This window comes from Bubalus kerabau, chromosome 15 (assembly GCF_029407905.1).
Source record: "Bubalus kerabau isolate K-KA32 ecotype Philippines breed swamp buffalo chromosome 15, PCC_UOA_SB_1v2, whole genome shotgun sequence".
Taxonomy (NCBI): domain Eukaryota; kingdom Metazoa; phylum Chordata; class Mammalia; order Artiodactyla; family Bovidae; genus Bubalus; species Bubalus kerabau.
Genome location: NC_073638.1, coordinates 31,999,577 through 32,287,934, shown reverse-complemented (window position 1 = coordinate 32,287,934; position 288,358 = coordinate 31,999,577). Strand labels below are relative to the sequence as shown.

The 288,358-nt window shown below is 45.5% G+C and overlaps 1 protein-coding gene and 2 long non-coding RNA genes across 11 annotated transcripts; 1 reads left to right on the top strand and 2 right to left on the bottom strand.

Annotated features, from left to right (window-relative positions):
- Positions 1 to 72,918: 72,918 nt before the first annotated feature.
- Positions 72,919 to 80,642, bottom strand: LOC129628853 (uncharacterized). Its single transcript, XR_008702939.1, has 2 exons — positions 80,506 to 80,642; positions 72,919 to 73,207 (listed from the first exon to the last, which is right to left on the bottom strand). It is a non-coding gene; the product is annotated as an uncharacterized LOC129628853 (long non-coding RNA).
- Positions 80,643 to 91,632: 10,990 nt separating this feature from the next.
- Positions 91,633 to 260,138, bottom strand: SORL1 (sortilin related receptor 1). Of its 9 annotated transcripts, none has more exons than XM_055548411.1 (48): positions 259,848 to 260,138; positions 242,284 to 242,400; positions 234,121 to 234,246; positions 225,873 to 226,034; positions 224,182 to 224,249; positions 217,741 to 217,921; positions 205,740 to 205,841; positions 204,564 to 204,733; positions 196,106 to 196,298; positions 193,451 to 193,568; positions 193,167 to 193,240; positions 187,521 to 187,609; positions 174,716 to 174,894; positions 172,777 to 172,963; positions 169,677 to 169,805; positions 168,775 to 168,860; positions 164,476 to 164,648; positions 163,284 to 163,415; positions 161,030 to 161,121; positions 159,124 to 159,370; positions 158,302 to 158,440; positions 152,339 to 152,512; positions 149,927 to 150,040; positions 145,585 to 145,707; positions 143,064 to 143,183; positions 137,455 to 137,580; positions 133,773 to 133,880; positions 132,483 to 132,614; positions 131,482 to 131,613; positions 130,384 to 130,518; positions 129,416 to 129,571; positions 127,134 to 127,283; positions 125,302 to 125,433; positions 123,976 to 124,102; positions 123,644 to 123,813; positions 121,015 to 121,127; positions 120,664 to 120,768; positions 119,785 to 119,857; positions 115,952 to 116,034; positions 113,627 to 113,723; positions 111,149 to 111,333; positions 107,596 to 107,715; positions 106,492 to 106,656; positions 105,026 to 105,200; positions 103,905 to 104,011; positions 100,050 to 100,242; positions 97,064 to 97,276; positions 91,633 to 95,693 (listed from the first exon to the last, which is right to left on the bottom strand). In XM_055548411.1, exons 1-48 carry the CDS (start codon positions 260,121 to 260,123, stop codon positions 95,626 to 95,628), a joined length of 6,636 nt encoding a protein of 2,211 aa, XP_055404386.1. In that variant the 5' UTR covers positions 260,124 to 260,138; the 3' UTR covers positions 91,633 to 95,625. The 9 variants fall into 9 exon arrangements, with proteins under 9 accessions (XP_055404386.1, XP_055404391.1, XP_055404394.1 ...); XM_055548416.1 differs by lacking the exon at positions 259,848 to 260,138 and adding an exon at positions 245,502 to 245,639; XM_055548419.1 differs by lacking the exon at positions 259,848 to 260,138 and adding an exon at positions 244,877 to 245,422.
- Positions 244,586 to 249,651, top strand: LOC129628851 (uncharacterized). The gene is made up of 3 exons (XR_008702924.1): positions 244,586 to 244,711; positions 245,418 to 245,669; positions 248,025 to 249,651. It is a non-coding gene; the product is annotated as an uncharacterized LOC129628851 (long non-coding RNA).
- Positions 260,139 to 288,358: the final 28,220 nt, after the last annotated feature.

The window sequence follows — 288,358 nt, the reverse complement described above, 5'->3', positions numbered from 1 at the left end:
TTGATGAGTTCTGTGATTTAGTCACTTTTCCTTTCAAGATATATTCTTCCAAGAAAACACTCATTCTGAAAGTATTTGTCCTCTCACTACCTTAAAAAAGAAAAGAATGATTTAAAAGCTTTAGAAGAAAGTCAGATAACAATACACACACACACACACACACCTTTAACTTAGTTTTAAGTTTCTAATTCAACTTGGGGGGTGGGGGGAGGGGGCATTGGTAATACAGTAACACAATGGACCTAGATTTATTTTTCTATTTTTAATATATGCTTATTATTCAATTTTAATATACTTCCTTACATTCCTGTAGTCTATAGAAGACTCTTTCCTTCTTAAATTCCTATAGTAGACACCTTAGATATATCAGATGCCTAAATTCTATTGTTCCTTGGGAAGAAGTAACAACAACAGCTCACACTTGTATACCACTTTGTATCATTTAAAGTTAATGTCATTCACATCAGGATTATAATAGTGGCACTAGGTCATCCTTTCAGAATATAGCATCTATGATTTCATCACTCCAAAACCTCTAGAAATCAGTTACAAATATTAAATAAGTATCATGTGTTAAAATCTAGTTGATCTAAAAATGCCTCGTTTGGAAAAAAAAGCACAATTGGCCAAACAATTTAAGTTCTAAAATATAGGGTTAATACAATGAAATGGGCACCCAATACTCATTAATACTCACAATACTCATAGTACTCATTAATAAATGTACATATAATTGGTATTCCACAAATAAATTTGGGAAAATGCCCCCAGACCCTTAAAAATATTTGTACGTTAGTGATTCCTCTTTTATTAATATAGTCTAAGGAAAAATCTGAAACACAAATATTTTTTAAAGAACTTCTTATGTGAATCTTTTATAATGAGGGAAAATTGGATCCAATCTAAGTGACAAGTACAAGGTAATGATTTAGTAAATTAGGATGTATCCATATGATGGAATATTTTGTAGTCATGAAAAATATATTTTGTCAGAATTTCTGATGACATGGAAAAGCACTTCTGACGCTCCATTAAATGAAAAATGTCATAAAATTATATGTTAAACCTTAATCTCAAAATTACATGCCCAATAAAAATAGAACAAAGTGTCTCAATATTATATTATTATTATTAATATTTTCTCCTTTGAGTTTGTTTTGCAGTTTCCAAATTTTACACACTGGGTTCTTGCTGTTTTTCAAATAAGAAAAATATATACCCATAGAAATAAAAAACTAAAATTAAAAACAGCTTGTATGGTGAGAACTTGAGGAGCCAAAATGCTCAGAGGGATGAAATGTTACAGTGGATTTAACATTGTGACAGACTAGAGATTAATTAGGAACCCTTTTTGAATATTTCCGCTGAAAACCAAGTACTCAGCCAACAATTATTTTCCAAATACCTATTACACACTTCCTTCAGGGCTCTGTAGGCTGTACTTGCCCACTTCAGCCCAGGCACCTTGCAGAGATTCCAAACCACTCATAGTCCATGAGTGAGTACAAATGTATCAGGCAGCCTCCGTGCTAGCCAATGGGGAAAGCTGGTGAAATACACTAGGTACCTTGCCTGGCAGGGCTACAATTCTAGAAGAAGTCTATGAAAATTCACTCCAAAATAGAGGTACAAATGTTTAAAAAGGGGGAATGAGTTTCTGAAGAATAATTGTAGAAGTAACTTTCGCTGAGAGTTCAAGAAATGACTTCACAGGACAAAAGGGAGCCCTGCAGGATGGGCAGGATTCCAACAGGAAATTAAAGAACCACCTCCACCCCTCCCAAGGCTGGAGAACCAAGATGGACAAAAGCACAGAGGCTGAAGGGAATGAGGGGGCAGGTCTGGGCTCAAGGAAAGGGCTTTGCCGGAAGAGCCAGGGGTGTCTTGGGGAATGGAGGGGCACGGTTTCTCAGGGGCATCTGATTCATCTTCTAAATCAGTAACTAATGGACACAACTGAGCCCTTGCTCAATTGTTGTAGGTATTTTGGTGCCTCAACCATCCATGGGAAGATTTAAAAACCACAATACGCTTCCATAAATGCACACATAGTCAGAGGCGTAAGATACTGTTCCAAATAATAACTGTAACCCCTTCCCTTTGCAGAGCACCTTTCCATTGACAAAGCTTTTCCCTATGGTTTATCTCCTTTGCTCTTCACAGCCACCCAAAGAGACAAGCATTACTAAGACCACTTTACCGATAAGGAAACACTCAAAGAGATCTGATGGGTCATCCCTCATGACACCAGGACTAAGCGACGGGGTGGTTTCAGACCTTCCAACTCCACTGCACTGCTTTCTGTAGTGCAGCCGCCTTTGAACCAGAGACACACCCTAGAAGACCAGTTCTCTCTTACCTCATATCGGAATTTCATGTTAATCATTGTCATCATCTTCTTTCTTCTTGGATTATAGAGTACAGAGGGTTCTGTTTAGACTGGGTTTGGATTCTTCAAAGCAATTCTCTATTTTCAAAGTGCTTTCACACCTCATTTATCCTTACAACTTTTCAGGTAATTCAGACAAATTGAAAACTTTAGTCTAAATACACTAACGACAGAATGGGACGCAGAGAGGGGAGGAATGGGGAGGGAGAAGAGGCAGCAGGAGGGAGCAACTTCTACTCAACTTTTGGTTTGCTTTGCGCTACACAGACTTGGGAAGAAAAAGGTCTTACCCCCACTGAGGATGTTAAAACGCACTTGTACTTCTGTCCTTCCCAAGTTGACAGACTCCTGGAAATATAAGAGGTATAAAATCCCTTTTTATGAGTTCCATTTCTGTTGCACCACTTTTATTACTGAAGTCTTTTTCAACATTTGGCTCCATAAGAAAAACAGTTCTGTCATATGGTTTCAAGTAATCCTCACACTTCTAAAATCGAATATGGCTGCCAACTAATATCGCAAGAACTAAATAGATGACATCTGGAAAGGAGGATTTTCAAACCCACTGTTCATTACCCCACCTGTGCCTTTACAGGCAGCGTGAAAATGAGAGGTGAGGTAGCAAAGGGATTCTCTGAAACTTTGGAGGAAAATATCGGGGAAGAGTACATGTTAAAAATCAGATTTATCTTCTGTATTAACCTGATTTACCAAATGCATTTCCACCAGGGAGAGAGAAGCAGAAGGTTGTATTATTAAGCCAGTGAGTTCAGGATGTGTTTACAACCAAACATCTCCCCTCAATACAAATCCTATTGCTCAAAGCATCAGGCTGACTGTGGCATTGAGCTAGGATTTAATGAACAGACAAATCAATGATACCTACTACACATCTCCAGTGTCCCTGCTCTGTGAAAAGCATGGTTCCATGTAACTTTGGGAAAGCCATTTAGTATTTCCTATATCAAGCTTCCTCATCTGAGAAATTATGATGTTAATAATACCAGCTCTTCCAAATAGACGGCATTACTGTGAAGCTCAAATAAGGTAATAGACGTGGAAGGGATTTATACACTCTAAAGTGCCAGGGAGATGCAAAGTCAAGTGACTATACAATGAAGCGTGCGGTCTGACCCTCGCTCACAAGAAGCTCACAATTAATTTAGAGGAACAAAGCATAAACATAACATATACAAGTAACAGCATATGGATTAAACAATAGAAAAGACAACATGACAAGTGGTTTAGTAATATAATATGTAATTATTTGTGAGGGAGAAGTACAGACAATGAGATTTATAAATGTAAAGCAGGTAACAATCACAGCAAGAAGTAGTGATGTGGACAGGCTTTGTGGGAGAAGCAACTCTGGCCTTGGAGGGTGGCAAGGTTGAGCAAGAAGCATAGGATAACAGACCTACAGTGAACCTGAGCTCCGTCCCCAGATCCAGGTAAAGACACACTGGGATGGAATTCACAAACCACTCCAGCAGGTGGTCTGTAACTCTCTGAGGTCAACCCAGTGAGGCTCCACCATCATCAAGATCCAGGGTGGGCTTTAAAAGAAGCCCCTGGGCATTGCCATTGTGGTTCAGCTTGGAATTATTTGGCTGCCCTATGGACCAAAAACCACCCACCAGCTCCTCTTCACTGCACGCACCCTTATGTACATTCACATCACCCTATTAAACTGCAGGGTGTCTTCCTGGAAGTGAATGTAGTCACCTAGCATTGCATTCTTGCCTGGAGAATCCCCTTAGACAGAGGAGCTTGGTGGACTTCAGTCCATGGGGTCACAAAGAGTCAGACACAACTGAGCAACTAAGCACAGCACAGCACAGCATTGCATTCCCTATATGAGACAATTGCAGCATGTTCTACCGTGGTTAGCCAACTCAATTCCAAGAAATGCAGAAGCAAAGATGAGCAAACAAAAGCTATGTCTCCGTTCAAAACCATTCACTTAGCGACGGCTGTGGCAGAGAAGTCAGCTTATTTGTGAGGCAAGTCAGGAGGCTGGGAAGTGTGTCTGTGAGTTGCTCAGAGCAAGGTGCTAATACAGCCAAGTTCAGAGGCTCAGTCTCTTGCCCATTCATTTCACAAACCAAAAAGCAGTTAAATGTCACCGTTTGCTGGACATTGTCAGTAGAAGCCCATCAGATCATCCCACTGGTGCAAAGTGTGGGTCATGACATAGTTCAGAACAAGGTGCAAATGGCTTCGTCCAGCACATGGCTGTGCCTAGAGGCCTGGAAAGCAAGTCAGAGACCAGAGCGCAAGTCAATCCCTTCCTCCTCCCTCCTGGTTGCTTTTCCCCACTGGTCCAGTCACTGTCACTTGATATGTCAAAGACATGTCCAATCCACGTCTTCCCTTGAGCTCTGCCTCCTTCTCTGCTGCCCCTCCATCTCTCTGATGCACAGCATTGATCCAAACCTGCTCCTTTCTTCAGTACTTAAATTTTAATGCCTGCCTCCTCCGCAGGGCTGTCCTGATGTTCCAGGGCTCGTGCTGTCCCACTGTCTGAACTCCCTACACACTCATGCTGCCTTTCATTTGGGCCCTGGGATTACTCTCTTGAGTTTGCACAGTGCTTTGTACAGAGTAAGCTCTTTTCAAATGTTTAAGAAATAAATTCTGATTACAAATGGTAGGAGTAGGGGGTGGCTAGAGAGAGCAGGAGGAAACTTTGTTTTGGGCTTATCTGTTTGGGCTGTAAATGCCTTACCTCCCCAAACAGTACATCAATAGCAGCATCAGTAATGATAGTGGTAACAGTAGGAGGTGGCAGAGTAACAGCATATTAGCCCTTGCATGCATTATACGATGCTTCAGTTGCGTCCGACTCTTTGTGACCCTATGGACCATAGCCTCCCAGGCTCCTCTGTCAATGGGATCCTCCAGGAAAGAATACTGGAGTGCGTTGCCATACTCTCCTCCAGGGGATCTTCCCAACCCAGGGATCAAACCTGCATCTCTTATGTCTCTTGCATTGACAAGCAGATTCTTCTGACATAAATCACAGCAAGATCGTCTATGACACACCTCCCAGAGTAATGGAAATAAAAACAAAAATAAACAAATGGGACCTTATTAAACTTAAAAGCTTTGTGCAATGAAGGAAACTATAAGCAAGGTGAAAAGGCAGCCTTCAGAATGGGAGAAAATAGTAGCAGATGAAACAACTGACAAAGAATTAATCTGCAAAATATACAAGCAGCTCAAGAAACTCAATACCAGAAACACGAACACCCCAGTCAAAAAGTGGGCAAAAGAACTAAACAGACGTTTCTCCAAATAAGATATACAGATGGCTAATAAACACATGAAAAGATGCTCAACATTGCTCAATATTAGAGAAATGCAAATCAAAACCACAATGAGGTATCATCTCATGCCGGTCAGAATTGCCATCATTCAAAAGTCTACAAACAATATATGCTGGAGAGGGTGTGGAGAAAAGGGAATCCTCTTACACTGTTGGTGGGAATACAAACTGGTAAAGCCACCATGGAGAACAGTTTGGAGATTCCTTATAAGACTGGGAATGCTGCTACTGCTGCTGCTGAGTCGCTTCAGTCGTGTCCAACTCTGTGCAACCCCGTAGACGGCAGCCTACCAGGCTCCCCTGTCCCTGGGATTCTCCAGGCAAGAATACTGGAGTGGGTTGCCATTTCCTTCTCCGATGCATGAAAGTGAAAAGTGAAAGTGAAGTCGCTCAGTCGTGTCCGACTCTTGGCGACCCCATGGACTGCAGCCTACCAGGCTCCTCTGTCCATGGGATTTTCCAGGCAAGAGTACTGGAGTGGGGTGCCACTGCCTTCTCCGAAGACTGGGAATAGAACTGCCATATGACCCAGCAATCCCAGTACTAGGCATACGCACTGAGGAAACCACAATTGAAAGAGACACATGTACCCCAGTGTTCACTGCAGCGCTGTTTACAACAGCTAGGACATGGAAGCCACCTAGATGTCCATCAGCAGACGAAGGTATAAGGAAGTTGTGGTACATATACACAATGGAATATTACTCAGCTATTAAAAAAGAATGCATTTGAGTCAGTTCTAATGAGGTGGATGAAACTGGAGCCTATTATTACTTTACAGAGTGAAGTAAGTCAGAAAGAGAAATACTAATTCTGTATGTTAACGCATATATATGGAATTTAGAAAGATGGTAACAATGATTCTATATGCAAGGCAGAAGATAGACACATGTAAATAACAGACTTACGGACTCTGTGGGAGAAGGTGAGGGTGGGATGATTTGAGAGAACAGCGCTGAAACATGTATATTGCCATATGTAAAATAGATGGCCAGTGCAAATTCGATGCATAAAGCAGGGCACTCAAAGCAGGTGCTCTGGGAAGACCCAGAGGGATGGGGGTAGGGAGGAAGGTGGGACGGGGTTCAGGATAGGGGATGACGTGTGCACCATAGCTGATTCATGTCAATGTATGGCAAAAACCATCACAATATTGTAAAGTGATTATCCTTCAATTAAAATTAATTAATTAATTTTTTTAAAAAGACAAGTGGGTTCTTTACTACTAGTGCCACCTGGGCCCTTGGTGTCTTAATAATTTTAGGCAGGTGAAAAACACCCAGCTCTATCAGCAGATAGAAGGAAAACCAGCTAAGCAGCTGAAGCCATTGCCTAAGACATCTGAATAAACAAACTGGACAGGGAAATACAGATCTTTGAGGCATAAAAATGAGAGAATCATCATTTCCTCTCACTTCTTTTCCTCTTCTCCAAAATCCAGTTAGTCACAGGTTTTGTTGATTCTCCCTCTAAAATGTCCCCCACACCTATCCCCACTTTAAATCATCCTCAAGCCCTTATTCTACCTTCTCTGGACTGTTCCAGACACTCTTGCCTGGGCTCTATCCGACTATCTGCTCCCCTTTGATTAATACATCATTTCAAGACTGACAATGACTTTATAACTCTCCTGTCTGAACACATCACTCCTGTGCTGCTAAGCCATGAATGCTTGCCCACCCCAATCCCTTAAGGGTACAGGCTTTTTGCCTTAGCACAGCTTCCTAATTTGGCCCCAAACCACCCTTCCAGTTTTATTTCTCCCAGTGGTCCCTCACATCCTATTCTCTAGACCTACCCAACTGGTTACTAAGCTTCAACCATAGGGTTTTTTTGTTTTTTGTTTTTTTACATCCCCATGACTTTGTACATGGTGCTTTCTCTGCTTTGCCACTTCCCCCAACAAACTCCCATGCATCCCATAAAGACCAGCTTAAAAGTTACTTCTTGGGATTTGCCTGGTGGTCCACTGGCTAAGACTCAAGTGCTCCCAGTGCAGGGGGTCTGGGTTCAATCCCTGGTCAGGGAACTAAATCCCGCATGCTGCAACTAAGATCCAGCACAGTGAAATATACATATGCATGTGTGCATGTATGTTACTTCTTCCTGGATACTTCTCTGACCATGGCTCCATCCTGCCCCCAACTCTTTCCTCAGCTTCCTCAGAGATGACTATCACCATTGTCTGCTCACTATACAATCCCATCAAACTGAGTTCTTGCTGGGATGGGGCTGGGTTTTATTTCTCTCTACATCCTGAGTGCCCAGTACACACAGGGTAGTCATAAAACTGTCTGTTGTGTGTGGAATAGATTAACCCAGGTGGGCTGTCCACCCCTATCAAATCCACATTCTGTTCTGCCTTGTCCCAACAATTGTAATCTTTACCTTCCCCATATTTCACTGTGATGTATTAACAAGGAACAAAAGATGAAGGAAAGTGAAACAGTAGGGATGAACAGAGAGTACCAGGTCACTAGCAATCTTTTTTTTTTTTTTTTTGCAATCGAACAAAGCGTTTCTAGATCACATCTGTGTGTCCTCATTCACTGTCCTTTTTTCTCTTCTCCAGTGTCCAGTAAGACCCAGATCTCATTGGCTCTCCCTCTAAAACATCTCCCACATCTTAGATTATTCTCAAGCCCTAGCCATATCTTACCTGGGACAAACCAGGAGAATTCTTGTAAACTGAAACTCCTGGAAGTGTTTTCTGATTCATAGTCTTCCTTTGCTTTAGAAACAGTACCTAGAATACTTTCTTCCCTTGAGAAGACAATGGAAACCCACTCCAGTATTCTTGCCTGGGAAATCCCATGGACAGAGGAGCCTGGCGGGCTACAGTCCATGGGGTTGCAAAGAGTTGGCTATGACTTAGCAGCTAACCAAACACCTAGAATGCTTTCTTGACTCTTAGTTCTCCTTTAAGGGCTTCATGGTACCTTCAAAGCCATCAGCATAAGAGAGAGGACACCGATTATGCAACCAGACAAACAGCTTTTAGTTCCACCTCATCTGCTAATTCGGGAGAAGGCAATGGCAACCCACTCCAGTACTCTTGCCTGGCAAATCCCATGGACGGAGGAGCCTGGTAGGCTGCAGTCCATGGGGTCGCTAGGAGTCGGAGACTACTGAGTGAGTTCACTTTCACTTTTCATTTTCATGCATTGGAGAAGGAAATGGCAACCCACTCCAGTGTTCTTGCCTGGAGAATCCCAGAGACAGGGGAGCCTGGTGGGCTGCCGTCTACAGGGTCGCACAGAGTTGGACACGACTGAAGTGACTTAGCAGTAGCAGCATCTGCTAATTCACTGTGTGACTTTAGTCAACACACTTTCCCTCTCTTGTCCTCAGCTTCCTTCTCTAAGTGTCAACGTGGAAAAAAAAGTTCTCAAAACCAAGTACCCTGTGCAGTGGTCTCCTACAAGAAGTTGCTCGCTGAGGAATTTTCCAGCTCTAACACTTTTTCTGCTTGCTTGCTTCTCCCCTCTCCCCCTTCCACACATGCCAGTACCATGTCTGACCAAAGCCTCAACATTTTACTAGAATTTATTTCCATGATTAGCTTTGTGTCAAGACCTCCTACCAGAAATAGGAAGGGTGAATATGAAAGACCTATTTCCTTTCCATTGTGTTTCCTCCTCCCCTCTGTAGTGAAAATGGCCTGTTTGGAGAAGCCAAAATGCTTTTGAATTGAATTCACCAAAGTAATATACACAAGGTTTTAATTTACAGTTTGGGGTCTCCAGGCCCCTGCATATGAGTTCTATAAATGAGACGTGTTGCTACAATAAGTCCCATTGGGAGAGGCTGGCCTTAGAATGAGAACAGCTGTAGAGCTATAATCCAACAAAGTCAGCTTCTGAATCAGATATGAATTATTGGTTCAGTCACAAAGCTATGGATACGCTTTCCCCCACAGGCACTCACATATGGCCTTTGGCAGAAATGAAAATATCTTTTCCCTCCATTACTGGGTTGGTTAATAATGAACCTTTATTCTGAATACTTTCTTGTGCCTTAACTTCCTTTCTCTTTGTTCTCATTCTAATTTCCTCCAAGGCCTCCAACGGCCATGGATACAAGGTGATGCTAAGAGCTCTTGGGAATATTTTAGAACTAAGGGAGCCAAAAGAGCTGTTCTCAGCCCTGTTTGTACACCGGGAACATATGAGGATCTTTCAAAAATCCCACTCTCCACACTGCACCTCAGACCAAAAAATTGGAAACAGGGTATGGGACTGAGGCGTTGGTATTTTTTTAAGCACTGAAGTGATTCCAGTATACAGTCAACATTGAAACCACTATTTAAAAATCAATTCTGTCCCAAACCACAGGAGCTTTTCTCCCCATCCCCAAACAATATGTAGTAAGTATGGATACAAAAGACTTCCTTCATAAAGCTGACTTGTGTGGAATCTTCAAGTCCAAAGACCAAGGCTTGTCTTCTAAACCAAGGTGCATAGCTAAAACTGCAAAAAATTTACCCTACTTCCATAACTTCGCTTTGCCGACAAAAGTCTGTATAGTCCAAGCTATGGTTTTTCCAGGAGTCTTTTAAAGATGTAAGAGCTGGACTATAAAGAAGGCTGAGTGCCACAGAATTAATGCTTTTGAACTATGCTGCTGGAGAATACCCTTGAGAGTCTCTTGGACTGCAAGGAGATCAAACCAGTCAATCCTAAAGGAAATTAATCCTGAATATTCATTGGAAGGACTGATGCTGAAGCTCCGATTTTTTGGCCACCTGATGCAAAAAGCCAACTCACTGGAAGAGGCCCTGATGCTGGGAAAGACTGAGAGCAAGAGGAGAAGGGGGCAACAGAGGATGAGATGGTTGGATGGCATCCTGGACTCAATTGACACAAGTTCAAGCAAACTCCTGGAAGTTTGTGAAGGACAGGAAAGCCTGGTGTGCTGCAGTCCATGGGGTCGCAAAGAGTTGGACACAACTTAGCAACTGAACAACAATAACCATAACTGCTGGAGTGTCAGCTTTCTGATCCTTGAAGCATTTGGTTGTAAAGTTCCAAGCTTAACAAAGAACAATGAAAAATGAACAAGAACAGAAAAGTTAGGAACAGGATCGTGTGTTTCTAGCACAACTGCTACTGGGAAAGAGTCTGTTTAAATGCTGGAGCTTCATTTGCTCATCTGCAAACTGAATATGGAAGTTGGTGAAATATAGCCTTTAAGTAGATTCCCTCCACCATTCTCCCAGTGCTATTAGATTGATCAAAATGTGTAAAGGGCTTGTTGTTGTTGTGTAGTCGCTAAGTCATGTGTGACTCTTTTGAAGCCCCATGGACTGTAGCAACTCTGTCCATGGGATTTCCCAGCAAGAATACTGGAGTGGGTTCCCATGGACTGCTGTGCCGTCTTCCAGGAGATCTTTTTGACCCAGGGATCAAACCCACATCTCTTACATCTCCGGCATTGGCAGGTGGGTTCTTTACCACTAGCACCACCTGGGAAGCCCCTTATGTACATAGGGCATGTTGTGTCATGATGTCTGCAAATGAACTTCATATGATTCAATAGAAAAAGGCAGAGAAGACCAATAGGGCTAAATGTTAATAATTATTGAATCTGGGTGGTGGGTATATAGATTATTCCCTATTCTTTCGATTTTCTGAAATGCTTGAAAATTTTTATCATAAAAGTTTAACTAAAAAACGAAAGCAAGAAAAACTACAGGTCCACATTGCAGTGAGGAATTTGGATTTCATCTCATAGTTGATGAAGGATATTAAGCAGGGCTCTCACATGACTATCCTTTAGTCTTTGAAGGCTGCCTTTGATAGCAGGCTGGAGGATGCCTTGAAAGAGACACACCTTGGAGACAAGTGAATCTAATAGAGATTGTACAAAAGTCCGGGTGAGAAGATGAGACCTAACTTCAGGTGAGAACAGTGGGACTAGAGAGGAAGTAAACTTTGAATTATTTGGTTATTTATCCAGATTTCTTCCTGGTCTTTGAATCTTGATTTTTGTTTGGTTGGTTGGCTGGTTAGTTTGAATTATATTTCTTAAACATGAATTGAGTACTCCCATGCTTTCACTTATATCAAGCCTCACCACACCCCCTGAAATACAGGCATCAGTATCTCACTTTTACCAAAGAGGAAACTGACTCAGAGAGGTTAAGTAACTCTCCCAATGCCACACAGCTAAAGGCTGGCCTCGTGCCCAGATTTTCTTGCTCCAAGTCAAGTGCTCTACCAACAGCACTCCACTAAGTAGACTCATTCTACTTCTTTCCTATGGCAGACTGCAGCCTGGCAGACAATTTGCCTGGGCATCACTTAAGTGGCTCACAAGGCAGCTGAGGCGGAGCCTGGCTTTGAAGTCCAAGCAACCTGGGTCTGAGTCCCAGCCTTGGACAAGAACCCTGGAGCCTCAATGTCCCCATCAGTCACAGCCTCACGGTGCAGGCTTGCTCTCAAGCTGCCTGCAGTAAATGAGATCAGAGTCCCCACTACTGTGCCTGGTACACAGTCTGTTCTCAAGAAATGGCACCAGTTTTTCCCCAGAATAGTCATGAAAGGGTCAAGCCATCACCAGAAGAGACGGCGTATATTTGACTCAGGAATGTGGTCATGGGGCAGGACACAGACATAAACTAGGTTCAGAAAAAAAAAAAAAAAAGAAGGTTTCACATGGTTTTAATACTCTCTTGTCACCTTGAAAACAGTTTTTCCCCTTTCACTTATGTCACTGAGGTAACTGGTGAAAACACCCCCTTACTCCCTCCCCAAGCAAGCTTACTAGCAAGCCCAGGAGATCCTTGTGCTAAGCTATTTTACAGGAGTTTTCTGTTCTTCCCTTTTTTTCCCCCTCTCCTTTCATGCTAGAATTAAGAAACCTGTAACTTGCTGCTTATCTCATTATCTCCTGCCTTGAATTTTAATGTGTCGCTTCTAAAAAGACCTCATTGATATTCCAGTTATGTATGTGTTTGTTTGTGTCTCTTGGGAAAATTTGCTACCGATCTTCCAAGTTGAGCACCAGTGTGCTCACAGCTCAAAGGTGGAGCTCTCGTTTGTAAAAGAAAAAGAAAAAAAAATAATGGAGATGGTTTGAGGATTTTGCATCTATAAGAAGCTGCGAATAGAGCAGCTCAAGAGCCTCAATCCAAAACCATGCACAAAAAAGCAGATGAAGAACTGGGTGTCTTCCTGGGATTCTGGGTTATGTCGATGAATAATTCAAGCCTACAGGCTCTTAAAAGGACACAGTTACCTGGTTTTCCAGATAATTAGAGACCACCCCTGACAAAAAGGTTTTAACCTAATTTAATCAGATAATTAACCAGACCATCCAGAAAAGAGCAAGGTTTTTTATCCTGCCTAAATTATCCGGAGTTTCATCATTATTAAGTAACTGACAACCTCTACTTCCTGCTATGTTGAGTCTACACCCGTGGATGGAGCTAAATCAAGCATCAGGTTAAGAGGTGACAAGAACAGGATAACAAGAAATCATTCTTACAAAATCGTGTTGCCTTTTTCAAGTGTTATAGATCCTGCCTACTTCCATACAAAGTACAATGTGAGGCTTAGGGAAGTATCTGTAACAAAACAAAACAAAAGTCCTACCATGAGGACAATCCAGACATGGTTGAGACCTAGTTTTATTGACTTTTTTGCACAGATCGGATTACTTAAATAATTGCTTGCTTCATATTACTTTGCTATGTATTTATGTTAGGAGATACAAGTCGATGTAGCATTCTGGTTATGCAACCGATGGAATTTTCTAAATTTATTCATCACCCTTTCTTCCCCAGAACAATGCATTGAGATCTTTGAGGTGGCCATTGCTGATACTAATGACATATTTACTGAATACCAAACACATGCCTGGTTGTCAGGCTTCATTATTTCATTTAAACATAGAAAAGGCCCTTCAAGGTAGGCTCATTTTGTTTTTGAAATTAAAGTTTCTTATTTACATAAAGTGAAATGGTCTTGGGGTGTGTATATATATATATTTATTTACTCATACTTAGATGCACACATAGATACATTTACAAGTATATACATTGATGTTTTTCAGTCACTCAGTTGTGTCCAACTTTTCCACCCCATGGACTGCAGCATGCCAGGGTTCCCTGTCCTTCACTATCTCCTGGAGTTTGCTTAAGTTCATGTCCATTGAGTTGGTGATGCTATCTAACCATCTCATCCTCTGCCACCCCATTCTCCTTTTGCCTTCAATCTTTCCCAGCATCAGGGTCTTTTCCAATGAGTCGGCTCTTCAAATCAGGTGGCCAAAGTATTAGAGCTTCAGCATCAGTCCTTCCAATGAATATTAAGGATTGATTTCCTTTAGGATTGACCGGTTTGGTCTCCTTGCTCTCCAAGGGACTCTCAACAGTTTTCTCTAACACCACAGTTCAAAAGCATCAGTTCTTTGGTGCTCAACCTTCTTTATGGTCCAGCTCTCACATCCATACATGACTACTGGAAAAGCCACAGCTTTGACTATACAATTGGCAAAGTGATGTCTTTATTTTTAATATACTATCTAGGTTTGTCATAGCTTTCCTTTAAGGGGGAAGCGTCTTTTAATTTCATGGCTGCAGTCACCATCTGCAGTGATTTTGGAGCCCAAGAAAATAAAATCTGTCACTGGTTCCAGTTTTTCCTCTTCTATTTGCCATGAAGTAATGGGACCAAATGCCAGATCTTAGTTTTTTGAATGTTGAGTTTCAAGCCAGCTTTTTCACTCTCCTCCTCCACCCTCATCAAGAGGCTCTTTAGTTCCTCTTTACTCTCTGCCATTAGCATGGTATCATCTGCATAACTGAGGTTGTTGCTATTTCTCCTGGCAATCTTGATTCCAGCTTGTGATTCATCCATCCCAGCATTTACATGTACTCTGTGTGTAAGTTAAGTAAGTAGGGTGACAATATACAGCCCTGACATACTCCTTTCCCAATTTTGAACCAGTCTGTTGTTCCATGAATGGTTCTAACTGTTGCTTCTTGACCTGAATACAGGTTTCTCAGGAGACAGGTAAGGTGGTCTGCTATTTCGTCTCATTAAGAATCATATATATCATATATGTATTTCATATTGATGTGTACATATCTATAACCTGTGTAGATTTTATGTAGCCATCACCACAATCATAATTGATTCATTGAGGAAACTGAGGTTATGGTGCTTTGAAATCCAGGTTGCTTTTTCCTTAGCTCAGCATTTTCTCCATTTTTCTACATCAGCTTCCTACCCCATAAATATTCTCTGGTCCGTTCAAGCAGTTCTCCTCATCATTCCTTATCATTCCATGTACTTATCTTCTCCTGGCAGCAAGGTAGGTTTTTATTATCCCTATTTTACTAATGAGGACACTGTGGTTTGGGGGGGGCGTGGGTGGTGGCAGGCGGTGTACTCAGCCTGGATTAATTGCAGACTGGATACCCTCTGTACTTGGTCCTGGGTCTCCTCAGAAAGAGGACTGCTATGGGAACATGAATCTTTACTACTCTCAGTCTGGCTGTGCCGCACTTTCAAAAGTATCGACACCAGGACAGTGAGAACAACTATGAAAAGGTTGGAAAACAAAATTTGTCACAGCTTTCAACTTTTCCAAGGGAAATAATAGGTGGGAAAGCTTGTTAATTAAAACCACCCTTGTTAGAGTCGATGTGGATTTAATTCTAGATCTACGGCTTATTGGCCATGTGATCTTCAACAAATTACTCTAACCTTTTAAAAAAGTAATTTATTTATTTTAATTTGGCTGCACAGGGTCTTAGTTGTGGTATGTGGAATCGAGCTCACTGACCAGGGATTGAACCCGGGCCCCCTGCCTTGGTGGTGCAGAGTCTTAGCCCCTGGACCACCGGGGAAGTCCCTACTCTTTCTAATCTTAAGTGCTCTCTTTCATAAAATGGAAGGCTGGTGTAGGTATTAAAGAGATGAGGTTTATAAAAAGAGCAAAATAATGCCGGTTATAGTAACATGGATGCAACTAGAGATTACCATATCAAGTCAGAAGAGAATGACAAATACCATATGTATCACTTATATGTGGAACTTAAAATATGACACAAATGAGCCTACTTATGAAGCAGAAACAGCGTCTTGGACATAGAGAACAGATTTGGTGGTTGCCAAGAGGAAGGGAGTTGCAGGAGGAATAGAGTGGGAAGTTGGGGTTAGCAGATACAAGCTTTTCCATAGAGTGGATAAACAAGGTCCCACTGTATAGCACAGAGAACTATATTCAATATCCAATGATAAACCATAATGGAAAAGAATATTTTAAAAAGAATGTATGCATATGCATAACTGAGTCATTTTGCTATACAGCAGAAATTAACACAACATTGTAAATACTTCAATAAAAATATTAAAACTAAAATATTGAATTATATGTTGTACACCTGAAACTAATAAAATACTGTATATCAACTATACTTTAATAATAAATAAAATTTAAAAAGATTGAGGCATGGGCATTGTCTGGTACACAGTAAGCACTTAATGTTATTGTTAAACATGGAGGTGAACAATCATTTCTAGAAATGCAATTATTTATCAATAACCAATGATCTGCATAACTTAGTGACAATTCCCATTGATGTCACTGGGCACTGTTTAAAGTGTTTTGTATATGTTAATTTGTTTCATACTTGCAATAACCCTCCAAGGTTAACAACAGTTACAGGGTTTTTAACAACTTGGATTTTTTATTTATTTATTTTTGGCCATGCTGCCCAGCATGTAGGATCTTAGTCCCCTGGCAGGAAATCAAACCTACGTCCCCCCTCTCTATATATAACAGAGCTGCATTCAAATCCAAGGAGTCTAGCTCCAGAGTCCATAATTCTGGTTACTACATTCTATTTCGGAGAAGGCAACGGCAAGCCACTCCAGTACTCTTGCCTGGAAAATCCCATGGACGGAGGAGCCTGGTAGGCTGCAGTCCATGGGGTCGCTAAGTCGGACACGACTGAGCGATTTCACTTTCACTTTTCACTTTCATGCATTAGAGAAGGAAATGGCAACCCACTCCAGTGTTCTTGCCTGGAGAATCCCAGGGACAGGAGAGCCTGGTGGGCTGCCGTCTATGGGGTCGCACAGAATCGGACACGACTGAAGTGACTTAGCAGCAGCAGCAGCAGCAGCAGCACATTCTATTTCTTCCCATAACTGAAGAAGAGCAGGATTTTTACTACAGTTCCGAGTCATCTCATCACCATGACCACTGTCCTCTCTCAGTTCAGAGTCCTAGCCATTGTTTCTCTTGTTTGCTCAGTTCTTAAGCTTCCCCCATCTTTGAGGGCAATGATATATATGGAAATCCTGACTGTAATTTCTTAGGTTCAACCGTTTTCTGTTTGTTTCCTTGTGCTAGCTGAATCAGTAACAAGAGACAAAAAAATTTTTCTACGTAGCCATAGATTCTAGCCATCCGTGGGGTTGCAATGGGATATTCACAAGGGAACTTACTTTGCCTTGACAAGAAGGCGTGGAAGAGAGCCAGATGTCCCATTAAAAGTCCTTTCGAACCTAAATGAGTTTGTGACGATGTGTGTTTATACGTGTGAGGATAAAACATACTGTGAGCATCCCTTCTCCTAGCGTATAAGCTGTTATCTGAGAATGAGACACTTCAGGAGGCTAATTAAGCACTGGAGGCTGTCTACACAGGCAGAGCGGAGTGGAGATCTGGGGCCCTCCCCAGCCCCCAGCCACCCCCCTCACACACATACACAAGCAAAACCCTGCTAAATCATCCAGGAAAGCCAATTTCATCTGATGATGCATCAACATCAACTTCATTTTGCCTCTACAGACAAAGTATTTTTCTATTTTTCAGGTGCCTGGGCTTTCAGGTACCCAGGTAAGTCCCAGCTTATTCTGTTGCAATGGCCCTCTCAGTTCTTCTGAACGTACCTCTGGCTCTGTCCCTCAGCTCAGATGGGCTGGGCCACCGCAACCCCACACGGATTCTCAGAGCCTTCCTGTACCAGCCACAGCCACTTTGTCATTTAATAGCGAGCATTTAAAAGAAAAAAAAAATCAAGGTGAAAGAGAATCACATTAAAAGTCGACTCCATATTTTATATAAAGATGTTATTTTTTTAGTGGTTATTTATGATCATTGGCCTTTTTGGATTAATTATGGCACCGCTTTTGTAAGTGGCAGGAGCAATCTGTCACCCAGAATTACACAGAAGGCCACCCAAGCTCCGTGTTTCCTGTTATCCGGCTGTAAATCAGTGTAACTTGCAAGGGAGCATGCCGCGCCACACCGATGGCCGGCCCGTCCTCTGTCACAATCAACGCTGTGCCCACCCCTCCTCTGTTCTTGCTCCCCAAAGGGTCCTGAAAGAGGATTTGTCCAGGATCGCCACAGCCCCACAGCCTGCTGACTTTATAAAGAGACGAGGTGAAGTAACACTTTTCTTTTTAATACCCCGCGGTGTGGAACTGAAATTGCAGCCTGCTTCTATTTTCAGATGCCTCCTTGGTAAGAGAATGTTTTTATCTGGAGATACAATGACCGTGGCCCATGCTCTGCCGTTCCCATGAAGGCCTTGCCAAAGTCCATGAATGCTCGCTTTATAAATTGGTCTTGCAGGTGTTCAGGGGGGTATGTAATCACGAATGAATGGTCGAAAAACACAGAAAGTCTCCGCAGCCTCTGGCACCGAGAGCCGCTGGGCTTTATGATTCTGTGAGAAAACACACATGCATCGAGAGAATTCCCTGGGTGCCAGGGTTGCCTGAGGCCAAATATTTGTCACAGTTCATCCCTGGGCTGGTGGTACATTCCAGAAAAGAAGGGATCTGTAGCCGCCCGATGGACCAAGAAGTTGGTCTCTCTCACATGGTTTTCCTGCTCTCACTTGCTACAGGCATCACGTGGACCAAGGCACTGTCTTTCTGCACACGGGCTACCCAGCCGGCTAGAGAGCCTGGAGATTCTAGGAAGACCTCATGGACACCCACCCAGGTGAGCTGGCCGCCCAGACAAAGAAGGCATCGGAAGGTCAAGACCAAATGCCCTCAGAGAATTTGTGCATATCCTTAGGCAAGGGCACAACTAGAACTGTGGGGAGTCAAGAACAGAGTAGCTAGGGGGCTTCCCTGGTGGTCCAGGGGTCGACACTTTACCTCCCAATGCAGGGGATGCAGATTCCATCGCTGGTCGGGGGCTAAGATCCCACATGCCGTGTGGCCAAAAAACCAAAACATTAAAAAAAAAAAACCAAAAAAAAACCGAGAACTATAAGTGGAACTATATATGTAACTTTGTTCTGTATTTTCCAAGTCTCCTGTACATCATACTTCCATAATTTAAAAGAAGAGAAAAAAAAAAACAGAAGCAATATTGTAACAAATTCAATACTTTTTAAAAAATGGTCTGCAGTATTGTAACAAATTCAATAAAGACTTTTAAAAAAATGGTATGCATCAAAAAAAATCTTAAAAAAGAAAGAATAGAGTATTTTCTCAAGCAGGCTGAGAAGGAGGGGACCTGGAAGGCGTGTCCTCTGACTAGGGACCCAGGGAGCCCAAAGCTTTAGATCTAAATTGAATCTCTTGTATCCCCTCCACCCACGAAAAGAGACCTGAGGATCAGTGATAGTGGGGAGAAGGTCACTATTAGCTAATCTAGCCTGTCTTTGCCAGCCTCAGCCCCAGGAAAACAGCAAAGATATGGAAGAAGATTTCTGTCCTTTCTCTCACTCTCCCTACCTGTCCCTCCCCTCTCCTCTGGGCCCTATCTAAGCTGCTAACTGGGAAAAAGTCTCCAAGGGGGAACTTCATCAACTCTCCAGCACTCTAGAAGGATGCAAAAGATGTTGAGGATTTGCTGAGAGATTTCCAACTTTTTTTTTTTTTTTTTTTACCAGTTCAGACTCAGGGCCCTAGAGAAAGACAGGAGCCTAGCCTGGGAAAAATAAGATACTGGCCGGTAATAGGTGGTACCTCCCAGGAGCATCCGTGGCCAGGAGCAGCCCAAATCCCTGGCACAGAGAGTCTCGAGAGGCACTGGTGAAAGAAAGTGAGAGCTGACAGGATACAGGGCGCTGGCCTGGAGAGGGAAGCTTCTTCCAGCACCTGGAACTGAGAGCAGCTTCATAACCACTGCTGGCAGGAAGAGCAGAGCTAGAACTGGAGTTCAGAAGCTTGGCTGTCAAGGCCACTCAAACCCTGGGGTAAAAAAACAACAATTCCTGTGATTAAGGGGTTAAAGAACTTTGCGATATGGGAGCTACAAAGATAGCAGACTCGCAAAATAACCCACCTCCCCTGGCTTTTCTTAAGTATGTAAGTCTTTACCATCTGAGCTACCAGGGAAGCCTTGGCTTTTCATACCTCTGCTAATTCATGGTATACCAACATTTCCTATCACCTACACTGACACCCAAGATGCCAAAACTGTCCCCATGGACTAACCTCTTAGTTATAGTTAAGGGGAAGAGGAAGTCTGAATTAGTTACATTTCAGAAGCACAAATGAAGACATTCCATTTCCAAAAATATTCCCAACTTGGCTCTTCTGACGCCAGAAATTCCACAATCTGAAATGTATTCCTTTGGTTTAACCCAACATTAAGCTACCATAAACATTAATTTATTCAGCAAATATCTACTGAATACCTTCTTTGTTGCCATGCCCTTTACTGGCATTAGATAAATGGGGAAAATAACAGACAAGTTTTCTGCTCTCGTGGCACTTAAATTAATCTCTATCAGTCCTTTAAGAATGAGCTTAATCATTTCCTGAGAGCACATTTCAATAGAAGGAAACTGAGACCACCTGAAGGGAGGCAGGATTGAGATGGGCTGTCCCTGAACGTAAGGGCACAAAGGATGAAATGCAGTGGAACAAGAGCCACTGAGAATAAATTTCATTCATTCATCCATCCATTCCACAAATAGATTTTAAGCACTTCAGAGCCAGATACTGAGGGTCAATCATTAAATAAGACAGACACGGCCCCTGTCCTGAAGGAGCTTATATCTAGTTTGGGAGACACGTTGGTAACGGGTAAGACAATCACAGTAATATTTGACTAGTACTAGTCAGGGTAGACACAGGGCACTAAAAGGGCACACAAAGCAGACTTAGAGGGCCTTCCCTGGTGGCCCAGTGGCTAAGACTCCACACTCCCAATGCAGGGGGCCAGGGTGCAATTCTTGGTCCAGGAACCAGATCCCACATGCCACTACTCAAGATCTCATGTGCTGCAACTAAGACCCAGTGAAGACAAATAAATAAATAAATTTTTTTTTTAAAAAAAACACCAAACTTGGAGAAAGGGATGGAGCAATGGAAGGTTCTTGAAGGGAGTAAAAGCACAGGAGTGAGGGTGGGGCTTCAGCATTCCTGACAAAGGGATTGCTTATGCAAAGTCCCTACAGAGGACCGCTCAGCTCCCAGATCCACCGCTGCAACGTGGAACGTCAAAGTATAGGTAAGATGAGACTGCAGGTTCCCCTGTGGGTCTAAGCCAGAAGTTGGCTAAAGTCGGCCAGATAGTAAATATTGTAGGCTTGTGGCCCACGTGGTCGATTAAAACTACTCAACTCTGCCACTGCAACAGGAACTTGCCACAGGCAATGTGGAAACAAATGGATGCAACTGGGTTCCTTTCTTTAAACATTTTTTTATTGGAATATAATTACTTTACAATATTGGGAGTTTCTGATGCATGATGAAGTGAATCAACTTTGTGAAAGCGAAAGTCACTCAGTCATGTCCGACTCTTTTGCAATCCCATGGACTGTAGCCCACCAGGCTCCATGTCCATGGAATTATCCAGGCAAGAATACTGGAGTGGATAGCCATTCCCTTCTCCAGAGGATCTTCCCGAGACAGGGATCAAACCCAGGTCTCCTGCACTGCAGGCAGATTCTTTACCATCTGAGCCACCAGGGAAGCCCAAATCAGCTGTAAGTATACATATGTCCTCACCCTCTTGGACCTCTCTCCCGTTGTCCCCACCTCTCTGCCCCATCCCACTCACCTAGGTCATCACAGAGCACTGAACTGAGCTCCCTGTGCTCCCTGAGCTTCCCACTAGCTATCTATTTTACACATGCTAGTGTATTTATGTCACTCCTAATTTCCCAATTTGTCCCACCATCCCCACCCTGCCCCCGTCCCCATGATGTCCGCTTGTCCGTTCTCTGCATCTGTGTCTCTATTCACGCCCTGGAAATAGGTACCATTTTTCCAGATTCTTCAACTGTGTTTCAATAACACTATTAAAAGAAGAGGCAATAGGCTGGATCTGGCCCACAAGCCATAGTCTTTCAACCCCTGGTCTAACCAAGAGTTGGAGTCAAACAGAGGCCACTAAAGAAATTTCTGCAACTGGGGTGGGCCTCCCTGAAGAGGATAAAATTTGTGGGAAAAGAGTACCAGGCATGGAGCTGAAACATCGGAACTTGTGTCTTGTTCAGAGCACAAACTCTAGAATAATGTCTTCCTCATCTTTAAGATGAAAGAGTAGAATAAGATGGTCTTTAGGGCTTCTTCTCGGAAAGTCTAAAACAAGGCTACTTAACCCAGGTACAGGAGCACTAAGGAATCTACGGGTGATGCTGAACCATTAGAGAATATAGATGAAAAGGCACAAAATTTTTAGTTTTATTTATTTCCAACTGACACATGGTGTTTGTTTCAATGATAAGTGTATTCAACCAGCTACAGTCATATTAGCGGTACCTATGATTCTGTGTCCAAGAGCAATCACAGATATTTTCCTAGCATGTTATAGTTGTAACAAGTAATGTTGAGATAGCAGCTATATTCCTCACTTCTTTGAATTTATGATAGTTTTTGGATTTGCAACTGAACTTTGTTATTTAAAATGTGAGTAGAGATACATATAGTATCTATGGATATTTTTTATATTTGAAAACTACATTTCAACACAATTTGTTTTCTCTGTAATCTTACATAATTTATTTTGCCCTTCAAAAATCAGTGTTCTGAGGAGTCTATCTCCCCTCAAATGGTTAACAACTCCTAATCTAGAGTTAATGAATTATCAATTTATATCTATCCTACTGGCAAAATATTCTTTCTAAAAAAAAAAAAAACATCGTTTTCAGGGGAAGATGTGGCAGGGGGATGCTTTCTTATGTAGTTGGAAAAAATTGAGAATTGTAACAGACTTTTTAGAAAGTAATGTGCCAATATTTCTTAAAATTTCAAAATGCGTATACATGCTATAATGTCACTCCTGATAACTTAACTAATATAGACACCCCTCAAAAGAAAAGAAAGATTGGCAAGTATTGTTCAAAAGGTCAAAAATGAACAAACAAACCTAGAAACAGAGTGAACACCTATTGCCAAGAGGAAAGCTGGGAGGCAACGATCTATCCACACTTATGTGGAATACTGTATAGTCATTAAAAAGGATGATTTAGAGTTCTAAGAGCTGCCCTGCTGGGATTGCCTGGAAGAATCACTGAATGGGGAAAGTGATACAATTTTATTTCACTTAATTAAAATACACCTTGACAAAGGAATGTTGTATGTGTATTATGTGTATGTGATTACATGAGCATGGAGAAAAGCAAAGAAAGGAAGATATTAGGGTATTCTTGGGGGTTACATGGGAGAAGGTGATGGTAATGGACTGGTGAAGGGGAGGAAGGAGCCAAGAAAAACAGAAACACATGCTCAGGAGAGCAAAGTGTATTATAATTTCATTTTGTGTTTATGTAAAATTATGTTTGTAGGGTTAGAAGAGAAATAATTTCCTCTGCCCCTCAGAAAACCCTGTGATATCAGGTAAATTAGGCTGAGTTCAGCTTTTCTGGTTTACTGTCAATATATTGAGTATCTTTAGAATCCTGCTTTGTTCTCAACAATGCCTGACATCTTCTGGCAGCATATTTGGGGATTGAAATGATAAATCACAATACCCAGCACGGTTCTATTTCACAAATGAATATGTCTATTTTGATATAAACAACTCATTCATTCATTCAGAGAGAATCATAAGGGCCAAGGATGATGCTACAATCTGAGGATAAATGGGATGGAAAGGACAGGAAAGGAGGAGTATTTGACATTCTTTACTGTTTCTAGTTTCTTTGTGGTTGTTGTTCACCAAAGTCAAACATATATTTTTTCTTATTTCCTCTACTTACTCCTTTGCCAACTCACCAAACTCTCATAAAAATAAGATCCATGCCCAGAACATCACAGATAACAGCAGAGGCTCACAGAGCAACAAATTCAGGTCCACTTGTGGCTCCTTTCAAGTTCAGGAGGGCGTGGCATTGGCTCTGGCCAGTCGCCATCTTGCCCAGTGACCTACAAGCTCAGGAATCTGATCAGGCCACTTTGCAGAGGCTGTCCACGCCACCAACTGCCCATCAGTTTCTGTTCTGACAGCCAAGAACCAGAACAAAAGAAGTGAAGTGCCAGCAGCTTTCAGTCTCCTCACTCGATTCGATGGCCTTCTTGTTTTTTTACCTCCCAGATCTATTTCGGGAACTGTTTAACCAAAAGAAGCTGATTCTCTCAAACTGCCTCTTCTTAACCCTTAGGAAGACAAAGGCTCTCACCGTTTTCTGCTTGCACGGAGTGGAGGATGAGAAATAACTCTAGATTCACTGGTACAGGTGGCAGCCACTGCCACCTAATAATCATTACAATTCCTTACGGCAGTGCCACACATTTCAAAGTGTTTCCATCTGCACAATAAAATCTCGTAAGAGACAGGAAACACAGGCAGTATTATTGGCAGGAGGCGAAGAATCTGAATCTAGGTATAGGTAAGTAAGTATAAATAAATAAATTGGTATATATCAGCCCTGCCCAGACATAGAACATGAGTCACATATGTAAGTTACAAATTTTCCAGTAGCCACATAACAAAGAGAAACAGGTGAAATTAATTTTAATGTTTTTGATGTAACCCAACATTTTAAAATTATCACTGCATCATGAAATCAATATAAAAATTTTAACACGCTACTTTGGCCTCTTTTGTACTAAGTCTTGGAAATCTATTGTGTGTTTTATCACTAGAAGACGGCTGAATTTGGACTAGCCCCATTTCAAGTATGTAATAACCACATGTGGCTGATGACTCCCATATAGGACAGCTCAGAGATGTAGCCAAAGGGAGAAAGCTAAGAGGGCAGGTGCTAGTGCAAATCCAGTGGAATTCATTTAAAAGGGAAATTGGGTTGTGGAAGTGTTTCACCAGAAAAGGTGCTGAGGAAAGCCAGCATCAGCCCAAAATGTGGAATCCAGCATCACGGGAAACCCAGAAAAACAGTATCTGGCCGTAAGTAATAGAAGCAAGGACTTCCCTGGTGGCTCAGTTGTAAAGAACCTGCCTGCCAACGCAGAAGACACAGGATGTGGGTTTGTGACTTCCTGTTCCCTGGCTCAGGAAGATCTCCTCGAGGAGGAAATGGCAACCCACTCCAGTATTTTTGCCTGGAAAATTCCATGGACCTGGGGAGCCTGGCGGGGTCGCAAAAGAGTCAGGAACAACTTAGCGACTGAACAACAATAGAAGCAAGGTCTGGAAAGGTTAGGGAGAAGTGCTCCCTCCAGGAGGGAAGCAGGAGCAGACATACGGGGCGGGGGGGGGGGGGGGGCTTATAAACCCCCATCAATGAGAAACCAGCTCCACAATAATTTTAAACCACAGTGAGCCCTGACAGGAAACTGACCTAGTAAACCAGACAAATTACTACTGCAGCGGGCCCTGCCTGCTCTCACCCCATCCTCCCCCAACCCCACCATGAAATTCGAGCTTTTTGGATGCTTCTGCTCAGCTTTCTGGAAGGTAAGAGAGGGAAGGCACACAGAGAGTCTGTGAGAGCTCGGACAGCCCAAGCCACAAGCCCTGGAGGTCTAGGTCATCTGTCTGAGAGCAAGTACTGGTGTGTGCTTTTGATCTCAACTTGATGGGTGTCCCTGAACTGGTTGGTTCCCCCTCTGACCTCTCAGTTATTAGGAAGTGCCCATCATAATGCCTGATCATGGAACTTTCCTGGTGGTCCAATGGCTAAGATTCGCACTCGCAATGCAGGAGGCACAGGTTCAGTCCTCGGTCAGGGAACTGGATCCCACACGCCACAACTAAGACCCAGCACAGCCAAATAAATAAAGATTTAAAAGATAAATAAAATAATGTCTGGTCATCTGGGACCACATCTGTTCAGGGCAGTGAGTTCTCTGGTAGCAAAAATCATTTGTTGCCATACTATGCAAGCTACCCTTGGATAAAAAGGCCTGCAGTGGTCACACTGGAACTCTTGGGACTTGATTCCTGGCAAGGAGACCAGAGGGACATGGGAGAAACCACTGGCAAATGAAAATTTTAATATAAAATCTAAAACTTGGGATCTTCTGAGAAAATAGATTTGGGAGGCATCAGCAAGCCAAATGGATAAGAAATAGTCTCTGGGGCTGCAGTTTACTCCACCTCTGTCTTCAGGGTAGATAGGAAGCCTGTGCACCTGCTGGATGATTACAAACAACAAACTGCAAACTCAGACAAAAGTGGAGTCCCATCAGTCTTGAAACAGAGCATTTGGGATTATTCAAATAGCATGAACCTGCTCAGTTTGGAGCAGTCCCAGCACCTCTCTGAACCCCAGTATGTGTCTACAACACAAGTTAAGATGCCCTCTGCCTCCAGTGTCCTCTGAATCTGAGTCCTCTGTATATTCTGTCTGTGCCACAGGCTCTTAAACCGACACGAAAGGGACAAATCAGCACATTCCATGCAGGACAGCAAGGGGACTCAGTGATCACTTTGTCCTGATGCTTGCTCAAAATGCCAAGGTGCTGAGATCCATCCTATGGGAAGAACCAGGGAGGCAGGCGCATGCTGGAGCAGCACAGAGTGGAAAAGAAGGAGCCCCATCATTTAGCTTCCCTGGTGGCTCAGATGGTAAAGAATCAGCCTGCAATCAGGATACCTAGGTTCAATCCCTGGGTCAGGAAGATCCCCTGGAGAAGGCCATGGCAGCCCACTCCAGTATTCTTGCCTGGAGAATCCCATGGACAGAGGAGCCTGGAGGGCGACAGTCCATGGGTCACAAAGAGTCAGACGCAACTGAGTGACTAACACACACACACACACACACTCACATCATTTAGAGAGCTCTGGAGCCTTCGCTGATTCAGGTACGGCTGCGCCCCCACCCCCTCCCCCAGCTTCTACTTGCACCTGGGTCTTGAGCGCCAGTGCTGGGCTCCTTCCAGTCCATTTGTGTCCCCTCGATCTGTGGAATTTCTCAAATGCTCCAGATTTTCTGGCTGGTTTAACAGCCTTATGGAGGGGTTAAAATCTCAAATTTAAACTGTCAAAGCTGTTTAGGGTCAAACAAAGCCTCAATGATCTAACTGAATCCAGGTTCCTCTCAAAGATGCAACTGTACACCATCATCATCATTTGGTTTTTGCAAACTCCCCCTTTTCTGTTGATGCTAAGAAACCTTGACAATATCCTAGAAGGCAACTACACATGCAATGAAAATAGAGTCAACGTAATTTCTTAGCAATACCTCATGCTCTAGTTCACTTCAGTTAGGGAAGGTCAAAACAGTGATTCCTGAAGGGACCTGCTAACATAACCTGCCAAGACCAGGCTGGGAGAGGCTGTCAGGACACCCACATTTCTCTTGTGTCTTCACCCTGATTGCTGATATAAAACTGAGTGGTTTTCTTGAATCTCTGAGCCTCCATTTCACTATTTGTAAAATGGAGAAAGCAGCTTATTTTCTGCCTAACAAACTGTATCAATAATCCAACACTGGAAAAACTTGAATTGGGAGGGAAAAACAGCAGAATAATAAGGACTGTGTTAGACATATATATATATATTCTTTTTCATATTCTTTCCATTATGGTTTATCACAGGTTATTGAACATAACTCCCTGTTCTATACAATAGTATCTTGTTTATCCATCCTATGGAGAATAATTTGCATCTACTAATCCTAACTCACAATCTTTGCTGTACAGCAAAAATTACACACAACACTGTATATCAACTATACTTCAACAAAAATTTAAATACATATATAAAAATAAGAAGGGCTGTGATAGGATTATAGATGGATTTTTTTCTCCTTTATTTTCCAACAGTTTTGAAATTTGATTATACTAAAGAAAAATTTTAATTTAGTGTAAAACTTAACATAAAGTAACTTGAAATTGATGAACTCCACATGAGGGCAAATTGCAGTCAATTCTTAATTATCCTCTGTCAGTGAATCACAGAATATTTTGTCTATACTCAATTTTTTAAATCCAAGTGGGACTCCCCCTGGTCACTAAGAACCCCTCTGTGGTTGCCTTAATCAATGCACTCATCAAAAAATGCAAATGTATATAATATTTATATTGGGAACTGTAAACTCAGCATTGTGGAAAACACTTGGGAAATATGAAGGGCTCTGGTCCTGCCCTGTCACAAAAATGTTAGGAAAATAAGACTAATATGTGACAAAATATTGTACAAGTGACCAAACTGTGGCTACGACTAAAGAGCCAGGCTGCAGGGAACAAACTCTAGAGATAAATGAATACCCAAGGTGACCCATGCCAATGTTATGGAAAATTGAGACTAAGCGAAACCTTGAAAAATAGATCATATCTATCTGTGAGATAGAAAGGAGAGGGGAGAGTCCTAGGAGCAAAAACAATGAAATAGGGAAGAAAACTAATATTTGCTGACACCTACAATCCAAAGGGCACCGTTGTAGGTACTTCACTAAGTAATCTGGTGGATTCCATACAGACAGCATGGGAGGAAGTCTTTCTCAGTAACCCCATTGGCCAGACAAGCAAACTGAGCCTCCATCATTGTGCTATGTTCATGGGATAATACAGAAACCTGCCTGATTATAGGCGGCAGGTGTGCCTGGTGACATAATGGAGCATACCCTAGAAGAAAGAGGGTCCAGATGATAGAATTATGCCTTCATTATAGCAGTCGCAAGCCAACATGCCTACTCATAACTGGAGACAGCTGGTGTGACTAAGGAATTGAAACAGGGTGAAATATTTTTCTGCTTTACTCTCTGGTATGACCACATTTCACTTTAACCTTTGAAAATGCGGCTTCCAAATTGAGATGTGCTGTAAGTATGAAACACATGCTGAATTTGAAACACTGCATGTGAGAAAGGAAGGTAAAATAATTCATGAATAATTTTTAAGATTGATTAAATGTTAAAATAAGAATGTTTTATATACACTAGGGTAAAATAATATATGGTAATAAAAACATTTCATTTATTTCTTTTCATGCTTTTAATGTGGCTGCTAGAAAATCTTAAGTTGCAAATGTGACTCTCATTTCATACAGTGTGGTAGCTGACACAGAGCTTTGAAAGCCTGGGCATCAGGAAAATACATGTTAGATGCCACGTTTTTCTTTTAGTGTTAGCCTGAGCTAACATTCCCTTGGATTACAAATTAAAATATTCTCCCAGTGATTTTAATTGCCTCATGTTTCGGATCACATGTAATTTTTTTCATATATTACACTTTGCAAAGAAAGCATTTTCACACATACTATGTAAACCCCTACATCTCTGTGATGAGACAGAGCAAGTGAAATTGTCCCTATGACAGAGCAGGACACCAAGCCCAGTTACTCCGTTTGCTAGTGAAGGGCAGAGAGGGTTTCAGTAGTTTCAGCACCAATGTCTCATCTTTCCTTGGCCAGAGGCTATCTTAATACTACCTTGTCCCCATCACTCTCACTTGCAAATCCCTAGGAGGCCTCCCCAAGCAGTAATATTGCTCAACAAAGGAATCCAGGTGGACTTCTAGGACGTTTTCTGTGCTGTGCTTAGTTGCTCAGTCATGTCCGACTCTTTATGACCCCATGGACTGTAGTCCACCAGGCTTCTCTGTCCATGGGATCCTCCAGGCAAGAATACTGGAGTGGGTGGTCTATCGCTTCTCCAGGGAATCTGCCCAACCCAGGAATCGAATCAGGGTTTCTGCTTTGCAGGCAGATTCTTTACCAGCTGAACTACCAGGGAAGCCCAAGGACATTTTCTACCAACACAAAATGTAGCAATGCATTAACTCTCAGTATGCAAGAATTGTTACAGTCTCTGCGCCTCAGGTGCAGGCCTTCTGGATGCTCATATATGGATATACAACCAGCTGCATGTCCATCCCCTGCGACTCCAGCAGGCATCTGGGAGCTGGCGGTACTGCTTCAACAGGCTCTTCAAACAAGTGCTTTCAGACGGCGAGAAACCACCAGCACCATGTGTCTCTCTTCTCTCACGCTAAGTAAACTGGCAACTTACCCAAGACCTGCTCTGATGTGCACAACAGCCTCCTGACTTCTGAAGCTCTGATTGCTTACCCAGCTCTCTGTCTCCCACAGCACCCTATCAATAATTCCTGGCACAACAGACAGGTTTAACAAAGGTCTACTTTGACAGGTGGTGGACAGAGTAAAGTCAGCAGCTTTAAAAATTTTTTTTTACTAATTTTGTTATGTTTGGCTGTGCTGGGTCTTCGTTGCTGCATGAGAGCTTTCTCTATGTGTAGAGAGCAAGGGCTATTTTCCAGTTGTGGTACACGGGCTTCTCATTGCATACAGCATAGGCTCTAGGGCTTGTGGTCTTGCAGCTTGCCAGCTCTAGAGAGCAGTCTCAGTAGTTGTGGTGCATGGGCTTAGTTGCTCTATGGCATGTGGGATCAAAACCATGTCCCCTGCATTGGCAGGAAGATTCTTATCCACTATACCATTAGGGAATTCCAGCAGCTTCTTTCTAATGCAAATCCAGGGAGGCTCTGTGGTTCAAAGGAGGTTAAGAGTAGCCATGTTGGTCCAAAGTATATGTGTTTTGAAGCTAGATGGGAGCTTGAGCCAAGGTTCTGATTCAGCTGCTTGGTGCCTGTGTGACTTTGGGCAGGTGGCAAACCTTTCTGAGCTTCATTTCCCTATTATTAAAATGGGGATGATAATAATGGTTGGAGTTGGTACCTATGTCTGCAGAGGTAAGGTAGGGCTCCAATCTAGCTGGTACTCTTATCACCAGGCCACGTATCATGGTTTAAGGCAGTGTGGGCCAGAAAAGAGGGTCACCATTCTTCAAACTACTCCATCTTGATAGTGGAGATGCTATCTGTCCATTGAGCCTGAGCCTGCGAGTCTACCCAGACAGGAGGTCTTTTTACTGTTGTGAAAATTCACTGTCCTATATGATACAGGGAGTACTCGGTCAGAAATGGCCGCCTCTCAGGATGCCATCATTCAGGGTCTGATGAAACATTTTCCTCATTTGATGTCATGGAAAGGAGATACAGACTGGGGCTCACAGCCTGGTTCACCCATTTCATTTGTGTCTGCTGAGCTTCTGTTTCTCACTTGTAAAACCGGGACAAGAATAAAATAGGACTTCTGTGAGAATGCCAGCAAAGGGTCAACGGTAAAGTGGCGGGCATATGGCAGCCTTGTGATTATTTTGAATGGCCTTCCCACTTGCTGAGAGAGAGGGGGAGAGGGAAGGCTCAAGGGAGAGGGGCCGGACCATCACACTCATCTCCCTGACTTTATGTCCTTTACTGATTCTTGATTCCTATGCTACCAGCCATCTGTGGACAATGTGGAGGCTTACCACCTTGTGTTTGTCCATTAGAGAAGTCATCTAATAGCTGGGCTTCAATCTCTACATCTTTGCACATGGCACCCAACTCTTTCCTTGACTGTAGTCACCGAAGTTGTAGCCACATTGCTTGAACTGTCTGCTAGGTGTTTTCATCTGGGAGATCAATCAGCTCATATTAAATTCAACTTGGGCAGAAACATATTGACCATCTTCCTTCGAAACTCTCCAAATATCCTCCTCTCTTCACTATCCACTGATGACCTTGCTCCTTATTTCACTGAGGTAGCAGCAATCAAAAGAGAACTTCTACAAGTCCCACCACCAAATCTACTAACCTAGTTGTACCCGCAGGAGAAGGCAATGGCACCCCACTCCAGTACTGTTGCCTGGAAAATCCCATGGACGGAGGAGCCTGGTAGGCTGCAGTCCATGGGGTTGCTAAGAGTCGGACATGACTGAGCGGCTTCACTTTCACTTTTCACTTTCATGCATTGGAGAAGGAAATGGCAACCCACTCCAGTGTTCTTGCCTGGAGAATCCCATGGAAGGAGAAGCCTGGTAGGTTGCAGTCCATGGGGTCGCACAGAGTTGGACACAACTGAAGCGACTTAGCAGCAGCAGCAGCAGCAGTTGTACCCGCAATCACATCATTGCCTGGAACAGCAGCATCCCCATTATCTGTGGGGTACACATTCCAAGACCACAGTGGATGCCTGAAACCATGAATTCTACCAAACCCTGTACATGCTATGTTTTTCCTATACATACATACCTATGATAAAATGTAATTTACAAGTTAGGTACAGTAAGAGATGAATAACAATAATACAGAAAATATACAACAATAGACTATAATAAAAGTTACGTGGATGTGGTCTCTCTCTCTCTCAAAATATCTTCCTGGACTGTCCTCGCCTTTTCTGTGATGACACAGAAACACATCTATATGATGAGATGAAGTGAGACGAATGAGGTAGGTGTTGTGAAGCAGCGTCAGGCTGCTCTTGACCTGAGGCTACATCAGGAGGAGGACCATCTGCTCTGGGTGAACCTGGATCATCAGTCATGACAATATTGAGGTCAGATGTCAAGAACAGACTGTGTCAATGTCAGGGATCCCAGGTAGGATAGAGTGGGATGGCCTAAGATGTCATCATCCTACTCAGAATGGTGTGCAACTTAAAACTTCTGAACTGTTTATGTCTGGAATTTTTCTATTTGAGATTTCTAGACCATAGTTGACCATGGATAACTGAAACCACGAAAAGCAAACCTTCAGATGGTGGTGAGGTGGAGGGGACTACGGTATCCTTCTTACCATAGTGAATTATCCCTGCTCCTGTCTCCCAGGACAGCCCTTTCAGTTCCCATCCTTCATCAATCCTGTCCTCTCTCCTTAATATTTCCTTCTCAAATGGACTGTTGTCATCCCCTTAACCTATAAACTTATCAACAAATCCCCTTCCTATTAAAAACTCCCTTGACCCCACATCACGCCCATTCCTCTGCTCTCTTTCCTAATGGACATTCTCAAAATAATTGGCATCTGTGTTGTCTCTACTCTTCTCTCATTTTTTTTTCCTAGAATCAACTTCTACTAGGCTTTTTGGTTACCATCATCCAAGAGAATTGTTCTTGTCACCAAGGACCTCCAAATGGTCAAATCTAGTGGCAACTTCTAGTCCTCACATTACTTAAGACTGGCATTTGACATAATTAATTGCTCTTTCTTGAAACGCTTTTTTCATCTGGCCTCTACCATGGATCTCCCTCAAATCTCTCCCGTTCGTTGTCTATTCTTGCTCAGGTTTCTTTGCTGGTTCTTCATCACCTTCTCAACCTCCCAATCTTAGAACACATGGTTCTTTTTCTCTTCTCACTCTCCTGGTAATCTCATCCAGCCTTGTGGATTTAAAAGCTATCTAGATACCAAAAACTCCAAAAATTGCATTTGCAGGTTAGAATGCATCTCAAAACTTCACAAATTCACACACACAACTGCCTACTTTATATTTTTTCTTACTAGTCTCAAATTTAATATATCCACTTTAGACACAACTTCCAACACACACACACGCCTGCTTTTCCCTGAAATATCTCCATTTCAGTTTGTCAAGCCAAAAATCTTACAGATAACCTTGACATCTCTCCATCTCTTATACCTAAAACCCAAATCATCAGTTCTACTTTCAAAAATTACTCAGAAGGTAATTCTTAACAGTTCTGTCACTATCACCCTAATCTAAGCCACCATCCTGTGTTCCTATCTGCACATTAGCATAATAACTTCCAACAAGATTCCCGGCTTCTCCCACTAAAGTTTATCTTCCCCACAGCAGACAGAAAGATGCCATCAATGTAAGTCAGATCATAACACTCTTCTGTTCATACCTTCCAATGGCTTCCCCTCAGCTCAAAATTCAAGGTCCTTTCCATGACCTACTAGCTTCCACATAACCTCCAGAGAAGTTCCTGCTACACGTTTCTGATCTCAAGGTCATTGCCTATACTACAATCTCCTGGCCACATGTATGCCCTCCTTGCTGTTCTGCAAATACACCATGCCGATGCCAACCTCAAACCCATTCTATTTGCAGCTCTCACTTCCTGCATGGTCATAGAGAGCTGTATGGCCTGCCCCCTCCCTGGTTTCTCTCCCCAAAGGCCAACTTGTCAAAGAGGTTCCCCCTGATTGCTTTATACAAATAATACACATCAGACCATCATTCTTTTATTCCTTACTGGACTATTTTCTCCAACATACACCCACCACCATTTGACATGTTATATGCACATGTGAGTTTTTTTTTCTTTTTATCTTTTTATTGAAGGATAATTGCTTTACAGAATTTTGTTGTTTTCTGTCAAATGTCAACATGAATCAGCCATAGGTATACATATATCCCCTCCCTTTTGAATCTTCCTTCCATCTTCTGCCCCATTGCACCCCTCTAGGTTGATACAGAGCCCCTATTTGAGTTTCCTGAGCCATACAGCAAATTCCCATTGGCTATCTATTTTACATATGGTGATCCTAAGTTTCCATGTTACTCTTTCCATCCATCTCACCCTCTCCTCTCCTCTCCCTATGTCCATAAGTCTATTCTCTATGTCTGTTTCTCCATTAGGGCTTCCCTGGTGGCTCAGAGGTTAAAACATCTGCCTGCATTGTGGGAGACCTGGGTTCAATCCCTGGGTTGGAAAGATCCCATTTCTCCATTGCTGCCCTGTGAATAAATTCTTCAGTACCATTTTTCTAGATTCTGTATATGTGCATTAGAATATGATATTTAGCTTTCTCTTTCTGACTCCCTTCACTCTGTATAACAGGTTCTAGGTTCATCCACCTCATCAAAACTGACTCAAATGTGTTCCTTTTATGCTTGAGTAATATTCCATTGTGTATATGTACCACAACTTCTTTATCCATTCATCTGTCAATGGAGATCTAGGTTGCTTCCATGTTCTAGCTATTGCAGATAGTGCTGCAATGAACAATGGGATACAAGTGTCTTTTTCAATTTTGGTTTGCACAGGGTATAGGCCTAGGAGTGGGATTGCTGGGTCATATGGTGGTTTTATTTCTAGATTTTAAGGAATCTCCATACTGTCTTCCATAGTGACTGTATCAGTTTATGTTCCCACCAACAGTGCAAGAGTGTTCTCTTTTCTCCACAACATCTCCAGCATTTATTGTTTGTAGACTTTTTGATGATAGCCATTCTGACTGGTGTGAGGTGATATCTCATTGTGGTTTTAATTTGCATTTCTCTAATAATGAGCGATGTTGAGCATATTTTCATGTATTTGTTAGCCTGTAGAGTTGGACACGACTGAGCGACTTCACTTTCACTTTTCACTTTCATGCATTGGAGAAGGAAATGGCAATCCACTCCAGTGTTCTTGCCTGGAGAATCCCAGGGACGGGGGAGCCTGGTGGGCTGCCGTCTATGAGGTCACACAGAGTCGGACAAGACTGAAGTGACTTAGCAGCAGCAGCATACCTTCTTTGGAGAAATATCTGTTTAGGTCTTTTTCCCACTTTCGGGTTGGGTTGTTTGTTTTTCTGGCATTGGGTTGTATGAGCTGCTTGTATATTTTGGAAATTAATCCTTTGTCAGTTGTTTCCCTAGCTATTATTTTCTCCCATTCTTAGGGTTGTCTTTTCACCTTGCTTATAGTTTCCTTTGCTGTGCAAAAGCTTGTAAGTTTAATCAGGGTCTCACTTGTTTACTTTTGTTTTCATTTCTGTTACTCTAGGAGGTGGGTCATAGAGGTTCTTGCTTTGATTTATCTTATCAATTGTTCTATGTTTTCCTCTAAGAGTTTTATAGTTTCTGGTCTTACATTTAGGTCTTTCATCCATTTTGAGTTTATCTTTGGGTATGCTGTTAGGAAGTGTGCTAATTTCATTCTTTTATATGTAGCTGTCAACTCTTCCCAGCACCATTTATTGAAGAGGCTGTCTTTGCCCCATTGTATATTCTTGCCTCCTTTGTCAAAAATATGGTACCCATAGGTGCATGGGTTGATTTCTGGGCTGCCTATCTTGTTCCATTGGTCTATGTTTCTGTTTTCGTGCCAATACCATACTGTCTTGATGACTGTAGCTTTGTAGTATAATCTGAAGTCAGGAAAGTTGATTCCTCCTGCTCCATTCTTCTGAAGACTGCTTTGGCTATTTGGGATCTTTTGTGTTTCCATGTGAATTGTTAAAATTTTTGTTCTAGTTCTGTGAAAAATGCCATTGGTAATTTGATAGGGATTGCATTGAATCTGTAGACTGGATTTGGTAATATAGTCATTTTCACAATATTGATTCTTCCTACCCAGGAACATGGAAGGGTTATGTTGTCTGCTTATGTTGCTCCATCTGCTTATGTTTTTGATTTCTTTATAAATTTTAGTGTCTTATAAATTTTCTGTGTACAGCTTGTCTTCTTAGGTAAGTTTATTCCTAGATGTTTAATTCTTTGTGTTGCAATGGTGAATGGGATTGATTCCTTAATTTCTCTTTCTGATTTTTCATTGTTAGTATATAGAAATGTAAGGGATTTCTGCATATTGATTTTGTATCCTGCAACTTTGCTAACTTCACTGGTTAGCTCTAGCAATTTTCGATACTATCTTTAGGGTTTTCTATGTACAGGATCACATCATCTGCAAACAATGAGAGCTTTATTTCTTCTTTTCTGTTCTGGATTCCTTTTATTTCTTTTTCTTCTCTGATGGCTGTAGCTAGGACTTTCAAAACTATGTTGAATAATAATGGTGAAAGTGGACACCCTTGTCTTGTTCCTGATCTTAGGGGGAATGTTTTCAGTTTTTCACCATTAACAATGATGTTTGCTGTAGGCTTATCATATATGGCCTTTACTATGTTGAGGTAGGTTCCTTATATGCCCATTTTTTGGAAGAGATTTAATAATAAATGGGTGCTGAATTTTGTGAAAGGTTTTTTTCTGCATCTATTGAGATAATCATGGTTTTTGTCTTTCAATTTGTTAATATGGTGTATCACATTGATTAATTTGCATATATTGAAGAATCCTTGCATTCCTGGAATAAACCCAACTTGATCATGGTGTATAAGCTTTTTGATGTGTTGCTGAATTGTTTGCTAAAATTTTGTTGAGGATTTTTGCATATATGTTCATCAGTGATATTGGCCTGTAGTTTTCTTTTTTGTGTTGTCTTTGTCTGATTTTGGTATCAGGGTGATGGTGGCCTCATAGAATGAGTTTGGAAGTGTTCCTTCCTCTGCAATTTTTGAAAAAAATTTAGAAGGATAGGCATTAGCTCTTCTCTAAATGTTTGATAGAATTCTCCTGAGAAGCCATCTGGTCCTGGGCTTTTGTTTTTTGGGAGATTTTTGATCACAGCTTCAATTTCAGTGCTTATAATTGGGTTGTTCATAACTAATGTTTCTTCCTGGTTCAGCCTTGGAAGATTGAAGTTTTCTAAGAATCTGTCCATTTGTTCCAGATGATCCATTTTATGTCCACATTGTTGTTCATAATAGTCTCTTATAATCCCTTCTGTTTCAGCATTATCTGTTGTAACCTCTCCTTTTTCATTTCTAATTTTGTTGATTTGATTTTCTTTTTTTCTTGATGAGTCTGGCTAAAGGCTTGTCAATTTTATTTATCTTCTCAAAGAACCAGCTTTTAGTTTTACTAATCTTTACTATTGTTTCTTTCATTTCTTTTTCATTTATTTCTGCTCAGATCTTTATGATTTCTTTCCTTCTACTAATTTTGGGTTTTTTTATTCTTCTTTTTCCAATTGTTTTAGGTGTAAAGTTAGGTTGTCTATTCAATATTTTTCTTGTTTCATGAGGTAGGATTGTATCACTATAAACTTCCCTCTTAGAACTGCTATTGCTGCATCCCATAGGTTTTGAGTTGTCCTGTTTTCATTGTCATTTGTTTCTAGAAATTTTTTAATTTCCCTTTTGATTTCTTCATTAACCTGTTGGTTATTTAGAAATGTGTTGTTTAATCTCCATGTGTTTGGGTTTCTTACAATTTTTTTTCTTATAATTGATAGTTAGTCTCATAGTGTTGTGGTCGGAGAAGATGCTTGGTATGATTTCAACTTTCTTAAATTTACTGAGGCTTGATTTGTAACCCAAGATGTGGTCTATCCTGGAGAATGTTCCATGTGCACTTGAGAAGAAGGTGTATTCTTCTGCATTTGGATAGAATGTCCTGAAGATATCAATGAGATCCATCTCATGTAATGTATCATTTAAGACCTGTGTTTCCTTATTAATTTTCTGTTTTGATGATCTGTCTATTGGTGTGAGTGGGGTGTTAGTCTCCTACTATTATTGTGTTACTGTCAATTTCTCCTTTTATGTCTGTTAGTGTTTGTCTTATGTATTGAGGTGCTCCTATGTTGAGTACATAGATATTTACAATTGTTATGTCTTCTTCTTGGATTGATTCCTTGATCATTATGTAGTGTCCTTCCTTATCTCTTGTAATCTTCTTTATTTTAAAGTCTATTTTGTCTGATATGAGGATTGCTACTCCAGCTTTCTTTTGCTTCCCATTTGCATGGAATATATTTTTCCATCCCCTCACTTTCAGTCTATATGTGTCTTTAGGTCTGAAGTGGGTTTGTTCCAGACAGCTAAATATGGGTCTTGTATTTATATTCATTCAGCCAGTCTGTGTCTTTTGGTTGGAGCATTTAATCCATTTACATTTAAAGTAATTATTGATATGTATGTTCCTGTTGCCATTGTCTTAATTGTTTGGGGTTGATTTTGTAGATCTTTTTCCTTCTCTTGTATTTCTTAACTGTATAAGTCCCTTTAACATTTGTTGTAAAGCTGGTTTGGTGGTACTAAATTCTCTTAACTTTTGCTTGTCTGAAAAGTTTTTTATTTCTCCATCAATTTTGAATGAGATCCTTGCCAAGTACAGTAATCTTGGTTGTAGATTTTTCCTTTTCAATACTTTAAATACATCCTGCCTTTCCCTTCTGGCCTGCAGAGTTTTTGCTGAAAGATCAGCTGTTAAGTGTATGGGGTTTCCCTTGAATGATACTTGTTGCTTCTCCCTGGCTGCTTTTAATATTCTTTCTTCGTGTTTAGTCTTTGCTAGTTTGATTAGTATGTGTCTTGGCGTATTTCTCCTTGGGTTTATCCTTTATGGGACTCTGCCTCTTGGACTTGATTGACTATTTCCTTTTCTATGTTGGGGAAATTTTCAACTATAATCTCTTCAAAAATTTTCTCATACTATTTCTTTTTCTCTTCTTCTTCTGGGAGCCCTATAATTTGAATATTGGTGCATTTGATATTGTCCCAGAGGTCTCTGAGACTATCCTCAGTTCTTTTCATTCTTTTTTTTACTTTATTTTGCTCTTCAGAAGTTATTTCCACCATTTTATCTTCCAGCTCATTGATTCATTCTTCTGTTTCAGATATTCTGCTATTGATTCCTTCTCAAGTACTTTTAATTTCAGTAATTGTGCTGTCTCTGGTTGTTTATTCTTTAATTCTTCTAGGTCTCTGTTAAATTGATTCTCGCATTTTCTCCATTTTCTTTTCAAGGTTTTTGATCATCTTTACTATCATTATTCTGAATTCTTTTTCAGGTAGTTGGCTTATTTTCTCTTCACTTATTTGGACTTCTGTGTTTCTAGTTTGCGCCTTCATTTGTGTAGTATTTCTCTGTCTTTTCATTATTTTTTTTTTAACTTATTGTGTTTGAGGTCTCCTTTTCCCAGGCTTCAAGGTTGAATTCTTTCTTCGTTTTGGTTTCTTCCCTCCTAAGATTGGTCCAGTGGTTTGTGCAAGCTTCCCATAGGGTGAGATTTGTGCTGAGTATTTGTTTGTTTGTTTGTTTTTCCTCTGAAGGCCAAGGCTGAGCAAAGTGGTAATCCTGTCTGCTGATGATTGGGTTTGTATTTTTGTTTTGTTTGTTGTTTAGATGAGGCATCCTGCACAGGGTGCTACTGGTGGTTGGGTGATTCCAAGTCCTGTATTCCAGTGGTTTCCTTTGTGTGAGTTTTCACCATTTGATACCCCCTCGGGTTAGTTCTCTAGTAGTCTAGGGTTGTGGAGTCAGTGCTTCCACTCCACAGGCTCAGGGCTTGATCTCTGGTCAGGAACGAAAATTCCACAAGTGGTTTGTTATGGCATTAAGTGAGATTAAAACAAATATCCAAAAACAAGAAACCAAAGATGAACCCCAGACAAATGGCAGTTATAAAATCAGGCAAATAATAATTAAAATAATGGAATATACACATATACATAAATACCAACGAGCAAAAGTCAAACCAGTCCAACAAAAAAAAGTAAAATAGATTGACCCGGTGAACAAAGGAAATAAAAAATTATATTTACCAGTTAAGAACAAAACTAACTAAAGCACAAACTGAAAAACAAAAGTAAAGCGAAGTGCCAAGTGGAGAATAAAGCAATGAAAATAAAATTAACAAATATGTTGAGAGGAAAGTAAAGAAAGAAAAGAAAGAATAAATACACAAAGTTAAATAGAGGTAGATGAAGAAGACTTATATACACCGAAGATTAACTGCAAGGAAAAGAACAGTAGGAAAGGCAAACAAAGGAATAAATGTAGAAAAATATAATAGGTTTTTAAAAATTAAAACTTAAAATTATAGAAAAGAGAAAAGAAAAGAAAAAAAAAAAAACCACGAAAGAAGAAAGAAAAGAGGAAAACTCCACAGAACTGCAAAAAGCCCAATGTAGAGGTAGAGGTTTACAAAAACCATAAAAAGTGTGACTGAATATACACATATACACATATACCCATAAGCAAAATCAAAACAGCCCAAGAAAAATAAAGTACAATAGACTGACCCAGTGAACAAAGGGAACCAAAAATTATGTCTACAGAACAAAACTAACTAAAGCACAAGCTGGAAAACAAAACTAAAGCAAGGTGTCAAGTGGGGAACAAAGTAATGAAAATAAAATTAACAAATATGTTGAGAGGAAAGGAAAGAAAAACAAAAGAAAGAAGAGATATGCAAAGTTAAATAGAGATAGATAAAGAAGATTTATATATATTAAAGATTTAACTGCAAGGGTAAAAGAACAGTAGGAAAAGCAAACAAAGGGATAAAAGTAGGAAAAATAATAATAGGTTTAAAAAATTAAAATTAAAAAAAGAGAAACAACAACAAAAAAAGGAAAACTCCCCAGAACTATCAGATCAGATCAGATCAGATCAGATCAGTCGCTCAGTCATGTCCGACTCTGCAACCCCATGAATCGTAGCACGCCAGGCCTCCCTGTCCATCACCAACTCCCGGAGTTCACTCAGACTCAGGTCCATTGAGTCAGTGATGCCATCCAGCCATCTCATCCTCGGTCGTCCCCTTTTCCTCCTGCCCCCAATCCCTCCCAGCATCAGAGTCTTTTCCAATGAGTCAACTCTTCGCATGAGGTGGCCAAAGTACTGGAGTTTCAGCTTTAGCATCATTCTCTCCAAAGAAATCCCAGGGCTGATCTCCTTCAGAATGGACTGGTTGGATCTCCTTGCAGTCCAAGGGACTCTGAAGAGTCTTCTCCAACACCACAGTTCAAAAGCGTCAATTCTTTGGTGCTCAGCCTTCTTCACATCCAACTCTCACATCCATACATGACCACAGGAAAAACCATAGCCTTGACTAGGCGGACCTTTGTTGGCAAAGTAATGTCTCTGCTTTTGAATATGCTATCTAGGTTGGTCATAACTTGCCTTCCAAGGAGTATGCGTCTTTTAATTTAATGGCTGCAGTCACCATCTGTAGTGATTTTGGAGCCCAGAAAAATAAAGTCTGACACTGTTTCCACTGTTTCCCCATCTATTTCCCATGAAGTGATGGGACCAGATGCCATGATCTTCATTTTCTGAATGTTGAGCTTTAAGCCAACTTTTTCACTCTCCTCTTTCACTTTCATCAAGAGGCTTTTGAGTTCCTCTTCACTTTCTGTCATAAGGGTGGTGTCATCTGCATATCTGAGGTTATTGGTATTTCTCCTGGCAACCTTGATTCCAGTTTGTGTTTCTTCCAGTCCAGCATTTCTCATGATGTACTCTGCATATAAGTTAAATAAACAGGGTGACAATATACAGCCTTGACGAACTCCTTTTCCTATTTGGAACCAGTCTGTTGTTCCATGTCCAGTTCTAACTGTTGCTTCCTGACCTGCATACAGATTTCTCAAGAGGCAGATCAGGTGGTCTGGTATTCCCATCTCTTTCAGAATTTTCCACAGTTTATTGTGATCCACACAGTCAAAGGCTTTGGCATAGTCAATAAAGCAGAAATAGATGTTTTTCTGGAACTCTCTTGCTTTTTCTAAAGCCCAATATAGAGGTAGAGGTTTATAACAATAAAAAATGTGACTGAGAAAAAAAATTAAATAAAAAAAAAGAAAAACTTAAAAGCTTAATTAGATTTCATAGCACCAATAAAATTGACAAATACAACAGGGTGGGGGTGGGGAGGAAAGAAAAGAAAAAAAAATCCAGAACAATCTACAGAGCAAAACATAAGAATAAGTCAAAACATAAGAATAATAAATGTTTTTCTTGAGTCACTGTTATCAGAGTCCTTTCCCTCACTGGGAATCACAGTCCACCTCACCTCCCTAGAATGCCCTCTAACGCTGTGCTGATCTCTGGACCTGCTGTGGGGGCAACTCGGATTCTAATCTAGTCCTACCCCTCTGTGTTCTTGCCTTCATTGTCCACAGCTATCAGAACTAGTGTGTTTTCTTTTGTGGGAACTCTAAATGACCTTTTAAATATTCCATAGACACAGAGTTGATCATGTGGATATAATCTGCAGCTTGTACAGCTGGTGGGAAGGTTTTGGGTCTTTTTCCTTAGCCACACTGTCCCTGGGTTTCAACTGTGGTTTTATTTCCACCTCTGCACATGTGTCGTCCACTGGGGTTTGCTCCTGAGGCTGCCTTGGAGGACCTGGGTTTGCCCCTCTGCGGGCCAGGTGTAGAGGTGGTGCCGCTGCTTGGGTCACAGGGGTTCTGGCAGCACCAGGTACTGAGGGGAGTTGGTGGCTAGGGCAGCAGGAAATATAGTGCTCTAGAAGGGTATGACAACCAGTATTGGCCAATACGCTCCAGTATGCTTGCCTGGAGAACACCCCTCCCTGACAGAGAAGCCTGGCAGGCCACAGTCTACAGGGTCACAAAGAGTTGGACACTACTGAAGTGACCGTGTGCACCTAGACACAAGATTCTTTCCCTGTGGCAGCTCTGTCCCAGTGAGAGTTGAGCATGAAGGTGGCGCAGCTGCTTGGCTTGTGGGGACCCTGGTGGCGCCAAGTGTCCAGGGACATGGACTGCCTCTGCCCCAGGAGTTATGGCCCTATCAGAGTCTTTTCCAGCCTCTTGTAGCTGGTGATCAGAAGCCCTCTTTGGCCAGTCTTTCTCCATAGCTCCGCCCATACAGGCATTTAGAGGGTTTCCTTGCCTGGGGTCCCTCTCTGTTGTTTGGCGTCAGGCACATAGAGGGGGCCCCCCTGGCTAGGGTCCTACTCTGTATTTTGGCATGTCAGGCACTGAAACGGGCACCCTGGGTGGGGTCCTACTCTATAGTTCATCAGGCCTTTGATAGGGCTTCCCTGGTGGCTCAGCTGGTAAAGAATCTGCCTGCAATGCAGGAGACCTGGGTTCAATCCCTGGGTTGGGAAGATCCCCTGGAGAAGGGAAAGGCTACCCACTCCAGTATTCTGGCCTGGAGAATTCCATGGACTGTATAATCCATGGGGTCACAAAGAGTCGGGCACGACTGAGTGACTTTCACTTCACTTTCAGGCCAGCCTCTCTATTGTTGAGCTGCCAAGGCTGGCGTGCCAGGGTAGAGACGCTATGGTGATGGCTCCACCCATTAAGTGTGACTCAGCAGTATCGCCTTGCTTCCAGGGCTGCCTGGCTTTTCTCCACAGGCATTTCCCGCCACAATCTCCTCCCTCGCATCCCTTCCATCCATCTCTCCACACTCAACAGCGGCTCTTGCCCAGGAATTGCTCCACAATCCCTAAATTCCAGCTCCCAGCTACTGCGCTTTCCAGAGGATCTGCATCCCTGTCTGGGGTATATATGGCTGTGCCAAGGACTGTCTGATTCTCATTCCATCTAGGCTGCCACAGATCAGCTGTTTCATTCTCAGCCTTAAATGTCTCTCCTCTGACTCAGACAACTGCCCCAGTATGGGGATCGGACCCCTACTTCAGTTCCCCCACCTTCCGAGGGCAGGTCCAGTCCTATTAACACTCCTGTTTTTCCCCCTAGTTCCTTTGTCCTACCGAGTTTTGTGTGGGTCTATATATTCTTTTCCTCTGGTCAGGTACTCCTGTCCACTCTCAGCTGGTGTTCTGCATGCGCTTCTGTGTCTGAAGGTGTATTCCTGATGTATCCGTGGAGAGAGATATACTCCAGGTCCACCTACTCCTCTGCCATCTTGTTCTCTCTCCCCATGTGATTCCTTTCACTTGGGTGTCCCAGCTGGCCCAGTGGGAAAGAATCTGCTTGCCGATGCAAGAGATGCAAGAGACGTAGGTTCAATCCCTGGGTCGGGAATATTCTCTGGAGGATAAAATGGCAACCCAGTTCACTATTCTTGCCTGCAAATCCCATGGACAGAGGAGCCAGGTGGGCTACAGTCCATGGAGTCACAAAGAGTCAGGCACAACTGAGCACGCACACACACTTCTCCTACTAGAATTTAAGCTCTGTGAGAGTACAGGCTTTGCTTCTTCTCACTGCTGTATCCTCACACATATTAACTGATTAAGACGTGTTTTTAAATGTTTATGTATTTGGTCCTAGTCATGGCACCTGGGCTCTTCGTTGCAGGGCTTGGGCTTTTCTCTAGTTGTGGCATGCAGGCTTAGCTGCCCCTTGGCATATGGGATCTTAGTTCTCCAACCAGGGATTGGACCCATGCACCCTGCATTGGAAGGCAGATTCCTACCTAATGGGCCACTAGAGAAGTCCCAAGAATTTTAAGAACTGTTTTAATGTGTCACATTATTTATAACTCATCCTAGTCCATAAATAATGAGGGTGATGCCATGGACTATAGCCCACCAGGCTCCTCTGTCCATGGAATTCTCTAGGCAGGAATACTGGAGTGGGTAGCCATTTCCTTCTCCAGGAGATTTTGACTACACTAAAGCCTTTGACTGTGTGGATTAGAACAAACTGTAGAAAATTCTTCAAGAGATGGGAATACCAGACCACCTGACCTGCCTCCTGAGAAACCTGTATGCGGGTCAGGAAGCAACAGTTAGAACCAGACATGGAACAATGAACTGGTTCCAAATTGGGAAAGGAGTGTGTCAAGGCTGTATACTGTCACCCTGCGTATTTAACTTATATGCAGATTACATCATGCAAAATGCCGGGCTGGATGAAACACAATCTGGAATCAATTTGCCGGGAGAAATATCAATAACCTCAGATATGCAGATGACACCACCCGTATGGCAGAAAGCAAAGGGGAACTAAAGAGCCTCTTGATGAAAGTGAAAGAGAACAGTAGAAAAGCTAACTTAAAATTCAGCATTTGAAAAACTAAGATCATGGCATCCAGTCCCATCACTTCATGGCAAATAGATGTGGAAACAATGACAGACTATTTTCTTGGGCTCCAAAATCACTGTGGATGGTGACTGAAGCCACAAAATTAAAAAACACTTCCTTCTTGGAAGGAAAGTTATGACAAACCTAGACAGCATATTAAAAGCTGAGACATCACTTTGCCAACAAAGGTCCGTATGGTCAAATCTATGGTTTTTTCCAGTAGTCATGCACAGATGTGAAAGTTGGACTACAAAGAAGACTGAGCACCAAAAAATTGATGCTTTCAAATTGTGGTGCTGGAGAAGACTCTTGAGAGTCCCTTGGACAGCGAGGAGACCAAACAAGTCAATCCTAAGGGAAATCAACCCTGAATATTCATTGGAAGGACTGATGCTGAAGCTCCAATACTTTGGCCACCTGATGTGAAGACTCACTGGAAAAGGCCCTGATGATGGGAAAGATTGAAAGCAGGAGAAGGGGGCAACAGAGGAGACGATGGTTGGATGACATCACCAAATCAATGGACATGAGTTTGAGCAAACTCCAGCAAATAGTGAAGGACAAGGAAACCTGGCAGGCTGCAGTCCACAGGGCCACAAAGGGTCAGACACAACTTAACAACTGAACAACAAGACCATGAATGTTGCCCATAACACTTTGAGGATCCTTCACATACTACAGGACAAACTTAAAACTTAACTTAGCTTTTATGGCCCACCATGATCTGGTGATGCCTACCTCATGGTCTCCCCTTCTCTATATGCATCTCTCCCTGCCTCAGAATATGCCTTTCTCCTGCCTGCTTCTGCTTACACTGTTCTTCACTCTCTTGAGACACCTTCTCTCATCTACTTCCCAAAATCTACCCACCCTTCAAAGTCTGGATCAACCCCACTTCTCTTTCAAGGACTCTCCTAATCATGCTACCCAAAATGAATATCCTCTGCTCTGTCTTCCCATTGGCATTAGTCATTTGGCTAATGCCTGTTGGCATTAGTCATTTGGCATTTAGCACACCCTTGTGCGCTTGTATTCCTACAAGGGACATTCACTTGTAGGGTTTCCCAGGTGATGCAGTGGTAAAGAATCCACCTTCCAATGCAGGAGATGTGGATTCGATCCTTGGGTTGAGAAGATCCCAAGGATCTTGGGAGTAGGTAATGGCAACTCACTCCAGTATTCTTGCCTGGTAAATTCCATGGACAGAGGAGCCTGACAGTCTACAGTCCATGGGGTCACAAAAGAATCAGACATGACTGAACACACATACAGCTTGATATTCACTTATTATTATTTGATAGTTATCTCATCAAACCTCTATCATATATTAGTGATACTCTCTTTCCATGCTTACAGTTGATCAATTTGATCTATTTGTCTATGTTATAAACCCTTTGGGGAAGAAAATTAAGATTTTTAACCTTATTTGAATGGTCTGTGAATATATATGTATGTCTATATACATATATGTATAAATCAAAAAGAATGTGACCTGTTTCATGCCTCTGTATTGTTATACATATTGTTCCATTAGCCTGGAATGCCCTTGCTCCAGCTCTTATTATTCCCATCTGTCAGGCAAATTCTTCTTCATCTTTAAATAGAAGAGTTAGGCTGATCTGTCCTTACTCTGGGTCTCCTCTGCCTCTAACATATTGCTCTTGTCTGGGTCTCACGATTTTCTTGTCTGTCTTGTTTGGTGAATGACTTCCCCTCCTAAAACCACTAACAATAATATTCTATGGTATATTTAAGTGCTTTCCATTCTTCACAAGAAAAGCACTAATTAAATCCATGCAGGTGTTGTACTCATTGTTTTGCCAAATATATCCATGAACTTTAAATGCACATTCTCATAATTAGTTCCTTATGTATCCAAAATGTTTCCTCTTTTTTTACCCTCACAACATCCATCTGAAGTTGCCATGAAACATCCCCATGTTGCATTTGAATTAATGAGTTCCACAGTTTTGTGTCTCTGTTGTTGTTTTACATATTGTTCCACTTGCTTGCAATGCCTTAAGACTAGAAAGAGATGGAGTGAATTAATCAGTATAACATACTCCATAAACACTAAAATCCCCCATATTGCTGCTCATATTTGCCATTCCTTGGGTATCGCAAATGATATTTAGAAGTAAAGAAGAATTAAGAAGCTTGATTATAATACAAATTCTGAGAAATCATGAAGATTGAGAAAGGTGATGCTAAGGATAACTTACAGTGGCTAATCTGGCATTTTCTAAGCAAACTACCTTGATTTGAATTCCAGCTCCACCTTTTTCTATTTGAGTCCCTTGGGTGTTATTTTATATCTCTTAGTCTCAATTCCTTTGTCTAGTGTCTACCTAGTAAAGATAACAGAAGAAATTGATAGCATTGTGATGAATAAAAAAGATAATGTACATAAAATACTTAACATGCTGCCTGGCACAAAGTAAGCATTCTATAAATAAACTGATGCTATTTATAAATATTATTATATCAAAAGACTAGAAAGAGACAAATATTTTCATAATTGAAAAGAAAAATTCTGGAAACAGCTTAATAGTAAACATCATATAGGCAGAATCCTCAAAAATATCATTAAATAATAAAGAGAAAGGTTAGGCTAGTGTTCATTATGACTAAGTCCACTAATCTTGTTTCCTAGTTGAAAAGGATTATTAGAGCAATTATGTACTAATGAATGTGCTGTATCTTCATTTTTTGTAATGCTTTATACTTTTGGTCATTTCTTTAAAAGAATACATACAAAATGAGAATTCTGTTATGTAACCTGGTTAAAAATGTATCAGTTGCCCTCCTATGGTAAATAACTAGAAAACTAGACAAAAGCAAAGAAAACTATCATTTTCAGACATTAGAAAAGAGGCAGTGCTTGATTGTGATCCCTAAGAAAAGACATATAAGTTAGACAATTCCTGTGGTAAGCTAGGCATTCTGTCTGAAATCATTTTCAAGGTCGCGGTATGGAGAGAAGCAGCCCAAGCAAAGCACAGTAGTCTTGCTGAACTGAGGAGATAGAGATCAGAGTTTCAATAGATTGAGGTAGCTAGAATTTGTGGAATAGAATACCGTAGAAAAGGAATCTAAAAAGGAGGGAGATCCAGATATTTGTATAGCAATCCTCTTGAGTCTTTCATTAAGTACTAAGCTTCACATGCTCAAGAAGAAATGGTATGAGGTCAGGCAAAGAACAAATACTGATCAGATGAAAGCTAAACTTTCTAGAGCTCGCACGAGGCTAGGAGATAGTCAAGTTCCAACCAGCCCCCGTGGAGAAAATGTGTTGATTCTTGAGGACGTTCAATAGATACTGAGAATGGTCATAACTTAGCTATGGTTAAATTATCCCATGGATAAATTTTAAAATAAATAAGCCCACTTTTAAAAATTATTTAAAAGGATCAGACTGTTCCACAAGTAACCTAATGGCCTGCCAAAAGAAGACTGACCATTCCTTAAAAGAAAACAATATATAACTGAACAATGTTACAACCACAATCTCCAATACCAGTTGCCCAACACCAATTGCTAGATAAATAACCCATAATCAGTAATATTTTGAAAAATAACAATAAAAATGGTGACAGAATAGACATTAAACAATGGAGGTAGCAGATGAAAACTTTAAAATGGCTAATGTGTGTATGTTTGAAGATTTAAAGGAAAACATAAAAGTAATGAGATAAATTAAAGATATAAAAAAGAAGCATAATGAAACTTCCAGACTGGAAAAATATATCTGATATTAAAAATTCATTAAGTGTACTTACTTAATAGCAGATTAAATACTGCAGGGGAAAAAAAGACCAGTGAGCTTTTAGACAAGAAGCAGAAAGAGAACAAAAGATTGAAAGAATTGCTTACAATAACAACTCTGAAGACAATATAAATCAGTCTAACATATGTATAATTGAGAGTCCCACAGAGGGAAGCATAAAAGAATATTTAAATAAATAAACCAAAATTTACCCAACTTGGTAAAAATTATAAATCCGCAGATCCAAAACATCCAAGAAAGAGCAAGTAGAAAGGGAAAATATTAAAAATATCATAGTGAAACTGCTGTAAATCATAGGTTATGAGAAAATTGCAAAAGCATCCAGAAGAAAAAGATATATCCAAAGGCAAATAATGGCTGCAGACTTTCCCCAGAAATAACGTAAGCCAGAAGCCAACTGAATGACACATTTAAAGAAAGTCAATCAATAATTCTTGCCATTAAGGGTTGCCATTCCTTAAAAATAGAAGAAAATAAAGACTTTTTAAAAAAAGCTAAAAAAAAATGTCACTAGCATATCTGCATTCCAAAAAAATGTTAATGAAAATCAGACTGAAAAAAAAAATGACACCAGATGAGAATTCAGATCAACATAAAGAAACGAAGAATGCTGAACTAGTAAATGTATAAGTAAACACAAAAATATATTTAAATAGATTGAATTTAAATTAAAACATTCCTGCAAATAAACTCCAACCTCAGATGATTTCACTGGTGAGTTCTAACAAACCTGTAAGAAATAACCATCTCACAAAAACTTTTTCAGAAAACAGAAAAAGAGGGAACATTTACCAACTCAGTTTACAGGACAGCAATATTAATAATGAAATTGCAGGGGAAAATTTCAAACCAATATCCATCAAAAATATAGACAAAAAACTTGACAAAATATTAGCAAATTGAATTCAGTGATGTATAAAAATAAGTGTGTCATGGCTAAATGAGGTGTATATCAAGAATGCAATGTTAACATTTTTAATTGAACCACTAATATCTACAATAAAAAATAAAGGAAAAAAATTTATAATTGTCTATATTTCTTATAGAATTTGACAAGCAGATTCTAAAATTTATATGGGAATGCCAAGAGTCTTTGATATATACAGTATAATTTTAGATAAAGAACAAAGTTGGAAGATTATATTGGTTTCAGATTCACTATAAAGTTACACTAAACAATGCAACGCAGGATTGATGTAAGGATAACCATACAAATCAGTGGCGAATACAGAAGGTCCAGAAATAGACCCACACATTATTTGGTCAGTTGGTTTTTCAACATTTGGGGCAGTTAATTCAAACAACTGAATTACCAAGGTAATTCAATGGAGGAAACAGACTTTTCAAAAACTGGTGTTAGAATAACAGGAATTTGTGCAGAAAATCATAAATCTTGACTTTAACATTACACACAAAAAGGAACTCAGAATCAATCAGAGAAATGATACAAATGTAATTACAAATCAGAAACAGACTCACAGAGAAGGAAATTATGATAGCCAGGGGGAAGGATGGAGGGAAGGGAGAGTTAGGAAGTTTGGGATGGACATGTACACACTGCTATATTTAAAATGGATCACTAGCAAAGACCTATTGTTGGACAGGGAACTCTTCTTCATGTTCTGTGGCAGCCTAGATGGGAGGGGAGTTCAGGGGAGAATGGATACATGCATATGTTTAGCTGAGTCACTCTGCTGAGCACCTGAAAATATTACAGCATTGTTGATGAGCTATGCGTGCCTGCATGTGTTCAGTTGTGTCCAACTCTTTGCAACCCCATGGACTGTAGCTCCCCCAGCCTCCTCTGTCCATGGGAGAACTGGAGTGGGTTGCAATTTCCTTCTCCAATTCATCAGCTACACTCCAATATAAAATACAAAGTTTAAAAATAATAAATGAATCTGAACCTAAAGCATTCAGAAGAAAAAGACATATTACAACCACAAAACTTTTAGAAGGAAACATGGGAGAAAACTCTTATCACTCTTAGGGTAGCAATAATTTCTCAGGGCAAATAATGTATTCACCATAAAAAATGATATATTACATCCATCAAAATTTTAAATTTCTGCTCAGTTATTTGAAAGACACTGTTAAGAAAATAAAAAGAAAAGCCACAGACTAGGAGATAGGGGTAGATACAGATTTCTCTTTCTTTCTTTCTTTACAGTTTGATATGATGAATACAAACAACCTTTAAAATTTAAAGGTTGGACACAAAATTTAAAAATGGACACAAAAGATTTGAACAGACAACTCACAAATGATGATATATGAATGGCCAGTAAGCTTATGAAGCTCAAAATCATTAGTCATCACCAAAATAAAAATCCACTGTACAATGAGATACCACTACATCCAATAACAGATGTTGCTAAGTGTGTAGAACAACTGGAAGTCTCATACATCACTGGTGGAAGCACAAAACAGGGCAACTCTTTGGAAAACTGCTTGACAGTTTCAAATCAAGTTAAACACACGCTTACCTTAAGCCCTAACAATTCCACTCATAGGCATTTACCCAAGAGAAATGCAAGATATGTTCATATGAAGACTTGTACAGAAATGTTTGAGACAGATTTAACCACAATATCCAAAACTGGAGATAATTCAAATGTCCATCAACAGATGAATGAATAAATTGTGATAGATTCATATAAGGGACTACTCTTCAGTAATCAAAAAAAAAAAAAACTACTAAACTACTAATATATGCTGCCACACGAACAAATCTCAAATATGTAACACTGAGTAATAATAGCCAGATACAAACAGCACACACTGGATGATTCTACTTCTAGGAAATTCTAGAACAAGCAACACTGTACTAATCGGGCTTATGGTTGCCTAGGTCCAAGACGGGTGAAGATTGACTGCAAAGAGACGTGTTAAGTAATGAAAATGTTCTAGACCTTGATGGTGGTGGTGCTGACATGGGTCCATACATTTGTCAAAACTCAAAACTGCCCACTTCAAATGGGTTCATTTTAATGCATGTAACTTACATCTAAGTTATACCTCAATAATGTTGATTTTTAAGTAATCAAAAAAGATCATATAAATTGGATTAAAAGTTTTGGACTTTGTCCTCAAACTTGCCTGCTTATGCAGTCTTATATAGCAAGAAAGCATGTTTATTATATGGATTGGTGACACATAGTTGGGTGAGTGTCTCGTCTGTCCAAACAATATTCTTTAAGCACCTACTGTATGCTAAGTATTTAAGGCTATAATGGTGAAGGAAAAAAAAATAAGGTTTCTATTCTCATGGTACCATAGTCTTATGGATATTGCTGCTGCTGCTAAGTCACTTCAGTCGTGTCCAGCTCTGTGTGACCCCATAGACGGCAGCCCACCAGGCTCCCCTGTCCCTGGGATTCTCCAGGCAAGAACACTGGAGTGGATTGCCATTTCCTTCTCCAATGCATGAAAATGAAAAGTGAAAGTGAAGTCGCTCAGTCGTGTCCGAGGCAGACATTAATTAAATAAGTGGAATGCACAATTTTAAGCTGAAATAAGCTGAACAGCTCTGGAAGAACACACAGAAAGGAACCTGGCTGAGACTAAAGAGGGCAGAAGAGGCTTCCCCAAGGCTCCCATCCAGTTGGGAGCCTGAGGATGAATGGGTAGAATTTATCTAATGGAAGGGTGCATTTTGCACTAGGAAGTCCCTAAGTGGGGGAAGGAAGCATATTCAAGTGACTAGAGGAAATTACTTGTGAAGAGCCCTAAGAACAAGAGCAACTGTAGAACAAGATGAAGCACAAAAGATAGGGAGCCAGGTCAGAGGACATCCTGAGAACAAAGAAAGCCTCAGAGGGGTCCTGAGCAGGACCAATGAGGCCAGGCCCTACAGCGGTGGTCCAGTGTTGACACAAGCATCCAGGTGAGACGACTGAGTGCTTATACTCAGTCAATGGCCACAGAAAGGCAGAGAAGTGAATGTATTTGCTAAATAGGAGGCAACAGGTGCAAGTTGGTGCAAGTTGAACTTGGGAGATAAGGGAGAAGGAGGGTTGCTCAGGATGCTAGCCAAGTTTCCACCTTGGACATTTTTAGGGGTGGAAGCATTCTTCACTGAGATGACTACACAAAGGTGAAGAAGCAAATTGAGGGGAGGGTGGAGAAGATGGGAGAAGTGCAGTATCTAAAGTACATGCAAGGACTTCCCTGGTGATTCAGCAGTTAGGAATCTTCCTGCCAATGCTGGAGATAGGAGTTTGATCCCTGTCCGGGAAGATCCCACATGCCGAAGGGCAGTTAAGCCCATGCAGCCCAACTACTGAGCCCGTACTGGAGAGCCCAGGAGCTGAAACCACTGAGCCCACGCGCTCTAAAGCCCGTGCTCCACAATGAGAGAAGCCCATGTACAACTAGAGAGCAGCCCCTGCTCGCCACAACGAAAGAAAACCTACATGCAGCAACAAAGACCCAGTGCAGCCAAAATCAAATAAACTAATTAAGTTTTTTAAAATCTGAAGTACCTAGAAGACCCTGATATGGGAAGTCCCAACTACTGGAACTCCCTGAAGTGTGGGAGTGCTGGGCTTAACTGTACTGGGTTATCAGGATAGAATAAATTACCAAAGCCTTTGAGAGTATGAGATCACCAAAGCAGAGGTTGCAGGGAATAGGGCTCAGGATAGAGCCCAGAGGACAACCAGCAGGTAAGACTCCGCCAGAGGAAGCAGATTCCACCAAGAACAGCGACTGAAGGAGCACCCAAGAGGTTGGAGAACAGACCAACTTTACACCGCAGGAGCCAAGGGTGGGAAAAGAGCTTTTCAAGGAGGATGCAACTGGGGACAGCTCCCTTAACTCAAGGTTCCAGACTCACCCAAGAGGCCAGTGGGAAGGTACTGACATCTCACCTGACTGACTAGGGTTCTAAGCACCTTCCAAGAACCATCTGATTTGATCTCCACAACAGCCACAATGGGTAGCAGCCGAAACAGCACTGCTCTAGCTCTCCTGCCCGAGCCAGAACCAACAGGAGAGACCCCAGGCTCCCATTCCAGTGCTGCTTCCTCTACTGCCTTCTCCTCCACCCAGTCCAGTCCAACCATCGCTTTCTCCGAACTGCCCCCTCCTCGCCCCCTGCAATTCTCTGCACCATGGAACATGTGGCACAGACCAAGATATTTGAGGCTCTGGACCTCTGGGTCTCCGTCCTGGCCCGCCCTGAAGCCAGGTGACACTCAGGCCAGAAGAGCAGGAGGCAGCTGTCCAGTAGCTCCCAGGGAATGAACATCTTTCCTGCAGACACCGGCGCAGCGCCCCGCCCAGCCCCGCCCCTCCAGGAAGTGTCATTAGTCCACAGTTCGCAGCAGAACTTTAGCTGGAGGAGTTATTATCTCTGCAACGTGTAGGGGGCAGGGGAATGGGGTTGGACAAGGTGGCGGGGGTGAGGGGAGGGTGGTGGGAAGGGGACAGCTCTAGCTCAGCCCGCTGCACTTCCTCCTCTCCCTCGCCATCCTCTCCCTCAGGTTGGCATCCTTCTCTTTCCTTCCCCGGCCTTATATAGTCATGCGGTTTCACAAGCCCCAACGCAGAAAGTCTGCCAACCCCTCTAACCACTCCGCTGCCAAGGCAATGGTAGAGGCGAGCTGCAAACTCCGCATCGGAGCCAGGCACCGAATGTATCTATTTTCTGCTTCTCCGGCAAGGCACCCGAGGTGGCCTGGGGGCCCGGGGGCCCTTCCCAGTTCATGCCACAGGCACCACATAGATGCTTACAGGACACTGGGATGGGGGGTGGGGGGAGGACCTTGGGCCGCGGAGCAAGCGGTGCACTTGGACACGGGCAGGTGCGAGCCTCCGCCCTCTCCCTCTCCCCTCCGAGCGCCTCTGCGGCTCTTTGTGTCTGCGGCTCTGCGCTAGACTGGGTGGGGTGGGCAAACCGGAAGCGGCAAATCAGCGTCTGGGTCTTGAAAAATGCCTCGAAGGGTGGACATTTTCATTAGAAACCCTCGCACATTTGGAGAGAACAAGTCTGCCGGCCCAGAGGCCTTCCCCTCCCGGGCCCCCCCCCTTTCCTCCCCCAGCCCACTCCCTATCGCCTAGCCTCCCCCTCGGCGGTCATCTGGATCTCGTTGTTCTTGCATTTCCCCAGCTGCCTGTCTGCATTTGCAACCGTGCACGTGCGCAGACACACCAGTGCTCACCGCACCCACCCTGCGGCCCCCTTACTGACCACCTCACACAGCTCACAGATTCGTAAGGTAATTCCTTCCCTGGCTCCAGCCCCCGTTGGAGAATGAGCCAACAGAATGAGCCCTTTATTCCAAAGTAGGAATAGAAAGGGCCTTGGGTGTAGTTAACAGGAGCAAGAGAAGCCACCACGAAAGCTTTGTGTCTGGGAGAGTAGGTGGGCAGTTTCTGTGGTTTGGGATATTTTCATCGCCCCCCCCCCCCCATATAGTATATGAACAATCTATGTCTCCACTTTGGGGGCTTCCCTGAAAGAAGAGGGTTAAAAGGAATGTTCAGAGAACACAGTTAACAAAATGTTTCTCCCTCACTTCACCTAACGGCCTTTTACAACATACAGTTACTGTTCATTAGCTATTTTATAAATGTGAACCCAAGTGCTGAAAACAGAGGCAAAAATCTAGGACGTTGTCGCTTTAAGAATCTAGACTAAAACACCTTAAATGAACTCTGCAGCAGACAGATGAAAAAAAAAAAAAAAGTCCCTTCTCTGGCCCTTGCTGCTTTTGCCATTATTCATGATGTAATTTTTCAGGTGTTAGTTTGGCAGAGAAAGATTGGAACTGGGCTTGTTGCTAGGACATGAATGAAGGAGCGGAATCCCATTGGTTCTCTGGGACTTCACAGGAACCAATGGGAATGAAGGGGATGGAGGTGGAGGGGGCGGGGAGTCACACACACACACACAAAAAGACCCTCCGGCTGGACTATTATTATTTGCAATGTTAAAGTGGGGTACTGTAAATTTATGGGGGGAGGCGGTTACGTCTGTTTTAGAGGTGTAGGTGGGTAGTGTTGTCTGAGGGACTAAAGCTGCAGAATGAGCAATTAAGGGGCAGCTTTGTTCACAGTGTCCTGGGTTTCACTAATAGCTCACAGTCACCAGTAGTCTGGAGCAGTATGCAAGCGAGAGCTGGAGTCGGGAGGTGGGAGCGTGGGTGGAGCAGGGCTGCATGCTTTCTTTGGTCTTAATCACCGTTAGGTGAACCCCAAACAACCTTTAGCAATGTAAGTGAAACAGTTTGGTGTAAGTAAAAGGGGGTGGGGGGGGACAGTCATCACATTCTCCGCCCAAGGGTTCGGACCTCCCAACCTCCCAACTCGCTGCCAGGCCTCAGCGCGGGTCTGGTAACAACCACGTGTAGGCATAGTTCGGCACAGAATGTCACTGGGCATCCAGACCCGGGCTATAAAACATTCACCCACTTAAGCCCTTTGAGTATCAGCCTGCCGGCTAGCAAAGTAAGCAGTTTTGTGTGCCAGTCATTCTCAACTGCTGGATTCTAGGCAGTTCCTTGCAAACCTACGCAGGAAGAAAAGCTTTGATCCCCGCAGGGCCCCTTCTTTCCCTCCATTGACGGCACAGACTTGACAAGCATCCACCTCCCTTGCCATATTCCATTGTCTGGGCTCAGGCTGTAACCCACACCTTTTCTTTAATAAATGTACAGGGTGTGCGCTGGGTGACTTGAAACATGCATGCAATAAACTCACTTCTTATTGGGTTACAGACCTAGCCAGTTTATTTACACCCTGGAGGGGGCTCTACCTCTTGCCAGATTCCTAACTTCAGAGATTTTGTGGCTGGAATCCAGCAACATAAAAGGATTTCTTCTTGTAATTGGAGGACTTCCTAAGACCATAGGCAGTTTCAACCAATTAACATCTCTGATTGCCAGAGAACATTTTAGGAGACTCAGAAGGACCAGGAGGGTTTTCAACCATAAGCCTTTATTGGATTCATGGCAGGAATTGATCTGATTATTGATTTATTTCTTGTGGATTTCTGTGACTTCCCAAGATTTGGGGGGAAAGAGGGTGGGACATGAGCAGTAAATGGGAGGAGATAAAAGCAAAAAGGAAGATTTTTAAACAGGTCTTTTTCTTTCAGCCACACAAATCCCAGTCTCTGCCTCCATCCACGCCTCAGCATTGATAGAGAATACAGCTCCAAGTGCAGACCCTAATTGCAATGCTTCAGGTGACAGGTAGCTTATATGCTTCAGTTCAAAGCCAAAGTGGAGGCTGAATAAATCTGATTTCAAACAGTCAGCATTTCAAAATAAAAGCGTTCAAACTTAAGCCCCAAACAGGAGGCCTCTTTGTAGCCTTTCACCAGGAATCCTGTGAGATGTACTTCAGTCAAGGTCTCCACTCAAATCTCACTTTGTTCTCAGTCCTCGTAAAACCTCAGACTGCTTACAAAGCTGCCCCGCCTGAACCAAGCAGAGGCTCCAGAGACTAGTGCCAGGGAGTGTGAAATGCATGGGAACAAAGTCACAGGCAGCCAGCCCTCACTGAGGGGTGGGGGGCCAGGCAGCCTCCAAGGGGGACAGAATGTCCCAGAAAAGAACAAGGAAGGTTACATGGTGTCCTCCTTCCTTATATCTCAATGCACTAATTAATTGGGGGCCCTTTTATATTTATTAGGAAAATGGATAAAAATCATAAAATCTGAGCTCTCCCTTTCATGGAATAAAAAGAAGGGTGGGGAGAAGGGGAGAGGGAAGAAAGAAGGGAGGGAGAAGGAAGAGGAGAGACGGAGGGAGAAATATGGGGCCAGTTAAGCAATCAATATTATAACTCTGTCATTTAAGTAGTACAGACTGTATTCAAGGCCAGGCTCTAATTTCAAGCCTCTGCATATCCAATTTATGTACTATTTCTGCTTTATTGACTATGCCAAAGCCTTTGACTGTGTGGATCACAATAAACTGTGGAAAATTCTGAAAGAGATGGGAATACCAGACCACCTGACCTGCCTCTTGAGAAACCTGTATGCAGGTCAGGAAGCAACAGTTAGAACTGGATATGGAACAACAGACTGGTTCCAAATAGGAAAAGGAGTACATCAAGGCTGTATATTGTCACCCTGCTTATTTAACTTATATGCAGAGTACATCATGAGAAACACTGGTCTGGAAGAAGCACAAGCTGGAATCAAGATTGCCGGGAGAAATATTAATAACCTCAGATATGCAGATGACACCACCCTAATGGCAGAAAGTGAAGAGGAACTAAAAGGCCTCTTGATGAAAGTGAAAGAGGAGAGTGAAAAAGTTGGCTTAAAGCTCAACATTCAGAAAACTAAGATCATGGCATCTGGTCCCATCACTTCATGGGAAATAGATGGGGAAACAGTGGAAACAGTGGCTGACTTCATTTTTCTGGGCCCTAAAATCACTGCAGATGGTGATCACAGCCATGAAATTAAAAGACGCTTGCTCTTTGGAAGGCAAGTTATGACCAACCTAGACAGCATATTAAAAAGCAGAGACATCACTTTGTCAACAAAGGTCTGTCTAGTCAAGGCTATGGTTTTTCCAGTGGTCATGTATGGATGTGAGAGTTGGACTGTGAAGAAAGCTGAACACCGAAGAATTGATGCTTTTGAACTGTGGTGTTGGAGAAGACCTTGAGAGTCCCTTGGACTTCAAGGAGATCCATTCCATTCTAAACCAGTCCATTCTAAAGGAGATTAGTCCTGGGTGTTTGTTGGAGGGACTGATGTTGAAGCTGAAACTCCAATACTTTGGCCACCTGATGGGAAGAGCTGACTCATTTGAAAAGACCCTGATGCTGGGAAAGATTGAGGGCAGGAAGAGAAGGGGACCACAGAAGATGAGATGGTTGGATGGCATCACCAACTCAATGGACATGGGTTTGGGTGCACTCCGGGAGTTGGTGATAGACACCAGGGAGGCCTGGCCGTGCTGCGGTTCATAGGGTCACAAAGAGTTGGACACGACTGAGTGACTGAACTGAACTGAAACTCTATATAAGGGCTCCCCAGGTAGTTCACTGGTAAAGAATCTGCCTGCCAATGCAGGAGACACAGGTTTAATCCCTGGGTCAGGAAGCACCCTAGGAGAAGGATATGGCAACCCACTCCAGTATTCTTACCTGAGAAATCCCATGGAGAGAGGCTACAGTCCATGGGGTCACAAGAGAGTCTGGCACAACTTAGCAACTAAACAACAACACAAGGGCTTCCCAAGGGGCTCAGTGGAAAAGAATCTGCATGCTAATGCAGGAGACATGGTTTCAATCCCTGGGTCAAGAAGATCCCCTAGAGAAGAAAATGGCAACCCATTCTAGTACTCTTGCTTAGGAAATCCCATGGACAGAGGAGCCTGGTGGGCTACAGCCCGTGGGGTTGCAAAACAATTGAACATGACTTGGTGACTAAAACAGCAACTCTATATAAAAGCATTGTTGGGACTTCCCCGGCAGTCCAACAGTTAAGATCCTGTACTTCCATTATTGTAGGGGATTCAAGTTTAATCTCTGGTCAGGGAACTAAGATCTTACACGCCGCGAGGTATGGCCAAAAGATAAAAAAATATAAACAATAAAAAAGAAAAGCATTGTCATTCCTTGGTGCAAAGAACTAACAAGGGCCCCTAAAAGTTTAGAGATCTGCTTAGTGACCACCCTCTCCAGTCTGCCTGGATCTGGAGCCTTGAGGGGACATGCCCACTCTGAGCAGGAAAGGACCCTTTACCCACAAACTTCAGAAAGGAGAACATTTTCATTGCCACTGTGTGAACTGTAAGCTAATTATGCTTTCCTGCAAGGGAAGCAAATTATATTGATTGTACAATAAAAGCTATTGTCATTCCCAGTATATTCATCATGACTCAGAAAGATGCAAAAATATTGACTTGCTCTAAATAGCATTTTACTTTTGTCTCCAGACAGCAGTTTTTAAGACACAGAATGACCAGAGATAGTTTTGTTAACCAGTCACAGGGAGTAAATGTGACAGAAGAGATTCGAGTTATGGCTATAACCTAAGCCACCATTTGTGAATGACAGAGCACTCTCAGGGAAGAATACACATCTCAGATGTTATGAAAGAGTTAACCTGGACTATTCCATATATTAAAAAAAAAAAGAAAATTCCTGAAAACTCCCAACAGTACCTACAGTAACAAGAAAATACCAAAGCTTACTGACACATCTGAAAAGAAGGTGATTAATTAAAGTAATTAGGCTGCACTGAATTATTAAAATATGAAATCTTCTGTAGGGATGACCAAAAAAGGCAGAACATTTTTACAGTTCAAAAATTAAAACCACGTTCCGGTTCATTAGCTGAGATGGGAACTCACACGTTTTAGTCTACAGTCTCATTCACAGATGTGTAAGTGTCTAATATTGCACACCTTTGTAATGGTTCTTGTGAAAATAAAGAAAGAAAACAACAACCTGAATGCAATTATTTGATGGCTTGTAGGGCAGGGGAGATCTTATGAAAGAACGACAACCAGCCTCTCAGGTTTACTTTGAAAATGCCCCCAGGCTTTGAAATGCCAGGTGTGTTGGGGCCTGTGACGAGAGTCAGACCGAGGACAGTGAAGGGCAGCGAGGCACCTCCTGACACATTCCTCAGCTGTGTCTTCAAAGCAGTTGATGTCTCTTTCTTTCCTACTAAATCAAATCAAACTCCTTGGCTTGACATTAAAATCCCTCACCGAGTGATGCTCTTCCCCATCCATCCTGACCCTAGGAGACCGGTTCCAGGTGAGCCAAGCAAATCCCACTACCTCTTCCAAACCAAATTCACTCATCCTTCTATATCCCAGGTAGCTTGTCCTCTGCCTACAATGTCCTTAATTTCTCTCCGATCCACCCTAGTCACCCCACCTCTCAGAACCTAGCTTCAGGTACCCAGAAAGCCTTCTGCTTTTTTCTCCTAGATCTTCACACACACGACCTAAGCTGTTTATGTGTGCGTGCGTGCTCAGTGGTGTCTGACTCTTTGCAACCCCATGGACTGTAGCCCACTGGGCTCCTCTGTCCATGGGATTTCCCAGGCGTGAATACTGGAGTGGGCTGCCATTTCCTTCTCCAGAGGATCTTCCTGACCCAGGAATCAAACTGTGTCTCCTTTGGCTTCTGCATTTTTGGTGGATTCTTTACCACTGAGCACCTGGGAAGCCCAACTTGTCTATGACTTTATTGCAAATCTGATCAAGCCTTGCCCCTGCTTTAAAACCGTCCATGGAACACTCTGCCTTCAGAATAGATGCTCAGGCAAATTTGATCCTCTGAAATCTGGCTCTTGCCTATTTCCCCAACCAGTGGATAGTGGTGGTTACCACTTTGGAGCCAGACTTCCTTGGTGAGGACCCAACTTTGCCATACTCGGGTGTGACCTTGGGTGATTACTTCACATCCTTGAGCCTCAGTTTTGACAAAGGATTATTGAGATGATTACAGACTTAATACATGTGAAGCACTTAGAATGGAACCTGGCATATTCTTGGCACTGCCTGTGTATTTCCTATTACCATTATCATTAATATTATTTCTCCTCCTCACAAATCCTGCCCTCCAGCAAACTCTTCACTATTCTACTTGGCTTTCCCACCAGCATCCATTGTTTAAAGTCTGTCAAAACCTACTAATCCCCAGGCCCCACTCTAATACCATATTCTTCACAGTTCTGTCCTGGATTCAGCCCCACTAATCTATCAGGCCTGAATGTCCTCCAGCACATGGTCTGTGTTTCTCTGATGAGGCTTAGCATCACATCACCCGCTTTGTATCACAGCTTTGCACAGTAATTGAGGGAAGAGGTTGTGTCTCTCTTAATATCCACTCCCTATCTGTAGCAGAAACTGTTAGCGCTCATCAAATATTCCAGGTGTTCTATGTTTTCCAGCCTCTCTTGCATAATTCTGAGGTCATATGACTAGTTTAAGTCAACAAACTATAAGCAAAAGTGGCAGATGTCACTTCTGGGCTGCAGGTTGAAAGCCAGTATGCCTCATCCATTTTTCTCTTCCCTTCCTTGGAAACCCTTAGGTCACATGCCTCCCCAAAGTGCAGCTGCAAGATGGCAAGCTTCCATTCATATAGGTCCCTGAAAGACTGCATGAGCCTTGTCAGATGTGTTACCTGGGCAGGAAATAAACCTTTGTCGTGTTAAAGCTCTGAAACATGGGCTTTGTTGTTGTTTAGTCACTCAGTAGTGTCCGACTCTTTGCAACCCCATGGACCATAGCCCACCAGGCTCCTCGGTCCATGGGATTTCCCAGGCAAGAATACTGGAGTGGGTAGCCCTTCCCTTCTCCAAGGGATTTTCCTGACCCAGGGATCAAACCCACATCTCCTGCTGCAAGCGGATTCTTTACTACTGTGCCACTTTAGCATAGCCTAACTTAGTCTATTGTACCACCTCCACTTTTCAACACTAGATATGGGAAATTTAGCACATAGTGGGTATATAACATTCAAATGCTGAATTAATAATGTACAAAATGAATAACAGATAATTGACTCTTAGAATGCACACCCTCTGTGGGTTTTCTCTGTTGGCCAAAGAACCTAGCATGGCACTGAACAAGTGCTCAGTAAGACCTGGTGATGAATGAAGGGTCAGCTTCTGTTCACCAGCTCATGAGAATCCACCCCATCTGAAACCAGGGCTCAGTAGTAAGAACCAATTTCTCCGGAACTACTTCTGACTCTATGCCCTGTCAGGGTTTAGTGAGAGGATGGCTGAGCCATGCAGTGACCATCTCAGCTCCAGAGACCACAGTTCTTCAGTCAAGACGAAAAGAGATCACTGCTTTTCAACACATTTTAACCCACAATTCATTAGTCAAGATTTTATTAGGACTTTCGCTAAGCACTTTATCGTACAAACATGCACTTTCTAAACATGAAAGTCTAATGAATATTTCTGAAGATTGCCCCTTTTGTTCCCCCTTTGTGTGCTCTAAGGATTCTGACACACACTGGATTGATAGAGATGTTGCTGAGCACCTATAACAGTGCAGTATTCCACCATGTCCCTCCCAGAAGGATGGATCAGGAATCACATGTGATAGCTCCACCCTCAAAGAACCTCTGCCTTTAGTGAAACAAAGAGCCAGGTTCAAGTCCCAGATCCACCCAGAGGGTAACTTATCACTTTATGCCTCAGTTACCAGCTGTAAAAAGGAAGGGTAAAAAGGGTTTTCTTTCTTTCCCTTTCCACTAGGATAACAAGGGATGCAATGGGAAAATGGGTTTTCTTGTTGGTTTCTTAACAAAAGCCCCCATTCCCTAGAACATTCATTATAAATATACTGGTCAAAATCTACCTTTTAGGGCTGTCCATATATCCTAGACAGCATATTAAAAAGCGGAGACATCACTTTGCTGACAAAGGTCCCTATAGTCAAAGCTATGGTTTTTCTAGTAGTCACATACAGATGTGAGACCATAAAAAAAGGCTGAGCACTACAGAATTGATGCTTCTGAATTGTGGTGTTGGAGAAGACTCTTGAGAGTCCCTTGGACAACAAGGAGATCAAACTAGTCAATCCTAAAGGAAATCAACCCTGAATATTCACTGGAAGGACTGATGATGAAGCTGAAGCTCAAATACACTGGCCACCTGATGTGAAAAGCTGATTCACTGGAAAAGACCCTGATGCTAGGAAAGATTGAGGGCAGGAGAAGGGGCTGACAGAGGATGAGATGGTTGGATGGCATCATTGACACAATAGACATGAGTTTGAGCAAGTTCCAGGAGATGGTGAGGGATAGAGAAGCCTGGCATGTTGCAGTCTATGAGACTGCAAAGAGTCTGATACGATATAGCAAAAACAACATGTATCTGGATTGTATGTTTTATTTCCCAATGAGCATTTGACACTCAAAAATCTAGGCATCACGGTCCTCTTCATCATCAGAGACATGGAAATTTTTCCCACATAAGCAAAGACTAAGATACAATAAAAGCAACTCAATCCAGAAGGGTAAACTTTGGGGTTTCTCTTTGGGAGTTAAAGAAAAGGCATTAGTTACAAGGAGGCATATTTATTCAGCTCAGCTGGGGCAAGCTTTGCACTCTAGGGTCATGCCACAAAACCAAGATGCCATAAACCCAAAGTCACCTCTTCCACTTGAAATAGGAAAAAAGGCTGAACTTCTTTAGTGGGAGAATCACTCAAGGACAGACATCATCTGGGGTGAGATAAACCAACTAAACCAGGTTTCTTTATAGAATGTCAGAAGTGTATACAGAGCATCCAGGATTCGGGTAATTACCATCATCCTGACTTGGAAAATCCACCCATGGTAGATTAGGCCATGGGTCCCAGGCATCTCTCAACTCTCCATTTAATTGGTTTTTCTCCTGAGCCAGCTGCTCTCGGAGCTTCTAAATGCCAGTTTGTCCTATGGGACATTGCCCCTGAGTGGACAGAACCAGCTTAGAGCTGCCAGGGCCACCAGGATGTCTGACTGCTCTAAAGCCCTACATGGGCAATCCGGACATCTCAGAGGGGAAGGACTGGCTTAAGGCGAGCCCTATCAGCCAGCAGAGATGGGCTCATCAGGTCACTGCTTAAAGTGTAACAGGGAAGCAAAGCTGGTCTCTTGAGCCAGGTGGGAGCCAAGGCTGGTAATTAAGAGGTAAGTGACACTGGAGCCAGTGGGCTGGGAATTAACCAAGCAGATGGTGGAGGTGGAAGAGCAGTTGCTCGACAGCCAAGTGCCCCTGTGCACAAATGACATCGCTGGTTCAGTGTCCCACCAAGGCTCCGGCTCTCTGACACAGCATTGAAAATGTCTTGCCTCCTGCTGTATGGAGACAGGTCATACCCCCTCCTTCATCTCCCCAAACTCAGGTCAGAAGCAGTGCCTATCTCAGCCATAGAGGTCTCTGCTTAGAGGGCATCTTATTCTGCTGCTTGATCTTTGAGATTTCTTTCCCCCGTTCATTAGATGATGAGCGAGTACCAACCATGTGTCTGGCATTGTGCTATACCCTAGTGACTCTAAAATAAATAAGACATGATTCCTGCACTCAAGAAGTTCAGTCTATGAAGACAGACAGACAAGGAAATTGTATCATTCAGATGATATGGTTTCCAGGAGAGAAACTTGGCATGGATGACCCCTGATTTCCTCTGAACACTGTCTTCTCTGGCTCCAAGAATGCCACACTCACCTGCTTTTCCTCCTCAAACCATGGCTTCTCCATCTCAGTTTCCTTTACTAGATCCTGTTCCTCCATATCTCTACATCTCAGAAAGTCTCAACGTGCCTTCCCTAGCCTTCTCCTCCCGTGGGTGCTGTCTGACCTGGTCACTTTAAGTACCATGTACACACTGACAATTCCTGAATGTCCGTCCACATCCAGCCTAGACTTTTCCCCTGAGCTCTATTTTGTACTTGCAGCTGCTCCCTGGTGTGTGTGCTTGGCTGCCTAATAAACATCCCAAACTTTCTTATTATTTACCTATTGACTTCCCCTCCCCCAAATCTGCTCCCACCTCCAGCACCGAACCCTCCCTTAATAGATGGAAAAATTCAATTGCTCAAATAGAAAACCCCAAAGTTATCCTTCCTTCTTCCCCAGTCCAGCAATAAATCTAGAATAAAATCCACAATCTGCTGCTCCTCATTACCTCTTCTGCTCTTATTCTCATCGTGGCTGTGGACACTATTCCCAGATTATGCATGTATGCAACTTTTTCCGTATAATTTCAGAGGTTTCATGGGGAAGGGATTTATCAATTGATTCCAGGTTAAGAACCCAGGTTATTGGCTGCTACAAAAGATTGTTTCTATCTGTTTAACAGTTTTAGATGTTAAGCTACTTAAGGACAGGAATCCTTCATGTAATTATCTCAGGCCACCTGGCACAGTGCCTCATACAGCTAATCCCTTAATGAAGTCTTTTCAGATATAACATGGAGAAGGAAATTAAGCATCCATCCAATAAATATTTATTGAACATATACCATGTGCAGGACCTGTGCTGGTTGTCGTGAGGTTTACAAAGATTCAGGCAAAACAAGATGAGACAACATAATAATGGCAAGGACAGAAAGGAGAAGGTGCACTTGCAGCTTCAGGGTCCAGCATTAGCAAGATGTAGGGGTGAACAGGACAAGATGGGTTTGTTGAAAATTAAGGCAGTCCAGGGCTTCCTTGATGGCTCAGAGGGTAAAAAATTCGCCTGCAATGCAAGAGATCTGGGTTTGATCCCTGGGTTGGGGAGATCTCCTGGAGAAGGAAATGGCAACACACTCCACTATTCTTGCCTGGGAAATCCCTTGGACAGAGAGCCTGGGGGGGCTACAGTCCATAGGGTCGCAAAGAGTCAGACACGACTGAGAGACTAACACTTTCACTTTCAAGGCTATCCAATGTGGCTGGAACAAAGGGAATTTTACAGGGGCTCAGTGGGGCCGAAGCTGGGAGGTGAAGAGCAGTGGAAAGAACTATCAAGCAGCACGTTCTTATGACTGAGTTGGCAGGAAGGATAATTTGGCACTATTTTTTTAAATTGGAATATAACTGCTTTGCAATGTTGTGTTAGTTTCTGCCATACAACAGCATGAATCAGCTATAAGTATACATATATCCCCTCCCTCTTCAGCCTCTCTCCACCTTACCTCCCATCCTACCCCTCTAGGTCGTCACAGAGCACCAAGCTGAGCCCCCTGTGCTACAGCAACTTACGCCACTAGCTGTCTGTTTAACACATGGCAGTGTACATGTGTTGGTACCACTCTCTCAGTTCACCCCACCCTCTCCTCCCCCACTGTGTCCACAAGTCCGTTTTCTATGTCAGTATCTCAAAAAAATATCAAATCATTGAAAGGTTCCATGGAGCCTCCTTTATTGCCCCATTCCCATGTTGCAAGAGGGAATATGGTTTAGGCCAAACCACTTGGAGGGTAGTGGGGCATTGGAGTCCTCACAGAGAGCACTGGAGCATTGAGGCGCTTCGTCGTATACGTGTCACAAGTGTGCGTCACGGCCTTCTAGCATGACTGCAAGCTCTTTGAGGGTGAGAGTAATAAATTATCATTACTGCAGTCATTGAGAGCTTACAAAACAGTTTGACAAGCATTTATATTTGAGTGCACTGGGTCTTTATTGCTGTGCACAGGCTTTCTCTGTTAGCAGTTGTGGCAGGGGGTCTGCTCTCCGTTGTGGTGGCTTCTCTGGTTGCAGAGCTTGGGCTCTAGGGGACTCCGGCTTCCGTGGTGTTGGCACATGTGCTCAGTAGCTGCGGTTCATGATCTTAGTTGCTCCGAGCCACATGGGATCGTCCCAGATCAGGGATCAAATACATGTCCCCTGCACTGGCAGGCAGATTCTTAACCACTAGACCACCAGGGAGGCCTGCATGCTTTTTCTTAATCTTTAAACTTGAGAGAGCAGTTATTCTATCCACACTTTGCAAGGAAGAAATTCAAATTGAAAGAAAGAAAGAAAGGGAGAAGGAACTCAAGTTATTGAGTATCTACCAAGTACCAGGGTTTGTCAAACATTTCACTTACTCTTCCTTGAAATGCCACAAAATAGTATGAACATTCCTGACTGACAGGTATAGAAACCGAGGTGCAGAAAAGTTGAAGAACTTGCTGACACACAAGGTAATACAACCGGTCTACGAGGATGGGGCTGGCCTGCTTACCACTGGCAGTGAGTGAAGGCCAGACATCTAGCAGAATAAATAAATACCTGAATAAATACCTGAATTAGTGGATTTAAGGATGGCAGGGTTGATAGTGGGATGAAATGGCTTGTGGGGAGCCCCTTCTTTATTACATGAAACACAGAACCTTCTAGAGTCACAGTAACTCAAGAAAAGCCCCCCATAGGAAAATAATCTGGGATATTTGAGCAAAATTAACTTCAAACTTGTCACTCCCTTTCACCTAGAAGCACTGGAGTTCCCATACACAAAGCTTACCTACCATTTTCCTCTAGCCACTTAGAGAATCCTGTTTGTCTGTCTTTGAATGGGTCTTTACCAAGTGCCCACTGTTTCAACTTTCCGTTCTGATGAACTGTGGACCCTTGGCATCCAAGCCAAGGGAAGAGAAATATCCCAAAATAATGAAAGTAGACCATTTATAGCCTTCTTACCACCAGACCTCTGAATGGCAGACAGAAGAATGGCTGTTTCTGAAGCCAGAGAATTTAGACAGAATATTTCTAAGGGAAAAGGCATCTTGCAAAATTGAATTTACAGACTCTTCTTTTACATAGCACCTTTCATTTAAGATACCCAACTGAATATAATTTCTTATTCCACCCATACTCCTCCTTCCTGGGATCTCCCTCTCTCTACTAATTTATCTGATAGAATCTTAGGGTGAAATCAGTTCTCTAGTCCTACACAAAGTGGGGGCAGAGATGGGTTACAGATCTAGAGAGCTTTGAGGAGAAGGGTCAGTGTCTAACATTTAATTTCACACTCTCATAGCAGCTGGCACAGTGTCTCATTCATAAGAATCGCTCAATTAATAAACTGAATTCCACTGAATTGAAGTGACCGAGAATGGCTCTATGTACAGTACTCAGAAGAGGGTATGGTATGTGATTCTTTGGCCACAGACTTAGTCATCTGTAGGGGGAAGACTCTTGTGCTTCTAGCTTAGGAAGATGGATAAAAAGATAAGAGGTCTTCTCTGTCTCAGGGTGGAAAACCCTAAGCCAAATCAGGTAGTTAATGGACTCAGTCACCAAAGCTACTTCATGTTGTTCTTCATGAGATTTAAGCTGCTATTGGATCCAGCATGAAACCTTTATTTTCTACAAGAATCCCACAGGCATGGTCAGCTCAGTCCTGAATTTAGAAGCACTGGAGACTCATTGCCTACCTTACAGAGATAGAGCCTGGGGCTAGGGGGTTGGGGGTGGGTATCAGGGATAGAGAGAATATTTTGAAAACAGTAATCAAGGAACCATTGCCAGGACAAAACATACAAGCCAACACAATTACCCGCCATCTGTTACAGGGACTAAGGATGGTTATTTAGTGATCAGAACAGACCCCATGGTTCCTGGCCTGGGCTCTTCGTGGAAACTGCTCTGTGTTCTGAAAGTGTTTTTGTTGTTGTTGTTGTTGTTGTTTTTAATATTTATTTGACTGTGCCAGGGCTTAGTTGCAACACATGAGAATCTTTAGTTGCAGTATATGAGATCTAGTTCCCTGACCGGGGATTGAGCCTGGGCCACCTGCCTTGGGAGTGTGGAGTCTCAGCCTCTGGACCACTAGGGAAGCCCAGAAGTTGGTTCTTTTGACTCTGTGGTGTGTAACAGAGAGGTGAAATGGCCATGCCTCTGTAGATGTGATGGCAATGCATTTCCCATACGGACAGAACAGGAATACAACTCTAGTAATCCTCTGATTTCAATTAGTGTTTGTTGTCTATGTGGTGGATCTGCTAGTGAAAAGGGCTGCATGTAAGAGCAAAGTCTGATTACTATGGTTTATGACTCAACTCCTTTCCCAAGCTCTGTGTTGATACAACTTAAAATCCCACCGCAGTTTCAAAGGGAGAGTTGATCTCTTTTACATGCATTGGAAAAGCAGCTCCCCAGAGGAACACAACTGGAGATTATCACTGTCTAAGGAGCCATACTTAAAACTCATACTAATACAAATAAGCCCAGAGATGGAACTTCAATAAGGCATACTCTCTGTGACCTATTTATGGCTGGTCATTTCCGAAGAAATCCTCAATTCTCAATTAGACACTCAAATAAGGGACTGATGGTGCAAAAATCTAAAGGGATGCCAATTCAAAGATAGTCCTCTTTGCCCACTGCTTCATCTACTGATTTCTTCATTAAGCATTTACTGAGGACCTACTAAGTGCCAGGCAGCACGCTAAGTCCTAGAGATTCAAACAAAAATGTGGTACTTACCCTTAAAGAATTCCTGATCTAGTAGGGACAAAGAAAACAATCTCAGTGCAATAAGGTAGATATCATATAAAAAACAGGTACATAGATTTGCTGAGAATGTAAGAGGAATGCTCTTCTCTTCTGCCCTGGTGATGCCCCACTGAGTTTAATCCATCTGAGGTGGGTCCCTGGCATGAGCTGGGCAGCAGCCAGTCCACTTTCCTGCAGCCATGATCCATGGAGCCAGCAAACCACACTAATTTGAAGAAACCAATGAGCCCTGAGAACGATGACTGGCTATGGTAGCAAGCAGTTTGAGGCAAGGATTGGGAGCTGAATTGCGGCATCTCTGGACTGAAAATCCGAAAAGGAAACAGATAAGGAGCAAGCGGATTAATTCTAGAGAAAGTAGTTGCAACTGGCTATTGTCAAGAATGGCCTTCCATGCACCTCACTACATGATCAATGAGCATGAGTGATTGCCAGGAATAGGAAAGAGTTTCTATCTACAGAGGGTGGAGAAAATTTTAGAGTTGAGTCATATATGCTTGTTGTGAAGAATCACTACAAGTTTTGCCACAGAAAATTCATTAATTAGATAACCATGCCGATGCCTAAGAGGTGGCACCAATGGTAAAGAACCCACCAGCCAATGCAGGAGACATAATAGACACAGGTTCAATCCCTGGGTTGGGATCTCCACCCCTGGAGGAGAGCATGAAAACCCAATCCAGTATTCTTGCCTCGAGAATTCCATGGACAGAGGAGCCTGACAGGCTATGGCACATAGGATCACAAAGGGTTGGACATGACTGAATCAACTTACCACCATGCTGATGCCTATATGGCAAACAGCTGTGGATGTAAGATGAATATATTTCATTTATCTTTTCTTGAGAAGGTCAGATTTGGAATTTTTTCCTATGGCATTCAAGGCCACCTATCTTCTGATGTCAATTAATATTTAAATTCCAGGGCATCCCTCACACATTTATTATCTTCCAATTATACTGGATAAAGTTCAGCTTTGTAATTTTGCTTCTATTGTCCTCTCAGCCTAAAATCCCCTCCCTTGCCTCTTTCCTATTGAAACTGTACACACCTTTCTATACCCAACTCAAATTCTACCACAGAAAGAAGACCCCCCTCACCACCACCAACACCCTAGGGAAAATGAGTGATTCTTCATTCTGGGCTTCCAAGACTTACTCCTTATACCTCCACTGGCCATCCATTCTACTCTGCCTTGGATTAAACACAGTGATTCACATGTCTTTTAGCTCTTGTGTGCTCAGTCACTCAGTCGCATTTGATTCTTTGTGACCCCATGGACTGTAGCCCACCCGGTTCCTCTGTCCATGGAATTTTCCAGGCAAGAATACTGGTGTGGGTTGTCATTTTTGCCCTTGGTAAAGAATAAATGGTAAGTAAATGATAAAATCCTTACAGACACAGACATTTCTTTTTGGTCTTTTTACTTTTGAAAATTTTTCATCTATATAAAAATTGAAGAACTCGTCAATGAACATTCAATATACTCTATCCTTGATTTACCAACTGCTAACATTATTGCACATTTGCCTATTTTTTCCCCTTGAATCATCGGAAGACAAATTGCAAACAAAACAACACTCATCCCTAAGTCAACATGCCTCTAAGGATGAGGACTTTCTCCTATAAAACCACAATACTATGATCACATCTAAAAAATTACCAATAATCCCATTATGCAGTCTACATTCAGATTTCCCTAATTGTCATGAAAGTGTTTTTTATAAGTTTTCCCTCTTGGATCTAGCATCCAAGATCACGTTACATTACATTTCATTATAATGCCTCATTATACACATTACATTTCATTATAATGTTTCCTTGGTCTCTTTTAATCTGGAAGAGTTGCTCTTGGGTATAAGCTTTTCTTACTCTACTTTTTTTTTAACATACTAAGTACTTCATAAATGTTTAATGATGCCAGGTGGACAAATGAACCCCAGTGATGCAAGATCTCTGGGTAGTTCCTCCAAGAAGGGACAGAATTCTACTGAAGCAACTTACAAGTGTCCTTTGTGAAATCACCAGGTCGGGGACCAAGTCATTGTCTGCCTGTGGCTGCTTATCCTCAGATTTCCATTTTAATCATCATGAACTAGTTCTTAGGCCACTGAAGAAATGGCTCTAGAGTAATTGACTTACGGAGAGAAGACACTCTGGTCCCTCACATCTGATTAAAGATGGGAGCAGGGATTCCCTGCCTCTCATGGAATGTCAGAGTGAGAAGAGGTCTCAGAGGTGATGTCCAGGAGAGAGAACTCAGGCCCAGAAAGGGCAAGGGCTCCTTCAAGGTCACACAGGGAACCTACAGCTTCCTTTCTACTTGACCTGGTTACCACTACGATATCCTGGATCTTTGCCTGTCTTGTTTTCAGTGACTTGTGGTCATTCACTCACCCTACAAGCATCACAGATCTCACAGTATTCAAGGCACACCTATTCCCTGAAACCTTACCTCAAGGGATGAGTTAGTGATTATTCCTTCCCATGCAAGATGGAGTTATTTCAGAGGGTGCTTGTTGCCCCCAGTGGGGAAAGACAGAGAAGCAAACAGCAGCATAAACAGTCACAGAGGAGGCTGGCAAGAGACAAGCCCTGGGTCTCAGCAGGGTGAGAGGTGGGACGGCTCTGCATTGGCTTCGTCTCTGCCATCTATTTAACCCTAAACATGAGACTGAACTTTCTGAGAGCCCTCTTGCCTCACCCATAAAAACAGATCACCGCAGAGCAGTTATCACATGACGGCCATTTGCAAGTGTAAATCCCATTTGGAAACATAAGTGATAAAAGAGAGAAATCAGGGTGCAGGTGATTCTCATTTCTAATCTTTTTATTCAAGCCAGAAAAACTGAAAATTTCTCAGAAGTATTTGCTCTTTCCCGGTTTCTTAGAGGCAACAGTGACATAGGTTTGTGGGTGGTCATTGGAGAGTTTCATTGAACAGGGCAAAGTGGCAAGAGTAGGGAGGTGATTGTCTCAGTAATTGGAGGAGGAACTTCGACCATCCCTGAGAAGCCAGAGGTATTATCCAGAGATTCCAGACTTGAACTTGTGTGATCTTGTCTGAACCCCTTAAACTTTCCTTTTAGGAACCTTATCTGTAAACAAAGGAAGTTGGGATAGAATCAGTGATTTTTTTTTTTTTTTTACTTCCAGGTAGTATATATTACAATTACAATCATCTGGGGGAGGAGATTTAAAATTATGATGCCTAAAAAAAATTAAATTATGATTTCTGTCTCCCACCTCTTTTCCATTCTGATTTCAACATCTCTGGGGCAGCATCTAGGTGATTCTTAAGCAGCCAGATCTGAGTAGTCTGGATTATAGAACCTCCAAAAGCTGATTCTCAGAAGAGAATAAAGTTAGATGGCAGTGGAGAGAAATACTGGAATTTCTCAACTATTATTGGTGTACAAAGACCATGGTAAGTATTGTGCTCACATGGCTGCCTGGCTGGATTATTTCCCCAAGCCGAGCATCTGCTAGGACCAAGTGTGGCTCTTACTACTGACAATTAGCATCTCCCCAGCAACCTGTAGGGACACATGCATTTTCCAAACCGAGAGGAAAAGAGGTGGCAGCTTGGACCTCTAAACATTCTGCTGGTGTTTGCCAGCACTGTGGAGGTCCCACTGGTGGCTCAGCAGTAAAAGAATCTGCCTGCCAATGCAGGAGACATCGGTTCCATCCCTGGATCAGGAAGATCCCCTGGAAAAGGAAATGGCAACCCACTCCAGTATTCTTGCCTGGGAAATCTCATGGACAGAGGAGCCTGGCGGGCTGTATTGCCCATGGGGCTCAAAGAGTCAGACACGACTTGGAGACTAAACAACAGCAAGAACATCATCATCCTTCCTCTGTCTAATCCAGGCAGTGGGGTGGCCGCTGGAGTGGGGAGGGAGGAACCCGGGTCCCAGCCACATCTAACAAGATGGCTGATCAGCCTGCCTGCCTGCCGCCAGCACCAGCCACCAGCTTCCAACACACAGGACACGCAGCATCTGCCAGACGCTTGCTGGCTTTTGATCAGGAGCGTGTCGAGCCTGAGGCCTGCAGGGAATGGCCAGGCTCCCCATAGTCGGCTAGCAGGAAGCTCTCTGCAACCTTGAAAGAGGTACTTGAAGAATCTGAGCACGGATTGGAAAGTAGGGTACAGGCGGGAGGAGGAGGACTGCCCGACAGAGGTTGCCTCCCAAGACCAGGCTATTCCATCTCCACTAAGGGAAGCAAGACACCCTTTCGTGTCTGGTCATCGGAGCAAGATTCCTGAGCTGCCTTGTCACATGTGCTACTCGGCCCCCGGGCACAGTGAGTCTTAGCCTCAACTGACCTGTCTATAAAACCTGAGACCCCCAGAGCAGGTGCCCGGCATCTGGGGTGCTTGACAATGTCTCCAGGGTATGGCAGTGACTGAGTGCAGCAGGGCTGTTTACAATACACTTGAGGCCTCTGGCAGGTCCCCTGGCCAGACGCCTTCAGGCCGTGCTGCGTTTTCTAACTGGGTCCTCCAGGCCCCTTGGCTGGTGTCTGTCCTCAGGCAACCCAGTCTGTGTCCTGAGTTGGTGACTGGGGTACCCCTCACAGCTGTGTGTAAAATACAGCCCCCCGCCCTGACCCCCTTCCTGAGCGGCCAGGCCAAGAGTACGCAGAGGCCCATCCACAGGCCGATAGCTTGCGTTTTGTGTCTCACAATAGCGGCTACGTGATTCGAAGGGCTCTTCTCTTAGAAAACCAAATGCCCACCAGTTCTGCTTATTTGCTCTAACCTTCAAAGAGCCCAGAGGTCCCTTCCTAGTTCAACAAATAAATCCAGTTCCATTCTAGCAGACTTCGACCCACAAAGTTCTATTGTTACGCCTTCTCTGAATTTCCCCTGTTCTGTCCCTCTCGGCCACCTCAGCCCCAGGCGGCTCACCCTTCTTTCATTTGGGGGATAAATCAACCTCTGGGTTTTTGTGTGAGTGGGTTTTTTTTTTTTTTAATTCTTTCAAAGGGTAAGGAATGTTGACACCCCCTGAAACATGCCTCTGATGTCTGGTTAGACTTCAGACGGCTGTATTTGAACGTGTGCTGACGCAATCGGGCAGATTGGGTTAAACCAAATATTACAATTGCAAGAACTCATCTGGAACTAATAATTTTGAGGCCACCGAAAGTAACAGGGCCCGGCTTTGGGGCTGGCCAGCGGCAGAGACCAGGCCGGGCCGATGCTGCCACCTGCCGGAGGTTCGGGGAACAGGGCGCGCCGCCCCGGCCTTCCTGTTTTGTTCTGGACGCACTGGCTCCCACGCACAGGGTCCCCAGCCAGCCTGACCAAGGCTATTTTAAAAAACTAGCGCCTCTCCCCAGCCCTTGGTGTAAAGATAGCTAGACTTGCCGCCCTGGCTTTGTGCTGGGGGCGGGGGGGTGGGGGGGGGGGTTGGGGGGGGGGTGGGAGGGGGAGGGGGCAGTCTCAATTATAGAGCCAGGCCTGGCTACAAAGGCATTGCAGTTGGAGCCATTCGCCCTTGGATTCAACAGACCTTATGTCAGTGGCTCACTTAGGAGGAAGGCTCGTTCAAGTCAGAATTTTTATTTTGCAGGGGATGAAGGGAACGCACAACTCTGGGTTATGTCGGCACACTGCTGAACTGCAAGTCACATGCCAGATCCAGAAATGATGAAAACATCTGTTTTCGCTTTAGACCAGGGAGGCTCTGGTAGTGGGGAGGGGCGGGGGAGAGAAGGGAAGGGCTTTGCTCATCAGCGCCATCTGCTGAGCCTGGTGTCGAAGCGCATGCATGCCAAGCACAATGCGGGTTGTTGCTCACCCCCGGAAGGGGGAGATCAACAGGTGGAGGGGGGAGGCGGGGGTCTCGGGCTCAGCGATCACTCTCCTTGGCGGACAGCCTTGATTTTGCCCTAGAGACCTTGCAATTCCATATTGCCCTGGAGTGTTCACAACAAAGAGCTTTGTCCCTGGGGACTGCTCTGGGGCAGAAGAGGAGGAAAGAGAAGCAGCAAATGAATTCCCAGGTTGGGAAGGATGGAGGTGAAGGGGGAAGGGAATAAGCTCTTCGGTGGTTTTCAGACAGTAAAATTTGCTGTTCCTTCTGGCTGAAACCTACCAGAACAAAGGAACTGCACCTCGTCTCTAGGAAAACTCCCAGATGTACTTTCCCCCCAGCCGTCCCTCTTTGCTGCCATGGTGGCTTGTACTCTGCATGCTCACAGAGACCGTCCTGGTCAGGCCGGGCACGATCAACCCTTAAACGAGAAATTCTCCCAGCCCAGTATGAATGGAACACTGGGGATGGGCTCTGAAAAGAAGCCATACTGACAGCCAAGCCACTGCATTTTTTCACTGTTCAGCAAATATTTACTGCCTGCCTGCTAGGTGCCCGGCACTCACTCACTCAGCACAACTATCTGTCATACAGTTTTTAAAACAATACAAATATGTCAGAGGAAGATGTGTGTTTAATGTCGAGTGAGCGTCCAAGACAATGACAGCTATGAGTTCAGAGAGGGGAGGGGATTCCAGACCCTCAGTTAACTTTTTCTCAGTGTTTGGGGGCAATTCTGAGAAGTCCCATTCTCCCAGTCATTCCTCGTGTAGTCGAATCCCCTAAATAACTGATTTCAGTTGACATGACTTGGCCTTGACCTCCATTCATCCAGCCGTAAATCCTTCTCTCCAGTTCCTGGGGAGCTCTTTGCCAGAGGACAGACCTCCTAGGGGACCATCCAAGCTGCATCCTATCACCCGAAATGAGAATCAAGTGGATCCTAGACTTGACTCCCAGGCCATCCTTGGGAGAAGCAAAATTCCAAAATACAACTAGGTGAACAGAGCTTCCCAACAAGACACAGGCTGCAAGGGGATAGTCTACAGGAGAAAGAACTTTGGTCAAATAGAAAGGTCCAGGTTGGCAGCTCTCATCAAGTCCCTCTACCCCTCTCAACATGCATCTGCTGAAAACACCCTCAGCTCTCTACTGCCTACTTCTGAGGTTCGCAGAAGAGGAAAATCGGCTAATACAGACTGGAATAAATTGTCCGCTCAACTTTTCCGAAACTCCCCAGTTCAAAGGGAAACTGAGGTTCTCTATTAGGGCTCATTCCTTCCTGTTCTTTCATTTCACTTTCAAATAAATATAGAAAAGAACTGCCTTTTGCAAAGTTCTTTTTTTTTTTTTTTTTGTAGGACATATATTAACTTAAACTTTATTTTTTTTTATTTTTTTTAATTTAATTTTATTTTTTAAACTTTACATAATTGTATTAGTTTTGCCTGAACCAATCTCCTTGCTTGGCGTCTTGCAAATAAACACAGGACTTTCCTTCACCACAATCTGGTGTCAGTAAATTGGCTTTGTTGTACAGCAGGTAAGTGGACCCCAGTTTGGTTCAGTAACACTACCATCTAAGAGGTAAGTCAGAAAAAGGTTCATTTCCATTTCACAGATGGACAAATAATATGAGAACCTCCTCAGTCCTCAGAGATCTTGCCTTACAGTAGCCTCATCTCCAGTGCCCATATCTGCTTCCATGGAACCTAAGTTCTTCAGTGGTTAGAGCCCAAATTCATCTTCAAAACTACCTGCAAGACAATGCCACCTTGCTCTGGAGATGGAAGAAGCATGCAAATTTATACAATCAACTTTACTTTTTGTTGCAGGCCTTCAGAGATTAGAACTTGAGACTTTATTTTAGTCTAGTTTGATACTTATCTGCTTTGCACAGTTCTGATGAAATTTTTTTTTAAATAAACTGAGGCAATTTGGTCACTGGCCCATAATTCCTTTCTGAACATTTCCCTTGACTTCTTCTCATTTCTACCTGGTTTTGCAACAAGTCTGTGTTTGATCCAAGGGGGGGGGGGGGGCAGGCAGTGGAGCTGGATCTAGAATTTGTTATGCCACAGGGACATCTTTGAGCTCAGAAATTTGTGTGTTTTGGCAACATTCAGCCAAATAAAATCTCTGAACTAAACTCAAAAAATAAAGTAGAAAAGCTGCAGGTGAAAAGACGTGGCACGAAAATAAACAGTAGTCGTTCTCTGCTTTACCAGGTATAAGATGCCAGTCTTCCAAACTATTCTTTCAGTCCTCCCTTTTCCTTGTTATAAAAATAAACTCTACGGCCCCACTTCGCTCCATACATCTCGGTGTGATTCTGTTTGCACAAGAGAAATAACCTTTGTTCAGAGCTCCGCTTTTCTAAGCTGTGCTGAATTCTGCAAGATCACTCTCCACACACAAGATTAGCACCTCCTTGCCAGCTCCAAATAAGACTATCATCCAAAAGCTGCTCTTTTAAATAGAGGCTTCTTTTATGCTTAAATTCCTAAATAAAAGAAACATCCATGCTACTGTTACTCTCCCCAGTTAAATCCGATTTGCAAGATGTGCTGCTCTGCTCAAAAATCTGGGTGTGAGCTGGAGTCTGAGCTCGGGAACACATTTGGGATTCTCCAGTCATTCTCTATCTGGAGAGCCCTCCAGTGGCCAAAAATATACCTGATCTAAACAAAGACCACCAAAGCGACTGGTTACAACAAAGGCGGGGGATGGACATTTGCCTACCATTGAAAAGGCTGCCTGTAAGCCCCACAGTTTGCCCCGTAGAGGTGTGTCTCATTTAAAGAAAGTCAAGACAGGATACCAGCTCACGAATAGAAGATATTTGCATGACAAAAGGATCCTTCAGTCGGTAAAAAAAAAAAGGGGGCAGGTTTGAACTCCATGAAATGACAGCTCCCTCTAATTTCTTTAAGATTCTATTGAATTTGCAGAAAACAGATTGACACAAATTTCCAGAATGCATCTGGGGCATGAAACACACGGTCTATGTGAACTCCATCTGCACTACTCAACCCACCTCACCCCCATTTCCGTGTCTGAAAACCTCATAAACACCCTGACCATGAGACATGGGAGAAAGTGGGGGTCAGATCACCAGGTAAGACCTGAACACTCTGTGCAAGTTCAAGTTCCTCTGAGCCCAGAGCTGCCTTTCTGGAGCACTATGAGAAAAACAAGAAGTTGTTCCAGTTGGCTTCCCTCTTGACTTGGAAGGTACTGCTGGTGTTCCAGAAGAGTCCAGAAGCTTTTCTAGAAGCAGCTCTGCCACATAATAGAATGTCACTGAAACCAAGCACCTCTTGGGTACAAAAGCCCCTCTACACCACACATATACGTAGACAGACACACACACACCTGTTTATTATTTGCAATAATAAAAATAAAAACCTTTCATCTCCTAAGCCTTTGTTGTGTTCCAAAGAGCAGATTCAAGCAATTACGAATTAGGAAAGTGAGGGAATGCAGAAAGGAAGGAAAAGCAGCCAGGAGACAATAATTCAGCGATAAAACAGAGTCCTTAGTTCCTCCTCAAGGGATATGCCCAACATCGAACGCAAGTGTCTGAGTTGTTCTGCAGGAACCCAGGTGGAGGTTGGTAACTACTTGCTGACCACAGCACTCAGACCCCAGACTGGCTGGAACCAGAGGGGTGATGATGGAGATTTCTGAAACACAGCCTCTTCCTCACCACCAACCAGTCAGAATAAAGTCATGCCCCCTGCAGCTCTCACCCCAAATGTTGCCTTTAAAACCCTTCCCTGAAAACCACCAGGGAATTTGGGTCTTTTGAGCATGGGTTGCCCGTTCTCCTTGCTTGGCGTCCCGCCATAAACCATTCTCTGCTCCACGCGCCAACCTATCCATTTGTCAGGCCTCGCTCTGCTTTGAGCACACAGACGTGGGTTCAACCATATACCCCTCACCCGGAACTCTCCTCCACCCCCGCAGCAGCCGCCACACCCAACTTACCTCCTCCTGCCACAGACCACAATCTTCACACACTTGGTCTCCCCACACCAGCTGGGCAAACTCCTACTCCTTCACAAGGCCTCGGTCACGTGCCAACTCCACTCGGGCACCTTCCCCAACTTCCCCAACCCTACAGCTGTTCCATCCCCTTCAGTTCCCATAGCATCTGGCCCCTGCCTCTCTCACAGCACCAGGCAGTGCTGAGCCCTTCACCTTGTGGATGGCAGAGGGCCTAGCACCTCCTTTGTCTTGACATCCCCAGTGCTTAGCAATGGGTGCTGCAGAGTGGACATGGAGGGGCTGATGTTAATGCCAGAGTCCCCTCCCCAGGGCCACTGCGTGTCACTGCCAGGTGCTGAGAGAGGTAGAGTGGGAGTCCCTCCCTCCCAGTGGAGTGTGCTGGTGATGGGGGACATCCTCCCCTCCCCAGCCTCTCCCTCCAGGTTCGGCACCCACCATCCGCCAGTTCCCCGTCTGCATCCCATCCAGTGGCCTGGGTTATCTCTTCGCACTTTCAGCCGCAGCAGCAAACATTACGGAGCAGCAAGTATAACCAAATCAAATTTGTGTCCACTCACCTTCCATGCAGTGACGCCCATCCACTGACGCCTGGTTGTGGGGAAGTTAAGCCCCAAAACTTATGCGGAAAAACCCGAGCTCCCCAATGGCGTTCAAGGAAGGGGGTTTTTTTAAGGTAATGTTTGGGGGCGGGGGCTGTAGGGGGCGTGGCTTTCTTCTGATTGGTTGATGATGCAGGTAACAGTGTGTTATTCAGGGGATTTTAATCGTTAACCTCCTGGTTTCAAACAGTCTTCTGCTTGTGACCAGCAGGTTATCACTCTCCTCCACCTGGGTAGGGGTCTTGCTGCTGCTGCTAAGTCACTTCAGTCGTGTCCGACTCTGTGCGACCCCATAGACGGCAACCTACCGGGCTCCCCCGTCCCTGAGATTTTCTAGGCAAGAACACTGGAGTGGGTTGCTATTTCCTTCTCCAATGCATGAAAGTGAAAAGTGAAGTCGCTCAGTCGTGTCCGACCCACAGCGACCCCATGGACTGCAGCCTTCCAGGCTCCTCCGTCCATGGGATTTTCCAGGCAAGAGTACTGGAGTAGGGTGCCATTGCCTTCTCCGGGATAGGGGTCTTAGTCCCTGCTAATCAACTCAAAGATACACATCAGGTTTTGTGTATATTCCTCCAGGAGGAGTTAGGACCCTGCTGAACAATTACCATGACTTTTCTTGCCTAACTGATTTTCCTTCGTTTCTGCTTGACCTCACCTCCCTAATTAGTAAGTGCTTAAATCTACTCTTTGGAACTCAGGAAAGGCATAGGAAACTAAAGCCTTTTTCTACAAGCAAGAGTCACAGACATGAAGGGCCACATAGGTTCCGGCCCTTTTTTGATACCCCTCTATCTCAAGGGGAACAGGGATGGGACAAGAAGAATAACCAAGTTTTGCGTAGAGACATTAATCATCAACTCGGCAGGGGGAGATGATGTGAGGGGGACTCAGTTTGAAGGAGACTCTGTTTTACAAGTATCCATCTGGATGCTGTGCAAGGTTGGGCCCAGCTCATGCTAGGTCTCTAGATACTATAGACAGAGGAGCCTAAAGATGGCTCCTCCACACCCTAACGCCCTGCTCATCCTGCACTAACCCACCACTGCTGCTGCCGCTGCTAAGTCGCTTCAGGCATGTCTGACTCTGCACGACCCCATAGACGGCAGCTCACCAGGCGCCCCCATCCCTGGGATTCTCCAGGCACTGGTCTCATCTAAAATCAGGGTTTGCCTCACAGGGCTGCGGGGAGGACAAGAGTCATTCTCCTAGGCAGCATTCATGGTCATGACATTGTATCGGCATTACCTAATGTATCTAATTATCTAATTTCATCCTTGCAGCAATCCTATGAGGTAGATGCTAAAGAATCCTTATTTACAGGTGAGGGAACAGCAGCACAACAGGGGACATTACACTCAGAGTCACCAGCTCCACAGGGAAGGTTCCAGCTCAGGACCGCTGAGCTCAGATCCTTGACCACATGCAACTCTGCATGGAGGGCTGCCAAGCACAGAGCAAGAGCCCCAAAATGTGGGTCATGGTGCCTCCCTTGCAGCATTTGCTTCTTCCTGGGAGGGCACCTGAGGGCTCCAACCTGCCCCTCGCACTTGTCCCACACCCATCATCTCCAGGTGTTACTTTGAGATCTCGCTTCTGACATCTCTTTCTCTCCCACACTTTTATCTCCATCAACCCCTTTCACTCTGATCATCCTAGATGTACTTCTCCAGCCAACATCTCCAGCCCAGCTTGGTCTCTGAGCTCGAAAAACTGCCTAAACCTCACTCCTACATGCCCAGTGCTCCCTTCTGAGTTCCATTGTTTCCCCCACAGCACTTAACACCTTCCAAGTATGGCATCATTTAATAACCTCTTGCATCTCCCTCTGCTTGAATCTAAGCTGCACCCAGCGTGCCTGTGTGCTAAGTCATTTCAGTGTGTATGACTCTGTGACCCCATGGACCGTAGCCTGCTGGGCTCCTCTGTCCCTCGGGATTCTCCAGACAAGAATACTGGAGTGGGTTGCCATGCGCTCCTTCAGGGATATCTTCCCGATCTAGGGATTGAACCCAAGTCGCTTATGTTTCCTGCATGAGCAGGTGGGTTCTTTACCACTAGTGCCATCCAGGAAGCCAAGCTGCACCCAGACACAGGGGTTTTGCTTGTTCTGTTCACTGCAGTATCTCCAGCACCTGGAAGGCACCTAGTACATAGCAGTCACTCAATAAATGTCTGCTCAATGAAAGAAGCCAGCTATCAACTAGTTGCCTCTGCTCGGAAGTGCCATTAGCCCTTCAAACTTAACATGTCCAGGGACTTTCCTGGTGGTTCAGTGGCTAAGACTCCATGCTCCCAATGCAGGGGCCCTGGGTTCGATCCTTGGTCAGGGAACCAGATCCCACATGCCACAAGTAAGAGTTTGCATGCCATGACTAAAGATCCTATGTGCAACAACCAAGTCCCAGTGCAGTCAAATAAACAAAAATAAATATATATTTTTAAGTGTCCCAACAAGAATTCAAGAACCTTCCCAACCCCTGTTTTCTCCCTGCCTTTCCTGTCCTGGTGAAAAGTGTCAGGCAGCCACAGGATCTGACATGCAAAATCACCCTAAACATTACTCTCCCTTCCTGACCCCATCTCTTACAAGAGTTGCATGCATCCCCTGTGAATTGAGTTCTCTCCTCAGCCTCATAGAGGGGAAAAAGTTTTCCTGGATGGAACAATTGAGGATCAGTGTAAGACTGAAGTGTATGGTACAAATGGTGGTCAGAAACCAGTCCCAAGAGAAATTAGCCTGGACTAATATTACCATCTTCTGAACATAGCCTCCTTCCTCTGATCACCTGTCGAAGCTAAAGCTCTGGTGTATTTGTTTCTTTAAACCTCCCAGCACCCTGTGGCATTAGCTTTGGTACCACTGCACTTCATGGATGAGAAAACTACAGCACAAAGGGGACTGGACAAACTGACTCTGTGGTCACGTGGCCAGAGCTGCAGCACCGGGCCGCCACGCCCTTGCCCTGCTCTTTCTGCAGTTACACCTATCTAACTGGGCTAGGATTCGTCCACTGATCCTTTCTTCCACTGAGGAACTCTACAGACTTTCCTGGCAGTCCAGTGGTTGAGACTTCTTGCTTCTGCTGCAGGGGGCACGGGTTCGATCCCTGGTCAGGGAACTAAGATCCAGCAGTAGCTCAAAGGAAATAAGGATCACATTGTTCGTAAAATGTGGATACACAACCAATGAGATAACTGGATGGAATCACTGATTCAGTGGATATGCACTTGGGCAAACTCCGGGAGACAGTGAGGGACAGGGAGGCCTGGCCTGCTGCAGTCCAAGGAGTCACAAAGAGTCGGACACGAACTGAACCACAACACAAGCAATGATACACTCTGCTACCTCAAGTATGGTTTCTCTTAGAAGCTGAACTGCAGCCTCCTTCCTCCCGCAGTGTAATCATGGGATTCCCCTAGCATAGGCGTGACATCAGGCTTTTAGAATTAAGATGGATTAGCTTCCCAATTCACAGAGAAGGCGATGGCACCCCACTCCAGTACTCTTGCCTGGAAAATCCCACGGACGGAGGAGCCTGGTAAGCTGCAGTCCATGGGGCTGCTAAGAGTCAGACATGACTGAGCGATTTCACTTTCACTTTTCACTTTCATGCATTGGAGAAGGAAATGGCAACCCACTCCAGTGTCCTTGCCTGGAGAATCCCAGGGACCGGGGAGCCTGGTGGACTGCCGTCTATGGGGTCGCACAGAGTTGGACACGACTGAAATGACTCAGCAGCAGCAGCAGCAGCTTCCCAATTAGCTGGCCTCAGTTTTCACTTTTATGAAATCATATATGCCACCTGCACAAGACTCATGAGCGACCTCCCAACCTTGAGGTTTTATTCTCTGTTGCTCCAGAACTGCTCCAGAGGGCAGAGGAAGTGCTCCAATAGTATTTGTTTTTTTTTTTTAATGTGAACGGTGTATTCTGTTTTATATATAATTTATCTCTTTAGTTTCGGCTGTGCTCGTTCTTTGCTGCTGAGTGGGCTTCTTCTAGTCGTGGTGAGCGGGGGCTGCTCTCTGTTGCAGTGCGCCAGCGTCTCATCGTTGCTGTGCTTCTCTTATGGAGCGTGGGCTCTAGGCTGTACAGGCTTCAGCAGTTGCGGCTCCTGGGCTCTCAAGCACAGGCTCAGTAGTTGCAGAGCATGGGCTTAGTTGCTCCATGGCATGTGGGATCTTACCAGACCTGGGATCGAACCTGTCTCCTGAATCGGCAGGCGGATTCTTTACCACTGAGCCACCAGGGAAGCCACAATAGTACTTTTTGAAAGAGTGTTACTCGGGTCTGGCAATCAGGTGCTTGACTGGCCAGGGAGGCTTTTTTCTCCTAGTTATAAAATGTGATACATGTTTATTGCAGACATTTTAGGAAACTTAGAAAAACACAAAGAAGAAAATTTAAAATGTCCCTAATTTATCACCAGGAATCTGCTATTAATATTTTAATGAAACTATAAATTCTGGGAATAGGCTGTTTAGGTTTAAATCATGGGTCTGCAACTTGCTAGTTTAAGAACAATGGAAAAGTTATCTTACCTTTTGTGGTCTGAGTACTAATTTTTTTGTCATTCTATTAACTTTTTAAGTGTGTAATTCAAGTGTAGCACTTAATACACTCACAATTTTGTGCAACCTTACCCCACTGTGTGGTTCTGTAACATTTTTCAAATTGGAGTATACTTGCTTTACAATGTTGTGTTAGTTTCTGCTGTACAATAATGTGAATCAATAATATATAATCGATTTCAATAATGTGAAATTGGCTACATATATACACATATTTCTTCCCTCTTGAGCCTCCCTCCCACTCCCACCAGCCCACTCCTCTAGATCATCACAGTCTTGCCAGCCTTGAACTTGAGACCTAACATTAATCTTTGATTCCTTCAGGAACTGCCCTAAACCTCAGAATTCTCTCTTCTTCCTACCTGATCTCTCTGTATCTTACAGACCTGCAGATATTAACAAGAGATTCCAATAGGGGGAATCTATTCACATAAAATCCACGTTCTACCCTCCAGCTCCTGTATATCTGGGCAATGCAGTTTAATATTTAGGAAAACTATTTTGCCATGGAACACATCCCAGTTGAAATGGAGAATGTGTTCACCATCCAACACTAAATACCTCCAAATCTTCCTCCAAGTCCTTCTTTTCTTCCTACGCCATCCCCCAGAAACTCACAAAGTGATCCCACCACCTTGCTTTAGACCATCCACTTCTCCTCTTTAAAGCTTAGACACAGCCCTCTTGGTTACTCAGGGACCAAACACACTCAATATGACAACCATGTTTGCAAAGCATCTTCGGCTTATGTGTCTGACTCACGCTCACTTATGTCTACTTAAGCTGCCCATTTTCTTTGATGAGAAGCACGGTAGCTGTTCATCCCATATTTCGAGCAACCAAAAACTCAACAGGGAAAACTTAGTGAGCCAGAGATGACGAAGTGACTCAAACAAACTCTCCTATGAGTTTCATTAGTGTGGAAGATGAGTCAGAGCACTTGACTGCGATGAAACGTAAAAATGCCGTTGAGGGCATGGTGGTCCTCTGATGCTGCTGGTCCTCAGAGTATGTCTGTGCCAAAACTGCTTACAGGGACAAAGGGGAAGAGGGTATCACTCTGTTTTTGAGATCTGCAAAGTCACCTTTGTGGTTGGAATCAAGACTGAACAGGAGTAGCAGAGCCTTGGGAACTCTCCCACAGGAACTTGGTCATATTCACAACAGAACTGTAGCCAGATACAACTGCTCATATAAAATAAAGTGATAAAGGTATCTCTGCGATTAACAGGAAACCTCATTTCCTTCTTGGTGCTTCTTTCATTTTCCCCAAATTTCTATAGTGGATATAAAGGCCTTTTATAATCCAAAAAATAATGGTAAATTGGTTAAAATACATTCTAAATGTCTACACCCAAACCGGGCACTCCAAGGGTCACTTGGAGTGTTTGAAAGACTTAAAGGCACAGATTCAGAAATCAGCCCTGCCTCTTACTGTTGTGTACTTGGGCAAATTTCTTTTTTTTTTTTTTTAATTTTATTTTTAAACCTGAAACACTGTATTAGTTTTGCCAAACATCAAAACGAATCTGCCACAGGTATACATTTTCTGTGCTTCAGTTTCCTTGTCTATTGTTGTTGTTGCTTTAGTCTTGAAGTCGTGTTCGACTCTTTTGTGGACCCCAAGACTTTTGCCAGGCTCCTCTGTCCGTGGGATTCCCCAGGCAAGAACACTGGAGTGGGTTGCCATTTCCTTCTCCAGATCTTCCTGAGCCAGGGATCAAACCAATATTTCCTGCATCTCCTGCACTGGCAGGCAGATTCTTTACCACTGAGCCACCAAGGAAGTCCTTCCTTGTCTATTATAATAATAGTATCCTCTTTATAGATTTATTGTGAGGATTTAATGGGTTCATATACAAGAAACCCCCAGAACAATGCCCGGCATAAAACAATTACTTATTTGCTATTGTGACTTATTCCCACAGGACTATCATTACTCAAAATATTTTTGGACTATCTTTTGGGAATTCTGTGTTCAGGGTCTTAAACGCAATCCCTTGAATCATTCCAATGCGAATAAAATTTCCTCCCTTGAAGATGAGCCGATTCTTGGAAGTCGTCAAGTTGTCTGATGTTCTAAGTAAGGTGTGTTTCCGAAGTCGAGAGCTTGATGTTCCTGCACTGTTCATCCGCTGCCTATGAAGAATTCCATAAAAGATATGTGCACACATACCCCTAGATAATTCAGTACCACCTAGGATGTGACCAATTCCTGGGTAACTAATAGATTCTGCTTCTGCTACAGAGACTAAAAAATAAAGTTTAAATACGAGACCTTCAATTATCTTGAAGGCTTTATGTAAGAGCATACAACCAAAGGGCACGTTTCCTAAAAGGCTGATTTACATTTAAATTCAAGCCTTTTTTTCTTCCTCAGAGTTTGTGGATGCTGAGTTTTAAGTATGATATGTCATTGTTTTCACACAAATATTCCCAAACATTACCAGTTGTCATTTGTCATTAAATAGAGTTGCGACATGACAATGATAAGATTAGCATTTTTTAAAGCGTTAACTTTTAAACTTCATTGTTCTTCTGTACATTGTTGCAGGTTCAAATTATCCTACACATCATCTTTTTTTAAAAAAGTAATGGTGCACTGGCATCCAAGCCAGTTAGGGTTGTATGAAAAGAATGACAGCTACCTCCTTTTGCTGGGACCCAAAACCCATGGATGGAGAAGCCTGGTGGGCTACAGTCCATAGGGTTGCAAAGAGTCGGACACGACCGAGAGGCTAACACGAAGGGTCCTGTGCGAGTCTAACTAGCACCCTAACGGAACATGGTGCATTCGTGTGCCCCCCACGTACAGAAATAGAGGTGAGTAGAATGCACATTGAACACGGGCTCCCTCTGGCGGCCCAGTGGCTAGGACTTGGCATTCACCGCCGTGAGCCCGGGCTCCACCTCTGGCTGGGGAACTAAGATGCCACAAGCCACACAAAATGGCCCAAAAAAGAGGGGGAAAAAAAACGTGCACTGAACATCCTTTCCCAAGATGCAAAGGATTTTGATAGAAAATCTAACTGGGTTGTTACAAAGCAAAAGAATCCTTTGTGTTTCTGATTACTGAATTCTTAAAAAAAAATTTTTTTCCCCAATTTTATAAAAAAAGGCTTCATTGATCTAGCATCAGTAGAGAATATTGTGTTCCACATAAATGATTTTGCAAAGAACTTTAAATGTACCTCTGTCTCCAAATGTCATTTTCAATCTGGCCGGTGGAAATCGTTTAAAAAGGTATTACCTCTACCCTTGAATTCCTTGAACAGTATTACTATTACAGACCTCTAACATGGTACCAAAGGGCAAAGTAGCATGGGAAGTAAGAAAACAAACAAGAATGGACTAAATCTAGATTTAAGACTTGATTCTGCCACTTACTACATGTGAGATCTTGGATGAGTCGCTCGTCCTCTCTATGACCAACTGTCCTCATCTCTTAACACACTGTGCTGACCTGAGAGGTAAGAAAGGGAGGGGATACAGGCATACATGTGGCTGATTCATTTTGCTCTTACAGTAGAAACTAACACAACTCATGCTCATGCTTAGTTGTGTCCTACTCTTTGCGACCCATGGGCTGTAGCCCACCAGGCTCCTCTGTCCACAGGATTCTCCAGGCAAGAATACTGGAATGAGTTGCCATTTCCTCCTCCAGAGGATCTTCCCGACCCAGGGATCGAACCCTTGTCTCTGGCATCTCCTGCACTGGCTGCTGCTGCTAAGTCGCTTCAGTCGTGTCCAAATCTGTGCGACCCCATAGATGGCAGCCCACCAGGCTCCTCCATCCCTGGGATTCTCCAGGCAAGAACACTGGAGTGGGTTGCCATTTCCTTCTCCAATGCATGAAAGTGAAAAGTGAAAGGGAAGTCACTTAGTCGTGTCTAACTCTTTGCGACCCCATGCAGCCTACCAGGCTCCTCTGTCCATGGGATTCTCCAGGCAAGAGTACTGGAGTGGGCTGCCATCGCCTTCTCCATCCTCCACTGGCAGGTGGATTCTTTTACCACCGAGCCACCTGGGAAGAATTATAAAGCAACTACACTCCAATAAAAATTAATTTTTAAAATTATCTAAATCACAGGATCAACTTTAGAATTAAAAAAAAAAAATTAGAGTTTAGCACAGCAACTGGCAAAGAACAGGTGCCAAACAGCAGGAAACCATTAGTATTTTAATCAAATGGGCTATGGGACAGGTAGGACTCTGTCCCTTGGGGCCAATAAGGGCTCTACTAAGTAGCCCCCAAATCTTTCGTTGAATTCCTGTATCTCTAATAGAGGTTTTCTGATAGCTTTTCTACTTTGCTGTTAGGGCTTCAGCCTTGGTAGTCTTCTGTTTTTAACTGGAACTGGAGATTCACAGGCGACATAAGTAGGCAGAGTTTGGGAGCTACCCTGTGTGCCCAAGGACTCAAAACCAGCGTCCTTTCAGAGTTACTTTCAAACCAACACATAATAGAATCACCTTAGAGAAATAACAGCTCTCAAGCCAAGAAGGTATCATAGCCCAGCCTGAAAGCACAGTTAACATCACTATAGAATGTTTTAGTGCAGAGAGGCGTGAACTCAACTGCATAACCAAAAGATAAGTCAGGGTGGCAGACACAGGTGGTGCCCAAGCCCAGTCCAGGGGAAACTTCAGCAAAGTGGGAGGGAGGTTCAAGAGAGGGGCTGCTGCTGCTGCTGCTAAGTTGCTTCAATCATGTCCAACTCTGTGCGACCCCATAGACGGCAGCCCACCAGGCTCCCCCATCCCTGGGATTCTCCAGGCAAGAACACTGGAATGGGCTGCCATTTCCTGCTCCAATGCATGAAAATGAAAAGTGAAAGGGAAGTTGCTCAGTCGTGCCCGACTCTTAGCGGCCCCATGGACTGCAGCCTACCAGGCTCCTCTGTCCCTGGGATTTTCCAGGCAAGCGTACTGGAGTGGGGTGCCAGTGCCTTCTCTGTCAAGAGAGGGGAGATATATGTATATTTATGGCTGATTCATGTTGATGTATGGCAGAAACCAACACAACATTGTAAAGCAATAAAGCAATCATCCTCCAATCAAAAAAAAAAAAAAGACCGCACTGGCAGGACGTCCCTGGCACTGCAGTGGTTAACAGAGTTTGCCTTCCAGTCAGGGGAACTAAGATCCCACCTATGATGTGGTCAAAAAACCAAAACACGAAACAAGTAATGCTGTAACACGTTCAATGAAGACTTAAAAAAACTGTCCACATGAAAGAAAAAAAATCTTAAAAAAAAAAAAAAAAGGACCCAATTGGCACGACCTTTTTAAATAGAAGTGGACACAGACCTGTATCAAGGTTTCAAATATTAAGTTCATATGGAGTAGATTATTCCTCTAGTGGACTGTCAATCACTCATTGCTGTCCATTCAGTATTCACTGGATAACTGCTATTTATGCCCAGCCCCTTCCCACTTTTTCTCTGTGCCCCAGCTCACCAAACAACCTTCTTGTTGCAACTGGCTCCTCCCAGTACAGCTCCCATTGTGAGGAGAATGCACGGGGCACACTAACCTGCTAAGAGACAGGGCGATTTCCTGAGGTGAGTTCATGGATGAGCGTTATCTTGTCTCGAATCAGTCTCATGAGCTTGTTGAAGGTGCATTTGTCCTCAAGAGATTGACTATCATATGCCCACTATCTAAGCCTGGAAACCTAAGAACTACACTATGACCAGGGGGTAGATATCCCCTTGGGATTTTCCAGGGCATAAGACACTGGATTGAGGGTGTTTATCCTGACACTGAATGGTGTCAGGAGGCAGACGGCACAGTGATACAGAACAGGACTATTATTCTATTGAAGGATGGTTTTGGCATTTTACTTTCTGGTTAGGCAAATTCCCTAACTTCTCTGAGCCTCTTTTTCCTCATCTACCAAACAGGATGATAAAACTTCAGAGATTGATTTTTGGCTCAATATTTAAACAAAGAGCAACATCCCAGAAGATGTTACACCAGATTACCTGCCCTGTCCCACCTGTTCCACACTACCTCCCCTGACTCTGCAGGTCCACCCGCTTTTCATCACCAATCAGAGGCAAATGCAGCATCCTTCTCAGACTTCGTTGCCTCCAGAAGCTTTCCAAAAGTGTTCTCTACACACAGCTCATCGTACCGCTTCTCATCTCTTCTCTCAGATTTGAAAATTGCCCTCTTAGCAAATCATCTCCTAGGAAAGGTAGTTATGGCTTTAAGGGAGCCACATTAGTCTTTATCCCTGTGGAACAATTTTATTTACTTCAAAACAGCCATCACGTCTCCCCCCACCTCAGCCACCGCAAAGACATTGTGTTCTTCAAGGATCCACCGTCTGAGAACCAGCTTGTTAATAACAAAATTATTCCAGGTCTTAGTGTTCTCTCATCTATAAAATAAACATGCTTTTAAAACATGACAAATCAAATGGTGTTTGGAGACCATATTAACCATCTTCACTGCACTCCAAAGAACAACTCGAGACGCGAAGAGAGCAGATTTTCAAAGAAGTGTTTTCTTGACCCAGTTAAATTTTTATTCAGTGAAAAAAGTTGACATTGAGACAAAAATGATCTTAAGACTGTGTGACAATAGAGTAAAATCTTCAGCATAAACCAGTGATTCGGAAACTTATCAAGGCAACTGAAATCATAAATATCTAATTTCACTTTGGAGAGAAACAAGTATACAGTGCTTCACTTGAAGAGCAGAGTAGGCCTTTATTTTGCTGCCAATACTTTTGATTTTTGCCTAAAGGTTCTAATAATTCATAACGAGGTTTTAAGTGAGAAATGACATGGAATGGTGGAGAACAATGTTACATTTCAGCATTCATATTTGTTCCATTTGAGCTATTACACAGGAAACTAATACCATTCTCGGGTTACTTGGCTCTGATGATTTAATTCAAAATATGGCTGCTCAAAATTAGTGGGCAGAAACATACATACAACCCATCCTCTCTCAAACCGTGTTCACTGGGGGTACCCATTCTGAAAACACGCTTATCATCCATGTACCCAGTGGCACACACAGTCTTGCTATCTGCTCCTACCGCAGACTTGCATAGAAAGTAGTCTATATAAACTTAATGCACTGGCTTTAATTACACAAAAATTGTACCTGAAAGACAGCACACACTTCAAGAAAAATAATGCAATAGCAATGTCATGATACTATCCCCACATGAGTGGAGATTCTGCACAGAGTTTTATTCAGAGTCAATTCCTAAAATCAAGATGGCATCCAGTTTGCTGACTTGCCTGGGTCTTTTCTCGGAGGGACACCCCCCCCCCCCCAACTCTGCAAAGAAGAGAAACATCTCAGGGATTCACCATGACATTCTTAGTGGGAAAGTGACCAACCTATCCTGACAGGATGGGGCTTCTGCCCTTAGGGAAGTGCTGAGAACATGATCTCACTAGATGGAGAGTGACCGCTGGGTGAATACTCAGAGGAAGGGTTCTCCAGTCTTCCTGCCCCAAATGTCCTTACATGGTTGAAGCAGAGCTTCATCTAGTGGGTCACACATGAACATGCAGCTGCGTCCCCCATGTGTCCCCCTAAAATATCCCACAGTACTAACACAGATGTACCCTCTTCCCCAAATCAGAAGTTTCAACCAGTTACCCAGCTTCGTAACTATACAACCAGCTGGCCAGGGCAGCCAGAAGTCATGGGAGCATCTCACCTGTCTGGAAAAGGTTCTGCATAGGCATGGCTTCTCCCTGGACTCCTCTGCAGGACTCTCCTCTCTGTTATTTCATCCACACAGACCCACATCTCCTAAGGCTCGAGGGGCAGTCAATCCATCCAGGGGAAAAACCGGCTTCCAGATAAAATCTGTATACAGTCCCCCTGCCCGCCATACTATAGTGGTCCACTGGCGGTCCATTGTCATCCACGTGGATGTGGGCTTCTGACATTCTAATGCATCCTGGGAGAAAATAAAGCCTTTTATCCTGTACAGTGTGGACTCTGGAGGTGGCATCTCCAACGAGGTATGAAAGCCCCTTCTTCAGGGGCTCCAATTGGTCACAGTGAAGATAGTTATCCGGTCACCTTCAAAGGCTCCACGGAGTCTCTGCTCTCAATTCCTCTTGTCCCTCCCACCTCGGGACTCTCACAGGCGGCATATATACATCAAAACCTCACAAAGCTACGCAGAGCGAGGTGACGGTGCGTGCTTCAGTAGTTCATAAAAATATACAATTTACACATAGCTGCATCTGTCTAGCTTAGTCTTCAGGAACTTAGCTCTTCTGTTTATAGAAAATACTCTAGCCCTAAAAGGCTGCTTGTTCTCAAACAGCCCAGTGGCGTTTTCCAAGGGGAGGGGTGATGGCCAGTCTATACAGTACGGTGCACTAAGCATTGGCAGGCACTGGGAACAAGACGCGGACGCTCAGAAATATCTCAAGCTGCCAACTGGAGACATGTGCTCGGTAGAAAGGCTTGCCTATGGAAGAACTAAATATAAAATCTCAGTGCCTTTGATATCAGCTTTCACAAATGCCCCCCAAATTTGGCAGGGAAAGAAAAACAAGAAAATAGACTTTCCAGTGGTTCAATTAAATGACTTGCCTCCCACCAGATCATTCATCTTTCAGTTACTTAAAGTGCTTATTTAAAAGGGAAGGTGGTAGGGCTCAGAGTTTTGAATGAAACTCCAAGGCAAGACACAAGATAAAGCCAAAGAAATTCCAGTCTTTCAAAACATAACACAGGAAAGAGAAGGAAATCATGCTGGAAGAAGGCTAGTCATTTACCACCATTCGCAACATCCTAATATCTACAGCTGAAAATACTCCTCAAGCAAAACATATATATACACAAATAAAAAAAGTTTTAACTAAAAACACTTTAATTGGCTCTTTGTTTCCCAAACACTCCCCAGGTAGAATAAAACTATGTTATCAGCCAAGAATGATACTCTTGGTTAAAAGAAAGCAAAGACTTGCGAGAGGGTGATGTGTTGCATCAAAGAGGAGACGGGGTTTTGACAAAGCCTGCAGGTGAGGGACACTATGCCAAAGCATGACTTTGGAATAGATAGCCCCAGAGCTCACTGCTTCTCAGCTGGGAAGAACTTCTGCAGTGAGGTGCATACAGTAGGCATCACAACAATGCCACACACTGGGGCTGACAACAGTAGGTTTCAAGAGTGGGCATCAGTCCCCACTGGATCTCACATACCTACTAAGAGGCCATGGTCTGAATACAGGGGAGGCATTGAAAGGCAGAAGGATACAGCACAGCTTATTTTACAAAGAACATCAACTCTAGCACTGCTGCTACTGTGAGCTCGATTGAATGGTCTCGAATTCACACAGCTCCTGTAAGAGTGCACAGCATTTGCTCTTAAAATTGGGCAGGCTACAGGCGAGGGAGGTGGAAGAAGAGAATTAAAAAAAAAAAAAAAAAGAGCGAGAAGGCACTGACCTAATTCAAAGGGACTGCATATTTCAGTGTGGATTTTTAAGGGCAGAAGTGGCCACCTCAACACAAACATAAAATTTTCCATTTGAGATTTGGTAAATAAAAGCAAACCAAAATAAAATAAAATAAAACCCCCCCAAAAGGAAAAATTAGGTACTATATCTGCCAGTGTAGCTATCATGGCACAGATCTAGAATTCTCTCCCACAGCCAGAGTAATTTTTTGCAATGACAATGATACCAGTGTAGAATACAGCAGCGTTATCATTTTGTAGCTGTGAAAGCTGTGTCTTGCACAGAGGTGTGTGCAGCGAGAGTCCATCCATTAGCATAAGCGAAGAAGCGCTGCCTGCAGAGCTTCCCAAGCTACAGCTCTGTTTAGCGGAAATGGAGCAATGACTCAACAGGCTCTTCTGCCAAACACCGTCGTGTGACACACGAGCTAATAAAAATGGATTGTTTCCGGAATGGCAAAAAGACTGCTTCTGTTCCTCATTGTCCAACCCTGCAGGCGGAGGTGCTCATAAATTTTGTGGTGTCAGATGACCACTGAAGCCTGGCCCTACACAGAGTCCCAATAAATTAACAAAATAAAAGAAATGTCCCCCCTTCATACACTCAAACACTTTCGTATAAACTACCTGCAAACAAAAATTTAAATTTGAGCTTACTTTTGAGGAGGAGGGGTTCTACCCATCACTCTCTCTTGAAATCTTTATTAAATACATTTCTGCATCTTAGAAAAATAAAAAGAATGGCCAATTTATTGAACCAAAATTATCTCACAGACTTAAAAGCATGCCCAGTAAGCACAGCCCTGTAAGACCACATTAATATCCAATCAAAGCAATTTGGTTACTAAAATCAACCTGGTTTGCAGTTCACAGTTGATTACGAAAAAGTTTATTCATTCCTTTCTTTCCTTTTTTTTTTGTTTTTTGTTTTGTTTTTGGCCCATATAAAAATAACAGATTGCAACTCAAAGTGCATCTTTTAAAATAAACCATCAACTATCTTTATCAAATAAAATATTTACAACATTTGGTTTCTAGTGAGGAAAGCTCTTTCAGGCTATCACCATGGGGACGTCATCGGAAAATCCAGTTATCATCGGAGCATCTTCGTCGTCCTCCCCTAAAGGCAAGACAGTCAGTCTTTGGTAAGTTCTGGGGCACTTCTGCCTGACCCCCACCTCCCACCACTGACCCCCATCCCTACATCACAAGCCCCAGCTAGAAACGGCAGCAGCAGAGCCAGCCAGGCACAAGAATCAGTGCTGAAACCAGCCCAGCTTCTGACATTCTTGGGTCACCTGCTCCCCATCAACAGGTGGCCAACCTTCTTTTCACGGTAGCTTGAACTTAACCAAAAAAGGAAAATAAGTTTAAAGAGGAGGGATCTTATTATCCATCCCAAATTCCAATGGGTGGCTTAGGTGCCCAGTTTGAGTTATCCACACCCTATGCTAGCATGGTGAAAATCACCGTGTGTTTCATACATGCCGGGTTGGCCGAAAAGCTCCTTCAGGCTTTACAGGTGTGTCAGGTATATCTGTTAATTGTAGTAACTCACAAAGAAATAACCAGAATTAATCTTTGGCTGGCCAAAATAAAAACTGCCGGTCACAGGCATTCGTTTTGCAAAAATCCCCCAGTCAGTAATGAGTTAATTGTATTTATCAAGTAGTTTACTCCCTCCATGAGCATTTTGGAATTTGAGCACGCATACATTTATTTAAGAACGGGGACATTTCCTTCTCTTCCCCAGGTCATATACCACCAATACATAAAAGAAGAACGGCCAGTGAGGTTGTGCTAGCCACAGGAGAGAGAAACAGCATGATGGGAAGGGTCATTTAAACAGAGACCGATGAAGAAAGCATTGCTTTTTGTCAGTCAAGACAAACATCTCCAAAGATATCAGACCTCCAACTGTGAGGGATGAGAGGGGTCGGAAATTCTTGAGAATCTGCTGCCACTTTGGAAACACCCAAAGCCCAGGCAGGGTCCACCCACACCCTTTGTGTACAAGGCAAGCCCCACCTGTTCTTTGACAGAATTCCCTGTCTTGGGCATGCTATCAAACAGTTTTGTTCAGTTGCTCAGTTGTGTCTAACTCTTTTGTGACCCCATGGGCGGTAGCCCACCAGTCTCCTCTGTCCATGGGCTTTCCCAGGCAAGAATACTGGAGTGGGTTGCCATTTCCTTCTCCAGGGGATCTTCCCAGACCAGGGATCAAACCCACATCTCCTGCATTGGCAGATGCATTCTTTACCACTGAGCCACCAGGGAAGCCCCCACTGAACAGAGGACTGGTATTTTAATTTAGGAGCAATTGCAAAGTAAAGGGCTCCAACTGATTCACCCCAAAGCAGTGGGATTATTGGTTAATGAAGAACTCTGCTAGCATCAAAAGATGAGCTCAAGGTAGGCAATTCCTCAGCAAGCCCCTGGCTTTGAGGGGTCTGCCCCAGGAGGGAGAACCTTGCACCCTGCCCCACTCACCCAGGTCATCCCCCGAGGAGAAGATGGCCGAGCCCAGCCTGGAACTGTAGTGGCTGTTGGCGAAAGCCGTGAAGCTGTTCTGCAGCCTCCGATGCTTTGTGTATAGGATGGCGAACCCGACGCCCAGGCTCAGCAGGATCAGGAACAAGATGGGGACCACTACGGCAGCTACATCGGTAGATTTGGCAGCCTGGATCGTTGATGCATCTCCACCTGCCAAATCAAGACACCAACCCATAGGGCTCCCATGGGAGAGCAGGAGAAAGGACCAGGCAACCCCTCGCCACCCTAGCCACCCAAACGATGCTGAGAGTCTGCAGCAGCTCCCCGACTCGCCTGTCCCATGTGGCACGTTCCTGCACGTGACACCCCAATGTTTCCCAACTCCTCACCACGAGCTGATGGAGGACAGGCCTCATGCGTGCAAATACGGTAATTACATCAGGCTCCTAATCACTGCCTCGTTGGTTATTTAGATAATCTCTTGGAAGGGAGACCTTTGTTGGGGTATCAACACTGATTTCATTAGCATTATTACTTAAGACCACTTGCTTGCCTTACATAAGAGGATGTGAAATCAGACCACTAATTAACGAGATTGCAATTATTTCCCCCTACTTGGCACCAAAGTCACTCTGAACTGCAATTACCTGAAGCTCCATTAAGTGATACAAACGAGATTCCTTTACTGCAATACTGACTTAACAGCTCGTGAAGTTTTATGAGGTTTATTTTTTACTTAAAAGAGAAAGAGGGAATCTTTCCATATACATTTAACATTTTTTAAAAGCTCTCTGCAAAGCCTTTTGGGTGTCTATAACCTATCAGTGATATTCCCTTCCCATTGTCTTCAACAAATACTAGCTTTATCATGATGTACTGATACGGTTGTAGCAACAAGACTCTGTTGGGTTTGCGCCAGTTTTTCTGGAAAGGGCAGACTTTGCATGGCAGAAATCCTGGGGAAAGTCTGAGCCTGCAGCAGGAACACAGTCATGTGAGTCAGTTTTAGCTAAGGAAGCAAAGTGGACATCCTTGGTCTCCATGAGAAGCCTCATTAGCCTTGACGCTGTTCCCTGGTGCAGGGTGAGGAGATGGGGCTAGGCCTCCTCCTCATGGGGAAAGTTCAGTAATTACACAGGGATTCATCACAACAGGTCCCCATAAAGATGAGCCACAGAACAGCCATTTCCTGCAAGCCTGATATAACAATTCAATATCCGTGTCTTTCATTTCCTTCACTATTGACTTTACTAGACAAAACTCTCCCCAGTCTCAGTCACGTGTCCCAACCTAATCTCAACTGTGAAGTGGTAACCAGGGGCAAAGTTCTGCGCTGGAGCAGTCAAGAGGAAGCCAGCATGGCGGAGGCGACAGAAATGGAGCTCGTTCCCACCCCCACCCACCTCCAAGGGGATGTGAACATCACAGGGCAGGATGTGGTCCAAGGAAATGTCTACCCGAGCAACTCTCCCACCTGACAATCCTGCTGGCACATGTCCTCACGGCAGTTTTCCCCAAAGTCTATTTCACAGGTGGCTACTTAGTTTTACTTAAAAAGGAGGTTCTGCTTAAGACACACTAAGACAGGAGTTTGGCTGGTTGTTTTGTGTAGGAACTTTACAGAACTGCGAACGGGCTACAATTCTCCAAAGGGATGTGATGTACCAGGTTTCCTTTTAAAATTTTTATTTATTTTTTATTTTTGGCCCCGCTGGGCCTCTATTGCTGTGCATGGGCTTTCTCTAGCTGTGGCGAGCAGGGGCTATTTTCCAGTTGCAGTACGTGGGTTTCTTACTGCAGTGGCTTCTCGTGTCGCGGTGCATGGGCTCTAGGCACACAGGCTTTAGCAGTTGCATCGCTCGGGCTCTAGAGGGCGGACTCAGCAGCTGTGCGTGGTGCATGGGCTTAGCTGCTCCTCGGCATGTGGAATCTTCCTGGCCCAGGGATGGAACCTGCGTCCCCTACACTGTCAGGCGGGTTCCCATCCACTGTGTCACTAGGAAAGTCCCAAGGTCTCCCTCTTTAGAGAGATGCCAAGGATAGGTTATTCCACTAGAAGCCACCCCGGGAAGGGTGATAGAACAGACAAAAGGTCTAACATACAATTCTGAGCTTAAGCACTGGTTGGTTGTTGACTGGGAGTAAATGTAACTAAAAAGACCAGTGGCAAAACATTTCTTGAAATCCTGGGTAAGCTATTACGACCTGAGCAGAATTTCTGTGTAAATGGGAGGTTCCTCCCCCTTGTCATAAGCATGGCCCCACACAGCTGTCTGTCAGTGTCCAGAAGACAGAGATCCCAGACTGACCTCAAGATGTGATCTGAGGGTGATGGCAAAGATGGAGGGAAGGCTGGGAAGTCAGTGACGCTGTGATGAGATAATCTATTGACTTGCAAAATCATGGGGAATATTAGCATACTAGAGGCTCTGAAAGGTCCTCCAGAAAATAAAAACAAAACTCATTAGGCTATGGCTTCTCAAACAGAATCTCCTTTTTAAACAAAACATTTCCTTTCTTCTGACTTACATTCAGAATATGGTCACCTTGTAACCCTAGCACCTCACACCATGCCTGACTAGGGAAGGATTTGTTAAATAAATCAATGCCTGATTAAGCTGATGCATAAACGATTTTCTTTAGCACTGCAAGAATATTTCAAATGCATTTTTAGAAAGACACATGTTCATCAAGGGTTTCCCAGGTGGCTCTAGGAGTAAAGAACCCACCTGCCAATGCAGGAGACTTGAGATGCGGGTTCGATCCCCGGGTCAGGAAGATCCCCTGGAGGAGGACATGGAAACCCACTCTAGTATTTTTGCCTGGAGAATACCATGGACTGAGGAGGCTGGAAGGCTATAAAGTCCATAGGCTCACAAAGAGTCTGACATGACTGAAGCGACTGAGCACACATGCACATGTTCACCAAACCACGCTACATCCTTGATATATTTCCCGGAAAATGGTAGCAACAGTGACTTACCAGACCCCAACTCATCATAAAGCAGGACTGCAGGCTCCCCACAGATCTGGCTTCCGAAAAGACATCGTGCTTGGACAGTGAAAGTATAATTATGACCCAGTTTCAGGTTGGAAATTTTAAAGAAATTGTCCGTAGTGTTCCCAAGGTAAGCTGAGATATTCATGACACTATCAAACATGTGTATCTCGTAGCCCTGAAAACAAACACAGGAGGGACTGCTCAGGAAGTTAAGCAAGGAAACCCACAGCTTCTGTTACGGGTTACAACTTTATATGAGCTCCTCCCTGCAGGGACTGATAGATGTTAAAGCACTGTATCAGTTCTTTATATATTATAACTGAGATTAGATTCAGAAAATAGGCATTTTCTCATCCCCAAAGTCTCAAATAACTACCACATCTGCTTCTGAGCCACACAGCAGAAGTGGAAAAACAAAAGTCATTTTAACAAACACTGATTTTTCAAAGTTCTGGTCGGTTCACTCATCTCCAGGAATGTTTAAATGCCACAAAGAATCCATATAATTAAAGCAACAATTCACTGTAATGGGATTGGACTAATCCAGGTAGCAGTGGATTTCAGCCATGAGGTTTAAAAAAAAAAAAAAGGAATTTGCAATAGTGAAAATGAGACATTGCTCCTTAAAACAGCCGGTGGGAACTCCACTGTCAGCTGCCAGCTCACTTCCTATCTCCTTTCTTTCCGACTCTTCCAAGCTGATCTTAGCCCCAGTCCAGCCTGGCCTTGAACCCAGCAGCACTGCAGCAGCTTAGATCTATTCACTGGGGGAGTATGGAATAAGCCTCCTACTTAGACTGGCTCAGCGTGAGTCCTTGGCTCCTGTGCTGGAAAAGTCCCTCTTGGAACAGCCCGAACCCAGCATGCTGGCTGGGATCAGGACAGACTTCCAGACTTCTGGGTCAATCTCCACGTTTTCCAGCATCAGAGCTACTGGCACCTCCTCTGTCGCCATAAAACCCCTTCTCCTCTCTATCTCTACTCACATATTGGGCCGCATGGCATAATCATGATTTCCTGGTTCTTGTTCTATTGACCTGCACCTTCTCTGAACTCCAAGTCAGGTAGCAGGAAGAAGGACCCATCCAGCTTAGGCCAGAACCCTCCAATGGGAATGGAATACTGATTGCAAGCCCAACCATTATTAAGGTGGGCTCCTGCCACCCTGATGCCAACTGGGTGTCCTGGACCACCTGCCTGGAGTCCCCACTCCTACATACTTGTTTAGAAACTAGTAACTAGCATTTATTATCTTCTAACATATATGTGATATAGGACATTTGCAAAACACATAAAGGTATTTAAAAAAATGGAAAATGATACAAATGCTAGCCACCCAAAATTTACTGGACTGATCCTTTTCTGGTGGGCATTAGGGTGTCTCTTCTTAATTACTGTCATAAATAAAATTCTTTGTGCACATTTGTTTCCTTAGAGTAAAATCCTAGAAGAATTACTGGATCAAAGGATGTCACATTTTCAATGTTTCTGATACCTACTGTAAGTGCCTTACAGAATGTGGAGCCCATTCATTCTCCCAGGGGGCTCCTCTTTCCAGCTATGACTCTCTTACTGGTGCTGCTGCTGCTGCTGCTGCTGCTGCTGCTAAGTCGCTTCAGTCATGTCCGACTCTGTGCAACCCCATAGACAGCACCCCACCAGGCTCCCCCGTCCCTGGGATTCTCCAGGCAAGAACACTGGAGTGGGTTGCCATTTCCTTCTCCAATGCATGAAAGTGAAAAGTGAAAGGGAAGTCGCTCAGTCGTGCCCGACTCTTAGCGACCCCATGGACTGCAGCCCACCAGGCTCCCCCGCCCATGGGATTTTCCAGGCAAGAGTACTGGAGTGGGGTGCCATTGCCTTCTCTGCTTACTGGTACTATCCCTCCCCAAAACTTTTGTCAGTGTAATGTGAAAGTGCTCTATCTTTGCTGTTTAGATTCCTAGTGGGGCTGAAACTATTTCCTTTTGCTCACTGTTGCTTGAAACTTTTGTTACCTGTACCTTATTCAAAATGAGAATAAGGTGACCCTTGAACAGTGTGTCAGTTGTGGCTCTGACCCTCAAAAATCTGAGAATGACTTAGAGTGCATCCACTGGATTCATGGTTCTGCATCTTTGGATCCAACTATCTGCAGATTGTCTGGTATATTAAGTCCCCTACACATGAACGAGTTCCATTCAGAGAGTGCATTTGTAAGTCCAATTTGTTCGTTAAGTTCAACAAAGTTAGCCTAGGTACCCGACTAACACAATTGGCTCTATACTACTACTTTGACGCTTCCTTCTGGCCATTCCAGGGCTTCCCTGGTGGCTCAGTCAGTGAACAATCTGCCTGCAATGCAAGTGGCCCAGTCAGTCCCTGGGTCGAAAAGATCCCCTGGAGAAGGAAATGGCAACCTCTCCTGTATTCTTGCCTGGGAAATCCCATGGACAAAGGAGCCTGGTGGGCTACAGTCCACAGGGTCACAAAGAGTCAGACACAACTTAGTGACTAAACCATCCACATCTGGACATCCTGGGCTGGAAATGAAGATGTACTGTATCTTCATTTGAAGATATGAAATGAAGAAATACTGTACTCTATACAGTGAAAAGTCAAAGTGTTAGTCACTGAGTCGTGTCTGACTCTGCGACCCCATGGACTGTAGCCTTCCAGCCTTCTCAGTCCATGGAATTCTCCAGGCAAGAATACTGGAGTGGGTACCAATTCCCTTCTCTGAGGGATCTTTCTGACCCAGGGGTTGAACCTGGGTCCCTTGCATTGCAGGCAGATTCTTTACCATCTGAGCCACCAGCGAAGCCCACTCTATACAGAACTGTAAAGTACACAAAAGCACAACCACTTGCAGAGGACACACACATGACAACCATGCCAGACACGTGAACTAACTTACGTGACTGGACGTGTGAACCCACGCTCGCATCTTTGGAAGTTCACAATCTGAAGGTTCATGGGAGGGGACTTACTGTACTGTAGGCTATCTGTGGACGTGCACAGCTCAAATCTGCATTTTTCAAGGGTCGTATTTCTGTTTTGAATTTGTTTGAAAGCCTTCTTTATACTTATGTATATTAACCATTTATATGTCACCGTTGTGAGAGTTGTGAAGAATTTTCACATTTAATTTCTCTTTGCTTCTGGCATTACACTGTGATGATTTAAAGCCATTGGGGTCTTTGCGGACATCATACCCCAAAAAAGCCGTTGTTGATTTTTATTGTGTCTCTATTTAGCTCATGCTCTGCTCACAATGGAGCCAAGCAGCTTCATTCAAGACCCTTGGGTGGCAAATCTGTTTCCAGGTGCCACACGCCTCCTCCTATCTCCTGCTGTGAATATAGTAATTGGCCTGCTAATAACAAAACACGGTGTTTTTCGTATGTCAACAGACTATCTTCGAGCACTTCCTGTTCACTGGAAAGAAACTGATGAGATTCCAGGCTGGCAGCGCAGCTCGGTTCCCCTGTACTGAAGCCATACCATAGCCCTGCCCTCAGACTATCTGGGAGAGATGGGCCCTGGGTGCCGGTGCTGAGTCCCAGTCAAGCCCTAGGAAGCACAGCGAGGACTCCAGCCCATTTCCCTGTCTTTCAGGGGACGACCAGTTCACAGCTGAAAAGTGCTTAGTGCAGAGATTCGCATCTTTAATGGGCAGTATAAACATTTGGCTAATTAGCAATCCCATCGAAAATGGTCCTCTAATTCTCGAGTTCACTCCCCTGCCCTATTCTTTCTTTTGACTCCGTCTATGCCAGCAGGCTGTTAACGAGCTCATCTCCAAAATGGGATTTCAATTAGATTTCCAAAGCCATTGAAAAGGAGGGGAGAACTTACCCTGCTTTCATTAAAATACTTTTCTTTCAAAGCTAGGCTTTTCCAAAACAGAAGGACGTGGTCATTTTCTGTGATGATTTTTAAGGCATCAGGTGCTAATAATGAAACTGAAAATGAAAGATGAAGTAGAAGACAGTTAGTGGCTATACACGTGAGTCTCTGCTTTCTTGTCCATCAAAAGTTGATGAAATAACACTAACCCTAAAGGAATTAGTTAAGGAAGAAAAAAAAAAACACATATATCCACTTAGTATAGAGCCTAGCACATTCTAAACACTCTTTAACTGACATCTTTGTTGTTATAATGTCTTTAGCCAAGAAATTTGGATGGTGTCTAATTTAGTAGCCCTTAGACCAAAAGATGGTCGAAAACAAATGGGGATGGGGTGAGGCTGGACTAGTTCAAAGCCTGCCAGCACTTCTGCTTTGGTTCCAGTCTGCTTTCCTGACCCAAATTCCAGAGGGGCTCAGTGAGGGCCTAGAAAGCTCAGCCCGAAGACAGAGCTCCGGAATGACCACAAAGTATGTTGCAGGCCCACAGTCCACACTGCCAGCCTCCAATACTGTCACTCCTGATGTCGTCTGCTGCTGTCCAAATAACTGCGCTTACTACCTGCTCTGTGAACTTGAACCTGACCTGAGCCAGCCTAGGGCTGGAAGCAAATCACCCTCTAAGGTATTACCCAACTTCTGGTCTCTGTCCATTTCTATCTGATATTGCCCTAGGAACCACGATGACTTCAGTCCAGGTACACAGATGCAATGTTTGGCTTTAAGGGGCAAAGAGTCAGTTTCATTTCCTAACTCTCTTGAAAATGTCAAAACCAGCTAGGGGAAGGGAGATCACAGGGGACAGAGAATACAGAAAACGACAGCCACTATCCTGCCTACGGTGCCCCTACCACCACCTGCAGCCCAGAGCCCGGGACCCCTGTACAGCTCTGCCCCAGCCAGGATATGCAGGGTCATCTTTGCACTTCCTGGGCAAGTCCTGATGGAAATCCCATGTCTTCAAAAAAATAAAAGAGAAAAAAAAAAAAGAAACGCCACACCTCGAGAAGTCCTAGCAGCAATGGGGTGCCCTGCTGTGTGAGAAGGCCTCTAATCTCTCGCCAGTTTACCCGTGGTAATTTTGATACTGGAGTCTTTGCTCATGTTCCCCAGCTGGACAATGATGTGATATTTCCCTCCAGGCTCCAACTTGTTCAGCGTGTATTCCACGGTACTGTTGCGGGATTTCACTTTGTAGCTCCTCTCACTCTTTCTTATTAGATCTTTAACTGCAATTGCATATAACTGGGACAAGAAAAAGACATCTTAATGGTAATCAGAAACCTGGCCTTTTCTACTCTTTGAAGTTCAGTGGCGGCCATGCGACAGAAGTATGTCAGTGGCTGTGACCCCCCAAAATAATATTCTGGGTCACAACATCTGACTCTGTTCTTTGGAAAGCCTCTGGGGTGGTCAGGTCCAACTTTACAACAAGTATTCATGCACAGAACTGTGCACAGAATTATCAGTATGATCCCAAAAAACCACCCAGCCCTGGGATGGCAGGGAGGGCGAGGGGATGGAGGTCAAAGCAGCCTGGGAAAGTGAAAGTGGGAGATGTTTCTAGAATAAATGACTCTTCTTTTAGGGTCAGCTGTTTAGTTGCCAAGTTGTATCAGATTCTTGCAACCCCAAGAACTGCAGCATGTCAGGATCCTCTGTCCATGGGATTTCCCAGGCAAGAATCCTGGAGTGAGTTGCCATTTCCTTCTCTAGGGGATCTTCCAAACCCAGGGATGAAACTCGTGCCTTCTGCACTGGCCAATGGATTCTTTACCACTGAGCTACCAGGGAGCCTTCTCTTAGGGCTGCTGCTGCTATTGCTAAGTCGCTTCAGTTGTGTCCGACCCTGTGCAACCCCAAAGACAGCAGCCCACCAGGCTCCCCCATCCCTGGGATTCTCCAGGCAAGAACACTGGAGTGGGTTGCCATTTCCTTCTCCAATGCAGGAAACTGAAAAGTGAAAGTGAAGTCGCTCAGTCGTGTCCGACTCTTAGCGACCCCATGGACTGCAGCCCACCAGGGATCCCACCATCCATGGGATTTTCCAGGCAAGAGTACTGGAGTGGGGTGCCATTGCCTTCTCCATCTCTTGGGGCAGAGGCCAGCAAACTTTTTTAATAAAGGTTCAGATAGTAAATATCTTAGGCCTTGAAGGTTAGATGGTATGTACCACAATTACTCAGCTCTCTTGTTTGTAGCATAAAAGTAGCCATAGATAACATGTAAACAAATGGGTATAACTTGGTTCTAATAAAACTTTATTTAGAAAAATAGGCAGTGGGCTAGATTTAACCTGCAGGCCAACTGTTGGCGAAGGCAGAGAAAAGGAGGAACAAACCAATACAGCAGCCAGGACGTGACAGCAAAGAGGAGATACCTATGAGGATCCTGTCTTTGGCGGAAATGAGGGGGGACCTCCTGCTGAGCTACACGCACCAGGCCTAGGTTTCCTGCCCCATTACAGGACCCCCCTGCCCCCAAACCAAACCACGTCCAGAATAAGCAAGGTCGCCAGCACGCCTGGCCTGCTCACCAGGTCCTGGTCCGGAGAATCGTACGGGGATTCCCACTTGATGACAGCAGAGGTTTTGCCCATATGGACCACGTGCAGGTGACGGGGAGGAAGCCGGCTATCCGGGATCATCCTCACCACGACATAGTCAGAGGATGGCCCCTGGTAAGGCACCACCACCCGGACCTGAAACAAACACCACGCGAACTCACGCAGTGGTCAGCAAACTATTTTTACCCCAACAAGACAATGACACAGGTGCACAGTTAAAATTCAAGGCATACAAAAAGATGCAGGGTAACCACCTACCCCAGATCTCTCGTCCATTTCCCACAGGCAGTACTAGTAATGATTTTACATGCTTCCTTCCAGAAATGCCCAATGCAGATATAAGCACAGATACACAGGGATGGGAGGTGTGTGTGCAGACACATACATAAATACATGCGTGTGCTTATGCATGTGTGTGCATGTGTAACTTATTGTCCTTAACTTATTTACACAAATGGAAAACCATTACACACATAATCATGCTCTTTGGTTCCTTTACTTAATAATACAGCTTGGGAATTTTTCCAAATCAGTACATTTAGTTTGTTGTATTTGTGTTGGATGACTGCCCTGTATTCCATCTCAAAGATAAGCTGTAATACTTTTAACCAGTCTTCTCCTGATAGATGTTTGTTTCAAATCTTTTGTTTTCACAAGTAATAGTAGTCCAAACATGATTTTCCGTATACCTTGGTACACATGTAAAAGCATGGCCAAATTCCTAGAAGTGGAATCTGATACAAGCTTTATCTATTCCTGAGACCCATTTACCAAGTTCTCAGTCCTGCACAAGGGAGCTGCAGATGGTTAAGTGGCCGTTCATTCTGTGCTTCAAGTAAAAACCTGATGCTTGTGGAGAACTATCCTCTCATCTCTCTCCTTCCCTCCTCCCACCCCCTCACACTGAACACACACACACACACACACACACACACACACACACACACACACACACGGATCCTGGAATCCGCATCTCCAGCTCCCCAGGTCCTAAGTCTGAGCCTGGAGCCCAGCAATTAAGACATCCTCAAAAAATAAAACATTACTCTGTGCTCCTGGCATTAGGAAACTTACCAGAAACAAATATTGCTCATCCCCACTGACAAGGACTGTTCTGTTGTGCTGCGAAGTAGTCAAGCTCTTGGGATTGCGATAGAGGTCAAGAAAGGACGTGGCATAGAAGATACCGTAAACCTGGTAAAAGGAGAGATCAGAAAAGGGCACCAGTTCAACGGCCGGTGACCTCACTCCCATGAAAGCCCTGATTTAAGACCCTGGGAACCGCTCCACATGAGCGCACAAAGAAGTCTTAACTCGGCATCTATTTCATCAGCGTTTACAGAGAAGGCACCCTGGGCCAGGCAGCGGCTTCCCACCTACGAAGATAAACAAGACGTGGTCTCTGTCCTCAGAGCTCGCTTTCTTGAGTAAAGCCAGGCAAAGAAGAAAAACAGATTTATAAATAACAAGTTGTAAATACGAAACTCCTGGAAGCTATTCTAGAAGACTGCATGATAAGCTGAGGAAAAGAGGGGATGACCAAAAGTGGGGACACTCTTCTAGTGCAACAGGGGTAGCGAGTGTGCAAGCTGGTGGACAGAGCGTGTGGCGGGAGGGGGGACACTGCCGGCTGCCCAGCAGGTCCCTATCTTCCCCTCCTCCCGCAGTAGAATCCTGGTTCTTAGTGAGGGTTGCTACCTGGAAACAAGCCCGCATCCCACCTCCCTCCTCCAGGCAGGAGAGGCCAAGTGACAGGGATGCTCAACAAGATGCCAGCAGACATCCTGGGCGGGACCTCAGTGGGGGTTCATGGAAATGCAGGGAGAGCACTTCTTCCCCCCTCCCGCTGCATGGAGTACACACAGTGATGTGGTCCAGTCCAAGCCCTAGACTGCAAGGTGATGCCACAGGCAAGGGTGGCAGGGGACTGGCTGTTGTTATCGTTCAGTCATTAAGTTGTGTTCAACTCTTTGCAACCCTATGGGCTGCAGCACGCCAGGCTTCCCTGTCCTTCACCATCTCCTGGAGTTTGCTCAAACTCATGTCCATTGAGTCAGTGATGCCACCCAACCATCTCATTCTCTGTCGCCCCCCTTCTTCTTTTGCCCTCAATCTTCCCCTCAATCTTTTCCAATGAGTCAGCTCTTTGCATCAGGTGGCCAAAGTACTGGAGCTTCAGCATCAGTCCTTCTAAGGAATATTCAGGGTTAATTTGCTTTAGGATCGACTGGTTTCATCTCCTTGCTGTCCAAAGGACTCTCAAGAGTCTTCTCTGGCACCACAGTTTGAAAGCATCAATTCTTCAGTGCTCAGCCTTCTTTCTGGTCCAACTCTCACATCCATATAAGAAAAACCACAGCTTTGACTATACAGACCTTTGTCAGTAGGGCCTGGGAAATGGATCAAACCATGCTGCTGATATAGAAGCCCTGGATGGCTGAACTCCAAACTTTGAACAACTCATAATTAGGAGGGAAATAAACTGTTGAGAGCCACTCCTGTTCTATGCAGCCATTCTTAACCCTAAGTGATATACATGGAGTTTAAAGCAGGAAGTGGGAGTCTGATGGCCCTTGTAGTGGGAAAAGTGAAGGCTGGGAGTGTTTATAACAGGGTAAGTGTGAGGAAGCTTTCTTTGTAAGGTAGAGACAGAGGGCATTTCCTCCACGAGCATATAAGCAGGCAAGACAGGGGACTTGAAAACCGTACAGGTCTGGAGAAGCCCTGGGGGTGCAGGAAACCCATCAGGGATTCTCATGTCCCAGATAAACAAATAGGAATGGAGCAGGAATAGGGGAATGAGTGAGCTCAGATGGGACAGCAGAGGGGGACCCAGGGTGCAGGCAGGTCTGACCCTGGAGAGGATGGTCCTGGGGCCAACACGTGATGGGGGCTCCAGCCAAGGGCCAGGAAAGGGGACCCCAGAGCCCAGGGAGCCAGGGTGTAAGAAGGCCACACTTGACAGTGATGGGAACAGCTCTTGTTGGGAGACAACAACTCTCGGTGAGACTCCAGCATCCAGAGTGAGCTGGAGACACGTGGGAACTGAGAGCTTCGTTCAGGGCACTCCATGGGCCCCTGACCCTCGGAAGGCTACCATGAGTGCAAGCAGACTCTCAACATGGAGGAGGCTCCTTCTCCAAGTTCACATGTGATAAGACACCAAAATCAAGTCGCAGACCAGTGCTCTATACACAACGCCCCACTCTGCAGATGGCTGGGTGTGATGGGTAGGCAGGCCTGAGCTGGGCACATAAACCAGACAGAGGCCCCTCTCTGAGGAGAGTCCGGTTCCAGGTAAAACGGAGCCCTGGGCCTGGCTCTGGGCATCTCATCCCTGTCCCTGCCTCAGAGTGAGGTTCAAGAGCGACAGAAGCGCCCAGGCTGTTACTCCAGCCGGACCTGAGCTCTAACTCAGTCTGCTGCTTACTAACCCTTGACTGCGGCCGGTGACCTCACCCCTCCGAGCCGTGGTCTCCTCACTGGTAGAGCAGAAACATTTACCCCACAGAGCTGACAAAAGTAGGAAGTAGGAGATTGCGGGTGGAGGGTGGGCATCATGCCTGGCACACAGTAGGTGCTCAACAACTCTCACCTCCCTTCCTTCTTCACGGCTGAGCTCACAGACAATTCCTGGCAAACCCTGGTTCTTTCCCCATGAACCAGTGCTGCCCGCATTGCACACTGGATGTGCCCTCAGAAGACAAAGGCCAATTCCTCCTCACCGGCCACTGAGGATTCTTACAGATTTAGTCCCACACGCTTTTCCATTTGGAAAACTCAAAAAATGACCCTTCCCTTCAAGATCTTATCAACTAGTTAGGGAGATGAGAGTAGACAGAAGATATCAAATCAGATTCGCAGGGTCTGATGAAACAGGCTGCATGGCACCAACTCTAAGGATTCAGTTCTTAAGGGAAGGAGACTGAGTAGAAGAGCTAGGATTTGACTGCACAGCAGGCGGGGGAAGGATTCCAGGCAAGACAGAGCAGAAGCCATGGGGCAGAGGCAGGAGGCGGATGAAAACAGCCCTGGGAAGGTGTGCCTAAAAGCAAAGGAAGGTGCGTACTGGGGAGGGTGGGAAGGCAAAACCAGACTCAAAAAGAAGCATGGATCTAATCCCAGTGCATCAAATGCATCAAAATAAATAAATAAAAGAAACAAAAAGACCCAAGTACAAGTGCATTGGGGGCCCTGGAATTAATAGGGAGGCATGTCGTGGGGGGGCGGGGTGCCTGAGAAGGCAACCTGTGGGTGGGGGATCCCCCAGGTGGGGAGGGGCGAGAGGAACCTGGGCATGGTCCTCAGGTGTGATAATCATTGTCAAGGTAACTGACTTCTCACCCATTCCCAGGTAAGACCCCCCCCCGCCACAGTGCCTGATCAGGAATGTGACCCCTCTTCATACTCGGCTTAAACAGGGGTTCTTTCATCTTAGATGCCAGGCCAGGTTGTAGAAAGGGATGTCAGGTGCCTCTGGGAGGCAATCCAGAGCTGACCAAGAGGGTAGCGTGTGTTTGGGATAAGGAAACAAAGCAGCGGTGGGGGAAGCCCTAGGGGTGGCTGCTGGTCTAGTGCCAGGGGAGGGTCCATCCTCAGTCTGCAGAGGTCATCCAGGCTGACTTACCACATTCCTGGGGCCAGTCCAGGTGCATTCCACTGCCGTCTGATTGATGGCCTTGGCTTTGAGGCTCGGGGCGGGTGGCCGGACACCTTTGGTTGTGACACGCTTGAATGCCAGAGGACTGTCCCCCAAGTCGGTCTTGGCCCAGGCAGAAATCTCATAGGGCGTATGAGCTGTCAAGTTGCCAACTGGGGAAACAGGGACAAAGGGTTGGAGCAGTGGTCTTTATATGCACACTCAATTTTTAAAATAACAAATTTTCTTCTTTTGCACATGTCTTTATATGTACACCTTATTTTTTTACATTTTTTTTCCCTTTTTATCTTTTGACTATGCCATACGGCATGTAGGATCTTAGCTCCTCAACCAGGGATCGAACTCTCACCCGCTGTGTTAGCAGCATTGAATCTTAACCTCTGGACCACCAGGGAAATCCACCTAGTTTTTCAATGTAACCTCTCCATTTAAGTGAGTCTCTCATGTTGTAGGAAGTTTATTATTTTACGAATTCACTCTGCATGCTTTATTAATGAAAACTGCAAATAACTCAGTGCATGGGCATGGAAAAATTCCTTTAAAGCCGACCGTATGTGGATATCAAGTGGTACGATCCTTGTGGAGAGCCATTTGGCCTTGTGAGGGTCTTGAAATCCTTCATAACTTTCAATCCAGGTACAAGAGAAGGATCCAAAAATTTGTGCAACCAGGATGTCTGTCACCGTATTTGTTTCAGCAGGAAAGAGTGTAATCATCTGATCGCCCAGCAACAAGGCAACAGTAAGGGGCATCCATGAAATTCACGTGCATTCCATGAACTGTTACACAGCCGCTATAAGTTGTTCCCAAGAATACACAGTGCGACTAGAAAATTCTGTGATTTAGGGTCAGTAAAAAAGGCAGGAGGTAAAAGTATATGCAGTATATATAAAGAAGTCAATGAGGAGGAAAAATACGAAGTTAGAAGATACTCAAAATTATTAATAAAAGTGGTTTCCCTAGGAAGTGAAATTATAGGAATTCAAAAATTTCATTATACATTTTTTTGTTTTCTAAATTTTCTGTAATAAAGATGTGCCCCTTTCTAAGTCGGGAAAATGTCATCAGAAACTAAAAGAGCAGTGAGCCATAAGAAGGATATACTTAATGGGAATTTAACACTGTAAATGTAACGTTGTAAATCATTGTTATCATTGTAAATCAACTATATTTCAGTAGAAATAAATATCAAGTAGAAAAAAAAAAGAAGGATATGCTAAGAGGACAGCCTTTGGAGTCAAGAGGACTTGGTCAGTCAAAGCCTGACTCTATGCCTCATGGTTGCAGAAGCCAAGAATGAAGTACTCAGACTCTCCAAGTCCATATCCTTGTTGGTAAGATGTAGAATAACAGCACTTACGGTGGCTGGCTGCTGCAGGGAATAAAAAAGAAAATGCTCGTCAACAAGTGCTTTGCATGACCCCTGGCAAGAAGCAGGCCTTTGTGGGTCTCAGGCAATGGCTCGTAGGACGTTTGTCCCCGACTCTGCCCGTTTCTCTTGGTGTGATGTGGGGGCAATGAGACCGCAGCCTTCAGAGTTAAGAGATGTGGCTTCCAATCCTGGCTCTGCTGCCTTCTGAGGGAACCACTCGATCCCTGAACCTTATGTCCTGATCCATAAAATGAGGATATCCCGCAGCATCATTTTTGAAGTGTTAGGTAAAAAAACACACACAGAGTGCCTGCCAGGTAAATGCTTGCACAAGCTAAGTGCCCAATGATAGCTTTACTCTTGCATAACCTCCTTGGGCAACCTATGTATGTGTATACATATATTATAGAATACTTGTTAGGATTGGAAGCACTTTGCAAACAGGTTAGAAGGGAAAAGAAGCTCTCAGGTCCTTCTCTACATTCACATGCAGCCTTGGCCATTGAAAGTTCTGTCTTAGAAGCAATTAAAATCCTTTCTTTAGCCTATTTTCAGATATGAGGACTTTGAGACTCACTATTTGCACAGATCCAAGAGGAACTGGAACCCCTTCTTCTCTCAGTCTGTTGGCCCATTTGTTCAACAAATATTTACAAAATGCCAATTATGCAGCAGCCCTACACCACCTTGTATTAATATCAGCAAAAGAGGAGCAAACCAGGGGAGTAAATAGAGAGGCAACTAATCCCGAGAATTCTCTCTTTGGGGAGGGAAAACATCAACTATAAAAGGTTAATCTGGCTTCTTTCCAGCGTTTCATCCTTTTTAAGCCTCCAACTTCCCTGAAGAGCCATCAGATTAGAAGGGGGATTTGGGGAACCACCCAGTGGATTCCTCACCTGGGCTCAGGAGCCACTGACAGGATCCTCCATGGACAACACAGCCCCACTCAGAACGGCTGCAGAGAAGACCCCTCGCCTTTCCCGGCCCCCCACACGAGCTCTACTGCCAGGAAAGCCTCAGTCTAGCCTTCCTCCTTCCTGCTTACACACCGACTAGCTCCAGGACACTACCTTTCTGCGACAAGACGGTCCCTCGGAAGTTCAGCGTTCTCTTCTCCTGTCTGTGGGTGTCAAATGACCAGAAGAGGTTTACCACATAGCCATTCACCTGCCAAGAATCAAGAGCATGTTACATGGGCAGTGCTCACGCACAGACTTCACCAGACATGAAAGGCAGAACTTTTCTGCTGTTCCCTGGGTATCTCCCTTCTTATAAAGAAAGGGCTGGTCCTTTGGATCCTTAGACCAGTTCTATTTGTGCTAACACTGAACAGTCATACTCCTCGCTACTTCTAAAAATGAATGTGAAACAATTTATAATATAAAATATAGACTCTATTGTGTATTAACATGTGTATATATATATACACACACACACACACATATATACACATATATAGGGTCTTCCCTATAGCTCAAACAGTAAAGAATCTGCCTGCAATGCAGGAGACCTGGGTTCGATCCCTGGGTCAGGAAAGTCCTCTGGAGAAGGGAATGGCAATCCACTCCAGTATTCTTGCCTGGAGTATCCCATGGACAGGGGAGCCTGGTGGGCTACAGTCCATGAGATAGCAAAGAGTTGGACATGATGAGCAACTAACAACTAACATACACATATATATATATGCAATCTAGAAAAATGTTACTGATGAACCTATTTGCAGGATGGGAACAGGGACGCAGACATGGAGAATGAGCTTGTGGATACAGGGGCAGAAGGAGAGGACGGGCCAAACATATGCGCAGTACAACGTGTACAACAGAAAGCCAGTGGGAAGCTGCCGTACAGCACAGAGAGATTACCTCGGTGCTCTGCAATGACCTAGAGGGGTGGGATGGAAGGAGGGAGGCTCAAGAGAGAGAGGATATATGTACACATATAATTGATTCAAGTTACTGTACAGCAGAAACTAACACAATTATACTCCAATTTTAAAATATTTTTAAATAGATTCAATGAAACAAAAAAAAATTAATACAAAATAAAAGGACAAGAATCAACTAAAAAGGAAGAAAGAAGAAAATCTGAAAAGGTAATTAGGTTACAGTAATTAAGGATCCATCTTGGCTCAGATGGGCGTCCCTGGTGGCTGAGCAGTAAAGAATCAACCTGCCGTGCAGGAGCTGCAGGAGATGTGGGTTCGATCCCTGGGTCAGGAAGATCTCCTAGAGAAGGGCATAGCAACCCACCCCAGTATTCTTGCCAGGAGAATCCCATAGACAAAAGAGCCTGGCAGGCTATATAGTCCATAGGATCGAAAAGAGTCAGACACAGCTGAAGCAACTTAGCGCACACACACGCATGCATAACTCAGGTAGTCCTTGCAGTCAAGGCCAAGAGGTCACAACAAAGGTGGCTTGGTCAGATCTCATGGGCTTCTCCAGGCAAGAATACTGAAGTGGGTTGCCATTCTCTTTTCCAGGGGATCTTCCTGACCCAGAATCGAATCCAGGTCTCCCACATTGCAGGCAGATTCTTTACCGTCTGAGCCACCAGGAAAGCCCCCACTGTCTAACAGAAGCAAATATATCCATGAGTCAGGAAAGACTACCTCTTCTGAGTCCTGAGCTCACAGAAAGATTTGACCTAAAAGTCTTTAAAAATATTAGACAATGACCCAAATTAAAATGTGTTCAAGACCAAAGACTAGAGAGACAGGGTCCACGCAAGGCCATTTCTGGCATCAGCGGTCCCAGAAGCCAAGAGCATTGAGACCACACTGTAGCTCAGTCGATGGCACGAGGACTCTGCAGGCCTTTGGTCCCACCACAACTTCACAGACTGGAACAGATGTGAGGAAAAACAAAGAGGAAAAACACCATGGAAGGTGAACGGTAACTTGAGAAACTAGGGGACACAGACGACTATGGGGAAGGTGGCCACGCTGATGGACCAAGCGGAGGGGATGAAGGTGCTGGAAGGGGAAGGACGCTGGGTGCACACTGGTGGATATGTGTCCGAGGTATCTGACTCTTCCCTAAGACCCTCTTCCACTGAGGGAACCTCTGCATTAGCGTTCAGCAACCAGGAAATCCAATAAAGCTGAAAATTACAGGGCAAACATATTCTGTTAACACCAACTCTTTATTTGCACTGTAGCTGTGAACCATTTAATTATATGGTTAAAAAGAAAAAAAAGGCACCAGGCTGAGGCGGAATAATTACATGGGAAGACTCCAGTTGTTCTTCATGGGGGAAGGAGCCAACCTAGGTGTGGTATTTTAGCTTCGCTGGAACAAGTCATTCTTTTCTCTTAATCTTCCTGTCCTCTGCTCTATCGGTTCCCACGCAAAATAGAGCCCCACCTGACTGCTGGTTTGAAATGTCCACGTTACCTTGATGTCCGTGTCCATGGAGAGGGTAAAGCTTAGAAAATTTTCACCATAGCTGTCAATGCGGATGTCTGGTGGTGGGATCACTGAGAACAAAAAAGGGATTCAAAGGGAGAAACCATGTGATGAAAAGTGAAGAAGGCAGAACTTCACAGTTTTCAACTCAAGGGACAAAGCGATCTTTCAGCTGGGAAAGAAAAGGCTTTGCTTTGGCAGTTCTGACTCTTCTAATGCTTTTACCACTGTTGTCCTGAGGCTGGGGCTGGATCCACAGTTGCCTGGTGAACACAGAACTATCTCGGCTGGGTCAGCTATCCTGGCAATTAGGTGGAGCAGAAAAGTTCCATTATGTAAATGCCCCGAGTCAGCCCAGCTTCAGCCTGGTTCTGCAACGTCTGGGGGTCACACTGGGAACCACCTTTACTGGTACCAGTGAAGTCCCAGTGGCCTCAGGTCCTTTTTGAAGGTTGACAGCATGCTAAATCTTAAGTCCTAACTTGTAGACGTATGTGGGACGAAATGGAAAGAATCTGGGCCCTGGAATTCAAATTCCTGTTGAGACACTTAGAAACCGTGTGCCCTGGGGCGAGTTACCTGTCCTTGCTAAACCTAGAGATACCATCTGTACTTGACAGAGATGGCAAAATTCAGTAAAATAATATGTGTCTTGATACTCAAAGTTCCCTTTCTCGTTTTCCGGTAAAGTCCCACCCACGACAGATTAAAGACCTGATGAGATACTGGCATCCTCATAAAGAACAGAGCTTGGGACGTCCCTGGTGGTCCAGTGGTTAAGAATCTCCCTTGCAATGCAGGGGATGTGGGTTCAATCCTGGTCGGGGAACTAAGACTCCACATGCCACGGAGCAACTAAACCACACACTACAAGTATGGAATCTGTGCGCCCCAAAAGAATATCCTGTATGCCACAATTAAGACTCCATGCTGCCTAATTAATTAATTTAATTAAAAAAAAAATACCAGAGCTCAGCCTGGGAGCTAAGGGGGCAGGGAAAGGGTAGCAGAGAGAAAAGGATTCCTCTTGGCTCAAGTGAATAGCACCATGCTGGTCATTTTGAATGTCTACCCCCCAGAAACCCAACAGTGTCCCACAGGTGTTAAGCTAAGAGGGCTTGATGGGGTCAGCTTCATCAGAATATAATATTCAAATGGTTTAGATTCTCAGCACATATGCCTTTTATATTAGCAAGGCAAGAAAGACCCAAAGGAGTAGCTAAGACTTGGTGGCAAAGAGATGGTTCAAACATTACAGGAGTCTCTCTAGATGTTCAATAAAAGTGGGCTTGAAGAAAACACAGCATGCAGAGAAGAAAGGGTATTAGGAGTTGCAGGCAGCCAGCTCAGAGCAAAATAGTTCAGGTGCTGCTATAAACTTGACCTGGGTTATAATCATAGTGGTGGGAGTTACAGCACAATCCTCGCCAAGTCCCAGTGTCCTCAGCTACCAAATGAGCGTAAGAATACTCACAGAGTTGATAAGGATTCGGAGAGATAAATTCCTATAAAAACAACCTGCAAGGTGCTTGGTGCAGTGCTCAAAATATCGCGGCTGTTGTTACCATTAACCCACTGTGTCCACTCTGACGGTGGTCATTCTGGGTGATGCTCCTGCTGTTTCAAATCCCATCTTCTTACATTACTAGGACCCGAGGTCACAGACAGATCATAACACACGCTTTTTGACTCTGCACACAGTTGCCTTCTAACCAATACACGTATGACGAGTTGAGGTTCATCCTAAAAATCACTGTTGTTGCTGTTTAATCGCTAAGTCATGTCCAACTCTTTGCGACCCCATGGACTTGTAGCCCCCCAGGCTCCTCTATCCATGGGATTTCCCAGGCAAGAATACTGGAGTGGATTGCTATTTCCTTCTCCAGGAGATCTTCCCGACCCTGGGATCGAACCCAGGTCTCCTGAGAGAAGCAACCAACCCCCAACTACTGAGATTTTCAAATGCAGGTGTGAACTGCGATGAAGAATTCAAGATGCTACCTGTTTTTCTGATGACTTTCCAATGTCCCTCCTTTTCAGTAGGTATGGTCAGTATGTTCTGACTGATTGTAGAGGAAAATACCACCACAATCAAAACTCTAGGGGAGGAGCTTCTTTGGTGGCTCAGTGGTAAACAATCTACCTGCCAATGCAGGAGAACAGGGGTTCGATCCCTGGTCTAGGAAGATCCCACATGCTGCAGAACAACTAAGCCACAGCTATTGAGCCTGTGCTCAAGAGCCCATGAGCTGCAACAACGGAAGCCCACGTACCCTAGAGCCCATTCTCTGCAACAAGAAGCTATTGCAATGAGAAGCCCAAGCACAGCTCTATAGAGTAGTCTTTGCTTGCTGCAACCAGAGAAAAACCCTTGCACCAACAAAGACCCAGCACAGCCAAAAATCACTAAAAAAAAAAAAAGAAAACAAAACACAACTCTAAGGAAGTGTGAACTCAGCACACATTTTCCAACATGTACAATCCCCCTGCTTCACGGACTGGCTGGCTTCATGAAGTTCAGCTTGGCCCCTGCACTGATCTGAACCACCCCATGTTTTTTAAAGGCAACCAGACAGTGACTCTTCAAGACCCAGAACCTATTTCTCACAGACTCAGGTTAAAGCAAAATCCCCTGATCACATTCCTGGTGGCATTTCCAGCTTTTGTACCCGCCCGCCAATCCAGAAACAAAGTGCCAAGGCTAAGATCAGGAAGATGAGCTGGTGCGTCTCCCACTGAGCACCAGAGCCTTCCGTTCACTTGCTTCAGTTCACTCACTCATCCGTGACTTCATCGGCTCCTACTCCACACCGAGGATGGGGTGGCGGCACATGTGAGGCACGCGTGCCAAGTGAGGAGCCCCGCCCAGGAGGCAGGCCCTGCAGTGGTTCAGGGCTCAGGTTCTGGAGTCAGCAGATCAGGTTCCAACCCCAGCTCTATGTGCAAATGACACAATCTTTCCATTCCCTTATCTGTCCTTGTAGTTGTTCTGAGGGCTCAATGAGATAAGCTGGTATATGCAGAGCAGCCAGCATGACAGCCTTCCAGGTCCATGACTTTGATCAGCTCTAGCGACAGAAAAACAGAAACTGCCACCTACGTGTTGTTGTTGGCTTCCCCAGGGCAGTAACGAGTGTAGGCATGGCACTCTCTTACAAGAGAGCATATGGGGTACTCTCTTACCCCACAGACGACATGGACAAGACCATCTTTTATCTTGGCTGAGAAAGGAGGACTCCTTATGTCATGGATACTCCGCAGAGAAGCAGAGCCAGGCGTGGCGGCCTTCAGAAATCCACCTGTATGCTTTTGCTACAACAGATGCCCAGTTCTATATAGGAGGACGGAGAAGGCAATGGCACCCCACTCCAGTACTCTTGCTTGGAAAATCCCATGGACAGAGGAGCCTGTTAGGCTGCAATCCATGAGGTCACTAAGAGTCGGACATGACTGAGCGACTTCACTTTCACTTTCCACTTTCATGCATTGGAGAAGGAAATGGCAACCCACTCCAGTGTTCTTGCCTGGAGAATCCCAGGGACGGGGGAGCCTGGTGGGCTGCCATCTATGGGGTTGCACAGAGTCGGACACGACTGAAGTGACTTAGCATAACATAGCATATAGGAGGAGGAATGATCAACGGTCCCCCCAAAAAGACTTCATGTCTAAAGCATAGCAGAGACACCCAGAGAAGTTCACCTGTTGTGGGGAGGGAGGTTGTGTGAACTATTCTGATCTATGAGTCTTCATCTGCCAGTCACACAGAGTTTTTTCTAAGGGTTTCTAGCTTCTCTAAATCTGCAAATGCTGGAACCATTTACCTTGTCCTTTTATGGTGGTAATGGATTTAGAATCGCTCCAATTTCCTATTCCACGACTGGTCACCGCAGCCACCTTTCAAATCAGAGTGTGAATTAGTATGAAATAAAGGCAACATGCCACACAGCGAGAATCCCAAGTGGGCAAAAGGGGTGAGGCTTTGGCAATATGGGTGGAAGAAATACACACAGAGGGATGCAAGATAGTCTGAGGCGCCTGCAAGGGAAATAAGACGGGGAAAGAGAGCACAGGAGGGAACCTGCGGAAAGGGAATTGGGACAAAGCTGAATTTATGACATTTCTGTTGATTGACAGGTGTCAAAGTTTTTGTGAAGGGCAGGGGTGTGAGAGGGAGTGTGTGCATGCGTGCATGTGTATGTCCACATATATGCATAACCATACACAGGTAGGAGACTCTCAGTGTAAGGGAGCTTGCGAATGCACTCAATGGTCTCCAAACATGTTTTGCACCAACTCTCTTTTCTACTGAAGATGTTGACAATCTATTTCATAAGAACTCCAGAAGATCATTTCATAAATGCCACTTATCACAGCTCTGTCTCTCCCTGCAGCTAAAGATAAGCAGAAAAGAGGTGGGTGCAAAAGAAATTGGAACTGGAACGCTAGCAGAATATCTGGGTTAATAGCAGGGAGAACTGCATTAATAATCAATTCTCAGCTGTTTGAGTGAAGGCTGATTTGAGGCCTTGATTTGAGAGACTAAAAGAAAACATGAGGTCCCAGAGCAAGGGGCGGGGTATTGAGCAGACCACTAGTCAGCACCTTGTCAAAGAAGGCATGGAGTTCTCATGAAAGTACAACCATCTCCCCATGTTCCCAGGCCACCCAGCCAGATGGCTGAAACGTGTGCGGACACTCACTCTGACCATGTACTGAGTGTTGACCAGTAGGTTCCTTATTTCTGTAAAGTTGGTAAGAGCTCTCTGGGAGGCCCACATCTTGGAACCACTCCTGCTGTATTCTACCTGAAGAGAGAGAAAGAGAAAAATAAAAATAAAAATACTATACCATGAACAGGTACCAAAGGTCTGGGCATCGTAACACCTTACAAAAAGGCAGGAGGAGAGAGGGGAAGGTGGGATGCAAAGTGTCCCAGCGGATGGATGATTATAAGGGGAGTCCGCATCACACAGAACATGATTCTGCTCCAGGAGACCCGGCCATCTCCCATGCTCACCCACAAGCACTGCCCACTCCTGGGAGGAACTTACGATGTACTCCCGAATGAGGCCATGGGTATGGATGGGAGGGGCCCAGTGGCACATGATCACTCCTTCCACTTCCCTGTGGAGCGACAGCTGGAGGTTCTGAGGGGCGTCTGGCACTGGAAAAAGAAGCCACATGGGATTAAAATCCATCTGCATCTTTGTCAACTGGAGGAACTTCCCTGAGCTTAAAACACACACGAGAAAGCATCCAGGGCCAGCAGGGGACCTGTGCACCAGAGAGGGATGTTAGCTTGGTCTTCCCACTGATGGAACATCTTTCCTCCCTGCTGTCCACCCGTCAGACCAACAATGGTTCAGAGAGTCTGACATAGGCTGGGGGCTCCTAAGGGCTGCAGAACGGAATCACCTGGGTAGGTTAAGTCAGCACTGGCCCGGGGCTTCCAGGCTGAGATTTTGATTCTCACAGGTAGCTGCCCTGAACTCTCATATTTACATATATGTGCATGGGTGCTAAGTTGCTTTAGTTGTGTCTGACTCTTTGCGACCCTATGGATTGTAGCTGCTGTCCATGGGATACTCCATGCACGAGGACTGGAGTGGGTTGCCATGCCCTACTCCAGGGGATCTTTCCGACCCAGGGACTGAAGCCACATCTCTTATGTCTCCTGTATTGGCAGGAGGGTTCTTTACCACTAGTGCCACCTGGGAAGTTCATTTATATGTGTGTGTGTGTGTGTGTATATACACACACACACACACATATAGAGATACACATATATACATATATATTTTATATGTATATACACACACATATACATGTATTTCTTAGATTCTTTTCCTCTATAGATTATTACATTATATGAAGTATAGTTCCCTGTACTATGCAGTAGGTCCTTGTTGTTTATCTGTTTTGAATATAGTAGTGTCTGTTAATCCCAACCTCCTATTGTTCATTGTTCATAAGTTGATAAGTCATAAGTCATTAAGTCAGGTCAGACTCTTTGTGACCCCATGGACTGCAGCGTGCCAGACTTCCCTGTCCTTCACTATCTCCTAGAGTTTCTTAAACCCTTAATTTATCAGTTCAATTCAGTTTAGTCGCACAGACGTGTCCGACTCTTTGTGACCCCATGAATCGCAGCACGCCAGGCCTCCCTGTCAGCCACCAACTCCAATTCCCCTTAGGTAACCATAAGTTTGGTTTCTATGTTTGTGTGTCTATTTCTGTTTCATTTGTACCATTTTTCTCTTTTCCACACATAAGCATTATCATGTGACATTAGTCTTTCTGTCTGGCGGCCTTCACATAGTAAGCACTTCCTCCCTTCCTGGCCAGACCACCTTCCGGATCTCCTTCCCCGGCCTGGACTCCTTCAAGGGCCCTGTGTCCTTTTGCTGAAGAGCAGCGTTAGAAACCTTGACTGAGTGGCAGGCGTGCTCAACGCTATCAGAATTTTTCTGGGCCTTCCCAGTTGAGGAAACAAGGAAATGCATGCTTATACTAACTTGTGCAGATACACATACCTATAAAGATTTTATGTGTAACCACACACATGCACATTAAGATAAACATGAGTTCATATTAACATCTCCAAATGTAAACACGGTTCTGACAGCAACTGAGAATGAAAAGTTCACAAAACCTGGGGAGCAAAGGCCATGGGAACAAGCGCAGTCACCCAACGTCAACTACTGTGATGGAGGGAGGAAGCAGGGAACTCTCTAACCCTCGAGCTTTGGTAAATTTCTTTATAGTGTGCCCCAAATACTTCTGACATGCTTCATATGTTAATGATGCTGATCTCCTAAGCACTAAATACTGGTAAATACCTAGAGACGGAAGGCAGAGACAGAAATTAGATAAGAAATGCAAAAGAGGGCAGAGATGGGGAGATCAAATTAACTTCCTAAGAGAGAAAAACATTATGCATGGTGATCGGTTTGTAATTACACAAATATCGAATCACTATGTCGTACATTTGGAACCAACACAGTGTTGTGGGTCAATCATACTTCAATTAAAAAAAAAACTGTGTTAAGATGTCAAAAACAAATGTATGGTTACAAAAGGGGAAAGGGATCAAGGGATAAATGAAGGTTTGGGGATTAACAGATATACACTGCTCTATATAAAATGGCTTCCCAAGTGGCCCTAGTCGTAAAGGACCCGCCTGCCAATGCAGGAGACATAAGGGACGCGTGTTCAATCCCTGGATCGGGAAGATTCCCCTGGAGAAGGAAATGGCTACCCACTCCAGTATTCTTGCCTGGGAAACCCCATGGACAGAGGAGCCTGGGGGGCTACAGTCCAGGGGGTCACAAAGAGTTGGGCATAGTTGAAGCAATAAACAACAAGGACCTACTATATAGCACTGGGGACTATATTCAAGATCTTGTAATAACCTATAATAGAAACGAATCTGAAAAAGAAGAGAGATATACATGCATAACTCAATCACTCTGCTATGTACCTACCTAAAACACTATATATCAACTATACTTCAAAAACCAGGATTGTGTTTTTTAAAAAAATTACGTGCTATAATAAGGAGAGTGGCTCAGCCAGGACTATAAACTTAGGTACGCAGACGGCACGTGCAGTGACGTTGCTGTCCCTGAGCATCCTGGGAAACTGAAAATCCACAGAAGTGCTTGTCCCTCTGGCACTCACATCCTTCGGGAGTCCTCAGGGTCACGAAGTCGTTGGTACTGTGCACCTTGCTCAGACACTGGACCTGGACTTTGACCTGATATGTGGTGTCTGGCTTCAAGACTTTCAATACTGTGCTTGTTTTATTGCTGTGAGTCTCCAGAGTATTCCATATGCTCTCTCCAACCACCCTGGCCAAGAGAACAAAGAAAGCATTGCATCAACGCAGCATGGGGTGGCCAAGATGTCTGAACCTGTCAACGGAGTTGCTCGGTGCACACACAAGAGTTTATGGAATACCCGGTGGCAATAAAAACATCATTTTCTTCTCCCGTGGCAAAGAAGGGACCCACCTGTAGTAGACGTTATACACACAAGAAGCAGAGGGCATCTTCTTGGGCCGTATCCAGGTCAAAGTTACATCCCCAGAGAAGTCTGCTGTCCACTGAAGATTCTGTATTTTGTATACATTTAATTCTTCTAGAGAGAGAAAAGGGGGGAAAAGCAAGTGATAGCTTACAAATCTCTGCATTTCAAAGGACACAGGAGGTTCCTTGGTTTCAGGCAGACCTATTGGGCTCTGCATGGTCTGGCCACCATCATCTTAAAACACCCCAGAAAAAAAAAAAAAGAGTTCAAACCTTCCTATCCACCCTTCCCCAGGGTCTCCTAAATTTCCAGTTGTGATATTTCTCCTTGCATTTCACCTCCTTGTCTGCACTGAGACAAACCTGATTCTCAACAGAGAATACCACAAATCCAAGGACACTGTCATGACGGGATCCATGACTGCTAGAGACTGAGATGCTTATGTGCCCCAGAATCCATATGCTGATGCCTCAACCCCAATGTGATGGTACTAGGAGGCGGGTTCTCGGGAGGTGACTAGGTCCTAAGGACGGAGCCCTAGTGAATGAGGCTAGTGTTTTCATAAAAGAGACCCTAGAGCACTTCCTTCCACCATGGGACAACACGGAGAACACGGCTGTCTGTGGACCAAAAGGTGGGCCCTCACCCGACACCGAACCTACTGGGCTTCAGTCTCAGATTTTCCAGCCTCCAGAACTGTGAGAGATAAGTTTCTGTTGCATTCATGCCACCCAGTCAGTGGTATTCTGTGATAACAGCCCCCAAAAGATTGCTAAATGCATTTCAGACAGAAGGATGGAGTTCACCCCACCGCAAAGCCTGAGGCACTGCAGGAGCAAAAATGCCTCAACGCAAGGTGGTGATGGGCTAGTCGCTAGTGGTGTCCGACTCTTTGAGACCTCGTGGACCGTAGCCCGCCAGGCTCCTCTGTCTGTGGAATTCTCCAGGAAAGAATACTGGAGTGGGTTGCCATGCCCTCCTCCAGGGAATCTTCCCAACCCAGGTATCGAACCTGGGTCTCCTGCATTGCAGAGGCAGATTCTTTATTGTCTGAGCTACCAGAGAAGCCCACCAACACAAGGACTAAAGCAAAAAACAAAATGAAAACCCCAGTCTCGACCAGCATCTCCCTCAGAGGGGCAAGGTGAGCTGGAGGCCGTATCAGAGATGGGACAGGCCTCCTCTGGAGCTCCAACAGTGAGCGAGAATCTTGGCATGTTCAGACTGAGGAAAAGCTCGAAGAGGTTCTGCCCTGGGCCCCGCCCAGCGGGGTGGAGGATGAGCCAGGGGTCCTGGGGGGCCACACTCACCGCTGCAGGCACGCTCATCACTCTCGTCCGAGCAGTCAAGGAAGCCGTCGCAGCGCTCAGAGAGCATGATGCAGGCCTCACCGTCCTGGCACTGGAACTCCAGGGCCGTGCAGGTCAGCGTGCTGTGCGTGGCTGCAACACGTGAGGGTCCACAGTCACCAAAGTGTTCCCAGGTTCTGGGAAAGGGAACTCATCAACTAGCGCTCCCCGCCCCATGCAAATATGCACATGATGCTCCATACAATGACTATCCATACGAATAGGAAGCCAAACAGACCACTAAACCAGGGTGGTGATCCAGCAGCAGAGAGTCTACCAATAATGGGTCTTTATAGTCTTCTGGGGAACTTGTGAAGCACAGAGGTTTGCTCCAAATACTGAAGCAGAAACAGCACTGGGCACGTGCAGGATTTACAAGCTCCTCAGTGATTCCTCAGAACTGGCCAGCCCTGGGAACTTCTGTTCTAGAACTAGATAATCCTGTTTTCTGGCTGAGGCACTGCACCCACTTCTGAAAACCACATTTCATTGGCAGGCAAATTCTTTACCACTGAGCCACCAGGGAAGCCCTTAGAAAAGGTTTCAGAACCACTAGCCAACAGCCTCAGAAGCCCAAGATGGGATTCATCCACCCATTTATCTATCCATCCACCATCCATCAAACTTCTAGGGAGGTTCTATCATGAATCAGATACTGTTTAAGACGCTAAGGATATGGTGATATGTGAAACAAAGGACCTACCCTCACAGAGCTTACTGAGAGAAATAGCAAACAATTAAACAAACAAATACATTATTTTAGACAGTGATAGGACTACAAAGAAACACACTGAGAGTAACTAGAAGAGAGTGACGGGGATATTATACAGGAGAGTCAGGGAAGGACTCTATGCTCAGAGGGGATTGTTATGGAAAATACCAAGAGCCCCATCACAGAATTACCACCCCTCCACTTGCTAAGAACGTGGTAAAATATAATCAAAAAACAGATGAACAGTCAAGCTGAAAGATGTCTGACGTTTCTTTAGGAAACATCTCAATATTTACAAAGGAAGAAAACATGGATTTTAGAAACTGGGAATAAGGTTGTCTGAAAATGCTTAAACTGGTTCTTAAACAGATGATTAATGGGCACTTAAAACAGAATGTGGTAGCCTTCAGGGGCCAGCTTCTCTAAGAAGAGGCATGTCATGCTAATCTCATTTCCTTTGTTGATGGGGTTATCCGATTAATGGATTGAGGAAAATTGTAGATAGAGCACATCTTGATTTGAAGCCCCTTAACCAAGCGATTTCCTTATGTACAAGACAGATTTGAAACAGGCAAAAGATATTTATTTAAAGAACACCCATTAATGAATTAATCTCACCCAAGAGGAAGGTCCTATTTCATTTCCTCTTTGTTAATTACGGTTAATGTTCTTCTTAACGTACTTATCTGGCTCAGATGTTCCTACTATGATGTTGATGAGCGTTGGATCAACCTGCCCTGTTATCTGAATGTCCCAAAGGTCCACTTTGTTCAGTCTTTCCATGTAAGTGCAGGATTTTATGCTAATCCCCATTTAATTTGTGTGTTGTTTTGGAGTATTCCTCCCTACAAGAACTTTCCACATGGTATGATGAGACGATCACGGTTTTGTACAAAGAAAATACTAAGTAAATGCTCCAATCTGCTGCGGACGAGGTGACCCTCTTTGAAGCTTAACTTTCCTATCTCTAAAATGGAGGCACAAGGCCAGAATTTATTAATATGAGACCCAAAGCACAAGCACGAGCTGTCCTGCTCTCCTGGAGCCTCCCCGGGGGCAGACGGCCCTGCCGACCACTCACGGCAGTTGGCCTCGTCCTGGCCATCCTGGCAATCCTGGTGGCCGTCACAGCGCCTCCAGTTGGGGATACACTTCTTCGGCTGGCGGCACTCGAATTCAAACCGGTCACACTGCCCGAGCTGGGTAGGCGTGGAGGCAGCAGTCACATTGGCTAGAAGAAAAGGTTTTTAAAATTCACTTTTTTAGTACTGAGGCCAGCAACAGCGACCTGTTAGATGTGTTGCCGCCCGAGCTGGGTAGGCGTGGAGGCAGCAGTCACATTGGCTAGAAGAAAAGGTTTTTAAAATTCACTTTTTTAGTACTGAGGCCAGCAACAGCGACCTGTTAGATGTGTTGGGGATGTCGGTGCTCTGGGAATTTCGACGGGAACCCAGACATGTGAGCTCTGGCGAAGATGGCAGGTTGATAAGACACAAGCATCTCATCCTGCTTCTCTCCTGGGAAGCCCCTGATGGAGACAAAAGCAACAGAACCTTGGAAACTGGGAAGCCGACAGACAGGGCTGAGTGGCTAGAGACTTCAGAGAAGAGAGGACTCTATCCCAGGCTGTCACGGGAGAAAGCTAAGCTCCATTAAGACCAACTTCACAGAATCTGCAAACAGACTGGAAAATGGTATCCTCTGGCCAGGAGAGAAAAGGGTGAAAATTATATAAGGGAGCCATTGAAAGATGTTAAAGCAGCAGTGAGACTCCCCACTCCTCCACCTCCCTATCCCCACAAGACAATCAGTCAACCTGTCATTCACATGGAGAGCTCCTGGGCTCCAGGCAGAAATTCTGATTCTGCATTTTTTTAAATATAGAAAAAAATATATAAATACATAAGATATTCTACACGTTTTAGAAACTACCCAAGTGATTCCCTACAGGTGCTCTACATGCTGTAATGCAAGAAACAGTGATGACATATTGGCATCCCATGCTTCTGTCTGCCCTGATGGACAGTGGGCTTCACAGAAGGCAAGAAGGGGGACAACATCAAGGTGGACAGGGCACAAGTTCTGCTGGAGGAATCTAAGTAAACAAGAGGCAGGTCTGCCCACAGCAAGTGAGGAGCCCAGCGTATGGGAGTGATAAGTCATGGCAGGCACAAAGGGTCTGCTGCTGCTGCTGAGTCACTTCAGTTGTGTCTGACTCTGTGCGACCCCATAGACAGCAGCCCACCAGGATGCTCCGTCCCTGGGATTCTCCAGGCAAGAACACTGGAGTGGGTTGCCATTTCCCTCTCCAATGCATGAAAGTGAAAAGTGCAAGTGAAGTCGCTCAGTCGTGTCCGACCCTCAGCGACCCCATGGACTGCAGCCTACCAGGCTCCTCCATCCATGGGATTTTCCAGGCAAGAGTACTGGAGTGGGGTGTCATTGCCTTCTCCGACAAAGGGTCTAACAGGTCTCAAACAGGGCCTTGAAAATAGGACTCAAGGGTTAGGGTCTATCTTCTGGACAAGAGGACAAGCATAAACCAGTGATGAGCCTTTTAAAAAGTTACTTTTTTTTTTTTTAAAGATTTTTTGATGTGGACCATTTTTAAAGTCTTTATGGAATTATTACAGTATTGCTTCTGTTTTTCACGTTTTGGTTTGGCTTTTGGCCACAAAGCGTGTAGGATCTTAGCTCCCAAACTAGGGATTGAACCTGAGCCCCCTGCATTGGAAGGTGAAGTCTTAACCAGTGGACTGCCAGGGAAATCCCACCACTCACGATTTTAAACAGAGAAGAGATGGGATGAAAACAGTCTTAAAGGATCTAGGAATTTGCTGAAAAGAATTATGTAAACTGCGGCAAGTGATGATCTATTCTCTTATTATAACTGACTCTGAAATGGAAACCTGTTGAGAAAAAGACACAGTTCTGCCTACAGTTATGGGGGCGCCTTGATGAGGGTCTCAGGGTTTATCCCGGCTTCCAGCAACAAGGTGAAAGCACAGATCTCCAGGTACCTTGCCATGTTCAGCCACTAGATGGCACTGCTTACCCTTCTTTTAATAGGATGGCCGCCAACTAGCAAACCAGAGATTTCGGAGAGTTTAGTACAGAGACCTTCCCTACAATCCCCATGGTAACCTCCTGGGAGAGGAAGCAGCCACGGTGGTCAGCCAGGTACAGAGGGCAGTGAGGGAAGATGACTTCTGAGTGCCCAGGGATCTCCCTGTTCTGGAGGTGAGAAGGAGCCTGGCCACTGCATCCCCAAGGGCAGGGCACTGCCCTGGGCCACCCAGGGTACAGCCTCAAAGGTCCTCTCCTTGAAGCAGGTGCCCGGGTCAGGGCTGGGGCCATACTTACCAGGCGAGGGGCAGGCCTCCTCGTCCGAGCCGTCTATACAGTCTCGATATCCGTCGCACACCCAGCTGTCCATCACGCAGGCCCCACTGCTGCAGCGGTAGTAATTGGGCAGACACGTGGAGGGCCCGGGAGTGGAGGAGGGAAGAACATGTGAATCTGAGGAAAACACCAAACAAGGAAACCCAAAATGTTACAGGAAGCTTGAGCTCAGACCCCGACGTGTCCCAAACCAGGATGATATCCCAGGTTCAGCTGCACAGCTGGGGGCAGTGGGGTGGGGGGCTGTGTGCCAGGACTGCTCTGAGCAGTGGCTCATCTAAGAATCACGTATGGAGGGGTGTCAGGACACACTGTTCCCTCCCCTTCTGTGGAGCGGATTCACCTCACCTATTATATTTGCCCTGGGCTAGTATTCAGATGTGTTTGCTTTTGCAGGGCCTTGTGCAGGCTAGTGGAAAGAAGGGGACTCGGAAGGCACAGGGCAAATGGGAGAATTAATTCCTATCCAGGTTAAACCAGTTCTGGTTCACTCAACCTCAACCACCTCAAGAGCAGCTCAGGGACAAGAACACCAAAAAGGGAAGGGACGGTCCTGTGTGGCCCCTCGGCGTGTATCACACACACATGTGCGCATCATGGCCCAGGAGCCACCCAGAGCACCTGTTACATTGCGGGACACATTGCAGGAGGGAGGCTCGGGTGGGGTCAGAGGCTGCTGTTCTAACAAGGAGCTGTGGGTCTGCAGCCCACACTCGTGGGACCAGTCTCTCAAGTTCCCACTGTGCCCTGGAAAGAATAACCCTGGGAACAGGAGAGGCCAACTGTGCCGATTTCACAATGGGAGGGGGAGAGAAAACAACTCAGTTACCCGCCCGACCCACCCACCCAAAATCACTGCCTAAGCCAGCCGTTGAAGAGACAGGTGAGTTCTATGTGGTCTGGGCGGCGGGGCCGTCCCCGACCCTCACCTCCGCAGTCCTTCTCGTCAGACCAGTCCCCGCAGTCGTTCTCCCGGTCGCATTTCCACCTGTTGGGGATGCAGTGCCCGTTCTCGCACTGGAACTGGAAGTAGCGGGAGCAGCTGGGGGCCTCGGTGGGGTTTTCTGGGGGATGAACCGCAGGGTGAGTTGTACGGCCTGCACGGCGTGAACACAGGCCCCCAAGGACCCACAGGCTCCTCACCCAAGCCCCAGGGCAGCCCGCGTGACCCTCCCAGAGGACAAGGCAGCTTCCCGGACCTGAGGGAGACCAAGAGCATATCCACAAACTGGACAAAACCTTGCCTCCCTGGACCCGAGGTCATATTCTCTGACCTATGCTTCTACATCTTGCAAATGACACCCGAGTGGGTTTTTTAATATTTATCCTTTTATTATTTTACTTATTTATGTGTCTGCACCAGGTCTTAGTTGCAGCACATGGGATCTTATAGTTCTAATCTTATGCAAACTCTTAGTTGAGGCATGTGGGACCTAGTTCCCTGACCAGGGATGGAACCTGGGCCCCCTGCATTGGGAGCAGAGTCTTAGCCACTGGACCACCAGGGAAGTCCTGATACCCAAGTATGAATTTTGATAGTCTACTGAAGGAATGACCTAACTGTTGATGATAATCCATTAGTAACAATGATTCCATCATGCTGTGACATCTGCAACATTTAGAGGGTGGGGGAAATATACTCCAAAATATTTACCATAACTCCTCTACCATATTCCTTATACACAATGTCAACTTCCTAACTGGAGAAAGAAAATAGAATAAATACACCCTAACCTCTGCTGGTGGAGAAGGAAATGGCAACCCACTCCAGTATTCTTGCCCAGAATATCCCACAGACAGAGGAGGCTGGTGGGCTACAGTCCATGGGGTTGCTAAGAGTTGGGCATGACTCAGTGACTAAATCAACCAACCAGTCTCTGCTAGGGGATAGGTTCTCACTTTAAGACTCAATTTGTTACATGCAGATTCAAGACCTGGAAGGAACTCTGGCTGAAGAAGATGACAAAGCCAAGCACCGTGTGACCTGGAGCCTGGGGTGCCCGGGGGCAGAGCTGAGGCCTCCTTACCACAGTTGGCTTCGTCCGAGTCATCGCCACAGTCATCCATCCCATCACACTTCCAGATCAAACTGATGCACACTCCGTTCTGACACTGGAAGCTGAACTCGTCACACACCTTGTGGAACTCGGGGTCTCGGGCTAGGGAAGGAACCAACATACATAAGTCCAGGTTACTTCCACACTGGAGAGCTCAACACGGCACTGTTGTTTGGAAACAAGAGGCAAGAACAAAGGCCCTCCACCAAGAGATGGCCCGGCTGGAGGATTCCTCAAAAGCAAGTCGAAGGCCTGGCCCCCGGCAACTCAGACTGCAACAACATCTGCAGATAACGTCTTTAAAGGGGTAATTAAGCTAACGTGAGGTCATTACATTAGGATAGAGCCCTAATCTAACAGGACTGGTGTTCTCATAAGGAGAGTAAGTGAAGACACAGACAGAGGATGGCCGTCTACAAGCCAAGGAGAGGTACCTTAGAGGAAACCAACCCTGCCGACACCTTAACCTCTGATCTGCAGCCCCCAGAACTGTTAGAGATTAAGCCCCTCTGGGCTGTGGTCCTCTGTTGGAGCAGACCGAGCAGACTGATGCAAGTCCCCACTATCATGCAGGCAAGGCAGTCTTGGGGACAGGGCTGTAGTCGTGAACAAGACAAGGACCTGCTCTTGGGCACACACAGAGCAGGCCAGCTGGAGAGGCAGGCCAAAAATAACTTCAGTGCGCAGAGTGGAGGTGAGTGGGGTACAGACACTGCAGCAAGGTGAGGGGGCCACTTCGGGGGCACAAGAAAGGCTGTGGGAGGAGGTGACGCATGGGCCAAGACCACTGTCAATCTTGATCCCGCCCCCCTTGAGCTGTGCACCAACGACTAACAAGCAAGCTTCCGAAGCAACCAAGGTGAGCCTTTCTTAGAAAACGCAAGTCTGGACCCTCAGTGGAGACCTGAAAACTGGATGGAGGCATGTGCCCAGGGTGGCCCACCCCGAGTCTCTCCAGCGCCCCGACTCACAGCATCCTGCGAACTCCGGGTCCTCGTCGGAGCCGTCCCGGCACTGGATGATGCCGTCACACACCATGGACTGGAAGAGGCACTGCTGGCGGTTCTTACACACGAAGTCCATGAAGCGAGTACACAGGGGCTCTGAAAGGGACCAGCGAGGGGAAGGGGCCGTGAGCCCCTGGAGCTGGGGACCTCGTGGGCCACGGCAGGACACGCTCTGACCGGACGCACATTCAGGAGGCGGGGGTAATGGACACCACCACCAACCACAAGCTTTGAGCAAACCCTGAGCTTCAGGACCTCGTTAAGCTCCCAGCACAACATGATGAGAGGTTTTACTGTCCTGTGTCCCAAACTAAGCACAGGGGACGGCAACATTATGTATTTTGCCAAGAGCACACGGCTGATGAGGGTGGAGCCAAAACTGAAGCCCAGGGCTGCCTGACACCACAGCCCACGATCTTAACCACTATCAACAGAACACTGACTCTCGAATATGGGGCCTGGCAAACCCCTTCTATGAAGGACCGATGTTACCCACTGAACTGTACCTGCCGCCAATTTATATGGTAAATCCCTAATCTCCAATGTGACTGGATTTGGAGAAAGGGCAGTGCTTTTTTTAATTAATTTTTTTTTTTGGCTGTGCCACATGCCATGTGGTATCTTAGTTCCCTGACCAGGGACTGAACCTATGCCTCTTGCATTGGCAGCACAGTCTTAACCACTGGACTTCCAAGGAAGCGCCCTGATAGAGCTTTAAAGAGGAGATCCAGGTTAAGGGAGGTAGATAAGGTTAAAAGGATCTATAGGAGCAGTGTCCTTCTAAGCAGCATCAGAGATGCAGGCAAGGAGGCCACGTGAGGACATGGGAAGAAGGAGGCCTTTACGCCTGAACTGCCACACTAACTCATCCTTGGATCTCCAGCCTGCTTTTCCCAAGGATAAGCACCACTGACCCCAGACTACCTTTCTGGGTCCAAAGAAAACATGGCATACAGAGTCACCGTGCCTAAAACTGTTAGCCGAGTGATAATCAGCAACTAGCAAAACCAAAGGAGGAGGAGAAATAAGTGTCCAATTCCAGATCATTGGCCATTCGCAGGACATACTGCAGCTGAACAGTGATGATCGTAGACCATGACCTAATTCCACGGCCACCCTACGTGGCCCCCTGCTTCCTCTCCCTCACCCAAACCATGCTTCTCTGCCTCCACCCCCTCAGGGTCCTGGCCATGCAGGACCTGATGCAGGCAGGTACCAGGGGAGGAGAGGATTTATCCCGACGTGAGGACTCACCGCAGTGCTGTTCGTCTGAGCCGTCTGAGCAGTCGTGCAGACCGTCGCAGTGTTTGCTGGATGGGATGCAGGTGCCGTTTGGGCAGCGGAACCCATTGCACTTCTTCTCTGGAAAGTGGTTCAAGGAGCAGCAGAGTGAGGAGACAGGCAGACATTCACATCACCGTGGCATGGGTGTTTATACCCACGTGTGTGTCTCCCTATGGAGGGCTATCACAATTACAGATACACACACACTCTGACCCAGAAATGTAATCTACCCACATGAGTAATAATAAGCAACAAGCTTATTCACTGCAGCACTGTTTGTAACAGATTGAAAGCCACCTACGTATCCATCCGCAGGGGACTGTGAAATAAGCTACTGTACACAGGAACACCAGACTGGTAGAGAGAGACTGAAGAAGCACTCGGTGAACACATATCCTAGATTGACAGTTATCTGAAAAACCAAGGTACCCAACAACGTGCGTGGCATGCTGCATGTGTAAAAACAGGACAAGTACATGTCATATATTTAAATTTGCATGTATGCACAAAAGCATTCTGAAAGGATACACAGCAAGTGGGGAAACTGGCAGATGGGAGAAGAACATCTACTGTTCAATCTCCTTACACTTTTCCACTGTGAACCGTGTGAATGTGTCATCTACTCAAAACTTTTTTTATGAAAAGTAAAACGAAAGCACCAAGTGGATGGGAAAAAAGAGGACATAAACCCTGATTTTATAGACCCTGGGGTTTTTTAAGCTCTCTTACATCACTCAGCATTTTATTTCTTCAGAAATTCTAAACCAAAGCCCTATTGAAGAACCTTTACCCCATAAATGTTAAGAATCTTAGGTTCTGCACTTAGTGGAGAACTTTTAGTACTAGGTCATCCATTCTCCTGAACAGAAAGCAACTGCCAGACATTTGGCTTAAGAATCACTTCTAGTAGGTCAGTTGTAAACCCAACTCTTGGCAGAATAGTTTCAGGAGGATCAGGGATAAGGCAAGAAAATGTGTTTTAATCCTGTAAAAAGTCATCATCCCCAGGACAGTGTTCAAAGGACATCAAAACAGAAACAGTGAATGAGTGCCACGAGATGGGGAAGTCGATTTCGGCATGAGAGGGTTTTTCAAAAGTATAAAATTTAAATTGTACAAGACAAGTTACCACTCACTCAAGTCAAAAGGTAAAAATCAAGAGAGGCTTGGGGAAACATCCAATATGTTACTAACGGAGATCCTTTTGGTATAATCACTTGGAAATAAAATCTGGAAACAACAAGAATCATGGAAATGGATCAGAACCTGCAACCCAGCACTTCCATATGGAGGGATAACCCCAGGAAGTAGTATCTCAAGAGAAAACTAAGCCCTCATTTCCAAGGACACGAACAGTTTTTACGACACATGACAGTGCAAAACGGACATCACCCCACCAGGGGGCGACCAAGTAAACTACGTCACAGCAATAATGCAAAGAGGATGGGCATCTGCCGTGAAAATGCTAACCACGGAAAAATACAGATGTCTGGAAACAACTTAACACTGTGCCATGAAGACAGCAGAACACAAAGCAGCATGCATACGACTGCAGTTCCACGAAAATTAGGGATGTAAGGTATGAAATAATAGAAAATGTGGATAGTGGTCTCTGCCCTTGGTTTCTAGCATAAGGCTCCTAATGAATAAATGTGCTCAGTCACTCCGTCGTGGCCGACTCTGTGGACCCAATGACGTAGCCTGTCAGGCTCCTCTGCCTATGGAATTTTCCAGGCAAGAATACTGGTATGGGTTGCCATTCCTTCTCCAGGGGTTCCTTGTGACCCAGGGATCGAGCCCACATCTGGTTGGTAGGTGGGTTTTTTACTGCTGAGCCACCGAGGAAGCACAGGATTAACATGTACACACTACTGTATATAACTAAAAAGGACCTACTGTATAGCACAAGAAATTATACTCAAAATTCTGGAATAACCAAAATGGAGAAAGAATCTGAAAAAGAATGCATATATGTATATGTATAACTGAATCAAGCTTCCCTGGTGGCTGAGTGGTAAAGAATACACCTTCCAAGCAGGAGACATGGGTTCAATCCCTGGGTTGGGAAGAACTCCTGGAGAATGGCAGCCCACTCCAGTGTTCTTGCCTGGAAAATCCCATGAACAGAGGAGCCTGATGGGCTACAGTCCATGGGGTTGAAAAGAGTTGGACACAACTTAGTGACTAAACAGCAGCAAAACAGAATCACTTTGCTGCACACCTAAAGCTAACACAGCACTGTAAATCAGCTATATTAAGTTGCTTCAGTCGTGTCCGACTCTGTGAGACTCCATGGACTGCGGCCTACCAGGCTCCCCCGTCCCTGGGAATTCTCCAGGCAAGAACACTGGAGTGGGTTGCCATTTCCTTCTCCAATGCGTGAAAGTGAAGTCGTTCAGTCGTGCCTGACTCTTAGCGACCCCATGGACTGCAGCCTACCAGGCTCCTCCGCCCATGGGATTTTCCAGGCAAGAGTACTGGAGTGGGGTGCCATTGCCTTCTCCGTAAATCAGCTATACTCCAATATAAAATATGTATTTAATTTGGTGTGAAAAAGCATTTTATATATTATGTTTGTGCGGCAGCTATTTTATGTTTAATTTCTACTAACCATCTCAGAGTCCTTCTTTAAATCAACTACACTGAAAAAGTTCTGGCTTATGCTGCTGCTGCTGCTGCTGCTGCTAAGTCGCTTCAGTCATGTCCAACTCTGGGCAATCCCATAGACGGCAGCCCACCAGGCTCCGCCATCCCTGGGATTCTCCAGGCAAGAACACTGGAGTGGGTTGCCATTTCCTTCTCCAATGCATGCAAGTGAAAAGTGAAAGTGAAGTCGCTCAGTCGTGCCTGACTCTTAGCGACCCCATGGACTGCAGCCCACCAGGCTCCTCTGTCCATGGGATTTTCCAGGCAAGAGTACTGGAGTGGGGTGCCATTGCCCTCTCCGTCTGGCTTATGAGTGGTACCCATTTTCCCAAGGGACCATCACAGCAACCGCTCAGCCATAAAGTATGCCATTTATACAGAAACTGTTGGCTAACTTCTGGCAGAACACTGGTAATGTGACCCTGTTTAGTGTTCTGGGTGGGTTAGTGGGTTTCTCATTTCTTTTCTTGTTTGTATGGAGGCAACCTGCCTGCACAAGAATTAAAATTACAGGACTTGCTGGTGGCTCAGTGATAAAGAATCCCCCTGCCAATGCCGGGGACGCGGGTCTGATCCCTGGTCTGGGAGGATTCCTCGGAGCGACTAAGCCTGTGTGCACCACAACTACTCGAGTCCACGGGCAGCAGCTACGGAAACCCACACGCCTAAAGCCTGTGCTCCAGAAAACAAAAGAAGCCCTTGCAACGAGACGCCCATGCACCTCAATAAAGAGCAGCCCCTGCTCGCCACAACCAGAGAAAGCCTGTGCAAAGCAATCAAAGACCCAGTACAGCCAAAAATTAATAAATAAATAATAATAAATAATTAAAATCACATAGCCCAGACCTACACGTCGAACAGCAGTGCCACACAGCAAGGGCGAGCTCACTAGTGCGCACCAGGCACAGTGGGGACTCTGGTCCATCTCCTGGCCCATCCGTTGCCCCTCTTCCTGAACAGCAGACATGGGAGACGTGTGGGTTGGGGCCAAAGCACCTACACTTACCACAGTTGAGCGGATCCTCGTCAGAGCCGTCTTGGCAATCCATGTCACCATCACACGCCCAGCGCTGGGGGATGCAGTGCCCGTTTCGGCACTGGAAGTTGGAGGCCTCACAGGTGTGATAGATGGCTGCCAACGAAACAGGAGAGAAAAATGGTCAAGGCCTCCTTCACCTCCGCAGCCCCATCACCCTCAGCAGCTGACTACAAAGCAGGCGTGTTCTAACAGGTATGACAGGGGACTACCCTAAAGGCAGAATGCAGTCTCCTGAAGGGGCATCAGCTCGAGCCTCGGGGTTCACCAGTGTTACACAAGCACAGATGTACACGTTAAAAACTCAGTCAGTTTCACAGCAACCTATGAGGTCAGGACTATTCCCCATTTATAGATGAGAACGAGGTTTAGGACTCTCAGAAGGTCACCGAGAGCAACAAAGATAATGAAGTCATAGCACCAGGGCTGTCCAAGTCCAAAGCCTAGGCTTTCTCCAGTCCACCTGGCTACTTAATCTTCTCACTCCTCCAGATTCTGCTGGGACAAGAACAGGCCATGGGTGCTCAGGGCACTGGGTCCTAGGCCTGCTCCAGACACTGTAGGGACCTTGATGTCATCACCTGCACTGATATCTAAAGAGCCCTGTAGGTTGTGAAAGGGCCTGATTTTATAATTCTAAATGAACTGCCCAGTTTCCTAAGTGGAAAACCTCCAAAGAGCATAAAAGATGCATCTAAAATCACAAAGAAAGCAGGCCCAGAAATCTAGAATTCCTGAACTTTCTGGATAGCCAAGAGTGACATCTACCCGCTAATAACACATGGCATCCTCCACAATCATTAAAAGAAAAAAAAATTAAAACGCCAGGGAAATAGTCACTGTTATAATCGAACAGGCTCATTTGCATACAGGGGCTGAGGCCACCTGGAAGTCATTTAGAAAATGTCAAAACTTCAGAGACTATTTCAGATGCATAATATCTGCCTGCAACCCAAGCAACACTACTGGCCGCCTTCTCCATCAGATTTCCCTTCCCTCCTCTGATGCAGAGAGCAGTTTGTGTCTGTTCACTGCTGAATGCAAGCCAGGGCTGGCCTTGTTTGCAACCAGCATGAAATAACATAACCAAGACAGACGGGCTCTCTTGGTTGAACGGTGTGGACAGGGTGTCCTTGTGATAGGAGCAGGCAAAACAAACAAAAGTGGGTTGCTGAGTGCAAACCATAGTTACCTATTCAGCTGAGATGGTGGGTAATACGTGACTCAAGGGTTGGGAAAATGGGCTTCCAATGCCGTCTAGAATTGCTACTGCATTTGAGGCTATTTTGGGCAATAGTCTGAAACACAAAGCCCCTGATTTTTCAAACCACTTTACAACAAAAGGTGGTCCATCGTCTGTTGCCTTCTCAAAGACCACTGCTATGTCCAGTCACATGCAAATAAATCTACAGGAAGTTTCAGTATTTACAATATTGGCAGTCAGGATCCATTAAATATCTTTTTAAAATATACTTATCTCTGATAAGAAAAATAAATGTGTCCCTGCATGTTAGATGAGCTTTGCCCCGGTAACAGCCATTGCCTGGAATACTTCTGATTTATTGGTTTTACAAATCTGATAGCCCTTTGAAAAATTCCTCACCAAAGCCCTGCTCGCTATCATAAAAGATACTGTCACCTAAACCACTGCCACGCTGAAATACTATTATTCAGCCTATGGATTACAATTGAAAACAATTTCAGAGTGCTAATGGAGTTTCCAAGTGGACAACGCTGAAGGGCATGTTTGACATCTCCAGATTCTATCACTGATGCTGAGCTGAGAAAGACTAATTAATTTGCACAATTTCATTCAAATGGCCAGGAAGGGCTGCAATGCTTAACACAGTCTCTTTTTCTGTCTTCTGAGTAACTTACTAGCTCTCTGACATTGAGCGTCTGATGAATGATATATGTTCAATTGATAATATTTAACTGAAAGGATGAAAGAGATGGACTTTAAAATAGACTAAAGAATTTGAGGCAGATAAAAAAGAATCCTTTGCATAGCAGGGTCCATCATGACTCTAAGAATAGAAAGGCTACTGAGGCAAATGATCATGAAATTAGAATATCAGAGTTTCTAATAAAGGCCACTATCCTATGGCTTACTCTTTGACATGAACACATCTCTCCTGACTCAGCAAGACCCTCTGTGATACCTGATCAAAAACATTAGCCAAATAAAAGTGGAGCAGAAGAGATGAGGTAATTACTGTGACAAGAAAAGCACTGCCTTATTATAAAGCACTGGACTCTTAGAAAATGAAGGAGGAAAAAAAATGCAAGTATCAACACAACTTGCATGATTAATAATGTAGAAAATAACACAGAGCATAAAGGACAGCCAAAAATAAAAGGCAAATCTGAAAAACGAACCAAATAGAAATTCTAGATATAAAAAATACAGTCATGGAAATAAAAACAGCTCAGTGGATGTGTGAAATAGGAGATTAGATTCAGCTAAAAAGAGGACTGTTGAACTGGAAGAGAAATCTGAGGAAGTAACTCAGAGTCATAAGGAGACAGCAAATCTAAAGACCAAAGGCATAAATATCTGAATGAGAAAGTCCAGCGAATGGCTGAGAGCTGCTGCTAAAGACAAGAGAAGACAAAGTAGCAAATAGACACAGCAGAAAAGATAGTGGCTGCAGCTTCCGAGAACTGATGAAAAATGTAAATCCTCAGATTTTAGAAGGACAACAAACAGGATATAATTTCACGCCTAGGTAGGTGAAACTGAGTAACAAACAAAATATAAAAAAACCTAAAGGCAACTAGAGAGAAAAGAAGGTCAGTTATTATTGGAAAAGATAATCTGACAGGAGAATTGAAATCAACACAAAAGAGGCCAGAAAGAAATGGAATAATTCCACCAAAATACTTAGGGAAAATTACTACAAATCCAGAAAACCAGATGCATCAATTTCAGTGTTGAGAACGAAAGGAAGACATGGTTATATAAGCAAAAACTTTTAAGTTTACGACTCATAGACTCTGCTACGAATGCTGAAGGCTGAACACAGGCAGGAAGCAGTGAACACAGGAAGGTGAAGTGACAGGTAGGTAGGTACCTACAAACAAGTCTGGTTACTAACAGATAATAACGATGACTGACTTTAGGATTTTTTAAAATGTAAAATTAAACTATGAAGTATTTCACGGTTTTATTTTGGGGGGCGATGGGGGCCCTACCATGCAGCATATGGGTTCCTAGTTCCCCGACTAGGGGTTGAGTCCGAGCTCCCTGCGTTGGAAAGGTGGAGTCTCAACCATTGGACCGACCGCCAGGGAAGTCCTCGTGTTTTAAAATACTAAATATATACTGAGTTTGTCAATATTGACATTATGGGCAGAGACTGGAATCAAGGCAGGTCCAGGAGAGGGGAAAGATATTAGGAATATGCATAGGATGTCTAGGGCAACAGTTAAAAGAACAGAAATGAAATGTTTAAGTTCCAAATCAATGTGAGGCGGGGGGTTGGGGGTGCGGAATAAAAGGCTCAATTCCATGGAAAGCAAAACAAGGGAGGGGAAGAGCCACGAAAAGGCCCAGTACAGACCATGCATGAGAGCTGAAGCCCACCAGAAGTCAGCAGGCCCTGACCCATTTCTTCGGCTCTACACGTGACTTAACTTACGAGGCCAGGAAACGAAGCTACCACACAGTGAGCGCACATAACTACCTCCAACTAATCTACGGATGAAGATGGACAATCGCCTTTAAAAGGTTTGGAAGCACAGCCATTGGAACAAGGCTGCAGTGGCCGTGTAGGCACTCGACATTTCCCCACGCAGTCCTGCCAGAGGAAACCAGAGGTAAAACCAGGGTCAGTGACAAGCCTACCCACAGAAATGAAGTTGTTAATTCACTGTGGAAGACCAGCTCATGCAGCTGAAACACAAGTTTGACTAATGTGGTTGAGCTAATAATGTGTCCAGTCATCATGAAACTTACAAATGGAAATGCTCAGAGGCACCCCTCTAATTTATCAATCAATGATCCACCCAAACCAAAAGCTTCCAAACAGCCCTTGTATGCTTACTGGGCTGATGGTGGTTCCTTCCGAGACCTTGTTTATCCCTCCTTCTGCGAGCCAGGCTTTCAAAGAAAGCAATACCTGCAGTCTTTCCAGAAGCAGAGGGGCACACAACAAGACTGCCAGAGAGGACACAGGGATGGGGAGTTTACAAGGTGGGCAGGAATCTGGCAACATCACAGATCACAGTGTGATATATTTGGCCTTTGAGTAGGTCCATTTATTCCTTAAAGCCACATAAGGGCACCTCTAAAATAAAACAGAGTATTACAGTTGTATCAAATTACCCAATCAACAAAGGTTCTCCCAACTGGGCCTTGGGAGAAAAGGAGTAAAAGATCATTTCTGTCCTTCAGAAACCAAATCTAAACCAAAGCAGACCACAAGGGTGGGATATAATAGCAGATCTACTTTTTCCTTTTTTGCTTTTAGAAATTAGGAAGCATGCTCTGAGATCCCGGCTGCTGGACAGTGTAGGAACTGGCAGGATACTGCTGGGGTCAGGACAATTAAGATATGGGAATGAGGGACTTCCCTGGTGGGCCAGAGATTAGGACTTTGCCTTCCAATATAGTGGGTGCAGGTTTGATCCCTGGTCAGGGAGCTAGGATCCCATGTGGCCAAAAAACCAAAACATGGGACAGAAACAGTGTTGTAGCAGATTTAATAAAGACTTTAAAAAAAGGTCCACAACAACAACAAAAAATCTTAAAAAAAAAAAAAAAAGAATGAAAAGTGATTTAATTCAGAAGCATGAAGATCCATTAACAATAGATGGCAAAAGGAAGCCTGAAATACCAGCTCCGCCCTCACTTGCCACAAAAGGGCGAAAGGAAACATCGTTATCCCCGTCACTGGAGGGATTTAAGGTAGAATCGAGCAACAATTTCTAAAGGAGGGGGCAGAGAAAATTTACTCATCAGCTAGTAGGATTTGTTTTTCCACCTCTGCAACTGCCCCAACTCCTTGCTCTCCCCGACTCCATCAAAACGTACATGCCCTTGTTTGTTCATTCATTCACTCATTCACAAAAAATAGTGGCATGAACATGAGTTAACCAGCAGAAGAATTAGAATCTTAGACCACTCAGCCTTCTTCTCATCATCTCCTGCTGTTTCCAACTTTATGTTTAATGAAATCTTAACCCAAACAGGTGCAAGCACAACTTAAGTTTTCAATGTTTAGGGAACATCTTGATGCTCCATTCCAAAACATGAGCTAGCGCACTGCTCCTCAGTGTATGGTCCCCAGACCAAGGGCCAGCCTGTAAACTCTTTGCTACTCTTCCTAGGAAAATAAACTTGAGCCAAAATGTAAAACAACTGTATCACTCGTGACATTGCTCAGTTAATATTCTTCATAGCAAGACTATCTCAATGAAGGAAGCAAAGAGCTGGTAACATTTTGGCACAAGGGGATCACAGGCCAGCTCTTAGTTTCTAAGGTCCATTTCTTAGAGCCTTGATTCTGCAAGGGCGGTAAGGCTACCCACTAGATGAACGGGTTACGTGCAGCTCAGGGAGTCCAGGAGATACTGACCGGTGCAGTTGGCTTCATCAGACCAGTCCCTGCAGTCGTTGTCCCCATCGCACACCCAGGAGGGGCGGATGCACATGCCAGAGCTGCAGCTGTATTCGTCGCCCCGACACTGGTGCATTTCTGCAGGTGAGACCACACACAAGCATGTGAGCGCAAAAGCTTGCTCAGAATTCTTTCTCTGATGTCAGGGTTCCTGGTAGTTAGAGATGCAGCCAATATCCCCATCATCACTGATGATCCAGAATGCACAGAGGAAGACTTAAACTGGGGATGGAAAATCATGAGGAATGGTGCCCAGGTATAGTTGGCCGTCTGGACCTGTAGGTTTTTGCATCCATGGATTAAACCAACCATGCACTGTATATTTCCAAGGTAGCTGAGTGATAAAGAATCCACCTGCCCAACAGGAGACTCACGTTCGGCCCCTGGATTGGGAAGATGCCCTGGAGTCGGAAATGGCAACCCACTCCAGTATTCTTGCCGGGAAAATCCCATGGACAGAGAAGCCTGGCAGGGACAGTCCATGGGGCCACAAAGAGTCAGACTCGATCTAGTGACTACACAACAAACAACAGCGTTGGATACTACGTTTATGACCCACGGCTGGTGAATCTGGGGATGCAGAGTCCGTGGACGTGGAGGGCCTTGCGCATCCATGGATTTCAGAACCTACAGTGGGTCCTGGCACTGACGCCCTGTGGATACCCACGGACAACTGCACTGTGAGTGGGGCATAGGTGTGCTAAGATCCTGACACCTCACACTCAAGGCCCCTAGGCCACAAAGGTATTGTCCATTTATCTTGGTACACTTTACAAATATTTTCTATGCTTCCCTTGATGGGCAGAAGGTTGGGGAAGCAATGCTCTGGTTGCCCAGAAAGCCACAATTTCAGAAGACTTCTAGAGACAGAGCCTGTGGTTTCAGAAAAGGAGTGATGAGAACCTTGAAAGTGCAGATCAGTGTGAGGTGCTCAGCAAGATCAGTGCTGAGCTCTCTGAACGGAGAGGCTGGGGACTTTCCACGGACAGAGCTCCAGGGATGCTGGCCGCTGGGCTGTCTCAGGGAGGGTGGGGGTTGCAGGCAAATGAACCCAGGTAGCCTGACCAAGACAGGAAACGCAGCTCTACTGGCAGAATCGTACTTAGACCCTGGGGACAGCAGCCACACAGGACGTTCCCATGGAACTGTAAAGAGTCCAGGAAAACAGGAGGAGCCAAGACGACTGGGGTCCCAGCATGGCGGCCTCAGTGAGAGAGGCTGATGATGAACTGGGGAAGCAGGTATTCACGAGGACACAGTCTGGAGACTCTCAGAGAGGACCTAGATCTGAGGAGGGGACTACCTGAGACCCCAAGGTGGATTCAGGATGCACCAGCATGAACAGGCCACAAGCAGAGACTCTGAGGGACAGACACTGTTTAATGGTCAAATGTGTGTCCAGTGATGGGCTGAGAGGACCCTGATAAATGGGTGAGCACGTGGTGATTCCTCCTTGAGAGAGCAACGCCGGCCACACAGCTGGGCCCTCTGAGTGCAGACGGGACAAGGGAAGGATGAAGGGAAGAGTGTGAACCCCAAGGACTGTTTCCTGGAACTTTGTGTTTTACAAAAATGAAGGAAAACAATGTAACTACCCCCCGAAAAAAACTGCTCTGAGGGTTCCCCTTATCTCAGTCCCAGTGAGTCAAACCCCTGCCCGTAGTGACTCGGGCCCCATCTGGAAGCACAGGCCAAGCTGGACCGGACCTGCCCCTGTGGTCAGACAGGTCCCCCACGGGGCCTCGCTGACCCTTCACAGTGGTGGGGTCAGCATCTGGGCCCAGGCTGACTCCCCTCCAGGCTGGGGCACTCTTCCCTCCCACAGTAATCAGCAGCTACGGGCTTGGCACCAGAGCCCGTCAACTAAGACAGGCCTCCTGCAACGGATAGGAGAGGATTATAAAACAAGAATTCCAATTCCCTTTTCTGACACAAACTAACAGTATCCCCCTGAACAAGCCCCCTGACCTCTGTGGACCTCCGCTGTTTCACCTGGAAATCAAAGGACTGAAGTAGAGAATCCCACCACTGCTTCAGTTCCAACACACTATTTTCCTAAATAAAAATTTCCATCCAGAAAACAGGTGCTCAAATAATGTTTGTGCCATCTGCTGACTTCTAACAGGGTTTCCTGAATTACATGAGTTTTTAAAAAAAAGGATTTACAAAGGTAAAGCTCTGGGTCTACAAGAGGCTCATCTCACAGCCACCCAGAAATGTGGGCTAAGGCTGTACAGCCGTTACTAAACGCCTGGATTCATTTAGGAATCTTCCCTAGTCTTACACGCATGTGCACAGCAGCACTGCAGAGTGAAGGACGTTCTATCCCCTTATGAATGAATCACTCCTACCATGTGTATGGAGCTGGCCGTGCAGCTGACGTCCCAAATCCCACAATGGTGTTCAGAAACCCTCCCTTTCCAACCCTCCCCGTGGGCGAGAGCGCGGCCCCTTCTGAGCGTCACGCCCCCTTTCTTACCACAGTGACTTTCATCGCTATTGTCGCCGCAGTCATCCTCAAGGTCACACTTGTAGGAGAGAGGGATACAGGTCCCAGACTCATGGCAGCGGAACTGGGTGTCCAGATCACAGACGGTGGTTGCTAAGATGCGAAAGAGAGACAACAGGCTCAGTAGATCCAATCAGCTCCCCCAGACATCCCAGTGGAAAGTGAAGGAAGCAGGTTTTCATTGTAATATCAATTTCAGCAACAGAATTGAAACCTCAATGTACAGAAAAACTTAACTGCGTGATAGCCTGAAATTTACAGCCAAGGGACATAAAGGCCTGTCCTTTCATGGACGGCTTCCAGATGCCAACGGGGCTGGGCAACGTGAGAAGCCCTCATCTAGCTAGGAGATGGTGTGATGCGCTAGATAAGCCCCTAGGACCACCCCCACAGATGTGATGGTGTCTTTCTAAATAACTAGCAGATATACCATTATCCGGAAAACTACCATTAGGAGGCCCACCTTCGCCCACAAAGCTGGCCCCTCACCATACAGATGACAGAGAGAGAGGGTGGAGAGAAAGTCCTACAGCAGGAACAGGGGCCCTGCAGTCAGGCAGGACCGGTTTTAAATCTTGGTTCTATTTCTTCCTTCAGAAATTAATCTTAACCTCCCTGAGCCTCAGTTTCCTCCACAGGAAAAGGAAGATAAGGTAATGTGAGCAGGTGCTTGCGATGACAAACACAATGATGAGAGACAGGGATTGATTCTACCACCCACAATTCACTCTACCCAACCCCTCTGGGCCTCCGTTCCCGCTACTGTGAAATGGAGACAATACCTACCCTCCTGGCATCATTATGAAAGTCAATGAGGAAACAACTCTGGGACCAGCACCCATCATTAGGACGAAGTACTATGGGCTCTGAACAAATGCAACTTCTTTTCCCGTCCATCCTCAGGCCCTTCTGCTCAGAATGTGAACATAATTGCTCCCTCTTCTCAATAGAAATGATCCAGGTTTAGGCATAAGCCATAGAACCCTGCAGAAAAGGCTTCAGGAAAGAAGGCTGCTCCAGGAATAGAACAGAATCCTGCAAAGAAAGTGGGGGGGGTGCGGGTGCCAGGAAGTGAGAAGCGAGTGGCAACCCCACAATCAGACGTCCCTGGCTGCTCTTATTTGAGGCTCCATTTCTTCTCCATAATTGAGCTCGTGGTGGGAGGCAGGGGATGAATGCAAAAATGACAAGACTGCAGGGGATTTACGTCAAAACCCCCAGTGCCTGACAACCACCCAGGGCAGGAGCCTGCCGAAGAGGAAAGGGGATCTGTCAACAGAATCCCTCCCACACCTGCCTCTGTCTCCACGCCTCTTCTCTTCCCTGGCAGCTGACGGGAGTGGGGGGCCTCGCTTAACTTCCAGACAGCGCTGCCCAGCCATGGCCTGACCCCTCCTGTAGCCCTGCCTGGACCAGCATGCCCCTTGCCTCCTCCTCTCCCCTCCTCCTTGATGACAGAGACCCTCAGGAAGGCTCAGATGAGCACCTCTCTCCTGCTCCACATTTCATCCCCTGCATCCCTCACCTCCACATCTGACTAGTCGGGACCCGAGCACATGGAATCATGAGAAAGCAGAGCAGGACTGATGCTTTCAAACTGTGGTGCTAGGAAGACTCTTGAGAGTCACTTGGACTGCAAGGAGATCAAACTAGTCCATCCTAAAGGGAATCAACTCCGAATATTCATTGGAAGGACTGATGCTGATGCTGAAGCTCCAATACTTTGGCCGCCTGATGCCAACAGCCGATTTACTGGAAAAGACCCTGATGCTGGGAAAAATTGAGGATAAATGGAGAAGGGGACGAGAGAGGACAAGATGGTTGGATGGTATCACTGACTCAATGGACATGACTTTGAGCAAACTCCAGGAGATAGTGAAGGACAGGAAGGCCTGGGGTGCTGCAGCCCATGGGGCTGCAAAGAGTCCGACATGACTGAGTGACTGAACAACACAAGAGCAGAAAGCAAGTCTCAGGGTCTTGAGAGGGTCAATTACAGCTAACATTTGCACCAAACCAGGAGGAGGGCAGAGCTGGCTGCAAAATTCAGCCCTAGGAGAAGCTTAAACTCTTCAGATAAACCTGTGAGCTCAGGCACTGGTGGGGAGGAGATTGAGGGAAACTTCCTAGCAAAACACTGAACCAACATGAGAGCCCACCATGTACATCTAGTAGAAACCAAAGCCCAGGGACCCAAAGAGGAACCCTTCGCCAATGGACATGAGGCCATTCAATTTATAGCTCTCTGCTTCCACTATGTCTCATCATGTCTGGTCAATTTTCTTGCAACGTGTTAATTCTAAGACACGTCTCCTTGCCCACCCTGTTCTGTAACAAACTCCTTTCCAGCATCTGCTCTAACGATGTTAATATTAACTAATGTTTTCAAGGAGCTTTGGCTATTTCCTCACAAATATCACACCTTCCTGAGACCCTGGTCAGTAGAGGAGGTTTGATCAATGCCCCTTCTGCAGAAAAGAATACACAGAGAGGCTACCGCTCTCTAAATTAATTAGATTTTTATCTAATACTCCTCTCCCTGGGGATGAAAGGCAGCCTCGGAAGCCAAGGAAAAATGATTAAGGAAGGTTTGGTAATAACCTCCTATTGCTAGAAAAGGCAATTCAAGGGATTGCAGGGCCCAGGTGAGCTGAACAAGTTGACTGCTTCTAAAGTGGCTTTCTGGAAGGAGCTGCGTGGGAACTGGCCCAGGCTCTGCAGATAGTTGGCGAAATAACATCCACCAGGGGCAAGGGCTACAAGATAGGACCCAGCCATTAATCTATGCTTACAACACAAAATGGTAAATGAGCTCATGGATTTCCAAAAGCAAAATATTTAAAAGAGAAGGCTTCAGATGGGTGTCTGGCTTCCCTGCTCTGGCCTTTCTCCCGTCTCATTCATTCTGCCCACATCTTATCTTTCCAAAGGCAAAGTCTAAGCCTGTCATTTCAAGGGTTGCAAACTGCTCTTCATAAAATTCAAAGGTCTCATGCACCCGTTCACCCTCCTACTTGCCCCCACTGCTCCCACTTGAGTTCTTCATGACCCATGCCACCTTTGTGCCCACACCACACACACAACAACCTCAGGACTTTCGTCCATGTGAACACCTTGCCTGGAACTTTCCTCCCTGCAGTTCTGCTTGGCTCCCCTCTGCCAGCTTTTCCTAAGACCCTCCCAAGGTCTGACCTGGGTGCCATTCTTAAGGCTCGTTAAGGCTTGTGGCACTGCCCCATTACAGGGCCCACAGCTCACATGTGCTTGGTTGGTTACTTCTCTGACCACCCTCTACAGACTATAAACTCTTGTGCCCACTTTAATCACCAGTTTGTCTCCAAACCCAGCACAGAGCCTGGAACACCAGGGTCCTCAATATACACCTGTTGAGTGAACAGGTCAACACGTTACTGACTGACTCCTCCTTAGGAGATGATGTCAAAGCCACTAAAAATTAACTGAAGGAAAGACAGCCAAACCTGCAGTAAACAGAGTACCCACTATAAGTAGTTATTTGTTTGTCCTAAATGCTGCTAAACAGAATCACATACTTTAACAGTTAGACCTTAGAAATTACATATTCCAAAGACGACACTTAAATGCACACAAACCAACATTCCCAAATCACAGGCCAAACCTGGCATCACTACTCAGTTTGAACAACCTCTCCTGAGCCTGGCAGGCAGCTGGCCTCCCCTAATTGGAGATAACAAGGGAAAACTTGTTCCCCATCCCTGAAAAGGCTGAACATTGAATTTAAATTCAAGGGCTATCACTTGGTCACCTGTTTCAGGTCACCAACTCTATCTCTGGGAAAGGGCCACAGTCAGAGCCCAGACTGCCTATCTCCCAAACCAGCTCAGTTTCAACCATGCAATGCTTATTTGTAAATCTCTTCTAATGAGTACCTAGCTTACTTACATGGCTTTGCTTTTAAATAATAATATATATATAATGTGCTCACGTGCATGCTCACTCCTTCACTTGTGTCTGACTCTTTTGCAACCCCATGGACTGTAGCCCGCCAGGCTCCTCTGTCCATGGGATTTCCCAAGCAAGAATACTGGAGTGGGTTGCCATTTCCTCCTCCAGAGAATCTTCCCAACTCAAGCACTAAATCCGTGTCTCCTGCATTGGCAGGCGGATTCTTGGGAAGTGCATATATGTAATAGGGTATGGAGCATGTTTTCTCTAGCCACTTAAATGGGCATCACTGATCACGGGGGCCCTAGACTCCAGGCCCTGCCCAGGAGGTGCTGATTGTACCAGGAAATGCCTATCCTCCCAAAAACTCTGCCAAGTGGGGACTCACGGCAGTTTCTCTCGTCGCTCATGTCTCCACAGTCATTGTCAAAATCACACCACCAGATGCTGTTGATACACTTCCCGTTGCTGCACCGATACTGGTTGCGGAGACAGGTGTTCTCTGGCCATGGAGGGAGGCAGAGGAGAAAACGAAACCAGTATCATTCTTCCTGCTGGACCATAAGACTTTCTGTTCTGAGTTTCCCTTCATCTTCCTCAAATAACATGCCTCAGACAGCAAAGGGGAAGTGGGATGCTTTGCACAGGTGCCCGCAGGGAAACCAGCATCCAAGGAGACCTCCTTCTCTCCTCTTTTAATTAAAATTGAAGGAGGAGAGGCCTCTAGGAGCAGCAGAGGGGGTTACAATGATGAAAAAGGAGAGTGATGATATCAGGTGGATCTAGCGGGTAGAGACGTATAAACAATATAAAATATTAATTCCAGGGGCTTTCTTGGCCATTCAGTGGCTAACACTTTGCACTTCCAGTGGTTAATACTTTGCACGGGGTGTGGGTTCAATCCCTAGTCTATGATCCCACATGCCGTAGCCAATAAGGGGAAAAGAAAAAAAAAAAACAACAACTAACTCCACAAGGAATTCCTTAAGGGACTGTGTAGCCACAGAAAAGAAGTGAAGTGAAAGTTGCTCAGTCATGTCTGACTCTTTGCGACCCCATGGACATCCATGGAATTCTCTAGGCCAGAATACTGGAGTGGGTAGCCCTTCCCTTAGGGGATCTTCCCAACCCAGGGATTGAACAGAGGTCTTCTGCATTCCAGGCAAATTCTTTACCAGCTGAGCCACAAGGGAAGCCTGTGTAGCCATTATCCAAACATCCATATTCAGTATATCTATACCTATACAGTGAAGTCGCTCAGTCGTGCCCGACTCTTTGTAACCCCATGGACAGTAGCCTGCACCAAACTCCTCTGTCCATGGGGCTTTCTAGGCAAGAGTACTGGAGTGGGTTGCCGTTTCCTTCTCCAGGGAATCTTCCCGACCCAGAGATCGAACCCAGGTCTCCCACATTGTAGACAGACACTTTACCGTCTGAGCCACCAGGGAAGACTACCAGAGGAGCCTGGTAGGCTACAGTCCACAGGTTCGCAGAGTCGGACACGACTGAGCAACTTCACTATCACTATGCCTATATAGTTTATCTATATAGTTTATCTATACCTAAATAGTGTATCTATACCTATTCAGTTTATCTATACCTATAAGGTTTACATACACATGTTCAGTATATCTATACCTATAGTTTATAGTTTATACATGGTCATATATGTTCATGTGTGTTCGATTTAACAACCAGGAGGATTATGGAGATTTGCTTTACATATTTTTGAGGATTTTTTCCTACCCCATGACTCCTTCAAAGTGAGCAGTCATAATTCCTCAAACAGACAAAAAAAAAAAGTGCACCGTTTAGTCAACTGGGTTAAGAACACGTGATGACTAGCCTCCTGTCTGGATTAAGTAAAGGCTTTCTGACAGGGATACAGAAAGGCCCTTTTCTCCTCCTCCTGGAATTCAGTGTTAACCCCATTTCTTTCCAAACAACTTTAAGATGATGACCAGAGCCTGAAAGAGTGCCCCTGTGTCTTAGACAAAAAGGCTCATCTTTTTTCCATCTGTATTTTTTAAGAGGGCCCAGAAGGCCACTTTGCAGTTTTTGCTTCCCTGGACTCAAAGGATGCTGTGAGAGGGGAAGTTATGATTACAAAGCAAATATAAGCTTGAGAATAAGGAAAGGTAGGAATCCAGGCCATGTTCATCAACAGGATACTTTGTGGCAAGGGCCCTCCAGGGGCTCACCTCCCCGAAAGAAATGTGAGGCTGGGGACTGGGGAAGTGGTAAAAGGAAAAACTAGACAGGAAAGAAAGACGTAACAGGTTTTCAAGGTGACATGTTAGAATTTGTGTGTTCAGATTCCAAGGGGGAGTGGGGTGAGGCTGCTGCAGACCTCTGGCTGTGGTCAGAAAGTTCTGATGTTTCTAGGCTGGGCGGGGGCAGGGGGACTGCTGGATGAGATGAGGTGAGCTCTGCAGGAGTCCTTTGCTGAAGTCAGGGTGGGCCAACTGTACCCTGCACACTTAGAGAAGCAGGAGGAGCTGGGGATGATTGGTGTGGGGTGGATGAGGAGAGGAAGAGGCAGAAAAAGAAAAGAAAGGTGCACTCACAGGAAGGTCTGCATCCCCCGACACTTAACCCAAAAGCAACTCATCTTTAAAAGAACAGTGTGGGCCTCTTCTGGATGAGGACTGAGGGACCACGGGCCTTGGAAGGTGAACTAGGATGCCCGTGTCTAGAGGGTTTATTGTCTACCTTGGGCGTTGTCAAAAACCCCAAACGCGAGTGCATCAAGGACACATCAAAGGGGGAGGCTGGGCAGAAAAGGAAGAAGGAGACACACCTTCTTTGACACACGTGTGGTTCTTCTGCTGGTAGCCAGGAGGGCACTCGCACATCAGGTCCCCGGACGGGAGGACACTGCTGGACACACCGTCTGGACACCTGCAGCTCCTGCTGCCGTCCGCCTTGGGCAGGCACAGCAGGCTGCAAGGCCGGGATGCACAGGCATTGCTTCCTGGAGAGGAGACAGGCGGCAGCGGCCGGGTTAGCAGACACCAGGGGGCGCCAAACGCAGGCCTGAGACCCAGGGACTCGCCCTTTTACAGACTCATGGACCCCACGATAAGCAGCTCAGGAAGAGAAAGGTGCAGTGGCGAGTGTGAGCGGGGCCCAGCTGGATCGGATGGTCCTGAAACCAAGCCCACCTGGAATCTAGATGGAGGATGATGAGACACCACAAGGTAGGCCGGGAGCTGCAGCGGGGAGGAGGGTCGTCGCCCGGGGGTGTCTCAGGGGATGCAAGGCAAAAACCTGTGCCAGTCAGAGGCAGGCAGGTAAGATCAGTCTGCAGCATCAGGAGGATGAAGCCGACTTAGGAAGAGAAGAAAGGATGACACGGGTACCCGGGGTGCGGGGGTTGTGGGGCTCAGCCAGGCCCGGCCCCAGTCCCCATCAACACACCTGTGCCTCCTCTCTTGGGTTCCTTCCCATCTCCCTTCATTCTTTCCATAGCACTTTTAGCTTGAGTGGTTTTCTGTGCCTTGTGACCCAAAAGCCCTTAACTAGAACGAACATATACCCAAGTACCTGCAGGCCCCAGACAAAAATCCAAGTCTGCTTCCTTAATCCCTTTGTGCTATCAGAGCATAGCCGCTGAGCTCAGTAAGGAACCGACCAGATACCCATTAGGCAATAAATCCATGGGCAATGGGCCCACATAAGGACCAGCTAATGTTGATCTAGTCCACTATTTCCAATCTTTTCTGTGGTTCAGCTTCCCAAAAAGAATGCCAGCTAGAGTCCATACGATCCTTCACTGCACTCTCAAGAGAGAACTTTTGTGGATGCACAGCGACGGAGGTGTTTTCTATCCCCAGCATCCTTCTGGGAAGGAGACAGAGGAGCCATAACAGAGGAAACCATTTCCCAACAGCTGAAAACGTGATACAATGATCAAGCAATGTGAAAATCATGAAATGTGTGTTTTTCTTTTTGCCTGTGACTACTCATAATCAAAACTATAATAGGGGCTTTCCTGGTGGCTCAGTAGTTAAGAATCCACCAGGGCTCGATCCCTGATCCAGGAAGATCCCACATGCTGCGGAGCAACTAAGCCCATGTGCCACAACTACTTCAGCCCACGTGCCTAGAGCCCGCGCCCCTCAACAAGAGAAGCCACCTCGATGAGAAGCCCGCTCGCCACAACTAGAGAATGGCTCCCGCTCGCCACAACTAGAGAAAAGTCCAGGAAACAACAAAGACCCATGTGTGCTAAGTAGCTTCCGTCGTGTCTGACTCTTTGTGACACCACGGACTACAGCCTGCCAGGCTCCTCTGTCCATGGGATTCTCCAGAGAAGAACACTGGAGTAGATTGCCATTTCCTCCTCCAAAGGATCCTCCCAACTCAAGGATTGAACCCGTGTCTCTTATATCTCTTGCACTGGCAGCCGTGTGTCTTTCCCACTAGCTTCACCTGGGAAGGCCAACAAAGACCCAGCACAGCCAAAAAGAAATAAATAAATTTTTAATTGGGGAAAATAAATGTAAACGCTTGGGTAAAACTCAGCTGATAAAGATTCTTCAGTTGTGCCCTCTCAGGGACAGAGGACCCCACCAGAATCAAATCTAAGTAATCTGTTTCCAGCCAAAGTTTAGTCTATGCAATCCTGGCCTGCAGGTTGGGAAACAGGGTTCATTCATGACAATTGGTAATGAGACAAGTGAAGACATACTCGTAAGCTGCAAATGTATCAGCGTCTCCTCGGTGTTTAACTGGTATAAACTAAACTACATGTAAAAAGTAAAATTCCGCATGATAACAGCAACAGTGTTGTTTTGATGCTAAGGATCCAAGAGCACAAGGCATTACCAAGTGGATAAAATACACACAACCAGGGGGAGATCTGTTTGATGAAACATTCAAAGGGGTCTGCAACTGACTCCATCAACCAACAGGCTGGATCATCACAGTGAATAACCTGCTGATGGGAGCAGAAATGCCAGGAATCAGCTCCCTCTCATCTGTTCCGTGGGCAGATGCCTGTCCCTTTATCTCAAATGCACCTGCCGTGGGCTGCAGGAGGGAATGCTGAGCTGCCAATAAAAACACAACCCCATCTGGGGTTCTGGAACATGTTCTTTGTATTCAAAGGACACCATGTCATTCGACATTCCAAGAAATTGAACAATAATAGAATATTTAACAAATACTCATCAACAGGAGTATTTTCACATGGCCTCTGTCTGTGAAATAGCATCAGTGACATTTTCACATGCAGGGTAAGTGTTTCCACCCAAAGAAGAAAACTGAAAGTACAGAACCCAAAGAGAGCTGCACTATTTCTAGAGACTGGCCCCCACAGGCATGAATGAAACTGTAATCTGAAAGGCACGGCCAGTGACAAACCCCAAACCATGCGACCAAGTCACTGATCCTAAAGGAGTAGGCAGGGCAGGCACGTGTGGGCAGGTCCAAAGCCAGGGCACAGGGACTTCCCTGGTGGGCCAGTGGCTAAGACTCTGCACTCCTAATGCACGGGGCCCAGGTTCGATCCCTGGTCAGAGAACTAGATTCCACACCTGCAACTAAAGACTCCGAGAGCCGCAACGAAGACCTGGGGCAGCCAAAGGAAGGAATGAAGAAATAAATAAATATATATATATTTAAACAAACACACAAAGCCACAGCACAGAAAACGGGAGCCCTGGTCACAGAGAACCTGGGAGAACATAAGGAAGTTGTGGCAGAGTTCCATCAGAACACAGCCAGAGATCCCCGCCCTAGGACACCACAGTCTCGTGTGGGCCAGGGGGGCCGTGTGAAGACTGGGTAGCTGACCGCCTCCGTCTCCAAAGACGTCCCTTTCGTTTAGCCCCGTGAGGCCCTCACTGGGCATGTCCAGGACACTTAGACTCCCTCTTTGGAGAATCCTCCAGAACCTCTGAGGAGTCAACACTGCTATTGTCTGGCTTAACCATCCACACACTCGACAATGTCAAAATCAGATCCACCCCGTATGGTAAATGGTTACCCTCATGATGATATTGAAAACGATGTGTTTACTGCAGGCTCTGAAGGAACAGTCCAAGAACTCCAAAACAGTTTAACCCACGGCAGCATCAACTGAATACACTAGTAGCCCTGCTGACAGAGTTGTTTAAAGGAAAGAACACTCTCTACGAAGAGTAAATTCCAGGACACTGTGTAAGAACAACCAGGTATGAAGACCGGAAAAAAAAAAAAAAAAATGCGCCTGTTTATAACTAAATATTCCAAATCGACAACACTGCACGTGAACAAAATTCTCATCCTAAACAAGAATCCACTAAAACCCACGACTCCTAAATCACTGTCGGGCACCGGGGCACTGCTAAGCCAACAACAGGGGAGAGCTGGAACAGAGCCGGGGGGTTTCCTGGACGTTCAAGCTCTGAAGTCAACTAGGCCACGGCTCAAATTCTCACCACTAACTAAATGTGTGATGGAGAGAAGTTACTGAACTTCATTTCCAGGTTCCCATCTGTAAAATGGGACTATTAATAATACACATGGACTTGGGGGAAACTGTTAAATCATGACAACTCTGATGTGACCCCCATGGACTGAAGCCCACCAGGCTCCTCTGTCCAAAGGATTTCCCAGGCAAGAATTCTGGAGTGGGTTGCCATTTCATTCTCCAAACTGAGGTTATACAAGCCCACTAAGGAAATCAGTGTGGTGCTTATGACACAGCAAAATCCCTCAGAGTCAGTGTCCTTTATCACTGCTGTTATTACCTTACACTTGGCTTGTACGAAGTCCTGGATGTGTCAGGAGCAGACAACAGAGGTAATAAAGCTTGCTTGGCACTGGGGATGGCCAATACCGTCATAAACTTGCAACACTCTCCATGTCCAACAGAGCAGGCAGGATGGAGCAAACAAGTTCAAGGCCAAGAGACACCACAAACCACTGCAGACAGGCAGTGCTGGCAGCCGGAGGCCACTGCAAATGCTTGAACTCATACAGGCCTGAGAGATGACAGACATGCTTCCCTGGCCTTGCATCTGTGGACAGGGGGGCCCCTGGAGGCAGCAGACAGGCCGGTATTTCCCCTTGATGACTTACTTAAATTCGCCAGAGCAGCCTCCAGGTCACAGCATGGCAGCTAAGATGAAGTGACTGGCCAAGACTGTGGGTGGGAAACCAGGGTTCTCCGGTTCATCTGAACACGGAGTTGCAGGAGCTGAGGCTGTGTGCTCAGCCAACAGGTGCTCACAAGCATATGTCAAAACACAGACCTGCTCTTCCAGACAGGGAGGTACCTGGAGAAATGTTGATTGTTCCCTCGGCTTGCCAGTGGGCCCGATCAGTAGGGTTTGGTGTCCTCCGTCAAAAGCCCTGAGATTTCAACCACTAGAGCTGGAAAGTAGGATTCCTCTCTCCCTATCTCATTTATTTCTTTTGTTTTTTTTCTTTTTTGTTTTTTGTCTCTTTCTTCCTATTTCAAAACAGGCACCTCCTCTAGGAAAGAATGTGACTTCTTCGTTTTATGGCAGAACTGGAACAAAAAACTCAGCTCCTAAATAAGAGAGGGGCCTTTGGGAAAGCTGATTCATATGTGAGATTCTGTTCCCTAATCGAGAAACCACGATCCTAATACCAGCCCTGCCCACCTCACAGGTCAGCTGCGAAGGCACAACAATAATACAGACTTCCATCTCTAGGATTCTTTATAGTTTTCTAAAAACTATAAAGTTTCCCCTTTCTCATGCTCCGCTCTCCAGTCCCAAAAGCACAGCGGTGATATCTATAACTGTATTACTTCCCCTGAGAGTCAATTTTCTCTTAGCACGGGGCCAGCCAAAAACCACAAGACAACATCAACGTTCTAGTTCAAAACAGGAAACCTAGCAATCTGTCAATAAAGGGCCGTCAGCAGACCCAGGATGCTACTGAGTCCTGTTGAGATAAAGAAGGTCCTTCTTAAAGGGACTATTCTTCTGGTGGGGGAGGGTGTCCTGATCCCTCTCCTCCATAATGAATAGTGTGACTGGGAGATCAACAAAGGGAACGGGCAATGAAGAAGGAAGAAGGTGTCCTACTGAACAGTCTCAGAGCCCAGGACAGCCAGACAGAGCCTGGCAGCAGGTCTTGAAGCCTCACCCCATCATCTTTCAGACACTCATTCTCTAGAGGCCCTGGCAAGGTTTCCTCTGCCCCATCCCTTCTTCTTTCAGCAACTATGAAGTAAGCAGCAACTGACTGCTGGGCACTGGTAAGATTACTGAGCAAAAAAGACAAAACCTCCTTCTTCATGGGGTTTAGAGTTTCACGGTGAGGACAAGAAATAAGTCATCCTATAACTAGAACCTGCCGTGCAAGAGAAGCAGGTTTCAGTGAGCAATCTGTCATCTGAGCAACCAGAGAAGACCGGACTCCTGTCGGGAACCAGCACTGGCTGTGCACCCAGCACAGCATGGCTCCCTGTCCAGGTGCCAAACGAGGATGCAGTGCACGCTGGGCCTCTCGGGCTGCGAGAGAAGCCACACCGCCCAGCAGTCAGGGGCCAGAGGCAGGAGGAGGGTGTAATTACCCACCAAACACCAGCGTTCCAGGCAGGCAAAGACACGCTGTCTTCCAGCTGTTTGTGTATCATTAGAAAAGAAATTAAGATGTCATTAGGAAGAAATTAAATAATGTGCATGTTGTCGTGACAACAAAGACACAGGCTGCCAGATCCTGCTTCAGCAGGGATTGCCCACACCCAGCCCCTTTCGAGAGATCAACGCGACAGAGATGAAGGAGGGCATGCTGCCTTACCAGTTGTCTTGCCCCGGTAGAAAATCTTCAAGTCCATGGGCCCCGTGAGCCGGCTCGCCAGAATGGCCATGTCGGACCCGCTGTATTTGGAAGCTCGGAAGATGCTGAGCTGTGACCAGTCATCCCAGTATATCTCATTCTAAAAAGATGAGATTAGATTCGCTCATTAGTCAGCTCTTCTGTCTTTCACTCAGAACCCGCATTAAGAACAAGAACTCCACTGTGGAGTGGACACCTGACATTCCCTGGATGAATGATCGGCGTGAGCAAGATGCCAGTTAAAGGCAGGAATCAGTGCTTCTATCCAAACCTCACCAAATATCCACACTGAAGGAGCCGCCCCAAAGAAGCTATCCGATGAGTGTTCGAGTCTGACCACAAGCTCAACCCTTGAGTTCAAAATCTGAAGAACTACTTTATGTTGCAGGGTTGAAGCACAAGTGACAAGGCTCCCGGGAGGCAGGGTGGGGCTCATCTCAAGACATCAGGAAATGAAGAGAGCAAACCTCACAACAGACGGGAACTCGGAGCCCAACGGAGGCTACCAACACCGAAAGGCAAGCCAGGAATTTTCATCAGATGCAACCTTGAACTTCAACCTTTTGAAATGAGAATGATGAGCACCCTAGATCCCTGGCAGCTGGGTCTGGAATCCCTCCCTAGGTGCCAAAAGAAACTGCCTCCAGTTCAGAAATGAGGTGATTTTCTACATGTTAGATAAGCATCTCAGTAAAAACCCAGAGACAGCAGGCTCTTTGCCTCAGTCTGCTCCTCGCCAAGTGTAGACAGGTTGCCAAATGCTGGGAACAGGTGAGGTCCCACCTTAAAGACAGCAATAGCGTAGGGGTGCGGGAGGTTGTCCAGGATGACGGAGCGCTGCTGGCCACTGAAAGTGATCCGCTCAATACAGTCCAGGTAGGCATCCGTCCAGTAGATCCACTGCTCGTCCACGGCGATGCCGTTGGGCCACTTCACATCCTCTGATACAAGGCGGTAGGCAGCCGAACCATCCATGTTGCTCCGGTAAATGCCAGGCCTCAGGTCCCCCCAGTCGGTCCAGAACATCACCCTGGGTGAAACCAGGGAAAAACACACATCCCATCAGAATGGGGAGTGTGCATGCTCAGTCGCTTCAGTCATGTCCGACTCTTTGAGACCCCATGGACCACAACCTACCAGGCTCTGTCCGTGGGATTCTCCAGGCCAGAATACTGGAGTGGATTGCCACGCCCTCCTCCAGGGGATCTTCCCCACCCAGAGATGGAACCTGCATCTCCTACACTGCAGGCAGACTGTTTACCACTGAACCATTGGGGAAAGAATGGGGAGATGGACGCTCAAATACTCCTCCAAAGTGCCAAGCATTCAGCCAGTTAGCTTGGCCTTGTTATTGTAATCTCTAATTATACTACTTAAAGCCAGTTAACTACCTGACCCAGAAATTCTTTTACTGGAATTTATCTATGGATAGAATCAAGCTATGCAAAGAGAGTGTACAAACATGTTCATCATCAGCATTGTTCACATTTGTTGTTGTTTAGCCATTAAATTGTGTCAGACTCTTTGCGACCCCATGGACAGTAGCCTACCAGGCTTCTCTGTCCATGGGACTTCCCAGGCAAGAATCCTGGAGTAGGCTGCCATTTCTTTCTCCAGGGAATCTTCTTAACCCAGGGATCAAACCCACGTCTCCTGAATTGCATGTGGATTCTTTACCATTGAGTCATCTGGGAAGCCCATTGTCCACACTAGCAAAAAATATACATATACAGGTAGATGTGCACACATACATATATATATAAGCGTGTGTGTGTGTGTGTGTATATATATATACACAAAAATATTAATCTGTAAATTGTTACATTATGGTACATAGAAAAGAACAGTAAAACGTCTAAAGATCTACATGCGTTCAGATTAAAAAATCTTCCAACCATATTAATATTTTTAAAACACGCAGAACAGTAAATATCCTATGATCCTCTTTGATGCATGTGTGTGCATATGTGTCTCTGTGTGTTAAAGGGTGTACACATGTACATGGGTAAAAATAAACTCTGAATGAGACACAAGAAAATATCAACCATGATTACTCCTAGAAAATGTGAAAGTGAAAAGAAGAAACCAATATTTTTCATTTCATAAATTTCTACTTTCTTTTAATATTTTTAACCAAGTGCATATGTTACTTTCAGAATTTTCTTTTAAAAACTGATTTCTCAATCACAAATGCTAGAAAGACTAATCCAGAATTTCCCTTTTTAGGTATGTTTCCTTAAGTTAGCAATAAATTAGTGAGAAGCACCTCTGCATTTCCCATTTTCCAGTTTGCATGCAAACTGCTGATAAGAAAACACAAGCTGGGGGCAGGAAAAAGAAGGAATGGTTTAAATATTTGTATCACACGTGAAACTCAAGATAAAGGCTCCTTACAATATTCAAACAGGGCTGACTATGACCAGAGAGACTTTAAACACTACTTTCTGTTAGGGAAACACCCCACAGCTGCAAGACATCTGGGTGCCTACAGACTGTGATGCTTGCTAACAGAAAGGCGATGGAGTGTGCAGCCCAGGATGACTAAGCTACGGCTCCAAGACTCGCAGGTCCTAGATTATTTCAACCACAATAATCAGAAACAAGTTTCTGTCCAGCAGTTTGCATTTCCAAGAGACTCTGTCTGTGGCAGCCCTGGACCCACATGGATCTTCTCTGGGACCACACTTACCCATCTTGAGGTACGAGGACCAGAGCCCTGGGTCGATCGAGCACAGAGGAATTGACAATAGTGAGGCGGAAGTCGCCGTCTGGATGCCCCACCTGACAAATAAAGGAGAGGGAATGGCTGAGAGGGGTCTGAGCTCCTGATGAGACCCACGCTGCAAAGTTTCCTTCTTGGTTCCCACCTATGGTCCTCTACGGTGGCTGGATTCCCCTGTAGACTGATTTGGGAAACCTGCCCCCTTCTCCAGCCAGATTGAGTTGCTCCCCACTCTGGCTCAGGCAGCAATTCTCAAAGGGCCTGACGAAGGAGCCACCATCACCTGCACCCCCAGTTCTGGGGGTGTGATGACCTGCACCAAGTAAGTGTTTGCTGCGTGTTTACTTACTCCACCCGCCTCTGCCACTCCAAGCTCCAAAGCCACCAATGTCTCTGCTTTATCCATAAAACAAATTCTCAATGTCACTACCTCACCAATTCAGAGTCCCCAGACTCTTTTCTTTCCACATTCTCTCTCCTCCATGTCAGCCCCTACAACCTCAGGGAGACTGGTCTTCTTAGGGATCCCCAAGCCTGATATACCCACTCCTGTCTGCTCTTGCCATGTATCCCCCCAAGACCTGTCCTCTGCTTTTTAATCAAATCCTATCCTTCCTTCAAAATACCCCTCCTCTGCTAACCTTTCTGATCCACCTTGATCAATGGGCATCCACAGTTCTGATCACTGACTCTTCTTTCACCATTTCACACACAGTATTTGAGTTTACGCTGTGAGCCTATAGACACTCAAGCTTTACCTGCATCCTTCTAGCAAAGTGCTGAGCACACTCAATTAAAAAAAGAAAGAGGAAGAGTAACGACAAGACCACCGACGCACGGCTCAGAATGTGACCAGTGCTACGCATCCTTCCACCCTTTCTCTCAACCGTCCCATGAGGGGAACACTCCAATGATCCGTGCTCGGTCACAGCTCAGCTCAGATGTCACCTCGAAGACAGCTCCTCTCCCCCGTCACGCAATCACATACCCTGTGTGATGTTCACCGCAGCACATGGCACCAAGAGGACAGATAGGCTTATTTCGTTGTTATTTTGCTTCCTCCACGAAAACCTAATCTCAGCACAGGGACCGGCATGTCTCGCCTCCTGCTGTATCACTGTGATCTAAAACCAGGCCCAGCCCGCAGTGGGCCAGGACACGGCACCTGCCAAACGATGACTGGACAACGGAATCTTCATCTTACGGATGAAGACACTGGAGCTTAGAGGGGATAAGATACTCTCCTGAGTCATTTAGCTACCAGAATAAGGACTAGGGGACTTCTCTCTGGTCCAGTGGCTAAGATCCCAAACTCCCAATGCAGGGGGCCGGGGTTCGATCCCTGGTCAGGGAACTAGATCCCACACGTTGTAACTAAGAGTTCACATGCCTCAACTAAATATCCCGCAGGCCACAACGAAAGAAGATCCTGAGTGCTGCAACTAAGATCTGGTGCAGCCAAATAAATAAAAATAAATATTTTTTTAATTAAAAAAAAAGGGGGGGATAAAGACTGAACCCAGGTCCATCTCTCAAGTTTGTGGCTTTTGCTGGTGATCTGTCCTGTCTCTCTGGGTCTCCCTGTTTCTACCGCGCCTTACACAAGTCATGCCTCCCCAGAAGTCAGTGTAAAGAGGTATTGAGACGGTGCCCCAGGGCCCCAGCAGGAATATGCAGGAGTTGAGCATGCCCAGGAGCCCATGATCTCTTACCCCTCTCGGCCCTGCAGAGCTCAGGTGCAGACAGGTGAAGTGAGGAGGTGAGAGGACCTACCTTACAGGGCAGCTGTGAGAAGTGAATCAGAGAATTCACGCAAAGTGGTTCCAACAGGGAACGACCACGAGAGCATGGCAACCACATTACAACCACAATGAGGATGGCAGTCACATCCTCACAATATTATCTACATCACATTACACTAAAAGCGTAATACTGGAGTGTGGATGTTATAGCATTATAGCAATGCTGTAACGGTATCATTATCATTACAATTACTACGCTATGCTGCTGCTAGCCCCAATACAAGTGTTCAGGTATCTTAACGAAATCTTTGTTTGACAGATGCAGGCATCCTGTTTGCACACGGGACACCCTTTCTCTGCAATTCTCAGGGAATCTCCAGAGGAGCTGGACACACTGGCTTCCCCCTCTGTGTCAAATTTGGCTCCCAGCCCGGCGCCTCCCTGCTTGCTTAATCACAGACAGCATAGAAGGCACGTACCTCAATCTTTTTGAAGCCAGAATCCACCCAGTAAAGTAACTGGCTGAGGGGTTCAAAAGCCAAGGCTTCTACTGTCTCCAGGCCAGAATTGATGATCACTTCCTGCCCCGTACTCCCGTTCAAACAGAGGCGCTGAAGAGACAGAAGAAGAAACACTGTGAAATGCGCACATGACCTCCAGCCAAATCAGTTCCATCGATGGGAACCTGCTTATTCAACGGGCTTGAATGGCAAGGGGAGTGTTCCACATGCATGAAGCCATTTTTCACTAAAAGCATTTCTTAAATGGATTACAGCTTCCTGTTTGAAGCAGGATAACTTAACAGAACCAAGTCATTCGTATCTTCCTGCATGATGGTCATGAACACTGGTCACTGAGCTACATTGTATCACAATAATGAGGTAGAAATGACCAAGATGCATGAGTCTGCTTGCTTTTAAAATAAATGAAACCAGACTGCTGTTATTTCTAAGATCCTGTGTCTGCTTTTTATAGTCCTTCCTCCCTCGGAGGTTCCAAGTCATCAGGTACTACCGCTTGGACAGCCTCGGGCAGCAGCCCCTTCCCCCACCTCCCTGTCCCCACCTCTTCGAATACCCAGGCCCTGTAAAATTTCTATTGGGTTGGAAGTCCAGATAAAACTTGTTAGAATTGCTTTTATAAAAGGATTAAATAGGCAATGAAAAAAGATCAAAGAGCTCTCTTTAAAATGCACGGGTCTGCAAGTATGGCCATTTATCTGGCCTGCACAGCGATCTTTACAGCTTACTTTCTGGTTCTTGACTGTGCTCGGAATAGCTGAAGTGGATAATTACGTGAACTACAGAGAAGTCAAGAGTTACTATATCAGAGCTTGAAAAGAAGGACACGAATGAGGCAGTGGGTATGATAATAGGGACAAAGAGGGCTACATACTGAGCCCTAAAATCTTCCCAGCAGGAAAAGGGAGACCTCACTTACAAGCAAGAATGCAGATTTGAAGGCTCCCTCTGTTTTTCCTATAAGGACAGAGGTAGGCAGAGAAAGAATATACTAGAACAGAAAACTGGAAAGCGTCATCCATTGGCCCTGAGATGAGATAAAACTTTAAAACCTCAAATACCCATCTCCTCAGAACACTTTGAAATAGGTTTACCAGGACTCAGCAGTCACAAGGCAGGGCCCCCACAAGCAGACCCAGGGAAGACGCACCTGGATGACGTCCAAGGCCAGGTCGGACCAGTACAAGCAGTTGCGGTCATAGTCGAAGTCCAGGGCCACCGCTGACCGCAGCCCGGTGAGGGGCAGCTGCTCGGTGGCCCCCGAGGCCAGGTCGTAGCGATGGATGGACTTGCGCATGGCGTACAAGATGAACTCGTTCTCCTCTGCACAGACACACAAGACAAGAGGGCGGGTGGGCCTGGGGGTGCTGAAGGGGTCCTCGCACGTCCGACCTACCTCTTTCTCACCCGGAAGCCTCAGAGCCACAGATGGCACAAGGCGTGAATCAAGTGAGAACTTAGGGATCGTGACTTAGAAGGAGGGTAAAGCAATAACATTTCTGCCTCGGCCAAGCTACTCAGACACCCATGAATCTCTGCTTTTTACTGCTACATTCTTTTTTCCCCCAAATCTGTATCCTCCACGGCCCTGCCCTCCACAGTAGGCATGCTCCAATATCTAGCTTCAGAGCTCAACCTAAAAGTTTTGGTCACATATGAAAATAGTCATACCACTCAGCATGTTCCTCCTCATCACAGGACGGGTTGCATCATGTGGCGTCATAATCTCACTGACTAGGGAACTTTTCACTGAAGACTTATAGCTAAGTTTTCTAATCTATTTGCTCACCCATTCAATATTGTTCATGACACAGAGCAATCATATCAACCTATTCTATTTTCAAAGTAATAATATATATGTTCCTGGCCACCTACAGAATGTATTACAACACAATCATCATGAAGATTCTCCTTCTACTTAAATACTTACACAACATACATACTATGTATCAGGAATTGTTTGATCCCAGTAACAACTGTATAATGGGCTTCCCTGGTGGCTAAGACATGAAAGATTTGCCTGCAATGCAGGAGACCCAGGTTCGATCCATGGGTTGGGAAGATCCCCTGGAGAAAAGAATGACTATGCATTCCAGTATTCTCGCCAGGAGAACTCCATGGACAGAGGGGCCAAGTGGGCTACAGTCCACAGGGTCGCAGAGTCAGAGACGACTAAATGAGTTTGAGAGACAGAGAGGACAACTGTATAATGGAAGAACTATTCACTCGATTTTACAAGTAAGAAAGCTGAGAGCAGAGGTTAAGTAACCCATGCAAGGCCACACAACTGCTAAGTGGCAGAACCAAGAACCGAACTCCAGTGGTCTGGATCCAGAGTCTAAGCTTTAACACCCAAGTCTGTCTCTTGCAATATAGACACCAATCTCTCAAGACAAAGAAACAGAAGCTCAGAGTGCTGGAGAGACTGATTTAATGTCAGACAACTAAGAACAGGAAGAGCTGGTGCTCTTGGCAGCCTCTCTCTTCCTCTTAGGGACCCACCTGGAAAACATCTGGAGTTTCCCGAAAGAATGAAAATCAGCAACACACCAGCATCCATTTCTGAGGTGTCCACTGTGACAATATATTGCATCTCCAAGTGACAAATCTGGGTCCCTCTGCTGCAAGCCTGCATGGTGATGGTTTTTTTTTTTTTTCCCCTCTCTGTCATTCCATTCTTTAAACATATGTTAGCCACCTCTGCTTTATAAAGCTCCAATATAAATAATGCACTCAAAAACTTAAATCTACCTATAATTTTTTTTTTAACCAAAGGTAAATTGTCCTCTTTTCTTTTGGTCTCACTTCAAAAGGATCTGAGCTACCACATGATAATGAATCACTCCCTTTGGTTTTCAAGAAAACCATCCCACTGTAATTCCCGGGAGACCAGGCAGTCAGATGAAAAGTGCTGAGTTTGTAAACAGTGCTGGAATCACAGACTTGTGGCCGTGCCACATGGAGTTGTAGAGACACATTCACAGCAGCAAGCCCTTCACCCCACCTCTCTCCAGCATTTAGAAACCTCATTCTGTTGCTTTGGGATTTTTTCTTCTAACCGACACTGCCTTTTGAGTCCAGAAACACCTGCCTTAGGATGGGGAGTAGAGAAACAGACAGCTTGTGTGTTAGAAAAGAAATAGAACTGGTCAATCCCAGGCATACATAAGCCCAGCCTAGAAATGTGTGTCATTATCCTAATCTTGAAGGAAGAAAAATTTCTTCACTTTTAAAAATCCTTCCAGATGACCAGATTATCTCAACTTTGCAAACATATTATGGTTCCATGTTAGTCCTGTGAAATATCTTTTCCTTTCGTGGTACATTCCTGCCTTTGCTCCAAGCTTTGGGGGTGGGGAAAAAATTGGAAGGTAGCCCACCCTACCCTACAACCTTCCCTGGTGGCTCAGATGGTAAAGCATCTGCCTAGAATGCAGGAGACCCGGGTTTGATCCCTGGGTCGGGAAGATATTCTGAAGAAGGAAACAGCAACCCATTCCAGTACTCTTGCCTGGGAAATCCCATAGACGGAGGAGCGTAGTAGGCTAAAGTCCACGGGGTGGCAAAGAGTCGGACATGACACGGCTGAGCAACTTCACTTCATTCACTATCCTACAAGGGCTTCCTAGGTGTCACTAGTGGGAAAGACCCCACCTGCCAATGCAGGAGACATAAGAGGCTCAGGTTTGACTTCTAGGTCAGGTCAGGAAGATCCCCTGGAGGAGGGCATGGCAATCCACTCCAGTATTCTGGCCTGGAGAATTCCATGGACAGAGGAGCCTGGCGGGCTATGGTCCATGGACAGAGGAGCCTGGCAGGCTATGGTCCATGGAGTCACTGAAGTGACTTAGCACACATACACGCTACACTACAAATGAGATTTTTTTTAACTTATTCCCTATTCTATCCTCTCCTATCAGAAGAGAAAATAGCTTTCCTACCATTTTACACAGCTCTAAACAAACTGTTTTGTCCCTCGGTGACATCTTCAGAAATATTTATCACCAAAGTACATGCTCCAGCCCCTTATGAGCGATCACTCAAACCCTGCTCACCCAGGCCCTCATCAATAACAGCTCTCTTGAGGGAACTATCTGAGTATTATCTGCTCGTTTGTGGTAATCTGCTGAAGCCGTGTTCTTTTTAAGTCTCCATGGTGAGGGATGTTAATTACTTGGGTAACGATGGAAGATTAAATTAAGGGACTAATGAGCTTAGCATGAAAAACACCAGGGCGAGCTGGCAAGCAGTGAGCAAGCGAGAGGGCTGCTCTCCCCCACCCCCGCAGGACGAGGTGGTTCTCTCATGATTCACGTGGCGCTGATGGCTGTTCCTCTGAACGCCACCTCTGCTGAGGGAGTCTGGCCTAATCATGCACCTTTCCCAAAAGGCACAAGCAGGAGGGAGGGCTCAGAGGGAAGAGAAGCCCTATATGAATAAGACTAGAACAGAACGAAGAAAGAAAAGGTGCTAAGAGATCAGCTCTTCATTAAGGTATCATAATTTCATGTGTGCGTGTGTGCGTGCTAAGTTGCTTCAGTCATGTTCTACTCTTTGCAACCCTATGAACTGCAGCCCACCAGGTTCCTCTGTCCATGGGATTCTCCGGGCAAGAATACAGGAGTGGCCTGCCAAGCCCTCCTCCAGGGGATCTCCCCAGTATATTACAAATACCTCAACGTGAGTCATCACTACCATATCAGCTTGAAACATTTGGGACACGCTATATCTTGACAGCATATTCACTTGCTCCAAAGGTTTCCCCTAACGAGCCTGCATAAGGATGCATGGTTAGGGAATGGGCAGGATGCTTGAGAGACTGCCAAGGAAGAGCATGGAGCTTAGAGTCTGAACTTTTGCTCTGTTGCTAACCAGATAGGAGACCTTAAATAAACTGTTTGACTCTCTCCTCTAAACATGCTTCTTCATATGAAAAAGAATGGAGCTAACAATAATATCTGCTTCACTGGGTAGTTATAAAGATTAAATTGATAACACATGGAAAAGTGAATTAAAATGTGTAAAATTCCATTAAAATATTAGTTACAGTTATCATTACAAAAATGAAGACAGACCACTTAGCTACTTCCCAGAAAGCCATGAGTCTGTTTCTATGACAAATAGATTAAGAAGCACACAGAAGGCCTATGGGTGTCCCTCAGCACCTCCTCGCCTCACATACAACAGATGCCAAATAAACATCTGTTGTATGCCAAATAAACATCTTTCAACAAACAAAAGGGCTTTCCCTCCAATGTCTTCCATTCCTATAAAAGCATAAGGCCATAAATAAATGTCATTTAGAGACCACAGTTTGGGGCAGCCAGGAGCTCTGAGAGGCCTGTAATCTCCATTCTGTCTCTCCATTAAGTTGGAAGAGCCCAGTGAGATCACAGTAATACTTCAACAATGTCCCGATGAGACAAAGGGAAGAAACCACGTCTCTCACCTGCCAAGGGGCACGGCACCAGCTCTCCTTCCAGGCGCATTTCAACATCTCCTCCACTGCAGGTGTCCCCAGAAATCTTCCGATAGCTGTCACCGCCCCCCCCCCAAAAGCAAGAAGTCAGAAACATCAAAGTACAATCATGAAAGAACACGGACATTAGAGCTCATCTATTCATTTTCCTACAGAGCACGGAGGAGGAGGCTGACTCGCTCTGAACTGCTTCTGTCTGTAAAGCAATCAGGCAGCGCAACGTTCTGAAGCACGGTCCTAGGTGGGTTTCACATACACTGTTGACCCTTGAGCAACTTGAAGGTTAGGGGCACTGACACCCCTCCAACAGGTAAAAATCTGCATAACTGCTCTCTCTCCCTCAAAATCAAAGGAATTCATAAATAACTCACCCAAAGGTAGGAAACTCAAACAGTCTGAAGAGAATTGGGGCTAGAATCCTAGTTCTTTTGATTCTATGTATTGTGATCTCTAATCAACCACAAACGTTTCCCCACACTTAGTTAATTAAGATCTGTAAAATGAAAATATGAGTACTATATTTATTGATTAAAATCCACCTATAAGTGGACCTGTACATTTCAAATGTGTATTGTTCCAAGGTCAACCATATCTCTTCAACATGCCACTCTGAAGACATGCGTTGGCTGAAGTTTATGACTTAAGAAGCAACTGGAATTTCAGAGAAGCTTACAGACTTGCACTGTTTCCCCATGGTGGGTGGGGTAGGGAGAAGAGTTTGCGAACATCACAATGTTAAATTTTGTGCAAGCTACCTGAAAGATGCCAATGTGGAATTCTGTCATTGAGAGTATGAAAGGAACCCAGGTGGTCCCCTACACTCTCCAGTCAAGCAGACCTGATGTGTCCCGGACATGGCAACTGTGACCTACCCTCTGGTTCTCCTGTAAGTAGAACCCACAGGACAAGGCACGGGAGGGGCAAATGAATTCCCAGAAAACTCCGGATCCGGAACACAAACCTCCAGTGACAAATCTTCACTCATCTTGAAGCCGAAGTCACTGAAAAGACAAACGGGGCTTGTCAAGGCTGTTGGTTTACACACTTCAGGTATTTAAGCCCCTCCCGTGTGACATCCACTCTACTGCCCCACACCAGCTCTATAAATCACTTAGGGACTTCCCTGCTGATCTAGTGGTTAAGAATCCACCTTGCAAGGCAGGGGATGTGGGTTCGATCCCTGGTCGGAGAACTAGGATCCCACATGCCGCAGTGCAACCAAGCCCTTGGGCCACAACTACCAAGTTTGAGTACTGCAACTAGAGAGAGAGACTGTGTCCTGCAACAAAGATCGCGCATGTCACAGCCAAGATCCAACAATGCTGAATAAACACCTAAATATGTACATATTTAAGTTACTTAACGTGTCCCTTTAACAAATACTCATTTTTTTACACCAGTACATTTCAGAAAAAACTTTGTATCAGAGCCATAATTGGAAAACCAGTATCCATGCCGTAAACAGACAAAAACAAGACAGATCATGATATCCAAAACAAAATAATACTGCATTTTTTAAGCTAGATCCAGTTCCCGAACCGAAGACTCTGTGCCTGCCCTCTTTTTCATTAAAATGCATCAGCAAATGTGAAAAGTTTGCTGCATCTTACCCAGTGAGACTTTCTCCTTGACACTATTGGGAGAATTAAAAGAGAAATTTAAAAGAACAGTCTTTGTTCTAAACTAAGGATTTGCTGTTATTTAAGACCATGTCCATTTACGAAATAAAATCACCCTGGCTTCCTCCTCACGTACTTTGGGACTTAGTCCTTTAGTCCATGAGACCTCCTGCTTGTGGGGACCACATCTCTGCCACGCCCACCTGCTAGCCGGGTAAAGCCCTGGGGTAGGAAGCAGGATGGAGAAGGCAATGGCACCCCACTCCAGTACTCTTGCCTGGAAAATCCCATGGATGGAGGAGCCTGGTGGGCTGCTGTCTATGGGGTCGCAGAGAGTCGGACATGACTGAGCGACTTAGCAACAGCAGCAGGAAGCAGCCGCCCGGGTCTAGTCTTGGCTCTGTCCTGTTACCGCCTGTCAATGCCTGAGCTGACAGCTCTGAAATGAGGCAGTGGTGATATGTACTCCCCGAGGTCTGGCCCTAACCATCATCTAGAAATCCAAAGGCATTTTCCAGGTTGGTGTGCTTTACCCAAAAGGTTTCATTGACTCTATTATGTGTAACACCTACTACAGGGAAGGTATTAACAGGGACACGGCAGAGCGGTTCACGTGGACATTGCACCACAGTCCACACCAAACCTTCAACACAGAATTACTCAGAAGGGCAGAGCTTCATTACTGTACCGAACAGGTCCCACTTGTTAAATCAGGCAAATGTTTACGGAGTGGCTGCTTTCAGTCTTTTGGGAGACTAGGCAGAGCATTAATTACTCCAATAGCCAACTACCCTTCATAGGCAGTTTCTTCAAACTGTAGGGCATAAACTAGTGAGCCTGTGAAAGCACATTGGAGGGTCTGGACCTGCTTCCTCCCCTCCCCACAAAGAACAGAAGACTGCAAAACTCATCGCACTTGAAAGTAAGCCTTAGCTCACAAAACTTTTGTTTATATAGATGTGTGCCTGTGTCTACGTACACAAATACATATAGGTAAAGAGGTATACCATAAAATACACTGCTTACTAGGGACTGCAGTCAAGAGTTTGAAATCCACTCTTATTGGCAACATTGGAGAATATAAAGATGTTAAGGAAACATTTGATGCTTTCAAACTGTGGTGCTAGAGAAGACTCTTGAGAGTGCCTTGGACAGCAAGGAGATCAAACCAGTCAGTCCTACAGGAAATCAACCCTGAATAGTCATTGGAAGGACGGATGCTGAAGCTGAAGCTCCAATACTTTGGCCACCTGATGCGAAGAGCCAGCCCACTGGAAAAGACTCTGATGCTGGAAAGATTGAGGGCAGGAGAAGAAGGGGGCGACAGAGGATGAGCTGGTTTGGATGACATCACCGACTCAATGGACACGAGTTTGAGCAAACTCTGGGAGATAGTGAAGGACAGGGAAGCCTGGCGTGCTGTAGTCCATGGGGTCACAAAGAGGCAGACACGACTGACTGACTGAACAACAAGAGCAGCAAATTATAGTCTCCTCTTTCCTATCAGTAATCCCAGGAAAAACACCCATTCCTCCTCCAAGGTACCTACATCTTTCCATCTCCCATTACAATTATTTGTGTGCATATTGTTTATTCTACATTCTCAGGCAATGCCTTAGATATTTTACTCAAGGACTAATTAACAAATATCCATATGTATGTATATTTACACACACACAAATATACATATGTGCATGCATGCGAAGTTGCCTCAGTCACGTCCGACTCTTTGCAACCCCATGGACTGTAGTCCATCAGGCTCACTATCCATGGGATTCTCCAGGCAAGAATACTGGAGTGGGTTGCCATGGGGTGGGTTCCATTTCCTGGGATGTTCTTGACCCAGGGATCGAACCTGTGTCTCTAGTGTCTCCTGTATTGGCAGGCAGATTCTTTACCACTAGCACTACCTGGAAAGCTTACATATATATATATAGACACATACACACACACACACTCTTATTTCAGATAGAGAAGCAAATTTCCTTGAAAATAGGGCTCCTAAGGAAAAGGAGTTATCCACAATGGAACCTTCAGCATGTTCCTTTCTTGGCTTGCCCTTGTGAAAATAAATCCCAGAGTAATCTATTCCTACATAAATTACTGCAGCATGCTTGGTTGGGGGAGGGGGGTGCTCACACCTCCATCACATCACACGGCTGAAACAACCAAATGGAAAAACCAACATAAAAAGTGCCCAGCACAGCTCCTGGCTCCTAAGAGCTGCTTAATAAATACTTGTTTCCTGCGAGCCGCTCCCTCTCTTCAGGGGAAGGCATACGCCCCAGCCTGTTGCCCACACTGCTGAGGGACCAGAAGAGCACTCGGTCCCTGGCGTGGATGGACAACCAACCATTCATAGTCCTCTCGGGTGCAGGAGCAGTTGGACACGACCACTGGCCGGTCAAAGTCTTCTCCGTTAAAGCACGTGGCGTGGGGGGTCCTCCGTTTGAAAACAGTCTTGTGCCCCAGCAGACACTCGTTGCCCCGCTCATCGGATGGGGACCACAGCTTGTAGTCGTTTTCTGTGCAAGGGACCCCTGAGGAGGAGGAAACGTAGAATTACGGGCATGCCCACGTGGGGTTTCCTGTCCCACCTGCCCCCCGTGGCCCGGCCACCCACTTCCCGGGCCTCTCGCTGCCGCCCAGCAAGCGTGCAGGCCCCTGGAGCCGCCCTGACCCTCTTGCTGGCTGGCTCTGGGGCCAGGCAGCACCTGCCTCTAGTGTCCCCAGAAACACAGACATCCACCTGAGAAAGCGGGGAGGGAGCAAGCCCCCCTGGCGCTCACAGTCTAAACTTCTGAAAGATTTGAGCAGATTCTCCAGTTTCCTTTAGAACCAGGTCCCCAGAGGTGTTCGTCTCTGGGGAGTTAGGTCAAGGCTGGACTCCTGAGAGGTGGCATCACTGAGGAGTAGTGTTCCCTGTCAGATTCCCAAGACGGCATGGACGCATCTGTAGTGTGGCCCATGAGCAAGAGAATCCACTGTTACTGCTTGGAAGGTGCAGGACCTTCATGGAAGGAGGCGGAGAACTGGTCAGACAAGCTGGTCATTCCATCTACCCACATCCACTCAAAATTTAAAAAGAGTGGTTTCTACAAGAATTCCAAAGTACACCAATGTCTATCCTAGCAGTTTATATCTTTTTTATATGTGTGTCTTTGGTTAGATTAAATGCTGCCTGAAAAGATTAACTACTGTCAACTCAACGCCATCCCAATCAGCAAGCATTTATTAGGCCCTGACTGATAAGGCCATCAGGCCGTCTAGTGGGTAGAAGATAAAGATGCACAGAGCAGGTTCTTGTGCCTAAAGACCTATGATCCAGTTGATGAGAGACGGCACACAAAGCATGGCAGCTACAAATCTATAATCCAAGGTATAAAGAGTACACGTCTGTTCTGGACACAGAGAAGAGGGCAGAGGTCCGGATGGGTTATTAGCAGCCAAGTGCATTGGGTCCTGATCCATAAAAAGGATTTCAACTAGCAGAAATTGAATGGGTAGCCCACAGAGCATTCCAGGCAACTGGAATAACATCAGCCACGGCAGAGAAGGAGCAGAGGGCAGGGTTACGTGGGGCCAAGAAAGAAGAAGGGTGCTGCGGAGGTTTACTCCCCCTGCTCCCTTACTGGCAGGTCCTGGGCTGGACCAGCAGATGGAGACGAGATCCCAGACAGCTGTGAGAGGACCCTACACCATTAGGCGAGTCTACCCACCGAATGTGCCAAACTGGAACTGCTAGTTTGGAAGAATAGTTTTCAAGCATTTATTCGTTCACCTGTTCAGCACACATACACCTAAACCCAGCCTGTGCCCATGACTGCACAGGAAATGAGGATATAGAGAGCACATGGCCCTGTTAAGAAGTGCCTGAGTAACTGCCTCTGAATCTCTTGTTTACTTAATGCATATGTGCTGTCGTCAACGGATTACAGACCCTTCTGAGAATATCTAAGCTGCTGCTGCTGCTGCTAAGTCGCTTCAGTCGTGTCCGACTCTGTGCGACCCCATAGACGGCAGCCCACCAGGCTCCCCCGTCCCTGGGATTCTCCAGGCAAGAACACTAGAGTGGGTTGCCATTTCCTTCTCCAATGCATGAAAGTGAAAACTGAAAGTGAAGTTGCTCAGTCGTGTCCGACTCTTAATCCAAAAATGAGAAGACCTATGTATACGAATAGCTGATTCACTTTGCTGTACAGTAGAAACTAACATGGCATTGTAAAGCAACCACACTCCAATTGTTAAAAAAAGGTACTTCCATGAGAAGGGCTAAGGGGGCAGGGGCTTACCCAAGGCACTTGTGGCATTGACCTGGAGGATCAGCCAGCTGTGGATGTTCTCCTTGTTGGAGCCGAAGATGGTGAAGACAGTGCTCTTCTCACCAGGCTCCGTGAGGAGCCCGTACACAAACACCGGCTTCTCCGAGAAGACGAACGTTTTCCAGGTCTCCCCTTCATTGGTGCTGTACCTGCCCAGATGTAAGAAGAGGATCCTTGCAGTTAAAGTCTGGGGGCAAGACCTTAGTTTCCAGATAACAGTCACCTGTAGCAGGAACCGGGGCTCCTTGGGGCAGCGGCTGATCCCGGGACAACACCAGGGAAGTTTAAGGTTGTGACAGAAAGCAGGGAAACGCTCAGAGATTGATGCTGTCGATGCGAAAGGAAACAGGAGCCAACTCCATGGGGCTCCAACTGGCCAGGGTGGGACAATGTGAACTTAAAAAAAAAAAGAGAAATGATGGTAACAGATAATACAGTGAATGAAAACAGGGCATGGGTCTGTACATGATAAAGAAAAAAGGGCAGAGAAGGGAAATTATTATATCACAGTACTACCTAATAATTGTTAAAAAAAAACAATGACAGAACGAGAAAAGTGACTGTGCTGTAACCCTATTGCAACAACCAAGTCAGACAAGATTATCTCTGGATGCTGAAAACACTGGGTAAAAGAATGCTGGGCACCGGAGCGTCCACATGGACTAAAGGTACCAACTCACTCACTGCAGAGGAGGAAACATAATTTACAGCAGATGATCGGAGTCACAACTCTTGCAAATTTAGCAGCACTCGAAGTGGGACAAGATCACCTGATGTCATGTACCTCTCAAAGCACTGAGGATGACGCATCATTTAGGCAAGAGTCCATGCAACTGGATGAACTGACAATGTGGAATGTTCTATGTGACAACTGGCCTGGAATCTTCAAAACATCAAGGCTATCAAAAACCAACCAAACAACCCAAGAGGCAGAGGACTTGTTATAGATTAAAAAGAGACTAAAGACAAATGCAAACCCTGACTGAATCCTAGATTAGAAAAAAAATCAACAGCTACAAATAATATAGGACAACTGAGAAAATATAACAGTCTGTAAGTAATACTTATAGTAATGCCATCATCATTGGCATTGGACAGCATCACCAATTCAATGGACATGAACTTGGGCAAACTCCAGGAGATGGTAAAGGACAGGGAAGCCTGGCATGCTGCAGTCCATTGGGTTACGAAGAATCAGACATAACTCGGTGACTGAACAACAAAATAAGTCATACTAAGTTCATGATCATTTTCTTGGGAATGATAACAGCATTCTGACTGTGTAGGAGAAGACCTTTATTTATTTAAGATATGTGTATTGAGCTATGAAGGGGTACAATATCTGCAACTATTTTTCAAATAATTTTCCCCAAAACAGAGGGATAGATGGATGGAAAGATGGCAGACAGGATAAACAGATGACAAAAGCAAAGCAAACAAAACATTAACAACTGGTGATTATTACACGAAGTGTAAGTGAAGGTAACATGAGTACTTTTTTACACAACTTTTACAACTTTTCCCATAGTCTCAAAAATTAAAAGCTGGATGAAAGTGTGTCCTGAGAAAAGGCAGACTACATCAGAAAAAGTGTGCAAGCCCTCTTGGGAAAAAAAGCAGCACTGAATTCAATGTATTGATTTTAAATTAACTTTTGTATTAAAGAGGAGGAGGAGGAGGAAGAGGAGAGGAAAATGTGCCTGGTACTGGCTTCATCACCCAGCAAGCTGGTGAGATGCTCACCATAAGAAACCTCTCAACTAGACTGGGCTCAATTAGGGTCACAGAGCTGCTGGATTTCTGAAATCCAATTTAAACACAGAACTTTTCTTTCACTTTTCTCAAGTTTTTGAGATTTTACTTTTACTCAGGATCTTAATACTTGATGTAAATCTTTATGTCATTCAATTCAAGCACTTCCTCTTGAGATTACTAAAACTGGTACTTCTGCAAGAAGACTACGGGTTAAACCATGGTTGTGGTGGGGGTGGGGTGGGGACAGGGCAGAGACGACTGAGCCATCTCCTCTATAGATCTTCCTAAGAGGGGAAATTCTCTTCCGGCTGACATGCTTCTGGTTTAAGCTAACCTGAAGCAGATAAGGAGATAAGTTAACTTAGTCTCCTTCTTGCAACAGGGTGATGAGCTAAAGGCTTTCAAGCTCAGTCACATCTGACTCTTATCGACCCCAGTTGCCCACAAGACTCCTCTGTCCATGAAAGTTTCTAGGCTAGAATACTGGAGTGGGTCACCATTTCCTACTCCAGGAGATCTTCCCAACCCAGGAATTGAACCTGTTTCTCCTATGTCTCCTGAATTGCAGGCAGATTCTCTACCACTGTGTCACCTGGGAAGCAAAGGCTCAGTAGCATCTTTAAAGCAACCGGAACCCGCAGAGTTGGTCTATCAACCAACCACGATGGGACCTATCTCTCTGCTCTGTGATCACAGTGGAAGTCTGTCTACTTGCACACCATGCAGGTAATTCTGTTGAATAGCTCCTCGAACCCTAGATAACCTCAGGAAATGAATCATCCCATTTCTTGAGAAGTCCCCAGCAGACTCTGACGACAACATATTACTGAGACTAAAAGCAGGTGCTCACCTGAGTGCAGCTTTGTACTTAAGAATAAACTGTGCCTTTAGAAAACAGTGCTTTTCAGAATTTTGAAGAAAGGGAAGTCACGTCATCAGCTCAACAGTTAAGGGATCATCTATTCTGGGCTGAATTCTGATCTCTGAAGGAGAACTTGTGTTAGTGAAGTGAAAATGACAAGAACCTTGCAAGAAAACAAACCAAGACATCTTTATATTCCTAACAGTCATGGAAGAAGATGTAGGGCCTCGGCCCTTAAGAAGGGAGAATTCAAAACATTCAAATAAAATACAGACATAATCTCATGGTCAAAAGTCTCAAAAAGATGAGACTATATACACAATGATGATAAAAATATAATATAACCAAGATACACTAAATAAGGGATGCAGGGGTAGAAACTCAAAACACAAATCTATGGTTCCACAGAAAGGTCCTGATGAGCTCAGACTTTTCAAGAACATATCCAAGATGAGAATAGAGTCATATAACCAAGGGCAAAAACTTAAAGAGCTGTAGCAATCTGCTAATTAATTATAGCTGTAATTCTTCACACTAGTAATCTGCAGGAACAGTGACCAAACAGCTCAAACTCAAAATAAGCCAAAGATAACACTTCAAATTACCAAAATAATTGGCAGATTAGTGGGCAGTGGGACATGGGTTGGTTACCCAGCAAGTTCTAAAAAGAATCAGAATGGAATGGGATCATCCATCTGATGGTTAATGGTATAAAGAGCAATGACAGAGAAAAGCAGAAGAGGTTAGTCAATTTCTATGTTGGGTTTATCTTTATTAAGGAGAATGATCTTCAAACTGGACAAAGCAGGAAAAATAAAGGAAGTTACAGGAAAATGAATATGAAATAAAGCACATTTGAGGGAACTGAAAGATTTAAAGGAATGATTGCAAAGTTCCTTTTAATAATCTCTAAAAAGAACCACGAGAACAGATAAAGATCTCAAAACTAGATGAGAAAAAAGTAGTTTTATTTCCCTTAAGAAGAAAAAAGTGGTTTCAAGAATGGACTATGAAACAGCTGATTTGAGAGAACTTAGATAGGAAGGAAGGTGGAGCTGGGAACACACACGGTCGGTTTCACACACAAGTCACAACAAACGAACCCTGTTTCTTTTTCTCGGAGTTAATTCTTGATTTGAGAACAAGGTAATGATAAGGGTTTACTTTTCATAAGGATATTCGTGGCAGTGGGCTGAGGGGACAGTATTGGCTGGGGAGGGGCATGTGGATATTTTCTAGGATGATGGAAAAGTTCTCCATCTTGACATGCAACCTTCAGAATGGATGAAATGGTGTATTTAAGATAAGAGCATCTCATGGTGTGTAAAGGATATCTCAATTAAAAACATAATTTAGTAGGAGCTACCAGCTTGAGAAGGCTGTCAAAGTGTAAAAACAGTTTTAGGTTTTTATTAACAGAAATCAAGTCTCTAGGATCATGTGGGTATCAATGCCAATGGGATGTGTGTTTCAGGCTGCTGGAGGCAGATCGGGCCCCCTCATCTTAAAGCCCTGATAGTGTGAGAAGGACCCAAGGGAGAACCTAGAGGGTGCAGATTCAGGATCCTACAGCACTGCAGGGAAGGAACTGGGGCTGTCTACCGTGGATGGGAGATGCTCTCCGCAGAACAGGGAGGGGTCCTCAAGCATCTGAAAGGCTTTCAGGAAAAGAGGAAATACCTGTTGGGTGCGTCTCCTGGAAGCAGAGCTGAGCCCACCGCATAGAAATGGGAGTGAGGAAGATTTAGGCTCTCTCTGACCTGAGAACTTCCACTCGTAAAGGAACAGATAAATAAATAGAGAGCATGAACACATGAACAACAAATTGTCCCAAGGTGAAACAGAAGCTTTTTATTTTTCAATTTGGCGAAGTCTCCATCACTAGAATTATTCAAGCAAAGACTGGGTGATCATCCATCACTGATGACAGGCAATTCCTGCAATGGATGGCAAAGACGGAACTAGAGGATGTAATGTTGCCAGATTCCTGCTGTGCATCTCCCTGTGGACATCCCATGGCCAGGTCAGTTCACCCTGTCCAAATCTGCACTCATCCGGCCGACTCCTTTTCCTCTGCTTTTCTGTGAATGATGTGGTCATCTTGACCTGTCACCGGCCCCACCCCCAGCCCCTGCAAACTATCTGGTCAAAAAGCAACTCCTACAGACTTAGTCCTGAAAATGCTTGGTCCCCATCTAAGCAACATCTCTCACCTCCAGTCTTGGTCCTTTGAAAATTCATGCTCCTGGTGGCTCAATGGTAAAGAATCCATCTATCAATGCAGGGGACATAGGTTCGATCCCTGGTCTGAGAAGATCCCACATGCCTTGGAGCAACTAAGCCCATGAGCCACAACTGTTGAGCCTGTGCTCTAGAGCTCAGGAGCCACAACTACTGAGCCCTTGAGCTCTAGAGCCCATGCTCCTCAATGAAAGAAGACACAGCAATGAGAAGCCCAGACACTGCAATTAGAAAGTAGCTCCTGCTCACCCCAACTAGAGGAAAGCCTGTGCAGCAACAAAGACCCAGCATGGCCAAGGGAGGAGGGTTCAGGATGGGGAACACATGTATACCTGTGGCGGATTCATTTTGATATTTGGCAAAACTAATACAATTATGTAAAGTTTAAAAATAAAATAAAATTAAAAAAAAAAAATTTTTTTAAACCTTAATGCTCCTCAACCTTGCCAGAGCCATCTTTCTATACAAGCCATGTCATTCTCCTATTTAAAACCCCTGAAGGGACGCCATCACTTCAAAAGCAAAGTCCAGTCTCTCTGGTAAAGCACATAAAAGTCCTGGGAGTCCTGGCCCCTTCTCACACACCCACCTCAGGCCTCACACCTCCACCCTGAGATGTACATTCTATCAACACTGAAGACTTGCACCTTCCACTGATTCATGTTGGTCTCCTCTCCCCTAAAGCTCTTCCTGACCCTGGGACAGTACCCCAGCATTGTTATTTACCCTTGAAGTCTCAGCCCAAGCTTCCTCTCCTCCCAGCAGCCTGCCTGGCCCTCCTTCTGTGGTTTCCCCTAGGACCCTACGCTCCCCTCTGCTTTATACCTGTAACCAAGCAAGACCCCATGATGCCTCCCCCAGGCAAACCCCTCCCCCAGGTTCTCTGCTGCAGTTCCTTTCTGAAATACCTAGATAAGAGTATCTGATGCACATTTCCTGAGCTGTTTTCAGTTCAGTCAAGTTCAGTCACTCAGTCGTGTCCGACTCTTTGCGACCCCATGAATTGCAGCATGCCAGGCCTCCCTGTCCATCACCAACTCCCAGAGTTCACTCAAACTCATGTCCATTGAGTCGGTGATGCCATCCAGCCATCTCATCCTCTGTCATCCCCTTCTCCTCCTGCCCCCAATCCCTCCCAGTATCAGAGTCTTTACAGATGCTAAAACTACCAGCAAATGGAAGATGTTAATGACTTGATGACAATGAGCGTAGCTACTGGAGCCTAAGGATGGATAATGTGAACCCCTGTGACATCACACTGTTACCTCAATATCAAGCAATTAGAGAACTTTGCAGGGCTGGTGTGTATGTGTGTCTCTGTATGTGTGTCTGTCTGTGTATGTGAGTGTGTGTCTGTGTGTGTGTGTGTTCTCAGTTATATCTGACTCTTTCAACCCTATAGACTATAGCCCAGCAAGCTCCTCTGTCCATGCAGTTCTCCAGGCAAGAATACTGGAGTGGGCTGCCATTTCTGATCCAGGGATCAAACCCGCATCTCTTCTCCCCTGCAATGGCAGGCAGATTTTTAACCACTAATGCCACCCAGAAAGCCTCATCTGGTCTTTACACACTGCTACATTTAAAATGGATAACCAACAAGGACCTACTGTATAGCACAGGGAACTTGTCTCAATGTTATGTGGCAGCCTGGATGGGAAAAGACTTTGGGGGAGAATGGAATATGTATGGCTGAGTCCCTTCATTGTCCACCTGAAACTATCACAATATTGTTAATCAGCTATACTCCTACACAAAATAAAAATTTAAAAAAATGCTCTCCTGAAACCCATCAGGGAGCTCAAGCTTCTTGAGCACTAGTTGTCCTGGACTCCTTGTCTGATGCCTTACAATAAATGCTGCTCTTTTCTTCCCTCAATGTCAGTAGATGGGCAAGCAGACCCAAGTTTGGTTCAGTAACATACCTACTTATTTAATGACCTGATTTTTCAGTATCTTCTACGACAGCTACCATTTATCAGGAATAAGACTTCTTACTCACTTTTCTGCCCCTGGCACACAGAAGGGCATTAATTAATATTTATGTTAAAGGAAATTAAATGAACCGCATTATATACATATATATATATTTTTATTTTTTTTTTGGACCCCATTTGTCAATTTCTCAACAGTTAAAGACTGATAAGAACACCTCCTCCTCTATAACTCAAGGGGCTGAAGAAATCACATGGGGGTGAAAATGAAGTGGGGGTGACTCTCAACCATCAAAGTTACTATGAGATCAGGTTCTACAACCAAACAAACTGGTTATCTGCCACCTCCCACATTCTGGAACTGTGAGGCTGCTTGCAGAACTCAGGTCTAGAAAAGACAGCTGCTCTGCTGGGCGGAGTCTTTGCAGTGGCTTTTCAGGACTCACAGAGGAAAACCCAATGAAATCTGAAATCTCCTATGAGGAAAGAGGCTTTGGGGAACGTCCAAGGTATTAGTAACTACTGATAATATCCTTATGCTGATAGGCGAACCACCAGGAAGAAACAAACTGATTGTGTCCCTCTAGATCAGACCGACAAGCTAGGGTTTGGGTTTGTTTTTGGTCAGAGTGTAAAAACACAACACCCCCCGCTCTCTGAAGAACACTGATTCTACACAAGAAAGACCTGCAAAGGCCTGAGCAGGCTCTCGGTGGCAGCATGCTGAATGAAGGGCTGAGTGACTCCCAGAAGACATGCAGGAGCAAAAACAAGCTGTTCCTCCTCTTACTCTCAATTTCAATTAACAACAACAAAGAAAACAGCCTCAGTGGAGAATCTCAGCAGAAGCTGAAACAAGTAACTGTAAACTCTCAGTTAGCTGTGCTAATTAGGGAGAGAAAGACATGAATAATTTAAAAAAAAAAACAACCAAAAAAAAAAAACCCCACCTAAACTTAATTCTTTCATTAAGCAAGGTTCCAACCTCTGTTCCACTAAACCTCTTACTCGAGTTAGATGTTACCCCTTACTCCCTAAGGTTTGCATCAGAAAGCTTGTCCCCCAGTCTCTCCCTCCAGCTGGTTCAGAAACATCTCAGAGCCACAGTGGGGCTGGCCGGCTCCCAAAGGATGCCTCACTTAACCTCTGTATCCTCTCTTCCTAGAACAACAACTGGCTTCTCATGGATATTCAACAAATGTTTGTGCAATTGACCTAAAATGATGCCTAACAGAAATATGTTCAATTTCTGTCCAGCGTGAACCTGAACTCCTGACAGTCACATTCTCACCAGGCTGCACACATCTGGGGGCCCTCCGCTATCCACATCTGCATTCCAGGGATTGTCATTTACCATAGAACACCACAGAACTGCCCCAGACCCCCAGGGGTTTGTAAGACTGTTATGCTACCCCACCTCTTCCAGTTTTATTAACCAGGAAAAAAATTAAGCAGCACTGGAACACTAAGTGTGCATGACCTATTTATCGAACAATCAAACATTTACTAAGTGCCTGCTAGCCTGCGTAGAATAGAAATCCTTGTCTACAAAGACCGTATTAATGAGTTGAGGAATTCAGGCATATGATGAAAAGGTAACTAACAAATGGAGGCAGTATGTGCTGAATGCCAAATCAACGAGACAGCTGCCGATAAATGCCATGAAACGCGAAGGAGGGAGCCAAGGCCTTGGCTGGGGACACCAGACTTGGAAGGATCTAAAACCCTAGACCAGCAACAGAAGTCCAGTTGAGTCAGAAGGAGCCTCCACTCACGTGGTTTAAAGATCTGAACTAATTACAATAGGATTTTCTGCTTCTCTTCTGATGAGGCTGATAGCACAGAGGTCAAAAGCAGAGAAGCAGGAGAAGCAAGGGAAAAAACCAAAACTCTGTGAGCAACATACAAATGCCAGGTGGCTGCACTACACAGGTTTTGGCCCAGCTCTGGCTGATATTTGGGACGCACGCACCTGTCAATAGGAGGCCTGAACATATTCTCAATTTGCAAACGCGTTATTTGAACCACACCTACAGACACCTCCAAATGAGCTGGGCAAACAAAGGAACACCAGAGAGCCCACCTCCCACATGTCTACGACCCCAGAGTCATTGTTCAATGTCGGCAGAGGGCCCTGTGACCTCCTGGCAGCACGTCTCATTTCCGGATCGTGTTTTGCTGCAGCTAGCTAGCAATGACTCTGCGTCCCCTGAGCACATGTGCACCGACAGATGGTGTAAGAGGACCAGAATCACGTTAACTGCTTCAGAAAAGCTAGTTTGGAATGCAAATATAGTCTGGAGGAGAGTTAAACAGGGAAAATCAGGAAGTGTGTCTCTGCAGTCTGACTGCCACACACAGAATGAAATGTATTCCCAGGCGGTCAAACTACCACAGAAGTCCCCTACCATACTCCTCCCAGGGTGTCCTGGATGTCACATTGTGTATTTATGTATCTTAGTGGATCGACTCCCTGAGAGTGGAGGAAAACATCCTATTTCTCTTTAGACACACGTCACCCAGCACTATCAGTGCTAGAGAAATGTGAGAGATGGGAATTAATAAATTAATGGATAAACAGGGACTTCCCTGGAGGTCCAGTGATTAAGACTCCATGCTCCCGATGCAGGAGGCATGGGTTTGATCCCTGGTCAGGGAACTACGATCTTGCATGCCACATGGCATGCCAAAAGGAAAAAAAAAAACCACATGCTACAGAAAAATTAATGGATAAATAAATGATGACATGAAGGTGGGAAGCAGGTGCCCTCTGACTGTCCTCCTCTTTACAAACATCAATCTGAACGTGGACACAGCATGCTGCGTACAAAGAGGGCTTCTTCTGACTCCTGGCTCTCAGGCAGCCTCAGACCAGAGCTGCACAGACTAGAGAGCAGCCGAGTGAACGGCAGAATGCCAGGACTTCGGTTCTCCCTGTTTCTTGGAGGCCAGGCTGCTCAGCACAAGTCCAACTACCCACAAGGGAAAGAAACCAGCTGTTAAGATCTCTTTTTTCAAAGCACCCACCTCTCTGTCTTTCTGCTGGTCCTGTTTCTAAAAGGAGTAAAGGAAAAGAAGGCTCTCTTCCTTGCATTAAATGAGATGATTATAGAAGCCCTCTCCTCCTCCTCCAGCAATCTGTCTTGTGAATTCAGCCCCATAACAAGAAGAAGTGAGAGCTAGTCTGCCCCAGCCTAATGTTGACAAAATTAACCTTTGTCACAACTTGGACAAAAGTAATGAAAGAACTGGTCCTGATAACATCAAATTCAAGAAGGCAGAGGTTACTAAGTCTTGACATTTTTGCTTTTCAGAGGGATGTACCGCAAAGAATACAGAATGTAATTTAAAGACCTGAATGCTAGTCTTGCCTGTTACGAACAAAGTGGTACTCTGAGCAAGGTACTTTCTGAGCCTCTTTTTCTCATCTATAAAATGAAGCCATTAACCCCAAATGTCCTTTGCAGGTCCATCTGTAAAAACCCCAGAACCAAAGGTTATCATAGTAAAAGTCACCTGGTTATCAAAGAACATGCATTCCTGAAATTATTCACATCAGATCAGATCAGATCAGTCGCTCAGTCATGTCCGACTCTTTGTGACCCCATGAATCGCAGCACACCAGGCCTCCCTGTCCATCACCAACTCCCTATTACTCATGTACTATTATTAATTATTATTACTCATTCTATGAATAACTGTGTCACACACAAAGCTAAGAAAGACAAACTGAAGAGCCTCCAGTTAATTTTTTAGTCATTATTAATTTATATTTTATAATATGGAGTTGCACTTTTTCAAATCAATAAAATTATTTCTTTTGTTCCTCTCTGAGACAGGAAACTCAGATTTTCAGTCCCACTTTATGAACAAGAAAAAGTTTAAATAATTTCCTTGGTCACAAATTATGCGGTCAATAACCTAGTAAAACAAATAATCCACTTATAATCACAGAGTTAAATTTCTGGAAGAACAGTATAATGTTAAAAAGCTTCATCAAAAAATCCAGAAATTAATCATACTAAGTGAAGTAATTGACTATGCCAAAGCCTTTGACTGTGTGGATCACAAGAAACTGTGGAAAATTCTGAAAGAGATGGGAATACCAGACCACCTGACCTGCCTTTTGAGAAACCTATATGCAGGTCAGGAAGCAACAGTTAGAACTGCACATGGAACAACAGGCTGGTTCCAAATAGGAAAAGGAGTACGTCAAGGCTGTATATTGTCACCCTGCTTATTTAACTTCTATGCAGAGTACATCATGAGAAACGCTGGGCTGGAAGAAGCACAAGCTGGAATCAAGATTGCTGGGAGAAATATCAATAACCTCAGATATGCAAATGACACCACCCTCATGGCAGAAATGAAGAGGAACTAAAGAGCCTCTTGATGAAAGTGAAAGAGGAGAGTGAAAAAGTTGACCTAAAGCTCAACATTCAGAAAACTAAGATCATGGCATCTGGTCCCATCACTATAGATGGGGAAACAGTGGAAACAGTGTCAGACTTTATTTTTTTGGGCTCCAAAATCACTGCAGATGGTGACTGCAGCCATGAAATTAAAAAACACTCCTTGGAAGGAAGGTTATGACCAACCTAGATACCATATTCAAAAGCAGAGACATTACTTTGCCAACAAAGGTCCGTCTAGTCAAGGCTATGGTTTTTCCAGTGGTCATGTATGGATGTGAGCGTTGGACTGTGAAGAAAGCTGAGTGCCGAAGAATTGATGCTTTTGAACTGTGGTGTTGGAGAAGACTCTTGAGAGTCCCTTGGACTGCAAGGAGATCCAACCGGTCCATTCTAAAGGAGATCAGTCCTGGGATTTCTTTGGAAGGAATGATGCTAAAGCTGAAACTCCAGTACTTTGGCCACCTCATGCGAAGAACTGACTCACTGGAAAAGACCCTAATGCCGGGAGGAATTGAGGGCAGGAGGAGAAGGGCACGACAGAGGATGAGATGGCTGGATGGCATCGCTGACTTGATGGACGTGAGTTTAAGTGAACTCTGGGAGTTGGTGATGGACAGGGAGGCTTGGTATGCTGTGATTCATGGGGTCGCAAAGAGTCGGACACGACTGAGCGACTGAACTGAACTGAACTGAAATAAGCCAAAGAGAGAAAGATAAATATTGTATGATATCACATACCTAGAATCTAAAAATGATACCAATGAACTTATTTACAAGACAGAAACCGACTCACAGACACAGAAAACAAATAGTTCCCAAAGCAGGAGGAGGGATAAATTAGGACTTTGGGATTAAAATACACACACTACTTTGCATAAAATAAACAACAAGGACCTACAGCATAGCACAGGCAACTACATAGTAAGTCCCCTACATACAAACCTTCAAGTCGTGAACTTTCAAAGATGTGAAAATGCACGTGGTTCCAGCAAGGAACCAGAACCTGAGCCATCAACGTCAAGCGTGAATGAAATTGCAGCTTGCCCTCTGTCTCCTATTGCTGATGATCCTTCAGCTCCACCATCTCCCACCTCCTCTCCCTCCTCCAGTCGGTAACTCTTCTTGCCTGTTCACTCGATGCCAGCCCCTGTGTGCCAGCCGCTGTGCTGTACTACTGTGCTTTTCAAGGCACTAAACTGTAAGACTTAAAATGTTTTCTTCATTTTTGTGTTTGCTTTTTATGTATTATTTGTAGGAAAAGTGTTATAGACCTGTTATAATACAGTGCTATATAGACGATGGTGTTAGTTGGGTATACCAAGGCTAACTTTGCTGGACTTAGGAACAAATTGCTTTCAGAACGTGCAACTTGTTCATATGTAGGGGCCTTACTCTACTATTTTATAATAACCTACAATGGAAGAGAATATAAAAAAGAATTTATATAGCTTTATATATATGTATACATGTATAACTGACCACTCTGCTGTACACCTGAAACTAACACAACACTGTAAATCAATCAACTGTATTTCAATAATATTTCTTTAAGGCTCCACGGAGACACTTACTTCAGCTCGTTGGTTTCCATGCCCTGGGCAATGGCCATGATGATGCCGCCATGGTCCCCCCACGTGTAGTAGTGAGGTCCGGACAGAGCCTGAAGAGAGAGACAGACAGTCAGTGCTCATGCCACTGCCAGGGAGGTGGCCTGGAAGAAACAGTGCACACCTTGCACACGTGCACAGGCGCACACACACAGCAGGGATGTCACCACCTGAGTACAAACTTCCATTCCCAGAGCACTTCACAGCCATTATCTCACCTGCTCCACACAGCCCCGGGGAGGAACAGAGCAAGTACTCACATCCCAATTTTTAAATTTCATTTATATATACCCAGCTGCACTGGGTCTCCGTTGTTGCATGTGGGCTTCTCTAGTTGCGGTGAGTGGTGGGGCCACTCTCTAGTTGTGGTGGGTGGGCTTCTCATTGGGGTGGCATGTGGGCTCAACCGCTGTGGTGCACAGGCTTAAGTTGCCCCAAGTCATATGGAATCTTCCCAGACCAGGGATTGAACCTGGGTCCCCTGCATTGGACGGTGGATTCTTAACCTACTAGACCATCAGAGAAGTCCCCAATTTTTTTTTGCCAAATGAAAAAACTAGAGTTTCTACTAAAAGTGGCAGACTGTAAACTGCAAAGGTAGGAATCAAACTCAAATCTCTGACCTTCACCAAGCTGTGATTAAAAATAACCAACTAGGGACTTCTCTGATGGTCCAGTGGTTAAGGATCTGCCTTCCCACGCAGAGGACACAGGTTTGATCCCTGATCAGGGAACTAAGATCCTACCTGCTGAGCGGCAACTAAGCCCACGCACCACAACTACTGAGCCTGCACACTCCAGAGCCTGTGCACCTCAATGAGACCCAGCACAACACCCCAAAAAACAAACCATTAACCAACTGGAATTCTGGTTCTATTGTGACAGAATAAGCCCACTACAGCCCATCTTTCCTACTAATTACAAATAAAAACCTTTGGACAAAACACAAAAAGACAGCTACCTGAGGATGCTGAAAAGTAAACAAAATCAGGCAGCTTGTGAGGGGGACTAAAAACCTGGAGAAGCTACCCAAATGACTGAGGCTTCCTGGTACACCTTTGCCCCGAGGGAATGCCCCAACCTAGGATACTGCAATCCCAGGCAGGTGGCTAAAGTTTTATAGAAATTTTCTGCTTAAGGAGACAAGAAAATAAGCTCCTGCAATTTTCCTACAGAAAAATGTAGATGGAATCCCAGAGAGGGGAGTTTGAGGAAGTAAACCCTCTAATTCTGTGTATAGACTCAGACAGATTTCAGCTTGACCCCTAAGCTGTACGTGTGTGGAACAGACCCAAACCAGCACAGAAAAGACTCAGCACCTGAACCGAGGTTTCCACAGAATGCAAGACAGAACTTACAGTCTGCATCTGAACAGGTTCATTACATGCTAAAACAAAAATTGCCACATCCTCCAGAAGATTTCATTTTGTGTCCCGGATACAATCTAAAAATCACTCAACATACATACAGATCAGGAAAATGTCTCCAATCCTCCAGGGAAAAGACAATCAATGGGTGTCAAGCTCAAGACAAGCCAAAGATTGGAATTACCAAATGCTATAAAACAGTTATAACTGTGTTTCATAATGTAAAGGAAAACAAACCTGAAATGAGCAAAAGACAAGAATTCTTCCCAGAGAAGTGGAAACTACTTTTTTTTTTTTTAAAAAAAGGAAAGAATTCTAGAACAGGAAAATAAAATGTTTGAAATAGGAAAGTCACTGATGGGCTCAATGACAGAATAGAAATGACAAAGGAATTAGTGAATTTAAACATGAATATACAGGAGTAAAAATGATCTATTCTAAAGAATGTGCAGAATAAAAGACTTAAAAGAGAAAAGCCCCAGAGACTTGCGGGACAAAAGGTCTAATAGGTATAACTGGAGGCCAAGATGAACAGGAGAAAGGAACTGAAGCGGAAAAAATATTTGAAAAAAATAACGGCCGAAAATTTCCCAAATTTGATGAAAGAGATAAATCTTATAGATTCAAGATAAGTGTCCCCCAAAACACTAAGCACAAAGAAAATTATACCTAGAAACATCATAACAAAACTGCTGAAAACCAAAGATGAGAAAACAATATCAAAGTATCTTAAGAAAAACGACATGATACATACACGAAAATGATAACCAATGAGTATAGATCTCACATCAGAAGACAGTACGCCTTCAAAGCACAGACGCACCTCGGAGATACTGTAAGTCCAGTTCCAGATCACCACAGAGACACAAACCACCGTGAAGCAAATCACATAGCTTTTTGGTTTCTCAGTGCTTATTAAAGTCATGTTTGCACTAAACTACAGTCTAGTAAGTGTACAATAGCATTACGTATAAATAAAACAGTACATACTTTAGTTTTAAAATGTTTTATTGCTCAATGGAGTAGAACAGAAAGCCTTAAATTAGACTCACATATATATGGCCAATTGATTTTCAAACAGGCACCAAGGCAATTCAATGGAGGAAAGAGAAGTCTTTCCAACAGGGGATACTGGACCAACTGAATGTCTATAAGGAAAAATGAGTATCAACCCTTCTCTCATACCAGATACACAAATTAACTCAAAATAGATCATAAACCAAAACCCTAAAACTATAAAACCTGCAAAAGAATAAATAAGGGAAAATCTCTGCTACCGTGGAAAGGACAAACATCTCTCAGAACAACAAAGAGCATAAAACACTGAAGAAAAGAACTGATAAATTAGACTTCATCAAAAGTAAAAACATCTACTCTTCAAAAGACACCATGAAGAAAATTTTAAAAAAAACAAGCCACAGGCTGAGAAAATATTTATAACACACATAAAAAGACTTAAATCCAGAATATATTTTTTTCAGAAAAACCTCTTACAGCTCAATAAGACAACCTAATTTTTTAAAACAGGTAAAATATCTGAACAGACACTTCAAAAAATATTTTTAAATGGCCAATGAGCACATGAAAAGAAGTTCAACATCATTAGTCAAAGAAATGCCAATTAAAACTACAATGAGATATCAAATGCATTTATTAAAATGTGTAAAATTTAAAATGCTGACCTTATCAAGTGTTGGCAAGCATCTGAAGCAATCAGAACTCACACACTGCTGGTGGAAATGTGAAATGGCACATCCACTTTGGAATACAATTTGACATTTTAAAACAATTTAGTAATTCCTTTAAAAGTTAGACATATACTAATTAGGTTGCCCACTCTTTCCTTCCTGCAATATCTACCCATGAGAAATTAAATATATATAAATATATATTAAATATATATAATATATAAATTATATATATAATTAAATATATAAATATGTATATATTTATATACATAAATATATATGTATGCAATTATATATTTAATTTAAAAAACATGTAATTAAATGTTTGTAACGACTACATTGTAATCAGTAGAAACAAGAACATCCATCAACTGACAAATAGATAAAGAAATTGTGGAATATCCCCACAATGGGATACTAATCAACAGTGAAAAAGGAAAGAACTGCTGATGAATGAAACAACATGAAAGAACCTCAAAATCCTCACAATGAGAGCTAGCAGCCAGGCCAAAAGACCGCACAGTGTATGAGTCCATTTATACAGAATTCCGGAAAATGTTAATAATTTGGAGGAATGAGGGTAGAGAGAGGGATGAATCACAAAGGAGACAAAAAGATACTTTGGTGGGGCGATGAAGCGGTCTTGATTGTGGTGTGTTGGTGACAAGGGAGTGAGGGTGATCAATTCTGGTCAAATTATATACTTCAAATATGTGCAGTTTATTGTACCTCTATATGCCTCAATAAAGTTATTGTTGTTGTTTTTTAAGGACCTCTATGAATCTGAGGATTTGCCCACTTAATTAGTAGTATGAACAGAAGGGAAACAAGAATTCTAGTCATCAATTTTCTAGGCAGCATCTGTCAACTGCATCCCATTTCTTCTTTGCGGGCCACCATTGATCCCCTTCACACAGTCGAGACTGTCCCTCTTAAGAGAAGGCTGCCCATGGGGACTCAGATGCCCCCTCACACAGACACTCTCAATCTTTTCATCCCCTTGTTAGTTTTCTGCTAGCTCTGAAACTATGGTCCCTTGTGGGAGGGCCACCTCTTGGCCGGCGGGGAGTGTGCCCGGCGGGAGGCACTAACAGCTGCTCCCACACCAGCGGACGCCCCGCTTCCCGCAGGAGGAACGCGACACCGCTTTCTCCCCAGAAGGAAATCGCTTGCAGACGTTCAAATTCCAGATTACACCAACATCAGAAGGTACAAACCAACCACAAGCTTATCCGCAGAGGAAAGAACACCCAATTTCAAAAGGAATGTCCAGCTCCAGGGAAGAGGAAAACCACTGCTTAATCGTTCCCATGGGGCTGGGACGAGGATGCCCCCAAAATTCCAAACTGTTCACAGGTTTTTTACAACTCTGGACTAACAGTCTCCTTCATCCAAATACAAAATTATGTTCTCTACCATGCTGTTGAGCTGTATCTCTGTCTCTCTTTCTCCCTCTCTCTTTTTCTCACTCTCTCTCTCTCTCTCTCACACACACACACACACACACACACACGATGTCTGGATCCTACATCTCTCAGCTGGAGGAATGGTGAGCCCTACCCCAAATGAGATAAGGTACGTGACAGGCCTCTGTAAACTGCAAAGACCCAAATAAATGTTGGGTGTAACTACTGCTTCACGTAAGGAGCATTTCTCTATGAAAGTGCACAAGTCGCATTCCCAGGAAGGGCACCGTGAGGATGGGAGCTGCCTGCTGGCTGTGCTGAGAACCCCTCAGCCTTCCTGAGGTCACGCCGGGCTGGCAGGAGATCTGGGGGGTTCCAGCCCAGCAGCCCCCTGCACGCACAGCAGAGCGTCACTGACAGCGGCACCTACAGAACGAGACCAGATGCCTGTCTCCCTGGTGAGGGAAAAAGCACTTCTTTGTTTTACGAGTTTGGAAATTCTCTAATGTCCAAGGCTGAATTAGCATTTTGGGACTAGAGTACTAGCCCTTCAGAACCGGTATAATCGATTCCTGAGGATCCAAGTTTAGTCACACGAACATTAGGCAGACACAGCTTCCCTCCACAGCACAGAATGTGCCATAGCACGGGATGAGATGAAGGACCCAGTGATGGGGGGACGGGCTTGACCTAAACCTTCAATAGCGCGCAAAGAAAAGTAAGTAACTAGGCTCAGACATGACACCACTACATTACAATTTGCTGATGGATTCAGCAAACCCTTACTGAGCACCCGGTGTCCATACTGGATGCTGCTCGTCTCAGGGGTAAAGAAGTGACAAAACAGACGCCACTTTATCCTCATGGAACTTGTCATCTTGGAATGTTTACACAAATTCACAGTTGTTTTTTTAAGTCTTTTTGATTCAAAGTAACATTTTTAGCAAAATCACAAGCCCACATTATGCAGTGTGATAACAAATCAGTGCAGCTGACCCTGTGTGTGGCTCCTGGTATCTCTCTGAATTTCGTAACCACACTTGGCTTTGTGGGCCCCCCCACCATAGGCCATGTGTGTCCCTGACACATTAAGACAGGGCCCATGTCCTCACACTAACAAGAACAAGGGTGTGGGATGAGGGAGCTGACCTCTCGCCACCGGGCTCCAGCACTGCTGGAGATATATACGTTCGTCTTGCTCGCCAGGTTCTTCCCCACTGAACCTAAAATGCAAGAAGAGCAATTATTCCTAAGGTCAAGAATATATCAGTTTATCACCTGGCCCAACCAGAACTGCTGAGTCCCCTAGCAACCAGGACATCTCAGGACCACGAACAGCCAGGGCTACCCTAGGTGGCGGGGGTCCCTGTGTATGCAGCTGCACGTAAGCCAGCAGCTAAACCCATCAGTGACGACAGGCAAAGTCAACTCACCGGTGGCGATGATGAGCCCAGGCGCTGACTCCTTGGATAGGATGGGCATCCGCCGAAGCTGGAGGCTCAGCAGCTGGCTGAGCCGCTGGGCCAGGTGGAGGGAGCAGCCCTGGGAGAGCTGCAACACAAGTTCAGCTGCTGTCATCACGTGATATGCCCCTCAGTCTCCCTCTAAAAGCCCAGGCTTCCTGTGCCCACGCTGCAGTTGGCACAAAGCAAGGAGACTTGGCCCAAAGGAGACCAGAGCCACAGCCAGGCTGTCCCCACCCTCGCCCCAGATGGACATGATCATCTGAACCATGTAAACGCCACTCGTGGGAGGAAAGAGAAAGACACTAAGGGAAAAAAAATCCTTCTGAGACTCTCAGAGAACAGCAGTTAGAAATCAGAGCTCTCTATAAACAGGTAATCTTAGTTCAGTTCAGTCGCTCAGTCGTGTCCAACTCTTTGCGGCCCCATGGACTGCAGCACGCCAGGCCTCCCTGTCCATCATCAACCTACAAGGAACTATTGTATAGCATGGAGAACTATACTCAGTGCCAAAAAGGGAAAAGAATCTAAAAGAGTATATACAGGTATATATCTATGTATGTATGTATGACTGAATCACTTTGCTGTACGCCTGAAACTAACACAACATTGTAAATCAACTATAATTCAATGAAAATTTTGAAAGAAAGAAGTCAGTGCCAACTTAAGTAGATGTGAAAGCTATCCCTCTCTCAGTGTTACCCAGCATTTCTCTCACGTCACTCAGAGAAATGAAACGATTTCATGGTACTTATTTTCTAAGTCACTGGAGATGCATTTCAAATATGATTTAAGCAAGTCAGTCAGAAGGAAAACCAAGACTCAAAAGTCAGAAAGTCTTACTGATACACTTCCAGATGTACAACATATGAGATATAAACACCAAAAGATCCACATGAAATGCTTTTAAGTAGTCTGCATTTGTACAGAAAGTCTTCAGGTGTCCTCTGCGAGACTTGAAGTTTTTCCAACTGGCCTCCAGTACTTATGTTCAAATTTCAATAGTTCTGCAAACAAGGTCTTTTGCTATAGGATCAGGTCATGCCCAGGGACGGGGGAGCCTGGTGGGCTGCCGTCTAGGGGGTCGCAGAGAGTCGGACACGACTGAAGCGACTTAGCAGCAGGTCATGTCCAATTCTCCAGCTAGAAACTGACTGTCAAATGTTACTCAGCCTCGTCTAAGGAAATGGCAACCCACTCCAGTGTTCTTGCCTGGAGAATCCCAGGGACGGATAGCCTGCTGGGCTGCCGTCTATGGGGTCGCACAGAGTCGGACACGACTGAAGCGACTTAGCAGCAGCAGCAGCAGCAGTATTCTAAATAGGGTATCTCTAGTTGTGCTTTTTTCCCAGGTCAAAACTGACATGATTTGCTAGATATACTTACTTTTATAACAAAAGGATTTCTCTAACGAATATCTGTCTTAGAATAATGAGGGGGGACCTTTCCCGGTGGTCCGGTGTTTAACACTCTGCACTTCCAATGCAGGGGGCACGCATTTGATTCCTGGTCAGGGAACTAGATCCCACATGTCACAACTGAGACTTAGCACAGACAAAAAAATAAATTTTTCTAAAAGAAAAAGAAAATACAAGAGTAGGGCATCATATAAAGCCAGGGATCACGGTCACTGACTTCTTTCCAGGAACAAGGAAGCAGCTGCTTAGGTGAATGGGAACCCTGAATGAGGCCAAATAACACAGTTGAGGATTGTGAGCTTTTTAGATGAACCCACAGGTAAGAAAAATGGTAGAATCCTAAATTATATTCAGGAAAGAATTTTATAAGACATTCCTCAGAAATAATAACGTATGGCATAGGTTCCCAACACAACCAGCGTCTCAGTAAATTATTTTTATAACAGCCTCAGATCAGAAGAAATACTAATATTTGTTTTTTACCACAGTTAAATCTATACAACCTAATAAGTACATGTCCTAATAATTTAACAGCAGCAGTTTGAAATAATACTGTATGTGTTTATATTTAAGCTGAAAAAAAACATAAAACTTTTATTTCATCCTTGCTGCTGCTGCTAAGTAGCTTCAGTCGTGTCCTACTCTGTGCGACCCCATAGACAGCAGCCCACCAGGCTCCCCCGTCCCTGGGATTCTCAAGGCAAGAACACTGTAGTGGGTTGCCATTTCCTTCTCCAATGCATGAAAGTGAAGAGTGAAAGTGAAGTCACTCAGTAGTGTATTTCATCCTTACATAACCACAATTACTTAATAATAGGATGTAAACACCTGTTAGGCACTGCACAGTTTCTCAAACTTCAGAATCTAAGCAGATACCACTACTACCATTTCCTAAACCAGATAGATTTTCTTACTTGCTTTTTACCATGTAAACTGCCAAGCAAGAGTCCAGCTTCACAAAGATATGTCATCCAAAGACATATAGCATGAGCTAATGTTGAAACTATGAACTAACCTAAGAGAGTAAATCCACATGGTGACCCAAAGACTTCAAGTACCCTTCAAAAATTTAAAATACCCCATGGTGCCCCTGCGAGTTCATTACAGCACCCCAAGATAACTCGGTGCAGAGTTTCAGAACAGTAACAGTAGAACTCCAGTTATAAGTGTTTTTAAAACAATCCAAACAAGAGCGTAGCATCTATACCTCACAATTGATTTTCTCTCCATATTCAGTGAAGGCTGGGGCCTGAAGGAACTCCCAGGTCCCGCCTTTGTCAAAGGTGATAACCGATCTCATGTTCTCCTCATTCATGGAGCCGCTGATGAGAGTAGCAATGTAGACCCCCTGTAACCCCTCCACTCGGTGGAAGTCAGCAAATGGTTCATTGGCAAAATATCTACAATAAGGGAAAATAAACAGTGTTATTTGCTAGGGATATTTTTATTTTAAATAACAAAATTTAACCATTTTTTAAGATATTTTTTTATGTGGACAATTTTTAAAGTCTTAATTGACTCTGTTACAACATTACTTCTGCTTTATGTTTTGGCTTTTTGGCCACAAGCCATGTGGGATCTCAGCTCCCCAACCAGAGACTTAAAAACTGCACCTTCCCTGCACTAGAAGACGAAGTCTCAACCCCTGGACCACCAAGAAGTCCGCACAAAATTTAACCATTTTAAAGACGATTCACTGGCATTAAGTATCTTCCTAATGTTAGGCAACCATCATCACTATGTAGTCCCAGAACATTTCTATCATCCCAAAGGGAAACCCTATACCCCCGGTAGGCACACCCCACTTTTCCTTCCCATTCCAGATGCTGGCAACCACTGATCAGTTTTCTGTCTCTATTTGTTGCTGCTATTCAGTCGCTAAGTCGAGTCCAACTCTTTGTGACCTCATGGACTGCAGCATGCTAGGCTTCCCTGTCCTTCACTGTCTCCCGAGTTTGCTCAGACTCATGTCCATTGAGTCAGTGATGCCACCCAGCCGTCTCATCCTCCGTCGTCCCCTTCTCCTCCCACCTTCAATCTTTCCCAGCATCAGGGTCTTTTCCAATGAGGCAGCTCTTTGCATCAAGGTGGCCAAAGTATTGGAGCTTCAGCATCAGTCCTTCCAAAGAATATTCAGGACAGATTTCCATTAGGATAGACTGGTTTGATCTCTCTGCAGTCCAAGGGACTCTCAAGAGTTTTCTCCAGTACCACAGCTCAAAAGCATCAATTCTTCACCAGTCAGCCTTCTTTATGGTCCAACTCTCACATCCGTACACAACTACTGGAAAAACCATAGCTTGGGCTTGCCTATTCTGGATATTTCATATAAATGTAATTATATAATATATGACCTTTTGTATCTGGTTACCTTCCCTTACTAGAATGTTTTCAAGGTTCATCCTTGTATTCCTTCCTATGGCTGAATAAACTGCCTTTTTTTTTTTTTTTAACTTTGAAGGCCAAGATGCTCATCTGATCAATTACTCCTCACATGGGGTTCAGAATGATAAATATAACACAGAAAAGTTGATGTGAGAGTTACATTTATTTCTCCACTAATGATATTGACCCCAAATCCTCCAGTGTGCCTGGATAAACAGGAAACAATAAACCAAACTTAGCAGATTCTAAGTACAGTACTGGCCTGTTCACAACAGCCAAGACATGGAAGCAACCTGAATGTCCATCCACAGATGAATGGATAGAGAAGATGTGGTGCATATATGTGATGGAATACTACTCAGACATGAAAAAGGAATGAAATCATGTCATCTGCAGCAACATGGATGGACCCAGAGATGACCATAAGCAAAGTAAGTTAGAAAGAGAAAAACAAATACCACTTGCATGTGGAGTCTTAAATATGACACAAACAAACCTATCTAGGAAATAAAAACAGACTCACAGACATGGAAAACAGACCTGTGGCTGCTGACAGGGATGGGATAGGGAAGGACTGAGAGTTCGGGGTTGGCAGATGCAAACTATTTTATGTATAGGCTGGATAAGTAACAAAGGTCTTACTGTATAGCACAGGGAACTATATTCAATATACTGCGAGAAACTATAATGGAAAAGAATATGTGTGTGTGTTTATGTGCATATGTGTATACAAACGAATCACCCTGTCACACAGAAGAAATTAACACAACACTGTAAATCAACTAGACTTCAATTTAAAAAAAAAATTATAGTGTAGTGCTGGGGCTTACAATTTAACCCAGTCTATAAGGCAATGGCAACCCACTCCAGTACTCTTGCCTGGAGAATCCCATGGGCAGAGGAGCCTGGTAGGCTGCAGTTCATGGGGTCGCACAGAGTTGAACACGACTGAAGCGACTTAGCAGCAGTAGCAGCAGCATAGAAATATAGCTAAGGGGTTACACTGTCCAGATACTTACAACTAATTAGCCAACACCCTGATCAGACAGAAGTCCATAGGATTTGTCAGGGAACAGAGCAGAAGCCTTCCCAAAGACACAGTACATCCAACAAGGATGGCTCTGGAAACCTTGAGGTTATGCTTATTAACAGGGAAACAGAGACAAAGACCTCCCTGGCCTGAACTGCTATGTTCGTTAAGGAAGTTCCAGATCCTGCAACTTCCCTGAGCAGTAGTTTTGCACTAACATGGTACACGTTCTAAGGACTCATCCCCAAGAAAGGGTAGCTACAGTTCACACGTGGCTTTTAAAACTGGAAGCATGTCCTTTATTTGGGAGAGTTCTGAGCCACCGGGCTTTATTAATTAAAAAAAAAAAACAAAAAAACCAGAACTGCACTTTCCTGTCATCTGTCATATAAATCTGAAGCAGGAAGACTGATTCGCCAGTTCAGACAGAAAGATGCCCACAGAAGTGGCAGAGCCACCCCGCCTGAGACAGAGCAAGGTCCCCCAGAAGACACTGGCGCTGAGACCAAACGTTCTGACACGTGGTTTCCTCAGTTCCGGTTTAGTTGGTTTTCAGTTGCTTCCGCAGGAATCAGCCCAGGTCTGTTACCCACCTTGCCCTCTACTCACACGACTCTCCTGCTTGTGATCCTACTATTGTGAGGGCCACCACAGGCTTCTTCCAATTTATCTGGGAAGTCTGAGTTTCTCTCGTCTCGAGGAGCCCTGTTTCTTTCCTCAGTCTTTCTCCTGGCATTTTATCTTTTCAATCCAAGCAGAAGCCTGTCCACTGTACCTCCACACTCCTCTGGGCCCTGGTCCATCCTGTCATCTCTCCTTCTAACACCTCGCACCCTGCAACCACCTGACTCACCCAAGCATCTCTCCGCAAGAGTCCGTATTCTTGCATTTTCTCTCACTGGCTCTCACCACTTGCTTTTCCCTCTCGCCAGGCAGCTCACCAGGTCCCTCTCAGCCACCTTCAGCCCAGAACCCAGCAGTCCTCCTCAAAATGCCCCGCAGGCAAGCCACTTCCATCTACTCCACGTCTGTCCCTCCATCTAGACAGTGCCTCTCCTCGGCACCTCTCACCAAGATCAGGGCCACTCCCGGGAAGAATTCCTCCTCCAGGTCTCTAAGTAATGAGACCCAGGTCCTTGGCACCCACTTCCCCACTAGGCACAAAGAATAGCTTGTTTTGTTTGGTTTTCCTTTCTAAGTTAAGCCAGCCTGCCCACATAAACTGCTCACTCACACTTCTCCCGTGTCATCACGTTGAGATGGAGATGCAGATGACAAAGGTCATTTAAGTGAGCACATCTCCAGTCTCAAGATAAAAATCTGAAGAAAGAAATGAGAAAGTCAAAGAGGAAATTAGTCTATGAATCTTGATGTAAATCTATTTTCAATTTCATAACTGGACTACATGCTCAGGCGGGGCGGGGCGGGAAATGCTGTAACTTCATAAAGGGCCGTTTGCGTGCTTGCATTATGGACATTCCCACCCCGCAGAGAGCCACACTCTGCAGCTCTGGGCTCCCCTTCCCATCTCCATCCTGAAGAGCTGACAAATGCAGAAGTTGAGGGAACTTTGGCCAAGCTGTGACTTCTTGGCCCCATAGCCACAGAGTCTCTCAAAGGTGAAAAAGAGTCGGCAAGAGGCCAGAGAGAGAGTGGTTCATGATTTTAATTACAAGTCAGGCAACTATCCAGATGTTCAAGCTGGATTTAGAAAACGCAGAGGAACCAGAGATCAAATTGCCAACATCCACTGGATCACTGAAAGAGCAAGAGAGTTCCAGAAAAATATCTATTTCTGCTTTATTGACTATGCCAAAGCCTTTGACTGTGTGGATCAAAATAAACTGTGGAAAATTCAGAAAGAGATGGGAATACCAGACCACCTGACCTGCCTCCTGAGAAATCTTTATGCAGGTCAGGAAGCAACAGTTAGAACTGGACATGGAACAATAGACTGGTTCCAAATAGGAAAAGGAGTACGTCAAGGCTGTATATTGTCACCCTGCTTAACTTAGATGCAGAGTACATCATGAGAAACGTTGGGCTGGAGGAAGCACAAGCTAAAATTAAGATTGCCAGGACAAATATCAATAACCTCAGAAATGCAGATGACACCACCCTAATGGCAAAAAGTGAAGAGGAACTAAAGAGCCTCTTGATGAAGTGAAAGAAGAGAGTGAAAAAGTTGGCTTAAAACTCAACATTCAGAAAACTAAGATCATGGCATCTGGTCCCATCACTTCATGGCAAATAGATGGGGAAACAATAGAAACAGTGACAGACTTTATTTTGGGGGGCTCCAAAATCACTGTGGATGGTGAAATTAATTTCATGCAGCCATGAAATTAAAAGACACTTGTTCCTTGGAAGAAAAGTTATGACCAACCTAGACAGCATATTAAAAAGCAGAGACATTACTTTGCCAACAAAGGTCTGTCTAATCAAAGCTATGGGTTTTACAGTAGTCATGTATGGATGTTGAGAGTTGGACTATAAAGAAAGCTGAGCACCGAAGAACTGATGCTTTTGAACTGTGGTGCTGAAGAAGACTCTTGAGAGTCCCTTGGATTGCAAGGAGATCCAACCAGTCCATCATAAAGGAGATCAGTCCTGGATGTTCATTGGAAGGACTGACGCTGAAACTGAAGCTCCAATACTTTGGCCACCTGATGTGAAGAACTGACTCATTGGAAAAGATCCCGATGCTGGGAAAGATTGAAGGCAAGAGGAGAAGGGGACGACAGAGGATGAGATGGTTAGATGGCATCACCGACTCAATGGACATGAGTTTGAGTAATTCTGGGAGTTGGTGATGGACAGGGAAGCCTGGCATGCTGCAGTCCATGGGGTTGCAAAGAGTCAGACACGACTGAGCGACTGAACTGAACTGAAGGTGACTATTGGCTCACTGCTACAAAGGAATGACGTACTGACACCTGTTGCTGCTGCTGCTGCTAAGTCGCTTCAGCCGTGTCCGACTCTTAGCGACCCCATGGACTGCAGCCTACCAGGCTCCTCTACCCATGGGATTTTCCAGGCAAGAGTACTGGAGTGGGGTGCCATTGCCTTCTCCGACTGACACCTGTTACACATGGATAAAATCCGAAAACATTACCCGAAGTGAACTAGGTACAAAGGTCAGGTGTTACGGTATGATTCTCTTTATATGAAATAGCCAGAAAAGGCAAATTCATAGAGACAGAAAGTAGCCTGGTGACTACCAGGGGCTTAGGGGAGAGAAATTACTGAACAGTTAAGTGATTTTCTTTGGGAAAAATGTAAATGTTTGGGAATTAGGTAAGGCTGGTGGTTGCACAACACTGTAAATGTGCTATATGCCACTGAGTTGTTTACTTTAAAATGGGTAAGTTTTACTGGATGCTTGGGGCTGGTGCACTGGGACGACCCAGAGGGATGGAATGGGGAGGGAGGAGGGAGGAGGGTTCAGGATGGGGAACACATGTATACCTGTGGCGGATTCATTTTGATATTTGGCAAATCTAATACAGTTATGTAAAGTTTAAAAATAAAATAAAATTAAAAAAAAAAAAAATAATAAAATGCTTTATAGTCAAAAAAAAAAATAAATAAATAAACATCTCCTAAAATGGGTAAGTTTACGTTATGAGAATTTCACTTCAATAAATCATTAAAAATAAAAGAAAGCCACTGGGAGCCAGCCTGAGGAGGCAGTGACCGACCAAACCAGAACAACCTGAGGATGAATCACGGCAGGGATGGTTTATAACACAAGACACTGAATAATAAATAACCTCTGAGTCTACGCTGGGAAACAAAGCTAAGAAGTAAAAGATGACAGCACCTCCAAAAGAGAAGAAATAGGGTGTGGAAAAGTGTACCAGAGCACACAGAAAGTTCTCGACTTGGTATCTAATAGGCATCCTCAGATGGGAACTCGCCCAGCCTCCCGGACAGTCTGAAACCATCACTGTGCCACAGCTGCTCCAGCCGAGCAGCGGTGGGTCCCTGACTTCCCCTCCTTCTCTCAAGCCCCATGTCCAATCCATCAGCCAAATGCCTCAGCAAATGGGTCAAAGCGAAAGTGATAGTCGCTCCTATGCGACCCTACGGACTGTAGCCCTTCAGGCTCCTCTGCCCACGGAAATCTCCAGGCAAGAATAGAGTGGGTAGCCATTCCCTCCTCCAGGGGAATCTTTCCAACCCAGGGATTGAACCCACGGCTCCTGCATTACAGGCGGGTCTTTTACCGTCTGAGCCATCAGGAAGCCTCTGACCATTTCCATCATCTCCACTGCTACCGCTCCAGGTCCCGCCAACCTCAACCTCCACTGGCCTGGATTTCGGCAGTGATCTCACAGCTGGACCCCCCCAGTTTGCAAGTCTGCTGTCTAATTTCCACACAGCATCTAGCATGGCTTCTTTAAAAGATAAGTCACATGAGTATCCACTGAAAATAATCTATAACACCGCCCATTTATGTTTTATGCACTTTTCTTTACATAATGCAATTCACATTTTTTAAAATGGTGTCCAAAAAATGTAACAGGTTAAATCAAGTGATATCCAGCTTCTGGTCAAAACCCTCCATCATGCTTAGGAGAAGAAAAAAGATCTTGCTATGCCCTTGAGGGCCCTGTACAATCTAAACCCTGCTTTCTTGGTTCCTGTGTCTTAGGGATGCTCTCTCCCGTCCATCAGCTGGTTGATCCACCCTGGCCTCCACACTGCTCTTAAACCACTCAAGTCCCACCCCAGAGCCCCTGTACCTACTGTTCCTCCACCTGCAAAGCTCCTCCCCAAGTTATGTGCCCAGCTCCCACTCCTGTGTAACTCAGGCACCTGCTCAAACATCAGCCTCCTAGAACAGCCTTCCATGACCAGCTCATATAAAGCATATGCCCTGGTAACCCTCTGTCCTCTTATCTCACTTTATTTTTCTTCTCCACACTCAGCATTATCGGCAGAGTACGTATTTGTCTCTATTTTGTCTTCCCACAATTAGAACAAGAGCTCCATGGATCAGGGAGCTTGTTCCAAGTTTTCCTTGCTGGATACAATACAGCACGGCTGTACACACAAAGCCACCAGGCAGTGAACAGCAGCATCCTTGCTGAATGAACTGGCAACTTGAAGAGGGATAGCAGGCAAGCAAGAACGTGCCCTCTGACCTGAGGTTCACGGCACTGGAGCTAGACCTCACTGCAGACCAGCCAGTTGTGCCAGCTGGCTCTTCCCAAGAGCAGAGTGCAGTCTTAGTCACAATGAGACGCACACAAGAATGGTCTGTCACAGACAAACGAGAGTAAGTGATCTCGTGCCACTGATGGATCACAGTGCCACCCACATGGCATGGCATCCACCCCTTCCCAGTCCTGGACTCCTCCATGGCCCCGAGAACACAGCTAGAGCAGGACCACTCCAGGCATGTGACGTACTGATAAAAGACTTTTCCACAGATACCACAGAACAATACCTTGCAATTACTGGGGGATGGTGGGGGGGAGGATAATGATGTTAATTAACCAGAATCACCTGGAGGAAGGGCCTTGTAGACACACATGCCAGCTGGCCCAGAGGTGGTGGTGACATTTTGCCAGTGCTCTTTCCTACTGGGTCTGAGACCACAAAACCAGGTAACTGAATGAAGGAACCCCAAAGGAGTGGCTGACACGGTGGCAGTGATCCTAAGGGTCGCCCAGCGCAGCGGTGCTCAGCCTCTGCACCACATAAACATGTGGGCACCTCCCTGGTGGTCCAGTGGTTAAGAATCCTCCTGCCAATGCAGGGGACACAGGTTCGATCCCTGGTCTGGGACGATCCCACATGCCTCGGGGCAATTAAGCCCGTTCACCACAACTACTGAGCGTGTGCTCTAGAGCCCTTCTAGCCACAACTACTGAGCCCACGCTCTCGGGCCGGCGCTTCGAAACAAGAGAAAGCCACTGCAGTAAGAACTCCGTGCACTGCAACCAGAGAGGAGCCCCACTCCCCACAACGGCAGAAAGCCCACCAGCGGCAACCAAGACCCAGGGCAGACAACACCGAATTAGTTCAAGTTGTTTTAAAAATTAAAAAAGATCCTCAAGTGCCTGTCATACCTCAAACCAGATAAAAAAAGTAATGTCTGGGAAGGTGAACCAGTAATCACTGGGGCTTCTGAAACCACCCCCAGGGGAATCCAAATGTTCAGGGGATGTTGAAAACCACCCAATGAGAGCTCGTGCCGGGTAAGAAAGCAGGAAGCAGCCCCGCCTACCGGTCTCCTTACCTCACCAAGGTGTCACTGCCTGCCCCCGCTGGGCTGTAATAGAGCACGTTCTCCAAGGACAGTGAGAACTTCAGCCCGTCTGCCTCCGAGATATACAGGTTGGTGCGGTTGTTACTGTGACTGACACACACAAACACCTGGTCCTCGGAGGCGTCTGCGATGTAATATTCCTTTGGCATCAAAAAATTAAAAAGACACAAGTCAAAAAAAACACATATGCCCTGTGGAAGGTCCCTTTGCACACGCAAGCAAGGGCTTCTCAGTGTCCCAGGGAAGAGGGCAGTCTTGGAGCCCATGAGAGCCTCCCGGTCTTGGGAAAGAAGCTTGGCTGACTGTCTTTAGAGACCCTGAGGCTGTCCTGTGGCTGGAGCAGACCCCTTATCGGCAGATGGGGCACAAAATAAGAATGGGCCTTGAACTCCAAAAATGACCTAGAAATCACTTTTACGTAATGATGTCTCCCTATCGTTACTACAAAGCATAATGCAAATTAATGTGCATTTCCTTCCCTCTCATTTCCTCTAAGATGACCACAGGAAGGCAGAACCCAGAGAAAGCAAAGAACTGACAAACATGTTCTCCATCACATATTCCTCTGAGCTACTAATCCTCCATCACACCAGGTCCTGGCATCAAGGCGTTCAAATGCCACCTCCTCCCCACGGTCACTTCTCCAATGACCCAGCTCACACTGACCTTCCTATGGTTCTCTATGTCCTGACACAGGCTGCACAGTCAAGCCTTTGACTGTACATGGTTTCTTTCTCTGCTCTGTTCTCGGACTCTCCAACCCATCTGTTTCTAAAAGGGTGAGGCTCCAATCCTGTCCCCTTATGGAACCTCGCCATCTGTGAGCAACACAGCAGGTACTTAATGAATAACTGCTGCTGTCCCTACCCTCCCATTCCTTCAGCATGGGCACACTGAGCCCATTGACTCTGGCTCCAAACCTCTCTGCCAATCCTTCTCCACTTCAAGCAAATTAAGGCTCCCATTCAGCTCCACTTCAAAAAGTGAAGAGGGAAAAAACAGACCAAGATGCCCAAAAGCATAGAGACTAATCTAGAAAGTGACTCCAGGGAGCCTCCATCAAATATCCTCCCCCCATCACCCTCCCCCTGACCTCCGCCTGAGGACACCAGCACTCCCCCGCCCTCCACCGCAGACCCCACTCACATTAATAGGATGTCTTGTGACAAACTGGGCTGCTCGCATGGGCTTCCGGCCAAAGGAGACCCAGAGCTGGACAGAGGATGGTTGTGGACTGCCGAAGAGATGCTGCCAAGGAAGAGGAGGAGAAAAATATCAACTGTACCATATGATAATCATTCAGAACAAGTGTAAACGGAAACAGGAAAGTCAGATCCCTCTGATTCTACAAAAAACACTAAATAGTGTTACCACAAATGCACATTTTGCAACGTGTGCCATCACTGGGCAGCCTGGGCTGTACCACTATATCCTAGATACCTGGTCTGCAATAGATACAGACACTCCAGGCACTACATGAAGAGAAAGGACAAAGTATGAAGGGAGAACTTGAGCTTGGGGAGGGGGGCGGGGGCTGCCAAAGCTTAAGCAGAGAGCGAAAGGGAGAGGGCTGTGTGATGAGGCTGGAGAGACAAGCGGGGCAGAACATACAGCCCCCAAACCACCAGAGGGTGAGGTCCGCCTCACACCTGATATGCATACAAAACACATCCTCTTCCCCTTTCTACTATTTCTAGATCACAAGGATCCCCGAGTCATGGGGCTTTAATTTTTACCAACAGTTGAAGGAATTGTCACTGATTCTATTTTTCAGTCTTTTAATCCTTCTCATTGATTAGGGTCTCTTGCTACAATATGTTTTCTTTGGTAGAGACAGAGTACTCCATGGGATGCTGACCATGCACGTGACGCTGTTTACAGTGTTTCAGGGATATTAATCACAGCTGGGAGCTTGCTCATGTGTGTAAAAGCACTAGATTCAGAGTCAGTGCTCAATTTCTCTATGTTCCAATTTCTGTGTGCTTAGTCGCTCAGTCGTGTCCGACTCTTTGTGACCCCATGGACTGCAGCCCGCCAGGCTCCGCTGTCCATGGGGATTCTCTAGGCAAGAAAATTGGAGTGGGTTGCCATTCCCTGCTCCAGAGGATCTTCCCAACCCAGGGATCGAACCCACGTCTCCCACATTGCAGGCGGATTTTTTACCATCTGAGCCACCAGGGAAGCCTAGGTTCCAGTGTATCCCTCTATAAATTGAGAAGCTGATTTGAATGAGGACTTTGGTATGGGTTTAAATGATCCAGGAACCCCATAAATATATATGCAAATTTTGCATGTGGATGCACTCACTCACTGTGCTGGGAGGATACAGACATTTCAGAAGTTTCTCAAAAGGGCCAGTGATCCAAAAAAGAATAAGAAACACTACAAAGGCTCTACGTCTCTCTTTCCAGTTCTACAAGTCTGTGACCGGAAACTGAAGGCCAATATTGCATGCCTAGGAGAACAGACAGGGAGGTCCATCCTCGTGAGGACATCCTCATGGGCATGGCTATCATCCGACTTGAATGTCGGGATCCCCAGCCAGAAATGGTGAGTTTGGCTTCACTTATTGTTGACTATGTTGCTACTGTTAATTACAGATTTTTAACTCCTACAGAATATAGAAGATTTCAAGTTTTCCTTTTTTTTTGATGTCACGTTTTCTTGACTGTAATATGGCAACTGCTAAATACTCCATGCCCAAGGATGTCTAACAAATTTTGTGAAGAGCAAGCTGATGAAGGTGAAGTTGTTTTCTATTCACCTGAGCAGCTGAATGTACACACACACACACACACACACTTTTTCCAAGCCACCACTGAACACTGGTTAAAAGTAGTCTGTTTTAAAGAAGCCAGGCAGAGAAGTACAGGAGACTGCCTTCCTAAAATGGCACCCTGAAAACTGCATAATAGCCTGTCCTCAGTATGGGGCTATAGAAAGGATGGATTTTTTAAAAACACAAAATGCATCACCCGAGTGAGAGAGTTCCCAAAATTGCTATGTATAAATTCCAAAAGCCCTCCTTAAGTCAATTAAGTTTTATAGCTATGTATCAAGGTCAGATGATTTAAGCCACCCTATATAAATCCTTATGAATATATATAAATACACAGAAGCAGAAGATAGTAAGAAGAGGTGGCAAGAATACACAGAAGAACTGTACAAAAAAGATCTTCATGACCCAGATAATCATGAAGGTGTGATCACTCACACTCACCTAGAGCCAGACATCCTGTGAAGTCAGGGGGACCTTAGGAAGCATCACTATGAACAAAGCCAGTGGAAGTGATGGAATTCCAGTTGAGCTGTTTCAAATCCTAAAAGATGATGCTGTGAAAGTGCTGCACTCAATATGTCAGCAAATTTGGAAAACTCAGCAGTGGCCACAGGCCTGGAAAAGGTCAGTTTTCATTCCAATCCCAAAGAAAGGCAATGCCGAAGAATGCTCAAACTACCACACAATTGCACTCATCTCACACGCTAGCAAAGTAATGCTCAAAATTCTCCAAGCCAGGCTTCAGCAATACGTGAACCGTGAACTTCCAGATATTCAAGTTGGCTTTAAAAAAGGCAGAGGAACCAGAGATCAAATTGCCAAAATCCACTGGATCATCGAAAAAGCAAGAGAGTTCCAGAAAAACATCTACTTCTGCTTTATTGACTATGCCAAAGCCTTTGACTGGATCACAATAAACTGTGGAAAATTCTGAAAGAGATGGGAATACCAGACCACCTGACCTGCCTCTTGAGAAACCTATATGCAGGTCAGGAAGCAACAGTTAGAACTGGACATGGAACAACAGACTGGTTCCAAATAGGAAAAGGAGTACATCAAGGCTGTATATTGTCACCCTGCTTATTTAACTTCTATGCAGAGTACATCATGAGAAACGCTGGGCTGGAAGAAGCACAAGCTGGAATCAAGATTGCCGGGAGAAATATCAATAACCTCAGATATGCAGATGACACCACCCTTATGGCAGAAAGTTAAGAGGAACTAAAGAGCCTCTTGACGAAAGTGAAAGAGCAGAGTAAAAAAGTTGGCTTAAAGCTCAACATTCAGAAAACTAAGATCATGGCATCCGGTCCCATCATTTCATGGCAAAGAGATGGGGAAACAGTGGAAACAGTGGCTGACTTTATTTTTGGGGGCTCCAAAATCACTGCGGATGGTGACTGCAGCCATAAAATTAAAAGACGCTTACTGCTTGGAAGGAAAGTTATGACCAACCTAGATAGCATATTCAAAAGCAGAGACATTACTTTGCCAACAAAGGTCCATCTAGTCAAGACTATGGTCTTTCCAGTAGTCATGTATGGATGTGAGAGTTGGACTGTGAAGAAAGCTGAGCGCCGAAGAATTGCTGCTTTTTAACTGTGATGTTGGAGAAGACTCTTGAGAGTCCCTTGGACTGCAAGGAGATCCAACCAGTACATCCTAAAGGAAATAAATCCTGAATATTCATTGGAAGGACTGATGCTGAAGCTGAAACTCCAATACTTTGGCAACCTGATGCAGAGAGCTGACTCATTTGAGAAGACCCTGATGCTGGTAAAGATTGAGGGCAGGAGGAGAAGGGGATGACAGATGATGAGATGGTTGGATGGAATCACCAACACAATGGACATGGGTTTGGGTGGACTCTGGGAGTTGGTGATGGACAGGGAGGCCTGGCGTGCTGAGGTTCATGGGGTCGCAAAGACTCAGACACAACTGAGTGACTGAACTGGAACTAGAACTAGACACAGATATCAGTGAAACATTTTTTTATGCTTTATGTTTTTTCACTACTTCCTACTGCAGCTATACCTGAGAAAGGAGCCATTTCTCTCAGTGACACTCAAGCCCATCATTAGCTTTTGTTTGTTTGTTTCTTGGGTTTGTTTGGCTGTGTCACACAGCATGCAGGATCTTAGTTCCCCAACCAGGGATCAAACCCAGGGCCCCTGCATTGGGAGCACAGAGTCTTAACCACTGGACCAACAGGGAAGTCCAAGCCCATCACCAGTTATATGTTCTTAAAGATGATTGCTGGGAGACCTGAGCAGTGAGAATAGATAGCAAGATATAAATGCAAGAGTACTAAGGTCATGAAAAACCTCTAAATACATCCATCCCACTTTATTCTGGGAGAAGTATTCCTAAGTCTGGATAGTTAGGTTCACTTCTAAAGCATTTGTAGACAAGTTAGTGTAATATTTTACCACCACCAAGAAAAGTGTTAACAATAAAACTATGACACACTATTAACCGTAAGATGTATTTCTTCAACCATTGTCGATGCTGAATTTCTCTTTATCGTTATTATAGGAGTAAGAGACTGTATGCTCATGAAAAATCCAGCAGTACAGACAGGTATAGGGTAAAATGCAGACCCGCTTCCTCTCATAAGATGCTCTGTGCCACCACCCGTGAGCATATCTGCACAGTGACAGACGTGCCACTCACCACAACATCCACCAGCCTTTCCTCCTTAGCAAACCCTGACAACCACCCAGATAAAAGCCGAAGGCTCCCTTTCTTTTGGACAACTCTGTGTGGTCATGTTACTAAGGACCAGTCAATGAGACATGAACAGACTATTGTGCTGGGTTTCAAGGAAAGCTGTTGAAAGGGACTGAACCAGCTGGGAGGGTCCTATTGCGGCCTTTCTATCTGTCCTCACTCTTCCTGACTCCAACAGACTCGAAGCCTAGTGTAAATCTCAGGGACCATCAGGGAGAGTGTGGAAATTGTTCCTTTGGATGGTGAAACAGCAAGATAGAGGCTTGGGGACTTCCCCAGTGGTCCAGTGGTCAGGCCTCTGCTCTTCCAATGCAGGGGGCACAAGTTCAGTTCCTGGTCAGGGAAATGCCACGTGGGCGGCCAAAAAATTAAGAAAAAGAGGCCTTGGTCCCCAGGAACACCAGGGCACCAACATGCCAGCCCTAGCTTTAGGCAGCACTAAAGAGAGAAAAATAAACCTCCGTCTTGGCGAAGTCGCTTTTATTTCTAGTCTGTTAAGAGTAGCCAAACACATTGCCAAATTGATATATGCAAATTTCTTTTTCACATACAACTGGATCATGATAGAAATTGGCTGTGTAACTCATGAGAGAAATGGTATTATGTAACACTTTTTTCATTAACAGAGTATCTTACTGTTCTACAATTTAACTTTTTCCATCAGCAGTGTATCTTAGACATCTTTGATTTAACAGCTATTAATGGCCATTTAGGTTATTTCCAGAAGCACTCTTCAATGAATGTACTTGTATGAATTACCTTTTTCACAGCTACAGGAGAAAATCTGTAAGATGCATTATTAGAATTCCTAGGTCAAATTTTCCATTTTGACAGGATAAATGGCCTTACTGAAAGGCTATTCCAGTTAATACATCTACCAGCACACATACTGTCACCAACAACTAGGAATTATTTAAATGTTTTAATTTACAGCAATATTATAGGGTCTGTGAATTCATAGCAAGATATTTTTCATTTGGTGTTTTCATTTCTGATAAGTAGAAAACAAATATAAGAATCTGAATAATCTGAATTTCAAAGCTTGAGTTTACATTTATGCTTCAGATTAAGTCAATAGCCAAAAAAAAAAGGGGTAGGGGGTAGGAGAAGAGAGCAGAAGGGAACGTATGATATATTCTTGCCAAGGGAAGGCCAAAAGATGTCACAGTGATCTATTCAACTGAAAGTTTCAGATAAAATTGGTGGGAGAAATGAGGGACCCAAGGCACGTGGCAAAGACATGGGTTCAGAAGCACCTGGGCTGTAACACTTGCTGCCAATTTCTCTTCAAAGCAGTAACACAGTTTCAGCAAAATATCACTCCCCTTCATGTTATCTATGCCTAATAATTAATAAATAAAATGATATATCTGAGATTTAGTTTAAAATAGTCCAAGGAAAAATAAGTAGTGCATAGACAGTTGAAAAGAGATTAGCAAACGTAGATACTCTTGAGACTGAATAAAGGCACAAGGAGAGGTCATATCAGCACCAAAAAAAAAAAAAATTTTTTTTTTTTTTGTAGATGTGGAAATAATAAAAAGTTTGCAGAGTTAATATTAACTGAAAGCACTTCTGGAATGGCAGAGGAAAGAACTCTAAAAATCCACTCATCCATGCGAACAAGAAGAGCATTGACAAAAATTCTCAAAATCAACTTTTTCAGAATCCTGAAAACTAAATAAATTCAAGAGGCATTTATTCAAGACAATGACTGAAGCTCAGCAAGAACGGTGAACTTGGTGATGTTTCAACTTGTCCTAATCCCAACCCTTCTTTCTCTAGCTGAGGTACTAGCAGCGTGGGAAACCCACAGCATCACAGCCACAATCGCTATGAAAACCAGCAGCCCAGGAGAGGACAGAACAGGTTTGGAGCTCCCCAAATGCCCCACAGCCAGAGGACTGTCAGATTTTATCTGCCTGGTGACTCGTTTGATAGCTGCATTCTCAGGTCGTCTCCTTAAATAACCTGACTCAGCTCTCTCCACACACAGACCTACAGCCTGGGCATTTACGGGAAACACCGACAAGTGGTGTTTTAACACCACATCTGCCAGAGAAACATTATCACTTGGAGCTCACAAAGGGTGAACTAAAAAGCATAAAAGGAAAAATGGGAGAAGATGTCCATAAGAGGCCTTGATAAGCTCTGAAACATTCCAAGGAATTTACAAGGCCACGCGCATGCAGGGCTGTGTTTTGTTCAGGAAAGAATGGAAAGGGCCTAATTCCTCACGTCTGGTTAATAATCTTGAGTCTCCACACAAACAAGAAGTGAAGACTAAGGCAGCGCTGGAGAAGGCACCGAAGGCATGCCGCCAACACACACTCAGAGGCCTCAGCAAAGGCCGACAGACTGGCTGAAAGCGCTTTAGGAAATCACTGCTCACCAGCTGAGCACTAACGGTCAGGACTTCACTGCCACACCCACTGATGGATGCAAACTTTACAAAATTAATGCAGGAAACTCACAACACAAAACCCAAAAAAGGCAACAACAAAAAGCCCCGGGAAGGACTTACCCTGATGTGAAGAGCTGCCACAGTATATCACTTAAAATATCTGGTTGTCCACCAAAAAATGAAAAGCAAACACAACAGTCACTACAACCTATTCTTGAGGAAGGCCAGATGCCGGACCTAACCTTCAAATCCTCCATCCTAAACACCTTCAAAGAACTAAAGGAAATAACACATCAAGAATTTAAAAGGGGGGCTTCCCTGGTGGTCCAGTGGTTAAGACCCAACACTTCCAATGCAGGGGGTGTGGGTTCAATCCCAAGTCAGGGAACTAAGATCCCACATACCTCAAGGTGCAGCAAATAATAATAATAATAATAATGTTGAGAATAGGCAAATCCATAAGGCAGAAAGTAGATTCCTGGTTGCCAGGGGCTGGAAGGAGAGAAGAGTACAAAGTATTGCTAGCGGGTATGAGGTTTCCTTCACAGGTCACGACAACGCTCTGGATTTAGATGGTGGTGAGCAATACCTGACCTTATGAACACACTAAAAATCAGTGAACTGTATACTTTCCAAGGGTAAATGTTACAGGATATGAATCATATCTCAATACCGGTATTATAAAAAATCAATTTGAAATGTATTGGTATTATAGTCTCCTTTTTAATCCATAAACACGTTTGAACTTTATTGTTGCATATGGAGTAACAAGCGTTAGGTACTTATACCTATGTCTATGTTCGGATACATTTAAGCAATGTCATAATTAAAATAATTTGTCAATGCTTGGATTTTGGTTGGTTAGCCTAAAAGTCACACTTCAATTGTGGTCAGTTAACCTCTCATGTAGAAGCCCACAATTCTGAGGCAATTACTAGGTTTTTCTGTTAACTCTATCAGCATTAGGGGCTTAAAAATAGCATAATGATGGTTAGAAGTTGGTTTCCAATAGTGAAATTAGTGGTTGGTTGGTCAGAATAGTGAAAGTACAATTGAGTTCTCTCAGGAAATCTGTGGCATGCAAGCTGTCTGAATGAGCCATAATATCACAAAGATTGGGCTTCCCAGGTGGCTCAGTGGTAAAGAATCTGCCTGCCAACGCAGGAGACACAGGAGATCCAGGTTCAGTCCCCGGGAAGATCTCCTGGAGGAGGACATGGCAACCCACTCCAGTATTCTTGCCTGGAGAATCCTATGGACAGAGGAGCCTGGGGGGCTACAGTTCATGGGGTCACAAGAGTCAGACATGATTGAGGCAACTGAGCACTCACACACGCATCCCAAAGATAAGACCATGGTGTGTAAAGGGCACAGCAACTTAGGGAGGCCTGTTGCCTGAACTCTCGGGGGATACACTGCAGGTTCATCTAGTGCAAACTCCTGCACTAGAGGATTCTAGCTGCCTAATGCCAACTGAAAGGGGAACAGAATCCTGCCTCTACAACAATAGTTGGCAAACTTTTTCTGTAAAGGTCCACACAGAAGTACTTTAGCCTTTGTGGGCCATCCCGCCTTTATGCAACGATTCATTTCTGCCAGTCTAACATGAATGCAGCAATGGATGACACACACCAAATGAGCATGCCTGTGTTTCAATAAAACTTTACTGACAAAACCAAAGAGCATGGTTTGCCAAGCCTGCCCGAGAACACCGTCTGCACCCCGCCAAGCTGTGGCTGCCATCACTTGTAAGAACAGAGAGGAGACTGCATCAAGCCCATGCATCAAGCATTGGCTCACTGCTGCACTTCGGGCAAGAAATGTCTGAGCCTGCCTTTCAGGAGAGGCTGGGAGTGAAGCTGGAGAGTGAAGCAGCCAAGCCTCACATCCTTCCAACTTTTTGGCAACTACTGTTACCTACAGGAAGCACCTACCAGCTGTGTCTCACCAAGTTCACAAACTAATGTTAGTCCCTTTGCAGAGGTGCCTCTCTGTTGCTTTAAAGGCCCCATTGGAACTTCCCTGGTGGTCCAGTGGCTAAGTCTCCGTGGTCCCAATGCAGGAGCCCAGGTTTGATCCCTAATCAGAGAACTGGATCCCACACGCCACAACTAAGAGTCTGCATGCCACAGCTAAAGAAAGATTCTGCCTCCTGCAACTGGAAGATCCCACATGCTGCAACTCAGATGCTGCATAGCAGCCAAGTAAATAAATATTCTTAAAAAATAAATCCCCCTGGAGGAAACATGGTAGCCAACTCCAGTATTCCTGCCTGGAAAATCCCATGGACGGAGAAGCATGTGCTCATGAGGGCACAAATTATTAAAGGCCCTATCATTTCGTGTGGACTAGTAGTTAAGTATATGAAATTCATGTCAAAAGCCAAGGAATAAAAAAAATTGATGGGCATCAGATACAAAGCACTCATGAAATAAGAGCCAGGCCAGGAGGGCCCCAGGGGGTTCTGGAGACTTGGAAACCAGCCCCAGTCCAGAGCCCAGTTGGCTGCCCTGACATGTTCTAAAAAACTAACTTGCAAGCAATTGGAATCAGTCACACTGCTGGAAAAAAGCAAAAAAGTTAATCACCCCAAAGCAATATTTTCTGTCATTTTGCAATTATTTTCTTGACTTTCCTAAATTGATTTGAATCCGGTTAACATTAAAGTCAACTCATTGGGAACTCACTGGAAAAGACCCTGACGCTGGGAAGACTGAAGGCAGGAGAAGGGGATGACAGAGGAAAGGGGATGATAGAGGACAAGATTGTTGGCTGGCATCACCGACTCAGCGGACATGAGTTTGAGAAAACTCCGGGAAACAGTGAAGGACAGGGGAGCCTGGCGTGCTGCAGTCCATGGGGTCACAAAGAGCTGGAACAAGCATTAAAATCATTCGGAATTCCCCAAATCCAGCACCTACAGTGCTGGGAACACCCCAGATAAGAAGTAAGGTGGAGGTGCAGACCTCAACATGCCTATTGATCGAGTTATCCAACCAGGGCCAATGTCATATATCCTTATGGCTTAAGACTCTAATATATTACACACAAAAATACCTATTTTCTCATCCACTGCCAGTGGCATCTCTCCTCTCAACCTATCCACTGAGAAATGTCCCTTTGATGATATAATTACCGTCCAAAGCTCCTGCATATACAAGTCTTCAGGGAAGAATGTCTCAAATTTTAGAGATTCTTGGGCATCCCAGGGATTTTCAGGGGGGTGGGGGGGAGAATATGCATGGGGGCCAGGCCATCTGCATTTTTAACCAGGGCCCTTGCTGATGCTGACGCAGGTGATCCTAAGACAACACTTCCAGGTGGTAGCCTAGTTTGTCTCACCTGGAGCCTCCAGCTAACACCACTGACCTTGGAATCTGGTGGTCCGTCCATCTGATAAGGAAGAAGTCAACACAACTACAGTTTTGCCACCGATACCATGGAAATCAATAAGCCACACACAAGAGGGGAGAGTTATAATAAAAGAACCAATAATTTAATGTCCCCCAACCCCATCCCATGCTCCCAGTAAAAAAGCCCAGTAGCCTAATCTTTCTAAATTAGGCCAAGATTCATTCAACTCTATTGTACATGTTATATATCAAGCATTGTGCAAAATACTGGGTACTGTATCAGTGTGGCTCAGACAGACATGGCCCCTGATCCTACCACTGGCCAGAAACAGTACAGAAACCACCATCGGCACTCGGCAAAGCAGGTATGCCTGCAAAACAGATGGAGCTTTGAGGTCAGAAAGAACAGTACAGAAAGCGCCAAATGGGATACATCTTATTCTTGGGTGTGAGATCTAGAAATAATAGGGATAAAGGAATGCAAGATAATGCTCTACCTCAGCCCCACTCGACTCAGTCTGTAAAAGAAATCTGGGAATCACTCCTTGGGCCTTAAAATTAAGAAATTAAAATCACAAAAGGCACAAGCCCAAGAAACTAAAACAAAAAAGAGCTATGAGGCACCATAGACCTGGAGGTATCAGTCCTCAGGCTGACCTCTCACCTCCGCATTCCCAGCACATCCCAGCCCCAAGCAAGTCAAGGATGCTTGTGTTCCTGGGCCGCTCTGTGTCCATGCGCACATGTATGTGTGTGTAAGAGAAAGAGACAGGCAAGGCAGAAAGCAAATGATCCAGGGAGTGTCTCAAGGCAAACAGCCTGTCAGAAGAAAATCTGCCATGGTTTAGTGGTTTTAAAAAACCTTGTTCAAGGTGTGTAATGGGGAACCCCTCTGGCCTTCAGCCTCTCGCCTCTTCTCTCCTGATTTCAACCTCACTCCCTGCTTCCCCTTTAGGGGAGATCCTCTCTCCACCCTAGAACCTACCAAGGGGACTGACCTGCTTCTGCTTGGCCAGCTACCAATCATATAAATTAGTGAGAACCTGAAGGAAAACATGACATCTGGTTTTAGCCCTTAAGGTTTAACAGCGAAAAGAATAACCTCCCAGGCACAGAGGAGACTGTCAGAGCCTGAGGTCAAGGAGGCACCAGCCGCAAAACGCATTACGGAAGCGAGCTCACCTCCCTCCAGCTAGAGCAGCCCAACTGACTCTTGGCCAGGCCTGGCTTTTTCCTTTACTCAAGGGGAAGTATGGTTGCAACTTGATACAGCTGCAAGGCAAGTCCCGTTAAATAATCAACTGTGGTTTTGAATGAGCAAGCCCTCCATTTCAGCATGTGGCTCCAACACATAAAATCAAGGAGAAGATTTTCCCAAAGGCTGAGAGTTAAGCTACTTACTGACAGCTGGAAGCTTAATTACTACTTTTCTTAGAGCATTAACTCCCACTAGCCAATGACTACACATCCTATTAGCCATGTAGATGAACATGTGTCCAAACCGCCCAAAGAAATGGGCCTGAGTTGAAGAGAATTCAGTAGTAGGATTAAAGAAAAAAGCCACTTAGCCCCATCCCTCCTTTCTGTGTTCTTCCATTGGGATTTCAAAGAAATGTGTGTTTGTCAAGGATGCTCGGACCAGGAAAAGACCAAATTCCTAGCACCCAGAGACCCTCTGAGTGGCTATATAAGTGTTTCCACCCCTTGACCTTTCAGAACCTTCCAGGCCCCTTGGGAAAGTCCATCTATGTCCAGCACCTACAATCAACCCCCACCCCCACATCCCTGCTTGTATGAACCCCCCTCCCAGCCCGATCCCAGAACGCCCAGCCTCAGAAAGGAAACACAAAAGCAGTTTAATCCTTAATGCTTTCAACTCACCACCACCTTGGTGGCAAACATGTACTTGTCCCGCAGCTGGAAGTCCCTCACTTCCTCCAGGATCACCTCCAGGTTCTCCCGAGACTGGAAGAAGTCTGTGCTTCGGAAAACTGTGGAATAGCCAGAGGGTTCGTGCCGTTCCACGTAGATGGTGTTTGGCTTGTCGTAGGGATCGATTCCCCTGGAAGAAAAAACAAAGTGGCTGTCGTCATCTCCACGCTGAGGCATGGAGGTCCAGCCATGCAGACCATCAGCGAGGACTCGGGGCCACCGTGGTGGCAGCTGCAAGCGTCTGTGGCTCTCTGTGCCGCAAACCCTGCCCTTTGGTGGCTCCTTGGCTCAGGAAAGAGGGGAAGAAACTGCCACTTGAGCGCAGTATCTTCTGCTGGGACAGTTGTTCACAAGGCAGCCTGGGTTTTGCTCCAGGCAAGCCTGGGCTGTGCTGGAGTGAAGGGAACGTGAAAGGCAAGTGTTTCAGAATCAGTGAGCAATGAACTGCTTGCACGAGGCTGTCACCAAGCTTCTGGCCTCAAGCTGTGAACTGCAGAGGAATGAAGGAGCGTTTGTTCCCAGGATGCTATGTCCTCAGTGGAACAGCTCTGGAGGAAACCACAGGAGGAACCTGTGACCCGCCCCCCTACCTTCTAACAGATGCTGCCCTCCCTGTCTGTCCCATGCCGTTGTCACGGATCTGCGCAGCCAGCGTTCATCTGATCAGGGCAGGTTCACCTCCCAAGAGGCTCCTTCACAAACTCTTTCTCGAACATGCTGATTTTCAGTAACGCAGGGCTCACCCCTCCCTCTGTGCTCCCGCCACACCATCCCCCTCTGCCCGGATGCCCTCTGCACAGACACTGATCTGCACACCTAAATCCTACTCGTCTTCTGAGGCCACGTGCAAGTCCCCCTCCTCCAGGAAGCCCTCCTTCATGCCCTCTCCCTTGTCCCAAAACTAGCAATGCATCTCTGTAGCACTCAATTCCCAGTCTTTTTTATGAGTTTCAAACAAAGGCAGACACCTAGATTAAGTGGATTTGGGGATCAGACTCCTCACTTTATGCACAGTCTCATTTCTCTCCCACTGTATTACATTGCCCACCATAATGTTTCTGTCTGAGCTTCCTACACAGAGAACATATTCCTTTAAAGGCCAAGTCTTACATTTCTTTTGATCCTACAGAGTTCCTAGCTGCATTGATCTTTGCTGCAAGGATCCATGGACACTATACAGAAGCTCTTCCAAAATGAAAACTGTAGAGTGATCATATCAAACTACTTTGGAGAAGAATCTCTACACCAGTGTACCCCCAAAGAAGGCCCCCAAGAGCAGCCTGAGAGGACAACTAACCTGCCCAAGTTTCCTGACATGCACAAGAAACATGGAAGCCAGGAGGACCTTTCAGCAAGTGGGAAAAACAGTTGAAGACAACTGGAAGAGAGCTGTACATGAGGATGCAGTGAAGACCCAAGGAGAAGCAGGAGGACTCGTTAATGTTAATCATTGCAAATGCCTCCGAACCGTCCTGTAGGCACAATGGCTCTTGGGATAATGAAGGCAATGACAAGAAATTCCTTCAAAGATGCATTGTCAAAAGCAAGTTTCAGGGACTTCCCTGGTGGTCCAGTAACTAAGACTCCATGCTCCCAATGCGGGGGTGGGGGGTGGGGACCCAGGTTCAAGCCCTGGTCAGGGAACTAGATCCCGCATGCCACAACCAAGAGTTTGCATGCGGCAACTAAAAGATTCTGCATACCGAGGGGAAAAAAAAAAGCAAGCTCCAAGGCAAGAAGCAAATGAAAAGAAAAGAAAGGAGTGAGGAAAAGAGAGAAGAAAACAAAAACAAGCAGCCTTTTTTCCCATCAGGGGGCAGGGGGGGGTAAGACTTCCCTTTGGCCCTACAATCTGGGGTCTTGGTTGGACACTAGAGAAACCAGCCTGTATCGACGTGAGAAACTAATGCTCTCATAAGATGCTCTGTGTGCACAGTGGGATTGGGGTGGGGGAGGACATGTTCTCTTTTCCACAATTAGAAGTACTGATTAAAGTACTTCCTCTACCCTAGAGGATATGCAAATTACAACACACGGGATATTTTTAAAAAGGCAGAGAGGAAGGGACCTTTATTCAGATATCTTGAGGCAGAGCTGATGCCTACTGTTCTTTCATAACCAAGAGCAGCAGCCAACAGCTAGAGATGGAAAGAGCTGTGACTTTCATACCAATTCTCTTTCATTTTCTACATCTGAACCTCCCATTTCGGAGAGCTGCTCCCCCTACAAATTCTTGTCCTTGGAAATCACTGACCTCCCACTTTCCAGGCTCACTGACCCGGACTTACTGTTCTCTTTCCCCTCATTTGGAAATTCCAAGCCTTGCTCTGTGTCTGAGCACAGTCATTGGTCTTCGCCTGGCCTCCCCCGCCTCACAGCCCTTCTGGGATGCTGCACGGGGCCATCTCGGGAACCCATTCCCATGGCTCATCCTCTGTCCTGTCTTGCCAATCTCCAGCTCTGGTTAACATGAATCACTGGTTTTCCCTCGCTGCTGCTGCTTCCAGGCTGCCAAGCCTTGTGAAACAAAGGGTGCTGTTATTCTCTGAGAGGTTAGCTTATGCGCTCACCTATTACGGCGAGTCCTAGGTGAAAATCCCCCCAAACAGCCTGAAATTTCCTGACTCCAGACATGTAATTATCTACAATAAGCCAGGCCAGCCCTTTCCCCTAAGATAACTATCTGCATGTCTGCACAGAGGCAGAAGGTTCAACACAAATTCCCAGATGTGAAGTTTTTCTGTTTAATAATCCTGCTGTTTTGTACTCTTAATATATGATTCTCTAAACTGAAAATAGAACAATTTGTCCCTTTAAAGTTCAAAGACAGCAAAAAAAGAGTTTTAATGGTATTCCTTGGATAAAGGCTGTACTTGGATGAGATTGTGGTTATAATTTCACTTATTCTACAACCTCTGCCCAAGGAAAATAATGAAAAAGTCAGAAATAGCTGCCTTCTGTAACAAGGAAGTCCACTGAAGATACTCAGCTCTAAGGACCCTCTCTGCTCTATCCTTCTTTATTGTTCTTAATTACTAAGGAAGAAATAAGAACTCACTGACATTCCTCTTTAAAGTGACAACAAAAAGATGCAGATAGGATCCATATCTCATGGGAGACAACATTTAAAGAGGATAAAACTACATGTAAAAGTCAAAAGACAAAGGACAAACTGGGAAATACAAATGAACACATTCATAAAACCTATCTCATATCACAAAGGACCAAACTCAAATATATAAAGAGCTCCTAGAAATCAATAATAAAGAGATGAACAATCCAATAGAAAAACGGCTAAGGGCATGAACAGACATGTCCCCAAAAAAGAAGTAAAAGCGACCCTTGGAAGGAAAGTTATGACCATCCTAGACAGGATATTCAAAAGCAGAGACATTACTTTGCCAACAAAGATCCGTCTAGTCAAGGCTATGGTTTTTCCAGTAGTCATGTATGGATGTGAGAGTTGGACTGTGAAGAAAGCTGAGCACCGAAGAATTGCTGCTTTTGAACTGTGGTGTTGGGGAAGACTCTTGAGAGTCCCTTGGACTGCAAGGAGATCCAACCAGTCCATTCTGAAGGAGATCAGTCCTAGGATTTCTTTGGAAGGAATGATTCTAAAGCTGAAACTCCAGTACTTTGGCCACCTCATGTGATAAGTTGACTCATTGGAAAAGACCCTGATGCTGGGAGGAATTGGGGGCAGGAGGAGAAGGGGACGATAGAGGATGAGATGGCTGGATGGCATCACTGACTCAATGGATGTGAGTTTGAGTGAACTCTGGGAGTTGGTGATGGACAGGGAGGTGTGGTGTGCTGAGATTCATGGGGTCACAAAGAGTTGGACACAACTGAGCGACTAAACTGAACTGAACTGACTTAGTTAAAAGATGTTTAAACTCACACATAAAAAGAAAAATGCAGGGACTTGCCTGGCAGTCCAGTGGTTAGGATTCTGTGCTTCCAATGTAGGGTATGTGGGTTCAATTCCTGATAGTGGATCTAAGATTCCACATGCCACATGGTGTGGCCAAAAGACAAAAAAATTTAAAAAAGAAAGAAAAATGCATATTAAAATTAAATGACACTAAAAGACTGACTGTGGACAAAGGCATAATTCTATGTTGTTGAGAATGAGTGAAAATTTTGACACTTTCTATAGGAAATTTGGCAAAGTTACAATCTCAATGACCCATTCACTGGGGATATACCAGTGCAAACCTGACAAAAGTCCATGCCCTGTTGGAACTTTTATTCTATTGAAGAAAGACAAATAACAAGCATAATAAGAGTATATTAAGATGTGATGAGTGCTATGCAAGAAGAGAACAGATCAGGCTACGGCAGATTGGGAATGAGAGGGGAACAGTTGCAATTTTAATAGGATCCTTAGGAAAGACCCCCATCTAGAAGGTTAGTCATTTAAGAAGACCTGAATGAGGTAGAGGAGCAAGTGTATCTTCAGTAAAAGCTTTCCAGGCAGAGGAAACAGCAAGTGCAGAAACCCCATGGTGGGACTGGAGCTGGCATTTCATCTGAGAGAAATGATACACGTAGAAGGGTTCGAAGCAGAAGAACATGATCTGACCTGGTCCTTTTTTAATATTTATGTATGTATTCATTTGACGGCGTCGGGTCTCAGCTGCAGCATGCAGGCTCCAGGATGCATCATGTAGGATCTTTCTTTGCAGCACATGGACTCTCTAGTTGCAGCATGCAGGCTCCGGAATGTGCGGGCTTAGTTGTCCCACGGTATGTGGGATCTTAGTTTCCCAACCAGGGATGGAACCCACTTCTCCTATGCTGCAAGGTGAATTCTTAACCACTGGTCCACCAGGGAAGTCCCCTGATCTGACCTATTTCCTAACAGGATCAACATGGCCATGCTCTGAGAATGTTAGAAGGACAAAAGAAGCAGCAGAAAGACCAGCTGGATAACTAGTGAGTGGCAGCAGTGGTCTGGAGTAAAGCAGTAGCTGGGGAGCGGATCTTGCATATGTACTGAAGGCAGAGCCAACAGGCTTTCCTGATGGACTGAACGTGAAGCAGGAAACAACAGAGCATCCGGGACGACTCACAGTTTTTGACCTGAGCACCTAGAAAGTGAAAAGGGGAAATGGAGAAGACCATACGAGTGGAGCTGATTAGGGGCAGCTAAGATCAAGAGGTAACAAGTTTACCAGGTGTGAATGGCTTGACTTTCCCCACAGACCCTCCAAGTCCACTCCTGGGAATCTATTCTACACATTCGTCTGCATATGCACAAATTCAAGACTATAGGGAGCTCCCTATATAGGGTGGTCTACTGGTTAAGACTCCGTGCTTTCACTGCCAAGGGGGCAGGTTCAATTCCTAGTCAGGGAGCTATGATACCGCAGGCTGCATAGCACAGCCAAAAAAAATCAAAAAAACAACAAAACAAACACACAAAAAAAATCTTTAAAAAAAAAAGATTATATACACCATCTCGGTAACAGTAAAAGATCAGAAGTGACTAAAACCAGAAAAAACTGTGCTTCTTAAAGGCTAGTCATGTTAATTTCACTTTCCTTCTCAAAAACCGACAAAGGCTCCCCACTACTTTCAGAATTCAGTCCAAATTCCTTTATCAAGCCCTGCAGGTTCTGATACCAACATCCTTTTCTGAACTTCTCCCAATACACTGTCCAAGGATAAGATTCAGAGTTCTCCGCCCAGGCACCACAGTGCCTCATCTCTGCTATGAGCCATCCTGATCCCGTCTGGAATTTCCGTCCTGCACACCTTGGCACAGCCACGCCCTACCTGGTGTGCACATCCTGGATCGACAGTAACCTCCTCTGTGGAGCTGTCTGTGGTCCACCTGGAAGGACCATGACCCACCTCTGGCTTCTTGTGCTATGTCTGTGGGACTTCGTGCTTCTTTCAGGATGTGTGTTATATGCACAAAATGTCTTTCCTTGTCTCCTAAACTGCAGTCTCCTTAATGTCTATCAATTATTCAGCTTCTTACTCCCTAAAGCATCTGGCATGCTTTGTATTCAGCAGACATTCAAAAAATGTTATGAATGAACAAATGAGTTTTAGAGAAAAACCCCAACTTCTGATATGATGCTCTAAAAATGAAGGTATTTTAGAAATTCTTATACATGCAAGAGCTTCAGGAGTCCCCTGGATTCCCTGATGGACTGGAAAATGCAAAGGCTCTGTCACTCCTCCCGCAAGTTACCTTCCTTCCTCACCCCATGGTGAGCCTCTCACACTTGCAGTTCTAATTCCTGGGCCCGGAACGTGTATTTCTTGAACCAGACGCTTCACCGTTTTTGGAGAAGGGCAGATCTGCCCTGCATGGAGGAGCGAGAAGCTGAAGCAAAGAAACTATATAATTCCAATTTCTTAGATGGCACGACTTACCAAGAAACAGACTTCACATGTTCCTGAATCATGATCCAAGTCTGGCCAAAGTCATCTGATTTCCATAGCTGCAAAGACCAAAGTGACAAGTGGTCAGGATGCAAGAGGCACAACATATGATCCCTGAATGGCCTGGCCAGCACAGACCATGGAAACCCCACCCTTCACAATATGCCACCTGTGAAGACAGGTAAGATCACCTCGGCCAGCTCGGTTACCCACGTGCCAGCAAGGGTGGGGAGGACAGGATAGATCACCTCTGTGCTCTTCTCCATAGTCACTAAGGTCTCAATGCCTTCATATCAGAAGGAAGGAAAAACAAACATGACTTCTCTTCCTTTTACAGATTATCAGAAATTATACTGGCTTGGCCAAAAAGTTCGTTTGGGTTTTTGGTGCCAGCTTTCAGAAAAACCTGAATGAACTTTTTGGCCAATCCTATATGTTACTTAAGATCCTCAAGTGGTGGTTAAAGCAAAAGGATTAAACCCAGTACTTCTCATCTGAGAAACAGTGTCCTTAAAAACCCATATGGGCCACAGCGATGAGAGCCGAATGGAAAGGACTTTGGCTAGTGCAGAATCAGAGCACCAAAGGGAATCAGCTGAATACACAGGGTGTGGCCAGGAGAAACTGACTTGCCGATCTCTGCAAAAGCCCCTCGACTTCCAAAGACAAAAACTGAGGGTTCCTGGGGACCAGGGAGTGAGAAACAGGAGATAGAAAAGAACAATCATCCACCTATACTGGTAAACCAACCCAGCCTGAGCTTGGGTTACTTCCTACGGCAAGTGAAGATAAACAGGTCATGTTTTGGTTAAAACCTGCAAAGAAAAAGAATCGTTCCAAGGTTCCTCTGAGCACAGCCATTTGAAACTCATTGTGAACCCAATCCCACAGGACTGACAGGTTTCACAGAATTATGCCAGATCAATACTCTTGACATGGCAAGTTTCAACCCTGAGACAGAAACTGACCTGGGCTCTCTTCTCATCTCTCACCTTTCCTTCAAACTTGCTTAAAGGAGGAAAATGCACACATTTATATTACATGCATATGTGTGTGCCCACACACACACAGGGAGAATATTTAAGTTAATGGTAACATCAAATAAGTGTTTCCCTGGCAGCTCAGTGGTAAAGACTCTGCCTGCAATGCAGGAGACGTGGGTTCAAACCCTGATCCAGGAAGAACTGCTGGAGGAGGAAATGGCAACCCGCTTCAGTATTATTGTCTGGACAAAGAACCCTGGCAGGCTATAGTCCATGGGGTTGGAAAGGAGTCAGACAAATTTAGCGACTAAACAACATCAACTAAATGACAGGCACGGGCAGTATGCTGAAGGCCGAGGATAGGAAAGGTAGAACAGAAATTCAACAAGAGGTCCCAGCAGAACTGCCATCAGCCTTCTCTACCTAGCTCTCTGATCCAATTCCAGAGCCCCAATCTACCCCCAGGCCTAAGAGACGCACCCAAGCAGTGAGAAGGGCCTGATGTATAACTAACAGGGCCACGAGGGGTGTCACTCCCTGGCCGGGACGCAGACCAAGAGCGCCAGGGGGATATATTTTTCTGTAGCCATGGGAAGTGAAATGGTAGCTGCACAGGTCACCCAGAGGACAGGTGAACCACCCGGGCAGAACAGAAACCTCTGGAAGCACCACCTGACCGCGTTCCCGAAGCTCTCTTACCTGCTTGTTGGGGTGAGACCTGTCAAAGCCCAGGAGAAGGTTGGAGGCCTTGCTGTGCAGGAGGAGGTCGGCTGCCCGGAATGGGATGGAGAAGCCTTGGATGGTGTTGCAAAAGTCAAACGTGGTCCAGAGGTACTGGGCGTAAGCATCTGTAAAAATGTACTGCGAGGAAAGGAGAGGGGCTCAGAGCAGGCCTGGCCAGGCCCCTGATGCCCCCTCCTCAACCCAGTTTAAGTCCCCATGCATGGAAGGGCTGGGATGATGCCCTTGAATGTGGCTTTCTTGCCATCTGCTGCCAATGAAGAGACTCTGGTGCGTACCACAGAAGGCTTGGCAAAGGAAGGGTGTGGACAGGCCATGGTGAAGCCAGATGGTGCTCCTGTTTATCCAGGTAATGAAGCTAATCAAGCCTTTCCGTCCTTTCTTTCCACTGACTTGGCCTTTCTCACTCTTCGGGGGCGGGGGTGGGGGGGGGCAGTCACCAGTCATAGTCAGAGTGTGGCTCTAGGAAAGGGGACAGAGGGTTGCTCTCCAGACTGACTATGTGTGGACCAGCCTGCTCACTCTCTGTGCATACTCCGACAGGCCTTTCCGGGAGGATACCTGACATCACGCCCACCCAGGAAGCTGAGCTTCCCCGTCATGCCCCGGTGCCAGGTGCCAGGGCAGCTCTGAGGACTCAGCTGCACTCGGGCCAGCAGACTCACCCTGGGGCCCAGTGGGCGGGCAGGGGCCTCAGCTTATTTTGCTCCCATGTGGGTGAGCGACTCTAAACAAGTCTGGCTGGAGAGGGACTGCCGGCCTAAAGAGTTTTCTAGGGGAAAGGACCAAAGCAATTCCACTGAAGAAATGTGCCCTGAATATTCCCCATGGACCAGATGCCAGAGGTACCCCAGAGAAAACAGATGATGCTTCCTCTTAAGCACCTTCCAGCCTGATGTGGGAGAGAGCCACATCCACGGCCAACTCCAGTTCAAGGGGAAATGAGAGGAACTGAGAAACCAAGGACAGAGTCCTGAGGCAGCACAGGCCATAGATGAGCTGCGGTCGGGGAACAGGACACAACTCCACGGAAGATTTAGGCCTCATAGTGCAGGCAAGACTCCCACCGGGAAGGAACACGCCGCGGCCAGGGCAGTTTGACTTGAAGAACCAAAGAGGAGGGGAAACACAGAGCACTGGCATGACGACAGTCTTGAGGGCCCAAGGGGAACGCCAGGGAATGAGGCTGGCCGCCCCGGAAGGTGGCTGGACCTGCGCGTGCGTGCACACACACACTCACGGCTAGAGGCCGGCCCAGCTCTCAGGAGCACGACGTGGCTCCAAAGCCGACTGTGAACCAAACCTAGAGCCGAGGGACCCAGCGCCACCACCACCGGCCGGCCAGTCAGGGACGTCCCAGAAATCAATGATGCACGGGAATCAGGCCAAGGACTCGTTCCCTAATGGACCCCACCTGCTCCAGACCCCACTTCAGCTCAGAACCCGTTCAGCACTCAGAGCCCCAGCCTGCAGGAACACCCCGCACTTGTCTGCACGTGGCTGCCATAGGTTCCTGCTCCTGTTCCCTCCCGCTTGCTCCCCACATCCAGACTGAAAACTCCCTGGGCATCTGTTTTATGTGTTGTTTCCTCCACAGCATCTAATGTCAAACTCCAGACTCTGGAGAAGCCTAATTAAATCTCACTTTAAAGGGTAATAAATGCTGTGAGAGCAGAAACTATCCACACCACAAGCACAGTGATGAAAAAAACAATGATGACCCTAAAAGGACCATCGTAATTTGGGGTATAAAAGTGTCCCTCCCCCACTAGAAATGACACAGCCCATCTTCCTGCTCTGAAACCGTCTTTGTTACTGGGGGAGGGAATGTTCTCTCAGTTTCAAAAGTTTTCTCCAGAAGCACTCATCAGATGGCTGCCTGCAGTTGCATATCTGAAGACCTGGAAGTCACACGCCCGGTCACGACGTTCATGCTGACGGCTCCAGTTGGTCAAGGGCACTGGGTCTGCGCCAGGAAGTAGGCTGAACGCTCACACTCCTTGCCTCCTTTCACCCTCAGAGTGCCCACAGCACCTCCAGGCCGTGAGAGTGTTATCTCCCCTCTTACTAAGGAGGACACAGATGCTGAGAGCGGTCAGCCCCCCAATGTGACTAGGAGGCAGGAGCACACACATGAGTGTCCGGCTGGTTCATCAGTCCTCACCACTCTCCTTCCAACAACTAGAGCCGGTCATAGAGAGTGAAGGACGTCAGCAAGAGAAAAACAAACATCGTATACTAACACATAGACATGGAATCTAGAAAGATGGTACCGGTGGACATACGGTCAGGGCAGCAATGGAGACACAGACATAGAGAACAGATTTCTGGACATAGGTGGGGAGCGGAAGAAGAAGAAGGTGAGACGAATGGAGAGAGTAGCATGGAAACAGGTTCGCTACCATATGTAAAACAGACAGCCAACGGGAATTTGCTGCAGGACTCGGGGAGCTCAAACCAAGGCTCTGTACCAACCTAGAGGGGTGGGATGGGGAGGGAGGTGGGAGAGGTTCAAGAGAGAGGGGACATATGTATTCGTGCATGTGTGCTAAGTCACTTTAGTCATTTCCGACTCTCCACAACTGTAGCCCGCCAGGCTCCTCTGTCCATGGGATTATTCTCCAGGCAAGAACACTGGAGTGGGTTGCTGTACCCTCCTCCAGGGGATCTTCCCAACCCAGGGATCAAACTTGCGGCTCCTGCATTACAGGCGGCTTCTTTACTGCTGAGCCACTGGGGAAGCCCAGACATATGTGTGTGTGTGTGTGTGTGTGTGTGTGTGTATATATATATATATATATATATATATACACACACCCATGGTTAATTCATGTTGATGCATGATAGAAACCAACACAATACTGTAAAGCAATTATCCTTCAATTAAAAATAAATAACTTTTTTTAAAAGGCAGACTTCCCAAATTGAACCCATAGGTCTCAGCCTGGACTGCTAGGCGCAGTGATGTGCCTCCTCTCTTAATCTATTCCTCACACTCCCCTGGAAACCCTCTTGCCTTCTGGATACTGTCTCATCAACGCTCCACACCCCACCCCTGCCCATCTGTCTCTGCTTCTCTCTCGCCAGCTCCTCTGTCTTCTTCAGCTCCTTGCCCTTGGGTGACCACCTTGACTCCTCCATGCTCGGCTAAGACCTTGGTTTATGGTTCATCCTCCCACAAAGCTTCCGCCACTGCCTCCAAGAGCATGCTTTCCGAGACCCTCAAATCCCCACCTCCACCCTGACATCTCCCAGAAGAGTCTATTTCAGGTCCTTCTTGTACCTTCTCAGCACCTCCATCTGGATGTGCCAAATACTCTACTCTGTCCAAAACCAAATTCTTTGCCGCCTTCCCCCAAAACCCACTTCTCCCTCCACACATGCCAAGTCCTGCCCACGTGACACCTTGTGCAGTCCCAGCACTCATGTGAGGCCTCTTTCCCACTGCCTTCCTCTGGGCCTCCCTCTCAGTCGCCCCCCTCTTATGTTTTCCTCTAAAATGTTTTTCACCATGAGTGCCTTCGTTTCTCTTCCCAGGGCTCCTAGTGTGGCCTGCGGCCCCACTAGACACTCCGAGGAAACTGGGGGTCAGCACGGGGTTTTATTCATCCTCCTGGCTTCCAGGACCAGCAAGGAGTGTGACCCTTAGAGGGTGATCCTCGGTTTGGTCGGATGACTGGGCAACTTCACGCCTAGGCTAGCCATGGGCTCCCCTGCTGACCCTTCTCTACTCTTGCCCGTCCAGGCCATCCTGCAGCTGTCGGCAGACACATGTTCCTAAGAGACAGTATTCACAGTAACTCCCCACCTCGGACCACTCCACGGCTCCCTCCAGACCTCCAGGCAGAAGGCAAGCCGCTCCCTCTTCAGATGGGGCCCCAATGACATCACGAAGCCATTCAGTGCAAACTCTCCCCTCCCCACCTGCAGGGAAACCACATTGGGCATCCTGAAGCCTCTGCCCATGCCCTTCTCCCCAAGAGCTCCCACCAGCCCTGCTCCAGCTACAGAAATTGTGCCCATCTCTGAGGCTCCAGGCCTAATCCCAAGCACCTGCAAAGCCTTCACGTCTCTGGTCCCACCTCACTCGATCCCCAGCTCTAGTGACCAGCAGCTTCCATTGTGCCCTTAGGCACGTGTGTCTCCTACCTGAAGTAACCTTATCATGTGTCCACAGAACATCGCACTCTGCTTCAGTCCTGGGACTGCCTGGCTGTCAGGTCTGCTCAGGTGACCCCGTGGATTGGCCAGCAGGCAATCTGGCCAGAGCTGGGCAACTTCAGGAGCATTCTCACCTCCTAGTCTGTCTGCAATCACTTAATGTTCCAGAGGTGCTTCATCCTTTAGCTTAAAGCTACGTTTCCTCCTAAAATACAAAGACCTCCAGAAAGAAAACAAAAGACAGTACAGAATTCATCTCCATGTCAGCATAAGTGACTCTCTCTGGTTCTGAGTGGAGGAACCAGGAGCACAGTCAGAGGAGGCAGTGAAGGGACATACCCCCAGGAGGTGGGGACCAAGGGAAGAGAGGGCATGGTTCACCCTCTCCCCCAGGACCACCCTCTGGATAAAGACAGGACGCACTCCCGCATCAGTGGAGGCTGAGAAACCCGACTGCACGTCCAGACACGTCTGGACACTGCTGACTGGTCTCGGGTTCCTCAAGAAGCTGGTGGAACTGCCAGGTGGTCAGAGCCGCACGCTGGTCCAGGCGTCAGCACATGGGACCACGAAGAAGGAAGTGGGACGGCGGGCCGGTTTGAAAATAGACCCAAACTCTCACATGACCCCACAACCGCTCCATTTGCCTAAAGCAACACCATCTTTCCCGTTCTGCAGGCCACGCGCCCCCCCAACCAGACTTTCGTGTTCCCTTTCGTGACATCTTGACCTTTCCTAGCAGCTGTTAACAGTCATTTCAACCAGTTTCAATTGCCCTCTGTGGCAGCCACGGTGAAAACATTTGTGCAGAGGTGACTTGCCAGGACCCAGCACCTTTCGGGGTTGGGGAGTGGGGTAAGCAAAGCATTTAGACCTGGGTGATGTTTCTCAGGAAGGGGCAGGTCTGGAGGGGGCAATCTGCCTTCCAAGGCACAAAGGCAAAAGTAAGTGAAGTCATCAGCATAGTTAGAGTCACTTCCTCCCTGAGAGGTCTGAGGAGGGCTAACAGCCTCCTCTGGGCAATCAGGAACCCGAGGCCTAACCTCACTGAGCCTGCTCTGGGCCACAGGTCCAACCACCAACAAGTCCTCCAAGAAGGCAGCCCTCCGCACCAACTCCGAACCATCCCCGGCTCAGCCCCAGGAAGTCTGAGCAGCCCTGCCCTTCAGGGGACAGCTCTGAGGTCACGGGCCCACTGCTTGCACCTCACCCACAGCCCCTGGAGCTCCTTCACTGCAACCATCCCCCAGGTCTCCTCCCGTCTCGCCCCTAGGCCCTGGGCCCTGCTCTGCTGCTTCTGCTCCAAAGGCCCCAGATCCTCTTCCTGCACTAACCCCAACACCCCACCCCACGAGCCCACAATCTTTCCTGTCTTCTGACTCTTCCAATGGGCGGACTTAGCAGGTTGCTCACCACAACCTGAGACAAGCAGGAAGGGAGACAAGCCTGCTCACAGACATCTGTGCCCTGCGGCTGAGGTGACGAGGGCACAAGATGGGGCTGAAAACAGAGACTCTGCGGGGACAACCAGGCAGCTTCAAGGCCACAACTTCAGCAAGAGTTAATTCTGGGACACAGCTTCCCTGGTGGCTCAGATGGTAAAGAGTCTGCCTACAATGTGGGAGACCTGGGTTCGATCCCTGGGTCAGGAAGATCCCCTCGAGAAGGAAATGGCAATACACTCCAGTCTTCTTGCCTGGAGAGTTTCATGGACAGAGGAGCCTGGTGGGCTACAGTCCATGGGGTCACAAGGAGTCGAACACGACTGAGCGACTAGTACACACTAACACTTCCCTGGTGGCTCAGTGGTAAAGAATCCGCCTGCCAATGTAGGAGACACAGGTTCAATCCCTGGTCCAGGAAGATCCCCTGGAGAAGGAAATGGCAACCCACCCCTGGGAAATCCTACGGACCAAGGAGCCTGGTAGGCTACAGTCCATGGGATCACAAAGAGACACGACTTAGTGACTAAACAAAAACAACTTTGGGACAATGTGTAGTAATAATAGTAACAACAATACTAGATACATACAACCTCTCAAAGAAAGTATCCCAAGGGTTGTATGATTCTTGAGAGGTGGGGCCAAGGGTTGTATGATTCTTGAGAGGTGGGGGGCACACAGATGGATCCACAGGAGATGCAACCAGGGAAGGGAGCTGGACCCTGGGGCAGGGCTCCTCAACCACTCAAGGTACTGGGAATACTGGGAATCCGCAACCCCTGGCCTGCCTGGCCCCAGTGCAGTGGGGGCAGGGCACAGAGAGCCAACTCCCTTCAACACCTTTCTGCGCTTTTCCCCACAGAGAGGAAAACTCCTCTGTCACCCTAGAGTCAGGTTAGAGGGGCATCTGTCCTAACTGCCCCTCAACTTTGAGATCATCATGCAGGGGGCTTCCCTGGGTGGCTAAGATGGTAAAGAATCTGCCTGCAATGCAAGGATCAGCAGGCAAGGCTGATATCAACTAGAGGGTACCAGTAATAACTATTAAAGTTGTTTAAAAAAAAAAAACAACTGCTATGACGTCCTTGGAGGTCCAGTGGTTAAGACTCCATACTTCCAGTGCAGGAGTTGTGGGTTTGATCCCTGGTCAGGGAGTTAAGATCCCACATGCCCCGTAGCCAAGAAACCAAAACAGAAAACAGAAGCAATATTACAACCAAATTCAACAAAGACTTTTAAAATGATCCACATCAAAAAAATCTTTAAAAAAAAATTGCTTCCTGCTATACAGCAGAGACTAACACAACACTGTAAATCAACTATACTTCAATTTTTTAAATAAAATAATTAAATTAAAATAAAAACACAATTGCCTCTTGCTGTACAGTTGAGATTGGCACAACAAACACTGTAAATAGACTAAAATTCAATTTAAAAAAGAAATTAAACAAAAGCACAATTGCTTCTGTTAATAAACAGCCCATTTAAACCCATGAGAGGCCCCGTCTAAAGTCCCAATGGCCTGGCCCCTTCCCCAGGACCTGCCCGCAACCCAGCAATTGAAAGGTTAATGCCCGGCTCAGCAGGGTGGCCTTCAGGACCCAGCTCCCTTCAGATCCAGTCTGTTCTGATTGGTCAGTGCCCTTCCAGTGGCTAAATATTTTGAATACAGCCCCTGCTCGCAGACCACAGGCAACCTGAGAAGCCAGCGCTGGGAAGGAAGCGGGTGTGGGGTGGGGGAGGGCAGGGGAGGAGGGCAGGGGACCTGGTAAGAGGACCCTGTGGATTTCTCACTCTCTTTCCTTCCTGGGTGAGCAAAGAGCAGCAGCTACCCACTCCTGCACTTTTGCTGCTAAGGGGCTGGTTTTTCAGCATCCTTTGAAGCAACCATCCATCCCATCCTGGGAATGAGTTGGGGATCACTCGAGTGGGAGAGAAAGCAGCCACAGACAAGTCTGCGGGCTAAAGCTACCTAACCAGAAGGCTGCCTGACTCCTGCACACACACCCCGCTTCCTTCCTGGGGCCCAAAGCAATCTCAAGTCAAGGCTTCCTCCAAACCAAATTGCCCGGCTACCACTATCGGACCACAGCCCCGGGCCAGCCAGCTGGGAAAACAAATCAGGAGCGCCAGCAGTATCAGCTGCCCTGGTTTTCCTTTCTAGACCCAGTATAGGTTGGAGGGAAGGCAGTGCACATACACAAACACATGTGTGTACACACACTAGTGATGCCCATAAAACCAAGACTTTGGCAGCCGCCCTGGAAGACCTAGATTAGACCTCAGTGCAAGTCCCGGTGGATCCGGGCTTTTGCCACCTATGAGTCAGGCAATTTATTTGGCAGCTGGCAGATTTTCTGTGCTTTAACCTGCCTTTGTTTGTCTAGAAATCCTGCCTGGCCAGGAACCCAGCCTGCTTGATTATGCACAGTCCCGCCCTGAGAGTGACTTTCTGTCACCGGCTCCCAGGTGAGCAGAAAAACAGTCCTCAGACACCAGTCACACTGCAAAGATGCCCCAAGAGTCCCATCTCCCAGCCCGCCTCTAGTCAGCCACAGCCCCCAAAGACAGCCCTACACAGTCACAAGGGGTGACATCCTTACACGCTTGTTGTCCGCAGGGCTGTGGTAGAACTGGGCAATCACAGCTTTGCTGCTGTTCCCCTCACCGAAGTTCAGCTTCTCTGAGATTCTCTTGAATGACCTTCCGTAATCGTAGGACACGTACACCTGGAAGAAGGAGGCGAGAAGGAAGAAAAGGATCAGTGAGAGATGCGGCAGAAGGGCAGTTCCATCTCTGCTCGCAAACACGCCCCCCAGCATCCTGCATGTGGGTCCTGATGGGTCCCCAATACCATGAAATCACAGATGTGAAGACAACCCACAGAAAAGCAGCAGACGACCTCTGCGTCTGTCCCCACACTGGTGGCCTCTTTTCTGAGGCCACGATGATTCCCTGGAGGGGTGACGTGTGGACAGAAACCATGATAAGCTCCTCACCATGGCCAGGCTGAGTGTTTTAACAAATTACATCCAGAGGCCCAGACCGGAGAATGTGGTTGACTGAGGGGAAGGGATTTGAGAATTTGTTTTGCCATCTGTTGAAATGTCCCCAAAAGGTAATCTAATTCTCGTCCCTCTGCTGGGAAGTTCTGTCTTTACAGCATTCCAGAAGATTAAAAAAAAAAAAAAACCCTCATAGGTTTTCACAGAGTAGCTCCAGAGATATTTAAAAAAAAAAAAAAAAAAGAGGGCAGTGCTGAGTGACTAAACACGCATGGAGGCTGCATACAGGGTCCCAGAGCCCCGCTCCAGCACCCGTGTCTTCTGACCCCATAAGCAGGGGACCGATTCTGAGTTTAGGGGAATAGCAGCCAGGTCTGTGCAGGTGCCAGTGGTATTTATTTCTCTGCTGCTTCCACATTTCTGACTCCCCGGTAACCACAGGTATGAAACAGAAGGGTAACTCGTGTGCCACCCTCTCCACATGATGAGCTCAGAGAGCTCTCGCCCCCACCCTACACAGCAACCGCAATTATTAAAGCCATCTTACAGACAGGGCAACAGGGGCTGATGAGTCACTTGCCAAAGTAAAAGTAAGCAGCAATGTGGCATCCTGACCCCGGCTGCCTGCCTCTAAAGCCAGAAACCTGATAGCCGTACCACCTCCAGAAACGGATGGAAGAAATGGATGCTGTCAGATATTCTGACCCTAGACTTCCCTACCCCATTCACTGTGAAATTAATATAATCAGTGGGTTAAAAAGGAGCCTGACAGATGAAGATAATACTAACAACACTGACTTAGAACTGAGAAAAGCATTAAAAATAAAGGACAGGTGAGGCCCAGGAAGGAATGGGAACTCGGGATGAATCCCGTTGACTTCAGCAGCAACACATTCCGAGGGCTTCACACGAGCCAGGTCCTGAGCTAGACACCAGGCGTACAAAGACACAGCCCTTCACAGAGTAGGTGAAAGCGTCACTGCTTGTGAACAATGACCCCAGTAAACAATGAACAGCACGAGGTTTGTGCAAAGAAAATTGAATGCACACGTGGGTCATTAATATTTATTAGATGTCGAGGTTGGAAGAGCACAGTAAGGGTCTCTGCCAGTATCTGAAGAATCCCTGTTACAAACACACACGCTTAAATACAGCACACGATCCCAGCTACTAAACACACAGTAATGGGCTGCCGCAAAAACAGCTTCTGAAAGTCAGCAGCTTGAGAGCTCACAGATCACCTGAGAGGTTGGAAGAAAGTAGTACTTTCTCACTTCCACCCTCCAGGCCAAGAACAGAAAGAAGGGTCTCTTCTGACACTCAAAGTCACACGGCGCAAACTGATGGCTTCTCCAAAAGGGAGCTCGGGCCACTTCTAGCCCCAGCATCCCCTAAATGGAAAATCCACTCCGAGTCACATTCTCAGAGACACCAGTGTAATAATAAGTTCATATCAGGGCAGCATTTTTCAGTAACAATACTCTTTTGTATGAGCTTCCTAGGTGGCTCAGTGGGTAACAAATCCACCTGCGATGCAAAAGACAAAGGGAATGCAGATTTGATCCCTGGGTCAAGAAGATCACCTGGAAGAGGGCATGACAACCCACTCCAGTATTATTCCGGGAGAATCCCATGCACAGAGGAGCCTGACAGTCTAGAGTTCAGGCGGTTGCAAAGAGTCAGACACGCCTGAAGCCACTGAGCATGCACACAAGCACACTCTTTTGTATACATCATCATCTCTGCATCTTTAAAAACCCTGTTGAATGAGTTTCTTTCCTGCCCTCCATGGACCTGGAACATAGCAGGTGCTCAGGGAAGATTTCTGGAATAAATAAGCGTCATTATAAACCACAGAATGAGTAAACACACGTGCTCCATAAATGAACAAGAGTGAAATGAATGGATCCTTAAGCGACCAAGAGAACGACTACTTCCTTATATAGGAGATAACAGAATCTAAGACTCCGAGAAATGAACCACGAGTCCAAGGTCAAGCTGCTTGAAAGTGACAAAACCAGGACAGGTTCCTCCCAGCCCAAGCCCCGCTGACTTTCCACGCTCACAAGTCAGCCTTCTGGGTGAACGTCCTCCTCTGTCTCTCTGCTCAACAGGAAGAAAGGCACCAAAGCTACAGCCCGGCAGTGGAAGGAACGCTGGATGGAGGGAGAAACACCACCTTGAACAAAACACAGGGCCTTCCCTGGATTCCCCAACACACCTCCCACTGGTGGTAGAGGTGCAATCACCCTCCGACCAAAAAGCCCCTCCTTAACATTCTGGTCTGTAAGCAAACCCCATCCCTTTGGGCTTATACTAAACAGAAGTTACGACTGGGAATGCAAGGGTCCTTGCTATGCCTGCAGCTCTCAAACTGCTCATCAACCTTCCTTTCTCCAGGCTAACCAATTCCAACATGGTATTTTGATCCTATTCTCACAATTCTCATTCCTATTTGATCAAAGAATCAATAGGGCAAATGCAAGCTCGGGGCCATGCACAGCTATCTGCCTTCCTCCCAGAAGAAGGACCCTGGAAGGACCTCCACCAGTTGTTCGGATAAGAAGACCAAGCAGGTTGATGGCCTCATAGCATCCATACTGCACCCCCGTTGGTACATTCTGGGTTGGGGGTCTTTTCCTCGTGGCAGCCCTAGCCTGCTGCCTGGCTCACTGCCCACAGTGAACTCCAGGTGTTGTAGGGCAAACTGCCGAGGCTCACTCACCCTGTGCTTCTACAGTCGGTTTCGCATCCAAACACAGGTTTCTGCCCTAATTCATCCTCTCTGGCCTTGAAGGGACACAATTCCCTAAGAATTAAAACGAGGAAGGGTTTTTTCTTTTCCAATTGAAGTATAGTTGATCTACAGTATTATACTAGTTTCAGGTGGACAACATCAGTTCAGTTCAGTTCAGTTCAGTCGCTCAGTCGTGTCCAACTCTTTGTGACCCCATGAATCGCAGCACACCAGGCCTCCCTGTCCATCACCATCTCCCGGACTTCACTCAAACTCACGTCCATCGAGTCTGTGATGCCATCCAGCCATCTGTCATCCCCTTTTCCTCCTGCCCCCAATCCCTCCCAGAATCAGAGTCTTTTCCAATGAGTCAACTCTCTGCATTAGGTGGCCAAAGTACTGGAGTTTCAGCTTTAGCATCAGTCCTTCCAAAGAACATCCAGGACTGATCTCCTTTAGAATGGACTAGTTGGATCTCCTTGCAGTCCAAGGGACTCTCAAGAGTCTTCTCCAACACCACAGTTCAAAAGCATCAATTCTTCAGTGCTCAGCTTTCTCCACAGTCCAACTCTCACACCCATACATGACTACTGGAAAACCCATAGCTTTGACTAGATGGACCTTTGTTGGCAAAGTAATGTCTCTGCTTTTGAACATGCTATCAGGGTTGGTCATAATTTTCCTTCCAAGGAGTAAGCGTCTTTTAATTTCATGGCTGCAGTCACCATCTGTAGTGATTTTGGAGCCCAAAAAAATAAACTCTGACACTGTTTCTACTGTTTCCCCATCTATTTCCCATGAAGTGATGGGACCAGATGCCATGATCTTTTTTCTGAATGTTGAGCTTTAAGCCAACATTTTCACTCTCCACTTTCACTTTCATCAAGAGGCTTTTGAGTTCCTCTTCACTTTCTGCCATAAGGGTGGTATCATCTGCATATCTGAGGTTATTGATATTTCTCCCGGCAATCTTGATTCCAGCTTGTGCTTCTTCTAGCCCAGTGTTTCTCATGATGTACTCTGCATAGACGCTAAATAAGCAGGGTGACAATATACAGCCTTGACGTACTCCTTTTCCTATTTGGAACCAATCTGTTGTTCCATGCCCAGTTCTAACTGTTGCTTCCTGACTGCATATAGGTTTCTCAAGAGGCAGGTCAGGTGGTCTGGTATTCCCATCTCTTTCAGAATTTTCCACAGTTAGTGATTCCATATTTTTATAGATTATATTCCATGTAAAGTTATTAAAAATAATGGCTACATTTCCGTGTGCTTTTTTACTTTGTGGCTTTTTTACTTTATATATAGTAGTCTGTATCTCTCAATTCCATAACTAGTTTCTAAACTGCCAAAAGTTGCTAGTTAAATCAGTCTTACCTATAAAGATGGTCCTTTGAGGTGAACGTTTTAAAATTATTTCTCCTGTACATCAAAACTATATAATAAAAAGGAGGAGGAGGGGGAAAAGAAGAGCAGAAAAGGGAAGGGGAGGGGAAGAAGGGTTAAAACACCCAGAAAACATCCCATGTCTGGTGCCGTTCTAAGTACTTGATACCAGTGCTTCTCAAACATGCCTACAAATCACCCCGCAGGACACAGGTCAAAATGCAAACCTCAGATTCAGGAAGTCCCAGGGTAAGAATTGAGATTCTGCATTTCCAACCACCCTCCAGAAAATCCCCATGCTGCCGACCAGCATACCACCCTTTGGGGAGCAAGATGTCACAAGGACGAAATCACAAGATTTCTCATTGATGGATGAGAAAACCAAGGGGAAGTGAAGGGTTTGGCTGAAGGTCAGACAGCTGATGAATGGTAGAGGATTCAAACCCACGCGCTCAGTTCCCAGAGCAGGGGCTCAGCTAGACACCGGCTCCCATAGGCTACCAAGTTCTGCGCTGTGGGCAAGTGAAGGCCCTGCTCCCCGGCCAGCCCCTGGGGGCAGCAGCTGCAATGCCACACAACTCTGGGTACAAGGGCAGTGATCCCCACCATGCCTGATGCCTGCGCCGGGTGATTCTGATCTTCTAGTGGACAACATCTCTGGAAACTTCTTTGGTCAAATTATGTGGCAACTGGGGGTTATTTGGTAAAATAGGTCAGAAGAATGCAGAAATGAGAGGCAGGGACGATCAAGGAAAACAACACCTACAGTTTTCTTTCATCTCCAGACTTATCAAAGGAAAAGAAGGGTCCTGCAGGAGCCATGCTTCATGGAATCACTGGCCACAAGTTCCCAGGATATTATTTTGTTTTTTTCTGCTTAAGAGCAAATCTTCCGGGATTCCAACTTCCAGATCATCCCTTTTTTATACACTGAATATGTATGAGTTGGCCATTCTCCAACACTCCCACAGCTCCTGATGTGTATACATCCTTTACCTTCTGGACACTGATGGGGCCCTGGGAACCATGCTTCCTTCCGAGAAAATTTAGATTGTTACTACTCTGGCACCACCTACTCCTGCCTCTGAGTCAGAATTTATTTTTGAATTAACTTTTCACATCAGACCATCTCAGTTTCATCTGCCAATTCTTTAATGCAGCTGATATACTGATGAGAGAAATCTCTGTCATCCTGATTTATTATCTCCAAGCATGAAGTTTCCTTCCCACTTAATCTTAGTGTACACTTCATTCCAGAATAGGTTCTTGTTTCAAATGTTCAATCAGTCCTTAGTAAGAATCACCCAAATACTTAGGCAGAGTGAGAAATAGGTTTGGATGTTCTTGACACTAAGTCGTGTCCGACTCTTTTGCAACTCCATGGACTGTAGCCCTTGAGGCTCCCTCTGTCCGTGGGATTTCCCAGGCAAGGACACTGAGTGGGTTGACAGTCCCTTCTCCATTAGGTTTGGATAGACTGGCAATGTATGTAGGCCCACCCTTCTTCCTGGTTCATCCATGACTGAGGAGGGTCCCAGGATGTAGGTCTTTTAGTGCTAAAGCCAATGCTGGTCACCCTGGCTACATTATATTCTCACTCATTAAATACATGATCAGGTCATAGCCCCAACCCTCCCACACACATGCTAAGGAACCCCATGCAAATCACTGAATGCCTCTGGGCTCCTGTTTGTCCAGCAAAACAGTAGAAAGATAGGTCTTCACCTATCTTAACAGAAATACCATCTGGACAAAGAATTCTTAAAATAAACACCCTAAGGAGGATTTCTCAACACAGTAGGCCAGAGAGCTGCCGCCTGTGCTTAAAAGAGGTGCCGCTGGACGGTGACAGCGCTGAACACAGCGGGTAAAACTCTCTCGGGCCAACTGTCATCGATACACTGCAGTCTGTGCTTGCCAACCCTGATCAAATCTATAACTGGGCCAACCTCACAGCCCGGACAAGCTCAGCCCTGCCCCACATCACTGCACCCAGACCAGCTGTCAGCTGCAGTGGCTTCCCACTACCACTGCTGGGCACCCACCCTGAGCCAAGTTACACATCATCATGGCCAGTCCTTCGTCTGCCCTCTCCATCTGTGGCTGCCCCTATCTGACCCACTAGAAAACAGTCCCTGGGGCACCTCTGGTCCCCGACCCTGGAGCACATCAAACCCAGATGGTGGACACAGAGCGAGGGGCCCCTCAGAGACCAAATCCAGGCTCCAGAATTACAAACATGTCCACTGGGCTGATGGGACAGGGCTGGCAAACTCTTCAGGAGTTTTTCCCTGGCCTGAGTGCAGAGTGACCCAAGCTCCACAGTGGGGTTTTCTGTCCACAGCCTCACCCTGTGGCCACGTCAGACCCTGACCTGAGGCAGGCCCTGTTTCTCTTCCCCACAAGTGGTTGGGGGGGGGGGGGGCGTGGGCAGGGGTGTCTGGAGCAGGGGCTACAGACTGGGGACCCAAGGGCTCACTCTGGTCCTCATATATGTTTTACTTGGCCCACACAGGGTTTATAAAAACTACTCGTCAGCTGCCAACTTGTAAGACTCAGCAGTTTCTAGTAAAAATCCCCAACTCTGGAAAAAAAAAAAAAAACCTCACCTCTGAATTTCTCTCGAAAAATCAGATCCAGCCGCATGGCAACCAGAGCTGAGAGCTGATAACAACAGCCCAGAAGCTCCAAGTCCCTCCCACTTTCCAGAGTCTCTCATAAACTGAGACCAAGAAGCAAGCATCCATCACCACGCACCACGTTCAAATCTACACAGGAGACTGTTTCTTGAACCTGCATCTCTATTGAAAGTGGGAGAACGAAATAATGTCCCAGAAGGCTGCAGACTCCAAGAATAATGGGAGAGACCCTTCTTCCTCTCGGAGGTAAAGGGTGGTGTAAGCCTGGGGGCAGCTTCACCCCTGACCCTTACCTACGAGGCCCCTATCACAGGTCTTTGCGTTTGTGTTCCTTGGTCTAAAGTCTTCAAAGCACCTAGATGATTAAACATCATAAAGAGCCAACTGTGGAAATTAAGAGGATGAGCAATTCAGATTGGAGGACTCGCCCAACTGTAACGAGTTAGCAGAAATCAGCACAAGGAAAGACCAATTTGATTCCACTGGGCTCGGTTGCGACGGGCAGCTTTGCCCAGGAACACACTTCTGGCATTCTGCTGGGCAGATGCACGATCCAGATCACACCCTTGCTGTTGCTGTTGTTTAGTTACTAAGTCGTAGTTGACTCTTTATGACCCCATGGACTGTAGCACCCAGGATCCTCTCTGCATGGGATTCTCCAGGCAAGAATACTGGAGTGGTTGCATCTCCTTCTCCAGGAGATCTTCCCCACCAAGGGATCAAACCCAGGTCTCCTGCATGGGCAGGCAGACTCTTACTGCTGAGCCACCTGGGAAGCCCCCGAGCACACCCTACCATTGCACAGAAGTCACCACACATCACATGGGTCTCACTGTAACCCTGAGTGCAGCACGCTGTGTTCAGCAAATTAGGGTTATATATGATTTTCCAGATTCCTCAATTACTCGATATTTTGCCTGGCATGATAATAACCCCAGTAGAGGAGAAACAGGCACCCTGGCACCTCAGAGGGACCGCCAGAGCAACAACAATACTCACGTCACTGCTCTTGGGCTTCGCCAGTGCCAGGCTGTCCCGGGCCAAGGCCACGATGACGTTGCTCTTCTCGCCAGCCCAGTGGACCACCATCTGATTGTGGGAATCATTGAGACTAACCTGAAAGAGATCAAACCAACACAGGAATTAGGACCCAGGATGAGTGACGGCCATCACCATTCGAAGACTCTCAGGATTTCCCTGGTGGTCCAAACAATCACTCCTAAAGGAAATCAACCCTGAATATTCACTGGAAGGACCGATGCTGAAGTTGACGCTTCAATACTTTGGCCACCTGACGCAAAGAGCCGACTCACTGGAAAAGACCCAAATGCTGGGAAAGATGGAAGGCAGGAAGACAAGAGAATGACAGAGGACGAGATGGTTGGATGGCATCACTGACTCTAAGGACATGAGTTTGAGCTAACTCCAGGAGATGGCAGAGGACAGGGAAGCCTGGCGTGCTGCAGTCCACAGGGTCACAGAGTTGGATGTGACCTAGTGATTGAACAAATAAAAGAAACAATGGTTTAGACTCGATGCTTCCACAGCAAGGGGTACAGATTCAATCCCTGGTCAGGGACCTAAGATCCTGCAAGCCACACAGCATGGCCAATACAGAAAAGGAAAAAAAACAATAACAATAAAGCAAGACTCTCTCTCCCCAACTGTAACTCAGAAATGCCTAAGATGCTTACACCTGGAGCATGGGGCCAGGATGGCCTGTATTTCCCCCTCTGCTGACTCCACCAGATTCACTTCCCGAAGAAGAAACACTAGTCCTCTGCTATTTGGTGTTAGCCAGATTGCAAAAAAAAATATCATCTTCTCAGGCTCTCACTGGCATAACTAATAACTTGGGTTATTTTTGTCCTTTATGAAATCAATCTCTGGTTCCTCTCATACTTACTCCACATGTGGGACATGCACTTGTCAGATTTGAAACCAAAACACTGAAGCACCTTCCTCATTTAAAAAAGGGCACACGCCAGAAAGACCACATGCTTGCCAACCCCCGTCCATACTGGTTCTCTCTGGCCTACAGGTGATGTTGCTTATCCTTAGCTTGTAACAAGGAAGAACAAAGGAAAAACATCAGCTTTATTTAGTTATGAAGTATTCCAAGTAAGGAAATATCTTCCAGGACTCCACAGAAATGACCTTTGGCTTATTGCAAACAGTAGTTTCCAGGCTTCTGGATCTTATAAACCAGTAAAATGCAGATGAACTAGGCAGGCCAGCAGAGGGCTGGTTGGCCACCTCTATTTGGCCAGGTAAGGAAAAAACAAAACAGCCACTGTGACAAGGGCATGGCTGGCTGGTCTCTGAATCTCCTGAGGACACAGCAGACTGTTGCCCAGGGTTTACAATGGGGCGTGGAGCCCACACGGCCCCGTTTTCCCTCCCTACCCGCAGAATGCATTTAGGACCCCAGAGTCCCAGAGAAGAATGGGGCCATAGGACAGAAGGAGCCCGAACCCCCAAGGAGAAGTTCCTCAGCTCATCTTGAACTCCTAATCACAAAATGCATTCACCCCACTGAGCTCCTGGGACTCACCTGTTATGTGGCCACCCCTCACCCAAGCAACAAGCTACCATCTAGAATCACTGTCATAGTTCAAAGCAAGGACGTTTTAACACTGAAAACTGAGGACAGAAAGACTCTCAGAACCAAAAACAGTTTTTTTATGAGAGGCTTTGCTTTATGGAACGCTAACTCCATTCCTCTTATTTTTCCCATTTCACCCGTCACTGATGGACAGTTCAAGGGCTGGCATTCTGGCATACCATTTCACCCCTTTCGGGTGGGAACAGCCAACTGATGACCATACTCACAAAAATTCTGAGAGCTGGTGTGAACTTTCAGGACAAAGCCCCCAAAATCCGGAGCAGGAGCAATGCCTGGGAGAAGCCTATTCCACCAGCCCCTTCAACCATGGCTTGTCTCGGGCACATGGAAGAGACCAACCTTCTGGACCCCGAGAGGTCTCTATACAGTCCACCTGCACACTTCCGCACCCCCCTCTCCACCTCCTGGACTGATGCAAAGGACACACCCGAGCTGATGGGCCCTCCCAGCTGTCTTCCTATCAAGGGTCTGAGCAGAAAACCCTCCACTCCCCTCCCCCACCACCCAGAGGGGCCTTCTCCTTTACCTTCCTCCTCCCCCAACCCCCACCGCCCACTCCTCAAGATGCTCTCAGGAGTCCCAAAGGAGAAGGGAAACACCTGTGTCACCAACTTGGCTGACGGAACAACAAAGGAGCTAATCCTTCACCGCCCTGTTTCAGGTCTTAAACACCTGCATCTAATTTGATCCAGGATCCAGGCTCTTGGAAAATAGGTGAAATGAGGCCTCTTTAAAGGAAAAGATTTTTTTCTTTTAAGGAAAATACATCATTCTAAAACATTCCTTCTGACTTCCAAAGAGGTAAGTCCAGGCAAACATCGGCAGAGATGTGCAAAGAAAAAAAGAGAAATAAGTAAATTACTTAGCTTAGGGTATGCAAGGGGGAAAGCAACTACGGGAATCACCACCAGCCACAGAGGCCTTCTCCCAGCCCACCCTCTCCCCCTCTCTCCTGCCGGCCCTCACCTCTGGGAAGAATCTGTAAGCATGTACAGATCAGAAGAAGCCCACCAGCGCAGGAGCCCAGGAATCTGGGCTAAAGGCCTTCTCCCTCCAAAACGTCCTCACCCTTAGAACCAGAGGGGAATAAATAGATGATTTATGCAAACATCAATCCGATCAAGGAGTTGGAGCCTGAAAAAAATCACTAAGTTCATCCAGGGTCTGGCATAAGAAAGTCCAGCAATGCTGCACTGGGGGCAACCTCCCAACAGCCCCTCAGGCAGGTTCCTAATCAAATAATGCTCGGAACAGGTTACAAGGCCTACAGTGATCAGAGCGGGCTCGAGGTCTGAGCACAACTTGCACAAGTCTTTCTGCTCGGGGGACATGAGATTTACGGGGCCCCTGAACCAATCCTAGGAGAGGTGAAGGGGTAAGAGCAGCACAAAGGGGACACCTGAACATCCAAGGGCTTTCTGACAAAGGAAGCCGAGAAGGCGAGCTTGCTGAAACACCTTTAAAAAAAAGAAAAGATTTTATTAAATGTCCCTTTCATTCCTAACAGCGGACTGTAAAAGGGCAGCACAGGGGAGAGAAAAAAAAATCTCAGGCAAGGAACAGCTTGTCCGAGGGCCACCAGGCAACTCACACGAACAGCCCAGTGCCTTCCCTCAGCTAGACGTCAGCATGGGCACCTCCTGCTCAGACGAGTAACTCTCTGGGGAGCCGCTGGCTTGGCTGAGGCTGACCCCCAGCGCACCCCATGTGCATATTCCCCCAGCAAAGAGCAGAGTCAGCTGCAGGAGTCCACCACCAGGTAGGCTGGCACGTTTGTTAAGGCAAAGACATCATGGTACTCTCTGGTCTCGCTTTCCTCCTCTCCATTTCCCCTTGGCGTTCGTTCTCCCGGCCCCTCCCCAGACAGGGAAGAGGTCAAAGCAAGCTGTCCATGGAAAGTGACCAGGCAACCAGAGGTCGAGAGTAGCCCCCTCTTCTTCCCCTGTGATCATAGCACCCACAGGCATCCACGCTGGATCCCCCACTGTGTGGCTGGCTTGCTAAGGTCCTTTTCCATCCCCAGGGACTTCCTCCTGGCCTCAGCCCCTGAGATTCCCCCATGCCCAACCCTCTGGGTGCAGCTGCAGGCTTCCAACATCCCGCTCACTCCTCTCAGCCTTGCTCACTGGGTCCCACAGACCGCATGGAGAGGGGTGGGCACACAGGGCCCCGGGGAGACGCTGATCTGGGAGGGAGTGAGGGCGAGTGGGAGGGTGGCTTTTTCAGAAGTAACCTTGATGTGCAGTCAGTTGTAACTACCACCCCGGGGCGTGAACAACCTTCCCTCTCCCATCTCCAGCTCACAGGGCGTAGCTGGCGCTTGATAAATGAGCCACAATTAATTGGGGCCGTAAAAAGCAGCGGGGAGGGAGCCCTGCGCCTCCCCTCAGAAGGCGAACAGGGAAATCGCAAGCCGCAGAGGTCTGGGCACAGAGGAACTGCCTCATGAACACCAAAGAGTATGATGCGTGGGGTTCAGGCCTCTGCTAAGATCACAGGCAGGTCGTTAAGAGTCAAGATGGCCCCTGAGAGGTCTCCTGGTTCAGGGTCCCACACCCAGAGAGCTGAAAATCAGCAATTCCAGAGAAACCCCTGACCTACTGATGCAGAACCCTCCGAGTGGAGTCCAGGAATCGGTATTTTTTAGAGACATACCCCTGGTGTCTCCAATGCAGCTTATTTCAGGAACAATGAATCTAGTTCATTCCCCTTTCTCTGGCAGAAACTGGGGCTTAAATGACAGTGGCTAGAAGGAGCACTCTTTTTCTGCAGGTTTGTCTTTGGGTATCTTGCATGTGTGCTCAGTCACTCGGTCATGTTTGACTCTTTGCGACCCTATGGGCTGTAGCTCGCAGGGCTTCTCTGTCCATGGGATTCTCCAGGCAAGAATACTGGAGTGGGTTGCCATGCCCTTCTCCAAGGGATCTTCCCGACCCAGGGATCGAACCCACATCTACATCTCCTGCATTGGCAAGTGAGTTCTTTATCACTGCGCCACCTTGGGTATCTTGGGTAGTTGTTAAAACTGTATGATCTACTGATATATGCCCCAACGTGGACAAACCTCAGAAACAATATGTTAACTGAAGGAAGCCAAACACAAAAGGTCACATATTACATGATCCCATTTATATAAAATATCCAGAACAGGTAAATCCATAGAGACAGCCTGGTGGTTGCTAGGGGCTAGGGGGAGCAGGGAATAGGTGGTAGCTGTTTAACGGGGAAGAGGTTTTATTCTGGATGAAAATGGTTTGGAACCAGAGAGAGGTGGTGGCTGCGCAGCACTGTGAATGGACAAAATGCCACCAAATTGAATCATTCCCTTTAAAATGGTTACTCTCATGTTACGTGAATTTCATCTCCATTTTTTCAAAAGCCTCTGTCTATGACCTGCAAAGAACATCACACTTCTCAAGTGCTGATTCAATACCTAAGAGCTCCCACTCATAAGAAATGCTCCTTTCTTCTCATGTCAAGCCTTCATGCTACTGAAATATGCAGCTCAAGTGAGTCATAGAGGAGGCAGGCTGAGGAGTGGGTCTCTGGCCAAGGCAATCCTTCAAAATGCTGTCAGCGGCATCTGCAAAGCCACACCATCCTCGCAGGCCTGCTCCCTGCTCCCTGGTCCCTGGCTGGACAAAGGGCCAGAGGCTCAGGACTAGCATCCACTTCCAAACTCACAACAATCATCTCAGTCTCCGGGCAGACCCGGATGCTCCAAAGAGGTTATGTGTTTTGCTTCATTATTCAGAGAGGGGGAAGCAGCCGGGGCTGCCCAAGCCCCAGGCTCTGGCTTATTATAAATAGAAGGAGGAGGAATAAACTGCATAAACTGCTTGTTGTGTGAAGGCAGGGCTCACTTATATACCCCAAGGCCCCAAAGGGACTAGGTATCCTTTGAGGCTCCTTAGTCACTTCTCACCTGTCAGTCCCCAGAACACTTCTGCAGGAAATCAGAGTGACAAGTCTGATGAGTAGTAAGACATTTACAATAAAACCCTCCAAGATCTGTACAGTCATTGAGTCTTACTCAAAAAGACGGGGGCCCCTTAATGGAATGGGTCTGACGCCGCCTTCATTCATTTCTTCTGCCATTACGTCTCTCAAATAGGTCAAACGCGAAGATCAGGACGTCCCAGACACCCACGGCCAGTCGTCCTCACCACTCCTACACAGCTTCTTCCCAGAACACAGGACGAGGAGGACAAATAAGGCAGTCTGGCTCATTCCTCTGCCTCACTAGCAGTGAAATACACAGAAGCATTTTAAAAATTCTACAGTGAAGTATAAGCAAATATCCTGTCCTTCAACTCCGAGGACAGAGGCGGCTGCTAAATCCTCGGACTGCAGGACAGGCCTGAGGAAACCAAAGGCAGACACCCGAGGTCCAAGAATAACAAGGTTCCTCCAACCGTCCGTTTGCATGACCTAAATACTGGTTATGCAAATCAGCCCTCCGTGTCCCCTTTCGAGACCGTGTCCCCACTATATTTAGTAAGCTCATTTTCCTCCCTGGACTCTCCACCTCAGAAGGAGAGCTGAAATCTAGTTTAATTGCTCCCTGCAGAGAAGCCCTATCCTGGCCTCTCTGCTCACTCATCTGACTTTTCTCAGTGATGCTTCAGCCAGAGAACTCATTAACTACTTCACTGATCAGCACAGGCTGCCCATTTCACAGATCAGGAAACAAAGGGAGAATGGCCTCGAACTAAAAACTTAGCATTTCTCTATAATCTCCTTAACTAGAGTAATGAGTGGTCTTTAGATTACTTATATGCCTCGTCCTGACTTACACTATCAGTTCAGAGAGACTTTATTTCTGATAGATCTTTGGCAAGCAGAATCCACCCGCTGTTGACCTCTACTTGCCACTCCCTCCTGGGGAAGCCCACTTTGTCACTTAGCAAATAGCCAGCTCTGCTGTTCTGGGAGGGCTCCCTGTAAAAAAAAAAGAACCTGTGAAAAATCTCTTTGTCATGTAAATAATCGCCCCTTAATTCACCAGCTGGCAAGTAAGAAAAAAAGAAAATATCCAGGACAGAAGAAACCTCGGGGAACATGTAAACCGTCTTCCACACGGTGCAGATGGGGTTAAACCCAAAGATTTAGAGCTGGGGTTTCCATCCATCTGCCTTAAAACTCGGGGGCACAGAACACTGAGAGCACAGCAAGCCCCTCACTGGCTGCTGGACACCTTGAGCCAGTGTTGGTCACTCAGTCGTGTCTGACTCTTCACGACCCCCTGTAGCCTGCCAGGCTCCTCTGTCCATGGAATTCTCCAGGCAAGAATACTGGAGTGGGTTGCCATTCCCTTCTCCAGAGGATCTTTCAGACCTAGGAATCGAACTTGTGTCTCCTGCACCGCAGGTGGATTCTTCACCATGTGAGCCACCAGGGAAGCCCAGAACTAGGACCAGCCTTAAATTAGGATTCGCCTCCGTAGGATGGTTCCAGAGTATCCCCTTTGACTCTACGGCTTCACCATAAATAGTCCCCCACCTCATTCATTCAGTAAATACTTATCGAGCACTTGCTGCATATCAGATGCCACAAGAGGTGTTGAGAAAACAACAGACTTCTAGGTCTTGCCTTGTGGCTCTCAAATCAATAAGGGAAACAAACATTAAAGAGTTAATTTCATGAATAATGCTTACAGTTGTTAAACGGGTGGAGGGCATAACCAAGTGCAGGGCTGCACGGAAGACAGGAGCCCCAGTGGGCACCAAAAGGATGAAGAGGAAGGAGTCCTGGCAAAGAGGATGCGGAACAGAGAAGAGAGATTGAGAAACTGAGAGCACAAACAGGGCAAAAGCCAAAGACTGGGGGGGACCCGCAACTTGACAAGTTTGAAAAGTTAAAAGAAAATTCATGGAGCCAGAAAAGCCAAGGAGAGGGTGGAATTATACGAGACCTCTTGGCTTTTAAAGGGGAACAAAAGAGACCGCAGCCACCGGACCCCTGGCTGAAAGCAAGGCCTTCACTGGAACATTTACAAAAGGCAAAGACCGTAAAGTTGAGACAAATCAGAGACTTGGGTTTGAATCTTGGTCTCTACGATTGACCAGCTGTACAGCTCTGGGGATGTCCCTTTGCCTTTTGGAGCCTCAAGATACTCATCTGTGAAATGAGCAGAATAATAAGGCTGTAAGATGCGTGACACCACAGAGCCAGTGGAAAGTTATACTTAAACCACCACCTCCATAACAGCAACAACCACACAATTCAGGGTCTCTACGACCGCCAGAAAGGCAGGGACCTCCATCTGCCCACCAGCCCATCCACAGAAGGTGCCTGGGGATGCTTTTGCTTTCTTACCGAAGGAGGGAAAACTCACTGTGTAGACATGAATTGGAGAAGCTCTGCAGGGCAAAAGGTATTCTTTGGCAAACTGCATTTCTTAGGGATGTCAAAACGTGGAAAGACAAACTTATGACAAAATAAAAATATGTGCTGTTTTTTTTAAATGTATGAATGCCTTTCATTAAGATTTAGTCTTTAACAGTGATCCTGCTACCAATCCTCCCTAGGAAAGAAAGAAAGGCTTCTTTTCATATTGCTAAAATAATAATAAGGCTTGCCTTACTAATTTTACAGGACGGCTTTAAGATTCAAATGAGATGATACCCATGAATATATTTCATAAACTTCGAAATGCTGAAACATGTCCTCTTGTTACCGGTATGGTCTTTATACCAAAATAAACCATTCTTCACAAAAGGGCAACACATAGGCAACTAATGTGACATTGCAGGGGACATGGATTTGATTCCTGATCTGGGGAGATCGCACTAAGCCTGTGGGCCACAACTGCTGAGCCCGAGCACCCTGGAGCCTGTGCTCTGCAACGAGAAGCCAGTGCCACACAACTAGAGAGCAGCCCCGCTCGCCACAACTAGTGAGAGCCCTCTCACAGCAGCAAAGACTCAGCGCAGCCAAAACTAAAAATAATAAACAAATAAAGTGTTTAAAAACTACTGTGCGCATGACCAGGTTTGGAACACTGAGGCCTAAGAGCGGAAAGCAATGACATACCTACCCTGAGACACTGCATGTCTGGATCAAGGTCAGAAGCCAATCATGGCCAAGCCCTGCATTCAAGCAGCCTTCCCCTCACTCCACGCATTCCAGCAGCCTTCCCCTCACTCCACACCTGAGATCCGCAACCTGGGGAAACCCAAGTTCCAGCTCAAAGCTCCAAGGAACCAATGCAGACATGACACTGATTTCTAGCACTTTCCTCACCCCAAGAGTAAAGCATTTACATAACATGCCAGAACCAAATGCCTCAAGACCTCACCTTGCGTGAGTGCTAAGTCACTTCAGTCGTGACCAACTCTTTGCGCTCCCATGGACTACAGCCCACCATGCTCTTCTGTCCATGGGATTCTCGAGGCAACGATACTAGAGTGGGTTGCCGTGCCCTCCTCCAGGGGGTCTTCCCGGCCCAGGGATTGAACCCATGTCTCCTGCAGCTCCTGCATTGCAGGCAGATTCTTTACCACTGAACCACCAGGAAAGCCCGACCTCACCTTGCTGCTGCTGCTGCTGCTAAGTCACTTCAGTCGTGTCCGACTCTGTGCAACCCCATAGACGGCAGCCCACCAGGCTCCCTGTCCCTGGGATTCTCCAGGCAAGAATACTGGAGTGGGTTGCCATTTCCTTCTCCAATGCATGAAAGTGAAAAGTGAAAGGAAAGTCGCTCAGTTGTGTCTGACTCTTTGCGACCCCATGGACTGCAGCCTACCAGGCTCCTCTGCCCATGGGATTTTCCAGGCAAGAGTACTGGAGTGGGGTGCCATTGCCTTCTCCGCCTCCTTGCTGTGGGCTTAAACCCCACAGAAAGGCTGACCTCTCAGTCACATGAGATGCCTCTGGTATCAGGAGGGCAAGCAGAAGCCCCTGGGGCAACTCCCCATCCCCAGCTTAACTCCCCAACCCTGTGATAACAGCCCTTTCTCCTCCACCCAGCTCTCCACATCCACTACTGAACTCTTCCCTCTCAAGGACGGAGGAGGCCTCATCTCTGCAGGAACCCCAGCATCACCTCCAGCAGCAGCTCGCCTTGCCAAATCCAGCGAACCGTGGGCATGGTTAACTACAGGATTTTTTTTTTTAAAGAACTCCTCAGTTGAGAGAACTTCAGGGAACTAAATATATACAGATGAGGTAAGTCATAGGTACACAGTCTCATGTTACTCGATTAATTGAGCACAGGTTTAAAACATTTCAAGTCTCTTCCACACCCTCCCCCAGCCTCACAGCCCCTCACTCATCTCTGTCTGCTGCTGTCCCCACCCTCTGCCATCGGCAGGGTCCTCTGGGGGTACCCTGGCGCAGGTCTTGTCCCCAGGCCCCTGGGTTAGACCCACATGGAAGTGTCTTGCCTGTGTCCTCTGGGCTAACAGAGAAACAGGGTCCTTTCTATCTGGGCCCTTCCCCCATGTATGGCTCATCTCGGAGGCACCCACATGAGGTTCTCAGGAGAGGGTCCCTAAACTGGCCTTAGTCCCAGCATTGTTTTTAACCCCCATCCCTCCAAACTCCAACACATCATCCCAGCTTCTCCCCATTTCTTCTGGGCACAGAGGTTTCCTGTGAGTGAGAAATTTCACCCTGACACTGTTCGGCTCCTCAGCCCATCAAAGTAAGCTGGCTCTCACCTCAGTCCCAACTGACACATTACAATCTCCATTCACCCCACTCATGGGCTCAAACCCTCACTTATTTTATTTCAGAAGCACCCCTTCCACCTTCCCCGCTTTGATCCAGTGCTTTGGGGGCAGAGGGTTTCTGCTCAACAGAATAGTCTCTTTTCTAAATAAAAGAAGCAATGTTGCTTACCTTCCTCACTTAAAAAAAGGAAAGGAACAATAAATCACATGGTGGCCCCTACAAGGCACAAAACACGGATGATATAAGCACATCTTTTTATTGCCCTTGTCTACCGCTCCGATGCGGGATGCAATCACATCAGCCTGCCTTTCTGAGAATTCGTAGCAGTGTTTTTAATCTAATTCAGGGAACTGGAGATAAATCATAGTGAAGGGTCCTGATTTGCTGAGTTGAGCGGAGGCAGCAGCAGCGACAGGCAGAGTTAGAGGGCGGGGACGGGGGTAAGAGGGTTCCCACCCAGGCTGTGATGAAGACTGCACGCCCGATGTTTGTCTTTGTGCTGGCCTGAAGGGCTGCAGGGATGAAGACAGACCTGACTGCATTGGGGCACAACAAGGCGAGTCCAGGAAGTAGAGGGCAGAGGTGGGGAGGTGGCCCCCGGTTCAGGCATCATTACTGCTTTCTTGGCTCAACAGATGGGTAGGGTCTGCACACCAGCCGGGGCCATGTGGGCTGCTGTGTGGGCAAAGCCACAGCAAAAGCGAAGACACACGGGTCCGCCTTCAGCGCCCAGGTCCCCAGTGGGAGGAAGCATCTGCGCACAGGCTGCCGCTAAGGTGAACGGGACACCCAGGGCACCCTCCAGCACAGCCGGCTGCCGCACCCCTACCACGGAAAGAAAGGCCAGGGTCTCCTGACACTCCCCCTGGCAGCCAGCAGCCACCAAAGCCTCAGGTTCAGACAGCAGCCCTCAACCCTCGCTTTCCTTCCCCTGCTCATGGTGGAAACAAAGACAAGCCTAGCGGTGCCTACAGCTGCTCCCTGGGTGAGGCAGCGACCACAGTGGGAAAGCGAGCCACACACCACCCGGGAAAGCTATGCTGTCCGTGGGCCACATGCAGCCATTCAAACTTAAATTTAACTTGATTAAAATTCAACGAAAGGAAAATAACTTCACTTCTTCGGTCATCCTAACCACATTTCAAGCGCTCAACCCCCACAGACGGCTCGTGGACACCCTGACCAGCTCACATACAGAATATTTCCATCATGGCAAGAAGACCCATCAAAGAGACCTGACATGAGGCCAAGAAGATAAAGTCTTCTGGCTCCTGGCTGGTAGCAGTGACATGACCATGGATGTTACCATTATGATTGACAGTTACCCAGTAGACAACAGAATTTTGTAATTATTTTTAACTACCTGTTGGGGTCCTCGCTGCAAGAGTTAAGTCACTTATGAGGTCTTATTTTATGGGACCCACCCCAAAATGCTCAATGCATGCCTCATATGACAATAAAAAAACTTAGGGTTTCACAATAACATGGGATGAAACCCAAATCTCGATCATGATCAGCAGCCCACCTGCCTTCTCTGATTTATAGCACCATCAGCCACTTCAATGCTAGAAGGCTGCCCATGCCACTTCTTCGAAGGCCCAAGGTCCACAGGTCAATAAACCAATAAATTAGGTCGAAATTAACTGAGGCTCATTTTAAACTGAGGGAAATTGATTTTTGCATCTACGTGGTTGGACTGAATACGCCATGTGCCGATGGATTCTGGCCTGAGAATGCACACGAAGGTTCTGTGTACTCGACAAAGAGGACAGCTCAGCCCTGCAGCCCAGACCACTTCTGCTGAAATACTGATCCCTGAATATTCAAACCAAAATGCGGTGAGTTCTCCTTTCCTTTCCATCATACCCAAACCTAAAAAAAAGATGGAGGAAAGGTTATTATAATACCTCAGCTTTAATATATTTCTGTGCAGTCAACTCTCAAATTATCTGCATCTGAATTATTGTCAAAATTTCTAAACTCCAAACTGGCTTTCCCTAACACATGTATGCCAGCCGTTTGCATATCAACTGCTCAAAGAATACAAGCTCATTTTAATATGCACCTAAGCAAACTTTAATTAGGAAGGTAAACTGATGCTTTAAAAGACTAAATAAACAAATAGCAAAGGCAAATAAGCTATTTTGGGGGTTACCCGCTCTCCAGATTATTTGCAAGCTCCTGTGTCTGTCCATTACAGCCGACAGTATGACGCTCAGCTCCATGGATCCCTGGCCCTGGGATTAAACAATGACACTACAAAGATGGCAGTCATCTCTTAAGGGGAAAATCCAAAATATGACAAATGAAATGTTCCTACAACATCCATCTTTTGCTTGGGGATGCTCGTTGCTGTTAGAATCTGCCTCCCTGGATCCCAGGTCTCAAAGCAATTTATTAAGCATACTATTAACTCCACTTTACAGAATTTAAAGAAAACATTCTCCAAAAGAAAATGAGTTAAAGCCAAGACCCACGATCTCTGTATTCTGTTGCTCTCACACACGTGAGCTCCACATCTCCAGGGAACTGCCCTCCAGCACCTTTCCAAATGACAAGGCTACAGAATGCTGCTCTCCTGGCCTCGGCCCACAGGAAGCCTCCAAGTGGAATAGTATTTTCTACCCTGGCCTGGAGTAAAAGTACAATCCATTTTAGACTACGACACTTCAGGTAACTCCCCTCCTATTGCCATAAATATACTTTGGAGCTAATGTCATTAGTGATGATATTAGGGGCTACGATGAGAGAAAGCCTTTCAAGTTTCATGTCCATATGTTATATATACATAGAACGTTTTTGGAAGGACACACAAAAAAACTGATGACCGTGGGTGTCCACTGGGAAGGGACACCAGGGGAATGGGGACACAGGAGGGAAGGAACTGTACTTCTTACTATATACTCTTCTGAACAAATACTGTTTTGCAAACACACATTACCTGCTGATGGCTAAATAAACAGACTGGATGGCTTATCATTTCACCCCTTTCATTCTCCATCTCCTCGCTCCTCTTCCATGTCCCTTTTCCTCCCATTTATTCCACCTCTTGAAGCCTCCATCGAGGCTTGCCCCTAGACAGGCAAGCTGTTAAACAGTGGCCAGAGACCGAGCCAAGAACTGTGCCCAAGACAAGATGCCAAGCAAGACCAGGAAGTCTTTCAAGGTCACACCCTTTATCAAGCCAACCCAACACACTAACTACAGCTATGTAGAAGCCAACCTGACACCACAAAGGCTTTGCCTTCTCATCTTTTGGAAGCATACAGGTCAAATGTCCTAACTTCAGAATCAACCAGCCAATTCTTTCCCAAGCAAGTGTATCATACAAGAAACTACCTCAAAGAGATCTAAAGCTACACAGTCTTCCATCCCCCAAAGGACGCTCTTTGTCTTGGGTCCTTGTACTGTAACAGACACTTTATTTTCAGTCTCAAATCAGGACACTGAATACTCCCTGGCCTCTAAAAAGCAGGAATTATGAAGAGAGAGCTCAGTGGAAGGAAAATAAACCTGTAAATCCTGTTAGGCTTTGCGCTTCATTCCAAAGGCTTTTTCCCCAAAACAATACCATTAGCATTACCATGATAGCCCTAAAAGGGAGCATTCTGCACAACAGAATTGCAGCTCTTCATTCAAAATAAACCCCCAGAAAAGCACAGGAAAATCAGGGCTCCCTAACCCACATTCTGAGCCAACTCATTTCCACTCTCCATTTGTGGGCTCACCACAGTCCTCCTTATAAATACCTTTTCTATAACTTGGATGTGCTTCCTACCCTCCAGGCCTTTCACCTTCCAGGTGGGCAGCGGGTCCACAAATATTCATTAAGGGCCTCCCAAGTGCCAGGGACACAGAGGAGAGGCTTGATCCGTGCCCTCAAGGAGCAAACTAGGAGATGAAACAGCCACACAAGCAATTAGAACACAAGACAGTCGGTGCTGGAACCAAGCTCAAAAGAACTCTTCCCACCAGAGCCTGGGAATACTAAGAGACATTCCTTGGATGGTGAAAAATGGAATAGAGGTTTTGCAGGCAAACAGAGAAACAGGGGAAGAATATTGGAGGCAGAGGAAAAAGCAGGTGGCACAGAGGCATGGAGCTGACATGAAATTAGGAAGAAATCCAGTGTGGCAAGAATGTTGGAATCCCTCTTCTTGGATCTGGCCTGTTTTAGAAGAGGCACAACAACTAAACCTAGTTTACTCCAAAGGTTAGCAGCGCCAAAGGAAAAGAATTACACTGACTCCAACACAGGGCTCTTTCTCAGATGCAAAAGCCCTCTGGCTCCCCTCCCTGAAGCTGGCAGCCTGAACATCACCCCGAGGGTCTTTTTCCATCAGGCAGCTTCTGCTTCTAGCCCCAATCTGTGGTGCCCGGTATCCCCTCAAATGCACTCAAAGGTTAGAGGATGAGAAGCTGCAGAGTGTCTGAGCCCACTGACCCTGTATCACTTCATCTCCCACACCTTCCATGTCAAACAACCCACTCACACCCCACTGGAGAGTTGTGGCTGGTTTATCACGTCCCTGTTTCCTTGTCCCTGTCTGGTACATTTCCATGCCTGTACATTTATTTGCATCTGCTTTATCTGCTCCTTAAATTCTAAATTTTCTGAAAGCAGTGATGAAAACTCCCCCTGCCCCTTCATTTGCACTCCATCCCTACATAGAATAGTACTGAATTCAACTGACACTACAGAAAAACTTAAAGTGTGGGGGCTGGGGAGAGTATTTATACTCTCACTTTAGTGAGAACTGGCTTAAGGCTAGAAGCAGAATGTGTCAGTTGCTCAGTCTTGTCTGACTCTTTGTGACCCCATGGACTGTAGCCGGCCAGGCTCCTCTGTCCCTGGAATTCTCCAGGCATTAATACTGGAGTGGTAGGTAGCCATTTCCCTCTTCAGGGGATCTTCCCAACCCAGGGATCGAACCCCAGTCTCCCGCATTGAAGGCAGATTCTTTACCATCTGAGCCATCAAGGATCTAATTTATAGTCTGCATCCTGACCCTTTTGAGAGTGAACACAGCACTTTTCATATCCAACAGGGACAACTTCTAAACCAGGTCTGTCCCAGGGGAAAAAAGAGGCCAATGGTCATCTTTACTAGAAAGATCCTTCCAAAGAGTCCTGAGGCCCTTCAGAGCTGCAAGACAGACAGGCCAAACCCCTTCAGCCCGATTCCTGCGCTTGGGGTCTGAAGGGTCTGCACCAGACAGTGCTTGTAGCAGAAAGCCCAGGAAGTCCTTCCTTCAATCTAACTCAGACCCTTACAGATTCAAGTTAATCCCACTTTTATTAACCTCAGGGCAACCAAGAAGAAACACACAGGGAGGCAGCCTCGGAGAACTCGAAACACTGCTCTGAGTCCTTACCCTTGATAGGAATTCCTCATTAAGAGTTCCACAGCTAGTTCTCCATCCGTCCACGGAAACAAATTCAATCTGGCTGACTCAGAAATATGAAAGCCGAAGGTTATTTAGTCACTCCTAAGGAGAACACAGTTTAACTTGTCCCAAATCTCCAGGAGCTTTTACAAATGGCAACTGCGTGCGTATTTTTGCCACCAGGAAGTTCTTCCGGCAGCCCAATCTATATTTGTGGGGGACCTGAGATCCAGAAGGGATCGTCTTCCGTTGCTCCCCATTCCCAGCCCCCAGAAAGCTGACTCAAGTTCACAAGAGAGCTGGGCTGATGGGAAGATTCAGTGAACAAGGGAGCCTCTCTCTCGCCCTCCCCCATTCTCCATCAGGATGCTGGTGTCCCTGTGGAGAGCAAGGACCCTGCTGACTTCTTTCACTAATACAAAAAAGAAGTTTCAGAAGGGAGTGGAGAGGGCAACAAGGATCTGGACCCTCGGGGAACCCACACAGGCAAGTTCCAGCATCCCATGCCAACCAGCCATTATATGCCCACTGGCACATGCTCTTGCCTTAAGGCTGGTGGTGGATGGAAGTCAAATGCTCCCATCCTCGAACCTCCATCCCAAGCCCCTTTCTTACCAATACATTTTTCTTTAGAAAGAAGTTTTTAAGAAGCACTGTATAAAGAGTGGGCGACTATTTGATCTCTCAAAGATCACTGAGACAATGCAGACAAAAACTAAAGAGCCAGCAACCCTGCCCCACATGACCTTGGGCTAGTCACTTCACCTTTCCTGGCTCTGGTGGCTTCGTCATCAAAATGACACAATAGGGAGAGATGGTTTATAATGTTCTTCCGGCTCCAAACGTTGAACATTAAACTCTGTATATTTCCTGAAGAAATGGCTAAAGGAAAATCAGCGAAGAGATGCAGAATTCAGACCAATCTTTTAATTTCTACTTTGAAGGGAACATTTTGACTCGAGAAATCACGTAATTGACCACCTCCACTGTTTCCACTTCCTTTCCCCCACCGACCTGCCAGCTTTGTTAATGTCAATCTCAACCACAGGACTGTAAGTCTCATGAGGCAATAACATGGACAAATTAATTTTGCCAACACTGATTCTAGCCCACAAACTCGGTTTGCAATTGCCAGCAGTAAGTCCGGCCATAAAAGTAAAATTCATGTTCCTCATGATCTAATAAGCCCATTGCCTGAAGAAATAAATCATCTACTGAATAATAATACCTACCAAACTCCTGCAGTTTTTCAAATCCCCAAGTGTCATGAGAGAGATTCCTGTCCAACATAAAATCAGTATTTTGAAAGGGGTAGGATGGATAGAACCTCACCCCGCCCCCCATCACCACCAAAATAAGAATTCAGCCCTTACACACACACACCTCTTGTTTGACTATATGCCCAGAGTCAAGATCTCAGGTTTGCCCACCTTAATTGTGGTTTAAAACGGTAAGTGCGGAAACCCCCTCCTCTGACTGTTCTGGGTAAACGTACAGCAACTGCAGGGTGCTCGCCTCCGCTGCTAACTGATGATACAAGAAAGAAAGCCCGTTTTCTATCTACACGTAAAATGAAGCTGCACCCTTCCGATACCTGCCAGAAACTCCACCGGAGAGCACACAGCCTGGGGAAACAGTGCACCCCACGAGTGCCCTGGAATCCGTTTGCTAAAATCGGCAGGAAGAAGGAAAGATCAAGGCAATTCAAGTGCTGACGGTTGTACTCCTGTGTGCGGAGGGGAGAAAAACAAACGCCAGCCGGGAAGTCCCCAGCGGTGCCTGCACCTGGGAGGCGACAGCTAAGGATGGATGCGGGGGTGCGGCGGCGCAGGGAAAAGAGAGAGCCAGAGGGAAGGCGGGGGCCGACCGCTCACCTGTCCGTACACCTGGATGGGCTCCTGCTGCAGGGCAGCGCTCCGTCTCCTCCGGAGCGGCTTCTCGTCCGCCCCCCAGGGCGCCCCGCGCGCCCCCAGCCGCAGTTCGAACGGGTCGCCCCGCACCACGAGGAAGCCACGGTCCTGGGGCCCAGGCGCGCGGCCCCCGGGCAGCGTCTGGGGCCAGATCTGACCGACAGCCCCAGGGGGCAACAGCGCGATCAGGACGAAGAGGAAGGGGAGTCGCGACTCCCTCCTGCTGCTCCGTGTCGCCATGTTCGGGCGAACGCGACCGCAGGTGGCGCCGCCGCCAGGAGAGAATGTGCAGCGCGAGGCCGGGACGCCGGCCGGGCCGGGGCCGCGCGCGCCGCTCCCGGGGCTCCAGGCCGCCCCACTGCGCCCGCCGCCGCCGCCGGGTCCCGCTCGGCTCGGCGCGGCGCCGTCACGTGGGACGCTCGCCGCCGCGGCCCCTTCGCGCACTTTCTCCGCCGCGGCCCCTCCCCCGCGCGGCGATGGGGAAGTCAAGGCAGCGGGCGCGCGGCCCGGGCCCCGGGCGGGCGCTCCTTGTCGCCCGTGTGCCCTGCGGCAACTGGGAGTCGCGTGGGGCTCGCCGGTCCTCCCTGGAGTTCTCGCCTCCTCTGCCAGGTCGTGCCGAGGTCGCCCTCAACCTCGGCCAGTCTCCTTTCCCGACTGCACAGCCCCGGGTCCCGCCACACGACCACCTCGTCCGCCCCCTGTCACATCCCCACCTCAAGGGAGCGTGGGGAGTCCGAGGAAATTAGCGCGGAGAACGCGGCGGGCACGTTCGAGTCCAGATGAGCCCGCCCCCATGGTGCAACTCACAGTTTCAATTACTCTGGGCACCAAACTACCGTTGCTCGAACTAAACTGCCCCTGCCCGGAACACAGTAAATATATTCCTGGCACAGAGGCCTTAAAAACAAGGATAGTCAGACAAGAGACTCGCCACACCTGAACAGTCACCCAGTTAGTTACACAGTGGTTCCTTGCACACACACGACCTGCGCGGGACACAGGGCCCCAGCACAGTGGCTTCCTTGTGACCCCCGCCTGGGCGACCGAGCACCGAACCATCCTACCTAAGCCCCCAAACTTGCGCACACACCCCAGCCCCTGCAGCCCACAGCCAACGCTGTTAGAAGTCCTCTTCCCAGGGTGGATAAAACCTTGCCACTGAGGGTAGGAGGGGCAGACACCGGAGAGTGGGGAGGACACATTTTAAATTAACCCTACATGCAGCTGGAGGATCCAAGACCTTGTTCAAAGCACAAGGAGATAAACGGTACGGGGGGAGGGGAGACAAACCCAAGGTCAATATTTGTCTGCAGGTTTGTGGGAGCCGCCAAGGCCTATCCTCTGTTTCATTTTATGTTTCGCTGTGCTCTGGACTCAGACCCTGGTTCTTGATAAGACAGAGGAAGCAGGGCTGAAGGAGAGACTTTGGAGTTTCGTGCAAGCCCTTGAGAGGCTGAGAGGGAGTAGAGGATGGTCATTTCAGTGTCCGATAAATGCTCCTGGTCCTCAGTTCAGTTCAGTCGCTCAGTTGTGTCCGACTCTTTGCCACCCCATGAATCACAGCACACCAGGCCTCCCTGTTCATCACCAACTCCTGGAGTTCACTCAAACTCACGTCCATCGGGTCGGTGATGCCATCCAGCCATCTCATCCTCTTTTGTCCCCTTCTCCTCCTGCCCCCAATCCCTCCCAGAGTCTTTTCCAATGAGTCAACTCTTCACATGAGGTGGCCGAAGTACTGGAGTTTCAGCTTTAGCATCATTCCTTCCAAAGAACACCCAGGGCTAATCTCCTTCAGAATGGACTGGTTGGATCTCCTTGCAGTCCAAGGGACTCTCAAGAATCTTCTCCAACACCACAGTTCAAAAGCATCAATTCTTTGGTACTCAGCTTTCTTCACAGGCCAACTCTCACATCCATACATGACTACTGGAAAAATCATAGCCTTGACTAGACAGACCTTTGTTGGCAAAGTAATGTTTCTGCTTTTGAATATGCTATCTAGGTTAGTCATAACTGTCCTTCCAAGGAGTAAGCGTCTTTTAATTTCATGACTGCAATCACCATCTGCAGTGATTTTGGAGCCCAAAAAAATAAAGTCTGACACTGTTTCCACTGTTTGCCCTTTTGGACTCTCCAGTTAGCTTAGCTCACCCTCTTCCCCTACCTAGCATCACCCTTGGGGACAACCCACCCAAAGAGGGACAGCCTTTCCTTGCCTCCCTAAATCCAGTCTTCTACCCCCCTCTCATACCCCATGCCAGACTCTCTGGGGACCTGGGTCAGATTCTTTAGTCCCCAGCTTCCTCTCACCCCTTCCTTTCTCCCCCCAGTCTTTCTATCCATCTCACCATAATCATAGAACCAGTTAGTTCTCCCCGACCAAACAAATCACCGATCCTCTGGGAAATCCACGGATCCACTGCCAGCTCCAACTCCCCATCTGGACCAGCACTGTCTGGTCAGTATCACCTGACCAGGCATGGACCACTCTGTGGCCTCCCCAGACCATGAGCAAAGACACATCAACACCTATTTAACCCTCAAGTGAAAATGAGAGGAAGAGAGCTAGAGTCAGAACACCCTGCAGGAGTTTCAATTGTTGTTTATCTCAATATATATATATAATGAGAACCTTCTCTATAAGAGCGAGTGTCAGAATCCCAGCAGAAAACACGTGTCCCTTAAGTGTGGACTTGAAGATGGAAAGCTGCTTTTCCAACGAAAACCGTTGGCTTGAGGTGCAAATGGCAATTTGCAGGGAAGGATTGGTAGGGCAGGGCCAGCTACTTGCTGATTTTGATTTTGATTTGCAGCATGGATGCTGGAGAACTGGCAGGAATGATCAAACATGGATAATTTGCTCCTTGAAAGCCCTCCTCTGTAATCATTATGTACCTTCCACACTGTTCTAAGGTGGATAATCAGCAAACCCTGAGACTGTGTGAGCCTCATAACCACACTACTTCTCCAACCGAAAGTCAGTTTTCTCATCTGCAAAATAAGGATCTTAATTCCTGCCTATCTACACAGATATGCTGATAGCATCACAGGAGATAATGTAAGTGAACTAACATTGCCATGCAAATTGTGAAGACCCCAGATAGAAGTACTGTACACAGGTGGCATTAGAGACATGCATTCTAGTTCTGCTTTGCAAGTAAGTTACTGTGTGATTTTTGTTCTTGATCATCTGGCCTCTCTGGGCATTGGTATCTTCGTATGTGAAATGAAAAGAGACTTCACAGCCCTGACTATTCAGGACCTCTACCTGGGCACGAGATGGGTGCAGCCACAGGCCATAGCTGACTTTTGCAATTGAGCAGGATGTTCCTCCTAGCTTCAAAACCGGATCTGGATTGTAAACAAGCCTCCACTTCCTCCATGCCCCCAAAACAACATCCGTATTGGGGTGGGAAGGTAGATGGAGAGAATGGAGGATCCCCCATCCCTTTTCACCCCAACTTGCATGGCCTTTGTCTCCATGCTGCTCCACATCAGGAGGAAAACCAAGATGCATGGGAATTTTATATTAGACTCGTTACTGTGTATAAAAAGGTCTTGAGCCTGGGGTCAGACTTTATTTTTTATTATTTATTTATTTTGGGCTGTGCTGGGTCTTTATTGGGCTTCCTTGATAGCTCAATTGGTAAAGAATTTGTCTGCAATGCAGGAGACCTGGGTTTGATCCCCGAGCTAGGAAGATCCCCCAGAGGAGGGAAAGGCTACCCACTCCAGTAGTCTGGCCTGGAGAATCCCATGGACTGTACGCCGTGGGTCTTTATTGCTCCATGGTCTTTCTCTATTTGTGGCAAGTGGAGGTCACTCTTTGTTTGCAGTGCATGGGCTTCTCATTGCGGTGGCTTCTCTTGTTGCAGATAACGGGCGCTAGACACTCAGGCTCAATAGTTGTAGCGCTCAGGCTTAGTTGCCCCACAACATGTGGGATCTCCCCCTTCTCAGATCAGGGATCGAACCTGTGTCCCCTGTAACGGCAGGTGGATTCTTTACCACCAGGGAAGCTCCAGGGTCAGCCTTTGCACTCCTCTGTCCTTCTGCCCAACCCAGGCCATCCTAAAATAGAGCTGAAGACGGGGTTAAGGAAAGATCACCCAGAGGTCACCAATGTCCCACATCTTTATCCAGATGGAGTCACTGTTAATATAGCAACAAGGACAGCCACAAAGAAGGAAGAAAAACACCTAAAGCCAAACTGGACTTTTTTCTGTTCTCTCTCTCTCTCCCCTCCTGGCCTTTTCTAATGCTGGCATCTGACATCTCACTCTCCCTCCCTACCCAGCCCCTGGCCTAGCCAACTTCTGTGCATCCTTCAGGTTCCAAGAGGCCTCTGGACTAGCCTAGGTTACACCACGTTGCTTAGATAGAGGCCCTAAGTCTCTTGCAATCTTTGGTACTTTCCCTCTGGTCACATTACTTATTTAACCTCATTTTCCTCTCAAACTGTTACCAAGTCCACCAAGAAGATGGCAGACTAATGTCTCAAAATAACTATCTTAGCTATTGGGGTCTGGATACCGGTATCTTTTACAGAACACAGAGGTAGAGGAGGTGAGGATGTAAAAAAAGCCATTAATCTTACAAATGTCTCCTGAAATGGCCAGCCTCAAGGCGAGGATATGTACAGTTCTTTTTTCTTGGAGCCATTCATAGGTGGACAGCATCAGGATGTCTCCCTGAACAAACGCACTTTGGTTAAACCTTCAAGAAGAGGGGCTGCGTTCCCTATGGCAGGCCATTGTGTACAGACAGTATCCTTTCAGTGAACAAAAGCAACAGGAAGCAAAGTTTAAAGTAAAACGAACAGATCCAACATGTAGTCAGATTTTCTTCCGGATGGCTAGGTGGTAAAGAATCTGCCTGCCTGCTGTTTACAATAGCTAGAAAACGGAAGCAACCTAGATGTCCATCGGCAGACAACTGGATAAGGAAGTTGTGGTACATATACACAATGGAATGTTAGTTAGCTATAGAAATGAACACATATGAGTCAGTTCTAATGAGGTGGATGAAACTGGAGCCTATTATGCAGAATGAAGTAAGTCAGAAAGAGAAACACCAATACAATTTATTAACGCTCATGGGGTCGGAAAGAGCCGGACACAACTGAGCGACTGAACTGAACTGATATATGGAATTTAGGAAGACGGTAACAATGATCGTATACACAAGGCAGCAAAAGAGACACAGGTGTAAAGAACAGACTTTTAGAGTCTGTGGGAGAAGATGAGGGTGGGGTGATTTGAGAGAATAGCATTGAAACATGTATATTACCATATGTAAAATAGATGACCAGTGCAAGTTGGATGCATGAAGTAGGGCACTCAAAGCCAGTGCTCTGGAACAACCCAGAAGGATGGGGTAGGGGGGAGGTGGGAGGGGGTTCAGGATGGGGGGCCACATGTACACACATTTAATTAATTAAATTTAAATTTAATTTATTTATTATAAATTTAATTTTAAATTTATAATTCTAAATAAATTAAAAAAAAAGAATTTGCCTGCCAGTGTAGGGGACACAGGAGATGTGAATTCGATCCCTGGGTCGAGAAGATCCCCTGCAGTAGGAAATGACAACCCACTCCAGTATTGTGTAGGAAATCCCATGAACACACAGACAAAGGAGCCTGGCGGGCTACGGTCCGTGGAGGTCACATGACCTAGCAACTAAACAACAATATAACATAGCAAAACTATAAGCAAAACCAGGTTTATCTTACTCAATGTCTGTGCTTCCAGTGCTTATATGATTCTTGCATATAGTGGGTACCCAGTGACATTTATAGAACGTCTGTATGAATGAAAAGAGTTCGAGAAGACACCCTATGTCTCGTGATGAGGGTTAGGGAGTGGTAAGGAGCAGATGTCATTGTGAAGGAGGAAACAGACAGAACAGACTCTGTCTTGAAAGCCGGACTCCATCTTCGGCTGGACTGTGGACTTTGAGCTATATGCCCAGTATCTATAGAAACAACGTACCAACTGGAAAACCAGGCCCCGGAAGGCAGAGCCCAAGGGCTTGTACCTAGGCTCTCCTTCGCAGAGAAGAATACCCTAATTATCTGTGTAACTAAATAGAATCACACATTCTATTATGTTTATTGGGGTATGGCCTATTGATAATTGTCCACTGTTAACTACCTAGGGTTAAGGCAAATGAATCACGAATTCAGACTAGTTTCAGGGAATTTGGGAAGGCAGGTTTGGGCATGTACACTTAGGGTATATAAGGTTTTCACAAAAACTGGTTGGGGTCCTTGGCTAAGAGGAGAATCTGCCTTGGGCCAGCCGGTGTAAGAAACTGCACTCCACTATCTGCATTGTCCTTCTGAGTGAGTTTGTTTTCCGGAACGCGCGGCTACGATTGAATATCAGAACTTGACCACCATCTGCCCTCCACCACTTCTTTCTCCCAAAGCTGCCCGACCTGAGTCAGAACCAGACTTCTGTGTTGCTGAAGCACAAAAAGAACCCACCCCCCCCACACACACACACTCCATCCAGTGCCCAGAGTGGTGAACTTTATTCCCACTTCTGTATCATTTTGGTCAAGTAACTACCATTTACCTCACCAGTGAGGGTGAGGTAGAAATACCCTCCAACCCCAAAGAAATAACTTTTTCCTGCTGTTGCCAAAAATGCCTCTAGTTAAGCCACAGTGTAGGTAACTGACGAGGTTTAAAATACAGATGCACCCGAGCATAGAGCAAGTAACTTAAAGACTGTCGCTGTGGTTTTTTTTTTAATTCATTTATTTTTTAATTGAAGGATAATTGCTTTACGGAATTGTGTTGGTTTCTGCCAAACATCATCATGAATCAGCCATGCTGCTGCTGCTGCTAAGTCGCTTCAGTCATGTCCGACTCTGTGCGACCCCATAGACGGCAGCCCACCAGGCTCCCCCATCCCTGGGATTCTCCAGGCAAGAATACTGGAGTGGGTTGCCATTTCCTTCTCTAGTGCATGAAAATGAAAAGTCAAAGTGAAGTCGCTCAGTCGTGTCCGACTCCTAGCAACCCCATGGACTGCAGCCCACCAGGCTCCTCTGTCCATGGGATTTTCCAGGCAAGAGTACTGGAGTGGGGTGCCATTGCCTTCTCCATAGGCATAGGTATACAAATATCCCCTCCCTCTTGAACCTCCCTCCCATCTCCCTCTGCATCTCACCCCTCTAGGCTGTTACAGAGTCCCAGTTTGAGGTGGGATATATGGAGAGAGTAACATGGAAACTTCCATTACCATATGTAAAAGAGATGGTCAATGGGAATTTGCTGTATGACTCAGACTGTCACTCTTGAATACATTAAATTCAAAGAGGAGGTTCTGAAAATAGTTGTAACTTACTTTCACACAGCAATGATTTCTATTTGCATTACAACAGCATTGTCTAACAGATTTCCTCTCAAAGCAACCCTCTAGATGGGGGGAAAAGCAGACATTTTATAGATTTGGGGGATTAAGGCTGAGAAGGAAGGACTTGCCCAGAGTCACATGGTTTATAAGGTTTAGATTCAAACTGAGGTTCTCTGACTTTCTCTACTGCATCTGATACCTCCCTTAGGAAGACAGAAGAGCTGGTGTTTCAAGTCCTGGGTGGAGCAGGGCAGTGAGAGCCAGGACAGAAAGGAGAAGACAGTTGCCCAAGTCCCCACCTCTTGCACAACTCAGCCCTGCATGAACCCTCCATAAACCAGCACTGTCCTGCCCCACCCCTACCCTGGGTGCCTCGCTGAGGCATGGTGCTCAAGTAGACAGTAATACTACAGAGCTCATGAGTCAAACTCTGCTTTCCCCGATTTCTAGAAGATAAATGGAATGAGAGATTTGGTTTCAAATTTCCAAAAGAGGACTTTGGGTTCAAAACCTGGAGAAGGAGGGGGCAGGTTTTAAAGGCTTTCAATTACACTTCTTCCCTGGTCATTTGGCCTCTATCTCTCAGAACCTCAACTTCTTGAGCTACTGTAAGAGGAAAGCATTTAGACTTTTCTCACAAAGAGTGTGAAAGGAAAACCTGGAAAGGTCCTGATTGTTATGTAGATACCAGGACAAACACTTCAGTTGGAAGACAATGGGAAATTATCTTCCTCCCCGGGAATATAGAATAGGACTCAACCTCCTGGATTGGGAGTGAATGGGAGGAAGTAAAGCTGGAGAGTCTCTGGAAACCCCTGAGTAATTACATATCAAAGGCTCCGGTAGCCTTCCCTTGGAGCATTTGCAATACAATAACGGGGCAAGCACAGCTTTAGGTGCTAGAGAGCCAGGGGGCACTGCCCTGCCAGAAGTCAGTTTAAGTCTGTGATGCTTTAGTGTAACAGATGGTCTGAAGCGGTCTCGGGACCATCCAGACAAGGGAAATAGGTAGGCTGCTTTGAGACCCACCTGGTGGCTCAGATGGTAAAGAATCTGCCTGCAATGCGGGATACTTCGGTTTGACCCCTGGATCTGGAAGATCCCCTGGAGAAGGGAATACCAACTCACTCCAATCTTCTTGTTTGGAGAATTGCATGGACAGAGGAGACTGGCGGGCTACAGTCCATGGGGTCGAAAAGAGTCAGGTACGACTAAGGGACTAACACTTTTTTCACTTTCTCTTTTAACAGAGACCCAGAAACCCTCCTTCGGTTTTCTTGCATCAGTGAAAATGAGATAAACACCACACCACTGTTACCTCTTTTACTAAGTCATTTCTGGATTCTGCCCAGATCTCTCCCCAATCATCCCAAAGCCCAGCTGTCTTGGATTTATGCCTTCCCAGGTGGTTCTAGTGGTAAAGAATCTGCCTGCCTGCCAATGCAGGAGATGTAAGAGACACAGCTTCAATCCCTGGGTCAGGAATATCCTCTGAAGTCAGGAAATGGCAACCCACTCCAGTATTCTTGCCTGGTGAATCCCATGGACAGAGGAGCCTGGTAGGCAACAGTCCATAGGGTCTCACAGAGTCCGACCTGGCTGAAGTGACTTAGCACACACCTGAGATGTTGATAATGTTCTGCCTTTCATTACAGCAGCTATCTTGGTACTAAACCTCCTTTTCGAAATGATAATAATGTCTTTAGATCTGTCCTCTAAGCTTGCTCTTAATAGAGTCTATCCTGCTGAGTTGAAATGAACAGCTGGGGTGGGGGTGGGAATGGGGTGGTGTACCCTCACCCCTGCTACTCCCAACTTGACAGTTGGTTCTAAGTTTGAATGACTGCTCTTCGGAGACTGAATGTTTCCATCCTAATGTTTACATCAAAGGATGCTGGAAAGACAGCTTGAGGGTTCCCTCAGCACCAGATGAGAAGTGAGTCCTTCCCTTGACACAGTTGTATGTTTGACCTTGTCATTACCTACTGCCTGAGGATGGGGATAAAGTGTCTGTAAAAAATCCAGCCACTACCCCCAAGGAAAGACAAACACAAATAGCAGCAATATGAGGAAACAGCATTAAATTAATTAAACAAGGAAGCTATTTGGCTAAAGTGGCTCTAATGTTTGTGATCTTGTAAGCAAACCAAAATCAGTCTATACACACCTTGAAGTTAAGAAACGGAAAACTTTGTTGTTGTTTCTGGCTCAGTGGTAAAGAATCCACTGCTAATACAAGAGACATAGGTTTGATCCCTGGGTCAGAAAGGTCCTACTCCAGGTATGGAGTAGGAAATGGCAACCCACTGCAGTATTCTTGCCTGGGAAATAGACCTGGTGGGCTATAGTCCATGCAGTCACAGAAGAATCAGACACAACTTAGCCACTAAACAATAACACATGCCTTGAAGTTAAAAAAAGGAAACCTAAGGACAGCGAACCACAACCAACCAACTAAACATTAGGTTCAGTTCAGTCGCTCAGTCGTGTCCGACTCTTTGCGACCCCATGAATCGCAGCACGCCAGGCCTCCCTGTCCATCACCAACTCCCGGAGTTTACCCAAACTCATGGCCATCGAGTCGGTGATGCCATCCAGCCATCTCATCCTCTGTGGTCCCCTTCTCCTCCTACCACCAATCCCTCCCAGCATCAGAGTCTTTTCCAATGAGTCAACTCTTCACACGAGGTGGCCAAAGTATTGGAGTTTCAGCCTCATCAGTCCTTCCAATGAACACTCAGGACTGATCACCTTTAGGATGGACTGATTGGATCTCCTTGCAGTCCAAGGGACTCTCAAGAGTCTTCTCCAACACCACAGTTCAAAAGCATCAATTCTTTGGCACTCAGCTTTCTTCACAGTCCAACTCTCGCATCCCATACATGACCACTGGAGAAACCATAGCCTTGACTAGTCGGACCTTTGTTGGCAAAGTAATGTCTCTGCTTTTCAATATGCTATCTAGGTTGGTCATAACTTTCCTTCCAAGGAGTAAGCGTCTTTTAACTTCATGGCTGCAGTCACCATCTGCAGTGATTTTGGAGCCCAAAAAAATAAAGTCTGACACTGTTTCTACTGTTTCCCCATCTATTTCCCATGAAGTGATGGGACCAGATACCATGATCTTCGTTTTCTGAATGTTGAGCTTTAAGCCAGCTTTTTCACTCTCCACTTTCACTTTCATCAAGAGGCTTTTGAGTTCCTCTTCACTTTCTGCCATAAGGGTGGTGTCATCTGCATATCTGAGGTTATTGATATTTCTCCCGGCAATGTTGATTCCAGCTTATGCTTCTTCCAGCCCAGCGTTTCTCATGATGTACTCTGCATCTAAGTTAAATAAGCAGGGTGACAATATACAGTCTTGACGTACTCCTTTTCCTATTTGGAACCAGTCTATTGTTCTATGTCCAGTTCTAACTGTTGCTTCCTGACCTGCATATAGGTTTCTCAAGAGGCAGGTCAGGTGGTCTGGTATTCCCATCTCTTTCAGAATTTTCCACAGTTTATTGTGATCCACACAGTCAAAGGCTTTGGCATAGTCAATAAAGCAGAAATAGATGTTTTTTTGGAACTCTCTTGATTTTTCCATAATCCAGCGGATGTTGGCAGTTTGATCTCTAATTCCTCGGTTCCTCTGCCTTTTCTAAAACCAGCTTGAACATCCGGAAATTCAGGGTTCTCGTATTGCTGAAGCCTGGCTTGGAGAATTTTGAGCATTACTTTGCTAGTGTGTGAGATGAGTGCAATTTTGCGGTAGTTTGAGAATTCTTTGGCCTTGCCTTTCTTTGGGATTGGAATGAAAACTGACTGCTGCTGCTGCTGCTGCTAAGTCGCTTCAGTCGTGTCCGACTCTGTGCGACCCCACAGACGGCAGCCCACCAGGCTCCCCCATCCCTGGGATTCTCCAGGCAAGAACACTGGAGTGGGTTGCCATTTCCTTCTCCAATGCATGAAAGTGAAAAGTGAAAGTGAAGTCGCTCAGTCGTATCTGACCCTTCGCGACCCCATGGACTGTAGCCTACCAGGCTCCTCCAGCCATGGGATTTTCTAGACAAGAGTACTGGAGTGGTTTGCCATTGCCTTCTCCGAAAACTGACTAAGCTACAGCAAATAAATTAATTTCCTTCCTTTGCTTCCTTACCTTCTCTATATGTCTTTCCTGGTTCCTTCCACCAAGTTCTTCTAACCATTCCCAGTTTGGTGCTGCCTGATTGAATCAACTTTTGCATGTATTGCATGCCCCAGTTTATCATTTAATAACAGAAATAGCTCTATTTTGAAAACAAAGATGATCAGTGGGTTTGGGGAGAGTAAGCCAGGGAAAATTTTTTAGAGAACCAGAGCTTTGGAACCGTAGTCTCTAGTGTGTGTCTGGGGGTGGGATGTGGATGGGGAGAAGGCTGAAATTGCTGTGTCCAGGAGGAATAGGAAGGTATATGTCTAAGGGAATGAGGAAAAGCTACAAGGCAAGAGGGTGGTAGCAAGGTAAGGTGTGGTGGTGCCAGCTGCCAGAGGATAGGAAGGCAAAGGGCATGAGAAACCAAGAGAGCCTCATCTAATTGTGTAAGTGTTCAGGGAAGCACACTGATTGAAACTGCTCATCCTGGCCAGACACCATCATAACCATTTGCATGAGTTATTTTACAACAGGAGGTCCTGGTAAGGAACATGGAACTAATAAGCCACCACCAACCGGAAGAGTTCGGAAAAGGTCTAAAGGAGATACCATATATCCAACCACCTCCCAGAATCCTTCTCGCTGGCATCCATCTTGGCTGAACAAGGTGTGCACCACCAGGAAGGACTCTGAGTCAGAACGATTGACTAACGACAACCCAGAAACGAATCCCATCAGCATAAAACCTGAGACTGTGAGCCAAGTGGCAGAGTAGTTCTCCTGGGTTCCCTTACCCTACTGCTCTCCACCTGGGCGCCCGTTCCCAATAAAATCTCTTGCTTTGTCAGCACATTCGTCTCCTTGGATAATTCATTTCTGAGTGTTTCATTTCCAGTTTTGGGCCCTGGAAGGGATTTCCCCTTCCTGCAACATAAGGACTGTGGTCCAGGAGAGTCACAGATGCTGTGCATCCAGGGCGACTGTTTCGTCAGGACCATAATCTACACGCCACAATCTCTGCTTTGTTTACTTCCTGCTTCTGGGAGGCACCTGTTTATCGCACATGGGATCGTTCATGGGTCACCAGGATCATACATCTCTCGCTGTCTGCCATCTCAAAATCCATCACACTGGAAAATTTACGTGGTGTCATCAGATGAGTTAGTATGTGTTAAACTGATCATTCCCACTGGACTCAAAGCTGCAAGTGCTTTTAATGAGGCCCCGGATAAAGGAATACATTTTCTCAAAGTCCTTAAACAATTCTATTAAATCCTCTACACCAAATAAATGATTGAAATGGTGATTAGAGCTTGGAGCCTACCAAAAGATCTACAGGGAGGCAAATATTGATATGTTCTCATCTAGGGTTTGACCCACTGCCAGAGTTCATCCCACCACCTAAGCTGAGGGATAAGTGAAAAATCCTTTCCCTTTCAGTGGTTATTTCAACAAGAATTTCTATGCCCAATTAGCAATGGGTTTTGTGTATGAATTTTCTTTGCATTCTAACATTATGTAAATGAAAAACTCAACGAAGTGCAAATTAAGACTATTCTTAATTCTAGAAGGCTGCTCTTCTGTGATAATGACGCCATGGAATACTTCACCCACTGCCAAGCACGGTGTGTGGTTCCTGCTCCCCCATCTGCCTCATGCACCTCCCAGCAGAGGGGCACCCACTGTGTCCCCATTTTTTTCTGCTCACTAAAATCAGACGTGGCCCTCCACCCCTCTTCCTCCTCACAATCTAATCTCGCCAAGATCATTTCATCACATAAACGGAACAGGACTTAAAAAATATTCACAGCCTAAAAGTTGAGAGTTATGTTTTATTCGGTGAGAATTTTTAGGACTTCCGCCCTGGGAGACAGCATCTCAAATGATCATGAGAGAACCGCTGCCTAAAGGCAGGTAAGGGGAAGCAGGTTATATAGAAGCTTTGCAACAAAGGGCAGGTAGCCTGAACTCCAAAAGATTATTGTTATTAAAGAAGACCAGAGGGACTTCCCTGGTGGTCCAGTGGCTAAGACTCTGTGCTCCCAAAGCCAGGGGTCTGGGTTGGATCCCTGATCAGGGAACTAGATCCCACAGGCCACAACTAAGAGTTCAAAGGCTGCAACAAAGGCCCAACACAGCCAAATAAATTTTAAAAAAAGAAAAAGAAAACCAGACATATCAAGTTAAGGAATTTAGCACTTTTCTAGATATGGGAAGATGCAAGAATATGGGCTCTCTGAAATCATCCCTTTGATATGCACCTCAGCTAGATGGGGCCGGTTTCCTGTGTTTTCACATCCCATTTCTCAGGAGATCAACCTTTGAACAGCAGCAGAGGCCAGAGTTTGGACATCAAGGAGCCAGCTCACCTGGGTTTATTCCCCCGGTTTTCCCCTGACCTGCTGGATCATCTCAGACACCTTCTCAGACCCTGTCTTCATCTGTAAATGAACTGGCTACTTCTGCAATTGTAAAGAATTAAGTGAGATTGTACATGTCAACGGCACGTAAAACTTGTTCACTAAATGCTACCTATGGTTATTATGGAATATTCAAATGAGAGAATGTGGCTAAATCAGTTTGCCATTCTGCCAATGTCGTGGTTTTATTCAGGTTTGCCTGTGTTCCCCCTACCCAGTGACAAGTGGCCATATAAGCAAGACCCAAGTCTGGTTCAGTCACACACACAAGCATTTCTTAACAAACGGGCACAGAAGCATTCCTGCAGCCTGTTCCTGGAGACTCAGGACAGGTCCTCCTCTCACCCTCACCCCTTGCAGGAAAACATGGGCCCTAGGAAGATGTCTCACTGTTCTGGGGCCAAGGGTCTACTAAACTCCTGGTCAAATCCGGTAACAGAGTTTCCCATTAAGCACAGGGACAAGAGACGAGACGCATGGCACCTGGTGACACAGCTTTGAAGCAGGAACTGGCCTGCTGTTTGCCAGGTTCTCACAGCTTGTTCGCTCAAGCCCATCCCAGACAACCGTGCTTCTTAGGCAGCATCGAATTCACCTGTGAAAAATAATTCCTGGTGTTCCTTATGCTAATTCCTGCATCATTGGATTCAGATTGAGATCATGATGTTGCAAGATCTGGGTGGAGGGAGCCACCTCAGCAGCTTGGATTCTGGAACAAAGTGCTTCAAATGCAGACCCCACTTAGAGTGTCAATCCTGACTTCATCAATATGTGCAATTGTGCTCAGTTGTATCCGACTCTTTTGCGGCCCCATGGATTATAGCCTGCCAAGCTCCTCTGTCCAGGGGATTCTCCAGGCAAGAATATTAGAGTGTGTTTCCATTTCCTCCTCCAGGGGATCTTCCCAACCCAGGGACGGAACCTGAGTCTCCTGTGTCACCTGCATTGCAGATGGATTTTTTTATTGCTGACCCATCTGCGAGCCTTGGATTCTTGACTAGGACCCTTTAAATGTTAAGAGTATGCCCCAGGCAGGGATTAAAATTAATTTATACACTCATACTTGACTCTGTTTATATTAAAATAGTTAAAAGTCAACTAGAGATGAATAAACAAAAGCTTCCAACAGCAACAGAACAAGAGACAGACATAAACTATTGTGATTGATAATAAGAAACACATAATTTTGTCTTCAGCCTATTTCTAACACTGAGTTCCTAAACCCTTGTATCTAAGTGATAGGCTTAAGAAAGTTGTCTTTTGTTATTCCTAACAAGCCCCCTTCAACCACACCAGAGTTTATGTTAATGAGGTGACTTTTGGAAAGTCCCCTAAGGATGGGAGCTGGTTGCCCAGGGAACCAACCAAGATTAAAGGGCTGGAACTATCAATCCACCTCCCCACTCCTGACCTCTGGGGAGGGGACGGGCTCGAGGTTAAACGAACTGTGGACAGCCAATGATTTAATCAACCATGCCTATGCAATGAAGGCTCCAGGAAAAACCCAGAAGGATGGGGTTTGGGCAACGTCTAAGTTGGGGCATTCGTGGAGATATGGGTGTTCCCAGAGAAGACATATGTGCCCTTACCCCATGCATTGCCCTAAGCATCTCTTCCAACTGACTGTTCCTAAGGTTTATCCATTTGTAGTAAGCTGGTGATCTAGTAAGTAAAATGTTCTGAGTTCTATAAGCCAATTAGTTAATTTGATTAATTTATGGAGCAAAATTAATCAAACTTCAGGAGGAGATGGTGGGAACCTCCAATCTGTAGCCAGTTGGTCAGAAGCATGGGTAACAACTTGGATTTGGGATCTGAATCTGAAATGGAGGAGGGCAGTCTGAACGATGAACTGGGGGTTCTGATGCGATCTCCAGGTAGATAGTGTCAGGACTGAGTTAAATTGTAGGACACTCAGCTGGTGTCACAGAACTGCTCAGTGTTTGGAAAACTCACGTATCTGGCATCAGAAGTGAAGGATGGGACTTCCCTGATAGACCGGTGGTTAAGAATCTGTCTTGCAATTCTGGAGATGTGGGTTCGATCCCTGGCCCAGGAATTAGGATCCCACATGCCACGGGGCAACTGAGCTTGTGTGCTACAACTGCAGAGCCCTCGCACACCCTAGAGCCCATGCTCAGCAACAAGAGAAGCCACCGCAATGAAAAGCCTGCACGCTGCAGCAAAGAGTACCCCTGCTCCTGAAACTAGAAAGCCTGAGTGCGACAACGAAGACCCAGTTCAGTTAAAGTAAAATTAATTAATTATTATTTTTTAAAGTGAAGGAGTGTTGTAGCTGAGTGTAGAGTGTAAAGTAACACACACAAGGAGAATGTTTTTCCTTTAGAATCATGTCATGGATTCTCTTTCAGTGAGAATTGCTCATGTCTGCCATTTACTTCGGAGAAGGCAATGGCACCCACTAGAACTCTTGCCTGGAAAATCCCGGGGACGGAGGAGCCTGGTAGGCTGCAGTCCATGGGGTCGCGAAGAGTCAGATACGACTGAGCGACTTCACTTTCAGTTTTCACTTTCCTGCATTGGAAAAGGAAATGGCAATCCACTCCAGTGTTCTTGCCTGGAGAATCCCAGGGACGGGGGAGCCTGGTGGGCTGCCGTCTATGGGGTCGCACAGAGTTGGACACGACTGAAGCAACTTAGCAGCAGCAGCAGCCCTTTACTTATGAGTCTGCAAACAGGCTTCCCTGGTGGCTCAGATGGTAAAGAATCCATCTACAATGCAGGAGACCTGGGTTCGATCTGTGGGTTGGGAAGATCCTCTGGAGGAGGGCATGGCAACCCACTCCAGTATTCTTGTCTGGAGAATTCCATGGACAGAGGAGCCTGGTGGGCTATAGTCCATGGAGACGCAAAGAGTCAGACATGATTGAGGGACTAAGCACAGCACAGCCTGGACAGTGAGATAGTCAGTGTTGTTTGGGCAATGCCCTAGGACAATCATTTGCCCTCATCAGGAACTCATGCCTTTGGAGTAGTCAACTAGGTTCTCATCACAAAGTCCACACTCTGGAGGTAGCTATTACAAATGTTTTGTTTTTTCTAAATCTCAGTCAATACAAGTGATTCTTTTTTTACTAATTAGCATAACAAATGTTAAAAATTGATTTTCACTACTGGCTTGTTAATGAGCTTAATGAGTATTCAAACGGACATTGGGTAGTGAATTCAGAAGTATTGATGACATACAGCTCATCAAAAAGATTTCATAGACACACCCAGTCATTTTGTGAGCAGGTGCAAGAATATAACAAGTCCTGCAGCCTCAGAGCTGGCAGAATACTGTTCATGCTCTGTGTGCTTGGTCTGAGGATTCTGGTTGCCTGTTACCACTGTCTAATTAAGCACATTCAAATAAGGTGTGATGAGAATACATAAGAGCGATGACACAAGGTGTGTCCTTTTCCTTGTCGATGTGTGATAAATGCCTGTGTGTACAGCAGAACCTGCCATGAGATTTGCTGTCTTTAAAATCTGGCAGTGAGGTTACAGGGAGTGTGTTTGTTTGCTAAGGCTGCCATAACAAGATACTACAGACAAAGTGGCTGAAACAACAGAACTGTACTTTCTCACAGTTCTGGAGACTGGAAGCCCAAGCTCAAGGTATCAGCAGGGCGGGTTTCTTCTGAGGCCTCTCTCACTGGCTTCCACATGACTGTCCTCTTGCTGGGTCCTCCTATGATCATCCCTGTGTACACATCTGGAGTCTCTTCCTCTTCTTGTGAGGACACCAATCAGATCAGATTAGGGCTTACCCTAGAGGCCTCAATTGGGCTTCCCTTGTGGCCCAGCTGGTAAAAAATCCACCTGCAATGTGGGAGACCTGGGTTCTATCCCTGGGCTTGGAAAATCCCCTGGAGAAGGGAAAAGCTACCCACTCCAGTATTCTGGCCTGGAGAATTCCATGGACTGTATAGTCCATGGGGTCACAAAGAGTTGGACACAAGTGAGCAACTTTCACTTCACTATAGGCCACAATTAACCTAATCACCTCTTTAAAGACATTATCTTCAAATATAGCTATCTTCTAAGGTACTGAGGGTTAGATTTCAACATACAATGTGTGGGTGGACACAGTTCAGCCAGTAACAAGGAGTAGATAATCTGTACCTGCTCCAATTTGACAGCTACCATTATCCATCAAAAAGAACTAATGATTATGCATGACTAACCTGATTTAGGCCAGTTTTCACATGTGGCTCAAGAGTGGTCCTGTTGGGAAACTAGACCGAGGTTGAAGGTAGCAAGTCCAAGGTTCCGCAGTACATGAGTTGTGACAAAACTTTAGCTGCCTGTCACAGAGTTCCGAAATGATGGTGGTTCACACACAACTGAAGTGTATCTCTCTCTTGTAAACTGGTATTTCAGCCTCGCCCTGGGAAACTGCCAGGTGTTCGTGCTGCTTCTGTCTCATTGCTCTGCCGTCTCCTCCTTTGTCTGCATGGTCCAAGGGCACAAACCCAAAGTGCACACATGGCCAGAATAGTCACATGGTCATACCCATCTGCCAGGGATGCTGGGAGGTAGGGGTGCTGTTCTGAGCATCCCTGTGCCCACTTACAGATCAAGGGTTCAATTCCCAAGGGGAAAACAATACTGGGGAGCAACCAACAGTCACTGCTTAGAGTATAATGGAGGGAATGTGGCTGAGAACAAGCAGGCAAGCTCCAGTACTGGTGCTCTGGTTCTAAAAACATCAAATTATTTGCCTGAGCATGCCCTCCTTCCCCGCCTCTTTCCACCCAGGTTACCCTCTAGCTCCACCAGGACATCGTGGTCTTCCCCAAGGACCCAATAACTAAATGATTGATCAATGCCTGTGCCACAGGGCCCTCCCAGACCCCAATTCTCCCCAATGGCTTGTGCCTAGTCTGAGTGGTCCATGCCCTTGTTTTACTGATTTTTAAATGTTTCAAATAGAACTTCTGGGAACAATGTCTGGAAATCACAGTCCAGCTTAAAGGAGATCAGTCCTGAGTGTTCATTGGAAGGACTAATGTTGAAGCTGAAACTCCAATACTTTGGCCACCTGATGCGAAGAGCTGACTCATTGGAAAAGCCCCTAATGCTGGGAAAGTTTGAGGGCAGGAGGAAAAGGGGACAACAGAGGATGAGATGGTTGGATGGCATCACTGACTCAATGGACATGAGTTTGGGTAGACTCCGGGAGTTGGTGATGGACAGGGAGGCCTGGTGTGCTGCAGTTCATGGGGTTGCAAAGAGTCGGACACAACTGAGTGACTAAACTGAACTGAGGGATATTTAACCTAAAATAGAGGATATTTGGAAGGGGGAACAGCTCAGTCATCATCTTGAAACATTTTTAATAATACTCACTACCTTTAAGTTCTTTTATTATGTGCCAAGACCTGAACTGGGCTCAGTTCTTTACATGTTACTCTTTCAAATACTCAAAGTAATCCTGTATCATGGAAATTATTTTCATTTCACTGACAAAGGCACTGAAGAGCAGAGATTTTGAGTTACTTGCAGAAGACATATAACCAGAGTCAAGCTTCAAACCCTTGGGTGCCTGGATCCAAAGGAGAAGCTCTCTCCCCACAGTCATGCTGCCCTCTTTGTGGAAGAGGAAGTAGTAATACTCACATTACTTTATAGAGCAGAACAAGGCCATTACAGGAGAGTCAGGAAAGATAAGTTCAAATAAAGAATTCTGGTAGCTCAGACAGTAAAGAATTCACCTGCAATGCAGGAGACCCTGGTTTGATTCCTGGGTCAAGAAGATTCCCTGGAGAAGGGAAGGGCTACCTACTCCAGTATTCTTGCCTGGAGAATCCCATGGAGAGAGGAGACTTGCAGGCTATAGACCATGGAGTAGCAAAGAATTAGACACGACTGAGTGACTAACTTTCTAACGACAGAGTCATTAAAAAAATGAAATGTATTGGTGAGCTAATAATAGATTTTATATAGAAATGTAAAGGACCTAGAGTAATCAAAGCAATTTCATAAAAGAACAAATTCAAAGGGCTTATAATACATGATTTTGACACTTGCTATAAAGCTATTGTTGGAGAAGGCAATGGCACCCCACTCCAGTACTCTTGCCTGGAAAATCCTATGGATGGAGGAGCCTGGTGGGCTGCAGTCCATGGGGTCGCTAAGAGTTGGGCACAACTGAGCAACTTCACTTTCACTTTTCACTTTCATGCACTGGAGAAGGAAATGGGAACCCACTCTAGCGTTCTTGCCTGGAGAATCCCAGGGATGGGGGAGCCTGGTGGGCTGCCGTCTATGGGGTCGCACAGAATCGGACACAACTGAAGTGACTTAGCAGCAGCAGCAGCATAAAGCTATAGTAATTAAGAAAGTATGGTATTGGCATAGATAGATGAACAGATAGATGGGAAAAAATAGAATCTAGAAACAGAATCACACACAGAGTCAAATGATTTCTGACAAAGGCAATTCAGTAGAGGAAAAATCATTTTTAAATGGTACTTGAATAATTTAATATTTATATAAGCTCAGTGATCCTCGGAGAAGGCAATGGCAACCCACTCCAGTACTCTTGCCTGGAAAATCTCATGGGTGGAGGAGCCTGGTAGGCTGCAGTCCATGGGGTTGCTAAGAGTCAGGTACGACTGAGCAACTTCGTTTTCACTTTTCACTTTCATGCATTGGAGAAGGAAATGGCAACCCACTCTAGTGTTCTTGCCTGGAGAATCCCAGGGACGGGGGAGCCTGGTGGGCTGCTATCTATGGGATCGCACAAAGTCGGACACGACTGAAGTGACTTAGCAGCAACAGCAGCAATGATCCTCAACCTCCATTTCACACCATATACAAAAATTCATTTGAGATGGATCATAAACCTAAATGTAAAAACTAACCTATAAACCTTCTAGAATAAAATATGGGAGAATATACATGCAAAGACTGAGGTGGAAAAAGATTTCCTAGGCCACATAAAAATATAACAAGAAAAGAAAAAAATTATAACTTCCCTGGAGGTCCAGTGATCAAGACTGAGCTTCCAATGCAGGGGTGCAATCTGATCCCTGATCAGGGAACTAAGATTCCATGTGCCCTGTGGTGGGTCCATAAAGAAAACAAAAAATAGATTCAATGTACTTTATTAAAATTAAAATGTCTAATTATCAAAAAGCATTGTTAATAAAATCAACAGGCAATCCCCAGACTGGGAGAAATATGTGTTTCTGACAAAGGACTCATAAACAGAATATGCAAGAACTCCTAAAAGTATACAATAAAAAGACAAAGAATATTTTTTAATGGGCAAAGAACACGGACATGTTTCACAAAAGAGAATATGTGTGTAGCCAATAAACACATAAAAAAGACGCTCAGTATCCTTGATCAATAGGGAAATGCAAATTAAAACCACAGCAGGATACTACTACAAACCCACTGAAAGGGTTAAATTTTTAAAATTGTAACAATACCAAATATTAGAGAGGCTATGGAGCAACTGGATCTCTTGTACATTGATGGTGAAAAGATAAAATGGTACAGCCACTTTGGAAAACTGGCATTTTCTTATAAATATTCAATTCTCTTGTGATCCAGGAATTTCAAAAGAAATTAAAGCATATGCCTACTAAAAATTGTATAAGAATGTTAATTGTGGCTTTATTTCTGATAGCCGGACCTTGGAAACAATGTAAGTTCATCAACAGGAGAGTGAATAGACAAAATGAGATATATTTGTACAGTGGGATCAGTTCAGTTCAGTCCAGCTCAGTTGTTCAGTCGTGTCCAACTCTTTGCAACCCCATGGACTACAGCGCACTAGGCCTCCCTGTCCATCACCAGCTCAGAACTTTCTCAAACTCATGTCCATTGAGTCAGTGATGCCATCCAAGCATTTCATCCTCTGTCATTCCCTTCTCCTCCTGCCTTCAACCTTTCCCAGCATCAGGGTCTTTTTAAATGAGTCAGCTCTACTCATCAGGTGGCCAAAATATTGGAGTTTCAGCTGCAGCATCAGTCCTTCCAATGAATATTCAGGACTGATTTCCTTCAGAATGGGTTGGTTGGATCTCCTTGCAGTCCAAGAGACTCTCTTGAACTTCTCCAACACCACAATTCAAAAGCATTAATTCTTTGATGCTCAGCTTTCTTTATAGTCCAACTCTCACATCCATACATGGCTACTGGAAAAACCATAGCTTTGACTAGACTGACCTTTGTTGGCAAAGTAATGTCTCTGCTTTTTAATATGTTGTCTAGGTTGGTCATAACTTTTCTTCCAAGGAGCAAGTGTCTTTCAATTTCATCACTGCAGTCACCATTTGCAGTGATTTTTGAGCCCCCAAAAATAAAGTCTCTCAGTGTTTCCCCATCTATTTGCCATGAAGTGATGGGACCAAACGTCATGATCTTAGTTTTCTGAATGTTGGGTTTTAAGCCAACTTTTACTCTCCTCTTTCACTTTCATCAAAAGGCTCTTTAGTTCTTCTTTGCTTTCTGCCATAAGGGTGGTGTCATCTGCATATCTGCGGTTATTGATATTTCTCCTGGCAATCTTGATTCCAGATTGTGCTTCATCTGACCCAGCATTTCTCATGATGTACTCTGCATATGTTAAACAAGCAGGGTGACAATATAAAGCTTTGACTCACTGCTTTCCCGATTTGGAACCAATATGTTGTTCCATGTCCAGTTCTGTTTCTTCTTGACCTACATACAGATTTCTCAAGAGGCAGGTCAGGTGGTCTGGTATTCCCATCTCTTGAAGAATTTTCCACAGTTTCATGTGATCCACACAGTCAAAGGCTTTGGCAGAGTCAATAAAACAGAAGTAGATTTTTTTTTTTTTTAACTCTCTTGCTTTTTCAATGATCCAACAGATGTTGGCAATTTGATCTCTGGTTCCTCTGCCTTTTCTAAATCCAACTTGAACATCTGGAAGTTCATGGTTCACATACTGTTGAAGCCTGGCTTGGAGAATTTTGAGCATTACCTTACTAGCGTGTGAGATGAGTGCAATTGTGTGGTAGTTGGAGCATTCTTTGGCATTGCCTTTCTTTGGGGTTGGAATGAAAACTGACCTTTTCCAGTCCTGTGGCCACTGCTGTATTTTCCAAATTTGCTGGCATATTGAGTGCAGCGCTTTCACAGCATCATCTTTTAGGATTTGAAATAAAAACTGGAATTCCATCACATCTGCTAGCTTTGTTTGTAGTGATGCTTCCTAATGCCTACTTGACTTCACATTCCAGGATGTCTGGCTCTAGGTGAGTGATCACACCATCGTGATTATCTGGGTTGTGAAGATCTTTTTTGTATAGTTCTTCTGTGTATTCTTGCCACCTCTTTTTAATATCTTCTGCTTCTGTTAGGTTCATACCATTTCTGTCCTTTATTGTGGCCATCTTTGCATCAAAAGTTCCCTTGGTATCTCTAATTTTCTTGAAGAGATCTCTAGTCTTTCCCATTCCATTATTTTCATCTATTTCTTTGCATTGATCACTGAGAAAGGCTTTCTTATCTCTCCTTTCTATTCTTTGAAACTGTGCATTCAATTGGGTATTTCTTTCCTTTTCTCCTTTGCCTTTCACATCTTTTCTTTGCTCAGCTATTTGTAAGGCCTCCTCAGACAACCATTTTGCCTTTTTGCATTTCTTTTTCTTGGGGAGGGTCTTGATCACTGCCTCCTGTACAGTGCCACAAACCTCCATCCATAGTTCTTCAGGCACTCTGTCTATCAGATCTAATCCCTTGAATCTATTTGTCATTTCCACTGTAAAATCATAAGGGATTTGATTAAGGTCATACCTGAATGGTCTAGTGGCTTTCCCTATTTTCTTCAATTTAAGTCTGAATTTGGCAATAAGGAGTTCATGATCTGAACCACCGTCAGCTCCTGGTCTTGTTTTTGCTGACTGTATAGAGCTTCTCTACTTTTGGATGCAAAGAATATAATCAATCTGATTTTGGCATTGACCATCTGGTGATGTCCATGTGTAGAGTCTTCTCTGTGTTGTTGGAAAAGGGTGTTTGATATGACCAGTGTATTCTCTTGGAAAAGCTCTGTTAGCTTTTGACCTACTTTATTTTGTACTCCAAGGTCAAATTTGTCTGTTATTACGGGTATTTCTTGACTTCCTACCCTTGCATTCCAGTCCCCTATAATGAAAAGGACACCTTTTTTGGGTGTTAGTTCTAGAAGGTCTTGTAGGTCTTCATAGATCCATCCAGCTTCAGCTTCTTCAGCATTATTGGTTGGGGCATAGACTTGGATTACTGTGATATTGAATGGTTTACCTTAGAAACGAACAGAGATCATTCTGTCAGTTTTGAGATTGCATCCAAGTACTGCATTTTGGACTCGTTTGTTGACTATGATGGCCACTCCATTTATTCTAAGGGATTCTTGCCCACAGTAGTAAATATAATGATCATCTGAGTTAAATTCACCCATTCCAGTCCATTTTAGTTGGCTGATTCCTCAAATGTCAATGTTCACTCTTGCCATCTCCTGTTTGACCACTTCCAATTTGCCTTGATTCATGGACCTAACATTCCAGGTTCCTATACAATACTGCACTTTATAGCATAGACTTTACTTCCATCACCAGTTACATCCACAACTGGGTGCTGTTTTTGCTTTGGTTCTATCTCTTCTTTCTTTCTGGAGTTATTTCTCCACTGATCTCCAGTAGCATATTGGGCACCTACCAACCTGGGGAGTTCATCTTTCAGTGTCCTATCTTTTTGCCTTTTCATACTGTTCATGGGGTTCTCAAGGCAAGAATACTCAAGTGGTTTGCCATTCCCTTTTCCAGTGGACCACATTCTGTCAGAACTCTCCACCATGACCCATCCATCTTTGGTGGTACAGTGGGATGTTGTCCATAAATTAAAAGGAATAAATTAGTAATACATACAGTAATAGCAACATAGATGAATATAAAAAATATTACATTATGAAAAAAAACCAGACATGAAAGAGTACATACACTGAATGACTCATTTATGTAATGCCCAGAAACAGGCAAAACTGCTCTGTGCAAAGAGAAATCAGAATTATGGTTATTGGACATCTCTGGTGGTCCAGTATTTAAGGCTCCACACTTCCACTGCAGGGGCCCAGGTTCGATCCGTGGTTGGGGAACTAAAATCCTGCATGCTGTGCAGCATGGCCAAAAAATAATAAATAAATAAAAGGTTTAAAAAAGAAAGAGATAATTGTGGTTACTTCTGGGAGGGTGGAGGGAGGGTGGTTAACCAGAAAGAATCATGGGGAAATTTTCTGTGTGATAGCAATCTTCTGTATTTTTATTAAGCCATTGGATGCACAGGTATATTTGTCAAAACTCATCAAATTGTACACTTGAGGTCTGTGCACCTTACTTCATGTAATTATATTTTAATTTAAAATGAATTTAAATAAATAAAAGGAGAAAATGAGTTGCATCTCCCAGTATTTTGCTCCTTGGCATTCGAAGTATTCAGGCTAAACTACATGTTGTTGAAGGTACTGTGGATGGTTGAGACTAAGTCATTTAATAAAAAGTAAACTCAGATTTAGGTCATACCTGAATGGTCTAGTGGTTTTCTCTACTTTCTTCAATTTAAGTCTGAATTTGGCAATAAGGAGTTCATGATCTGAGCCACAGTCAGCTCCTGGTTTTGTTTTTGTTGACTGTATAGAGCTTCTCCATCTTTGGCTGCAAAGAATATAATCAATCTGATTTCGGTGTTGAATCTGGTGATGTCCATGCATAGAGTCTTCTCTTGTGTTGTTGGAAGAGGGTGTTTGCTATGACCAGTGCATTTTCTTGGCAAAACTCTATTAGTCTTTGCCCTGCTTCATTCCGTATTCCAAGGCCAAATTTGCCTGTTACTCCAGGTGTTTCTTGACATCCTACTTTTGCATTCCAGTTCCCTACAATGAAAAGGACATCTTTTTTGAGTATTGGTTCTAAAAGATCTTGTAGGTCTTCATATAACCGTTCAACTTCAGTTCAACTGGAAAAGGTCAGTTTTCATTCCAATCCCAAAGAAAAGCAATGCCAAAGAATGCTCAAACTACCACACAATTGCACTCATTTCACACGCTAGTAAAGTAATGCTCAAAATTCTCCAAGCCAGGCTTCAGCAATACATGAACCATGAACTTCCAGATGTTCAACCTGGTTTTAGAAAAGACAGAGGAACCAGAGATCAAATTGCAAACATCCGCTGGATCATGGAAAAAACAAGAGAGTTCCAGAAAAACATCTATTTCTGCTTTATTGACTATGCCAAAGCCTTTGACTGTGTGGATCACAAGAAACTGTGGAAAATTCTTCAAGAGATGGGAATACCAGACCACCTGACCTGCCTCTTGAGAAATCTGTATGCAGGTCAGGAAGCAACAGTTAGAACTGGACATGGAACAACAGACTGGTTCCAAATAGGAAAAGGAGTACGTCAAGGCTGTATATTGTCACCCTGCTTATTTAACTTATATGCAGAGTACATCATGAGAAATGCTGGGCTGGAAGAAACACAAGCTGGAATCAAGATTGCCGGGAGAAATATCAATAACCTCAGATATGCAGATGACACCACCCTTATGGCAGAAAGTGAAGAGGAACTCAAAAGCCTCTTGATGAAAGTGAAAGTGGAGAGTGAAAAAGTTGGCTTAAAGCTCAACATTCAGAAAACGAAGATCATGGCATCCGGTCCCATCACTTCATGGGAAATAGATAGCGAAACAGTGGAAACAGTGTCAGACTTTATTTTTTTGGGCTCCAAAATCACTGCAGATGGTGACTGCAGCCATGAAGTTAAAAGACGCTTACTCCTTGGAAGGAAAGTTATGACCAACCTAGATAGCATATTGAAAAGCAGAGACATTACTTTGCCAACAAAGGTTCGTCTAGTCAAGGCTATGGTTTTTCCAGTGGTCATGTATGGATGTGAGAGTTGGACTGTCAAGAAGGCTGAGAGCCAAAGAATTGATGCTTTTGAACTGTGGTGTTGGAGAAGACTCTTGAGAGTCCCTTGGACTGCAAGGAGATCCAACCAGTCCATCCTAAAGGAGATCAGCCCTGGGATTTCTTTGGAAGGAATGATGCTAAAGCTGAAACTCCAGTACTTTGGCCACCTCATGCGAAGAGTTGACTCATTGGAAAAGACTCTGATGCTGGGTGAGATTGGGGGCAGGAGGAGAAGGGGACGACAGAGGATGAGATGGCTGGATGGCATCACTGACTCGATGGACGTGAGTCTGGGTGAACTCCGGGAGTTGGTGATGGACAGGGAGGCCTGGCGTGCTGCGATTCATGGGGTCGCAAACAGTCGGACACGACTGAGAGAATGAACTGAATTGAACTGAAACTCAGATTTTCAAAACCTTGGTATACATGATACCATTCTAATCATATATTTTGTAAAAAGCAGTACCTGTGTTCATCTTCTCTTTTCAAGTACTCAACATAGATAAGGAAATTTATGTTGCTAAAAATTTCAAGGTGTTTTAAAATGTTTTTGTTTCTTTTTATTTTCTGGAAGTCTCCCCTTATCTGGCCTTATCTTTACTCCCCTCCTAACAGCCAAACCCTTAGCCATTCTGTGTTCCTATCTTAGAACCTGTGCTGTTTGCACATTTCCTTTGTTAAACGTCCTCCCCACCCCCATTTCTCATCAACTTCTTCCTCTCCTTGAAGAGTTCATGCAGAAGTCACCACACCAGCAAGATCTCCCAGTAAACACCCCTCACTCCCCATAGTTTGAGTTCTGTGCTTATTCTAGGTTTATCTGTAATGTTGCCTTTACTTCAGGTTAAATGATGCCAAGGTTTCTCCCGGCTCAAAAATGTTAGCTCTTTGAACAACTGGTTCTAGACTCGAAAGAAGAAAAACAGTCAAGTCACCAACAGTAGCATCTTCATGAGGTTCCACATGAGGAAGACAAATGAAAAAAAGAGAACCTGGGGACACTTTTCTATGGGAACCACAGCACCTACATTTAGATTGGAAACTACGGTCTCCACTGACTGATAAGAGCAGGCTGAGACTGTCAGACTCATGTAGAGATGGATACCTGAGGCTTTGGGGGTCTGATATGAAAGAACTCATATCAGGAGAGTGGGTCTGCATGAGTGTCCTGTGTGTGGGGGTTTGAGAAAAAAGGATTAACACAACTCAAGACTAAATGCTGCTGCTGCTGCTAAGTCACTTCAGTCGTGTTCGACTCTGTGCGACCCCATAGACGGCAGCCCACCAGGCTACCCCATCCCTGGGATTCTCCAGGCAAGAACACTGGATTAGGTTGCCATTTCCTTCTCCAATGCATGAAAGTGAAAAGTGAAAGTGAAGTCGCTTAGTCGTGTCAGACCCTCAGCGACCCCATGGACTACAGCCTACCAGGCTCCTCCATACATGGGATTTTCCAGGCAAGAGTACAGATACTCCAAATATTGGAGTATTGCAGTACTCCAATATTTATGGAGTACTTTCTCTAGTGCCAGATTCTATGCTAAACACTTTGAATCCATGAATCTTATTTAATCCTCATTATAACTCTTTGCAGAGAGATTAAGTAGTGTGCCCAAGACTTCAGAGCTTGGAAGT

What these genes read in the sequence shown, in the direction of transcription:
- SORL1 (XM_055548411.1), bottom strand. Translation starts at nt 260,123, where the DNA reads ATGGCGACACGGAGCAGCAGGAGGGAGTCGCGACTCCCCTTCCTCTTC. An exon ending in CCATGGACACGGACATCAAG is followed by an intron (nt 113,724 to 115,951) that starts GTAACGTGGACA and finishes GATTCTTGGCAG; the next exon opens with GTGAATGGCTATGTGGTAAA. An exon ending in CAGTATCAAAATTACCACGG is followed by an intron (nt 104,012 to 105,025) that starts GTAAACTGGCGA and finishes TTTCATTTTCAG; the next exon opens with TTTCATTATTAGCACCTGAT.